Source organism: Macaca mulatta, chromosome 9 (genome assembly GCF_049350105.2).
Source record: "Macaca mulatta isolate MMU2019108-1 chromosome 9, T2T-MMU8v2.0, whole genome shotgun sequence".
NCBI classification, from domain to species: Eukaryota; Metazoa; Chordata; class Mammalia; order Primates; family Cercopithecidae; genus Macaca; species Macaca mulatta.
This window is the reverse complement of record NC_133414.1, coordinates 74,542,501-74,805,410: the sequence shown is the minus strand read 5'-3', so window position 1 is coordinate 74,805,410 and position 262,910 is coordinate 74,542,501. Positions and strand designations below refer to the sequence as shown.

General features: G+C 42.5%; 2 protein-coding genes across 14 annotated transcripts in view; one reads left to right on the top strand and one right to left on the bottom strand.

The window, feature by feature from the left end:
• Positions 1-19,408: 19,408 nt before the first annotated feature.
• KAT6B (lysine acetyltransferase 6B) lies at positions 19,409-223,298 on the top strand. Of its 12 annotated transcripts, none has more exons than XM_077946540.1 (18): positions 19,422-19,641; positions 32,517-32,586; positions 36,449-37,327; positions 156,925-157,033; positions 167,421-167,536; positions 167,781-167,862; positions 170,259-170,391; positions 173,125-173,180; positions 175,042-175,163; positions 176,942-177,057; positions 179,425-179,566; positions 182,731-182,892; positions 186,634-186,727; positions 210,578-210,809; positions 211,114-211,273; positions 211,869-212,237; positions 215,267-215,558; positions 219,160-223,298. In XM_077946540.1, exons 3-18 carry the CDS (start codon positions 36,707-36,709, stop codon positions 221,712-221,714), a joined length of 5,361 nt encoding a protein of 1,786 aa, XP_077802666.1. In that variant the 5' UTR covers positions 19,422-19,641; positions 32,517-32,586; positions 36,449-36,706; the 3' UTR covers positions 221,715-223,298. The 12 variants fall into 12 exon arrangements, with proteins under 12 accessions (XP_077802665.1, XP_015002725.3, XP_077802666.1 ...); XM_077946536.1 differs by having other exon boundaries at positions 19,435-19,641; positions 173,125-173,507; XM_015147238.3 differs by having other exon boundaries at positions 19,435-19,641; positions 173,125-174,056.
• A 4,833-nt stretch (positions 223,299-228,131) lies between these two features.
• The window catches only part of DUSP29 (dual specificity phosphatase 29), a 36,357-nt gene continuing 1,578 nt past the window's right edge, over positions 228,132-262,910 (bottom strand). For both annotated transcript variants that reach the window (XM_015147243.3, XM_015147244.3), the window contains 3 exons: positions 248,511-248,744; positions 235,037-235,257; positions 228,132-228,728 (listed from right to left, as the gene is read on the bottom strand). In XM_015147243.3, the coding sequence (XP_015002729.3) occupies positions 228,490-228,728; positions 235,037-235,257; positions 248,511-248,710 (660 nt within the window). In that variant the 5' untranslated portion in view covers positions 248,711-248,744 and the 3' untranslated portion in view covers positions 228,132-228,489. The remainder of the gene's footprint in view (positions 228,729-235,036; positions 235,258-248,510; positions 248,745-262,910) is intronic.

The window sequence follows — 262,910 nt, the reverse complement described above, 5'->3', positions numbered from 1 at the left end:
GAGACCATGTCAGCAATGCCTGGCCTGATCCTCCTCTGTTAGAAGCTGGAAGTTATTCTGTACCTTCTCGCTTTACCTTTTTTTGGTGTGTTTTTTTGTTTCTTGCTGGTGAGGCCAGGAATACTCTAAAGTTTCATAGATAAGTTAATATTTGCATAACAGTCTGGGCGACCCTGTTCTTTCCTTTTGGAAAGGGACTTTTCTTGGCTCCTGAGAGGATAAGTTGAGGGTCTTTTGAAGCTGCCCAGGCCCTATGGGTGGGGACGTGCCTGTCAGCCCACCAGTGGGGAGCTGGAGCCCAGCGAGTCTCAGGGGTTGGAGGTGTGGCAGGCCAGGAAGAGTGTGTTGAATATGGGGCTAGGAAGTAGGGTTGGGCCCAGCCAAGGTTGGAGGTGAACTTGTCCACACTCACTCATGTACCTTTGAAACCTATTACATAAGGCTAGGGTAATACTTCAAAAATTCACTACATTTTGTCACCAGCGGAACACGACTGTTTCGTGGCAGAACTTGATAGAATACAAGAATGTTTTCTCCTTGTGTACTATGCAGATTTGCTTAGAAGACCAGAAGTTCTTGGCACTCACAAAACGGAAGTGCAGTCACGAAGTATCTGTTGGGTGTCTGCTGGAGTTCAAATGGTAAACTAGGTCGTCAAGGTTCCTGCCCCTCAAGGAGGTAGAGAGCAAGAAAGGTCAATGGATTGCAACAATAGGGTCTAAGGACAGAAATAGAAATTACCTAGGCCCTAGACAACAGTATTTTGAGTTGAAATTTTTTTCTTGGCCATCCCTGGTGGCTCATGCCCGTAATTCCAGCACTTTGGGAGGCTGAGGTGGGAGTATTGCTTGAGCCCAGGAGTTCCAGACCAGCCTGGGCAACATAGTGAGACCTCATCTCCACTTAAAAATAAATAAATAAAATAAAAAAGAAAAAATATGTATTTTTTTCTTGATTAAAAAAACCTTGGCGGCCGGGCATGGTGGCTCATGCCTGTAATCCCAGCACTTTGGGAGACTGAGGTGGGTGGATCACCTCAGGTCAGGAGTTCAAGACCAGCCTGTCCAACATGGTGAAACCCCGTCTCTACTAAAAAATACAAAAATTAGCCGGGCATGGTGGTGCGAGCCTGTAATTCCAGCTACTTGGGAGATTGAGACAGGAGAATTACTTGAACCTGGGAGGCGGAGGTTGCAGTGAGCTGAGATCACGCCACTGCACTCCAGCCTGGGTGAGAGTAAGACTCCATCTCAGAAAAAAGAAAAAAGAAACCTTGGCAAAAATTGACCAAAAAGTCAAAAGACAAGTGCTCAAGTGGGGAAAAAAAAATTGCATATGTGTTAGCTGAAGGGCTAAGTCAATTAAAAATTAGATTTGGCCGGGTGCGGGGGCTCCCACCTGTAATCCCAGCATTTCGGGAGGCCAAGGCAGACAGATCATCTGAGGTCAGGAGTTTGAGACCAGCCTGGCCAACATGGCGAAACCCCACCTCTACTAAAAACACAAAAATTAGCCTGGCATGGTGGCAGGTGCCTGTAATCCCAGCTACTCGGGAGGCTGAGGCAGGAGAATCACTTGAACCTGGCAGGCGGAGGTTGCAGTGAGCCAAAATTGTGCCATTGCACTCCAGTCTGCGCAAGGATAGTGAAACTATCTCAAAAAAAAAAAAAAAAAAAAAAGAAAGAAAAAGAAAAAAAGAAAGAAAAAAGAAAAGAAAAATGCAAATTGAAATTTCAACAAGATACTACTTTCACATTGGCCAAGAGCAAAATGTTGATAATGTTTGCGGAGGGCTGGGGAAATAGGCTCTGCCCTATATCTGAGGGAAGTGTGCACTGGGCCAGCCTCCATACAGGGCGAGTTGGCCATAGCCGTCAAGATCTAAAATGCACATCTTATGACCCAACAACTCCAATGCTAGGAACTTATCCTACAGACACAGTAAAAACTTGCAACATGTCACACTGTTAAGTGAAAAAAGCAAGCTACAAAGCAGTATATATCATATGCTATCCATTGAATTTATATGTAAAATCCCGTGGTTATGCCATAATTTTCTTAACTTTCTCCTGTTGCTGGGTATGTTGTTTTCATGTTTTTGTGATTATATTACAATGCTGTGATAGACATCTTTTGTGCATGAATTTCTGTCTACACCCAAAGCTGTTTACTTGGGACAGTCCAGATTACTGGGCCAAGGAGATAGCAAAATGAATTTACGATAGCAACCATTGCAGCAACCATCACCATCTGTTAAGCAGGCTGTTTTGTTTTGTTTTGCTTTTCTCTTCATCTTCTCAACAGTCCTGTGAGGTAGGGAGAAGCACCTCCATTTTGTAGTCGAGGAAAGGGGTTTAAAGGAGGTGAAGTGACTTGTTCCAGGGCACACAGCTGGAATGGTGATAGCAGACCCAGATCTGCTTGGCTCTGTTGATGAAATGAGTCAAATTCCTTAAAATATTTGGATTTATTCTGAGCCAAATATGAGTGACCATGGTCCATGACACAGCCCTCAGGAGGTCCTGAGAACATGTGCCCAAGGTGGTCAGGGCACAGTTTGGTTTAATACATTTTAGGGAGGCATGAGACATCAATCAAATACATTTAAGAAATACATTGGTTTGGTCCAGAAAGGCCAGACAATTCGAAGCGAGAGGTGGGAGTAGAGGGGGTACTTCCAGGCTGTAGGTAAATTTAAACATTTTCTGGTTGACAATTGGTTGAGTTTGTCTGAAGGCCTGGGATCAGGCCAGGTGTAGTGGCTCACATCTATAATCCCAGCACTTTGGGAGGCTGAGACGGGTGGATCACCTGAGGTCAGGAGTTCGAGACCAGCCTGGCCAATATGATGAAACTCCATCTCTACTAAAAATACAAAAATTAGTCGGGCGTGGTAGCGGGTTCCTGGGATCCCAGCTACTCGAGAGGCTGAGGCAGGAGAATGGCTTAGATCTAGGAGGTGGAGGTTGCAGTGAGCGGAGATAGCACCATTGCACTCCAGCCTGAGCGACAGAGCGAAACTCCGTATAAAAGGAAAAAAAAAAAAAAAAAGAAAAAAGAGGCCAAGCATGATGGTTCATGCCTGTAATCCAGCACTTTGGGAGGCTGAGGTGGGTGGATCACCTGAGGTTGGAGTTCCAGACCAGCCTGACCAACATTGAGAAATACGATCTCTACTAAAAATACAAAATTAGCCGGGCATGGTGGTGCATGCCTGTAATCCCAGCTACTTGGGAGGGTGAGGCAGGAGAATTGTTTTGAATCCAGGAGGCGGATTCAAACAATGGTGAGCCAATATCACACCATTGCACTCCAGCCTGGGCAACAAGAGCAAAACTCCGTCTCAAAAAAAAAAAAAATTATTTTTGGTTTACAGTTCCCAAACCCCTGCTTTAAAGACCCTTCATCTATTTGGGGCTTTCTTTTTTTGAGAGAGAGAGGGTCTGGCTCTGTTGCACAGGTTGGAGTGCAGTGGCGATCACGGCTCACTGCAGCCTCTGTCTGCTGAGCTCAAGCAATCCTCCCACCTGGGCCTCCCAAAGTGCGGGGATTACTGGCATAAGCCACCACACTGGGCCTACTTGGTGTATATTTAAGGTTCTTGGTGGCCAAACATGGTGGCTCATGACTGTAATCCCTGTACTTTGGGAGGCCATGGTGGGTGGATCACCTGAGGGCAGGAGTTTGACACCAGCCTGGTCAACATGATGAAACCCCGTCTCTACTAAAAATACAAAAAATTGGCTGGGCTCCGTGGCTCACACCTGTAATCCCAGCACTTTGGGAGGGTGAGGTGGGCAGATCACGAGGTCAGGAGTTCGAGACCATCCTGGTCAACATAGTGAAACCTTGTCTCTACTTAAAATACAAAAATTAGCCGAGCATGGTGGCATGACCCTGTAGTCCCAGCTACTTGGGAGGTTGAGGCAGCAGATTTGCACCGCTTGAACCTGGGAGGCGGAGGTTGTGGTGAACTAGAATCGCACACTGCACTCCAGCCTGGGCAACAGAGCGAGACTCCGTCTCAAAAAACAAACAAACAAAAAAACACACCAAAATTAGCTGGGCATAGTGGCACGCGCCTGTAATCCCAGCTACTCAGGAGGCTGAGGCAGGAGAATCACTTGAACTTGGGTGGTGGAGGTTGCAGTGACCCAAGATTGTGTGCGCCACTACACTCCACCCCGGGCAACAAGAGCAAAATTCCGTCTCAAAAAAAAAAAAAGGCCGGTAGGGGGCTCTTTATAAACAATGTCAAATTACTCTCCAGAAACCTAGTTATCAGTTTATGCTCCTGACACTCCCACTGAGATTCCCAAACTCTCCACACTCAGGTCAGTGTGGAGAACGGCAATATTTTCATTCTGCCAACCTGGGAGGGAAAAAAATAGCCTTTCATAGTTTTGATGATCATGTCTTTGGTAACAAATGAATATGACCATTTTTCATATGTTTATTCGCTGTTTGTACTTTTATTAACTGTTCGTATTGGACTATGTATTTTTAAAATATGCAAAACATTCTGAAAACTGTAACATGTCGATTCCCCTCCCCTCCCCTCCCCAGACAGTCTCTTGCTCTGTTGCCCAGGCTGGAGTGCAGTTGTGCGATCTCGCTTACTGCAGCCTCCGCTTCCCGGGTTCAAGCAATTATTGTGTCTCAGCCTTCTGAGTAGCTGGGACTACAGGTGTGCACCACCACACCTGGCTAATTTTTGTATTTTTAGTAGAGACAGGGTTTCACCATGTTGGCCAGGCTGGTCTCGAACTCCTGAGCTCCAGCAATCCTCCTGCCTTGGCCTCCTAAAGTGCTAGGATTACAGGCACGGGCCACCGTGCCCAGTAACCTGTTGATTCTTAATGAATCTCAGTAGAAACGCGCGCTTGCGTGGGCAAAAGCACCAGCTGAGGCCGTCAGATGGGTCGTCGAGTCGTCGAGGATCCGGGTCCTTGGCTTTACCCTGGAGACCCAAGTCCAGGAGGCCTTGGGTGCACTCAGATGGAGAAAGGTGGCAGCAAGGAGTTGGATGTGCCACTGAGACAAAAAACAACGCTAATACTCACCATCTGTGCATTGCCTTCTGTAAGGGTAACAAATGTCTGGGGCCACCGTCACCGGAAAGCCCCTCTTCTTGTCCGCGCCTAAGGTGGCCTCCGGGCTCGCCACTGAGACGCGGGACCAGGAGAGAGTCTGGCAGCTTCTAGAGCCCTCCGCCCGCCTCCCCTGCCTCCTGCTCAGGTCGCTGCTCCGGCAGGGTGAGGCCGGGAGGGAGCGGGCAGGCTGGGCACGGCCCGCGGGGCAGGGTAGCCGGCTTGACGTGCGGGGTCCGGGAGGCAGGCGCAGGGAAGGAGGCCGAGCGCGCAGGCCGGGAGGGCTAGCAGGAGGCGGCCGGCAAAGCCCGCTTCCCTCAGTTTTGTGCGCCTGACAGCAGCCCTTCAGCAAGGTGGATTCTTTGAGGAAGGGTCTCATTCACACGCTGCCAAGACATCCGCGACCTATTCTTGAATTCACACAAATATTAAAGGACAAACAACAGCCCGACTAATTTAGCAACTTGGAAGAGCCAGCTGGTGCTCCTTTCCGCGCCCCTGGGGCCCTGTCTTCCGCTCCTCCCGCCCCCGCCTCGCCTGAGAGGTCTTCCCGGAGTTATTTTGTATCCTGCAGCTCCAGGCCTCATTGTGACAGCTGAGTGACTTAGCTGGCACCATGGGATGCGGAATGACAAAGGCGCAGAGCATCGGAGGCCCGGTGGCAGCAGGGGATGGCAAGGGATGGCTGAGTCTTGCAGCCCTGAGGACCCCCCATCCAGCAGCCGCCTGAGGTGCCCAGTCGCCCACTCCACCTCTCTCTAAAATAATGCTTCTATGAATTAAGTGACAGACTTTTGCAATCCAAAAAGTGGTACTCCCAGTGTCCTCGCAGGCTGGAGGTGGTTGGGTCGCAGACTTCTGCAAGTCCTGGCCCTGACAGTTCTTTTTCTGTTGCTGCCAGTAGCACCTTCTCTCTCTCTCATCCATTAAGTGCCAGGACTCCTGCCTTCTGTCCCCAAGGCCACTTCACCCTCCCTGGCTTCCCCATCTTTGTGCCTCCTTGGTGGTGCCAGCTTCCTCTCCAGCCTGGGAGAGGTCATGGGCTCCACAGGCCTGTCCTGGCAGTGCCAGCCTGGACTCCTGAACCACCCCAAGGGCCATCCTCACAGAACGGTGGCTTCAGGCCTGAACTCTGAATTCAGACCTCACTGAAGGGCAAGTGGAGTGCAATGATCAACTGCCTAGTTGGGATTTCTGACCTCCCTGAAACTGCTTAACACCTCAGAGCACAGTTTCCTTGTCTGTAAAATGGGGGATAATAGCAATATTTAAAGAGAATGGTTATGAGGATTACATGAGCCAAATCAGGGAACTCACTTAGGTTGTAAGTGCTCCAAAAGTGTTAGCTATTATTAATAATATTGTTCTACCAAACACTAAAGGCATGTTCAGCAAACATGCTACCTCAGTCCACTTCAGCATCTCGAGGTCCCACACTATCTTCTTCAGAGGTTTTGAGTGGAGTCACAGAATTACACAACACCATCCCCAATATCAGTCCCCAACTCCTTTAATTGGCGGGAATAAAGTGCTCTTTCCCTAGCCACCCTGTAAATCAGCTCATAGGTCATTAACTGTTTCTAAGAGCTCCAGACTAGGCTGAGGAAGCTGCAAAGAGGCCACTGAACAGATACTGGGCAGAATTTCTTTCTCTTCAGATATATCTGTACTCCCAAGCAACATCTGTATTTCCAAAAAATTCAACTTACACTGATGAGAAAGCTAATTATTTGGAAGCCAATAAGCCAATTTCTGTCTTAGTCCATTTTGTGTTGCTATAACAAAATATCCAGGATTGGGTAATTTATACAGAACAGAAATTTATTTCTCACAGTTCTAGAGGCTGGGAAGTCAAAGATCAAGGTGCTGGCATCTGGTGAGGACTGCTCTCTGCTTCCAAGATGAAGCCTTGGCCGGGTGAGGTGGCTCACGCCTGTAATTCCAGCACTTTGGAAGGCCAAGGCCAGCAGAACACGTGAGGTCAGGAGTTTGAGACCAGCCTGACAAACATGGTGAAACCCTGTCTCTACTAAAAACACAAAAATTACCCGGGCATGGTGGTACATGCCTGTAATCCCAGCTACTCGGGCGGCTGAGGCAGGAGAATCACTTCAACCTGGGAGGCAGAGGTTGCAGTGAGCCAAGATTACACCACTGCACTCCAGCCTAGGCAACAGAGCAAGACTCCATCTCTAAAATAAAACAAAGAGGAAGACTTGAATGCTGCAACTTCTGCAGGGGAGGAGCACTACATCCTCACATGGCAGAAGGCAGAAGGGCAAAAAGGTATGGCTTTAAGAAAAATATTTGGGACAGGTGCAGTGGTTCACCCCTGTAATCCCAGCACTTTGGGAGGCTGAGGCAAATGGATCACCTGAGGTCAGGAGTTCAATACCAGCCTGACCAAACTGGCGAAACCCTGTCTCTACTGAAAACACAAAAAATTAGCTGGGTGTGGTGGAGGGTGCCTGTAATCCCAACTAATTGGGAGGCTGAGGCAGGAGAATCACTGGAACCTGGGAGGTGGAGGTTTCAGTGAGTCGAGATCACACCACTGCACTCCAGCCTGGGTGACAGAGCAAGACTCCATCTCAAAAAAAAGAAAAAGAAATATATTTGAGTCATATTGCATTTGGGGAACACAGTGGTTCTCCCTGCCATCCATGGCTTTGCTTTCTGCAGTTTCAGTTACCTAAAGTCAACATGTTCTAAAAATATTAAATGAAAAATTCCAGAAATAAACAATTCATATGTTTTAAACTACACACTGTTCTGAGTAGCATGATGAAATCTCACACCACCCCTCCATCCTTTCTTCATCACAAAGAAGAATACAATAAGCTATTTTGAGAGGGAGACTACATTCCCATAACTTTTAGTACAGTATATTATTATATTTTTGCTGTTTTAAAATTATTAATTATTATTATTTTGAGATAGAGTCTCACTCTGTCACCTGGGCTGGAGTGCAGTGACATGATCATGCTCACTGCAGCCTCAACCTTCCAGGCTCAAGCTGTCCTCCCAACTCAGCCTGCTAAGTAGCTGGGATTACAGGCATGTGACCAGCTAATTTTTAAATTTTTTGTAGAGATGCTACAAGAAATTTTTTTACCCAGGTTCTATTTTATTATTAATTGTTGTTGCTAATCTTTTACTGTGCCTAATTTATAGATTAAACTTTATCATAGATATGTATATATAGAAAAAAATAGTATATATAGGATTCAGTACTATCTGTGGTTTCAGGCATCCACTGGGAACCTTGGAACACAGCCCCTGAATGCTACTGTCTATTAAATTAGGTTAAGCAATACCACCTGCTGTAGCAGAAAAACTTCAGCATCTCTTTGTCTTAACACAATAAGATGTATTTCTCCTGTTACATATCAGAACAAGTTGGGGGAGTCTGCTCCATGCAGTTACTCAGGGGTCCAGGCTAATGGCAGCTCTGCTAACTTGTAGCTCATCATCTGGAACACATGGCTTCTGAGATGCTACCAAAGGGGAAGAGAGGAATGGAGAATGACTTGCTCTGGTTCTTAACTATTTGAACCAGAAGTAACACATATCATTTCAGCTTCTCATCCATTGGCTGAAACTAGCTACATAGTTCTAACCTAATGGAAGGCAAGGCTATGAAATGCAGGGGTGCACAGGGACTATTTGGTGAACACTAATTTTTCTGCTACAGAGAAAGATTACAAATTACAAATAAGCTGAACTTAGAGTTATTTCATGTCATCAGTTGCTATTCAAGAAACGAAATCTAGGAATTATTACAGACCATTTACCACAGGTTATGACTCCATGTGTGGCATTGGAATTGGAAGAAAACAGATCTCAGTCTCAAGTAACAGATATGCCAAGTCACATTGGCCATGGAAGTGAGGCACATGGAGCAGATGAATAGGCTGCAAACACCAGAAGGGGCATCTCAGATAAGAGGTCCTCAAAATATGATACTTGATCTTGGAAAGAGAAAAGGTACAATGGGAACAGTTCCAAGACTGTGTATGTACATATATACCACAGAAAAAAATAGCAAATGTAGTACATATAATAAAAATAGAACACTCCATTGGTCAAATGCTAAGATGTTACGTGTTTAAAGTCGCTCTTCAACAAACACACACAAAATAGAAAAAGTGGTTTTAGACTGGGTAACAGAAGTACTACTTTACAGTGGTTAGGAAACATATTCATCCAATCTTCATGTATTTAATGATAATGAATGTGTATGATGTGTTTGATACTTACAAGAAATCTGTAAGCATATGAAGTTTACAGTCTAATTTCTGAATTTAGAAAGATAGATCTTAGATAAACAGATAACAGATCCTTAACCTTTTATTTTACTTAACATTATTTATTACTACTATGTGCGAGGCACTTTGGAGAATATAAAGATGAACCAACCCCAATTCCAACCCTGAAGCAATTTATAGACAAGGTTGTAGGCTGGGCGCGGTGGCTCACTCCTGTAATACCAGCACTTTGGGAGGCTGAGGTGGGCGGATCACTTAAGGTCAGGAGTTCAAGACCAGCCTGGCCAGCATGGTGAAACACCGTCTCTACTAAAAACACAAAAATTAGCCAGGTATGGTGGTGCATACCTGTAGTCCCAGCTACTCAGGAGGCTGAGGCAGGAGAATTGCTTGAGTCTGGGAGGCTGAGCTGATCCGAGATCGTGCCACTGCATTCCAGCCTGGGCGACACAACAAGACTCTGTCTTAAAAAAAAAAAAAAAAAAAAGGGCCGGCCAGGTGTGGTGGTTCATGTCTGTAATCCCAGCACTTTGGGAGGCTGAGGCAGGTGGATCACGAGGTCAGGAGTTCAAGACCAGCCTGGCCAAGATGGTGAAACCCCCGTCTCTACTGAAAATACAAAAATCACTGAAAATACAAAAATTAGCTGGGCGTGGTGGCAGGCACCGGTAATCCCAGCTACTTGGGAGGCTGAGGCAGAGAATTGCTTGAACCCGGGAGGTGGAGGTTGCAGTGAGCTGAGATTGTGCCACTGCACTCCAGCCTGGGCAACAGGCTGGAGCGAGACTCAGTCTCAAAAAAAAAAAAAAAAAAAAGACAAGGTTGTATGAAGCTGAGCTATGTCCTCCTACAAGCAATCTCTTGTTACTGAAACCAGTAGGTATCAGAGAAGTATCAAGCTGGTGAAATGGTTCGCCAGCCTGATCCCCTTGGCCTTCCTTGGGGTGCAACTTGAAAGATGAATTTTAACTTGAAGTTCAATAATGAACCTGCCACTTTGGGAGGCCAAGGCAGGAAGATCGCTTGAGCTCAGGAGTTCAAGACCAGCCTGGGTAATATAGTGAGACCTTATCTCATTTTTTTTTTTTTGCCGGAGTCTTGCTCTGTCGCCCAGGCTGGAGTGCAGTGGCGTGATTTCGGCTCACTGCAAGCTCCGCCTCCCAGGTTCACGCCATTCTCCTGCCTCAGCCTCCCAAGTAGCTGGGACTACAGGTGCCCGCCACAACACCTGGCTAATTTTTTTGTATTTTTAGTAGAGACGGGGTTTCACCATGTTAGCCAGGATAGTCTCAATCTCCTGAACTCATGATCCTCCTGTCTTGGCCAACCTTATCTCATTTTTTAAAAATATATTTAAAGAGGAAATAATGAATTTGCCAACTTGAATGACCTGATGCTGTCTGCATTGGTTACCTTATAGCTGCAAAGGCAAATTCAGGGCCCCTGTCTGCAATTATATTGAAAAATTGGCCAGGCGCAGTGGCTCACGCCTGTAATCCCAGCACTTTGGGAGGCTGAGGCGGGTGGATTTTGAGGTCAGGAGTTTGAGACCAGCCTAGCCAACACAGCAAAACCTGGTCTCTACTAAAAATACAAAAAAATTAGCTGGGTGTGGTGGCACACGCCTGAAATCCCAGCTACTCATGAGGCTGATGCAGGAGGATCACTTGAAAGAGGAGGCAGAGGTTGCAGTGAGCGAGATCACGCCACTGCACTCCAGCCTGGGTGACAGAGCGAGACTCTGTTTCAAAAAAGAAAAAGAAATTGGAATATTTCCAGATGTGGAATGATTATAATTCATGCAAACCATCTAAGGAGACTTGACATTCTTGTAAGTTCTAGTAAGTTACTTTTTTACCACTCTAGTTTCCTTAGCTGAAAAATTTAGTTCAACCTTCAGCCACAAGAGAGAGATTAACTGAGGCAAAAAACTGGAATACATGCTAAAATATTATCATTCAGTATTAGTACCTACAACTACTTCTTCTCTCTTTTTTTTGAGATGGAGTCTCGCTCTTGTCGCCCAGGCTGGAGTGCAGTGGCATGATCTCAGCTCACTGCAACCTCTGCCTCTGGGTTCAAATGATTCTCCTGCCTCAGCCTCCCAAATAGCTGAGATTATAGGTGTGTGCCACCACAGCTGGCTCATTTTTGTATTTTTAGTAGAGATGGGGTTTCACCATGTTGACCAGGCTGGACTTGAACTCCTGACCTCAGGTGATCCACCTACTTTGGCCTCCCAAAGTACTGGCATTACAGGTATAAGCCACCGTGCCTGGCCTCTTCTCTTTTCATTATACCAACTTTTTTTTTTCTTTTTAATATGGGGTCTTGCTCTGTGTCCAAGGCTGGAGTACAGTGGTGTGATCATAGTTCAATGCAGCCTTGAACTCCTGGGCTCAAGCCATACTCCTGACCTTAGCCTCCCAAGTAGCTGAGATTATAGGCACAGGCCACCATGCTCAGCTAATGTTTTAGTTTTTGCAGAGATCAGGTCTTGCCATGTTTCCCAGGCTGGTCTTGAGCTCCTGGCCTCAAGTGACCCGCCTTGCCTTGGCCTCCCAAAATGCTTGCATTATAGGCATGGGCCACTGTGCCCAGCTATACAAACTTTCAATGACAAATATGTTTGAAATTTCTTTTTTTTTTTTTTTTGAGACACAGTTTCACTCTTGTTGCCCAGGCTGGAGTGAAATGGCTCCATCTCGACTCACTGCAACCTCTGCCTCCTGGGTTCAAGCAATTCTCCTTCCTCAGCCTCCTGAGTAGCTGGGATTACAGGCATGCCCCACCATGCCCGGCTAATTTTGTAATTTTAATAGAGACAGGGTTTCACCATGTTGGCCAGGCTGATCTTGAACTCCTGACCTCAGATGATCTGCCCACCTCAGCCTCCCAAAGTGCTGGGATTACAGGCATGAGCCACTGCGCCCGGCCAAGTTTAAAAATTTTATAATTAAAAAAAAAAAAAAATGCAGGTCAGGCACGGTGGCTCATGCCTGTAATCCCAGCATTTGGGGAGGCCGAGGCAGGCAGATCATGAGGTCAGGAGATCGAGACCATCCTGGCTAACATGGTGAAACCCCGTCTCTACTAAACATACAAAAAATTAGCCAGGCGACGTGTCGGGCGCCTGTAGTCCCAGCTACTTGGGAGGCTGAGGCAGGAGAATGGCGTGAACCTGGGAGGCGGAGCTTGCAGTGGGCTGAGATTGCGCCGCTGCACTCCAGCCCGGGTGACAGAGCGAGACTCCGCCTCAAAAAAAAAAATAATAAAAAAATAAAATAAAATGCAGTATAGCTTTGACGACTCGGGGGAAAGGGTTGGGGGGGTGAGGGATAAAAGACTATATATCGGGTACAGTGTACACTGCTCAGGTGTTGGGTGCACCAAAATCTCAGATATCATCACTAAGAAAGTATTCATGTACAAATAAATAAATAAGAAAAAAAATGCGGCAACAAGAAAAGGAAGTTATTCAGAAGTTTCACTATTTCATCAATTCTTTTGTTTTCTTCCATCAATTCTTTAGGCACAGTACAAAAATATTGACCTTTTGAGAACCAAGGGTAAATTAATAAATTACTCAGGGCAGAGATTTGTGGTTTACCATTTAAATACGTTGTAGGATTTGAGGCCTGGCTTAGATGATACGAAACAATTCCCTTGATTAAATCTAGTCGTTAACTTAACAGTTGCTTATTGACTACATTGACTACATATCAGGCACTGTACTGGGCTCTGAGGATATAGCTGTCTGCATAGGGCTTCCTGCTTCGTAGAAAACCCAGCTTTAAGACAAGGCCACTCAGTGATTTGCTCAAGGCTTACACACATTAGTTGGTTACAGAGATGGATAAAAATAAATCTGAGTGTCCTACTATTAATTTGGCACTCTGTTCCACATTCCTTTGCTACTAGCCTTCTGAGCTGTGTGTTTTCCTTCTGTACTGAAGACAGAATAAGAGGCTGGGCACAGTGGCTCACGCCTATAATCCCAGCGCTTTGGGAGGCTGAGGCAGGTGGATTACTTTGAGCTCAGGAGTTTGAGACCAGCCTGGGCAACATGGAGAAACCTCATCTCTACTAAGAATACAAAAATTAGCCAGACATGGTGACATGGGCCTGTAGTCCCAGCTACTCGGGGGGCTGAGGCAGGAGAATCGCTTGAACCCAGGAGGCGGAGGTCGCAGTGAGCTGAGATCGCGCCACTGCATTCCAGCCTGGGCGACAGAGTGAGACCCTGTCTCAAAAAAAAAAACAAGGAAAAAAAAAACGCTTTTCAGTTAGATGAGCACATTAGGTTGTGCAAACTGGAGAAAATTGTTAGTAGTTAAGTTAAACTTGATTTATACTTCCTTACCCTTGGAAAATTATAAAGTAGTCCAGTCATTCTTAAATGTACTCTGGTCAGTTAACCAGACACGAAGATAGTTTGTCTATATTGAAATGGAAAATAAAAAAAGATGAAAAAAGTGAGAAAATGAACATGTTGATATAAAGTCGCCCACTCTTCTTTTATGGGAAGGGCTATCCTTTATTCAGGGAGTATGTTTTTCTTACTATTTTGGGGGATAAAATGTCCTTTATTCTATGAAATGATGCTGATAGGAGATAGCTGTTAGTTCTTTTTAAAAATGTCCTTATTATCAAAATTTAAAGTTGGTGGCTGGGGACAGTGGCTCACGCCCGTAATCCCAGCACTTTGGGAGGCCAAGGCGGGTGGATCACCTGAGGTCAGGAGTTCGAGATCAGCCTAACATGGAGAAACCCCGTTTCTACTAAAAATACAAAATTAGCAAGGCATGGTGGCGCATGCCTGTAATCCCAGCTACTTGGGAGGCTGAGGCATTAGAATCACTTGAACCCAGGAGGAAGAGGTTGCAATGAGCCGAGATTGTGCCATTGTACTCCAGCCTGGGCAACAAGAGCGAAACTCCATCTCAAAAAAAAAAAAAAAAAAAAAAAGTTGGCAACTGTCAGTTTCCTCAAATTCTTTTTGAAGTGTTACTCTCCTACAAAATCCAAAAGACTGTGAATCACATTAAACACTGGGGTGGTTCAAAAAAAATTTTTTTTTTTAAGAGACAGGGTTCTACTCTGTCACCCAGGCTGGAGTGCAGTGATGGAGTCATAGCTCACTGTAGCTTCCAATTCCTAGGCTCAAGTGATCCTCCCACCTCAGCCTCCCCAGTAGCTGGGGCTACGGGTGTGTGTCACCATGTCTGTCTAATATTTAAATTTTTTATAGAACTAGGGGTCTGACTATCTTGCCTAGGCTGGTGTCAAACTCCTGGCCTCCAGCCATCCTCCCATCTCAGCCTCCCAAAGCACTGAGAATACAGGTGTGAGCCACCATACCCTGCCCAAATTTTCTTTGGTAGAGCCTGGTGCTAAAAACTATGTATTTATTACGACTATTTGGATATCACTAATCAATATGATGATTAGTGAAAGGCCACCTCACCTTTGAGTCTCAAAACAAAAACCAAAAGATCCCTGAGAATTTTGTTCTTCAACAATCTAATTCTACAATCTCTTACCACTCTCCTGTCTTCCTCGGAATCTTTCGCTTGAGGCTGAGGCATGTTTCTGGTTTATAGAAAGCAATGGTCGGGTTGGTCTTGAACTCCTGGGCTCAAGTGGCCTCCCAAAGTGCTGGGATTACGGGCCCTGTAATGCCAGCACTTTGGGAGGCTGTTTGAACCCAGGAGTTTAAGACCAGCCTGGGCAACATGGTGAAACCCTGTCTCTATTAAAAATACAAAAAATTAGCCAGATGTGAAGGCATACTCCTTTAGTCCCAGCTAACCAGAGGCTGAGGTGGGAAGTTGAGGCTGCAGTAAGGCATGATCGTGCCACTGCACTCCAGCGTGGGCAACAGGAACAAGACCCTGTCTTTAAATAAATAAATAAATAATAAATAAATAAATGGTTGTTCACCCTGACTGCACAGGGTGCTTTGGAAAAATGCTGATGAAGGGCCCCTCTCCCCAAATAGTCTAGTTTAATTGGCCTTACATGGGACTTAGGCTCTAGGCTGGTTCAAGAGCTCCTCAGGTGATTGTTACATGTGGCCAGGGAAGCAAACCACAGGTATGAATGGTGTGTCTTCATTAAGTAGCTTTTATGGCACTAGGGCAGTTACATAGATGAACAAGCTGGTCCATGTAGTAGAAAAGCTAATTAGGAAAACAGGCAAAATATGACAACAGAGTAGGGTAAATGCTTTTATTTATTCTATAACTCAATAAATACTAGCTAAGCACTTAACAAGCGCCAGTGCTGGAGTGAAGCCATGCTCTCAGTCCTGTGGGCTACCTGCAAAAACCAGGAAAACTTCACAGAGGAGGCAGCAGCCAAGCAGGGATTTGGAGGAGTGCTTAGTCAAGGTCTTTACTAGATAAGGCAGGGAGTGAGGGCATGGCAGTGAGGACAGGGCGTGCTGGCCACAGACAAGTGGCAGGCTCGGAGAAGCTGGAGATGAGATACTGGTGAGGTGTAGATACGCATACCTTTAGAAGACTAAGGGGTTTAGGCTTGGTCCAGAATGCATTTAAAAGACATTAAAGGTTTTAAAGCAGGAATGCACAAATTAGATGTGGGTGCAGAATACTGGTATTGCAGATAACCCCAGCTGTTCATAAAGGCAGCTGTAGCTAGAATTTCCTAACCAGTTTAATGCTTTGACTGATCATCCCCCATCCCCTCTGCCCTTGACTGAAGTAATCAGACATTGTGACCTTGTGGGGTCAGTTTCTAGTCAATGAAGGGAGAGGATTCCATGTGGCAGTTGGAAGGAGGTGTAGATCAATGTTTTTTAAGTGACTAATTGAATGTAAATAGAATTCAACATGGGCTGGACCCTGGACAAATACGTTTAGGGTCCCTGCCTGTGCCTCCTTACCCAATTTCCTTTAGAAGGACTTGGTAGTGCCTCTGTGGATGTGGTACCTCTTATCAGGCTGTTTGTCTGACTTGCCTCAGAGCAAGTAAACAAACCCAAAAGATCAAACCATCTGGGTTCCCAGAGGCTCCTGCAGCTCCTCTGCACTTTATTATTCTCGTTCAGAACTCAAGGACAAATAGGTCAAATCACAAAATCAGCCAAGTACTAGGGACTATAACCTTCTGGCTAAGACACTCACAGAAGAAGTAACTTCCTCGGCTGGGGAGGAAGAAGATTTAGCCTAGGCCAGTGGTTCTCAAATTTAGTGACTGTAAGCTTCAAGACTAGTCATGAGCTAAAAATATATTTTCGGGAGACTCGCTTCAGACTTACTGAATCAGAATCTCTGGGGTTGGGCCAAGGAACCTGTCTTTCAAACACTCATTCCCAGATCATTCTGATTCCAGTGATCTGTAGATTGCATGGAGCAGCATAACTCGTCAGTGGTTCTGGTCTGTGGTGGTGGTTGGCAGCTGTTTTGGGGTGGTGGGGGACAGGTCAGATAAGCGTCTCCATTCATAATCTTCCAGCCCAGTAGGCTTGCAAAATTTGCACCATGCTTAGTTTTCAATTCAGGCTATTTCTAGGTTAATTTCTTAATTGAGCTATTTAGCTCAGCAGAGGACCTGAGATACCACAGATAAGAGAGCGGTTTAGGAGTAAGCATTAAATATCTCTGGCTGTGTCTCTTATTATCCTTTCCAGTCTCACTTATCTGAAGAGCCAGATTTCTCAAAGGACAAGTAACTCTAGAAGGGAGTATCAATGGGAAAGCTACGAATTCCTTGCCACACCCCCGTTACAGAACTATACTTGCTAGTAACTGAATCTCAAGAAACATATCAAGATGTTGAATGAAGACATTTCTCCTTTCTGTATTCCTGAGCTCCTGGGGTTACAAGAGCACAAGTTTAGGCAAACATAACTCATTTCTCTCTGAGGTGTCTCTTCACTTCTTGATGCACTGGAGATCCTTGTAGAATAATACATTAGTGATAATGAGTGTTGGGTGCTCACAAATCACCCACAATTCATTGGCTGAAGGCATCTTAAACGTGAACTTTTTGGCTTTTATTGTCTTTAGCTGCTTCTTTTAACGTACTTTAGTTTGAGTGTACAGATTTGGGGTTTTCAAACTTGTTTTTAATTAAGGCATGGTTTATTTTTATTGCTTGAGATAAAATGCAGTCTGAGGGTCACAAATGTAATTTACAAAATAAAGTGCATCTGGGCAGATCATAAGGAAAAAAAAAGAAAAAAGAACAGAAAGCCTAAATAAAGAGTGGGCCAGGATTCTTAAGTTTATTTAGTAACTTCTTGGAGAATAAAAATCCCAGCACCTGCATTATAAAAAAGCACATCTTCTAAGTGTCCTTCTCTTCGAAACACCTAAATGAACTAGACTGAATTACGAACTAACTAATGGTCTTTAAAAATTCACCTTGAGCAAGCTACTGAAGATACTAAATAAAAGAGGCTGGGACAGAGTCTGAGGAAACCCAACCTGCTGTTTGTTTTATCAGTAATGTAACTCAAAAGTAGCCAAGCGGATGGCCGGAGTTTTCTGTGTTTTGTTTCCCTGGGCTGAGCCTGTGAATGCCAAGATTTAATCTAAAGAGGTTTGTGTTTTAAAAACTAACAACCAAGTAATAAAACACCTATAAAAACGGTTTATAATGGAACCAGTGACAGTTTGCAGTGTAGTATTACAACTCTTCTGCTCCCCCTCGCCCTTTCTCTATCCTTTCATCCAACTCTGTGCCCTTTGTCTAAGTTCCTTTCTCACCTTGCTGCCAAGAAGCACAGGAGAGGGAGCTCACACCCCAAAGCAGCAGACCATTTTTAAAAAATGAAGTGTGTGTTGTGGTCTGCATTTGAAGACAGGGCTGCGTGTGCTGCTTGTTTTGTCTGAGATAAGGACGAAGATAAGTTGTCCTAACAAAGTACCCACCTAGTTGTACAGTGGTTTCTAATGGGGAGGTGAAGATGCCACTGCAGTGTCAGTGGCGTGAGGCTGCAGGAGTCAACCAGGGCAGGAAGCCTGGGGCCTCCCCTCCCTGGCACCCTGCATCGCCATGCCCGGGCCCAAGATGGCCCTGACTCCAGGGACAGACTTCAGGCAACAGGTGGTTTTCCACCCAGGCCACCATGCCTGAAACTTGGTTCTTTTGCAAAGCCATAGTTCTCCTCCCCCTCTCAAAGAAATGGCGCCTGGGAGGGAAACTTCGTGCTCAAACTCTCTAGGAGCCATTGCTCAGCCCACCTTTCCTATTTTCTTAAGTCTCCCTTGCCAGCATCCCATTCACCTCCGGAAAGAATCAGGGGCGCTCTCTTCAGAGTCCAGAGAGCTCTGGGAGGCATGTGGGCAGCGTCAGAGTGGCCTCGCCTGGGCGGCCAGAGAAGCCCCCAGTCTCCCTCAAGTGGGCCTCAGGAACTCGGGGGGCCCAGGGGAAGCCTGGAAAACCGAACTTCGCCATCAGCCTTCCTTAGAGCGCTGACTAAAAGAGAGGGGGGAAGGGCCCCCCAGCGGTCTTCCCCGCCCCCCTCCCGCCTCAGCCCCTCTGCCATCCGTCTGCACCGCCCAAGAAAGCACCCAGAACGCGGCTGAGCTCGTCAGCTACTCGCAGGCAGGGAGAGGGCATCCTGGGGGGCAGCTTCCCCCTCCAGCCCGCATCTGACATCCCCACTCCCACCCAAGGATGCCGCCGCCGTGCCCTGTCCGCAGTCGCTGAATGTCACTGCTCCCTCTTCCTCCCGATCAGGGTAGACACAGCTCTTCAGGCGTCCCCCACCCCAAAACTGCCGCGATCGCCCGAGGGCGCAAAGCCTGGGCAAAGGACGAAGTTTGGGGCCCATAGCGACGGGAGGGGGGGCGCGTTGGCGAGGACCGCACCTCAGTCCCAGCCCCGGCGGGCACACTCCCCGCCCCAAACGGCCCAGGCGTCCCCATCCTCCCGCGGACACCAGCGTCCCCGCCCACCCCCGAGGGCGGCGAGAGGAGCCCCCCGGGGCGGAGGCAGGTACCCCCGGGGCGGAGACTGGGGCGGGCGGGGTCCGGGCTGCGCCCCCGGCCAGGCCGGGCGGGCTGGCGGGCGGCGCGGGGGGAGCGGGGCTGGGCGGCGCTGCCTCGGGCTCTGTGCGCTGCAGCCCGGAGCCGAGGAGGAGGAGGCGGAGGAGGAGAAGGAGGCGGCGGCGGTGGGTCCCGGGCGGGGGGAGCGCGGCGCTGCGGACCCGGGCGGCTGGCAAAGGACGAGGCGGAGGCTGAGGAAGGCAGCAGGGAGACCCAGGCTGCAGCAACAAAGGGCAGCGAGCGATTGGCCGGGCTGCAGGCGAGGTTAGCCGGGGACCGGGGTGGCCGGAGGCAGCGGCGAACGGTGCACGTGCTTGCAGACACGGGCGAGTGTGGAGCCGGGGGGTGCACGCCCGGTGGGTAGGGGCTTGCTCCCCCGCGGCATGGGATGGCGAGGAGGCTGCAGCGACATCGTTCTGCCTGCACCCGGCCTGGGGCTGGCAGGGTAGGGGTGTGTTGGGGGGGGAAGGATGCGAGCCAGGGGGCGGGCGAGTAGTCGCCCGGGACGGGACGGGAGAGAGGGTGGAGGAGGGGGCGGGATGGAACGCTCCGGGCGGCGCGCCCGTCCGCGCACTCCAGCAAAGAAGCTGGCGACTGAGAACCTCGAATTTTAACTTCGCGTGCCCGCCCGCGCGCGCCCGCCCGCGCCCACCCCTAAATCCTGCGGCCGCCGCCAGCGATCAGCTCTCACACAAACTTTAGCTGCGGGCTAGGGGGTTTGGGGTTGAGTGGGGGAGGGGAGAGGGAAAAGGCCTCCTGATTGGCGTCGTCTGCAGCCAATAAGGCCAAGCTCCCCTGCTGCGAGTAGACCCAATCTTTTCCTAGAGGTGGAGGGGGCGGGTAGGTGGAAGTAGAGGTGGCGCGGTATCTAGGAGAGAGAAAAAAGGCTGGACCAATAGGTGCCCGGAAGAGGCGGACCCAGCGGTCTGTTGATTGGTACTGGCAGTGGACCCTCCCCCGGGGTGGTGCCGGGGGGAGGGTGATGGGTCGAGGGGTGTGTCTATGTGGAAGCGAGATGACCGGCAGGAACCTGCCCCAATGGGCTGCAGAGTGGTTAGTGAGTGGATGACGGACAGACCCGTAGGCCAACGGGTGGCCTTAAGTGTCTTTGGTCTCCTCCAATGGAGCAGCGGCGGGGCGGGGCCGCAGCTCGGGTTTAATGAGACTCCATTGGGCTGTAATCAGTGTCATGTCGGATTCATGTCAACGACAACAACAGGGGGACACAAAATGGCGGCGGCTTAGCTCCTACCCCTGGCGGCGGCGGCAGCGGTGGCGGAGGCGACGGCACCTCCTCCAGGCGGCAGCCGCGGCTTCTTTCTCAGGCAGCGGCAGCGCCCCCGGCAGGCGCGGTGGCGGTGGCGCGCAGCCAGGTCTGTCACCCACCCCGCGCGTTCCCAGGGGGAGGAGACTGGGCGGGAGGGGGAAACAGACGGGGGGATTCAGGGGCTTGCGACGCCCCTCCCACAGGCCTCTGCGCGAGGGTCACCGCGGGGCCGCTCGGGGTCAGGCTGCCCCTGAGCGTGACGGTAGGGGGCGGGGGAAAGGGGAGGAGGGACAGGCCCCGCCCCTCGGCAGGGCCTCTAGGGCAAGGGGCGGGGCTCGAGGGCGGAGGGGGCGGGGCGGGATCGGGTGGGGGCGGGGTTCGGGGAGTCGGAAGGCGGGGGCTGCGAGGGAATTTCTGAGTGGGAGTGAACTGGTAGGAGCGGTGGGGGCCAGCGAGGGTGTGAGGAAGACTAGTGAGGGTTGGGTGGGAGGGGAAGCTGGAGGTGTAGAACAGGTGCTGAGGGAGAGTTAGGGAGGGATGCAATTTGAGAGAAGTGGAAGGCGGACCGAGGGGTGTGTGAGGGCAGGTGAGATGATGCCGAAGGCGAGATTGCAGTTGTCTGGGCGCAGAGTAGGTGGGTTTGGGTGTGGTGGATTGGAGCAGAGTTGAAGCGGTGGAGAGTGTTGGGTTTGGGGAGGCATTGAGGCGCATGTGAGGAGCAGGTGCGATTGCAATGATGGGAAAGGTATTTGGGTGGATCGGCATGTTGAAATAAGGAGGTTTGCTAGCTTTGGAGTATGAAGTGTTTTTAAAAATGTGGAAGGATGGGATGGTTATGCTTGGGAGAGTTTCTGAAAGATGATGCTAAGACAGCAGAGCAAACTTAAATGTGAAGGGAAGGGAGAGAGGCTGCTTAGAACTTGCAGAATAAATCTGTAGCAGAAAATCTCCGGGGGACAAGGGATTGGTAGGGGTGGGACAAAGTGGCAGGTGTGAAGAAAGTGGGCGGAGCTGTACAGTAATTTTGGGTGAATGTGATTTGGTGGACTGTGCCAGGGGTGAGGATGGGGCAAAGAAAGGTGTTAGTTTGGGAGACAAGTTGCTTGATAGGCTGTATTTATTATTTTTTAATAAAAATGAGAAAAGGGTCTCACTATGTTGCCCAGGCTGGTCTCGAAATCCTGGCCTCAAGTGATTTGCCCACCTCTGCCTGCCTGAGTGATGGATTACAGGCGTGAGCCAGGGCGACCCGTGATAGGCTGGATTTATTATATTAAACTTGATCTGGAGTCTTCAGGGAGTGTGGGGCAGCAGAGTATCCCAGGAAGAGACATACACCATACCCTGGGATAGGACTTTTTGCATAGGTTTGAATTTGCTAGTACTTTGCTATGGGCAGAGTGCAGGGAGTGGTAGGAGATGACCAGGCAAAGGCGCAGGATGGGTTAGATTACAAATGGTGTCCTATGCCCCATGAAGGAGTTTAAGCCCTGTAATTGGTAGAAGGTGTTGGGATGTGTTCAAGAGAGTATTAGACAGCAGTTCTGAAGGGGTAGTGATAAAGAATTACAGATGTGGGAAATACGAAATGAAAACTAATGAACCAAGTATGTTTGGGGTTGGAGATACCAAGGAAATTCAGGATACAGCATATGAAGACCCCTCCTATATGGACGGAAGGTGGAAGTAGAAAATGGGAATTAGTTGTGTTCGAACAGTCTTAGTTCTATGGGGCCCCAAGAAGGTTTTTTTTTTTTTTTTTTTAAAGTGCATTCTTCCTGTCTTACTTGTATACCCTAGATTTTTTTGGCATAGCCTTGAAATAAAACACTCTGGTTTTTTTCTTATTCATAAGTTCTTTACACATTTATCAAAAAGAATTTGGACAATATTTTATGTTTTTAAGAAGGAAAGGATAATGCACATGTTTCTTCTTTCCCGAGAACTTCTACTGAGAGTTAAAGGTTGGGGAGGTGAAGTGACAGTTTACCAAAAAAAAGAAAAAGAAAAGAAAATATAGAGACAGAGGAAGATTTTAACATTAAAGGAGGAATTTAGGGAATGGCTGATGGTCATGACATGGTCGGCAGAGGAAGTTTTGCTTACCAGCCACACTTAGGCTTCTGAGTAAAGTGGATATTATGTCATTGCTATTATAGCATGTGTTTATTTCACAGACTGCTTTCGAAGATTGGGTGGAAACTGTCAGATGTGAGGCATAGCATGAATGAAAGGTAAATAGGGTGAATATTAGAAAGTAGATGAGGAAGTTTAATAATTTTAATGTGCTTTAGAAGCTCTCATGGACTTTCACATACCAATTAATAAAAGACGTAACTAAGTGATCTGGCTTTCAGTCTCCTAGTTCTCTACAGTGTACCCTCGTGCCTACATTTGTATTGAGAGAAAAGGAAATAGTGTTTTTTTTTTTTTTTTTTTTTGAGACAGTCTTGCTCTGTTGCCTAGGCTGGAGTGCAGTGGCATGATCTTGGCTCACTGCAACCTCCACCTCCCGGGTTCAGGTGATTCTCCTGCCTCAGCCTCCCAAGTAGCTGGGATTACAGACATGTGCCCAGCTAATTTTTGTATTTTTAGTAGAGGTGGGGTTTCGCCATGTTGGCCAGGCTGGTCTCAAACTCCTGACCTCAGGTGATCCACCCACCTTGGCCTCCCAAAGTGCTGGGATTAAAGAAATGGTTTCATGTGGCTGAGTGCGGTGGCTCACGTCTGTAATCCCAACACTTTGGGAGACCGAGGTGGGTAGATCAGGAGGTCAAGAGATCAAGACTATCCTGACCAACATGATGAAACCCTGTCTCTACTAAAAATACAAAAAATTAGCTGGACGTGATGGTGGGTACCTGTAGTCTCGGCTACTTGGGAGGTTGAGGCAGGAGAATCACTTGAACCCGGGAGGCAGAGGTTGCAGTGAGCCGAGATTGCACCACTGCACTCCAGCCTGGCGACAGAGCGAGACTCTGTCTCAAAAAAAAGAAAAAAAGAAATAAATATTTTATGTAAGTAGGGATGTGTGAACTGTGGTGATCAGTCTTTGTTGCAGAATGGTAAATGATGCATGGATGGGAGAAGTGGGGTGATGGAATATTTCTTCCCTGTAATGCCTTAATTTGCATTTCCAAAGCACCTTTAAGCACCTTTTTTAATAGGACTCCCACATCTTCTGATACCTGTCTTCCCGCAGACCCCAGAAAGAGAATACACCAATTTTCGGATCATCCATTCCATTGTTGCCGAATATTTGAGTTGTTTCAAGTTTGGGGTAATTGTGAACAAAGCTGCTATGAGCATTCCTATACCTGTCATTGGTGCCCATGTGCACAGGTTTCTAAGGTATACACCTAGGAATGAAATTGCCGGTTTATAGCTAGGGTGACCATTTGTCCTGACTTTTGCTTATTTTCCCAGTGTAACTTTTAGTTATACTTTTAGTTTTCAAAAGTATCTAGGTTTAGATGATGAATTGTATGGTCACCCTAGTCATAGATAGGTATGCCTGTCTTCATCTTTACTAAGTACCAAACTCTTCAAAGTATTATACCAGGTTACACTCCTTCCAGCAATATATGAATTCCCTTGCTTCTCACCCTCTCCAGTCTCAGCCTTTTTAGCTTTTAAAATTTTAGCCAGTATGGTAAATTTTGCACTTACCTGATTAGTAATCAGATTGCACAGCTCTTCATATATATATATGTATATATATATATATATATATTTTTTTTTTTTTGAGATGGAGTTTCGCTTTTGTCTCCCAGACTGAAGTGCAGTGGCGTGATCTTGGCTCACTGCAACCTCTGCCTCCCAGGTTCAAGCAATTCTCCTGCCTCAGCCTCCCAAGTAGCTGGGATTACAGGTGCCTGCTACCACAACTGGCTAATTTTTTGTACTTTTAGTAGAGGTGGGGTTTTGCCATGTTGGGCAGGCTGTTTTCGAACTCCTGATCTCAGTTGCCTGCCTCAGCCTCCCAAAGTGCTGGGATTACAGGAGTGAGCCCTCTGCGTCCGGCCAGCTCTTCATATACTTTTTTAGCCATTTAGATAGCCTCGTTTATAAAGTTCTGTTCAAGTCTTTTCCACCCTGTTTTTAAAAGTTGGGTCTTGTATCTTTTATTGCTATTTAGAAGTTCTTTATTTACTGTGAATACAAGTCCTTTGTCGTGTGTATGTTGCAAATGCTGTGGCTTGCCTTTTCACTCTCTTTATGGTGTCTTTTAATGAACAGAAGTTCTTAATTTTAATGGAGTCAAATTTATTGGTCTTTATGGTTAGTGCCTTTTGTGTCTTGTTTTAAGACTTTTCCTACCCTGAGGTCAAGAAGATATTCTCCTATGCAGTACTATCTTTTAAAAGCTTTGTTGCCCTTAAATAATGTATAACTATGAGTAAAATACACTCTTCTTGACCCTAGCCTCACCATTACAATCTGTTTTTGCTTTCCTTCACTTTCTTCTATTCTCTGTCTTGAATTTTTACTTCTCTGCAGCTATAACTAAGAGCCAGGTGCTGACTTCTCCTGTCTCTTAGGAGAAAATGGTCATATAGACAGAAGTTCAGCCAGATTAGATTTTACAGGTCTCCAGCTGACTGTATTGCCCTTTTTCCTTTTATGAGCTAGCATTTATTGTGTTCCTGCTATGTGTCTGCCATCATCCTTGCTTCTTTCATATTTGTTATCTCAGTGATTCCTCTTAACGGTTCTGTAAAACAGAGAAGTATTCTCATTTTTACAGAAGAGAAAACGGAGACTTAGATTGACTTAGTAACATGTTCAATATCCTATAGCCTAGGTAGCTAGCAGAATGGGGACTGGATCCCTGACTCTGATACTTCCCATCACAGCACACCTACTTGTTGATTAAAATGTCAGAAACCTGTTTTTTGATAACATCCAAAACCAAAAAGAATAACTTTCTTTTTTTTTTTTTTTTTTTTTTGAGACGGAGTCTGGCTCTGTTGCCAGGCTGGAGTGCAGTGGCGGGATCTCGGCTCACTGCAAGCTCCGCCTCCTGGGTTTACGCCATTCTCCTGCCTCAGCCTCCGGAGTAGCTGGGACTACAGGCGCCCACAACCGCGCCCGGCTAGTTTTTTGTATTTTTTTAGTAGAGACGGGCTTTCACTGTGTTCGCCAGGATGGTCTCGATCTCCTGACCTCGTGATCCGCCCGTCTCGGCCTCCCAAAGTGCTGAGATTATAGGCTTGAGCCACCGCGCCCGGCCAAGAATAACTTTCTTACTCTTGATGTAACATGCCTTAAGTAAAGCACGAAGCTAACTATTGTGAAACTGGATAAAATACCTCTCTGTATATAGCCACTGGACCTTAAGTGGTCCATGGATGGATGACAGAAGATCTGTTAACCCTTGAAAATGTATGCCAGTGCATATGGGTACATGTGCTTATTTTTTAGAGTAGAGCCATAATATTTATGAAACTCTCAAAAGGGAACCTGAATTTTTCAGGGTGTCTGGATATCTGGTCTGAAGACATCTGTAATACAGTTAACAAAGAATCCTGCAATAATCTATTTCAAAAGAATCATTAAAAAGTTAAGATGTAAAATTTTTCTCAGCCAGGTGCAGTGGCTTATGCCTGTAATCCCAGTACTTTGGGAGGCTACAGTGAAAGGATCCCTTGAGCCTTGGAGTTCAAGACATGCCTGGGTAACATAGTGAGACCCCCGCCTCTATTTTTATTTATTTATTTAGATTTTTTGGTATCTTTATTTTATCTTATTTATTTTGTTGAGATGGAGTTTTGCTCTCGTTGGCCAGGCTGGAGTGCAATGGCGTAATCTGGACTCACTGCAACCTCCGCCTCCTGGGTTCAAGCAGTTCTCCTGCCTCAGCCTCCCAAAGAGCTGGGATTACAGGCATGCGCTGCCACACCTGGCTAATTTTTTGTATTTAGTAGAGATGGGGTTTCACCATGTTGGCCAGGCTGGTCTCAAACTCCTATTTCAGGTGATCTACCTGCCTCGGCCTGCCAAAGTGCTGGCATTATAGGCATGAGCCACCGAGCCTGGCCTTGTATCTCTATTTTTAAAAGTTTTTTTAAAAATCACATTTTTTGGCCTAGCGCGATGGCTCACGCCTGTAATCCCAGCACTTTGGGAGGCCGAGGCGGGTGGATCACAAGGTCAGGAGTTTGAGACCAGCCTGGCCAACATGGTAAAACTCCGTCTCTACTAAAAATAATAATAATAATAATGAAACAATGGCATGGTGGTGTGTGCCTGTAATCCTAGCTACTCAGGAGGCTGAGGCGGGAGAATCGTTTGAATCTGAGAGGCGGAGGTTGCAGTGAGCCGAGATCGCACCATTGCACTCCAGCCTGGGCAACTGGGTGAGACTCCGCCTCAAAAAAAAAAAAAAAAATCACGTTTTTTTCTTAATACATTATTCTCAGTCTTTGTCATCAAAAACCAGCTAAAGCTAATATGTAATTAGGGAGAAATCTAGGATGGAATAGGAATTTTTAAATGCCAAAAAAAGACACTCTAAATTTAGTTGATTATTTCTTAAGTGAAAGTGCTTAGTTACAATACATCATTACTAATCAGTGTACCCTGGCTCCAAAGGCCTGATGACTTCAAATGACTTTTCATCTTGTCTCTAAATTCCTCTGTTTTACAAGGGATCAAATTTCCTGTGAGGTTCCTAACAGTGTGATTAAATTTTAGAGACTGAAACTATTGAGCACTTACATGCAGGGATGACTATGCAAACCTAATTCATGGGTTTCACCAGGAGATTTGGGAACTGTCTCTACTAATTTATGATGATGATGTTGAAACTAATCTTTGCTAGAGATTATGGAAGCCATAATAGTTTATTGATGGTTCAGTTATTGTTTGTTGAAGCACATTTACACAATTATAGTTTAATGACATAACAAGGATATTGTCAACTAGGAGAGCATGACATGAAAAATTAAACTTCCAATTAATATAATATGTATTAGTTGAAATGATAATTTTTATGGTGATTTAGCCTCTTAGAAATCCTTGGAAAACATTATTAGCTTATGAATTGAAAACTCTCTTTGTTAATGAGTAGTGGGAAAGAACTTAGTGTTACTCTAAAAAGATGGGGAATTAAATATTCAGTTCAACTAACGTTTTATTGAGTGCCTGTTCTGGGCTTGCTGCTGAGTTAGGCTCATAAATATAAGTTGAACAAGATTGATGTTTGGAGAGGTGAAATACTGGTTGCTTTTGTTTTTTCTTTCAAACACTCTTCCCTCCAGAGTAGATGGATACTATTGCCAGAGTGATTCAAACATTCAACAGGTTTGTGTGTGTATGTGCATGCCCTTCACTGTGCATTATGGTGTCACCTGCTCCTGCAGTGGCTTCCTATTCATCTGTCACATTCACACACCACAGCTTGACTTTGTTCACAGCCAACTTTCTGTTTTACTTTTTTTGAGACGGATTCTGGCTCTGTTGCCAGGCTGGAGTGCAGTGGCGCGATCTCGGCTCACTGCAACCTCTGCCTCCCGGGTTCAAGCGATTCTCCTGCCTCAGCCTCCCGAGTAGCTGGGACCACAGGCACGCACCACCACGCCTGGCTAATTTTTTGTATTTTAGTAGAGACAGGGTTTCACCATGTTGGCCAGGATGGTCTCAATCTCCTGACCTTGTGATCTGCCTGCCACAGCCTCCCAAAGTGCTGGGATTACAGATGTGAGCCACCACACCTGGCCTATTAATGTTTTTTATTTTTTAATTATATTTGTCTTTTTTAGAGACAGAGTCTAGCTCTATTGCCTAGGCTGGAGAGCATTGGCACAATCATAGCCCACTGTAGTCTCAACCTCCTGGGCAGCTCAAGAGATCCTCTTGCCTCAGTCTCCCGAGTAGCTGGGTCTACAGGTGTACATCACCACACCCAGCTAATTTTTTATTTTTATAGAGGTGGGGTCTTGCTATGTTGCCTATGCTTGTCTCGAGCTCCTACCTCAAGTAATCCTCCTGCCTTGACCTCCCAAAGTGCTGGGATTAGAGGCGTGAGCCATTGTGCCTGGCCCAACTGAATTTCTTTATCCCTTTTCAGCATATACGTGTTCTAGTCAGGCACATTGACTTGGTGTCCCTTTTGTTTGACAGCTCATTCTTAGCTTCTGTTATTTCACTTTGATTTCCGTCATTCATTCCTTGATACATTTATTTAGCAAATAGGCATTGAACCCCTCTTATCAAGTTGTAGTCTTGGGAAATCTTAGGGTATACAAAGATGAATCAAGCATGAATCCTGTTTTTAAGAATTTTACAGTCTAGTAGGGGTGACAAGGTTAATATACAAGTAAGCATAATACAGAGTGGGAAATGAATGTCAAAACAGTAAAAAAGCTAAAAGTTTCCTGTTAGACAAAGATGTTTGGGCTTTTGAGAAGTTGTTTGCACTGGGCCATGAAGGATTTGAATTTGGGCAGAGGGATGGTGGGGCACTTATCCAAGCTCAGCATTATCTTTCAAGGTCCAGTTTTCAGTCCCATCCATCCAAGAGATGTTCATCCATCCTTCACATGGTTTCAGCAAGGTAGTATAGTCACTGTTGTTTCCAGACTTCTTCCTTCTGTAATCAGAGGAACACTTTCTTTAAAGCAAATCTTCCAGGGAAGACCAATATACATAAAACAGTTAAAGTGGAGCTGCACTGTTGGATTCAAGGTGCTGTGATGGCCCCAAGTTTAACCCACAAGGGGGCACCTGAAGGTAATACCCGAGGTAATTCCTTGTCACAAGAGATCCAAAGAGCCTAGTTTGAAAACCGCTGGAGAGACAGAAAGAGTTTGGGCTTTGGCATCTGAATTAAAATCCTTCATGACTTAATAACTCTGAGATCTTGGCTAAGTCAAGCCTGTTTTCCTTTTGTAAAAACAACAATGGTACCTTACACGTTGTTTTAAGGTTTACTGATAATCTATGTAAAGTACCTGGACCACAGTACATGTCAGGAAATGGTTGGTATTATTATTATTATAGTTCAGTGCTTTGTTATTTCTTTTTTTTTTTTAAACAACTTGAGGTAAAGCTCACATAACATAAAATGAAAAAAAATTAAAAAGTGAACAAATCACTGGCATTTAGTACATTCAGTGTTGTGGCACCACTGCCGCTATCAAGTTCCAAAACATTTCTATTGATCCCAAATAAAATCCCTTAGCCATTAAGCAGTTTCTCTAGATAGTCCCTGAGACACCACCAATCTATGTTTTGTCTGTGGATTTATGGATGTTTCATATGAATTAAATTATATGATGTGTGGCCTTTTGTGTCTGGCATCTTTCACAACATAATGTGTTTGAGGTCCGTCCACATTGTAGTCGCATGTATCGAAACTTCGTTGCCTTTTATAGTTGTATAGTATTCTAGCGTATGGATATACCACATTTTGTTTATCTGTTCATCTGTTGATGGACATTTGGGCTGTTTACACCTTTTGGCTATTGTGAATAGTTTTGTTATGAACATGAGTGTATGTGTACTTATTTGAGTATCTGTTTTCAATTCTTTTGAGTCTATACCTAGAAATGGAATTACAGAACCATATGGTAGTTCTGTGTTTAACTTTTTGAGGAACCGCCAAACAGTGCTTTGTTATTTCTTAATTGCTTCTTGTATGTTCTGTCTCTAGCTTTGCTTTGTATTCTGCATAGTACTTACCACAGGGCTGCATGCAGGGAACATCAGCTCACTAAATATTTGTTGATTTTTCTTTGATTAGTATTTATAACCTCACCTCCCAGTTCACATGTTTTGGGCCTGAAGCATTGATTTCAGAGGAAATAGATGCATCCAGGATTTGAAAGATAACAAATATCACCATATGGATGGTGTTTGATGTTGTCAGACAACAGATATTTGTTAACCAAGGACACTATTTTGAGCAACTCTGCCAATAACCTGAGCTGGGTGCTGATAGAAGAAAAGTAAGTCCGAGTTCCTTCCCCTAAACAGTTCTGTTCTGTTTCGGAAGATACTGCTTAGATTTGTGGACGCTTACTCAGTTACAAAATCGGCTTTGAAAAAATCCAGGTTTTCCGACGGTGATCCCTTTGGGAAAAAAAAAAAAGAAAGAAAAAGCCAGGAGCTTATGAAAGTAAAAGAGTTAAAAATAACTGTTAGCAAGTAAAACTCAGGATGACAAAAGTGTAAACTCTATTATTAATCTTTGTTTTTTCTACCACTGTTTTTTGGCTCATCCATAAACTCATGACTTGAGTGTTATGACACTGGTTTTGAAACAACACACACAGCTTTAGTAAAAGCTTAGAGGGGGCCTCGCATAATACTTATGATCCAGGATATTTTGACTCTTCTTATGCTGACATGAATATTTCTGAATAGTGTTGATGTTTATGTAATACCAGTGAAACTAAAAGCTCAGTGCTGGACTAAGCATTTCTCTAGATATGTTTAGAATATTTGTAATGAATGATGTAAATAGTGTTATATTATAAGACCGTATGATGCAACCATATAATTTACTGATATTTTGTAGTTAAAAATAAAATGATTCACAACCTTAGAAAATAGAATAATTTAATTCGATGTAGCATAAATCACCAGAATTAATTTAGGATGATTTGCTACCTTTTTGATAGCCTTTTAGTCCAACTCTCAAGTTTTTATAGAAAAATGAAAAGAGAATAATGATTTTAGGGTTTTAGCTTGTGATAGAATGTCCTATCTCTATGTGAAACAAATCCCCGTGCTCTGAAAAAGAGAAATGGTGTGGATAATTCCAAATCAGGAAAAAAAAAATGATTTCTATTTGGCTTTTGAATGAATTATACATTTTTTTTTTCCTGTGGATTTGTCTTTCCAGTTAGATACTACTTAGGCTGAAATGAAATTGGTTTTCAATCTATTCTCTTGCTTATACGAATTTACAGTGGGGCCAGTGGGATGTTGGAAACAAATCAGCCTAAGATTAAAAAATTTGCAGTGGATAATATACAAAGTGGATAATATACATGTGTTTAGTTGAGAATTGGCTACAGATAAGAGACTTCTGATTTTGTTCCTCTCCTAGCTGTGTATTTTTTTTTAAACACTGTGATTCTGCTTGTAGCAAAGAGCTGCTGAGTTACATCTGCTTCTGCCTAATTAACTCTGTTGGTTGGTGTCAGATGAGAGCTAATTTTGAGATTAAATTGAGGAGTGGGGTGTCTGTTGTGGCTGGGGGAGGGGAGAAGGAGGATCCAAGGTTGCTTGATTGTTTTACATAAGATCAAAATGCAGTTATTCACAGTTGTTCTTTTAAATTTATTTTTTGCTTTTCAAGTAAAAATAATCAGTGCTGTACTAAAATGTGACTTGTGTCAATACATATTTACTATTATGTAAACTGGTACATTTTTCTTGTAGGTGACCTTATTGGTCATATCTGGGTAGTCCATTCAGTACCTATGTGCCTGGTGGCCTTTGGGACAAACAGTGAATGCTGACCTTAAAACAACTTTTGACTATCTTTTTTTCCGATAAATGTTCTATCTGTTTGGCTATTTGAGTAGTAGTGGGTTTTGTTTTTGTTTTTGTTTTTCCATGATGAGATTCTTTCTTAGGAATCTGTCACAAACTTGATTTTTAAAATTTGAACAGATCTGGGCTTATGGATGAAATTTACTTCTTTAGGCACTTGGCTGGGTCCTTGGGGCTTCATTTTCTGTCTCAAGTTCCATATTTATGAGAATCCTTCAGTGGTGTGAAAAAATTATTGTATTACCAAATGTAGTATAATAACTCATTGGAGCTGTTTGTCTTCAATAGTTGTGGAGATACATGGATGGTTGCTGAGTTTAAGGATGTCCTTATGTCCACATGAACATTTCCTTTTTTCTTTTGGCAGATTTGCCTGAAGACCTGGATAATCTCCATTTTTGTCATGGACTGTTAAAACGTTTGAAGTTCCAATTCTGGTACTTTCCCTTATTTTATTACATGTTTAACGTATAAAATGACAGTCTTATTGAAACGTGTTGGTAATGGATATAAATGATTGTTTTATGGATATAAATGATTGTGGGTAAAGATTGTGGGCCGGGCGCGGTGGCTCACATCTGTAATCCTAGCACTTTGGGAGGCTGAGGTGCGCGGATCATGAGATCAAGAGTTTGAGTCCAGCCTGACCAACATGGCGAAACCCCCTCTATACTAAAAATACAAAAATTAGCTGGGGGTGGTGGCGGGCGCCTGTAATCCCAGCTACTTGGGAGGCTGAGGCGGGAGAATTGCTTGAACCCAGGAGGTGGAGATTGCAGTGAGCCGAGATCATGCCATTGCACTCTAGCCTGGGTGAGAAGAGCAAGATTGTCTCAAAAAAAAAAAAACAAAGAAAACAAAAAGCATTGTAGTAAAAGCTTGTCATGAAGGTATATTTTGGCTACCTATTAGGTATGAAACACATTTTTTTGTTGTTGTTTTTTGTTTTTGAGATAGAGTTTTGCTCTTGTTGCCCAGGCTAGAGTGCAATGGTGCAATCTCGGCTCACTGCAACCTCTGCCTCCTGGGTTCAAACGATTCTCCTGCCTCAGCCTCCTGAGTAGCTGGTATTACAGGCACATGCCACCACGCTTAGCTAATTTCTTGTATTTTTAGTAGAGATGGGGTTTCACCATGTTGGCCAGGCTGGTCTTGAACTCCTGACCTCAGGCGATCCACCCGCTTCGGCCTACCAAACTGCTGGGATTACAGGTGTGAGTCACCACGCCCGGCTACGCATTTTGTTTTAATGTATGTTCATTTGCTTGTGTAACCAAAACACCTAAAAGCAACTTGGCAATATTGGACACTTTTCCTGTGACCTCTTCTACTTTCTGCAGTTGTATTTTGTGCAATCAAATTAGTTGTGATTCATCCTGAATAAATGATGAAAGATTAAATAATTACTTGGATATAGTGAAATATCTTCTAATGAAATTTTGCCCGAAACCATTTTACTTTGGAAAGCTCAATTTCCTGTTCTCAACTGACTGACAGAGAATGATTCCTGTGTTCTATCCTGAAAGTGGTTGCACTGTGAAAGCCAGTGATTTCATTCCTAAACACACTGTGTTCCAAGTCTAACATTTTTGTCAAGGGTTTATATAATGAAACAAAAGGGAGTACTTATTAGATTTGTAGATGACATAGATGACAGAATCAAGATTCAAAACAATCTTTAGCAGGTTGGAAGATAGACTTAAATCAACTAGATGAAATTGAACTGTAATAAACGTTAAATACCAGCATTTCAATTTGCAAAAGGAAAGGAGTGGAAAGACTCAACTTGACAGCACTTTTTGAAAAAAGATCTGGGATTTTTAGTTGGACTGCATGCTCAGCATGGCCACTTGTGTGGCAGGGGTATTGAGGAAGTTCCTGTAATTTGGGTTGCATTTATAATTGGATAACACCTGAACTGCCATATTTTAAGATGGCCATTAGCCAAACTAGTGAGCAACCAAGAGAAGGTGGTGCTTTGAAACCATGTGATATGTGGAAGGGTTAAGGAACTGGGATATGAGTGGTCTAAGTTATGGCTGGAGGTAGCACGGGGTTTTGTTGTTAGTGGTTTTCAAAAGGTACTTGTTTTCGGACATCTGAAGGCCTCTCATATTGAAGAAATACTAATAATTGTCTTGGGATCGTTCCAGGGAATAGGACTAGTGGGTAGAAGTTATGGAGTGGCAGATTTTTGCTTCTCTGAGCAAGAAATATAGCTACAGCTGTGCAACAGTGGGGTGATCTGCCTCAAAAAGTGACAAATTATCAATCACTGGAAGTATTTTAAGAATGTAAAGACTCATTGCCCATCTATTTGGGATATTGGGCAGGGATCTTTTATTGGATAACTAGAGGTTGGACTGGATGACCTCTAAGGTCTTTTCAGCCCCAAGTTTCTGAATCTGAGGGGAAAATGAGTAGAGTGAATTTACAGCTTACTGATCACAGAGGGGACAATCTTGTTTAAACCGCCTCCTTCAAGGTGGCATTTTCGGTTGGCATTTAAAACTGTACCGTTTGAACAAGTATAGTTCGATGACCCAGTTGTTTTTCAGCAACATTCCAGGATCTCTGAGAGCAAATACTATATTCTTCAGTATGTCTGGCTAAAGTTTTTAAGGAAAGATATTGTTTTCTCCTTTTAGGTATATTCTGTCTAAATAAATAATCAGAGATAACTTTAATTTTGTATTTTATTAGAAAATTTTCAAAGTATGTAGACGTTGCATTTGATGAAAGTGATAACTACTATATATTGAATATTAGATCATGTGTTCATTTAATCCTCTCAATAATCCTGTAAGGGATATACCAGTATTATCTACAAGTAAAGTGACGGACGCTTTCTCCACTGGACATTGTGGTAGAGCTGGGGTTCAGACCCATGTTGGTCTCTTTGCAGAGACAGAACTAGCTAGAGCAGGCAATTGTGGCTCAGGGGAGAACAGTGATGGACTTAGTTGGATTTTAGAATTGGCTGGGCGCAGTGGCTCACGCCTGTAATCCTAGCATTTTTGAGAGGCTGAGGAGGGCAGATCATCTGAGGTCAGGAGTTTGAGACCAACCTGGCCAAAATGGCAAGACTCCGTCTGTACTAAAAATGCAAAAATTAGCTGGGCGTGGTGGCACATGCCTGTAATCCCAGCCACTTGGGAGGCTGAGGCAGGAGAATCACTTGAACCCAGAAGGCAGAGATTGCAGTGAGCTGAGATTGCACTACTGCATTCCAGCCTGGGCGACAGAGTGAGACTCTGTCTTAAAAAAAAAAAAAACAAAACAAAACATTAATGGTGTTTGACCCTTAAATCTGTTTTGACTCTTACCTTGGGTGAATTCCGTCTTCTCCCGAGCCTCAGTTTACCCACAAAGTTGTTCTGCAGTTTAAGTGACAAGTTATATATGAGCACACTCTGTACAGTTTAAACTATAAAAAGAATTAAGAAGTGGGTGTTATCATTGGAGACCAAGATTAGAGCTCAGGTTTGGCCCAATTCCCAGGCCAAGGCTCTTTCTCCTTGTATGCTCTTTGTAGATGTACTTAATACCAGATTGGAGATCTAGGGTGGTTTTCGTATATACCAGGCATCTCTCAGAACAAATACCACTGTCCACCTGAAATCAGATGTGTATATACCTTCTTTGTATTGAGCTGTTTAATGAGCTAACTGGGTATTAAGATAATTAGAATGCTCTACTACTTAAAGGTGAAGGGTTATGTTACTATATTATTTTCAATTTTCCAACTTGTGGGTTGGAGGGTATCATAGACCTCTGTTAAAGGGATGGGGGAGGTGATTCCATAGAAGTAGCTAGAAGGGAAGTTTTTTTAGTATGAGACTTGGGAAATACAATACCTAGCTGAAAGCAGGATTATTTACTCTTTTTTTTTAAGTTCAGGATTTCTTGAAATAAGTTTAATGTACTTTCATCAAATTTTTTATATCATAGATTTATTCTTTCATGTGTATTTTATGTTTATGGAAGACATATACCTTGAACTACTTTCATATAATTTTGTTAATTTCAATAAAGATAATTAAATGTGTAATTTAGATGTGATTATACTTCATAAATGACTTCATATAGAGAAGTGAAACATTCTAAAAACAATTTCTTCTCAGACTGTGACCCAATTTCTTGTTGAAAAATATAGTCACTGTGGCTGTGTTATGTAATACCTGCCTGTCATTACTTCTGTGGTCATTCTGTGTCTGAAAAAGTCATGCTAAAGAATCTTTTAGTTTATTTGTGTGAGCTTCATTATTAAGAGTCTTTCCCCTCTTTTTATCTTTTAAGGTCTTGATTTCCCAGTTAAAGATGTTCTTCACCCGAATGCAGTCTTTCCTGTTGGTAAAATAAGACAACCATCAACATTGCCTGTTTGTCTGCTTTTGAAGCTCTTAAGGATGGATGTTTGTAAGATGTTGCTTAATACAGTCTGGAATACTCTGTCCATTTGTTGAATTGTAAATGACTTTCAAATGTGCAAATTCTGTTAAATACAAAGAGAACCTCTATGGGTAACTTTTGTGTTGAAGAAGTCATTTGTCAACCATGGTAAAACTTGCAAACCCACTTTATACAGAGTGGATTCTTGAAGCTATACAGAAAATAAAAAAGCAAAAGCAAAGGCCCTCTGAAGAGAGAATCTGCCATGCGGTCAGTACTTCCCATGGGTTGGATAAGAAGACAGTCTCTGAACAGCTGGAACTCAGTGTTCAGGATGGCTCAGTTCTCAAAGTCACCAACAAAGGCCTTGCCTCCTATAAGGACCCAGACAACCCTGGGCGCTTTTCATCAGTTAAACCAGGCACTTTTCCTAAGTCAACCAAGGGGTCTAGAGGATCATGTAACGATCTCCGCAATGTGGATTGGAATAAACTTTTAAGGAGAGCAATTGAAGGACTTGAGGAGCCAAATGGCTCCTCCCTGAAGAACATAGAGAAGTATCTCAGAAGTCAAAGTGATCTCACGAGCACCACCAACAACCCAGCCTTTCAGCAGCGGCTGCGACTGGGGGCCAAACGCGCTGTGAATAATGGGAGGTTACTGAAAGATGGACCGCAGTACAGGGTCAATTATGGGAGCTTAGATGGCAAAGGGGCACCTCAGTATCCCAGTGCTTTCCCATCCTCGCTCCCACCTGTCAGCCTTCTACCCCATGAGAAAGACCAGGTAAGCAAATGAGTAATGTTCATGCATTCTCACTACTGTCCTTTTGTCTTTTACAGTTTTGCTGAAGTTTTATGTGGACAGAAGTTCTGAGTGAAGTTTGATAGAATTGAATGTTTTGCCTTAGAGCAGGCTTTTGTATATATTGTATAAAATGTATATATTGTATTGCTTTGTGTTGAGGACTTCCTCACTGATTGGCCAAGAATTTAATGGAACAATCATGTGGTTTGTTTTTAAGCTCTAATTGCTAATTGGTTGGTGCCTGAAGGGACCAGGAAGGATAATATTAATCGTCCTTCGTCCAGGCAGGGTCATATATATTTCAGAAATCTGCGGAAGGCCATTGTATATTTTTCTCTTTATTACTATTTTCACAGAAGAATCTACAGACTTCTTATTTTTTTGAGACAGAATCTAGCTCTGTTGCTCAGGCTGGAGTGCAGGCTGGAGTGCAGTGGCACAGTCTCGGCTCACTGCAACCTCTGCCTCCTGGGTTCAAGTGATTCTTCTGCCTCAGCCTCCCAAGTAGCTGGGATTACAGGAGCCTGCCACCACATCCGGCTAATTTTTGTATTTTTAATAGAGACAGGGTTTCACCATTTTGGCCAGGCTGGTCTCAAACTCCTGACCTCAAGTGATGCGCCCGCCTCCGCCTCCCCACGTGCTGGGATTAGAGGCGTGAGCCACTGCGCCCAGCTAGACTTCTTATTTTAATGGTGATAATCTATGCTTTTTTTTTTTTTTTTGAGATGGAGTCTTGCTGTTGTTGCCCAGGCTGGAGTGCAATGGCACAATCTTGGCTCACTGCAACCTCTGCCTCCTGGGTTCAAGTGATTCTTCTGCCTCAGACTCCCAAGTAGCTGGGATTACAGGCACATGCCACCATGCCCAGCTAATTTTTGTATTTTTAGTAGAGACGGGGTTTCATCATGTTGGCTGGGCTAGTCTTGAACTCCTGACCTCAGGTGATCCACCTGCTTTGGCCTCCCAAAGTGCTGAGATTACAGGCGTGAGACACCATGCCTGGCTGATAATCCGTGCGTTTAAGAAGTTATTGTAATATGTGACCTAAATCCCTTGTTTCAATTTAAAGTCATTTTTGATTGTCCACTTGTCTGTCTTGTAGGTGAATGTTTATTTTGTCTCATACAGTATCTTTTTAAAATACTCTGATTTCTTGGGACTTATGTTATTTCTATAGTATTTATAAATATATGGCAGAATTCTCCTTACATTGCTGCTACCACTAAGTTTTTGGTTAAGATTTTTCTTTGTTTCAAAGCTACTGTATTTACTTCCCAAACTAAAAACGAAGTAGAGCAGCAGAAAGTGATTTATCGTTCATGTCTAGTTTGAGGGTTTATTCTGTCTTTTGGGTAAGCAGATATATTGATATCAGTTAATTTTATTAATACATGTTACAAAACATTAATCATTGTTGATAGAAAGGTGGTTTTGACTGGGCAGGGTAGCTCCTGCCTGTAATCCCAGCACCTTGGGAGGCCAGGGTGGGAGGATTGCTTGAGCCCAGGAGTTCAAGACTAGCCTGGGCAACATAGTGAGACCCCTGTCTCTACAAAAAAAATCAAAGAATTAGCCGGGCTTGGTGAAGCACATCTGTAGTCCCAGCTACTTGGGAGGCTGAGGTGGGAGTATCACTTGAGCATGGGAGGTAGAGGCTGCAGTGAGCCTTGATTGTACTCTAGCCTCGGTGACAGAGTGAGATCCTATCTGAAAGATAATGAAAGGAAGAAAGAAAAGGTGGTTTTGGCCAGGCACAATGGCTCATACCTGTAATCCCAGCACTTTGAGAGGCCAAGGTGGGCCAATCGCGTGAGTTCGAGACCAGCCTGGCCAACATGGTGAAACCCTATCTCTACTAAATATACAAAAAAATTAGCCAGGCATGGTGGGGGGCACCTGTAATCCCAGCTATTTGGAGGCTGAGGCAGGAGAATCCCTTGAACCTGGGAGGCAGACGAGATCGCGCCACTGCACTCCAGCCTGGGTGACAGAGTGAGACTCTGTCTCAAAAAAAAAAAAAAAAAAAAAAGAAATAAAAGGTTTTATCTCATGGGTTACTGCAGCCTTGACCTTTTGGGATCAAGCACTCCTCCCAAGTAACTGGGAATACAGTGTATGCCACCATGCCCAGCTAAATTTTTAAATTTTTTGTAGAGATGGGGTTTTGCCATGTTGCCTGGGCTAAATGTAGTTTAGAAACAATCGAAACATGCGTGTTAGGAAAAGTTATGCTCCTCTTGTTTGGATACCATGAACCCTTGAAATGGAACCTGTTTTCCTCAGTTCTTAAGCTGGTAGAGGCCCAGCTAAAGCATTTGAGCTTTAGATCAGCCCATGGAAAGGCAAACCACCTAGTCCTACAAATTGGATAGGACCTGGTGGTTTGCCTTTCCATGGGCTGATCTCAAAGGCTGGAGTGCAATGGTGCCACCTCGGCTCACTGCAACCTCCGCTTCCCGGGTTCAAGTGATCCTCTCACCTCAGTCGCCCAAGTAGCTGGGACTACAGGTGCTCACCACTGTGCCCAGCTAATTTTTGTACTTTTTGTAAAGATGAGGATTGGCGATGTTGCCCAGGCTCGTCTTGATCTCCTGGGCTCAAGACATCCTTCCGCCTCGGCCTGCCAAGGTGCTGGGATTATAGGCATGAGCCACTGTGCCCAGCCAACATTTATTTGTTAACTGTATTTTTATTTTGTTAGTCTTCTGCCACATTTATTTGATCCTTAGGTGGTGGTTGTGTTTGTGTAACCAAGCTCTAGTTCTCTGTGAGAGAATGTGGGCATAAAGAAAGAAGTAAACTTATGAAATTTTCTTCTTAATAACATTTGTTTAAAAGAAAATACAAAAAGCGACTGAAATCCTAATTCATATGTCTGACACAGCCAAATCAGGCACCTCTGTTTTTAATTAAAAATATATTATACATATATAATACATATATTATATATACTACATATATGTATAATATATGTATATATTATATATTTTTATATTTTATATATATATATATATATATATATATATTTGAGATGGAGTCTTGCTCTGTCGCCAGGCTGGAGTGCAGTGGCACGATCTCGGTTCACTGCAACCTCTGCCTCCCGGGTTCAAGTGGTTCCCCTACCCTAGCTTCCAGAGTAGCCGACACTACAGGCACGTGCCACCATGCCTGGCCAATTTTTTGTATTTTTGTAGAAATGGGGTTTCACCATGTTGGCCAGGATGGCCTCAGTCTCCTGACCTCATGATCTACCTGCCTTAGCCTCCCAAAATGCTGGGATTATAGGTGTGAGCCACCGTGCCCAGGCTTAATTAAATATTTTTTAATAAAAAATATTTTATTTTTAGTATAAGCTTTTTAATAAAAGCTTTTTAATAAAAGCTTATACTATGAAGAAATTCATTAAGGGACTATAGAGCCATTTCTTTATGGATTTGGATATCTTTGTTTTTTAAAATATATACACTACCCTAAGGTATGTTAAGGTTTTATAATGAACAGGTACATGGACTAATTCAGGCAGCTTTAGGCAATTTAGCAGTATGTTTCAATAATTTTGTGATCCAGGGGTTATTTTTACTTGTGATGGATGAGTCAGTACAAATTTTCCATAGTCTCTTCTGATCCTTCACTTTAACCTTGCCCATCATTTCTTGCTAACCTTATCATATTTTTTTCAGGCAGCATCTGTACACAAGTATTTTTAATCTAAAGGAAAATTCATGTCTGAAAGTATCTAGGATTGAGAGCAGAGTAATTTATTGCTTAGCAGGCAATTGTTACTGCTCTTTTTATGATGCTGATCTTTAAATTGTTTAGTTAGCATCATGCTATAATGAAGAAAGCTGAGAAATGTTTTCTAGAATTTTTACTTGATGAAATTTGGAGACTAATTCTATTAAGTAATCATTTGATTCTTAAAAAACATAAATAAAAATCAGTTTAAACAAATTTGGCAACATGTTTGTATTCTTTAATAATATAGCATTTTTTCCAGCCGGACACAGTGGCTCGTGCCTGTAATCCCAGCACTTTGGGAGGCTGAGGTGGGCGGATCACCTGAGGTTGGCAGTTCAAGACCAGCCTGACCAACATGGAGAAATTTTGTCTCTTAAAAAATACAAAATTAGCTAGGCGTGGTGCTGCATGCCTGTAATCCCAGCTGCTGGGGAGGCTGAGGCAGGAGAATTGCTTGAACCCGGGAGGTGGAGCTTACAGTGAGCCGAGGTTGCGCCATTCCACTCCAGCTTGGGCAATAAGAGTGAAACTCCATCTCAAAAAAAATAAATAAATAAATAAAAAATGTGAGAAAATTACAACCTAATGTATTACCCTTTGAAATTAAAAGTGGTTTAATAGTTTAAAACCATGTAAACTCACTAAGTAAATTTAATAGAAATTCTTAACCCGGGATCCACAAATGAGCTTAGGTGGGTATCCCACAAGTCCTCTGAAATAGAATGTAAAGCCATGTGTGTATCCACATGTTTTTCTTTTTTTTTTCTTTTCTTTTCTTTTCCTTTTTTTTTTTTTTTTTTTTTTGAGACATAGTTTCGCTCTTGTCACCCAGGCTGGAGTGCAATGGCACAATCATGGCTCACTGCAACCTCTGCCTCCCAGGTTCAAGTGACTCTTCTGCCTCAACCTCCTGAGTAGCTGGGATTACAGGTGTGTGTCACTACACCAGGCTAATTTTTTTATTTTTAGTAGAGATGGCGTTTCATTAATGTTGGCCAGGCTGGCCTCGAACTCCTGGCCTCAAGGGCCTCAAGTGATCCATCCACCTTAGCTCCCAAAATGCTGGGATTATAGACGTGAGCTACCATGCCCCCATGCCTGCCCTAACTAATGACTTTTTTTTTTATTGAGATGGAATCTCGCTCTGTCATCCAGGCTGGAGTGCAGTGGTGCCATCTCGGCTCATTGCAACCTCTGCCTCCTGGTTCAAGTGATTCTCCTGCCTCAGCCTCCCAAGTAGCTGGGACTCCAGGCACGCACCACCACGACCAGCTAATTTTAGTATTTTTAGTAGAGACGGGGTTTCTCCATGTTGGCCAGGCTGGTCTCGAACTCGTGATCTCAAGTGATTCACCCGCCTTGGCATCCCAGGGTGCTGGGATTACAGGCGTGAGCCACCATGCCTGGCCATGACTTTCAAAGAAGCTGTTATTCTGGTTATTTTTTTGAGCAGTTATGTTAAATGCAAAACAAAATAAAAATAGTAAGAATAATAGCTAACATTTTGTAAGTGTTAAATGCTGGCACTATTCCAAGTGCTTTACATTTATTATCTCCTTGACTCGTCACAATAACTGCAAGGGAGGTAGATTATTACCCTTATTTTACAGATGAAAAAATGAGGCTGAAAGCTTAAGTGATTTGCCCAAGGTCACTGACAGAGCTAGTGAGTGGTGAAGCCAAGATTCTGACGAGACAGTCTGACTTCAGAGCTCTTTACCACTGGGCAGTACACTGGTCAACAGTGGTGGCTTTTTTTTTTCTTTTTTTGAGACCGAGTCTCGCTCTGTCGCCCAGGCTAGAGTGCAGTGGCACGATCTTGGCTCACTGCAAGCTCCGCCTCCCTGCTTCAAGTCATTCTCTTGCCTCAGCCTCCCGAGTAGCTGGGACTATAGCTGGGACTACAGGCACAGGCCACCATGCCTGGCTAATTTTTTTGTATTTTTAGTAGAGAAGGGGTTTCACCATGTTAGCCAGGATGGTCTCGATCTCCTGACCTCGTGATCTCCCCGTCTCCGCCTGTGGTGGCTTTTTATTAACAGTAAAAGTATCTCTTCCAGTTCTTCAAATGATTAGAAGCAGTTTTGCCCCAACAAATAGATTTCCAGCATTTTAAATTTGGTAGATGCCATGAGCTTATTACGGTTTTTAAAGTAGATACTATTTATAATATTAGCAATATGGAAAGGCAGTAGAGAAAGTAGTAAGTCTGTGTCTAATTAGATTTAACATCATCATCATTCCGATGCATGACTGCTAGGAGGAATACAATGCAAGTTAAAATAGAAGGGCTCCTTCCTTTCTGAAATGTAATTGCACATCTTCTGATAGTCTAGAATTCAAATTGGGTATTACCACACTGGCTCCTTAGCATAAATTCTTTGTATTTATTTAAGAAAGCTCTCTTCGGTGAGGTGATATGGAAATGAATTAAACCACCGAAGATAAAACTTTATCTTTGACTTGGTGAGGGAACTCCTAAAGGATAGTATTAGTGTTTCTCATTAAAAGTAGTAAAGCTCAATTAGGTCAGATTATAAGGACTTTGGAAAGTCAAATATTCTAAGAGAGACTTCCGTTATCACTGCACACTTTGTAGCACAAAGATTCCATTTGAACGTTTGAGCTTTAGCATTTTTATAAAATCAGTTTAGTTCCATTTTAAATAAATTCCTTAGTATTTCACTTTAGTGAAAATGTCTTCATAAAATTTATTAAGCGTCAAATCTTGGTCTGTTTCCAGTGTAGTACATAATGTGGGAATTCTCATTCTAGGTTGGCATCGTAATTGGAAGGTGGGACACTTTCAGTATCAAGTAGGGCTTTTGGTGTTTTTTCTCTTGAAGAAATAATTGTATTAGAATCTTACAAAAAACCCTCAAACATAAACATAATCACAAAAAAGTGATACTGTCAATATCATTACTGTCAATAAGAAAAAAAATGATTTTTTTTTTTTTGATACGGAGTCTCGCTCTGTCGCCCAGGCTGGAGTGCAGTGGCGCGATCTCGGCTCCTGCAACCTCTGCCTCTTGGGTTCAAGCGATTCTCCTGCCTCGGCCTCCTGAGTAGCTGGGAATTACAGGCGTGCATCACTACGCCTGGCTAATTTTTGTATTTTTAGTAGAGACAGGGTTTCACCAGGTTAGAGACAGGGTTTCACTAGGTAGGTCAGGCTGATAAAAATGATTTTTTTTTTTTTGTTTTTTGAGATAGAGTCTCGCTCTGTTGCCAGGCTGGAGTGCAGTGGCTCGATCTCGGCTCACTACAACCTCCACCTCCCTGGTTCAAGCAATTCTCCTGCCTCAGCCTCTGGAGTAGCTGGGACTACAGGTGCGCGCCACCATGCCCAGCTAATTTTTGTATTTTTAGCAGGGACGGGGTTTCACCATGTTGGCCAGGGTGGTCTCGATTTCTTGACCTAGTGATCCACCTGCCTTGGACTCCCAAAGTGCTGGGATTACAGGCGTGAGCCACCATACCCGGCCACAAAAATGATTTTTTTTTTTGAGACGGAGTCTCGCTCTGTCGCCCAGGCTGGAGTGCGGTGGCAGGATCTCGGCTCACTGCAAGCTCCGCCTCCCGGGTTCACGCCATTCTCCTGCCTCAGCCTCCCGAGTAGCTGGGACGGCAGGCGCCCGCCACCTACGCCCGGCTAGTTTTTTGTATTTTTTTAGTAAACACTGTGTTTTACTGTGTTAGCCAGGATGGTCTCGATCTCCTGACCTCATGATTCGCCCGTTTCGGCCTCCCGAAGTGCTGAGATTACAGGCTTGAGCCACCACGCCTGGCAAAAATGATTTTTAAAAGGAGTTCAGATGATCAGAAATGGGGTTGAAAGACAAACGTAGGACTCTTGTCATGTGTGATCTTGGCTTGTTCAGTTGTTTATTCTATTTCTCCTGCGCCTTTTAGGGAGATACTTTGTTAGGGTTTTTGGCAATGTTATTCATATGAAATATTTCTATAAATAGAAGATAAATGTATATCCTAGAGCAGTTGCTTGTTTTGTAGAGATGCCATGAATTAGATAAGTTTATTTTTAGATTTTCCTTTCTTCTGTTTTCTCCATTCTGTTTTCTCCTCTCCAGTCCCCTTAACCCTGCCCTAAAGCAGACCCTCCTCATCTGTTCTGGGACTTTTCCAATAGCCTGTACTTTATGAAGGACCATTCATTAGTCCATATTGTTCTTTGATGTGGCAGGCTTCCAGAAGTCTTTCAGCCCTAGGGGAATTGTTCATAGTCTCAGGCGACTCTGGATCTTTTTTGGCAGAAATGTGTATATTTTTTATCTGCTAATTATAGAGCCTGAATGTCCTCCTGTCTGTTGACCTTCTTAGTTTTCCTTTGAATTGGTATCCTTTGTGTTGCAGATGTCATCTTTCTTGAAGAGTGCTTGATTATGTGTATTTAACTGAAAATCGAATAAATCCCTAAATATTGTAAAATGTGCTCTTCAAAATAACCTGCATTTTGGAATTGGTGTGGGTAAAGTCAGTTTTAGAATCACTAAAGTCAGACAGAAACCTATTGTAATGTGAAAGACGAGGTGGATCAAATACTCGCTGTTCCAGGGTCATGGAAGGAAAAAAATTGCAGTTCATCTTCTTCTTATAATTAAGCTTCAGAAGTTCTTCAGAATAGCAGTGTCTGAGGACTGCTTTTGTGAGCTGGTAGTACCAGTTGTTGAGACATTGTTGAGAGAGCACATGAATTGTCTCAAACTAGTTAGTTGGGTCAAGGGAAAGATAAAATGAAGAGTGAATGAGTCTTTCTATTGTACTCTGAAGCATGACAGCGTGTTCCACTTTTGAGCTTTTATCAAGATGGGACTTGTCTAGACTTCTAATGAAATAGGTTTCAGGTAAAGTAGAAACATTATGTCAAGAGGATTTTTGATTGTTCAAATAAATGTTAAACATTCTTTTAACTCTTTGGATCTTGGATAGATTTGATACTTGGGATACCTTTACAGTCACACATGATGCTGTCCTGAATGATCAGCAGCTTTCAGGAGTTACTCTTGTATTCCCAGATACACTTGTGATACTTTCAGTGCTAAGAAAATCTATATTCTGTAACTTTGAAGTTATTTAACAGTTAAGTACTATTTGCTGATTTATTCTGATTTTGTCTTAAATGACAAAGATTTTATTCATCCTTTCTCTTCAAACTTTATTTGACAAATGGTACATTTTAATGTTTCTCAAAAATGAAGGCCTATATTCTTTTTATATGTTTTATCTTTGTATGTTATTTCTTTCATCTTTTTTTTTTTTCTGAGACAGGGTCTCACTCTGTTACCCAGGCTGCAGTGCAGTGGTTTGATCATGGCTCACTGCAGCCTCGACCTCCCCGGCTCAAGTGATCCTTGATCCTCCCACCTCAGCCTCCTGAGTGACTGGGACTACAGGTGTGCACCACCTTGTCTGGCTAATTTTTTTTTTTTTTTTTGAGACAGTCTTATTCTGTTGCCCAAGCTAGAGTGCAGCTGTGTAATCATGGTTTACTGCAGCCTTGACCTCCCTGGGCTCAAATAATCAATCCTCCCACTTCAGCCCCCCAAGTAGCTCGGACTACAGGCACACACCACTACACCCAGCTAATTTTTATATTTTTTGTAAAGATAGGGTTTCGCCTTGTTGCCCAGGCTGGTCTCGAACTCCTGAGCTTAAGCAGTTCACACACCTCGGCCTCCCAGAGTACTGGGGTTACAGGTGTGAGCCACCATGCTCAGCCTTTTATTTTTAATATATAAGAAATACCTTTTTTTTTTTTTTTTTTTTTAATTTGAGATGGAGTCTCGTTCTCTTGCCTAGGCTGGAGTGTAGTGGCATGGTCTCAGCTCACTGCAACCTCCGCCTCCCAGGTTAAAGCAATTATCCTGCCTCGGCCTCCCAAGTAGCTGGGATTACAAGCATGCGCCACCACGCCTGGCTCATTTTTTTATATATTTAGTAGAGATGGGGTTTCACCATATTGGCCAGGCTGGTCTCGAACTCTTGACCTTGTGATCCACCCACCTCAGCCTCCCAAAGTGCTGGGATTAGAGGCGTGTCCCCCCCACGCCCGACTCATTGTTTGTTTTATCATGACAGTAGCAATGTGTTTTAATTGTAAAATTCTTGACTTTTTGTTTTGTTTATAAACTTCCTTTTCTTGGCCCTGTGCATTAAACTACAGTAGATTAGGTGAAACTGTTCTCTGATCACACTAGCATTTAAAATATGAACCTGAATCTTCTCAGGTACTTTCATCTCTCCAATCTATTAATGTTTCTGAGTACATAAACATCAATTAGCTCACCAAATTAAAGTTAGCAAATGCGTCAGTCATGTAATTTGCTTGTGACATTTTGAGTTAGCAGGGCCATGAGGGAAGTATGTTTTTGTGAGTGGGTGTGCTTATCTCTCTGTCTTCAGGTGGTGATGGAAAGTTGTACATGTAAGAGAAGGAGTTGTGGCAGTGGATATGTGAAATGCTAAATGTATATGTGCCTCTGCTTGGGGCAGAACCACTTTACCAGAGAAGTCTCCAAGAGTTGCAAACTACATATTCTTTTTCCTTATATAAGTGAATCTTTTAATTAGTGTAATATTATGTAGAGTGTATTTTTTTTTTGATTTTGTTTTTTGACAGGTGATATTTTGAGAACTCTGCAAAATGAGCAATCTAGACAAAGTTTTAGAACAAATGTTACTAGATTTAAACTATGAGGCTGGTCTCTGCAAAAATACAAAATAAATACTAATCAGTGGTCTAAGCAAAATCCAGGAAGGATTTGTGTTAATTTGACAAGTGAGTTTAGAATTCTTTAGCCACTATTTTTTAGAAACCAGCTTTGTTCATACATCCTTTCTCTAATTTGCCTCACTTTTGATCTTTGACAAACCAGCTGCAATTTGGTTTCATTAACAAACTTAACTGGTTAACAGATGTTTTGGCTCTATTTTGTCCTTTCTATTAGAAACAGCATAGGCGTACGTAGAAACCATGCTGGGCTTTTTCCTGTCTGTAGCTAGACAGGCGTTACAGAAGAGCAACCTAATTTTACTTACAAGTTCAATTTTTCTTCCTCAGTATTATTATTATAGGTATACAAACATTTTAGTTTTGTTTCCCCCATCAAGGAGGTCTTTTGTTGTTAATAGTCTTCCATCTGTTACTCCAGTATATACTCCTCACCCCTCTTTTTAGCATTGCAAAATCTTAGCATGCAGGGAAATAGGTACTATTGCCGGAGAGGTAATTGAGATATCAGCGACTCTTCCACAGTTCAAGGGAAGGAGTGGGACTAGCCTGGTGAATTTAGATAATTTCTTCCGTCTTCTTTGATGTCAGTGAGCTGCCATATGGAGAGCAGTGAGGCCTGCAGGAAGGAGGTGAGCCTTGGTCTGGGCTGCCTGGGGTGTTCAGAGTGATATGGGCTGAGAGCCAGAGGCAGAACTTGACTGTTTCTGTAGTAGTTTCTGATGTGACCAGCCCTGCTTTTTGTCCAAGGTTTCCCTGTCATGCTTGCACCCTATGGGTATGATGAAGTTTAAGAAACAGATCATAAACATTATATTGGGAAAGAGAAACAATAGTAAGAAGAGAAAAGAACGTATTAAAATCTAGTAATAAGGCCATTAAAAGATGACTCCCATTTGATATTTGACCAACTTGTTTTCAAAATTAGTATTGTAGACACTTCTATCTTATAACAAAACCCAGCTTTAGCTATTGAGCTTTGAGTTGTGAGTAAAGCAGCAGAAAACAGGATCTGCTGGTGGAAGAGTATTGGCTGTTTGAAGAACACCGGCTGTTCCAGGTAGACTCCTGGCAATGTGCGTGCAGACCTGGGAAAGGTAGGCATGGAGGGAGCTAGGAAGATACTTCTCTCCTAACCTTTATAATTTATAAAATCAGAGTATTTCAGAAATATTGAAAGAGTAGTCTGGTAAACACTCTATTTCTTTCACATAGATTCACCAATTTTAACATTTTGCCACATTCTTTCTCTTCTTGTATGTGTGTATATGTATATGTTTTTATACATGGGTGTGCGTGTATATATACAGCACATTTATATATTCACAATTTTGGCTGAACTGTTGGAAACTAAATGGTGAATATATATTTCACCCCTAAATACTTAATAATATATCAAAAACATTCCCTTATATACTATACTATTATGCAAAAAATTTGGCAGTGGAATGAGTGTTAACTGACAGTCCGTATTTCCCCAGATGGACCCAAAAATCTCATTTATAACTTTTGACTTTTTTTGAGATGGAGTCTCGCTCGGTTGCCCAGGCTGGAGTGCAGTGATATGATCTCAGCTCACTGCAACCTCCATACCCCCAGGTTCAAGCAATTCTCTTGCCTCAGCCTCCTGAGCAGCTGGGACTACAGGTGTGTGCCACCATGCCCGGCTAACTTTTTTATAGTTTTAGTGGAGATGGGGTTTCGCCAGGTTGGCCAGGCTGGTCTTGAACTCCTGACCTCAGGTGATCCACCCACCTAGGCCTCCCGAAGTGCTGGGATTAAAGGCATGAGCCACCGCGCCTGGCCAACTTTTGACTTTTCATCCAGGATCCAACCAAAGATCATATATTGCATTTGGCTGTCATGTCACCTTTAATAGAGAACAGTTTTCCCTCCTTTTTGCTTCTGAAGACATTGACATTTTTGAAGTCTAGGGTAGTTGTCTTGTAGGATGTCCCATAATTAGTATTTGTCTGACTTTGTCCTCATGATTAGATTCAGAGTAAACGTTTTTGACAAGAATAGCGGGGTCTGGGAGTAGTGGCTCACACCTGTAATCCCAGTAGTTCGGGAGGCTAAGATGGATGGATTGCTTGAGCTCAGAAGTTTGAGACCAGCCTGGGAAACATGGCGAAACCCCGTTTCTACAAAAAATACAAAAAAATCATCCGGGTGTGGTGGCACGTGCCTGTAGTCCCAGCTACTTGGGAGGCTGAGATGGAAAGAATGCTTGAATCTGGGAGACTTAGGTTGCTGTGAGCCAAGGTCGCACCACTGTGCTCCAGCCTGAGCAACAGAGTGCGACTCTGTCTCAAAAAGAAAAAAGAAAAGAAAAAATACTGTATGGGAGATGTTGTGTATTTCTTCTTATGATATACCAGGAGATAAATAATTTCAGGTTGTCTCATTACTGGTGGTGCTTATTTTATCAGTTGGTTAAGGTGGCATCTACTAGATCTTTGTTTATAAAGGCACCTTTTCCCTTTTGTAATTAACAAGCAGTCTGTGCAAAAGATACTTTGAAAGCAGGTGAGTAACCTTTCACCCAGTGTGTATTAGTTTTCTATTGCTGCTGTAACAAATTACAGCAACTTAGTGGCTTAACACAACACAAATGTATTGTCTTACAGTTCAGTAGGTCAGAAGTCCAACATGTGTTTCTTAGGTTAAAATCAAGGTGAGGGCAAAGTAATGTTCTTTTGTGGAGGCTCTAGGAGAGGATCTTTTCCCTTGCTTTTTTGAGCTTTAGAGGCTGCCCATATTCCTTGACTCATGGTCCCTTCCTCCATCTTCAAAGCCATCAGTGTTGCATCTCTCTGACTATTCTTCCATAGTCACATCTCCCTCTTACCACATCCTGGACAGCTTCTTGGCTTTTAAAGGATGCATATTATTAGATTGAGCCCATTTGGATAATCCAGATAATGCCCTTATCTCACAGTCCTTAACTTTATCATATCTGCAAGGTTATTTTGCCATGTAAGGTTCTAGGCATTAGGAAGTAGACATTTTGGGGGGGCCCATTATTTTGCCTGCCACACAGGGTTTAGTATTGTCACCTAAATCAAATTTTGCATTGGGGGTTGCAAATCATTGAAGGTTTTGGGCTATGGTGGACCATGATCAAGTCTGCTTAGAAAGGAATGAGGGCCAGGTGCGGGTGGCTCACATCTATAATCCCAGTGCTTTGGGAGGCCAAGGCGGGTGGATCACTTGAGGCCAGGAGTTTGAGATCAGCCTGGACAACATAGTGAGATCCCATCTCTAGAAAAAATTTTAAAAAATTATCCAAGTGTGGTGGCACAGAACTGTAGTCCTAACTCTTTGGGAGGCTGAGGTGGGAGGATTGCCTGAGTCCAGGAGTTTGAGGCTGCAGTGAGCTATGATCGTGCCGCTGCACTCCAGCCTGGGCGACTGAGTAGGACTCTATTTCTTAATTTAAAGAAAAAAAAAAAAAGGAAAAAATAACCAGAAAGGAATTAATCACAGTTTATGGGAGTAATGCTAGCTGAAGACTGGGAGTCAAGAGGCCTGAGTTTTGAGTCTCATGGTACATCCTGAGTCATTTCCAGGAGGGCAGGAATGGGGGCTGCCTCTTGCCTCCACTTCATGTCCCTTTACTCACTAGTTGAAGAACTGAAGAATGGATTTGACACTAATAGCTTCAGAGTTGTTAACAATAGAAGTTTGGATGTGCAATTTTTTTTTTTTTTTTTTTTTTGAGACAGGATCTCGCTCTGTTGGCCAGGCTGGAATGCAGTGGTGCAGTCATGGCTCACTGCAGCCTTGACCTCCCAGGCTCAAGCACTCCTCCCACCTCAGGCTCCTGGAAATTACAGGGGTGTGTGCCACCATGCCCAGCTAATTTTTGTATATTTGGTAGGCATGGGTTTTGCCATGTTGCCCAGGCTGGTCTCGAACTCCTTGGCTCAAGCAATCCACCCACCTTGGCCTCCCAAAGTTTTGGGATTACAAGTGAGAGCCGCTATGCCTTGCCCAAAATGATTTTTGAGAAGTACATTTAAAGTTGTAGAGAAAGGTCTTTCATTTAAATGCCCACAGGGTGCATGAAAAACACAAGGTGCTTTATCAAGATGGGCTCTTTGGCTCATGCCTGTATTCCCAGCATTTTGGAAGGCCGAGGCGGGTGGATCTCTTGAGGTCTGGAGTCCGATACCAGCCTGGGCAACATGGTGAAACCCCATCTCTACTAAAAATGTAAAAGTTAGTAGTGTGGTGGCTCGCGCCTATAGTCCCAGCTACTGGGGAGGCTGAGGCCAGAGAATCTCTTGAACCCTTGAGGTGGAGATTGCGGTGAGCCAATATTGTGCCACTGTACGAGCAAGACTCCATCTCAGGAACTCCTGACCTCAAGTGATCCACCCACATTGGCCTCCCAAAGTGCTGGGATTATAGGCGTGAGCCACTGTGCCCTGCCTCTTTGATATTTTAAAGACTAAGTAACAGCTGAAGAATTTTATGTCTTTTATTTATTTATTTATTTATTCATTTATTTATTTAGACAAAGTCTTGCTTTGTTGCCCAGGCTGGAGCGCAGTGGCACAATCTTGGCTCACTACAGCCACCACCTCTCAGGTTCAAGCAATTCTCATGCCTCAGCCTCCTGAGTAGCTGGAATTACAGATGCCTGCTACCATGCCCAGCTAATTTTTTTTTAGTAGAGATGGGGTTTCACTGTGTTGATGAGGTTGGTTTTGAACTCCTGGCCTCAAGAGATCCACCCACCTCGGCCTCCCAAAGTGCTGGGATTACAGGCGCCAGCCACTGTGCCTGGCCTATATCTATAATTTAAATTAGAACCGTCAATTAGAGAAGTCTAAATAGGCTGAAAAAGAAACTCGTTTATTTAAAAAACAAAAATGACATGCAGATGGATGTATATTCTTTTAGTTTTTAGTAAAAATTCAGAAAAATAAATAAGAACTTAAGGTAATGAGCCTCTAGAATTCTTCATTTTATTTCATTTCACAGTGTTTCAGTAGAGTCTTCTGCAGTAGCTACAGTTAGTTGGAAGGTTTTGGAAATTCTGAGTATTCCAATTGTTGAAGAATAACTCGCTAGCTTAATAAATATGTTTCCTAGAGCTGATAAAAAAGATGATTTTTTCATCTGATGAGCTCTGACCCTCTATAAACCTTCTAACTTATTTCATTTTCCACCAGCTACAGAAATATAACAAGATGCCAACAATTACATCCTCGTGGAGCATGTATACCAGCTTATAAAACCACCCTTTGTTGGAAAATTGTGTAATATCTTGATTTCAATTTGGCATGGCATGTTGGTTAGCAGTAAATCTTGCTAGTGTATGAACACAAGCCTGCAGGCAGTTTGGAGAACATTGATCAGGTGTAAATTGTATATATTTTTCTCGCTTCTAAAAATTTTATAGCAGAATGAAATAAAGAGCTAGCATTGAGAATACCACTTTTTCGGTTGTTTTTTATTTTTTATTTTTATTTATTTTTATTATACTTTAAGTTCTAGGGTACATGTGCACAGTGTGCAGATTTGTTACATATGCATACATGTGCTATGTTGGTTTGTAGGTTGTTTTTTATTTTGACGTGTATCTTGTGGAGAGTGCCTTCTCTCTCCTGAAATCCATGATTTGTGTCTCTGACCATTTAGTTTCCCCATTTAGTATGTGACACACAGCAAAAGCAAACATGTATTTGTGCCTTATACAGTGTGCATTATAAGTAGTTAATACTAGATTTGAAGGCTGTACAGAAAACACGCAAGAAGATATTAATATTAAACACTTAGTGCTTATTGTACGCTCAGTAATGTTCTAAGCATTTAATATATACAATATAATTTTGTATGAACTCTGAGAGATAAGTACTGTTTTAAATTGAATTTTACAGATGAAGAAACAGGCCAAATAAGGTGACTTGCCCAAGAGTACACAGGAAGTGTTGGAGCTGGTGTTTCAATCCTGGTGCACAGGCAGAGTGTAGTGTAGTCACTTTATGACCTTCTGCCTCTCATTTCTTCAGGCGAAATCAACACATACCTAGTGAATTCTTGTAATATATAAAACACTGTATTAGCTATATAATATGGAAGTTACCACATATTTAAATGGTAATAAAAGTGATCAGTTGAGGCTAGGCACGGCGTCTCACGCCTGTAATCCCACTACTTTGGGAGGCTGAGGCAGGAGAATCACTTGAGGCCAGTAGTTTGAGACCAGCCTGGGCAACATGACAAAACCCCATCTGTACTAAAAATACAAAACTTAGCTGGGCTGGGCATGATGGCTCACACCTGTAATCACTTTGGGAGGCTGAGGCGAGCGGATCACCTGAGGTCAGGAGTTCGAGACCAGACTGACCAACATGGAGAAACCCCGTCTCTACTAAATATGCAAAATTAGCTGGACGTGGTGGCACATGCCTGTAATCCCAGCTACTTGGGAGGCTGAGGCGGGAGAATCACTTGAACCTGGGAGGCGGAGGTTGCGGTGAGCTGAGATCACACCGTTGCACTCCAGCCTGAGCAATAAGAGCGAAACTCCGTCTCAATAAATAAATAAATAAATATATAAATAAGCCGGGTGTGGCGACGCACACCTGTAATCCCAACTACTCAGGAGGCTGAGGCAGGAGAATCACTTGAACCCCGGATGCTGAAGGTGCAGTGAGCAGAGATCACACCACTGCACTCCAGCCTGGGCGACAGATCGAGACTCTGTCTCAAAGGTAAAAAAAAAAAAAAAAAAAAAAGATCCATTGAAACATGCTGATACATACAGCTGTTCTTCCTTTTCAAATGACCAGTGGGGTGATCTTCACTTTTAGAGCAATTGAAATTTTCTTTCAAGAATGAATAATAACAACCAACATTTATAAAATGCTTTACTATGAGGCAGGCAGTACTTCAAGTGCTTTGTGTGTAACCTGTCTGTAAGGTAGGACTATTCATTCTTCGTTTACAAAGGAAGAAGCTGAGGCATGTGAGGTGAAAGGACTTGCCCAAGGTTACCTAGCTATTAATGTGGTAGAGCTAGAGCCAGGATTCAGACCCAGGCATCCAAGCTCCTTGATCTGTACATGTAACCATTATACTACATTGCCCTTCATTTTCCTGATGAAGAAAACTTCTTTTAATGAGGAGATATTGAAAATAGTTTCATATTAGGTTCTTATAAACATGAGCCTTTAAGTGCCTTTTTAGTGTTTATAATAGGCGTCACTGAGAAGATTGTTAAAATTTATAGGAGGATATCGTTAAAGTAGCTTTTCCCAAATGATGTTCTGAGGAAGAAGGAAGTACTCTGCAAGAAATTAATGATGCTAATAATAGTCTGAGATTTAAAGTGCCTGAGTAGTTCTAAAATTTACCTTGCCTAACCCAAGATGATTCGACGATGGGCCTCTCTCCTCTCTCTTTCTCTTCATAGCAGCCATTCAGTTGTCTAGAAATCTTTGCATTTGGTTAAGCAGTTTGGATAGTGCTGATATAAGGTTATAGTGCGAATTCCTTTCCTCATTTCTTCTAAATACACATCCCAAGGGAAACCATTGATTAATTAAAGTTGGAGTTTGTGCTTCAGAATAGAAAACCAAAAATCATCAAATTCACCCCTTATCTCTATTATGTATTGATTTAGTACTGTTTGTGTGATTCTTTAAATGTAGTATAAAACTTTAGAGTTGCAGGAGATCTTTGAGATCACCAAGTCCAGGGTTTTAAAGCTAAGGTTCAAGGAGCCCTTTTTTCTGGGGTTTGTAGACCTCTGAAATTATATGCAAAAAGAGTATTTTTCTGGAGCTTCTTGCCCCTCCTCTCCTTCAGCAGGTCATCCGACCTAGGCCAGTGTTTCCCAGACTTTGCTGCACATTAGAATTACTGGAGGAGCTTTTAAAAGTTAGATGCCCAGATCACACCTCCATGCTGCTTAAATAAAAACGTTGGAGTGGGAGTCAGGCATTAGAACTTTTTGAAGTTTCCCTGTGATGCCAGCATGCATCACAGGCTTTCTTCTTTACTAGATGAGCAAGTAGGATCTACTTATGCGGCTGAGGAAGCAATCTAGAGATGTTAATTGGTCAGGGCTCTGCTTCCTGCTAAAAGAGATTTTAGAGATCATTCTGAAGGAGTCTTGTGGGGAAGTGGCTCTGGAACCAGAATGCTTAGGTTCAAATCCCAAGTTTTCCTCAGCTGACTAATAGGGATGATAATAGCACCGACCACACTGGGATAGTCGCTTTCTGAGCTACAGAGGTGGTGAGCTTGTCCTCAGCCTCTACAGAAAGGTCGGCTGAACAGAACCCAAGGCGGTGGAGGGACGGCAGCCCCCAGCACTCCATTCTGCTGTCCTGTTTGGGAAGGAAAAGCTGTAAACCGATGTCCTCATTACCTTCTAATGAAGACCTCCTGTCCTCTTGCTCTGGTCACATAGGCCAAGAATGGCTAGAGTCCGTTTCTCTTTGTGGCTCCTTCCACCCCACCTCATGTTATTTAAGTAATTAGAAAAGGCGTCTATTATTTTCAGAGTAACACATGCTCCTTGTACAGACTTTGAGAACAGAAAGATTTGGAGATGATACATTATCACTGCAAATTTGACTGTAAAGATAACTACTGTTGAAAGTGTGTATTTTCTTCCAGTCTTTTTTCCTACATGTAAATATGTATGCTGTATTTAAATAAAAAGGAGACTGCGTGAGCTATATAATTCTGTATCTTCCTTCCTAAATTTAAAATCTGTTGTGAGCCTTGTCCCATATTTTTGATTATTCTTTGAAGCTAAATAGCCGCATAGTATTTATGTCTTTATCCTTCAAAATTTAAGGTGTTCCTAAATCTTTTGCTATTACAAATAATACCGCTACTAAAAATTTGTGCATGCGTGGATAATTATTTCCCACAGAATAGGTTATTACAGGAGGTAATTATGAGGCATGACTATGAATTCTTTTTCTAAAGCTTTTGAAGCATATTATCAAAAACTGTTCCAAAAAGGTAGTACCAATTTATACTTGTGGGCAGAGTGTAAGGGAGTGTGGGCATCTAATTGATTACTAATGCTTACCTTTTGTCTTGTTAATGTAGTAGAGGGAAGAATGGATCCTTAGGAGTTACTTTGCATTTCTTTGATTACTAATGACTTGGACGTTTTTAAATGATTAATGGCCATTGCTCAATAACAGTGTTGTGGTTATTTCCCCATCCTTATTCCTATGCTCTGCACATAAGCATCTTCAACTCTTTCAACCACATTTAGACTGGCTTCTTAGGGAAATTGGAGGTCTGTAATATTCTTATGCTGTTGTTTCTTATTTTTAAATTTTAGACATTATCTATTGACTTCTTGCGAGTGTAGATAAGGATAAAGGTCCCTCATACACATACACTTTTCTCTTTCCCTTTGCCCCTATCATCTCAATATACACTAGTTTTATATAGGTAAGTATATGTATTCAGTGCTTACATTTTTATGAGTTTGTAAATATTCACACGTGAGCCATCAAAAATTTTTTTTGTTGTTTTTTTGAGACAGTGTCTCTCTCTGTCACCCAGGCTGGAGTGCAGTGGCCCGATCTCAGCCCACTGCAACCTCCACCTCCTGGGTTCAAGCGATTCTCTTGCCTCAACCTCTAAAGTAGCTAGGACTACAGGTGCGCGCTACCATACCCAGCTAATTTTTGTATTTTTGTATTTTTTTGAGATGGAGTCTCACTCTGTCGCCTAGGTTGGAGTGCAGTGGCGCAATCTCGGCTCACTGCAACCTCCACCTCCCAGGTTCAGACAATTCTCCTGCCTCAGCCTCTGGAGTAGCTGCGACTACAACCGCATGCCACCACACCCAGCTAATTTTTGTATTTTTGTACAAGCGTGAGCCACCATGCTCGGCCACAATTTTTTTGTTTTTTTGTAGAGATGGGGTCTCCCTATGTTGTTTAGACTAATCTTTAACTCCTGGGCTCAAGTGATCCTCCTGCCTCAGCCTCCCACTGTTGAGATTACAGGCATGAGCCACCACGCCCCGACCTAGATTTCTGACAGATATAAAGCTACTACATGATTTATTTTAAAGGCATTATAAATTAGTAAGGACAGTAAAAATGTGGCCAGGCGCAGTGGCTCACAACTATAACCCCAGCACTGTGGGAAGCCGAGGCGGGTGGATCACCTGAGGTCAGGAGTTCGAGACCAGCCTGGCCAACATGATGAAACCCCGTCTTTACTAAAAATACAAAAATTAGCCAGGTGTGGTAGCATGTGACTGTAGTCCCAGCTACTCGGGAGGCTGAGGCAGGAGAACAGATCGAACCTGGGAGGCGGAGGTTGCAGTGAGCCGAGTTCGCCCCACTGCATTTCAGCCTGGGGAACAGAGCAAGACTCCGTCTCAAAAAAAAAAAAAAAAAAAAAGAAGAAGCAGAAGAAGAAAAGAAAAAGTATGATCCTGGGCATGGTGGCACGTGCCTGTAATCCCAGCTACTCGGGAGGGAGGTTGAGGCAGGTGGCTTGAGCCCCGGAGGTCGAGGCTGCAGTGAGCTGTGATCATCCATTCCATTCCAGCTTGGGCGACAGAGCAAGAAATACCCTGTCTTAAAAAAAAAAAAAAAAAAAAAGAAAGAAAGAAAGGAAAAAAGAAATTTAGGTCTCTGCTAGTACTCAGCTTCACTTTCCTCTTTGACAGTTTAAATTTAACTAATTTTCAACTTTTTTTTTTTTTTTTTTTTTTTACCACTTAGCCTCTTTTAACCTTTGGAGCTATCCAGCTTTGCTTCAGAATGTAGGGGAGAAGGCAGAGGCAAGTGGCCTCCATTGTACAGTATTCCCATTTCCAAGGCTTTCTGGAATATGTATATCACTTATGTCATTTTCCCTTTGAATTCTGGTGGTCTGTAGGGTCACAGACAGCCTATATGTCAGCCTGTGTTCCACTATCTCCTTAAGATCATCTTGTGAACCTGAGGATTCAGAAAAGAATTTATTTTAGCTGATTAGATATTGGCTGTAATGACAAAAAGTGCATTTGTTAGAGATCCTTGTTGTATTGAATCTGACACAGTTGAAAGAGAGTGGGCTTCTTTTCTTTTCTTTTCTTTTTGAGATGGAGTCTCCCTCTGTCACCCAGGCTGGAGTGCAGTGGCTTGATCTTGGCTCACTGCAACCTCCGCCTCCCAGGTTCAAGCGATTCTCCTGCCTCAGCTGCCCGAGTAGCTGGGATTGCAGGCACCTGCCACCACCACTGGCTAATTTTTTTAGTTTTAGTAGAGACGTAGTTTCTCCATGTTGGCCAGGCTGGTCTCAAACTCCTGAACTCAAGTCTGTATAAATGTCTGTACCAAAAAGCCTGTATATGTTCTGTAAAGACGCAGCCATCCATTTTAACCCCCCTCAGGTTATTTATTTATTTATTTATTTGGAGACAAGGGTCTTGCTCTGTCACCCAGGCTGGTGTGCAGTGACGCGATTTCAGCTCACTGCAACCTCTGCCTCCTGGGTTCAAGTGATTCTCCCACCTCAGCCTCCTGAGTAGCTGGTATTATAGGCATGGGTGCCCCCTGCCCTCACCTGACTACCACAGGTGTTTTAAATCTGAGGTTAGTTGAATCCACATATACAGAGGTCCAATTGTGTGTAAAGATTAAAAGCTTTACTTCATTGGCCCTGTGTGTTCTTCTCCGAAAACAGCTTTCCAAAGGCAGCCATAGTTAGTGGTTTGTATGTATTCTTACAGGGCTTTTTAAAGCACTTGTAAGCTAATATTATACATATGTTTATATATTTCTTCTAACAGAAATTGGCATCAGACTTTGAGTGTTTTTTTCTTCTGAAAATTTTTTAGATATATAAGACATGTATGAGTACATTTCTTCTTGAAAAAGTTCTAATAGCAGAAAGAAAGTCTCACACAAACTCCCTGAGTCTCAGTTATCTTATCTTTAAAATGGGAATGATTATATATTCCTCATAGGGTTGTTAATTAGAATTTAATGAAATTGTGCATTTAGGTGGCCTAACACAGAGCCTGTTCAGTAACAAAAATGTGCTAGTTATTTTGAACATGTATCAGCTCTGGAATTTTTAATGAAGAACATTTGGCATATTACTATATAGTTTGACAATGATCTTTTGATTTGCTCAGTCCTTTCTCAAGGTCCTACAGAAGAAAAGGAGAGTCTTAAATGTTTTCCTTCATAGCTTTGTATGCTATAAATATAAGTTTAGTTTAATAGCAGAGTTTTTCTTTCTTTTTTGAATTAGTTATTTGGATTGCTTCCTCTCTACACCCTTCAAGCCAAAAGCTCAGAGTTTCTCAAACCAAAGTGTGCCTCAATCACAATTTTTACCAGTTTTATATACTGTCTGTATTAATTATTTTATCATTATTATTTTTTTGAGATGGAGTCTCACTCTGTCACCCAGACTGGAGTGCAGTGGCACAATCTCAGCTCACTGCAATCTCCACCTCCCGGTCAAGCGATTCTCCTGCCTCAGTCTCCCAAGTAGCTGAGATTACAGGCTTGCACCACCACGCCTGGCTAATTTTTGTATTTTTAGTAGAGAGGGGGTTTCACTGTGTTGCCCAGGCTGGTCTTGAACTGCTGACCTCAAGTGATCCTCATGCCTTGGCCTCCCAAAGTGCTGGCATTACAGGCCTGAGCCACTGCACTCAGCCCCTATATTATTTTCTTAATACTTGCTTTCACATTACCTCACTAAAAAAAAAAAAAAAAAGGCATAACAACCAAATGCCATGCATGGAAAGCAGTACAGTTGACCCTTGAACAACACAGGTTTGTGCTGCACTGGTCAACTTATATGCAGATTTTTTTTGACCAAATCTAAATGGAAAATATAGTATTCATGGATGCAAAATGCACATGTACAGAGGGCTGATTTTTTGTCTTGGTCGGTTCTTCAGGGCCAGCTGCAGGACTTGAGTATGTATGGATTTTGTTATAGTCTGAGGTCTTGGAACTGATCCCTCATGTATACCAAGGGATGACTATATTAAAAAATTATTTATTTGGGGGATAATTGGATACATTTGAATTTGGATTGCATATTAAGGGAACTTAATGGCATTAATGTTATTGTTCTTCAGTATGATAATGGCATTTTGATTATCTAGGATGTCTTTGTGATTTGGGAGATGACTTCTGAAGTATTTAATGGTGAAGTGTCTTGATGTTTGCAGCTTACTTTCAAATAGTTCAGCAAAAACCATACTAAAAATATGTATGTATAAATATATGTGTGAATATAGATAGATACAGATAAAGATATGAGGCAAAAGATAGGACTAATTGTTGAATCTAGGTGAAGGGCATACCAGTGTTCATTATGCTACTTCAGCTTTTCTGTAGGGCTGAAATTTTTTCAAAGTGTAAACTTGGAAAAATAAATGTAATTAGAATATTTATTTAAAATTAAATTGCCTCATTTTCTTTATCTTAATAGATTTACTAAAAAAGGGAGTCTATATCATTACTGTAAGTGGAAAACAAGCATTCCTTGCCATAAATAGAAGATAACTGTAAAAGATATTATTTAAAAAGTTTCATTAAAATGTAGCTGGATATTGTTGTCTGCCAAGGCTCTGAGCCTGAGGCCTGCTCTCTCAAAAGAAGATTAACAAGCATTAGAGAGGTGTTAAACACATATTAGCACCAAACTGAGACTTTATCCTTGACTTAATGGGAAGGTATGAAAGAACATTGAAAAGGGAACAAGTTTCTTATTCTGTGTGATTCAGCTGACCTCATATAACATCTCAAGTCTCACCTCAAGGCATCTTGACTACCACTAGTGATAGAATCCCACACTTGGGGAAATACTGTATCAGGTGATTTCAGTGTAATGTGTTAGAATGAAAGTAAATTTCTATATTAAATACTGTTTATAGTGCCCATTATGTCTTTTTTAAACCTTCTGTGTTGGTTTATCATCATCATCATCGTCATTATTATTTGGTAGTCTCGATAACTATGGCTAGCTGCATGGTTAGCTGCGTGGTGTCCTGGCTTAGGGCAGATGTCAGATATTGCAGTCTAAATTATTATTGGGGAATACTTATTTTATTTTATGGCATGCAGTGTTGCCTGACTCTTGAAGCACAATAAAACCAATTGAGGTCTTTAAAAAATTAATTATTATTGATTTCTTACTTTGAAGTTGCTCTTGTAGTGGGTTTTTGCTGTGTATATTTTTTCTTTCCTTCTTTTTTCTTGCTGCATTGTTCCTGCTGTTATTTGGAAGGCACTAGGACATTTTGCCTCTTGAACAATGAAAGGATCCAGATCGTGTCTGTCTCACATTTTGTTATCCCAGTACAAGACTCAATTGAATAAAACATATTACCCATCTGGCCTGGAAATCTCAGTGACACTCAAAATAACTTACTAACAAGTTGTTGGATCATGATATCTTGAGATTTTCTGAAAGTTCAGCTTCTTTTTAGCTGTTGCTAAGAGAGAAATTTCATTGACATGAGGGACACGAGGACATGTCTGCACACTGCCAGTTGTTTTAGAGGCATTTGGCTCTGCCGCCTTGCAGATGGTTAGACTCTGGGTGGTGGGTGAATGTATGCTGATTATCTTATTGAATTAAGGTAACCTTTTGTCGTTCATTGAATTCTGCAGACCAGTTGGTCAGTGAGCAGCTGCTCCATGTGGCTTGGTTTGGGTTTTGAAGTGCACAAAGACTATCTTAAAGGGTGGTCAGTCTAATCCAGGTATTCAACAAAGCAATATTGAAAGCCTTCTTCCCCTTTTGACACTGTTTTCTTTTCTGATGGAAGTGAATGAGCAAAAATATTTTTATGTTTTGCTCAATTAACTAAATGATTGAAGCAAAGGTTTATGGAATGGCCAAATGAGAATTTTTTAACCTAGTGCTTTAAGTCGAAGAAAATACACTTTCATAATATTTGGTGTCAGAAGCATTCTGATTTTATGGCACAGTCTTATGTTTGAAGATACATGGTAGAGTTTTTAAAGTTTATTTTTACAAGTATCTAGAAACTGAAAAGCATGCTTTTTTTTTTTTTATCATGCATGCTTAATAACATCATCTCGACAAATACTAGCTATATAACTTTTGGTTTGTAGGGTTATTTGTTTTAAAATCAGTTTTTTGTTTGATATTTTTTAAGAGACGGTGTCCCTATCTTGCCTAGGCTTTTCTTGAACTCCTGAGCTCAAGCGATCCTCCTGCTTCAGCTTCCCAAATAACTGGAATAAATCTGCCATATTTTTTTTATATAGCTTCCATCTCAGTTTCTAGAAACTCTTTCAGGAGGCTTCATTTTAAATAAAGAGGTTCTTAATTGTTTTTAGTAAATCGCTGAAATTGTATGGCTCATTTCTCTTCTTGGAGATTTTTTTCTTGAACTGATCCTTTTGGTTTTACTGAGGGTACAATATAGGTAACCTCAGAGAAAGTGACTTTAGCCACTAGTTGATTTGCTTATTGTCAGAGAGAAATCATTTAACAGTGATTGATAAGGAACTGTTTAATTTCTCCAGTTTAGTCACCTGTTGGGCCCTAGAGCCTTTCGATTCAGAGCTCACTGTTTCATTTGGATTTATATGCTAGTAACTATCATAATGTCTGCCAGTATTTATTAAGCACATATTCTGTGCTGGATGTCGCCCTTTATAGATGCTCTTCCATTTTGTCCTCACCACCACTTTATGAGGCAGGTCTTGTTAGCTCCATGTTAGAGATGATACAGCAGCCTCCTAGGGACATCCATTCACTTGTCTGGTATCATACAGATAATTAATGGCTGGACCATATTGGAGTCCAGAGCCTTCAGATTCTCAGGCTCATGCTCCCTTCTGCCCTGCTGCTGTTTTAATGAATCAGCCTTGTTCTGAACCATAGTTTTACAATGAAGCTTAAGATTAAACTGAAAATGCCCAAGTTCTCTGTTAGGGCTTCAGATTCTATGTCTGTGCTTGTCTTATTAATGGTAAAAATAATGTAACAACATTTAAGAAAAATGTTGAAGGGTGAAACACTGTTTAGACTCTTGCCACCTTAATACAACTGTTTGGTTTTTGCTTATTTCCTTCCAGATTTGTTTATGTGCATGTCCTTTCACACAACTATAATCGAAGCGTATATACACCTATGCATTGTTTTTTTTTTTTTAAACATAGTGTTATTTTATACATATTTTCTTTTTAAATGTTCTCTCTTTTTTTTTTTTTTTGAGACAGCGTCTCACTCTGTCATCCACCCAGACTGGAGTGCACCGGTGTCATCTCCGCTCAGTGCAACCTCTGCCTTCCGGGTTCAAGTAATTCTCCTGCCTCAGCCTCTCGAGTAGCTGGGACTGGCCATGCCTGGCTAATTTTTGTAGTTTTAGTAGATACGGGGTTTCACCATGTTGGCCAGGCTGGTCTCGAACTCCTGGCCTCAAGCAATCTGCCCGCCTTGGCCTCCCAAAGTGCTGGGATTACAGGTGTGAGCTACCACTCCCGGCCTTAAATGTTGTCCTTTTTTGTTTTTGAGACGGAGTCTTGCTCTGTCGCCCAGGCTGGAGTGCAGTGGCGTGATCTCGGCTTACTGCAATCTCTGCCTCCTGGGTTCACACCATTCTCCTGCCTCAGCCTCCCGAGTAGCTGGGACTACAGTCGCCCGCCACCATGCCCAGCTACTTTTTTGTGTTTTTAGTAGAGATGGGGTTTCAACCTGTTAGCCGAGATGATCTCGATCTCCTGACCTCATGATCCGCCTGCCCCGCTTCCCAAAGTGCTGGGATTACAGGCATGAGCCACCATGCCTGGCCTAAATGTTGTTCTTTAAAAAGACTTTTCCTACCTCTTTGAATTTCCCAATCTCAATGAGGTCCCTTTTATAATTCTAACAAAGGACCATATGCTTTTTCTTATTAGCCCTTATTATAGTCTGTAATTATATATTTATTTGTCTGGCTATTTTGTAACTTAAATTGTCCCCTCTAAATGGAAAAGCTTTGTGAAGACAGGGACCTTATTTCTTTGCTCACCTCTGCTGTATGGATGCAAGTAGTTATGTTATTTATTAACTAAAATAAAGCTTCTGTTTGTCTGTTACCTCATCTGTCAGAAACAGTTGGACAGAAGGTTTTTGAAGGGCATCTATGTGATCAGGAGAAACATGACATATATTTTCTGATCCTGTGTCTGAGATAACATACAGAGATTTCAAACATGAGACCTAGCTGGGTGTGGTGGCTCATGCCTATAATCACAGCAATTTGGGAGGCTGAGGCAGGAGGGTCAGTTGAGTCCAGGAGTTTGAGACTAGCTTGGGAAACATAGCGAGACCCCAGCTCTACAAAAATACAAAAATTAAACAGGTGTGGTGGCTTGCCCCTGTAGTCCCAGTAACTTGGGGGGCTGAGGCAGAAGGATCGATAACTTGAGCCTGGGAGGTTGAGTCTGTTGAGTCTGCAGTGAGCCATGATTGTGTCACTGCATTCCAGCCTGGGAGATAGAACAAGACTCTGTCTCAAAAAACAAATCCGCCCACTTCGGCCTCCTAAAGTGCTGGGATTACAGGCATAAGCCGCCGTGCCTGGCTGAAAGAGCTCATTTTAATAGCTATTTCTCTTCTGTGAAACACTTTTGTGAGCTCATGAAACAAACAACACAAATGTTTGGAGAGTAAAAGAGATGCTTATGATTAATCAGTGTCTGAGTCTAAAATAAAATCAGGTATTGATTGATTTAACGTATTCCAGGTGTGTAAGAAAGCCAATTAATTGTGGGCCAGGCGCTGTTGCTCACAGCTGTAATCCCAGCACTTTGGAAGGCAGAGGTGGGCGGATCACCTGAGGTCGGGAGTTCGAGACCAGCCTGGCCAACGTGGTGAAACCCTGTCTCTACTAAAAATACAAAAATTAGCCGCGTGTGGTGGCGGGCACCTGTTATCCCAGCTACTTGGGAGGCTGAGGCAGGAGAATCACTTGAATCCACGAGGCAGATGTTGCAGTGAGCTGAGATCGTGCCATTGCACTCCAGCCTGGGGGATAAGAGTGAGACTTCGTTTAAAAAAAAAAAACCATCTCTGACATTTCAGAAACGAGTTGTTTTGAACTGAGGGATAGAAGATTGGCCTTTGCTCTTGGAAAACAAATGGAAACTGGAATTAGATAGGTACCCACTGGTACCCTTCTTTTTTTGTTTTGTTTTGTTTTGTTTTGAGAAGGAGTCTGGCTCTGTCGCCCAGGCTGGAGTGCAGTGGTGTAATCTCAGCTCACTGCAAGCTCCGCCTCCTGGGTTCACGCCATTCTCCTGCCTCAGCCTCCTGAGTAGCTGGGACTACAGACGCCCGCCACGACGCCCGGCTAATTTTTTGTATTTTTAGTGGAGACTGTGTTTCACTGTGTTAGCCAGGATGGTCTCGATCTCCTGACCTTGTGATCTGCCCGCCTCAGCCTCCCAAAGTGCTGGGATTACAGGCGTGAGCCACCGACTGGCGCCCTTCTTTACTTCGGTTTGTGTTGTTCTGTGTCTGCACTGCTCTGGGCACATTCTTCCTTCTCCTATAGACACATCCCTCTCCTCCAGCCCCACAGGGTACTTCCACAGTCTCTCTTCCATCCCTCATGCTACCTCATGTCATCTTCCTCTGTGTGGCAGAAATGTTTGCCAGGTCACCACATGCTCTACAACCTGTGCTGAATGGTTGACCAACGAGACATGCCTTCTGTCCTGGAGACGTCAGTACATAGCTGTGTATGTCCAGCGGGCACCATAGCACAAAAAGAAAACCACCACTGATGTTACTTAGCTGAAGATACACTCCTCAGGTAGCCATATGTTACACGGCCTTTGTGTCCTAGCAAAACTTCATGTCCTAGCAAAACTTTTTACTTCTTTGAAAGTCTCCTAGCCTCTGGTAATTTCTCCCCCTCTGAGATACTGTAGCATTATGTTCTTCATTGTCTTGCTCATTGGTACTATTTGTATGCTTCAGTTCTGTGGGCCTTGACCTTCTAAGCTGGTTGTATGCTCCTAGGAGATAGAAACTATGTCTTAAACTTAGTTTTACATATATATATATATATTTTTTTTCCCCCCCTTGAGACAGAGTCTCGCTCTGTCGCCCAGGCTGGAGTGCAATGGCACGATCTCAGCTCACTGCAGCCTCTGCCTCCCAGGTTCAAGCAATTCTCCTGCCTCAGCCTCCTGAGTAGCTGGGATTACAGGTGCCCAGCACTACGCCCAGCTAATTTTTTTGTGTGTTTTTAGTAGAGATGGGGTTTCACCATGTTGGCCAGGCTTGTCTTGAACTCCTGACCTTACATGATCCACCCGCCTCAGTCTCCTGAAGTGCTGGGATTACAGGCATGAGCCACCACGCCCGGCCTTTTTTTTTTTTTTTTTTTTTTTTTTTTGATAGGGAGTCTTACTCTGTCACCCAGGCTGGAGTGCAATGGTGCCATGTCAACTCACTGCAAGCCCTGCCTTCCGGGTTCAAATGATTCTCCTGCCTCAACCTCCCAAGTAGCTGGGATTACAGGCACACACTGTCACACCCGACTGATTTTTGTATTTTTAGTAGAGATGGGGTTTCACCATGTTGGCCAGACTGGTTTGAAACTCCAGACCTGTAGTGATCTACCCACTTTGGCTTCCCAAAGTGTTGGGATTACAGGTGTGAGCCACCACGCCTGGCCCCCATATGGGTTATGAGTACTTAAGACATGTTTGATTCAATTTAAAAAATAATTACAAGCTAGGCATGGTGGCTCACGCCTATAATCCCAGCACTTAGGGAGGCTAAGATGGGAGGATTGCTTGAGCCCAGGAATTTGGAACCAGCCTGGACAATATAGAGATATTGTCTCTACGAGAAATTGAAAAATAGGCTGCAACACTCACTCTAAGGGGAACACTGTGAGGAATGCCAAGATGAATAAGAACAATATGGTTTAGCATACCAGAACAAGGAAGTTTCAGGTGCTAGAAACACAGACATCCTCAACTCAAACAGGAATGCCCAGAGCAGTATACAAGAAAGCCTGGAGCTGGAGTCAAGACAGGGTGTGACTCCCATGTGTGGGGCCCTAACTCTCTCTAGACCTCAATTTCCTCATATGTTTAATAAGGATAATGGCCTACTCTTCAGCCCACCTGAGAGGACAGGTTACTTCAAGAAAGACAGTGAGCAGCAGGTCCTTTAAAAATCAAAGGAAAATAGGCTCCTGGATAGGTGTGAGATGGAAATGAATTATGGCACATATGAGAGCAACAATAAATTATCCCTTACTAACAATAACCTAAGGGAAATGCCCGGCATTGTGTCTGACACAGACTAGATACTCAATAGTTCCCTTCTCATACTTGCTCAGCCCTGTTTGAACCCAGACTGAGAGCAGCTCAAAATATGCAAGTATTCCATGCTCACAGAACCTGAAAACAACAGAAGTGGCTTCTAGGCACATGGGCTCCCATCCTTGCAGCAGCTGGTGTAGAGGTTGCATGACAACTTGTGAGGATTTTGCAGTAGCGTGGGCTCAGCTACATGGCCTAAATAAAGGTCTCTTTCAACCCTGAGATTCTGTAAGTTTCTATTTTTTTTAGACAGAGTCTCACTCTGTCACCCAGGCTGGAGTGCAGTGGCACGATCTCAGCTCACTGCAACCTCCGTCTCCCAGGCTCAAGTGATCCTCCCACCTCAGCCTCCCGAGTAGGTGGGACTACAGTTGCATACCACCATGCCTGGCAAATTTTTAAAGTTTTTTTGTAGTGACAGGATCTTACTATGTTACCCAGGCTGATTTTGAACTCCTGAGCTCAAGCGATCCTCCCACCTCAGGCTCCTGAGTAGCTGGGACTACAGTCTTGCGCCACCACTCCTGGCTAATTAAAACTTTTGTTGTTGTTTTTTTTTTTTTGTAGAGATGGGGTTCTGCTATGTTGCCCAGGCTGGGTGAACTTCTGGGTTCAAGTGATCCTCCCACTTTGGTCTTCCAAAATGTTGGGGTTACAGGCATGAGCCACTGCGCCTGTCTTAGTTTATGTTTTAAAGTCACTGAGAGACACGAAAACTAAATGGTCCTGGGTTGGAGGAAAAAAAGTTACTATAAAGGACAGTATTGGGAAAATTGGCAAATTTGGAATATGTACTGACTATTAGATGATACTGTTATATCAATGTTAAGTGTCCTAAGTGTGATAATAAACTATGGAAATGAAAAGAATGACCTTGTTCTTAAGGGGGGGTGAATGATCATGGTCTTTACAACTTATTCTCAAATGATTCACAAAAGAGAGAGAAAGCAAATGTGGCCAATTTTAAAGGGCATATGGGTGTTTATTGTATTATTCCTGCAACTTTTCTATAGGTTTGAAATTTTTTCAAAATAAAACTTTTTTGCCCAGGCATGGTGGCTCATGGCTGTAATTTCAGTGCTTTGGGAGGCTGAGGTGGGAGGATCGCTTGAGGCCAGGAATTGGAGACCAGCTTGGGCAGCATAGAGAGATCCCGTCTCTACAAATAAATGAAAGAAAAAAAAAGCCAGATGTGATGGCATGTGCCTGTGGTTCCAGCTGCTCAGGAGGCTGAGGCAGAAGGATCGCTCAAGCCTAGGAATATAAGACTGCAGTGAGCTGTGATCGTGCCACTGCACTTTAGTCTGAGCAGCAGCAAAATAAATAAATAAATAAAACAAAATAAAACTTTTTAAAGGTCACTGAGGCTGCTGTGTGGCCGGCGGAGCTATAGAGGAGCAAGGGTAGAGGAGGGCAGGCCTGGGAGGAGGCCTTTGTGAGGATGGAGGCATAGACTGGGGTTTTGACAGTGGGGATGGAGAGATGAGGACAGATCTGAAATATGTTTTAAAGAACATATTTAACAGAACTTGCTCATGGATTGGATGAGATTTTAGGTGAGAGAGAGGGAGGTAGATGTTCCCCACTTGGTGCACCCTGATGGTTGCAGACTGAATTCCAATAGAATCTTCTCCCCAAGGTCTTTTTTATTCCCTCTCTCTTCCTCAATTCAGCCACTCTATGAGTAGTTAATACAGGTATTTATTTCACAGATGAGGTGAGACGTAGAGAGATGAAATGACTCATTCAGAGTTATCAGGTGCAGACAGAAATTTTACTCTACCCAGAAAACCAAAACATAGGCATGAAATCAGTGTTCTTCAAACTGAATCGTCTCTCATTAATTGATTGTGAAATCAACATGAGTTCCTGTCAGTGTTAAAGAAAAAAGAAAAAGAAACAATAAAAATATAGCATGCCTTGTATAAAAGGGTAAGTAATGTTTCATGAAACTTGTTTTAGTTTCATATTCACATATGTATATACTAGGTCATGATGTGAACGTATTTCTTACTTGAAGTTATGAAAAATTGGAAAGGCACATACAGGATCATTGTAGAAGGAACTTATGTTATCAGAGGTCCTGTAGTCCCCATGGGAATAAGAAAGCAAAAGACAAATTCACTTGGGCGGCTACTGTAGGTTGTCATATGTTGTTTATTTCTTCAGTGATTGATAGGCTGTAAGTCAATGTTTTCTTAGTTGATTTCTTTTTCTTTCTCTTTTTTTTTTCTGACACAGAGTCTTGCTCTGTCACTCAGGCTGGAGTGCAGTGGTGCAATCTCGGCTCACTGCAACCTCTGCCTCCTAGTTCAAGGGATTCTCCTGCCTCAGCCTCCCGAGTAGCCAGGATTACAGCTGTGTGCTACCACACCCAGCTAATTTTTTGTATTTTTAGTAGAGACAGGGTTTCTACCACATTGGCCAGGCTGGTCTCAAACTCCTGACCTCAAGTGATCCACCCACCTTGGCCTCCCAAAGTGCAGGGATTACAAGCGTGAGCTACCATGCCTGGCCTTTCTTAGTTGATTTCATAGTCATCCTCTACTTCCAGTCTTGCCATTAGCAAATATTGAGTCCTTGCTGTGTGCAGGGTTAGAGAAGTTGCTTCTCTGTGTGAGATCTATGTTTTGTGTGTGGAGGGTGTGTGTGTTTGTGTGTTTAAAAATAGACTTCATTTTTTTTTGAAGAGCAATTTTAGGTTTACAGCAAAATTGAGTGGAAGGGGCAGAGATTTCTCATGTACTCCCTACCCCTACACATGCACAATTTTCCCCATTATCAACATCCACCAACAGAATGGTTTGTTACATCTGATGACACATTGTAATTGCACAGCCTTATCATGCAAAGCCCATAGTTTACATTAGGGTTTACTCTTGGTGTTGTATATTCTATGGGTGTGAGATATATGTTTAAAAATATTTTTATTTGATAAATTGGGGATAATAGTCATTTCACAGAACAAAATGTTGGATAAATTAAATTAGTTAATAAACACAGGGTGCTTTAAACATTCCTAGTGCAAAATAAGATCTTGTTGTTTGTGGTGGTGGTGGCTATTCAGGCTTAAGGTCTAGATTCCACTTTAGTATGTAAGTAAATAATAGTAGTCCTGGCTGTCATCTGTGTGTGTAATGTAGTAATCAGTTTTGTTTAGCTAGTTCTCATGTGTAACACATTAAAGCAATCTTGATTAGTGAGGGGACCTCATTACTAGGTTACCATTAAATGGTAATGTTAAGTGACCAAAGTAATGGAAAATTGTCTTCCTTTTTTTCTTTTTCTTTTTTTTCCCTTGAGATGGAGTCTTGCTCTCTTGCCCAGGCTGGAGTGCAGTGGCTCACAGCAACTTCCACTTCCTGGGTTCACGAGATTCTCCTGCCTCAGCCACCCAAGTAGCTGGGATTACAGATGCACGCCACCATGCCCAGCTAATTTTTGTATTTTTAGTAGAGACAAGGTTTCACCATGCTGGCCAGCCTGATCTCGAACTCCTGAACTCAAGTGATCTGCCCACCTCAGCCTCTCAGAGTGCTGGGATTACAGACGTGAGCCACTGTGCCTGGCCTGTCTTCCTTTTTCTCAAACATTTAGTTTGCTGTTTCTTGATCACATATCATCCTTCTTTCCTTTCGAGGTCAGGGGAGATAATTTTTACTGTATGTACTGCTGCATCTTCACAAATTATCATCTGAAAAGCCTTCTCAGATTTGACAAATGAAATCTCTTTTCATTCCCAGGAGGAACTTGTTAAACCAATGAAGTTCAAAATTCTAATTCCTGTTCCTTTCTAGTGTGCACCACTTTATTCATCTTGAATAAACATACAACCTCAAGCATCCTACAAGGCAAATAGATTCCTTTTTAATTAGTGGCTGTATACACAGAATTTTATCATCATGAAATTTATAAACCAAGAAGGGAACAAATATTTACACTTGCAACTTCATGTCAACATTGCCCACTATTTGAAGAGCTCTGAAAATGTAAATGTATCACCCCCTCCTTCGTCCCCCACTCCCCACCCCCGCCAGCTTTTAAACTATGGTAGTAGAAAAATAGGTTTCAACTTTCTAGGAGCACATCTACTATGTAGGGAATGTGGCAGGTACAAATAAGTGTTCTTTATTTGTGACTGGCATTACTTTTTTTTCTTACAAAGATTTGTTTCAGAAGCTAATCTTCAGTTTTTTGGTTGTTGCTTTTTGTAGTACTATTTCTAAGGCACCTCCAAGTAGAAAGGCAAAATTTTATTTTGTGAAGTTACTGCTTTGATAGTTCCACAGAATTATTTCTCTATTTAAGTAGGCCTTTTATTCCAGGACAAAATTAAGCCAGCCAGAAGGTTTCTGGGAGAAAAATAATGAAGAGCTGAGGTGTTAATGTGGGCAGTCTAATGCTTGATAAAACTTTTGGCCGGGTGTGGTGGCTCATGCCTGTAATCGCAGCACTTTGGGAGGCTGAATCACCTGAGGTCAGGAGTTCGACACCAGCCTGGCCAACATGGTGAAACTCCGTCTCTACTAAAAATACAAAAGTTAGGCATGGTGGCGGGCACCTGTAATCCCACCTACTTGGGAGGCTGAGGCAGGAGAATCGCTTGAACCTGGGAGACTGAGGCTGCAGTGAGCCGAGATTGCACCATGCACTCCATTTTTTGTTTGTTTGTTTGGCCCTTTTCAGGGCCAGATTCCGTCTCAGAAAAGTCTTGCTCTGTTGTTCAGGCTGGAGTGTAATGGTGCAATCTCGGCTCACTGCAGCCTCAACCTCCCGGGTTCAAGCAATTCTCCTGCCTCAGCCTCCCGAGTAGTTGGGATTACAGGCATGCACCACCACGCCTGGCTAATTTTTGTATTTTTGGTAGAGGTGGGGTTTCACCATGTTGGCCAGGCTGGTGTCGAGCTCCTGATCTCAGATGATCCGCCCACCTTGGCCTCCCAAAGTGCTGGGATTACAGGCATGAGCCACCACACCCAGCCAAGAAAACTTTTAAAGATGTATAAATATGCAGTGATTTAAAAGTCTCAATCGAAGCTTGTTAAAATGTATTGAAATAATTTAGGAAAAGAGGGGCTGATTTTGCTGAAATTTGAGAGATGTATACTCTTTTTCAAGGCTTTACAGCAGTTTAAAAAAATATTTTAGTTTTTTGTAGGCAGCTTCTGAACCAGAGTAAGCTCAGAGACTCCCTTTACTGCAGTTTTGATGCTGCAGAAAGTGACTCTGCTTAATTTCAGCTGTTGAGGATGTTGGTTATACTATGCCAGATCAAAAAAATGATTTTACATTACTTAGTTTGTTAAAATATGTTTAATAGGTTAATCTTTTTTCAAAGCATCAAAAATAATTAAGATGAAATATCAGATAAACCCCATGTCTAGAATGAATAATTTAGTTCTAAACATCCTAGAAGCGAAGGAGAAAAGAACAAGATGTTGGTTTATAAAATTCTTATTGTCAAATAAGGAAGCATAGAAGTTTGAAGAAAGATAATTTGTTTATGTTTTTATTTTTTCTTTCTGAATTTAGGAGCAATTTATGTTTGGCTTCTAATCCTATATTATCATCAAAGAGTAATAACATTGGTAATCTTCCCTCCCATTCTACTTCATCCTCCCCACTAAAGGGAAATACCAGATTATTAAAAAAAAAAAAAAAAAAGCATGTTGGTTGTACAAAAAGAAACATTTTAAATAAATAAGAAATATATGTATTGAAATGCAGTCTCCCTGAGTGATACTAAACCCCTGTCCAAGTGGGCATTTCTCAGCCCACAGAAAGGGATGGCATTAAATCACAGCTCAATGGAGACATTTTTGTGAGGAGCTGTGATGGTTTGTGTTTAGCAAACATGTATTGGGCATCTCAGATTTGCCTGTTAGGGATGCAACGATGAGTGAGATACTATTTGTTCACTTAAGAAACTCAAAGAGGGGGCTGGGTGCGGTGGCTCAAGCCTGTAATCCCAGCACTTTGGGAGGCCGAGACGGGCGGATCACGAGGTCAGGAGATCGAGACCATCCTGGCTAACACGGTGAAACCCCGTCTCTACTAAAAAATACAAAAAACAAGCCGGGCGAGGTGGCGGGCGCCTGTAGTCCCAGCTACTCCAGAGGCTGAGGCAGGAGAATGGTGTAAACCCGGGAGGTGGAGCTTGCAGTGAGCCGAGATCCGGCCACTGCACTCCAGCCTGGGCAACAGAGTGAGACTCCGTCTCAAAAAAAAAAAAAAGAAACTCAAAGAGGAAAGGGGTTGACTTGTTCAGTCAGTGACTTATGGAATATTTCATACTCATTCATTTATGGAGTACTTTTTGTAGGTATAGTGCAGCGTGGTCAGCCAGGGAGACTGTAGTGGGTGCATTAGTAACTAACCATACAGCTAATACTAATGTTGCGGGCTGACAGGGTTTGGGGTGAACAAATTACCCCTAAAGCTCAGGAGTTCTAGACCAGCCTGGGCAACATGGTGAAACCCCGTCCACTAAAATACAAAAAATTAGCCAGGCATGGTGGTATGTGCCTGTAATCCCTGCTACTCGGGAGGCTGAGGCAGGAGAATCACTTGAACCCGGGAGGTGGAGGTTGCAGTGAGCCAAGATCGTGCCACTGCACTCCAGTCTGGGCAACGGAGCGAGACTCCGTCTCAAAACAACAACAGCAGCAACAACAACAAAAAGACATTTGTTTTGCTGGGGAAGGCTTTGCAGAGGGAGGTAGCTTCTTCTAGATTGAGATTTAAAGTCAAAGTCCATCCATAAAGTAGGGAAGGCATTTTACATAGAGGAGTAGCAAGCTACCGGGATCAGAGGTGTGAACCAGGGTGCATGTTTGCATTATGGTGAGTGGTGTCTGGCCAAACAATATGTGGCTCAGGGTCTTTCTGCTTCACCATCTTTAGCATAGAGGCCTTCCTTGCACTCACTTGCTCATCTCATTCTCACAAAATAGCTGCTTCATACGTAGGCCCCAGCTCTCTGTTCCCACAGAGGAAAGAGGGAAAATGCCAAGGGTAACATCGGAAACTTCTTCCTTTTTATTCAGGAAATGAGGCACTCCCCAAGGCTTCTGCTTATATTTCATTGGCTTAAGCTGAGCCATACGACTATCACTACTGGCGAGTAGTCTGGGATGTCAAGAACTTAGCTTCCCAGTCTCTTTGGTTAGAAGGCAAAGGAGGAGATGGTGGGAATGGGTTTGCATCAGTCACTACACATTATCTGCTTTATTAGGGAAACATTATCTTAGTATTGTTACCAAGTTCAAGGTCTTTTCTAGGATGATCAACCATCCTGGGTCGCCTGGGACTGAGAGTTTTTCTGGGTTTTAGGACTTTGAGTGCTATAGCCTGGACAACCCTAGGAACACTAGGATAGTTGGCCATCCTAGTATTTTCCCATATCCTCTCTTGTCCAAAAATATGGAAGCAGGTCACTTCTTGACACGGGAGCTGCCTTGACTGGGCTTAAAAAGGCCTGAAAGGCAGCTTAATAATTTATAATGAGAAATAAATGGTATTGGGTCAGGGGAGGATACTGGAAGCAGAGCTCCGTGGGATTTGCTTGGTGCATGTGAGATTTTGAGAAGAGGTCTTAGGGCTACTATATTACCCAAATTCAGGGGGCTCTGTTCACTTTGCCAGCAGCTTGGGATTAATTCTGTAGTGCTAATGTCATTCCGAGAAGCCTTTCAATGGATCTGAGCTCAGGGTTCTTAGTCCCCCTGTTACTGAAGCTTCTCCCCTAGACAGTGTCATTTTTTATTTTTCCTTCCTTTCTAAGCTTCTGGTGCTGACTAGTCTCCCCTTCTAATGGACAGTGTTTAGATATGTTATTGTCTAAAGGTAGATCTGGCCAGGTGCGGTGGCTCATGCCTGTAATCCCAGCACTTTGGGAGGCCAGAGTTGGCAGATCACCTGAGGTCAGCCTGATCAACATAGTGAAACCCCATCTCTACTAAAAATATAAAAATTAGCTGGACATGGTAACAGGCGCCCATAATCCCAGCTAATTGGGAGGCTGAGGCAGGAGAATCGCTTTAACCCAGGCCAAGGTTACAGTGAGCTGAGATCATGCCATTGCACTCTAGCCTGGGCGACAGAGCGAGACTCCATCTCAAAAAATAAAAATAAAAATAAAGGTAGATTAAAAAAAAAATCGAGACGTAATTTGAGTATCGTAAAATTTAGTTCTTTAAAGTGTATAAATTCAGTGGTTTTTAGTATATTCACAAAGTCATTCACCACTGTCTAATTCCAGAACGGTTTTCTTACCCCAGAATGAAATCCTATACCCATTATCATCACTGCCCATGTCCTGCTTCGCTTAGACTCTGGCAACCACTGATCTACTTTCTGTCTTGATGACTATGTATTTTAGACATGTCATATAAATGGAATCCTGTAGTCTGTGGCCTTTTTAAAAAAAATCATTGGCTTCTTTCACTGAGCACAATTTTTCAGGTTCTTTTAAGATGTAATATGTATCAGTACTTCATTCTTTATAACTGCCAAATAATAGTTCTTTGTATGGATATACCACATTTTATTTATTCATTCGTTAGACATTGATGGTTCTACTTTCTGGCTGTTATGAATGATACTACTATGAACATTTGTGTACATATCTTTGTGTGGACACATGTTTTTACTTCCCTTGGCTGTATACCTAGCGGTGGAATTGCTGGTCTTCAGGTGTGTCTTACTGATATTTTTTTTGAGATGGAGTTTTGGTCTGTTACCTGGGCTGAAGTGCAGTGGCGCAATCTCAGCTCACTGCAACCTCCACCTCCCAGGCTCAAGCAATTCTCCTGCCTCAGCCTCCCGAGTAACTGGGATTACAGGTGCGCGCCATCATGCCCAGCTAATTGTTGTATTTTTAGTGGAGATGGGGTTTCACCATGTTGGCCAGGCTGGTCTGGAACTCCTGGACTCAAGCAGTCCTCCTGTCTCGGCCTCCCAAAGTGTTGGGATTACAGACGTGAGCCACTGTTCCTGGCCTTATCTTACACTTTTTTTTTGAGACAGACTCTCACTCTGTCACCCAGGCCGGAGTGCAGTGGTGCAGTCTTGGCTCACTGCAGCCTCCACCTCCCAGGTTCAAGCCATTATCCTTCCTCAGCCTCCGGAGTAGCTGGGACTACAGGCGCACACCACCACACCCAGCTAATTTTTGTCATTTTAATAGAGATGGGATTTCACCATATTGGTCAGGCTGATCTCAATCTCCTGACCTCAGGGGATCCACCTGCGTCGGCCTCCCAAAGTGCTGGGATTATAGGCATGAGCCACTGTGCCCAGCCATTAAGGAGGCTGTGTCTGTAATATCCCCTGTGGGTTTTATAGTTGGACTCTCACTGGACAGCCTCGTTTTTCTAAGATTTGGGGGCTATAAGGATCAGAGTTGTCCCCAGTTGACTCCTTTCACCTCGGCCATAAGGTTACTGTGAGGCTTCAGTGAGTTAATCTGCATAAAGTAAGGTGTGGCCTGTACCCTGTACGTCACTCAGTAGTGGTGATTTCACTGCCCTTTGCCTCCTGCCTTTGGCTTCTGGCCGTCTCCAAACGCCCCATGCCTTCTGTGCTCTGCCCTCTCTTGAAACACAGGAATCTAAAACCATTCATTGATACTTTTTGACTGATTATACTGAAAACAATTGCATGTTATCTCATGCAGAATTTTCATGTTAAACCCTATGTTGCGAGGATACCACTAACCAGCACACAGATGGCGGTGGAGATTGATTGATTGAGATGGGGTTTTGCTGTGTTGCCCAGGCTGGAGTGCAGTGGTGTAATCGTAGCTCACTGTAACTTTGAACTCCTGGACTCCAGTGATCCTCCCATGTCAGCTTTCCAAGTAGTTGGGACTACAGTCTCATGTCACTATGCCTGGCTAATTTTTAAAATTATTTTGTAGAGATGGGGTCTCGCTATGTTGCCTAGGCTCATCTCAAACTCCTGGCCTCAAAGCGATCCTCCTGCCTCAGCCTCCCAAAATGTTGGGATTACAGGTGCGAACCACCACGCTTGGCTGGGGATGGAGTTGTATACACCAGAGGCTTCCTTCTGAGGCTGACCTAGAAGGCACTCTTGGTGGGTGCCATGGGATGGGGAAATACAGTCAAAAGGAACCTGCTGTTCCCGGTGCTTCTCCACCTGAAGCGGATGTGTCTGCTGGGGCTGCTGGAGTCTCCATCTTCACTTAAACTTCACTTAAGAGCTGAAAGCTCTGCCCCTTCAAGATTTTTCCTGCTGTCTCTCCTTCCCTGCTTAACCAGAGATTCCTCTTATTCTTCCTCTTACTATTAATATGAATCTGGCTCACTGCCTCTTTTCCTTAACCTCATCCTAAAACTGTCTGATGCATATTTTATATGTTCTTGCAAGTTTGACTTTTAGTTAATATTTTACAGTAATTTCATTCCTCAGCTATCCTCTTGTCTGATACCCTGGAACTCATTCCTGTGCCTATCAGTTCTCACCTCTGGTAATTAGCTTTGTAAAAAACAAATGTGACATTTGGACATATTCTCTTATTAGTAAAGGTATTGTTGTATATGAGACTAATACTGTGCATCTGTAACAAGTTGTTCCACCTTGTGAATACTAATGTAATTTGGAAATAAACCTTTCTTTGTTAAAGACTTTTTCTACATGGGCCACATGTTTCTAGACCTATTTCCTAATAATTTGTGGTTTTCAAAGGTATGTCAATAGAGACGCTGTAGCCAGCATGCCTGGATTCTGTTAGATAAACATTTTGTGAGATTGCTTACTTTAAACAATTGTCTTTAAAAGTTAATTTCTTCCCTAATATCTCAGTAAGGAAATTCTATAGTATTTAAGAAGCCTGATAAAGTCCAGTTAAAACATTTTGCATTGCTCTTTAAACATCTTTTCTGAGGGTTGATGTGTTCATGTTTGTTTGGTTCACATACTTTCTTCTGAATTTTAAGAAAGCTCTGTCAGAATCAGTAACTTGCCTATAGTATATTTTTCATAACCATATGGTTTTCTTTATTAAAAGCAGCTAAGTAAAAATTTCAGTGAATAATAGTGTATATATGGGAATGTATTCCTCATCATTTGTAGCTCTTGAGAGAGTGACTGATGTACTATTTTCTCTTGAGTTCCTGAGAGTTTATAAAGAGATGACAAACAGTTGGCTATGGGATTGAAATAATGCACATGTAAAATGGAAGGGAAAACATGGAAACAGGTTCTTCCTTTGTTCTTCCCTGACCTTGATGAAATTTTTACCACTTAACATTTTTCAGTAAAGTCAAGGTCAGTATCTGAGCCTAGTATGGTTCTGCTTGCCACTGTCTGAGGATTACTTGTCTTTTTACAGAATGTACATGCTCCCAAAGGAGAAAATACAGTTTGATTTCAGGATGACAAACAGCTCTTCCGGGACAATAGTGTCAAGTATAAAAGGATTATAAAGGTTTTAGGACCACGGGATGGTTTGAAGGGGAAAGGGTGAAATGACAGTTAAGGTTGGCATCACCGAGGTCAGTTGTTAGCTGCCCCCCACATCTCCTGCTGCCCTTCTGGCAGTATTTTACAGATGTATTTCCTTTGATCTTTCCTTTAGTAGGAAGTTGTAGGCTTTAAGATCCAGCAGAAAAAAATTATGAGCCATTTGTAACCCTTTTGAGCAGTCCTTCAGGTGGAACACATCTCATAAGAGCAAGTGAATGGTCTTGGGTAATTAAAGCTCACTTTATGATTATACAGTGTGGTGGCCAGCCCAGTGGGAACATCACCAATACAGGTTATAAATGTGTAGAATTGAGACTTTATACCTGGAGACTGTTGGATGACCTCGTCCTCTGCCCCCAGGCCTACCGTTCTGCCCATCTTCATCCAATTCTGTTTTGATTTTTACAAATTATGTGCTTGTTAGTCCTCTCATTGCTTCACTGTGAGGGGAAAAACTTTTCTATTGAGGTCCTGAAGCTGTGCTTTCCAGGACTTGTACTCACGTGCTGTTGAATGAGTCTCAGTGCTCCTAGGAGTCTATAAAAGGATTACAAGGGCTCTTTTCTCTAACTCCCTTATATATGTGTTTTGTCTGCTAGGAGACACTGGCATTTCATGGAGATGGGAGAGAAAAAGACACAGCCTACTTAGACAGTTCCTTTATTCTAACATACATACTCACTTCACATATTCATAGACACTTTCCACCTACCATCAAATTCTGAACTCATAGAAGACTTAGGTTTGTTTGTTTGTTTGTTTTTTTTTTTTTTGAGACAGAGTCTCGCTCTGTTGCCCAGGCTAGAATGCAGTGGCGTGATCTCGGCTCACTGCCAGCTCTGCCTCCTCGGGTTCACGCCATTCTCCTGCCTCAGCCTCAGCCTCCCTAGTAGCTGGGACTACAGGCGCCTGCCACCACACCTGGCTAATGTTTTGTATTTTTTTTTTTTTTTTTTAAGTAGAGATGGGGTTTCGCCATGTTAGCCAGGATGGTCTCGATCTCCTGACCTCGTGATCCACCTGCCTCGGCCTCCCAAAGTGCTGGGATGAGCCACCACGCCCGGCTGGTATTTTTGGTTTTGTGTGCATACCTTTTGAAATCCCTGGGTTGAAAATTTTCTAGGTGTTGTTTGTATACTCCAGTCAAGCCCAGGACATTAAGGGTTATATTAAGATTAGTTTCCTCAGTGACTGTTAACCAGAAATTTTATCTGTCAGGAGAAAGGATTCATGCAACTCTAAGAATGCATTGCCCTCTGCATAGCCTGTTAGCTTTGGCAACCGAAGATAGATGAGACTTAGGCTTCGTTTAAATTTTTCATCGTGATGAGACAAATCTATTATTATAAAAGCCCTACTTTATCAGTGAGAGTGTTTCCTTATGTTGTTTTAATTAAAGGAGCAGTGTGTTTTTAAATTTAATTATGGTACTTTGAAGATCTGATACTAGCTATAAGCTAAGGATTCTTTGGGTTTTCAGGATTTTTTTTTTTTTTTTTTTTTTTTGAGATGGAGTCTCGCTCTGTCACCCAGGCTGGAGTGCAGTGGTGTGATCTGGGCTCACTGCAACCTCCGCTTCCTGGGTTCAAGCAATTCTCCTGCCTCAGCCTCCTAAGTAGCTGGGGTTATAGGCATGGGCCACCATGCTGGCTAATTTTTTGTATTTTTAGTAGAGACAGGTTTCACCATGTTGGTCAGGCTGGTCTCGAATTCCTGACCTCAAATGATCCGCCATCTTTGGCCTCCCAAAATGTTGGGATTACAGGGGTGAGCCATACTGCCCGGCTGGTTTTCAAGATTTTTAATGCATTTGGAGCAGCGCTATCCTAAAGAACCTTCTTTGATGATGGAAATTTTCTGTATCTGCACAGTCCAATATGGTATGGTAACCACCAGCCACATGTGGCTATTGAGCACTTAAAATGTGGCTGAGACTGAGAAACTAAAATTTTAATTTTCTTGAAAATGTAAATTTTATTTATTTATGTATTTATGTATGTATGTATGTATGTATGTATGTATTTATTTATTTTAGAGACAAGGTCTTGCTCTGTCAAGCAGGCTGGAGTGCAGTGTGCCATCATGGTTCACTGCAGCCTCAACCTCCTGGGCTCAAGTGATCCTCCTGCCTTAGCCTTCTGAGTAGCTGGGATTTCAGCCACCACACCTGGCTAATTTTTAAAAAATTTTGTAGATATGGGGTCTCTCTATGTTGCCGAAGCTGGTCTGGACTCCTGGCCTCAGCCTCCCAAAGGAGAAAATGTCAATTTTTGTAGTCACATGTGATTAGTGGTTATTGTGTTGGACAGCACAGATTTAGAATCTGAGGAAAATCTCCATTTAGTTTAATGCCATCTGAAGCTCTCAAGATTCCTCTTTTTGGTTGGGAAGTTGAGGCTGCTTAAATCTGAAGTTGATAGTGGATAATATTGCTATTAGACCTAATGAGACATTTCTTTAATAAAGATGCAAGTTTATGCAACTTAAATGTGCTAGATATGAACTTTGGGGAGGCAAAAATTAATTCCAGAAATAATTCCAACATAATTAATTGAACAAATATTTAGAAAATGTTTTCTAGGATAAAGAGGTGTAGTAAATATTGTGGAGGACCCAGAGGTGAGTGGGACTTAGGTGGAGCTGCCTATTTTGAGTCCTGCTGGGGAGGCCTTGAAAGGTCAAGGGGAAGCTCTTTCTTTCTTTTTTTTTTGAGATGGAGTCTTGCTCTGTCACCAGTCTGGAATGCAGTGGCATGATCTCGGCTCACTGCAACCTCTGCCTCCCAGGTTCAAGCGATTCTCCTGCCTCAGCCTCCCGAGTAGCTGGGACTACAGGCACCCGCCACCATGCCCAGCTAATTTTTGTCTTTTTAGTAGAGATAGGGTTTCACCATGTTGGCCAGGATGGTTTCGATCTCTTGACTTTGTGATCCTCCCACTTTGGCGTCCCAATGTGCTGGAATTACAGGCGTTAGCCACCGCGCCCGGCCAGGGGAAGCTCTTTCTGAGGGAGTAACTTAGAGCACAGAATGCCAACTGGGTTATCATCAGGCTGTAAACAGTAGGATTTGGCTTTGTGCAAGCTGATACTCTTAGGTGGAAACCCAGGGGCAAAGGACAAGCCACAGAAACATAGGCTGCATCTGCTCCTACTCTGTGCTGCCACCTTACCTGCCCATTAAGTGCTGTGTTCTTGACTAAATAATTCATGTATCGCAGAGGGTGTGTGTTCCCACCAAACTCTGGCCCATCCATAACTCAGTGTATTACACTGACCCAGGAACCAGAGCTCACTTCGCCCTGCTTGGAGTCAGGGAACTTGGAACCTAACTGTCCTGGGCCCTCTTTCTGGCAGTTGGGTGAGTCCTGAGGGCCTGATGTGTGAAGCTTGGACAGGCTGGGCAGTAGGTTATAGCGTATCTTGTGAAGGAGACCATGTCAGCAGTGGGGAGCAGAATGCAGTGGAATCAAAGACCTGATCTTATAGTGCAGATGTGAAGGGAGAAGAGCCAACCTTTCTCCACCGTCTCTCTGGGGACAGGGGACCGTCTCACAGGGACTGCACCTTGGCATTTGGGCCTGTCAGACCAGGATCTAGTCATCAGAGTTACCCAGTACCCTGGGGTTTGTTTGTACCAGGTCAGGGATGCAGTTCTGAGGCAGTATGTTACATCTGAGTCTACGGGAGAGAGAGGCGGGGTGACAATCTTGCCACAGGGTGTCCAGACGCTCCTGGCCCAGAGACTGAGCCATGGATGGTGGGATGTTTGTCTCTCTGTGTGGCAAGGCTTTAGTCTCTGTTTTTCGTTTTTTGTTTTTGAGACAGAGTCTTTCTCTGTTGCCCAGGCTGGAATGCAGTGGCGCGATCTCGGCTCACTGCAACCTCTCCCTCCCGGGTTATGGCAATTCTCCTGTCTCAGCCTCCTGGGTACTGAGATTACAGGCGCATGCCACCATGCCCAGCTAATTTTTGTATTTGTAGTAGAGATGGGGTTTCACCATGTTGGCCAGGCTGGTCCTGAACTCCTGACCTCAGGTGATCCACCTGCCTCAGCCTCCCAAAGTGCTAGGATTATAGGCGTGAGCCACCATGCCCAGCCTGTTATCTGTTTTTGAGTCGTGATGTCAGGATGACCAGGCTGGCACACATATGTAGCCTGGAATGGGTTAGGCTTCTGGCTTTGATGTTAAGAAAGGAAACTAGTGCCGAGTGGAGCGACTCCTGCCTGTAATCTCAAGACTTTGGGAAGCTGAGGCAGGAGGATTGCTTGAGCCTAGGAGTTTGAGACCAGCCTGGGCAACATAGCAAGACCCCACCTCAAAAAAAAAAAAAGGTAGTTTGGTGTGGGGCGTGTGCCTATAATTCTAATGCCTTGGGCTGAGACACTTTGGGGAGACTGAGACTGCAGTAAGCCATGGTTGTGCCACTGCAGCCCAGCCTGGTTGACTAGAGTGAGATCTTGTCTGGAAAAAAAAAGAGAACTGGCTAGTCCTTCCTGAAATATAGTGCCCACAGGCTGGCAGAGCACTGACTGACACTTACCTCTTACAGAGGTGGGGTCAGGATAGCTGTATGGAAATTCTCCAGTGTGTGGGTTGTATGAGTGTGTCTCATATCCATCCCTTCAAGCACTGCCAGGCCAGAACCCAGTGGAGTTTACAAAGAATGGGTTTCATGTTAGAAGAAAATATTACCTACGTGTAAGTAATCTTGGGTATAGCTGGGAAGTGATGAATAAATTTGACCATTAAAAGATTCGGAATGTCTGCATCACCAAAGACAAAATCACAAATATAATTAAAAGACAAATAACAGACTAGGAGAAAATAGGCCATGTGCAATACACAAAGGATAAATACAGAGTATATAAAGAGGCTTCTGCATATTAATAAGAAAACACTAGAAAAATGGGCAAAAGATATAAAAAGGCATTGACAGAAAGGGAACAAATGGCCAATAAATACAAAGAGATGCTTAACTTCATTAATAATTAGTGAATTACACATTAAAGCAACCAGATATGATTTTATCCCATCACATTGGCAGAAATTAAAGAGAATAATATTATTTGGCAGCAATGAGGAAAAATCGGTGTACTTTCATATCCTGAGCATATAAATTGTTCAGACCTTTTTGGAGAAGGTAGTTTGGCTGTATCTTTGAAAATAAAATCACGTACTTTTAATTTGGTAGTTTTACGTCTAGTGAAATGCACATGAACACATGCTCATTCCAGCACTGGAATGGTGAAATACTGGAATGATTAAATGTACAAGTGGTACAGCCAGCATATAGAATGCAGTACCTAAAAAGTGTATAAGAGTGTGGTGTAGATCTTTATGCAACTGATGTGGGAGGCTCTCTCAGATTCCTTTTTTAGTGAGAAAAAATACAGAATTATTACATTTATATTTGTAAAGCTCAAAATTTATATGGATTGTATTTTGTAAATTCTAAAACATGCCTTTCAGGTTTTTTAACATTTCTGAAATCAGTGTATCTAACAATTGGTGACATAGTTTACTAATTTAAACTCTTTCTTAGTGAAGCATAATGCACATTGCAAGTGATAAGATCGGCCAGGCATGGTGGCTCACACCTGTAATCCCAGCACTTTGGGAGGCCGAAGCGGGCAGATCACAAGGTCAAGAGATCAAGACCATCCTGGTTAACACGGTGAAACCCCGTCTCTACTAAAAATACAAAAAATTAGCCAGGCGTGGTGACGGGTGCCTGTAGTCCCAGCTACTTGGGAGGCTGAGGCAGGAGAATGGCGTGAACCCGAGAGGCAGAGCTTGCAGTGAGCCGAGATCGTGCCACTGCACTCCATCCAACCTGGCCAACAGAGCGAGACTCCGTCTCAAAAAAAAAAAACCACAAGTGATAAGATCTTAGATTTGATGAAGGATGATATGTAAATACATGGATAAAAGACTCTAAGACAGACATGGGATGGGATTGAGGAAGTGTCAGTGGGGACTTTGTATCATCTATGTTGTCAAATTTTTACAGTGAAATAGTATTCCATTATTGTGTAATGAAAAATTTTTAAAATACATATTTATATTTTTTAGACAAGATAAGGTTGCCTGGATGTCTCTGATGTCTGATCCATTTCTCCACTTGGGTGATTATGCTTGATATTAAGCTTTGAGAACTTTAAGGCCTGGATGGTTGATAGAGCTTTCAGCTTCATTAAGAAGTTAAGTAGCTGTGAAGATTCAGTGGGAGAGAATTGAGAACTGAGGTCCAAGACAAGGGAGGAGCCAAACTCCAGAACCCAGGGCCAGTTGCCTCGTGGGAACCTTTGCATCTGTGTAAAGAGGTTGAAATTCTCACCCTGCAAGGTGGTGCCGGACTTTTTATACTGGACTGGGCGTACCTTGGAGCGAGGCTCAGTGGATGGGAGGCAGAAAATAGATCAAATCAAGGAGCCTTATTCAGTGTCTTTGAAAGAAAAATTCATTGTTTTGGGAGAGAGCTAAGCCCTAGTGGGAAAGAGCCAAAGGAGTAAATGGGCTTTTAAATCTGAGGAATTTACACAAGTCAGGCAGGAGATGACCTGCCATAGGTTGGAGGCAGGCTCTGCTTGGATCCTGTGTCAACAGGGCATAGTGTGAGTGTCTCTCCATAAGTAAGAGCTGTGTTGTGAAGATGAACTCACAGTTCAGTAGTGGCTTTTTGACCAAAGATTACTCTTCAAGAAGGGATAAGGTGTATGGAGTGTAGCTCATTGCCAGGGCTGTGGGAGGCAGAAGAAGGAGAGCGCACTCAGCCAAGATGCCATTTGAGCTGGTCACTGTAGGAAACGGAGAATTTGGACGTGTGATTTTTTTTTTTTTTTTTTTTTTTTTTTAAAGAGAGAGTCTTACTCTGTCGCCCAGGCTGGAGTGCAGTGGTGCAATCTTGGCTCACCACAACCTCTGCCTCCCAGGTTCAAGTGATTCTCCTACCTCAGCCTCCCCCAGTAGCTGGGACTACAGGCACATGCCAGCCGCCTGGCTGATTTTGTGTTTTTAATAGAGATGGGGTTTCACCATGTTGCCAGGCTAGTCTTGAACTCGTGACCTCAAGTGAGCTGGCCTGGACATGTAATTTTTAAGGAGATACTCAGAAGGAAAGGGATGTGGGCCCACCACTTACAAATGCATACAGGAGGCCGGGCATGGTGGCTTACATTTGTAATCCCATCACTTTGGGAGGCTGAGGCAGGCGGGTCACTTGAGGCTAGGAGTTTGAGACCAGCCTGGCCAACATGGCAAAATCCTGTCTGTACTAATAATACAAAAAATTAGCCAGGCCACTGCACTCCATCCTGAGTGACAGAGCGAGATTCCGTCTCAAAACAAGCAGAAATGCACACGGGAGAATGTGAGGAACTGAGTAGTACAGTTTTCTCAGAGGACACATCTGTTAAAGGGAAGCTGTAGGAAGTAAAATAGAAAAAGGTAGGTTAGGGACAGACCATGAAGAGCTGAGAATGCCGAATTTAGAAATTTGACCTCGAGTCAGTGAGCTCATGTTTTACATTTAATCTTTTGGTTACCAAGTATTTTTTTGTACCATCATGGGTTTGATTTTTAAAATACAGTCACTTTATTTTCTAAGGATTTTATGATATATGTTCAAATCTTGAGTTAAGGGTAGATAGAACACAGTTTGGTTTTTTTTTTTTTTGGCATATAAATGGTTGAATTTCAAAATTATATTTGTGTTACAAAATTTGTTTTTACTCTCTGCCTTTCAGCATTTGCAAATAACCATTTATCTTTCAAAGGAGATTCCGGTATGTATCCCCATTCAATAAAAGCAAAGAGCTGAGCTCTATATATATAAGAGGTAAAATTGAACATGAGAGGTTTACTGAGCTAGATTAGTAGGGGATGAAATGGATGAACATTGTTTGGGGAAAGCTGTGATCCTTGTTTCCTTTGCTATAGTGCAATTTGGAATGGCTTCTTTATTCCTGGCAATTCCTGACAGCATTTCTTTTAAACCTGGCCACCTTTCCATTGCCAGCTCGACCTTGATGTTAGCTGGTGCTGCTACTGCAAGGGCTGCCTTTGGCAGGAAGCCTTCAGTCAACTTTCTGGGCTCTGGTTTTTGGCTCTGCACATGCCTTGCTGAGCTGACCTTAAGAATCTGAAATGTGGAGGGTCATTTTGGGGTAGGGAAATGTGGTGGCAACTCTTGATTTTTCTGCCACGATGTAACTTAACAGATCCTCTTGTTTTTCCCTAAATGGTACAAGGGTTTGCACCGAAATGGTAATTCATCTGTGTCTGTGATGCTTTAAAAAATAACAGTTTCACTAATGTGTCACAACATGTATTATTTATCATTTTAGTAAATGGATATTTTAACAAGCAACAATTTGCAAATTTAAGCATGGCTGTTAACATGATCCGACATTAAAAAATTAAATAATCTCCTGCCGTCTTTGTCATCAGCCTTGCATTAAGGATTTTAGCCCTTCTGGGAGCTTTCATTTTTTGTTGACTCTGACTGATGATGGCAGATTGTGGTAGTGATCAGAGCTGTGCGTTTATAAATTATTTTTTAGTTGGAACAATATTGGCATGTAATGTGGACTGACAGAATTAACATTGTATATCATTGCCAGTGTTGTTTTGACAGATATTCTGAGTTCTTTAAGGAAGCAGATAGGGAATGTCTATAATGGACATCTGCTGTCCACTCTAGGTTGCCCAATGATGAGTCCTGGTAGGTTCTACCTTTTGCTGTGGAAGCCAGCAGAGATCAAATGAGCATTTTCTGTTCTTGCCTCCTAGGAACTGCAGGGGTGGACATGCTTCTTAAGCTTAGCCTGTTGACTGCTTCCACCTGGAGTTTGAATCTGAACAGAGTGTTAGAAAATGCAGGGACAGGCCGAGTGTGGTGGCTCACGCCTGTAATCCCAGCACTTTGGGAGGACAAGGAAGGAGGATCACTTGAGCCCAGGAGTTCGAGACAAGCCTGGGCATAAAAGCAAGACCCAGTCTCTACACAAAGTAAACAGATTAACCAGGCATGGCTAATTTGTGTGCACCTGTAGTCCCAGCTACTCGGGAGGCTGAGGTAGGAAGATCCCTTGAGCCTAGAAGTTTGAGGTTGCAATGAGCTATGTTTGCCCCACTGCACTGCAGCCTGGGGGACAAAGAGAGACCCTGTCTCCAAAATAAAGGCAGTGACAGTAGTGGCACTGGACTTACTAAAATTATCAAGATTTTCTTCCTGGATAGTCCTGGTTGCACACATCAGTGTTAGTATAGATGGACTTAGCCTTTACTGTTGTACATTTCGCACCGATACCTCTAACCACCTTTTGTGCACATAGTAGCTGCTATACCCCCCATAGCATAATCGGCCTGTGTAAGAGAAGAGTATAAGTCAGTTCCTTGCAAGGAACTCTTAGGGGTAGGGAGCTCTTTCCTGGGGGAGGTGGGGGTTCCTCCTCTCTCTGTCCTACCCCAGTCATTAGAGAAAGACCTCAAGAGAATAACTCAGAGATTAGGGTTGAATGCAAGAGGGTATTGACATCTTCTCGAGCTGCACAGAGGTACCAGCCAGGTGCCGCTGTGGGATTAGAATGGACTCCTGAGAAAGCGTTCTTGAGTGAGTGTGGTGTGGCTTTCCTGGAGTTTGGGGATGTCTGTGAATACAGAGACAGGTATCTTCCTCTCATCTGAAAGCCCCCCATGTGGCTGGAGCTGCCCCTGGGGACAGTGTATGGAGAGAGGGCAGCAAAAATGCTTGACATTTCCTGTGGGCCTGGTGGTCTGCATGGAGGACAGCTGGCCCAAGTCTTTTTGAAAGACTTGTCCTGCCTGTGAAGGCTGCCTCCCAGGGCTAGGCCCCCAGCAGAAAGAGGTCGTGGGTGAAGAGCTCCTCAGGGGCAGGAGCTGAGAGGAGCCTGAGAGCTGAGTCAAAGGGCACCCGTTGCCTGCATCAGACAACATGGAGGTCCCAGCAAAGGGGTCTCACTAGAGAGAGCTGTTATGTGGACTCCTGCAAATGGTGGAAGATATTTTACAGGCTGCAGGACCAGATCACAGACAAGTGGGTAGACCTTTTGCTTTCCTCACACTTACCCCCTTTCATTCCTTGGAACCCTCTCTTTTTCCTCACTGCTGTTCTTAGGGGAAAAGCTTGACATTAGATAAAATGAGTTTGGATTTAGACTAGACTTTTTAATAACTGAAAGTTTGGCTTTATTTAAGATAATATTTTCTTTTTAAAACACTGGCTAGAAATTAGTGTTTTGTTGTTTTTTTTTTTTGAGATAGAGTTTCACTTTTGTCGCCTGGGCTGGAGTGCGATGATGCAATCTCAGCTCACTGCAACCTCCATCTCCTGGGTTCAAGCGATTCTCCTGCCTCAGCCTCCCGAGTAGCTGGGATTACAGGCATGCATCACCACGCCTGGCTAATTTTTGTATTTTTAATAGAGACGGAGTTTCACCATATTGGCCGGGCTAGTCTCGAACTCCTGATCTCAGGTGATCTGCCCACCTTGGCCTCCCAAAGTGCTGGGATTATAGGTATGAGCCACCATGCCCAGCCAAAATTCGTGGTTTTGATGTTACTAAATCCTGAAACAGCCTTCCATGATGGCAAAATCAATCAACGATCTCAACCCCAGTAGACTGGAGTGGATTTTAGAATTTAGCATACTATCCCTTATTTATACTCTGCAGGTTTCAAGCATACAACTTGCCAGCAATTACTGTGTTGGCTGAGAAATTTGAAATTTTACTACAGCTTGAACACTAAATTTGCTGACGTAACATACAGCTAATAATAAAGGTCACGTCTCCATATTGGCATTAGGGACCCCTTATGAATTGGCCTGAAACTTTGTAGCCTTTAATCATATTTTTCTCTCTTTTTTTCCCCCCTTGAGATGGAGTCTCCCTCTGTCGCCCAGGCTGGAGTGCAATGGCACGATCTCGGCTCACTGCAACCTCTGCCTCCCGAGTTCAAGCCATTCTCCTGCCTCAGCCTCCCGAGTAGCTGGAACTACAGGCATGCACTACCACACCCAGCTAATTTTTGTATTTTTATTAGAGACGGGGTTTTATCATGTTGACTAGCTGATCTCAAACTCCTGACCTCAAGTGATCCACCCGCCTCGGCTTCCCAAAGTGCTGGGATTATAGGCATGAGCCACCGTGTCCGGCCATGTTGTTGTTTTTGGTTTGTTTGTTTATTATGGTTAAAGAAAACACATAACATTAAATTTACCATATTAACCATTTTTAAGTGTGTAGTACAGTAACGTTAACTATATGTGCAACAGTTAGTGCAACAGATCTTTAGAGGTTTTTTATCTTGTAAAACCGAAACTCTGTACCCAGGAAGCAACTCCTGATTCCCTGCTCCTGCCAGCCTCTACCAACCACCATTCTACTTTTTGTTGCTAAGAGTTTGATTACTTTCAACAACTCACATCAGTGGAATAATGCAGTATTTGTCTTTTTCTTAATGGTTTATTTTGCTTAATGTCCTCAAGGTTCATGCATGTTGTAGCATGTGACAAGATTTCCTTCTTTTTAAGGCTGAATAATATTCCATTGTATGGATAGACCACATTCGCTTTATCTAGTTGTCTGTTGGTGGACATTTAGGGCACTTCTGCCTTTCAGCTCCTGTGAACACTACTACAGTGAACATGGATAAGCATAAATCTCCTTGAGATCCTTTTGGCTATATACCCAGAAGGGGATTGCTGGATCATCATTCTGCTTTTAATTCTTTGAGAAGCCGCCAAACTGTTCTTTATAACAGCTATGCCATTTTACATTCCCACCAGCAGTGCACAGAGGTTACCATTGCTTCATATCCTTATCAATACTTGTTTTTTTGTTTTTGGTTTTTTTTTTGCCATCCTAATGGGTCCAAGGTGATATTTCATTATGGTTTTGATTTGCATTTCCCTAATGATTAGTGATGTTGGACATCTTTTTATGTGCTTCTTGGCCATTTGCCATTTGTATATCTTCTTTGGAGAAATGTCTTTTCAAGTGCTTTGCCTATTTTTTAATTGGATTAGTTTGTTGTTGTTTTTGATTTGTAGGAGTTATTTATATATTCTGGGTATCAATGCCTTATCAGATATTTGGTTGAAAATATTTTCTCCCATTCATAAGTTGCCTTTTCACTTTACCCTTTAATCATATTATTATTATTATTATTATTATGGTTAAAACATCAATTGTGTACTACTGAAAAGTTTAGGAAATAATATGACAGATTTTGATCAGGTCTTAAATATCTTCCCAATAGGCCCTATGAGTAAGGCATAAAAAGCTTGAATTAATTCCACAGTTTGACCAAAACACTCTTCTTCTTAATCTTATTCCTTATTTTTTTTGAGACAGACTCTCTGTGGCCCAGGCAGCCTGGAGTGCAGTGGTGTGATCTCAGCTCACTACAACCTCCACCTCCCAGGTTCAAGTGATTCTCATGCCTCAGCCACCCGAGTAACTGGGACTACAGGTGTGAGCTACCATGCCTGGCTAATTTTTGTATTTTTAGTAAAGATGAAGTTTCAGTATGTTGGCCAGGCTGGTCTCGAACTCTTGGGATTCGAGTGCTGGGATTATAGGCATGAGCCACCACGCCTGGCCCTTAATCTTGTTCCTATCAATCTTTCCAGCTTTACCTTCCCCAGCATGACTCCCTCTTATCCCCTTCCTCTGTCCAAAGATTCCCTAAAAATATTCTAACTCTGTATCCTTTCACACACTGCTTTTTTGTTGTTGTTGTTTTTGCCTGGAATATGGGATATGTACCTTTCCCTCTTGTTTAACCTTGTTTTTCAGACTCCTTCTTTTTCTTTTCCTTTGAAGACTCAGCCCAGATATGAAAATGTTCTAGTCAGCCAGTCAGCTGCTTTTCTCTCCTATAGCTTCTTAGGTACAGCCCAGGTTAGCACACTTGTCTGGAAGTATTGTGAGGACTTTTATAAACCCCCTCTCTCTAGGACTGTATGCTGCTAGATCACCTAGCTTAGCTTTGCCTTTTTATTCCTCTGTTGTCATGGGCCTACCATAATATCTAGTCCATAATATTTGTGTACTTTAGTTTTTAATTAATTAATAAATTTATTTATTTATTTTTGAGATGGGGGTCTTACTCCATCACCCAGGCTGGAGTACAGTGGCACGCGATCTTGGCTTACTGCAACCCCCGCCTCCTGGGTTCAAGCGGTATTCCTGCCTTAGCCTCCTGAGTAGCTGGGACTACAGCACGCACCACCACACCCAGCTAATTTTTGTATTTTAATAGAGACAGGGTCTCATCGTGTTGGCCAGGCTGGTCTCAGACTGCTGGCCTCAAGTGATCCACCTGCCTTGACCTCCCAAAGTGCTGGGATTACTGGCGTGAGCCACCACACCCTGCCTATTTGTGTACTTTAAATGATTATGGGTAGAAAGAGCAAATGCCTTTTTAGAAATAAGATAACAGAACTTTTTACCAATTGTGCTTCCAAATATGCTTTCTCTTCTAATTTTATCTGCTAAGATTTTGGCAGCTAATTGTAGATTTTATGAACTTACATTGGGTTGCCTTTGTCTTCTGTTATAAAAGCAATAATTAGAGGAAATGATCCTTTTGAGAGGTTGTTTAATGAATTCTGCTTCTTTTAAATGTGCTGCTTTAAATCTTATTTCACGTAAACTGTACTAATGCCCAAATTATCTCACCCTAGATCAGTATTGAACCAAAGTATTATGATGATTAATTTCCTTCTGTTAAATCCCTTATAGTCTTTTCTTTGGTGTGTGTGTGGGGTCAACAATCAAGAAAAGAATTTATTGACTTTACATTTAGTATGGTTTACTCTACTTGATTATTTTGTTCAAGTGTGAATTTGTGTATGGTATAAGATTATGCCATATTGGGATTCTATTTTCTGTTAAACAAATAGCTTTGTGTTTTATTAACTGCCAGTGTTTAAATTTGATGGTTTAAGATTTCAGAGAGCCCTTTTTGTAAGTATTTGAAAGCTTTTATTATAATCCTGAGCCTAACCGTCTTCTGGTTTCACTGCATCCTTCTCCAGCCTTGAAAAAAGCCCCGACACAGACGCAAATGCTGGTATGCACCCCTGTGCACCCTTCCTCTCCCCCGCTCCCCACTCTAACATGACAAGAAGTGTCTGTCCTGGAAGTAATCTGATTGTGCACCTAGAGTACCTGTTTTCTGCCTGGGGAAGAATGCATACTGCTGGACCTAGAGTGGGGGCGAAAGTGCCCTCTCCACTGTGGGGGCCACAGTGGTAGGCACAACCCTTATCCCTCAGCCCCGTTGGTTAACTAAGTCATTTTACCTGCATTAAGCTTTGTGGGCAGAGAAAATTCAGTAAGTCACCACTACCAGGCAACTTTCTTTTTTCTGTTACCCCCTAGCAAGGCATGTAGTTTGCATCCTACAGAATATAAAAGATGGGCCAGCATCTATTCTGTGTCTTAGCAGTGAACTTCATCCAATAGGTACTTGATTTTTAAATGCTTTCAACTTGTGTCGTGATTAAATCACTAAACAGGAAGTTTCAGCTTTTCTTTAAAGAAATACATACTATTAAAAATTTAAATGTCTTCATAACTGCTTACGCTCAGTAAATGAACACTAGGAATCTATAAACAGGAATCTATGGCTCTAAAAATGGAAATTTTGGGGGCTGTTTCATTCTTTAGAACTTGAAAGCACCATAGGCAATTAGCTATAATTCATTTGCAGATTATTTTTGCCATGTTAAGTTAGGATTTTTAGCCATAGCAAGCATAACAAACATACTTTTCAATTATTTTGTTTAGCAAAACACCATGTAGGCCCTCATATGTGTTTGCTGGAATTTTTCTTTGTCAACAATAAATCTACATGTTTCTTTGGTTAAAAAAAAAAAAGAACAGCAATGAAGTGTTTATTGTAAAATGTTTACCTTTTTAACAAACGTGAAACGCATTGGTATGAAAAGGGAAAAGCACCTAGGATTCGGATCCTCAGTGGGTCCAGGAGTACAGCTTCCTTGTTCTGCAGTTACTGGAGGCAGCGTGGTGAGGGGAAGGATGTGGGCTTTGGACTGAGCTGCTGCTTCTACCTGTGCTATGACTTTGCACAAGTTAGGAGTAGCCTCTTTGAGCTTTGTTTTCTCCTAGAAGATGACTAAGATCATGTTTATACATGGCACATGACACAAATTCATTTATTTACTGTAGACAGAAGACTGCAACTTACATTTGTATATTGCTTTCAAATGGCACTGGTTTTGTTTTTTCTAACATTGTCTCAGTGGGTCTTCACCGCTGTCTTTTTAAATTTTTAATCTTTTTTTTTTTTTTTTTTTTTAGGGAATAGGGTCTTACTCTGTTACTCAAGGCTGGAGTGCAGTGGCTGATCATTGCTCACCATAGCCTCAAATTCCTGTTCACTGCCGTCTTATATAGTGCATAAGGTGGGCATTAGTCTCATGCAGTTAAGAGAACAGGTTCAAAAGAAGTTTTGAACTGTCTGTTTTATTTTCATAAGGCCAGTCAATGACAGAGAAAGAACTTCCACTTGGGTGTCCTGGCTCTGTGTCCCATGGTTTTCCTACTGAAATACTGTCTATTACTGTGCTATAGCAGAAGAAAGAAGGCTAAGACAGTTCTGTGCTTATAGTAACCTTCAGTTTCAAATGTAATCATATGCTGGGGGGAGGGCAAATGAACCTTTGAGTTTCATGTCCCGAATCATTCCTTTATTTAGAATCAACCGGCTGGGCACGGTGGCTCATGCCTGTAATCCTCGCACTTTGGGAGGCTGAGGTGGGTGAATCACTTGAGGTCAAGAGTTCGAAACCAGCCTGGCCAACATGGTGAAAACCTGTCTCTACTAAAAATACAAAAAAAAAAAATAGCCGGGCATGGTGGCGGGCACCTGTAATCTCAGCTACTTGGGAGGCTGAGGCAAGAGAATTGCTTGAACCCAAGAGGCGGAGGTTGCAGTGAGCTGAGATTGTGCCACTGCACTCCAGCCTGGGCAGCAGAGCAGGACTCCGTCTCAAAAAAAAAAAAAAAAAAAACATAGTATCAATGAATTCAAAGAAATAAAATGTTTTTCATGTATTCCTGGAAACAACTGCTATTTCTAAAATTCTAAATGAATTATTATTATTATTATTTTTTGAGACAGGGTTTTGTTCTTGTCAGTCAGGCTAGAGTGCAATGGCATGATCTCGGCTCATGCAATCTCTGCCTCTTGGGTTCAGGCGATTCTCGTGCCTCACCCTCCTGAGTAGCTGGGATTATAGGTGCCTGCCACCATGCCAGGCTAATTTTGTATGTTTTTTAGTAGAGATGGGGTTTCACCATATTGGCCAGGCTGGTCTCGAACTCCTGACCTCCGGTGATCCACCCACCTCAGCCTCTCAAAGTGCTGGGATTACAGGTGTGAGCCACCGCACATGACCTCTAAATGAATTTTTAAAACTCCAACTTTTCACAAATGGTTCTTGAATAATTTTTCCTTAGCCTGCAGTGTTTAAGTTGGGTTTTGAATGTTTTGTTACTCCACAATCACCCTTTTTTGGGTGTAAATTTGGCCTTTACTCCTGAGTAAGTAAGTGACCTTAGGGCAGTATTACCATGAAACAGATCTCACAAGTGACGTTGATACCAGCATCATTATTTTTGGTCAAATGTTAAATAGTTAAAATTTGTCATCCTACTCTGTATTGAACTAATTTAAAATATCTTATATTTAAGCAACCTTTATTGTTTTTAACATAGCAAAACAGTTAATAAACCTTTAAATCAATTACACATTAAACAGTAAGAAAGCAGAGCAAGATAAAAATCTCTAGGTAGTGTTCTATAGTGTTAAGTAAGTTCTGTAAAACTTCAGAAAAGAGAGAAGTCAGTAGGATTCTTAGAGCAAGTGTGATTTTATCTGTACTTTGGGTCAGAATACCTTTTCTGATTTTTTTTATTACTAACATACCTAAACACAGATAATGTAAACATTAATTAAGGACTTTAGGGCAGTATCGCAATGAAACAGACCTCACAAGTACCATTGATACTAACATCATTATTTTTGGTCAAGTGTTAAATATTTAAAATTCATCATCCTTATAGTCAATATAATAGTCAATATAATAGTGACTATTATTGACAATATAATATAGTCTATATAATATAGACTATTATTGACAATAATAATATATATTGACAATATAATATAGTCAATATAATAGTCAATATAAACTGACTATTATATTGAACTAATTTAAAATATCGTATTAAAATATATTATTAATGAATACATATCATACTTAGCTAGAGACACCTAATGTTCAAAACAGAAAGTAGAGGTGGATTGGGCCCATTTGGCTCCAGTTGCTCAGAGGATGTGGTCAGCCCTGTTTTTCTACATCTTGAGCTCTGCTCCCTCTGTCTATGAGTAGGTTTTGCGTTTTGCCTGTTGGCTGTCTCGTTGGGGATGGGAAAATGGCTGTCCATACCTTCTGCTAGGTGGGCAACCCTAAAGACTTTCCTCTCCCAGCGCACGTGTAGAAGCAGCCTGTTGGAGGCATGTGCCCACGCTTTAGACTGTCACCCAGGTCATGAGGACTGTGGTTCGAAGAGTGTGCTCACTCGACTGGCTAGGAGGCGAGGGCACTGTGTTTGACAACTGTCAAGGACTAGTGAGGTTCCCAGATGAAAGGGGGTGATATACCAGAAGACGAGGCATGGGTGGGAGATGTGCATAGCAGTCCCAGCTAATAGCCGTCACTGCCTACCACATAGTGCTACAAAGCAGTTGAAGAATGATTCACTGAGTGCAGATGTTGGGGGAGTGGGGTTAAACAGAGACCTATTCTAAGTGATTCTTGACTGTTTGTCCAGGTGTCATTCCTTGTTATAGGAGTTTTAAAAGCAGAAAATTCTCAATTGCTCATTCACCTAATTCTCCATGAAAGTATATATTCTTGAGTGTCCTCAGTGTGTGTCCTTTGAAATGTTTATGTATATAAAAGATATTTTAAGTATAAAATCTTAAATATCTTTTATACTTAAAATATCTTTTATATTTTATATTTGTGCTTTTGTAAGTTAAAAAATGTAATCAACATGACCCTCTCTTTGGATGTGACAACCCTCCATTTTATAAAATAATTACTGTTGAATCAAAATTTTTGCTCAATGTGTGCTATCAAGTTACCTATCAAAGCCAACTGAATGATGAAACGGTTCAGATCAAAAGCAACTGGCTTAACTTCGTGGAGGTTTTCATCCTTTAATTTAAAATGTCTCTATGTCTAACTGATTATCTCTCACATTTTATAAAGAAATATTGACGTTCTGTAAAGTATGCAGTGACCTCACTTCTGGCTGTGTGGGCAGGTTTCACTGCAGGCCTCTGAAGCATTGATATTCCTGTAACCTTTGAGGCAAGATGTGTGTGTAGTGTATTAATGAGCTGATTGAAGTGATGTACAGTAATTTCATCCTTGGGTAAAAACAGATGTGAAAGATTCTGTTTTAATATTTAATCAGGCTCCAAGCCTCTGTTGGCTTGTTTAAGTTGACCTGACAGCATTATACCTGGAAACACTTTGAATTAAACTCTGAGTGCTTGACCTTGTTCAAACAGTTGTAATTTAATAAGGCTGCTGTCTTGGTGGAGATAGCGTCGCTAATAGGCAAATCCTCTTCTGACTGGGATTGTTCTGTTTGTGAGTGCTGGGGATGGAGAAATTCAGAGATTCCCATCAGTTTGTGGGGAGGAACTGGGATTTGAAGAAGGAAAAACAAATCTAAATTAAGAAATTGTCTTTTAGAAGATCTTTAAAAACTTGTCTTTTATTTCAATTTTTAGTCTTATAGAAGTAACGTTTTTAATGTCATTTTGGTTAGGCTCATTTTGGTTGAAAGGAATGGAAAATCATTTGTTAAAAAGAGAGCTGAAAACTTGTCAGAAATCAAAGAAGTGCTAGGAGGACTGCATACTCACTCTGGCTCTCCCTGTCCTGCTGTCCACCCATCCCTCCACCCACCCATCCATCTGCCCAGCCGTCCATCCCTGCTCTTCTGTCTCTGTCTTGGGCGTCCTCTGCTCATAGCCTGTCTGCTCTCTCCTTTCTTCTGTTGGCTCCCTCAATCTCTATTTCGTGTCCTTCTCTCTACCCCATAGCTCCTCTTTACTCATCATTTCTGTTCTCACATGCCGTCAGTTTGCAGGGCTCTTGGTAGTTTCAGCTCTTCTGTATCCTTTCAGCTATAAGTCTTGCTGTCAACAAGTTTGTTTCCTTGTTCACGTTCCAGTTAGCTGGGTCTGAATGGCTCTCCTGATCTTTTTTGTGCCATATCCAAATTGCCCATGCTTTCCAAAGCATGGGGAGCTATGGACAAGACAGTTTTTGGCTTGAAGGAAAGATTAGTTGGGGCAAATACCATGATTTGCCCAATATAAATGCTTGTAGATATATATTTTCTCGTTCTAAAAGTACCATATGCTTACTGGGGAAAAAATGAAAAAGTTTTAAAAAACTAATAAAAATACAGTTAAAATTTCCTGTAAACTGACTATTCAAATAGCTAACTACTTTGGTGTATTTCCTCCGATTTTTTTTTTTGTTTTTGCTTGTTTGTACGTAAACATTATATATACATTAAACATCCCAAAATTTTAGAATCGTAGTGATAACATTTTAAAGATCTTCATATCTACCTGTTACCAGTGGCATCTGTAGGAATACGCTGGCTATCAGGCCTGTATTAAAAACTGTGGTAATTTGGTGTGAATCTTTTATTAATTCTTGCCTTTTGACTAATATTAAGTGTGGCATCATTAATCATGTTGTATTATCTTCACTTTGGCTTGCATTACTTATCAACTCCTTTGAGAAGAGTTAATATTATTTTCATATTTCACAGTACTTGACATACTGTCTCATACTTAGTAGATGTTCAGTATTTGGTCTATGGTTTCTGCTTAATTTTTATGAAACTTGATTTCTGTGAGTGGGCAAAATACATTCATAAGGTTCCAGCTCAGAAGAAGTAAAAAGGAACAATGTATAGCACTAAGAATATGGGAAAACAACGGGGAAATATCCTAATTGCTTTAAAACGAACAGGGATTTTGGCAGTATTGTGGTATATGAAGGTCTCCTGTAGGAAGCTGACTGGCTCTTTTAGGAGCTCTCCCTGGGGGGCATTTATTACCTTGTCAGATTGCCATGGTCCAGTGTGGTTAGCAGAATCCTGAGAGTGACCCCCGGTGACCCTGCCCTTTGCATTATACCTTCCCCTTTGAGTACAGGTGGAACCTATGCATGTTTGAGATATCACCATGATTCTATTACCTTGGTCGGCAGAGGGAGACTATCCAGGGGGGTTGATCTAATCACACAAGCCCCTTAGAATCCATATTCTCCAGCAGGTGGGAAGAGTGATCTGAAGCATGAATAGGATTCGATGCTGACTATGAAGATGAAAGGGACCACGTGCCAAGCAATGTGGGTAGCTTCTGGAAACTGAGCATGATCCCTAGCTGGCAGCCAGCAAAGAAACAGGGACCTCAGTCATACAACCACTAGGAACCAAAGTATTCTAACAACCTAAACGAGCTTGGAGGTGGATTCTTCCTAAGCGCTCACAGATAAGAGCATAGTCTGGCCAACACCTTGCTTTTGGCTCTGTGAGACCCTAAGCAGAGAACCCAGCTGAGCCTGACTGGATTTCTGACCCACTCAGCTGTGAGCTCATGAATGAGTGTTGTTTTAAGCTGCTGTTTGTGGCAGTAAGACTAATACAGTCCAGGGTCTGGCTAATTCTTAGCTTTGTCAGATTTTAACTTGATTTTCTGTGGATATCAAGGGTGGAGCTGTCTTTCAGGGGTAGACTTACAGGAGCCTAGCTGAAGAAACTGGTGTATGGAATCAGGAGGCCAGCATATTTATTTATTTATTTACCTGAAAAGTCAATGTTCCAGGGACTGAGATACTCCATGTGGATGGTCAGTACATTATCTCCCTTAAGGCAGATCTGTGTAGGAAGCCAGGTGTGTGTTAGTGAGCATGGCATCCAAACCATGAGTTAGGTGAGCACAGTTTCCATGGCATCAAACACCTGTCTCACAACAAGGGTGGCCTTCTCCATGTCTGGACAATGTTTAGATGGGAACTGTCAGCTTCTCTGGAGAGACTCACCGTATTAGTTTTCAATTACATGGTAACACATAACCACAGGTTAGCAGCTTAAAACAATGCAAGTATATTATCTCACAGTTTCTTTCTTTCTTTCTTTCTTTTTTTTGAGACCGACTTTCACTCTTGTTGCCCAGACTGGAGAGCAATGGCGCGATCTTGGCTCACTGCAACCTCCACCTCACAGGTTCGAGCGATTTTCCTGCCTCAGCCTCCCGAGTAGCTGAAATGACAGGCATGCGCCACCATGCCTGGCTAATTTTTTTGTATTCTTAGTAGAGACGGGGTTTCTCCATGTTGGTCAGGCTAGTCTCGAACTCCCGACCTCAGGTGATCCGCCCGCCTCGGCCTCCTAAATTGCTGGGATTACGGGTGTGAGGCACCGCGCCCGGCCCTCTCACAGTTTCTTTGAGTCCAGGCACAGGTAACTGGGTCCTCTGCTCAAGGACTCACCAGGCTGAAATCAAAGTGTCAGCTGGGGATGTGGTCTCATTTAGCTCACTGGTTGTTGGTGGAATTCAGTGCCTTATGGTTGTAAGACTGAGGTCCTCTTCTCCCAGAGGCTGCCCTGCCACATGGCCCTCTCTACAACGTAGCATTTTGCTGCTTCAATGTCAGCTGGAAAATCTCCCACACACTTTTGGTCTTTACAATCTCTGACCCCCTTTAAAAGCCTGGCCCTGTGTATGCTCATAGGGAGAGGATTGTACAGGATGTATATACCAGGGGCCCAAATCTTGAGGGCATTGTAAAATTCTGCTCCCACACTTGCCTTCCCCTCAGCAACCCTTGCTGATTGGCCAGCTTGCCGTTTGACACCTCCTTTCTTTAGCTGTGTTAATATATTCAGTCTTTGGGAGTCCAGGCTTGGTTGGATATTTCACATCTCTGAAATGACTACATAGTTCTTCTCACATTCAGTATGTATTGATTTTTAAAATTTAAATTTGTGAACTTAATCACACTTTTATTTCTGTGATCCTCCCCCCTTTAGTAATTGGGGAACGGGATGAGAGGGAATTTCTTCATCTTAGTTTCCAAGGTCTTCACAGCAATGGCCTTTGTTTGTAGTTTGATGGTCTAAGGATTTTAGATTATTAGAGAACTTCTACCCTCACTAGAATTTTGAAGATGTAACTTTAAAAATTCTGCTTACTAGATGTAGAAACTGGGGAGACAAAATGAGTTATTTGCATGGTTAAAGTAATTTATTAGCCAGTGAAGAAATGTATTTATTTATTATTTATATCCTGCCTTCTCTCAATACGATGATGTCCAGTAAAAGGCATAGATAGTCTAAAATTAAAGCAATTAAAAATTTTTCTATTATGGGAATTCTGACAGTACAAAAAAACACAAATGTCCTTGCCCATTAAAGTGAACACCAAGGAGTCCAAAATATTTTCATGAGGTAATTTTTTGCCGTTGCCTGTCGGTTGTGAGAGATCATTGCCTCAGGCTACAGAGACTAGGTGTGTGGCAGAGTTAACCTGCTGCTCTCTAGGGAAACCGTCAAGAAATGGGCAATAAATTAATAAGTAGGAAGTGTTCTCTGAGCTCCAGGCAGTTGTTGATTGACTGATGGAAAAGGTAGGAGGTAGGCTAATAGACGATGACATTTAAATTCAGCTGTTGCCTCTCAGCTGAGCCCAACTCTGGGCTTCTGCTGCCTTTTGCTCCTTTTCCCTGAGTGGTGGTGGCCTGCAGGTTAAACAGGTGGGCTTGGGAATCGGGCTGCCTAGGGTAAATCCTCATTTCCCCATTTAACTCAGTCTCCCAGACTCTGTTTTCTTGTCTGTAAAATGAGGGTTAAAAGAGAGTCTCTGTAAAGCATTTAATACGTTGTTGGGCACTAGCGGTGGACTAAGGAGAAGAGGGCTGTGATGGGAGCTGTCAGCCCCAGCAGGCAGGAGTTAGAATTGTCTGGAATTGCCGGTGTAGGGTGATAATAAAAAGCAAACTGACTCTTGGTCGGTTTATTACTATTTTTAAATTCCCTAGTGGCAAGGCCCTTCCTATTGCCCGCACTCTGAGTGGACCACTCCTTCCATCCATGCCTTGCAGTGCCACTGTCTTGCACATAAGGGCTCAAAATGTGTGCTGTTGTTGCCGTTCCTGCATTTCAACTGAGGTGTATATTTTCATTAAAGAGGATTATGTAGAAAAATTGGTTTAGTAAAAATGATGAGACATTTTAGTATGGTTTGTACACCATTAAGAGTGAAATACTGCAAAATCTGGTCTGAAAAACAGAAAAAAATGTAGCAACTGATTAATAGAAAACCATAGGATTGGCTGGGCACAGTATCTCACGCGTGAAATCCCAGCACTTTGGGAGGCCGAGGCAGGTGAATCACCTGAGGTCAGGAGTTCAAGACCGGCCTGGGCAACATGGTGAAACCCCACCTCTACTAAAATACAAAAATTAGCCGGACATGGTGGTGCACTCCTGTAATCCCAGATACTCAGGAGACTGAAGCAGGAGAATTGCTTGAACTCAGGAGGCGAAGGTTGTAGTGAGCTGAGATCATGCCACTGCACTCCAGCCTGGGTGATAGACTCCGCCTCAAAGAAAAATTATTTTTTTTTTTTTACCATTTTTATATTTTTGTCTGGATCCTAAATATTGAGACATTTCAAAGATGTGCCTATTTAGCCTAAGCAAATTCTGGTGGATTTGCTTGGTTTTCTCTGTAGTAAGAATAGAGGAGAATGGTAGGTGTGAAAAGAATATATTCTGAAAAGAATATGGGATAAGAGAAAATCAAGAAGGCAAGAAAATAATCATTTCCACCCTTCTACCTACTTTGAAATCACCCCTTTACTTACTTTGGTCTTCTGTTTCCTTGATAAACTATGCTTAAGAGACCAGAGTGAGCAGACTTCTTTGTGAAAACCTGAGCTTGGGAGTCGGGATGGTTTACGGTCTTGGCTTCAGTCCACTTTTCTGACTCAACACCCAGACCCCTTTCCAGCTACATTTATTGTCTCCTGCTCCTGCTGGGCCTTTCTGGAGTGTCAGCCTCTGGAGTGCCCTCGCTTTTGAGGTCCCAAACTGCCCATCCCACATCTACCTGGTCATAGGTTCGCAGTTTAAGTCCCCACATCCCAGTGACTGCTTCCTTTCCAGACCCCTGTACTGCATTTCAGCAGTGCTGTCAATCCTTCCTTTAAATTTATGTCACTGGTTTATAGGGCTCATTCTTCCAGCCTGCAGATGTCCATTGAGATTCCACTGTGATCAAAGCAGGATATCTAAGTTCTGCAGTGGGTGGACTGCAAGTGGTAGATACAGGTTATTTTCTTGCCTTCCTGAATTTCTCTTGTTCCATTCTCTTTTCAGGATACATTCCTTTCACTACAGAGTTGTCTGCTCTTACTACAAACCGAACCAGCCAAACCCACCAGGATTTGCTTAGACATAATGGGCAAGAACTTTCAGAACATTTGGAACTTTTCAGAACATTGGGTGGTCTTAGAGACTAGCTAGTACAGAAATCTCTTGAGAGGGTGTTTTTCTGTTCCTTTTGGACACTTCCAGTTTCTGATTTGGCTGTCCTGTTTGTCAGCAGTACATCCTTCATGTTGAGCCCAAAACCTCCATTCATTCTGGTGCTCTTTAGTGCGGTCACACTGCTTCAGGATGGCTTTTCTTCAGTGCAGTCATTTGCTTCATGTGGCTTTTCTTTTTTTCTTTCTTTTTCTTTTTTTTTTTTTTTTTTTGAGGCAGAGTTTCACTGTTGTTGCCCAGGCTGGAGTGCAGTGGCGTGGTCTCACTGCAACCTCCTCTGCCTCCTAGGTTCAAGCGATTCTCCTACCTCAGCCTCCCAAGTAGCTGGGATTACAGGTACCCACCACTATGCCCACCTAATTTTTGTATTTTTACTAGAGACAGGGTTTCACCATGTTGGCCAGGCTAGCCTCCAACTCTTGACCTCGGGTGATCCACTCGCCTCAGCCTCCCAAAGTGTTGGGATTACAGGCGTGAGCTACTCCGCCCGGCCATGATGGCTTTTCCAATGCAAAACATTGCAATAGTTATTCCTTTGAACCTTATGAAATTACTGATTGCTATGTTTTGAATATTTGTCCTGTCCAAAACTTACATTGAAATGTAATCCCCAATGTGGCTGTATTGAGACGTGGAGTCTTTAAGAGATGATTGGGTCACCAGGGCTTTGCCTTCATGAATGGACTAATCCATTCATGGATTACTAGATTAATGAGTTAATTCATGAATTAATGATCTGATAGGTTATCATGGGTGTGGACCTGGTGGCTTTATAAGAACAGTACGAGAGACCCGAACCAGCACACTCAGCTGCTTGCCATATGATGCCCTGCACCACCATGAGATTCTGCAGATTCTTCCCCACCAGCGGGAAGGTCCCCACCAGATGTGAGACCCCTTGGACTTCACAGTCTCCGTAACATAAGAAATAAGTTCCTGGCTGGGTGCGGTGGTTCATGCCTGTAATCGCAGCACTTTGGGAGGCCAAGGCAGGCGGATCATGAGGTCAAGAGATCGAAACCATCCTGGCCAAAGTGGTGAAACCCTGTCTCTACTAAAAATACAAAAATTAGCTGGGCATGGTGGTACGCTCCTGTAGTCCCAGTTACTCGGGAGGCTGACGCAGGAAAATCACTTGAACCTGAGGCGGAGGTTGCAGTGAGCCCAGATTGCACTTAAGCCTGGGCAACAGAGCCAGACTCCGTCTCAAAAAAAAAAAGAAAAGAAAAAGAAAAAGAAATAAATTCCTTTTCTTTATAAGTTACCTAGTTTCAGGCATTCTGTTATAAGCAATAGGAAATGAACTAAGACACTGATATTCAATTGTTTTAGCCTATAAAAATGGGAATTTTATGTGGATCAACCTAGTATATGCCTCCTGATTCTCTGCTTTTCCAGCTTATATACTTTTGTAGTTTAAATAACCTCCTGTCAGTTAAATCATGATATAAGTTCTTTGTTCCTGTTTTTGCCTTTATAGTTTAAAAATTTAAAAATTATTTTATGTGTATCTTTCCTCTGGTAGCCCCCTGAGACTTGCTTACTGCAAACCCACATTCTGTCTTGGCTCCTTTTCCCTGAATCAGCTGTGAATTGTTCCCCAACTTCTCTCCTTTTTGGTTTTTGAACCAAGGTTTCTTAATTAGAGTATCCACAAGTCTACATGTGAAGAGGTTAAGGGAAAAGTAACTACTGGGGACATGAGAAATCTGAAAAGTAATAGTAAGCAATGGTCATCTTAGCCTTATTAAAATGTAAGTAAGGCCGGGTATGGTGGCTCACACCTGTAATCCCAGCACGAGAGGCCACAGTGGGCAGATCACCTGAGGTCAGGATTTCGAGACTAGCCTTGCCAACCTGGTGAAACCTCATCTCTACTAAAAATACAAAAATTAGCCAGGCATGGTGGTATGTGCCTGTAATCCCAGCTACTTGAGAGGCTGAGGCAGGAGAATCGCTTGAACCAGGGAGACAGAGGTTGCAGTGAGTCAAGATCGCATCACTGTACTCCAGCCTGGGAGACAGAGCAAGACAACATCTCAAAACAAACAAACAAATAAATAAATAAAATGTAAGTAAGGCAAGGCCTTTTCCCTAAAATCAATTTTAGGGTTTACCCTTGTTTGTACAGAAAAATTGTTCCCTTTCCACCTCATTATGGGCTAGATAGCAGGCAGAACTCCTCAGTTTGGGTTAGCATTGCATTAACGGAACTGCCACATCTTCCTGGATAATCTTCCTTTGTGCATAAGCTCCAGGCTCACCTCCTCTGCCTCACAGCTGTGCACTGCTTTCCCTTAGCCTTCTTGGGTTCTGGATGTATACTGGCCTTTTGGGTGAGAAGGAGGTTCTTTGGCAAAAGGTGTTTTTGACATAATTTAGGACCGGCTTAGGTTCTGCAGCAGACCTAAATTTCTTCCCCCAAGTTCTTTGTCTATATAGAGTAATCAGCACTTGTTAGCCATTCTCAGTTCTGAAGGAAATCTTATGGAGCAGTTGTAGTATTTATAGGGTAAGCAGAGTGCCCAGCTTCCATGCCCCACCCCAAACCACTTAGATCTCAGTCATGTGTGTCAAGGGAGGAGTGAGTACATTTCTGTGGTCAGCTGCCTCTTCTTTTCCCTAACATTCTCACTGTTTCATCTTTCCTGCTTTCTTGAGGTCATTTGTCTATTGAATAGAATGTCTATTGAAAGGAAAAACCTCCCCTAATCACCTTTAAACTAATATTTCTTGCTGGGCACGGTGGCTCACGGCTGTACTCCCAGCATTTTGGGAGGCCAAGGCAGGTGGATCACCTGTGGTTGGGAGTTCGAGACCAGCCCAGCCAACATGGAGCAGCCCCATCTCTACTTAAAAAAAAAAAAAAAAAAAAAAAGTAGCCGGGCATGGTGGCACATGCCTGTAATCCCAGCTATTCGGGAAGCAGGGTCAGGAGAATCGCTTAAACCCAGGAGGCGGAGGTTGCGGTGAGCCAAGATCGTGCCATTGCACTCCAGCCTGGACAACAAGAGCAAAACTTCGTCTCAAAAAATAAATAAACTAATATTTCTCTTTTCTCAATAATAATGACATGAAAATAATTTTTTCTTTGCCTTTTCGAAATCCCAGTACCCCCTTGTGGCATTTCCTATGTTGAAGTTTTCAACAGCCTTATCAGGAGGAGAAATGAGCTTAGTTTTTGAGTTTTAGTGCTTAGAGACTCTGTCTTGGCTTCTTGAGATAACTTCACTGTGGGCACCCACAAATAATATGTTTAATTTTTTTTTCTAAACCTTTTGCTGATGGTCATTGCAGTATTTTCTTTTTCTTTTTTTTTTTTTTTTTTTGAGACGGAGTCTTGCTCTGTCGCCCAGGCAGGAGTGCAGTGGCCAGATCTCAGCTCACTGCAAGCTCCGCCTCCCGGGTTCACGCCATTCTCCTGCCTCAGGCTCCTGAGTAGCTGGGACTACAGGCGCCTGCCACCTCGCCCGGCTAGTTTTTTTTTGTATTTTTTAGTAGAGACGGGGTTTCACCGTGTTAGCCAGGAAGGTCTCGATCTCCTGACCTCGTGATCCACCCGTCTCGGCCTCCCAAAGTACTGGGATTACAGGCTTGAGCCACCGTGCCGGGCCTGCAGTATTTTCTTGATTTTAATTTCCTGAGTTTTCTTTCACATTTTTTCTTTTCTTTTTTTTTTTTGTTGATATTTGTCCATATTCCATTATCTGCATCCTTCTCACTCTTCCTGATTTTTCAACATCATGGACTGCAGATCTGCAACCTCCCTGGTAATTCCTCTTGGGTTTGAGAGGAAGTTTGTCTAGGCCTGGAAACTTGAACTTGTATAAAACAGATGTCACCACTCATTTTAATGGAAGAAGGCATGGAGTAAATACAGATAGCACATAACAGCTATATGCATTCTCTTAAATTTCTTTCCTGATGTTGGGGCTTGAGGTATTTTTATTTAGTCTAGGCTACCCTTGCCATTTTCAAGATCTTTTTCTTTGATATTTGATAGGGAAAAGTGTCTTGTATTTTTCTTCCTTCTTGGAAGAATATATTTTAAAAAATATATTTTGAGATTGAGTATTTTGTGAAACGTCTTTCCTCTAAAATCCTCAAAGTAACTTTGCCTCTCTTTGATTTCTATGGGTAGTCTAGCAGAGAGTGATACACATGAGGATATTTCATAAACACTGCTTGCATTCCTCTGGGATTTGTGCTCCTAGATGACAGCATATATATGCATGTAATTCTGTGTGTGTAAACATGCTTTAAAAATTTTATTGAACATAGTTTTTAGCTGTCTTCACTTACTGTAGATCTTAGTCTACTTTCTTTCTTTCTTTTTTTTTTTGAGACAAAGTATTGCTCTGTAGCCCAGGCTGGAGTGCAGTGGCTCAGTCTTGACTCACTGCAACCTCCTCCAGGTTCAAACGATTCTCCTGCCTCAGCTTCCTGAGTAGCTGGGATTACAGTTGCCTGGCTAATTTTTTGTATTTTTAGTAGATACGGGGTTTCACCATGTTGGCCAGGCTGGTCTCAAACTCCTGACCTCAAGTGATCCACCTGCCTTGGCCTCCCAAAGTGCTGGGATTACAGGTGTGAGCCACTGTGCCCAGCCTTTAGTCTGCTTTCTGTTTTTACAGTTCCATGCCATGTTTATGAAAGCATGTTGTTGGTTCCTTTTGATGCCTCCCCTGTCTTCTCATCATGATTTAAAAAATTAATACTTTGTAATATTTGAGATTTTTTATATCCATGTCAAGTTAACTTTTCCTGAAAAATATTTTGATACATTTTCTAGAATGCTAGTGTATTGTGTTTATAACATGGGGGGGAAATGCACTGTTTCATTTTTAAATTTATTTTTATTTATTTTTGTTATTATTATTTTTTAAGAAACAGGGTCTTGCTATGTTGCTCAGGCTGGAGAGCAGTGGCATGATCCTGGGCTCAAACAATCCTCCCACCTCAGCTTTCTGAGTAGCTAGGACTACATGCATATCCCACCATGCCCACCTAATCTGTAATTTTTTTTTTGTAGAGACAGGGTTTTACTATTTTGTCCAGACTGGTTTTGACCTCCTGGGCTCAAGGGATCTTCCCACCTTGGCCTCCTAAACTGTTAGGATTATAGGTGTGAGTTATCACAGCCAGGTGCAGTAAGTGTTTATGATTAATTTAAAAGCAGATGCTGTGCTTTTCAAAAATTATGCTCAATTTTTTTTTTTAAATATTACAGAGGACTTTTAGACTGGCTTCCTCCTAAACATTTCTTCAATTCCTATCAAGTTCAGTCTGCAAATATCCTAATTTGTAGGTTGTTTGGGAAGGTTAATTGATTGTCTCGTGTATGTATGTATGGATAGACAGATAGATGGAGGTTGAAGGATGGATGGATAGATTAGATAGATAGATAGATAGATAGATAGATAGATAGATAGATAGATAGATAGATATAGATGAAGGTTGAAGGGTAGGACTGGAGGAGGGATTCCAGCTTTCCAGTATATTTTCTATCAAGCAGTCATTCATATATGTAACTTCCTATATTCAAGTTCATCCATGTCTCTTGTATTTAGCTCTCTGCCTGTATTGTAGGAAGCTTTTTTAGTATGTGAGCATTTTGCTTTCTCTATCCCTCCCTCTTTCTTTAACATTAGTTATAACAGCTGTGCATATAGTTTATGATATGAGCACCCATATCCAGTTTTTAGGCTTTCAACATCACAAATACAAAGGAGGATATAATATATGGTCCTGTATGTTGTACAGATTGGAACACTTTTCTGCATTTCTTATTTTGTGGTATTGCCTAATTATAGTCATGCTAATGACCCATGTAGATTTAGTGTTGTACCTGGTGTCCGTGTCCCTGTGAATGTGTCATGTTGTGCTGGCCTGGTTCCCCAACATCAGCCCCAGGGAGCCAGCAGCTGGAGCAGCTGTCATCTTGTGAAAGCAGAGTGTCCTTGTTGCTATTGATTGGGTTGTTCAGTCAATTGCAAAAAAGTGGATCTAACTGTCAGTGGTAGTTATATGATAATCCTGGAGATAAATAAGTGTCAAGTGAAGTATTACTTGAATTTAGGACTTGAAGAGACAGAAAGGGGTATGAGTAGTTGGAGGGGGAAGGTTTGCTATAACAAGCTATTATTCAGTGTGGTTATTTTGTATGACAGGTAACTCTGCAGATATCTTTTGTTCGAGAAATCAGAAATTAAGCATTCCCTTTGTAAACTCTGAACAAGATTTTGAAATACCGTAGTCCCCCCTTATCCACCTCCAAGATTTCCAGTGGATGTCTGAAACCACTGATAGTACTGAAGTCTCTATATATTGTTTTTCCCCTGTATGTAATACATACCTATGATAAAGTTTAATTTATAAATTAGGCACAGGAAGAGATTAACAAAAATAAGTAAGAATAGAACAGTCATAACAATATGTTCTAGTAAAAGTTATGTGAATGTGTTTTCTCTCTCTCAAAATATCCTATTGTGCTGTGTGTTCACCCATTTTTGAACTGCTGTTGACTGTGGGTAACAAACCACAGAAAGTAAAACTTCAGATAAAGGGGGACTACTGTATTCTCATAATGTTAATTGCTTCTAGAATTCACAAAGATTGAATTAAACTTGAATCTTGCTAAAGAAGTACTTTATTATTCAATATTAGTCCAGCAACAACTTATAATGTAGAAATTTGCCCTTTTGAGGGAGAATACACAAAGGTGAAAGAAAACTTGTGTGCTCAGGGTCCACTAACAGATAAGCTTCTGGAGGCCGGAAGTAACCCGCCCTGCAGGGGAGCCATCTCCCAGCGTTTCCCCAGCAGAGAGCTTTGCCCAGTGGCAGGGTCTCATGCTTACCTGTTTCTCTATGCCAGTACAGTAGACCTGTTTTTAAGCGTAGCATGAGCCTTAAGTATTACTGGCTGGGAGTGGTGGCTCATGCCTGTTAGCCGAGCACTTTGGGAGGCTGAGGCGGGCGGATTGCCTGAGCTCAGGAGTTCGAGACTACCCTGGGCAACACGGTGAAACCCTGTCTCTACTAAAATACAAAAAATTAGCTGGGTGTGGTGACGGGTGCCTGTAGTCCCAGCTACTATAGAGGCTGAGGCAGGAGAATTGATTGAACCCGGGAGGTGGACGTTGCAGTGGGCTGAGATCACGCCAGTACCCTCCAGCTTGGGCGACAGAGCGAGACTCTCTCTCCCACAAAAAAAGAAAGAAAAAAAAAAAATATTACTTATTTAGTAAGTCCATAGCATTTTGTTCACACAGTGTATCATTGGGCTTTTCTGTTTCAAAGTGTAATTATTTAATCTAGAAATTTACAGTCCTGTGACAGAAAACAGATGCTGTTCTCACAAAATATGAGAAATGAAATTCCATCTTATTTATTATTTAATAATTTTTAACTGAAGAATTGTTATGTGGGTAGCTTTCAACATAATTTTTCAATATTGAATGTTTATAACTAATGTGGATTTAGTTAATTCAGTGTTTATCACATTTAATTCTTGTTTACTACAAAGGTTAAAGCAATTTTATTTCTTCTGAAAAATTTTAGGATCTTATGAGTGAGGGACGTCAGCCAAAATTGGCAATTTTTTCAAGCAACTGGCTCAAGAAATTAGGAATTTCTCTAATAATGAGCCATCGTTTTTTGAATTCAACAATTTAAAAGGCCTGCATAGTTCGGATATGATTCGAGTTTCCCCTCAGTGCAAATTGATATTTTTTTCTGTTGACACATTCTACTTTGTTTTTAAAGACTAGTTTATAGTGTTCTCTTAAAAGCAAAGAAAATATCTTTAAAAATCCCAACTTTTTGGCTGGGTGTGGTGGCTTCATGCCTGTGAACCTAGCACTTTGGGAGGCTGGGGTGGGAGGATCACTGGAGGCCAGGAGTTTGAGACCAGTTTGGGCAACACAGGCACTCCATCTCTTTAAAATAATAATAATAATAATAGTAATAATAATAATAATAATAAAATAGCCAGGCTTGGTGACTGACACTTGTAGTCCCAGCTACTCAGGATGCTGAGGCAGGAGGATTGCTGGAGCTCAGGGATTCAAGGTTATAGTGAGCTATGATTGAGCCACTGCACTTTAGCTTGGGCAATGGAGCAAAGCCTTGTTTCCTTTTTTTTTTTTTTTATTTGAAAAGAAAAAAAAAGCTTTTTATTAAAACATGCTCTTACTTTGGCAAAATTACGTGTTTCTTCATAGTGATAATCATAATGATAAACTGTTACTATATGCAGCTTATAAGAATCATTGTCTAACGCATCCATGTAAGTTTCTCTGTGGTTTTAAGAATCATTCCATAGGCTGATAAATGCATACTCTCTTCGCCCCACTGTACATCCAGCATTTTGAATTTTTCTTACTTCCTTGAATATGCCATGTTCCGTGCACTTACAGATCTTCCATCACAGAAGGTGCCTCATCTGTCCAGAACCCCTGCCATAGCTCTACTCCCTTTGTCTAACTAATGCTCACTCATCCTTTAGATCCAAGTGAAATGTCACTTGCGTCTGGGAGGCCTTTCTGACTAGGTTCTGAGCTTCCTTTGCATTCTGTTTCTCACTAATATAAAGTCATCACATTTATTAGTATTGTCTCATTGTAAACCCCAATAAGGCAGGAAGGAACTGTATCTCTCTGTATCCCCAACACTACCACAGTGCCTGGTGCATGTTAAGTTGCAGTTAATATTTCTAGAATGAGAAAGAGTGCTTCTATCCTTCATCATCAGTCTTTCAGATAAAGAAGTATCTAGTTACCTTTGTCTTAAATTAAAACAATTTCAAAACGTTGCATGTGCTGGTGGATCAGTTCAAATCCATAGCTCCCATATTGCTGCTCATTGCCACTGTTATCGATGTCCTGAAGATGATTTAAAATTCAGTTATGTTGCTTGTGATGGTGGTATTTAAAAATCTATAATTTTGGCTGGGCGTGGTGGCTCACACCTATAATCCCAGCTCTTTGGGAGGCCAAGGCATGTGGATCACGAGGTCAGGAGTTCGAGAATAACCTGGCCAACAGTAGAGAAACCCTGTCTCTACTAAAAATACAAAAATCAGCCAATTGTGGTGGCATGCGCCTGCCATCCCAGCTACTCAGGAGGTTGAGGCAGGAGAATTGCTTGAACCCAGAGGTGGAGGTTCCAGTGAGCCGAGATCGTGCCACTGCACTCCAGCCTGGGCGACAGCAAGACTCTGTCTTGAAGAAAATAAAAAATAAAAATAAAAAATAAAATCTATAATTTGTGTACTCATGTGCTATTATAGTGACCCTGTGAGACATCATAATCCCTTAATGATAACCTGTCTTGTTTGTCCTTTCACTTATGTCTACAGTTCCAAATGTTTTATTGAATTGTGCTTTATTTGATAATTCATATTTGTAAACTGACCTCATCCCATATTTGTAGTTTTACAATCTCAACAGTTTTATCAGGGACATATTTTTATATTCTATAGCATAATACAGTCCCTTCTACAGAGCTTAGTTTCATGTGCAGTGATGTGTCAGAATGAAATATCTGCCCAGTGGTATTGAATTTCATGTATTATGATTTACATATTCTTCTGTATATCAGTTGGTTTTATATTACCCAGAGAATGCTTATAGTGGTGGTTGAGAGTTGTGTATTGTTATCGACTGTACTGGGCATAGACATATTTGTAGGTATATTAAATTTGCTTTGTACTTCTCACACAATTGATTTGGTTGGCATTCTTCTTAATTATACTTGATGGATGCATACATAAATTCATTCTTGGTTAAAAAAATTCAGATATGGCCGGGCGCGGTGGCTCACGCCTGTAATCCCGGCACTTTGGGAGGCCAAGGCGGGCGGATCACGAGGTCAGGAGATCGAGACCATCCTGGCCAACACGGTGAAACCCCGTCTCTACTAAAATACAAAAAATTAGCCGGGCGCGGTGGCGGGTGCCTGTAGTCCCAGCTACTCGGGAGGCTGAGGCAGGAGAATGGCGCGAACCCGGGAGGCGGAGCTTGCAGTGAGCCGAGATCCCGCCACTGCACTCCAGCCTGGGTGACAGAGTGAAGACTCCGCCTCAAAAACAACAAAAAAAATTCAGATAGTATAGCTATGGCAGTGGTTCCTTTAACCCCTCCCATTATTTACTTACCTTATATATCTGGGAACTTTGTATAAAAACTAAACACTGGCCTGGCATGGTGGCTCATGCCTATCATCCCAGCTCTTTGGGAGGCCCAGGCGGGTGGATGTTTTGAGCTCAGGAGTTTGAGACCAGCCTGGGCAAAATGTGGCAAAACCCTGTCTCTACAGAAAAATACAAAAATTACCTGAGTGTGGTGGTGCACACCTGCAGTCCCAGGTACTCAGGAGGCTGAGGTGGGAGGATTGCTTGAGCCTGGGAAATGGAGGCTGCAGTGAACTGAGATTGCACCATTGCCCTCTGGCCTGGGTGACAGGGCGAGACCCTGTCTCAGAAAACAAACAAACGAAAAACCTGACAGACTTCTTTGTTATGGTTCTACAATTTGACAGAATAATTCAAGTCAGCCAAGCACTTTAAAAATTATTTTGAAATAATTTTAGATTTATAGAAAAGTTGTCAAAATAGGATAGAGTTAATTATATATACCCTTATGCAGTTCCCCTGTTAACCACTTATATAACCATAGCACAGTTATAAAAAAATTATCAGGAAATTCACTGGTACAATACCATTAACTAAACTGTGGCCCTTTTTGACTTTCACCAGTTTTTCACCTCCTGTATTTTTCTCTGTTCCAGGATCCCATCCAGGATCCCACATTGCCTTCAGTTGTTGTTTCTCCTTTATTTCCTGCAATCTGTTAAAGATTCTAATCCTTTCTTTGTCTTTCATGACTTTAGCAAACAGTTTTGGTTGGATACTTAGTATATACCAGTCACAGAGATTGGTGCTTAAGGGTAGGGAGATAAATGAATGGATGAGACATGGCCCTTACCTAATGAGGTAAGCCAACATCTAGACAAGTAATGCTAAAACAATGTAGTGCCTTTAAAAGGCCTTTATACTGTCTCCCTAGGGAAGAGAGAGTTGCTGACTCACTGAATAACAGTGTTGAGGCAGCATTTTCAGAAAAAATGACGTTGATCTGGGTCTTAAAGAAAGGGGAAGCTTTTCCTTGTGGAGAACTGGGGTGGAAGAGGAGTTCATCATGGACAGGCAAGGGCATTTGGAATGAAAGTGTGAAAGACTGGCTTGTTTGCAGACTGGCAAATCGCTTGATAGGAATGGAGCATAGTATATGTGAAGAACACAGTGAGACATGAAACTAGAAGGGTAGTTTAAAAACTACCTTTTTTCATTACTTTTTATTAGTAAATGTATCCTTATACTTGTACCCTACAAGTTTTGGCCTAAATTTTTTAAAAATCTCGTTATTCATACTTAATGAGCATTTAATTTATAATCAGTGTTTCTAATTTTAAACCGCACAGCATTAAGATTGTTATTGTACTTTTGGAAAGAAAAAGAGAACAAATAATTATGCTTAGCTGTTGCAGTAGCATCTAATAGCATTTAAATTCTGTTAATAAAGAATATGAATTTATTCTGTAATGCCTATTGGGCACCTGTTGTATGGCAGGTACTGTTTGAGGTGACAAAGATATAGCAGCAAAGAAAACAGAAAAACTCCTGCTCTTGTTCTGATATATTCTAGTGGTCCTATTTGCAATATGTTTGAACTAACATGGTATTTCAGTCAATAAGTCAAATGTTAACTACCTAGCATGTTATCTAGATGCTCAGCAGATTTTTTTAAAAAATGAATAGATATATGGCTGGGTCTTGAAGGAGGTAAAAAAAAGTTCAGGCTGGGTGCGGTGACTCGTGCCTGTAATTGCAGCACTTTGGGATGCCAAGGCAGACGGATCACCTGAGGTCAGGAGTTCAGGACTAGCCTGGCCCAACATGGTGAAACCCTGTCTCTTCAAAAAATACAAAAATTAGCCAAGTGTGGTGGCAGGCCCCTGTAATCCCAGCTACTTGGGAGGCTGAGGCAGGAAAATTGCTTGAACCCGGGAGGCAGAGGTTGCAGTGAGCCGAGATTGTGCCATTGCACTCCAGCCTGGGTGACAAGAGTGAAACTATCTAAAAAAAAGAAAAAAAAAAAATTTCATTGAGTAGAGGTTTGCTGGCACGAGTAATTTTTGTTTATTTCATATGCATTCTTGGAGATTATTCTTAGGTAGTTAGAACACATTGAAGATATTATTTCATTGTCTTTTGACTTCAGTTGTCAATCTAAGGTAATTGTCTTTTCTCTGGCTGCCTTTAAAAATATTTTCTCTGGGCCGTGCACAGTGGCTCACGCTTGTAATCCTAGCACTTTGGGAGGCCGAGGTGGGTGGATCACCTGAGGTCAGGAGTTCAAGACTACCTGGCCAACATGGCGAAATCTCGTCTCTACTAAAAATATATTTTAAAAATGGGCCGGGCGTGGTGGCAGGCGCCTGTAATCCCAGCTACTTGGGAGGCTAAGGCAGGAGAATTGCCTGAACCTGAGGCGCGGAGGTTGCGGTGAGCCGAGATTGCACCACCACACTTCAGTCTGGGCAAAAGAGCAAAACTCCATATCAAAATATATATTTTTTTCCCTCTGATTTTTATATTTGAAGTTTTTGTACAATATATCAAATACAGATTTATTTTTATTTATTCTGCTAGGTATCTGAGGGTTGGTATTTTAGTTCAGGAAAATTATCAGCCATTATTTCTTCACATACTGTTTGTGCTTCATCCTCTTTTTTTTGTTTGGTTTTTTTTTTGAGAGGGAATCTTGCTCTGTCATCCAGGCTGGAGTGCAGTGGTGTGATCATGGCTCCACTGCAACCTCTGCCTCCTGGGTTCAAGCTATCCTCCCACCTCAGCCTCCTGAGTAACTGGGATTACAGGCTTGCTCCACCACACCCTACTAATTTTTAAATTTTTTTAGTAGAGATGGGGTCTCACCACTTTGGCCAGGCTGCTCTTGAACTCCTGACCTCAGGTGATCCGCCCACCTTGGCCTCCCAAAGTGCTGGGATTACAGGCATGAGCTACTACTATACCCAGCCTGCTTCATCCTCTTTTATTCTCATTTTCAGTCTCCGATTAAACATGTGTTAAAATTTCTCACTGTATGCTCTGTGCCTTTACCCTCTTTTGTGTTTTTCGTCTTTTTCTTTTTCTGAGCTGTACTAAGTTTACTAATTCTCTCTTCAACTATATCTAATCTGCCATTAGTTATAGAATTTTTATTTAGTTATTTCTAAGTTTGCCATCTTTTATAGTTTATAGTTCCCTGTTAAAACCATTTAGCTTGGTTTTTTATCTCTTTGAATATAGTTAATGTCATTGTTTTTAAATCTTTGCCTGTATTTTCAATATCTGAAGTTCCTGTTGGTCTTCTTCTGTAGTTTCTTGTTTCTGCTTGTTCCGACTCATGGTGTTTGTTTTTTCCTGTGCCTGATTACATCCTGGATGTTGTTTTTGAAAAAGTATTTATAGAAATAATTAGAGGTCAGTAATTTTCATATGACTCTCCCTTCTGCCTAGGTTGTACAATTTAAGGCCTCCTCAAGCCGAGTTCATGATTCAGGTATTGTGAGTTGGGCTGCAAACCTGTGTATAGGCTGGTTACTTACAGTTCACTTTCCCTCTGTGTAGCCCCATTTACAGTAGGGGTTGGTATCCTTGAGACCCTACCTGCTTAGGCTCCAGAGGTCACCAAAATTTCACATCAGCTTTATTTCCTGGATTGGTAAATATAACCCCATGATAAAAGTGACTCTGAGTGTTGGGTTTACCTCTTGGACTTCCTGTCCTCACCAGTTTTTGACCGAGAATTCAACCTTATGTTGTTAGCTCTTTGAATTACCTATTCTGTCATCATCATCAGAGTACCTCCAGCATTTTTTGCCTAAACTTGACAGCTGAGTATTATAGTTTGATTTAAAAAAAATTTTTTTTGCTAATCATGTGTATTCAACCAGATCATAAACTTTGTGGATAAGGTACCTGTCTACTATTTCTTAACCCTTCTCATATAGCATTTAATACAATGATAGGTAGATAATTGGTTCTCTTGGCCAGTTGACTGATCAAGGGGCAATTCTCCAAACTCTGGTGATTTCTCCTTTCTGTTCATAAGACTGCTTTTATACCCTAACAAAGAGACTTGTTATAATTTAACAAGTGGCTGTGTCCATTTTTCTTTTCTTCCTTGCTGTTCCATCCCAAGGTGGGATGGCCCCAGTTAGACTCACCACTGAAACCCTGGGCATAAAATGGTGCCCAGGGAGCTTTTCTTCATATTAATTAGTGTGTACTCTAAAAGGAAAGATTATTTGGATTGCTTAGATTCAAAATTTTGGCAATGAAAATATGTATATAATTACTTCTTTTGAGCTTGATTTGTTGTGGATTTTTTTCTTTTATTTTGGCTTAAGATCAAATGGTTTCCTAATGTGTATGGGTCACTGTAATCTACATTTTTTTTTTTAATGGAGTTTTGCCCTTATTGCCCAGGCTGGAGTTAAATGGCGAGATCTTGCCTCACTGCAACCTCCACCTCCCGGGTTCAAGTGATTCTCCTGTCTCAGCCTCCTGAGTAACTGGGATTACAGATGCCTGCCACCACGCCAACCACGCCCAGCTAATTTTGTATTTTTAGTAGAGATGAGATTTTATCATGTTGGCCAGGCTGGTCTGGAACTCCTGACCTCAGGTGATCCGCCTGCCTTGGACTCCCAAAGTGTTGGGATTATAGGCGTGAGCCACCATGCCTGGCCTCTAAATATTTTTAAAGTATAGATGTTTTTAAGCTTGTAGCTCCTGAGTGTGAACTGTCCCTTGCTGTTTTTTAGGCATCTATCAAGGCATTTGTTCTAACCACTGAGTAAGAAGGCTATCACTAAGGGATTATAGCTGTGCCTTTCTTCTTTTTGTCTTTAATTAACGTGCACTGACTGCCTGGTATGTTAGAAATAGACCTGCCTATTGCAGTCTCATTCCCTTCCATACTCATCCTTGCTTGTGTGGCTACCTCCCAAGCTAGGACTGCAAGACCCTTATCACTCCTGCTCACTATTGGTTTTTGTGTCCTTTTGGCAAATTTTCTAGTGGCTGCTTGAACTATCGGTTGTCAGATTGACCTGATTTGTTTCACTTGTAAACAAAATGCTTAAGCCACTGTTGATTTTTGTGGCAGCTCAGTTGCTCAGAGCAAGGTGTTAATGAGACACGGGTCATAGGTCCAGGCTCTGGGTTGACTGGTAAGCTTTGCTCTGGCCCATGGCCACAGACCCTGACTCCCCCTTGCCAGCTGTCTCGCACATGTAGCTATGGCTCATTATGGGGACAGAGCAGGGGGTGGAGATAAGACAAGGCAAATCTATCATCTCTGCCAGAAAAGACAACTCCTACTGATAGGTCAGTAACCTTTTCATTGGAAGAACAGCACATTAGTATTAGCTTCTGTACATGTGTCTAACTGAGTCTTTTTCTTAAAATAACTCATGTGATTGTATGGGTTGTCTGCAGCAAGTTTAGAATACTGCTCACATTTTAAAGCGTGTTTGAATATAAGGATGGCTTTTTAGTTTGTAAAGATTATTGTTCTTAATCAGGGATTCTTAATATCATTCTCTAAAATAAAAAGTGAGCTTTAGAAGTCAAATTTGATAAAGCTCTAGAAAACAACTGCAATATTGCTGTTATAAAGAAACCTGTCAAATTTAGGAAGTGCCCTCCAGGAGCCCTTCATCCCAACCAGTCCTCTCCTAAAAGAAATGAAAAAGAGAAGAAAGATGGTTAGGTAGATGGAATAGTGATCAGAATAAAAGAACTTTTCTAGAAAAGCATACCAGTGTGCACTTTACCAGAGCATTTTAGGAAGTAATATTTTACAAAGGACCTAGCAGATAATTGGGCAGGTTTTCTCTTTAGGAACTTAGTGTTGATGGCCTGAATTACTCTGACCAGGAATTTAGAAATTTCTTCATGATATATTGAGTTCATAGATGATCTGATTCTATTGTGACTTCAATTTTTAACTTACATAGTGTTAAGCAAAGGGATGTGTATGTATGTATGTGTTTTTGTTTTACATCCTAAAGGTATTACAGGCCCCATGGTAAACTTTTTGGCTCAAGGGAATCCAGTTTGGTATATGTAATCTCAGTGGTGGTTCATGGACAAACACTTCATGTATGTAGTCATATTTTTTTTTTAAAGTATAAAAGTGAGCCAAGTTTAAAACTTATTAAGAAAATAATAGCACAGGTAATACACAGATGAAGCAAAATTGCTGTGGATGGTCTGGGAATGCCTGAGGATTGAGAAACACTGGCTGAATTATACACTGTGGCAGAAGAAATTATAGGCCCTTAGAAACAGGTAGAGGTTATGGGAAAGATTCAAGCACCTAATGTTTAGCTAGAAGGTAAGTAAGTTGGTTTCTTAAGTTCTTGTTTATTTATTGGGTGTGGGCTCAGGATAAATTTGTTTGAAATAGATCTTAGAGAAGTAAATGCAAGACAACTTTATCAATGAGTCATGGGCAAACAATTCTATTGTTAGAAGTAGTATAGAAAAGGAGTGGGAGAAGTAGAAGGGAGAAAATCTAGCATTCATTAATTTATTCATTAACTCAACCACTATTTCTTGAGCACCTGGTGTATGTAAGGCACTGTTGTAGGCACTGGGGACACAACAGGGAGCAAAACAGACAAGTCTCTGCCCTCATGAAATTCATTTACATCCTAATGGGAAGAGACAAATAATAAGTGAGTGTATAGCATGTCAGCAGTGATAAATGCTATGGAGAAAAACAAAGCAGAGTAAGAAAATTAAGGAGTGATGGGACGGAGAGGCATTGCTCTTTTAAATAGTTTGATTAGGAAAGGCCTCTCTAAGAAAGTGACATTTCACCTGACTTCTGAGGGAAGCGAGGGAGCATTCCAGGCATGGAGAAGGAGTGTTCTAGATGGAGGGAACAGCAAGTGCAAAGAGCCTCTGACATGTCTGAGAAACAGATGAGAGGCCAGTGTGACTGGCGTGGAGAGAGAGGGGAGAGTTGTCAAGTAGGAAGAGGTGAGAGCGGATGGGAGGAAGGCCTCAGCACAGGCCAGGCCTCTGACTTTGCTGAGAGTGATGGATGCCTTTGCAGGGTTTTGAATAGAGGAGGCACATGATTTGACCTAACGTTTTAACAAGATGTTTCTGGCTGCTGTGTTGAGAATAAGCTGTAGGAGGCACCAAGGAGGCCCCTGGGAGGGTATTGCCACAAAACAAGCAAGAGATACAATGGTTTAGGCCAGAGGTAATGGTGGAGAGTGTGTGGAGAGGACGGATTCTGGATGTATTTTGAAGTAGAGCCCACAGAATTTGTTGATGAACTTGATGCAGAGTGTTAGAAAAAGAGAAGACTTCAAGGTTATTGGCCTGAATAACTGGAAGGATGGAGTTATCTATCACTGAGATAAACAGAGGTAACAGAAGTAAAGGGAAGAGATGGCCATGGTAGAAGGTGGATTGCACCTTTAAATTTTTAAAACATATTTTTATTTAAAATAGCCCTCACTCCCTGGCCTAGTGCACACAAAGGACCTGATTTGCTTTTACCTTGAGTTTGTCACTTTAGATATCCTGGAAGACTTCGTTAAAAACTATAAATAAAGTGGCCATAATATAGCTCATTTTGTTCAGATTCTAAAAAAAAATCCTTCATAAGCCTTTGGCTTCCAAATAGCAATGCATGCTGTCAGTTTGGTGACTAATTGGGTTAGAGGTTAATAACAAGGCAGTCTTATAAACATCAACGGGAGTGGTGTATCCAAATGAAAGCTTGCATTAGGCAACAATTCAAAGAATGGGAATGACTAAATACCATGTTACAAGCCAAGTGAATATTAAGAGTTTTAACTTTGAGAAAAAGGGACGTTACCCCTGAAATAACTATCTTAGTTGGATCTTCCCTGCTTAATACTCATAGTTGGGTTGTAAAAATGTAAAGGTTACCATCAAAACAGCACTGCTTAACCATGAAATTGACTAATTTGTAAAATTAGAAATTCTGTTACTTACTTCCTACTATGCTGATTGGACATTCCTTCTTTTGCCAAAAGAACAGAAAGTTGGATTTTGTGCCTTCTAACCAAGAGAACCACACATCTCTCTCTCTACAGACCAGCTAAATGCTTCCTACTGCTGGGTGATGAAATCAGATCATGGAATCAGTCAGTTTGCTATATTGAATTTTTTTTTCAACTGTGTTCTAATTGAAAGTTTGGGGTATAAACTAATTCTTAACATCTGAAAGTTTAAAGGTCTGATACTGGAATTTATGGGGTGATAGAGGAGACCTTTTAGTCTCTGTATCCAAACCAAAGTGTAAATTTACTTTTATATTTTATTTCTTGAGACAGAGTCTCAAGGCTGGAGTGCAGTGACATGATCGCCGCTCACTGCAACCTCTGCCTCCCGGGTTCAAGCAATTCTCCCTGCCTCAGCCTCCTAATTAGCTGGGATTACAGGTGCCCTTCACCACATCTGGCTAATTTTTGTATTATTTAGTAGAGACGGGATTTTGCCTTGTTGGCCAGGCTTGCCATGTTGGCCAGGTTGGCCAGGCGGATCACTCCTGACCTCAAGTGATCTGCCTGCCTCAGCCTCCCAAAGTGTTGGGATTACAGGCGTGAGCCACCGAGCCTGGCCAATTTCTTTTTTTATTGTGGAATAATCATTCCATACTTCTCCCTCCTCTCTAGTCCCCACCTCCCCACTCCCCCCAGCCAAGTGCAGATGATTTCCTGTACTGGTCTAGGATTAGTTTTGTTACAGTCTCTCTTTATAAGAACATTTCTTTTCCATAATTCAGAAGCATTTTGTAAAACCTATGCCTGGAAATTGAGTCACTTTTTATTGCTTAGATTTTCTTCACAGAAAAACATAGGTTCTGTTGGATGAGTATTTATTGTGAAAGCAAATTATTAAGGGGTGGAAATTGTCTATACAAGTTGATGTATAGGAGGATATCTGAACTGGATTAGTTGCTCCTTTATCTGTGTTTTCAAAGCTCTTTAACGGTAACTCTTATAACACAACAGTGTTATCACTGTTGTTTAGGCATCATTCCATTCTGCTAGACTGTGAATTCTTTTATAATACAGTGCCTGATAGGCATTCATTCATTCCTTGAAATAATGTATTGAGTGCTCATTATGTGCTTGAAATAGTGTGTGCAGGAGCCAGAGCAGTCGGCAGAACAGATGCAGCTTGTGTCGCATGTGCGTACAGCCCGTGGCAGGGCGGGGGGCAGGGGAGCCAGCAAACAAGATACAGATAACCGCGCAGTACAGTGCCAATATGCGCAGGAACAGTGACTGTCCCCTACCTACATAAATAGTATATAGACCTCATATGTGTATTGTGAATTCTCAATAATTGTTGAGTTTGACTTTGAAATTAAATACTTGATGTTTTAGACTAGTCAAAAATGGGATATGTTATTATTTTAATAAAAACAGCATTGCATCCGGCCAGGCATAGGGTCTCACGCCTATAATCCTAGCACTTTGGGAGGCCGAGGCGGGCGGATCCCCTGAGGTCAGGAGTTCAAGACCAGCGTGGCTACTGTGGCGAAACCCTGTCTCTACTGAAAATACAAAAATTAACCGGGTGTGGTGGCGCATGCCTGTAATCCCAGCTACTTGGGAGGCTGAGGCAGGATAATCGCTTGAACCCTGGAGGCCTAGGTTACAGTGAGCTCAGATCGCACCACTGCACTCTAGCCTGGGCAACAGAGTGAGACTCTGTCTCAAAAAACAACAGCAACAAAAATAACACCATTGTATCCATATTGCCTACAGGAGAAAATGCAGGTCACTTATTTTTATGTATGTGTTCAATAATTTTAAATAACCTGACAGAGGTCCTTTCTTGGGCCCGTGCCTCTGCACATGTTGGGCATGTTGTAGTTGTCATTACTAGCAAGACGCACCCACCCTTCAAGACCAGCCTAAATGCCACCTTGTTCCCTCCATGTAATCTCAGAACTTCTTTAGGGCAAGGACTAAATTACATCTGTGAAACCCTACAGCTTGATCTACCACTTCACATGGAGGCATGGGACAAAGGTTTTGTTAATGAGTGAACGTATCCATTTAAGTTCCTTCTTCAGTTCACTGTTGAGACCTCAGTTCTGGCTTTCCCAGGAAACAGCTGAAGGATTGACCTCCAATCAAGTCAGCTCTGTGTCAATCCTTCATTTTCGGATGTTTTTTCTTCCTTTTCTCACAGGATCATAAGGATCAAATGTAATAATGATGTAAGAGTTAAGCATATTCAATAAAGGGAGGCAGTGGAATCATCACAATGTTGATCATCACAATCAACATTATTATTACTACACCACTCTAGTTCCTTATAATACACAGTCCAGAAATATTATCACAAAATCTTACTCAGGATGTCATTGTTCTGGGTTTGACCTAGATGTTGATGTAATGAACAGTTCTCTATCAGTTAGTGTGTTGGCCTAGCACAGGTGCTTCACAAAGGCCCTATTCAGACTTCTGTGCATTACTTCAAACCCCTCCCTTTGCTCCCATAGTGTAGACTGCTAATGAATTAAGAGTCGTATCTTTTGACTGGCAAGGGACTGCCTAGAGCAGATCCCTGCAGAGTGGGGCCTCACTGTTTCTGTGGGTATAAAGAACCTCTTGGGAGAACCTGAATGATCAGGAGATCTGAACTGAGGAGCCATCGGCTCGGTGGGAGGTACCTCTGCTTGGCCAACCAGAGCCTGCTGCAAAAAACGTTTGTGTTTTTTTTTGACTCTGACAGGCTTGCTGGGGACATTGAAAATCTCCTGTTTGAAAGCCAGATAATTTAAAATCCTTTCTGATTCAGAATCTCAGCAAGTAGTGAAGGGCTAGGTTATTGATTGTGGGAAATGGGGCAACCTCAAGGGGCTCTAGGCTATCTCAGTACCCCATCTCCCTCACCCCCCACCCTTCCTCAGGTTTCTCTCTCATGCTGGCTTGGAATGGATGGTGTGTTTCCTACACATTTGCCTTTGTTTATAAGCATCCACCACCACGGCAGTAGGGTCAGGAATCAGGAAACCGGCAGCTTCCTCCTTGCCCTTGAGCCCTATCCCCTCCAGCCTAGGAAGTATTCAGACCAAGTACTCATGTGTGACTCTCCAGTGCTTCTGGATAGAGTGGACCCTCTGAGCTGCCCTAAACTCACAAGAGAATACTTCACAGGCTTATGTAAGCCAAACCAGATCATGAGTCAGACATCTGAACTCAACAACAAAAAGTGCTCCAGGAAAAAGAAATGGTCTACCTGGCATATTATTATTTGAAAATTTATTTTAGCAGGCCATCTTCTATTTCATCAAGGATAATAATAATCAGTCTACAATGCAAAACTCAGGGAAAAGTAAATTGCATTTTGTATAGCTGTAATATAACATTTTTTACTCTGCTCAAAATTCTTGAAATTGTTAATCCTACTCTATAAATTAGGACATTTGAGTAAAGTAAGTACCCATTGTTTGACTGTGCCAGATAGACGCAGGAGTTAACTTTTTCTTTCTCTGGTTGAATTATCACTTACTTGATAGCTAAGTTAATTTTTTGAAAGTCTTTTATATCCTGATGGTACATTAAGGCCCTAAAGAGAATATAAAGGTGCAAGACTCAGTCCCTCTCTCAAGAAACTAGCAGTATGATTGGATGGATAAGATTTATGCATGTGAAACAGAGAATGTTAGATATTTTGGGTGGTAATCAAGTATAATAGTATGTGAGTTTAGTTATAAGCATGATAAGTGCAGGAAGGAAGAGAGATGAAAAATAAATAATATTTAATGAATGCCACTACTACAGAATAAATATTTATAATATTTTCTATTTCATCAGGAAGAACAATTTGAATCACTGGCTTAATCACTGGTGGAGAGCCTGGTTTTTAGTCTGTGTCTTAAAATTCTTAGCTCACTTATATCATTTGTCATAAGAACTTTTGGAGAAAGAAAGAGTTAGTTTTTATACATAGTTTTAAAGACTTTAAAGGTTTTATAACCCTTTTCTTGAAAAATTAAGACATCAAATCAGCAAGTATTTATTGAGCACTGACCTTGGGTAAGGCATGTACATTTTTTAGTTTTTAGACAACAGTAAAGTAACCCTGAAATAATGCCTAAGATGACTTTGATAAGTACAAGATGGTGAGTTGAGGTTTTAGCCAAGAACCTTTGTTTTCTCTTGCTGAATGTTTTTCTCTTTTGTTATGTGGTAGAATTTAGAGCTCAAAATGTTCAGACTGTTTCTGTCCAAGTAGCATTCTCACCATGGTCAAGATTTGTTTAATGGTTTATAATTAATTAGATAAAAGTATGCAAAGCTTTTTGGGCTTTGTACTGGGAAGTGCTACATAAGACTATGTGGTAGTGGTTTGAGCCTCATCACTTATATCTGACATAACTTCCAGGATTTTATGCCTGTCTCTACCAAGATTCTTTTCCTCTTTAATGAATTTGAAAGTAACTATTTATCTTGAATGAAATTAGTTTTTTCTACCTAGAGCTGGGAGTTTCGTTTTCTAACCAGAATGCCTGATCTATTTATGTGCCTGCCAAAAAAAATCCCAAAATACTGGCCGCCTGAGTTCTGGCTAATGTTTCCAGGTGCTCTGTTTTGAAAACATTCCGTTTCTACCCTGTGTTACAGATGCTCTTGCATACAGTGAAATCTTGTGATAAATATTTTTCAGTGAACATAAAGTATTTAAAAAATAAACGAATGGCAGTATTAGTCATACGTTGACCGAGTGCCACCAGTGTATTATTTATCATCATATGCAGGACATAGTCCAAGACACAATCCCTGTTTAGTGGTTCTGTAGTCTAATTATCTGTAAAATGGTGATGTCAAAAAAAAAAAAAACCAAGGAACCATCAGTTGGGCAAGTTGTTTGCAATTATGACTAATAACTTGCTATGGTTAATTAATGAGAAAATATATATGGCCTCTAATGGGCTGCTAGTTTCAGATATATAAGCAGTGTGTATTCAAAAGAAGTTATACCAAGTAATTCTTTATTACTGCATTCTAGGTTTAATTCTTACTTGTGTTTTTAAGCCATTCAAGGAAAGTGAGCACAAGTAGGTGATAGCCACTATTCTTTATGGTAATGTTATTAGGTCTTAAAATCAGTCAGAGGCAAATTATATTATTTGAAAAATGATTGCTTTTCACAGACTAAATTATCTTTATATTATTTTTCCTTTTTTTTTCTTTCCTTTTTTTTGAGGCTTAGTCTCACACTGTCGCCCAGGCTGGAGTGCAGTGGCATGATCTCGGCTCACTGCAACCTCCACCTCCCAGGTTCAAGCGATTCTTCTGCTTCAGCCTCCGGAGTAGCTGGGATTACTGGCTAATTTTTTTGTATTTTTAGTGGAGATGGGGTTTCACCATGTTGATCAAGCTGGTCTCGAACTCCTGGCCTCAGGTAATCCACCCACCTTGGCCTCCCAGAGTGTTGGGATTACAGCTGTGAGCCACTGTGCCCAGCCTCTTTTTTTTTTTTTTTTTTAACATACTTTGAAAATACTTAATACCTTTCTAGACCAGACCTCTTTTGTACCAGTTATATTTATTTTGGTCTAGAGAAAATGAAAACAACATACTAAAGTTGGGAGTACCCAATGCAAATATCTCTTTAAATTCAGTATTCAGATTGGAGTTTTGTGGGCAAAATATTTAACAAGAATTGTATTTAACTTACCTGTGATTTTGACTCACATAGACTTAGCCGAAATGAAACATAGTAAGTACAGATTTAAGTATGTATGTGAGTAGAAATCTTTCTACCTGTATGCAGGTAGTTTTTTGTAATAATGAAAGAAAATGATTTCATTTTAGTTCTTTTATTTGATGTGACAGGAATTGATCGATTAGTCAAGAAAGTTGGTTAAAAGCAGGGAATAAAAATGTGCATCCACTCTCTGTATGTGTTAAATACTTATTAATATTTTAACTTTTGAAATATATCATGTATGTGTATTTGCCACTTGTTTGATGGAGGCTCCAGGCTTTTCTTTGAGCATGGGTTGGAATTTCCATCTTTTTTTCTCAATGATTTTCAGTCTCAGTTTCTTTAAAGGCATTTGTGAAGAATCTGAATGTAGAATTCTTCTAGATTGTAATTTCCCCCTCGACCTTGTACAGTTTTTTTCAGTTAATCAAACCCATCTAAAAGCATTCAGCTATGTGTCCATAGAGACTGCAATTCTTTTTCTGTGCACATAGCTTATTGGATGTTGGATAACAACATTTAATTAAGGTTCTTGATTACCGTACAGGCATAACTGACAAAAACAGGTTTGAGAACAAGCGCAATTAAGCACAGAACTCAACAGATGGAAGCAGAAGTCCATGGGTGCTCTAGACAATAGCTTATTTGCCACTAGTGTTGAGGATTTGGTGGAGAAGTAAAGAACTCTGGGCTGGTGAGGCTGGTAGGGGCGGTCAGTGAAAAGGGCTTTGTTTTCCTTGTTTGAGGCTCGTCTCCATCTGAAGGGCCTCCTTTCCTCTCCTGTCCCTAGGTGAATCCTTGCTCAAGTCCCCTGTATTTTCATCACAGCCACCACCCCTCCCCTTTCCACCCGTGTCTACTGCCTTTTCCTCTGCAGTTTGTTTCTGAACTGACTGAAATCTCTTCCACTCTCCATGTTAAAATTACCTTCAAGACTTACCTCCTTAGAGAAGTCCTGTGGATGGACTGTACCCAGCTTTTACCCTTCTGTTGATGATTTTCGACCTATCTATATAGCATTAATGAAATAAAACTTCAAAAACTTGAATTTGCCAGGCACGGTGGCTCACGCCTGTAATCCCAGCACTTTGGGAGGCCGAGGCGGGCGAATCACGAGGTCAGAAGATCGAGACCATCCTGACTAACATGGTGAAACCCCGTCTCTACTAAAAATATAAAAAACTAGCCGGGCGAGGTGGCGGGCGCCTGTAGTCCCAGCTACTCGGGAGGCTGAGGCAGGAGAATGGCGTGAACCCGGGAGGCAGAGCTTGCAGTGAGCCGAGATCGCGCCGCTGCACGATGGCCTAGGCGACAGAGCGAGACTCTGCCTCAAAAAAAAAACAAAAAAACAAAAAAACCCCTGAATTTTAGTATTAAATATGCTGCCCCACATGTAATAAATGCTCAAGTATTTCTTTAGCCATGTGAACTTACATTAGAAAATAGTGAAATTCTTGAGATGGTTAAGTTTTAAAGCTGTTGACCATACCTTTCTTTTAAAAGGGATGGAAGATCTGGCCTTTCTGAATGTAATTTGCCAGCCTTCCATAGAGTATACTATTGAAGAAAGCAAGAAATGTGTGTTTGCGGGATTCTCTTGCCCAGGCTGGAGTGCAGTGGCGCAAGCTTGGCTTACTGCAACCTCCGCCTCCTGGGTTCAACCTCAGCCTCCCTGAAGAGCTGGGATTACAGGTGCGGGCCACCACGCCTGGCTAATTTTTGTATTTTTAGTAGAGACAGAGTTTTGCCATGTTGGCCAGGCTGGTCTCGAACTCCTGATCTCAAGTAATCCTCCTGCATCGGCCTCCCAAAGTGCTGGGATTACAGGCTTGAGCCACCATGCCTGGCTGAAAGCATGTTCTTGAATGTATACGTGTGTTCTCTCCCCATGTAATTTGTAAACTCTCCAAGGCCTGGGTCTTACGTTCTCATTCTTTGAATCTTTTATGGCATAATGGATAGAGAGTCTGTGCTCTTGTCCAGTTGGAGTAAGTCGTGGGTGCTCAAAAAATGTTGATTGGCCGAAATATCTACATCAAATACAGTAATGACCCATAGCTGCTAAGATCTTTTGAGCTGTTAACACGCACCGTACACAGTCTTAAGCACTTCATACATGTCATCTCATATAATTCCCCCAACAACTATAGTTATCCCCGTTTCACAGATGTAGAAACTAAAACTTAGAGGAGTCAAATACTTGGCCAAGATCACACAACTAGAAAATGATAGAGCTAGGAAAGTAGAGACAGAGACAGGAATCAAACCCAGTGAGTCTGATTCCAGATTCTGTACCCTTGACTCCTTTTCCCCATGCTCGGTGGATCAGTAACTGTTCCGAAAATTTTTGTAACAAGTTCTGAAAACATAGATGAAATAGGAATTTTCCCTTAAACTAAATGGAAAACTAAAAAAGTAATCCTTAGATGGAGCGGATTTATGCTAAATGGGAAGTCTTGGGAGGGCCTCATTAGAAAATGAGGAAATGGGGGCCAAGCATGGTATCGTCTGTTACCCAGTGAGAAAAATATCGACTTATGCTGTGAACCCTTTTATTTTATATATGTACCACCTGAATGAGGATGGTATATTTATTGAGCTCTCACATCTCATTGCTGGGTGACATCAGGGAGCTCTTTTTTGGGATAGCTGTCCATCTGTTCTCCTCCAGGAACTCCTGGATCCGTGCCACTGCCACTTGGCTGCTGGCTTCAAAAGAGCCTGAATCAGTGAGTTGCTCACACCGGGGAGAACAAACAGGCTCTTCTCCTTAAAGTGTCCGTAATTATATGGCCATAATTAGAAATGAAACCTTCTTTATACAATTTGTAGCTCACAAGGAAAGACTTTCTGCTTACATACCATTTTTTCCTATGTTGTTTCACATGCTGGTCAGGAAACAGGTTGCTTGGCCTAATCATCCACCATTGAATAGAGTGGAGAGAGCCAGATTCCCCACACTCCCCAGGTTGCTGCATGTCCTTGAGGTAGTCTCCTGCCCCGTCTAAACTTTTGTAGCATTATGTATGATGAGGTTAGTATAGCCATATAGGAAATGTTATGAGAACCTTAGTGCCTACTATTAGTTCCTTGGAAAAAAGAGATAGCCTAGACATAAGTAACTCATGAGTAGAGACTACCAGTTTTGGTGCAGTTAGGGTTTTGAGTTTGCTCTCATTTTAAACAGTAACATTGGGTGGTTCTGTGGTGTTCGAAGAGATGTAGGTCACTGTTGATTTTTGTTTGATGGTTTTGAATTTGAGTAGATGTTGATTAATTCATGAGCCCCAACTGCAAGGTAGATGTTCAGTATTGATTAGACGCATGCCCCTGGTTGTATGCTTTTAAAAAGGAGTCAGCTGTGAAATACTCCTAAAGCTAAATCAATAAACTACTAAAGTTGTTTTCCCCCAGTAAATGTATTTTATCCCTTTAACTAAGTGAGAAAGGCTGTTAGGAATTTCTGTGATCTGGCCTGTTAAGAAAACTAGCTGTATCTTTGGAACGATATGCTCATATGTTAGCCATTCCAGGTGAGTATAAATTATTCATATATACATCTTTGCTGAGGATAATGATGCCTTAATGGAGGAGATAACATAACACTTTTCTTTGAAAAATTATCTTTATTCTGGCGACATAGGTAGACAACTTTGCTGAGAGCACACCTGAGTATTAATAAAAATTTCAAGGGCTTGAGACACAGATCCTCACAGAGTAAGAGTTTAAAAATGCCTACAATTGGCCTGATGCGGTGGCTCATGCCTGTAACCCCAGCACTTTGGGAGGCCGAGGCGGGCAGATCGCCTGAGTTCAGGAGTTTGAGACCAGCCTGGTCAGCATGGTGAAAACCCTGTCTCTACTAAAAATACAAAAATTAGCTGGGTGGGGTGGCGCATGCCTGTAATCCCAGCTACTTGGGAGGCTGAGGCAGGAGAATCACTTGAACCCGAGAGGCTGAGGCAGGAGAATCACTTGAACCCAGGAGGCAGAGGTTGCAATGAGCCGAGATTATGCCATTGCTCTCCAGCCTGGGCAACAGAGCAAGACTCTGTCTCAAAAAAAAAAAAAAAAAAAAAAAAAAGAAAGAAAAGAAACAAAAAAACCCCTACAGTCTCTGTTATAGTCATGGCCAGTAATTGCTAAGCAATTAGCTATACTATTAGAGTGAGTCACTACCAAGTTTTCAGCCCAGGCAATTTTTTCCTGAAAACTTTATTGAATTTAGAATAATTCCTGGCTGACTTTTTTCTCTCAACATGCAGACTTTGACCAGTCTTCATAAAATCCACTAAATTCAGTACCTCCTAGGCTTGTCTTTCTCCTTTCCTTGCCTTCTCTTCCAAATTCCTAGAATGGGCCGTGTGAACTTCCTGACTGACCTTGCCGGCTGCATCCTTAAATCTTTACAGTAGCTTCTCATTTCCTTTTGCATCTATTCTGGCTGTTCACTGCACACATCAGAATCGATCACCAGCAGGCTCTGGATTCTCATTTCCCTCATCCGCTGCATGGATCTCCAGTCTTCTCCCTCCATTCATTCATTTTCAGTTCCTTTAGGCAGCACCTTCTTCCTTGATCCTTCTCTCAAGTGCTATCATTTTCTTAGACTCTGTTCTCTTTTTTCCTTCTGTTCCAAGTAACTCCTGAAATCCCATCTTCCCAGCTTCTCCCAACTCCCTGTAATCCCAGCTACTCGGGAGGCTGAGGCAGGAGAATCACTTGAACCCAGGAGGCGGAGGTTGCAGTGAGCCGAGATCGCGCTATTGCACAATGTAGAGAGTTGCTGATGGGCTCTTCTTCATTCAGGTCTGACAGTAATAGACCTCCCATAGCTTCTTCCTCTAACATCCACCCCAATTATACTCACCTCTGCTTCCCACTTCCAAAATGACCCTTGCTCTTGACTTACATGTACTGACAGAATCCCATCCTTGTCCTGGTTACTGTTTCTAATTTAGAGATCCACACAGGGGTGAAGAAAGCAGGTTCTGAGATCCGCTGCCTAAGCTGGATTCTGAGCTCTGTCACTTGCAGCTATTCTCTTTGGGCCCATTATTGAACAATTTCTGTGCTGCACAATTTCTGTGCCTCAGTAAAACTCGATCATAACACTGACCTTATAGGATTGTTGAAATAATTTAAGCACTTAACACACAGTACATGGCATGTAGTAAACATGCAATAAACATTTGCTGTTATTTATTAATTGGAGAGAATGAGGAGCACGCCCCATATTATACATATGTACATACATATACACACACACACACACACATATATATATACACATCTGTGTACTCATATATAGCTGTATAATTTGGAAAAATATTTAGAATTATATCTTTTTTAGAAAATGAAAACAATATTTTTTTCTTTTTTTTTTTTTTTTGATAGAGTCTCGCTATGATGCCCAGACCAGAGTGCAATGGCATGCGCCACCATGCCTGGCTAATTTTTAAAACTTTTTGTTGAAACGAGATCTTGCTGTGTTGCTTCGGCTGCTCTTGAACTTCTAGCTTCAAGCAGTCCTCCTGCCTCAGCCTCCCAAATTGCTGGGATTACAGGCACGAGCCACAGAGCCTGGCCAAAAATACATCTTTTTAAATGCAAAACATACCAAGTAAAGTTGAACGAAATCCTGGCTGGTGAGGCAAGAGTTTAAACAAGGGTGGAGAAGCACCGTACCAGTTGTTTCTACACACCTATGAAAGATCTGGCATTAATGGCTTGGTCTTTGTTTAAAAGCATAGAGCGCCATGTATATATATGGACACTTGTATGCTTTTGAGTGATGATGATTAGGGTGAGAGATTTTCCTTAGGAAAGTTTCAAAAGTAGTCGCCTACTGGGTTTTAAGTAAATAGAAAGTAATTTTGTTTTTAAAAGGATAGTGTGAGGAAGTAATTTTGTTTTTAAAAGGATAGTGTGAAGAATACCCTAAAAATGTTTGTAGAAGAGGATTATTCAGATAAATTTGTCATGAGTTTATATATACCTTCTTTAAAATCTGTCTTTAGTATAGCCATGGTTTAGCATGAAGATGATTTGTTGCTTTTGTTTTCCAAGTTTTATTGCTTGTAAATAATCTGTTAAGAAATTTTGGGCCAGGCGCAGTGGCTCATGCCTGTAATCCCAGCGTTTTGGGAGGGCGAGGTGGGCGGATCATGAGGTCAGGAGTTTGAGACCAGCCTGGCCAACATGGTGAAACCCTGTCTCTCCTAAAAATACAAAAAAATTAGCCGGGTGTGGTGGCGGGTGCCTGTAATCCCAGCTACTTGGGAGGCTGAGTCAAGAGAATCACTTGAACCTGGGAGGCAGAGGTTGTAGTGAGCCAAGATTGTGCCACTGTACTCCAGCCTGGCTGACAGAGCAAGACTCTGTCTCAAAAAAAAAGAAAAGAAATTTTGTAAAATATGCTGAAGGGAATCCTGAGCCAATAGGTATTTTTTAAAAATAATGTACTAACCAGGTTTATGTTGATTATTTATATTTGAAAATGTTAATTGTAGATACTGGTGGATTACTTTCAAATTAATCACTTATTCTATTTAGAAAACAAAATAATTTTAGATAGGAAAATGGATGGTGATTTAATATATCAGTGTGTGGTTTTTGTGTGTAATATTGGAGCATCCAGGAATGTGTGGTATGTATGACTTTATTTTTCTACTGTATCTTAGAGGTTGCTACTTCCATGGGTATAAAACTTACTTGGATTTCTCTATTTTTATTTTATTTATGTACTTTTACGGCTTATGTCATTTTAGGTTCTTTATTAATGCCAGTTTTGTATGATAAAATTATTAGAGAAATTATGAAGGAGGATGGCATGAGAAGGGTGGCCAGAGTTTCACTGTTTCATGTTTGTAACTTTCATTCCTTTTCAAGTGTAGATTTATTCCTAGTGATAGAAATTGATGTTTTCTTTGGCAAGCATTAGAAGCAAGTCTATGTGAAATTATGTAATGTCTGAAAAGTTATATTCATGATTAATTGGCCTATCCAAGAATGGTATTTGTGTGTGTGGAATAAGGCGATCATGCTTTTTATTTGGCAGTGAGTTAAAGTGCCCCTGCTCAGATCGGGTTACTCCACAGGGCTTTTTGACTGAGAATTGTATGTTTAGCTTAATCTCTAAAAAGCGTAAAATGTAGCGTCAGAGCCAAATATGCTGGAATTCATCTTGTAACCAAAGTTAATCTTAGGATAACTTTAAAAGCAAGCTGTTCCACTCTCTCACACCTTAGTTAACAAATAAAGCCAAGAGGTTTAAAACAACATCATCATAATAGCCTCTGAAAGCACAGCCAGTCTTCGTTACCCAAAGCTAGACTGCACTGTATTGTCAAACATTAATTTAAAATCTTCTTGACCTTGACCTAAACTGATAAGTTATAGTGATCTATTTATTTATCCAAGCTGGACTTTACAGGAGTGAGAAAAAGAAGGTCTTTAAACAATTGCCTCCTCCTATGTGTCAGCTTGAGAAATGATGACTTCCATTACTAATAATACAGTGATGGTGAACTTGATAGATAACTAGAGACAGAGTAATGCAGTGGTTCTAAAGTCTGACTGTCCTGGGAAAGTTAACTTCAGTTTCTCATGTGTAAATGGAGATAACGTTACCTATCTTCCTGCATTTTAATCATTAACTAAATGCTTACTGGAATATCCGTTCGTAGTAAGTGCTCTTAAATGTTTGCTTTTGCTCTTAAATTATTGCCATCACTGCTTCTGCTGTTACTGCTATGATAACTACTACCAACTACTGCAATTGCTGTCACCAGCAACGACTACAATTTACTATTATTCCAGTTCCTCCTCCAGGGCTTTCACTACAGGGTCTAACTCTTTGGTGAATCCTCATATTGAAATGGTAAAACATACCCCAAACATACCCCAAAGTTGAATATGAGTTGTTTTGGCAAGATCATAGCTCTCTGTAACTTCAAATTCCTGGGCTCAAGCCATCCTCCCTCTTCAGCCTCCCGGAGTGCTGGGATTATAGAGGAGTGCTGGGATTATAGACGTGAGCCACCTCACCTGGCTGTTTTTTGTTGTTGTTGTTGTTGTTGTTGTTGTCGTCATTGTTGTTTTTAAATGACTGTATTCTTACCATTCAAAAATGTGGACCACAGGTCAGCAATATCAGTGTAACCTGGGAACTTGCTTGAAATGCAGGATTTCAGGCCCCATCCTAGAACCACTGTATCAGAATCTGCATTTTAACAAGATGTTAAAAGATGTTTTGTTTGCATATTAAAGTTTAAGAAGCACTAATCTACACCATGCCCCCCTAACCCACCAGCTATCCCTCAAATCGTCTTAATAATTTAGGGATGACTCCCTACAATAGACGACCAGCAGTATCATGTGAGCCAGGCCCTCAAAGTAGATAGAGCAGGTAATTGGAAAGAAGAGAAGATGAAGTGGAAAAAGAGAAGAAGGGAAAGAGGAAGAAAAACCATGCTTGACAATACTGATATTTTACTTGTATAGATGGGTCTATGCTTGCTGATTATTCTTTGAGTCTTTAGATTATTCTTTGTTGTGACACTGAATATGTAAAGGAATACTGAAATTTTATAGACTGGTAAAAAATTTCCATGCCCTTGTAATTTCCAATGATCTGTCAAACATACGTGGAGAGTTTCCTTTTAACTGATGGTTTCAAATAAATTATGCACCATTTATTTTCTCTCTCTCTTTTTTTTTTTTTTTTTGTGAGACAGAGTCTTACTCTGTCACCAAGGCTGGAGTGCAATGGCACAATCTCGGCTCAGTGCAACCTCTGCCTCCTGGGTTCAAGCAATTCTCGTGCCACAGCCTCCTGAGTAGCTGGGATTACAGGTGCCCACCACTACACCCGGCTAATTTTTGTAATTTTAGTAGAGACGGGGTTTCATCATGTTGGCCAGGCTGGTCTTGAACTCCTGACCTCAGGCGATCTGCTCACCTCGACCTCCCAGAGTGTTGGGATTACAGGCGTGAGCCACCGTGCCCAGTCCCTTTATTTTCTTAACATACCCCCCCCACACACACACACAATCAGTCCCCTTGTAATCATGCTTTAGTTATCTTTTTAGTGTGAAGATGGTGTGCTTCCTGTGCTGATCTTGAAAGATCACTGGAAGAGGAGAGCAGAGTTTGGTTTACTACTCTCTGCATGTTTGTTGGTACTTCTACTGCTGTTTGAGTTGTTTCCTCCAATGTAAAGTCTGTGAGGATATATGGGAACACTGATCTTTGATATTAACCATGAATTATGGATGCTTGTGGAGGTACAGCTTTATTTGTATTATCACATACTAGGGGCTAAGGACAATTACCTCTGCCTCCCGAGTAGCTGGGACTACAGGCGCGTGCCACCACAACCGGCTAATTTTTGTATTTTTAGTAGAGATGGGGTTTCACCATATTGGCCAGGCTGGTCTCAAACTTCTGACCTCGTGATTCTCCCGCCTCAGCCTCCCAAAGTGCTCGGATTACAGGCGTGAGCCACCGCACCCAGCCGGAGTCTGTTTTTTAAAGTTGATTTGAGAAACAAGTTTATGGTATGATTTTAAACAACTAAATTGGCAAAGGGAAGAAATTTGATAAAATATGTTAGAGGTATACAGTGATACAACCTGTCGCAGTTTAAAATGCCTGTCCTGTTACCCAGCAATTTCACTTCTAGGAGTTTATCCTATAGGTATATTTGCACATGGAAGTGTACATGTGTACATTTTGTAGAAACAAATGAGTGGTAATAACATCAATATCAATTAGGATGAGACTGGGTATAGTATGCTGCAACTTCTTTTCTTAAGGTGTTATTTGTGTGTGTACCAGGGCTATCAATGAAAGTGTCTTGCCGGGCGCGGTGGCTCACGCCTGTAATCCCAGCACTTTGGGAGGCCGAGGCGGGCGGATCACAAGGTCAGGAGATCGAGACCACGGTGAAACCCCGTCTCTACTAAAAATACAAAAAATTAGCCGGGCGCGGTTGTGGGCGCCTGTAGTCCCAGCTACTCGGGAGGCTGAGGCAGGAGAATGGCGTGAACCCGGGAGGCGGAGCTTGCAGTGAGCCAAGATCGCGCCACTGCACTCCAGCCTGGGCGACAGAGCGAGACTCCGTCTCAAAAAAAAAAAAAAAGAAAAGAAAGTGTCTTAATGTTACAATAACTACCTTTGGAGACAGGATTTGAAGGTGTTAGACCTTCAAATGTGAGGGGCACTTACTTTCTATTAAAATGTCTTTGTACTGTGTGGAATTTTTAAAGAAAACCATGTGTATGTATGCATTACTTTAAAATCAACAAAATAGCGCTCACATTGAGGAGTTTAAAGCTATATGTACTCATAATTACACTTACATATTTTTCCCCACTTTTGTTTTCTTTTTGAGACGGAGTCTTGCTCCGTTGCCCAGGCTGGAGTGCAGTGGTACCATCTCAGCTCACTGCAACCTCCGCCTCCTGCATTCAAGTGATTCTCCTGCCTCAACCTCCTGTGTAGCTAGGACTACAGGCATGTGCCACCATGCCGGGCTGATTTTTGTATTTTTAGTAGAGACGGGGTTTCACCATGTTGGTCAGGCTGGTCTTGAACTCTTGACCTCGTGATTCGCTCGCCTCAGCCTCTCAGAGTGTTGGGATTACAGGCGTGAGCCACCAAGCCCAGCCTTTTTTTTTTTTTTTTTTTTTTCTTTTTTTGGAGAGGTTCTTGCTCTGTCACCCAGACTGGAGTGTAGTTGTGCAGTCAGCTTATTGTAACTTCAAACTTCTGGGCTTCAAGCTATCCTCCCACCTCAGTCTTTCCATAGCTAGGACTACAGGTGTGCACCTCAGCACCCAGCTCTTCCCCCACTTTTAAAACATGTTTATGTACCTAAGCCCATTTATGCCTTTGGGTCCCTAAATTAGGTGGTAGGCAACAAATTCTTGGTCGCCTCACTGCTCTGTATTTTCTCTCCAACTCCTTAGACTCTTCTTAGCATAAACTGTCCAGTGTTCTGATGATTCAGAGCTGTGATTCTAAAGTTGGGATACCATCAGAATTCTTGAAGATTGGTTACAAATGAAGATTCCTAAGTTAACCCCAGACCTATTGAGTCAAAGTCTGTGGGTGAGACTTAGGCATGTACATTTTTTTTAGAAGATCCATGGGTAATTCATCAGAATCAGGTTAAGATTCTTCACACCTGTTTAAAAACCACTGTCTGGAGAGCAATTCTTGGTAGGAATTTTCTTCTACTAAAATGCCAGCTGTTATCTCTGCACCCACACCCCCAGATCCCAGGAGTGGTGTACACGTGGCACATCACCAGGGCTGAATGAGCAGATCCTCTACATCCAAGGAAAAGGGAATGTTGCTCTGAATAGTCACATGATTCTCTCTATTGAATTAGAAGAATAATGGTAATGATAGAGATGATACCAAATAAGATGTCTATGTTAGAACCAACATTTTCTGCCAATAACATTTACAAGTAAATAGGAGAAATCAAAAGTTGGTCCTTTGAAACATCAATAAAATTTAGAAATCTGTAGCTAGACTAATAACAAAGAAAAAGACACAAATTATCAATAACAGGAATGGGAGAGGAGATAGCATTGAAGACATAATAAGGATAATAAGGGAATATTATGAGCAAGTTTATGCTAAAAAAATTGGGTAACTGAGATGAAATAAAAATTTCTGGAATGCCCAATTTACCACCAACACACACACACACACACACACACACACACACACACACGCATACACACATGCACAATCTGAATAGTTCTATAGCCAACAAAGAAATTTGGTTCATAATTTAAAACTTAGCTACAAAGAAAACTCCAGACTCAGACAACTGACAACATAATAGTGATGAAATCTATCAAACATTTAACAATACAAATGTTAAATTCTTTAGGAAAATAGAAGAGGAGGGAACACATCCCTTTTCATTTTATGAGACTGGCTTTACTCTCGTACTAAAACTAGCCAAAAACTGACCGGGTGCTGTGGCTCACACCTGTAATCCCAGCACTTTGGGAGGTGGGCAGATCTCTTGAGGTCAGGAATTCGAGACCAGCCTGGCCAACATGGCGAAATCCCATCTCTACTAAAAATATAAAAATTAGCCGGGCATGGTGGCAGGTGCCTGTAATCCCAGCTACTCAGGAGGCTGAGGCAGGAGAATCACTTGAACTTGGGAGGCGGAGGTTGCAGTGAGCTGAGACTGCGCCAGTGCAGTCTGGCCTGGGCAACAGAGTAAGATTCTGTCTCAAAAAATAAAATAAAAACTAACCAAAGACATTGCAAGAAAAGGAAACTATGGAACATTCCTCATGAACATAAACACAGATTTCTTTTAAATTAGCAAATTAATCCAGAAATACATAAAAAAGAAATACATTTTGAGTTTTACCTAGAAAAGGGTTTATCCAGAAATACAGTTGATTTCATATTGTGACATGAAGCAATTATATGATCATCTTATTAAGATAAGGAAAAACAATCAACAGAGCTAAAAAGCCATTGATGATATAAACTCTTAGCAAACTAGGAATAGCAGAAACTTTTGTCAACCTGATAAAAGACATTTATAAAAAGCCATAGCTGGCTGGGCATGGTGGCTTATGCTTGTAATCCCAGCACTTTGGGAGGCCTAGGTGAGCGGATCACCTGAGGTGGGGAGTTCGAGACCAGCCTGACCAACATGGAGAAACCCCATCGCTACTGAAAATACAAAATTAGCCAGGCGTGGAGGCACAAGCCTATAATCCCAGCTACTTGGGAGGCTGAATCGAGAGAATCGCTTGAACCCGGGAGGCGGAGGTTGCAGTGAGCGGAGATCACGCCATTGTACTCCAGCCTGGGCAACAAGAGCAAAACTCTGTCACCAAAAAAAAAAAAAAAAAAAAAAAAAAAAAAAAAAAAAAAGCTATAGCTAATGTCATTATTAACAGTGAAAGACTAAATACTTTCTTCCTAAGGTCAGAAATAAGACAAGAATATCCCCCTTTCATCATTTCTATTCAGCATTGTACTGGAGTTTCTAGTGCAACAAGGTATGAAAAAGAAATGAAAGTTTGGGAGGAAGAATAATAATGTCTCTTACAGTATTATTAATGATAGTACTAGTACTATCTCTTACGGTATGCAGATTGAGAGGAAGAACTAATAGTGTCTCTAGTTTTAGACCGTATGGTCATCTGTATCAAAAATCCTAAGGAATCTTTAAGAAAGCTGCTCAAACTAGAGAGGATTCAGCAGGGTCCTATGATACAAAATGAGTATTTTTTTTAAAGTTGCATTTCTGTATGGTAGCAATGAAGATTCAGAACCTGAAATAACATTTACAATAGCATCAAATAATATGAAAATATATAGGGATAAAATTAGACAAAATATAGGCAAAGTCGTTGTACCCCCAAAACTATAAAGCATTATTGAAAGAAATTAAGGTAGCCCTAAATAAATGGAGAAATGTCCCATGTTCATAGAAGACTGAATAATGTTACAATGTTAGTACTTCCCAAACTGATTTATAGAGTCAAAACAAGCCCAGTAAAGATCCCAACAAGCTTTTCCCTAAAAATTGGGACACTGATGAATAAATTTGTGACAAAGGATTTGAAATAGTTTAAAAAGTTTTTGAAAAAGAACAACAAAGTTGAAAGGCTAATTCAGTGGGAAGAAGAAAATCTCAACAAATGGTCCTGGAATAACTGGTTATACATATGGGGAAAAAAATAAATGTTGACCTTTATCTCACCTCATACACAAAAATATACTAAAAATGGTGTATAGACATATAAAAATTAAAACTATAAAACTAGAAGAAAATATAGGATAAAACCATTGCAACTTTGGGATAGGTAAAAATTTCTTAGATTGAACACAAAAAGTAGAAAAATCGATAAATGGCACTTTATCAAAATTAGAAACTGAAGTTTTTCAAAAGAAACTGGCAGGAAAATGGAAAGGGAAGCCACAAACTGGGAGAAAATATTCACAACACTTACATCTTATGTATTATATACATACATACAAAGGACCTGTATCCAGTATATGTAAGGAACTCTTACAACTTAATAAGACAACCCAGTTAAACAATGGGTGTTACAGGTTGTGTTCCTCAGGAAGCATCTACAGATAAAGCTCAGGTGTGGGATATTTAGTAAGGGATGCCCTTGGTATTAAGGCTTTTGAGGAGGAGGGCAACAAAGCAGCACTGGGTGGAGGGAGATGTTGAGCAGTGATGCGGCCCAGGAACAGCCTGGGATGAATTCACAGCTTGCTCTGAAGCTGAATTGGACCTTCGGAATTACTCTGAGTTGGGCCCTGATGGTGCCTTTTTATTTCTGCATCACTCAGTAATGTGGGCCTGTATCACTGGATATGACCCATGCTAGGAAGGATATGTCTTGGCCAATGTGATTCTCTGCAGCTGAGGCAATCCCTGGAGGGAGTGATAGCCGAGTACTTTCCCATAGCATTCTCAGTAGCTGGGACAATAGGTTTTTCACTGAAAGAGGGTCTGACAATATATTGCAGTGACCATTGTAATGGGCAGAAGATTCTAACAGAAACTGTACAAAAGAAGATGTGTGAATGGCCATTAAGCACATGAAAACATGAACAACATCATTAGTCATCAAGGATATGCAAATTAAAATCACAATGAGATACTTCCATACACTCTCTCGAACGGCCAAAATTAAAAAGACTGACAATACCAAGTGCAACCGGAAGTGTAAAATGGCACAAGCACCTTGGAAAACACTTTGCCTGTTTCTTATAAAATAAACCCACACTTAACCATATGCCTAGCAGTTCCACTCCTAGATATTTACCCAAGAGAAATGAAAACATGTACACAAAAAAGACTTTTGCATGAATGTTCATATGAACTTTATTCATAGAGCCCCAAACTGTAAAGAACTCAGATGTCCATCAGCAGGTAAATGGATAAACAAATTTAGGTATATTGATAAAATGAGACACTAAGTAGCATTAAACGGAATAAACTACTCACACATGCAACAACATGGATGAATCTCAAAAACATGTCAAGTGTAAGGTTAAGTCATAAAAGAGTACAGATTGTATGATTTCATATATGAAATTTTGTAACAGGCAAAACTAATCTGTCATGACAGCAGATGAGTGATGGCCTGGGTCTGAAAAGGGATGAGAATGCAGGAGAACATTTTGGGGTGAAGAGAGGGATTTATGTCTTAATTGTTAGGATTGTTACATGGATGTATCATTTGCCCAAACTCTTTTTTTCTTTTGTTTTTTTTGAGATGGAGTCTCTCTCTGTCATCCAGGCTGGAGTGCAGTGGTGCATCTTGGTTTACTGCAACCTCCACCTCCTGGGTTCAAGAGATTCTTCTGCCTCAGCCTTCTGAGTAGCTGGGATTACAGCCACCACACTCAGCTAATTTTTGTATTTTTAATAGAGACAGGGTTTCACCATGTTGATCAGGCTGGTCTGCAACTCCTGAGCTCAAGTGACCTGCCCGTCTCGGCCTCCCAAAGTGCTGGGATTACAGGTGTGAGCCACTGTGCCCACCAGCCTGCCCAAACTTTAAAAGGTTGCGTTTTGTTGCAAGTAAATTACACCTCAATGTAATTATACCTAAGTAAAGGTGATTTGTTTTTTAAAGTAAAACTTTTTATAATGGAGATTATGTTCATGAGGGATATTGATTGCACTTTCAATTTGCTGTTCTTATAATATCTTCATCTGATTTTGGTATCAGAATTATGCTGGCTTCATAAAATCAATTGAGAAATATTTCCTCCTCCTCTGTTTTCTGAAATAGATCATGTAAAATTGGCATTGTGTTCTTAAATATTTGAAATAATTCACCAGTAAAGTCATCCGGGCCTGGGGTTCTTCTAGGGAGGTTTTAAATAATGAATCATTTTCTGTAGTAGATTTAGGGTTATTCAGATTTTCTGTTTCTTCTTGGGTTGATTTTGTTAAGTTTGTCTATCAGTGAAGTCCATTTCTCTTCTCTGTTGTCTAATTTATTGGCATAAAGTTGTTAATAATATTTCCTATTATTTTAATGTCTTAATGGTCTGTAGTTATATCTCTACCTTACTTCCTGATATTGGTAATTTGCATTTTCTTTTTCTTAATCAGTTTAGTTAGGGGTTTCTAATAAAGTTAAACATATAGCCGCATCTAATGACCCAGGTGTTCCACTCCTAGGTATTTAATCAAGAGAAATGAAAGCACATATTCTAAAAAATAAAGAATGTTCATAGCTATTTTTAAAATTTTAGCCCTAAACTTAAGACAAATGCTAATCAATTATAGAGAGAACAAATAAAATTTTATATATTTACAATAAAATACTACTCAGTGATAAAAATTAATGAATTGCTGATGGATACAACAATATATGTGAATGTCAAAAATATTTTGGAGAGTGGAAGAAGCCCTACACAAAAAAATCATAGTGTCTGAGTCCATTTAAATGAAGTTTTAGAACAGACTTAATCAGTGTGGTGATAGAAATCAGATTTGTGAATGCTTAGGAAGGGAAGTGGAAAGGTATGGACTGGGAAGTAGCAGGAGAGAACTTTCTGGGTTATGGAGTGGTCTGTATTTTGATAGGGGTGTGGGTTACCAGTGTAGGCATTTATTCAAAGCTCATCAAACTGTACATTTCATTGCATGTAAAATATTCCTCAACTTGGTTGTATAACAATGGGAATGTAGTCAGTGCCACTTAACTGTATGCTTAAAGATGGTTAAAATGGTAAATTTTATGTTGTTTATATTTTGCCACAACTGAAAAAAAACCCTTTTTGTTATATTTGGGTTATATATATTTTTTTGAGACGAGTATTGCTGTGTTGCCCAGGCTAGAGTGCAGTGGCATGATCTTGGCTCACTGCAACCTCCATCCCCTGGGTTCAAACATTTCTGCCTCAGCCTCCCTAGTAGCTGGGATTACAGCCGTGTGCTACCACGCCTGGCTAATTTTTGTATTTTTAATAGAGATGGGGTTTTGCCGTGTTGGCCAGGCTGGTCTCGAACTCCTGACATCAAGTGATCTGCCTCCCAGAAAAGTGCTGGAATTACAGGCATGAACCACCGCTCCTGGCTGAAAAAACAAAACCAATCAAACAAAAAAAAAACAACAGGCCGGGCGGGGTGGCTCACACCTGTAATCCCAGCACTTTGGGAGGCCGAGATGGGCGGATCACGAGGTCAGGAGATCGAGACCATCCTGGCTAACACGGTGAAACCCCATACCTACTAAAAAATACAAAAAAACTAGCCAGGCGAGGTGGCAGGCGCCTATAGTTCCAGCTACTCGGGAGGCTGAGGCAGGAGAATGGCGTGAACCTGGGAGGCAGAGCTTGCAGTGAGCCGAGATCTAGCCACTGCACTCCAGTCTGGGCGACAGAGCGAGACTCCGTCTCAAAAAAAAAAAAAAAAAACAACTGTAAATGGGAAGATATGAAGGTTCTAAATGCACAAACATTTAAAGTGTGTATTTCCCCCATAACCATGTGCTGTTCTATTATTATTTATTTACCATTTATATGCTGAACAGTGTAATTTAGAAAGTGATAAGAAAGTACCAAGTATGAGAAATGTTACATTCTTATATTCAACAGATATTTATCAAACATCTACTGTGTGTATAGTTCTTTATTATATGTAGTAATTAAGATAAACCAAACAAGGATCTCCTTCCATGAGCTCACCATGTACTAAGCTATTTAAGATATGCAAAAATTTACCAATTTCACCAAAATAATGGGCTTTTTCTTCCTTCTTTCTACTGTTTACCCTTAGTAGGCTTCTGTAGACTTGTAAAATTCTGGGAAATTAAGTTTAAAATCTTCGCCCTCGGAGGAAAGCCTATCACGCCTGGCATTTCTTCTCCTGGCCTTGCTGCAGCTTGTATTAGTATGCGGGGAGGGGCTTCGGTTTTGTGCAGTTCCCACACACCTTACAGTGAAGCTGTGGTGCCAGGGAGCAGAGTCTGTCTGAGATAATGCTCATGTAAGTGCCCAGGGTGGTGCCTGGCCTAAAGCATAAGGGGACTTAGAAACTCTACCACAAAGGGGGTCTAAGGATGAGTCTTCTGCTGCACAGAATTAACTCCAAAAAACAAGGTCAGAGCTCTTGACCTTCAGGTAGTAATTATCCACATAATCCTCTTTTCCTCCTGCTTATGAATACTGCAATTGAAAGGGTCAGAGGTAGTCTGCAAGCAAGGAAAACAAAAGAAGTCAGGAGCATGGAAATTCTGCACACCAGATGGTTTGTGTGCCCAGAGGGCAATTGAGAATTAAGTGTAGTAATGGAATTACACTACTTTTATTGGTTCTGTGAGGACAAGCACTTGGAGTACCAATTATATTCTGCTTGGCATACTTTGGTTGCTGAGTAAATATTAGTAACTTATTGAATAGCACATAACATGTAATGCCATGTAAATCTCTGTGAGTGCAGGGAATTGTCAGAGGTGGTGGTGATAATATTATTGAGAAAGTGACTAGTGTGTGACTTTTCTAGCTTGTTAATAACCACTTACCTATGTCCCATCTCCTCATTCTACTTTCCTGTTTGGATCTAATTACATTCAATTGAGTTGCCTGTGTCTCCTGAGCAGTTAGAGCAGGTTTCTCTTGGCAGGATTGATAGTAAGAATGTCTACATTCAGTTCACAGTGTGCCTAGGCAGGGTTTTGTAGCACGATATCTAAATTAAAATGAATGCCTTGGGGCAACTGCAGAAGCTCCTAGCTACCTCTAGCTGATACGCAGCTCTACTGAGTATCAGCTGTTGCTTGTGTTTCTTGTAAATTGTTTTTATGCCTATCCTTTAATCTGTGCATTACTATTATGCTTCTAGCCTCACTTGGAAAACATTCCCAAGTCATAGAGATGAATTACAATATAGAATTTCTACCAACGGCAGTTCTTGCATTGTTTTCAGAATCTAGTGCCCAACTTTTCCTATTCTGTTTTTCTTGCTGTCTTTAAGACAGAATTTCTGTTTACATCCCTGTCAATTTTTGTATCCCTAAATAAATTATAGTCTTGAAGTTTGGCCCTGCTCCAGTCAAGTTTCCTGCAGCACTGAAGTTGGGAATCACTAGAGAGGCACTTTGTTAATTTTCTTTTTAAAAAGGAGCGACTAAAGATTTGTGAAACTTGAATGTAAGTTGATTTTTTTTTTTTTTTTTGAGACGGAGTCTAATTCCATTTTTCTAAATCCAGAGTAGGGTTTATATTGCTAATATCATGATATACTTGCCAAAGAGAATAGTTTGTAAATCCTAAACAGACTTCCTGTAACCATGTGTTGAATTTCCAGCTATGTTGAATCAGACTTTGGTCCCTCTTAAGAAGATAAATGCAGTATCTGCCATTTCTAATGGCAGAAGTGGAGGAGAGAAAGTCCCTGTCCAGATAAGACACTGAAGGCCCTGGGGCAAGCAATTGTTTCATGAATGTTCTCCCCCTCCCCGCCCACCCCCAAACAAATTTGTGGGCTTCATCTACCAGGAAAAAGAAAAAAAAAAAAAAAACCTCGAAAAACCAGAAAACACACACCACACAAATGAGATGCTATTGTTAAATGCAGTGTGCAGGATTAATTTGCTTCCTTCCAATGGAATCACTTTCCGTAATCAGCACTCTTATAAATGGCACACCTGCCTAATTAGAACAAGTTCTAGACTACAGGATACAGTGTGAGCATTTCAATTAACTCCACACAATTCAAAACTGTTGTGGCTGATGTTCTTAGAAAATCTTTCCTTCTCTTTTCTTACTCCGTTGTGGCTAAGCCTTATTATTTTATACTTCTGAGTCAGCCTTTGATCATGGGACTTTCCCACTGTGTGGTCATTTGATATCTTTTTTTGTTTCTAAGTGATTTCTTTAAATGAAAAAAAGAAGTGATGTATTTTAGGGATATATGTAGGGATGCTTTTGAATATTTTTATTTTATTAGATTTTCCTACTTCCTTTCTGTCACTTAAAACATGGAGCACCCTCATCGTGTGACAAGGAGGTAAAAATACAGCAGTCACATTCAGGATCTCCATACATTAACAATAATAAATCCTTTTGCCCAGAGTAATACAGATACTCAATCCACAGAGCCAGTGGGGATGATATAGTACTCCCTCACAGAACCAATTACCCACAGAGAAGTATAATGAGCAGGGGAGGTGATACAATAAAAATCTATATAGGGAGAGTAAAATTATGATGACAGTGTTGCCTGTGTAAAGTCTTATAGTAAGTATATCTCCAATTATCTTTTGGAAAAAAATTGTTTGGTGTCTACTTATGTCCAATTCATGATGAAATTGCAAGAATAGCCTTGGAATAAAACAAAAGGGGGCAGGAGTGTAGAGAAAAGGGCGATAGACCTGTCGTAAACAGAGTTCTATTGTACCCCAAAGGATGTGAAGTAGACCCAGGGCTGCTCTGAGGGAGTGCTGGGCATGAACCTCCCTGTGGAGGAATGGCTGTCCTGACCATAGTTACTGTTACTGCAGATGCAGACGGGAACAAAATAACGCTCTGGAAAAAAATAGGATGATTTAGATCATCACAGGAAATCCCTACTTTTGGAGTTAGTGAGTTTCTGAAGACCATATCTGAAGCAGATTGCTGTGAGGGAAAATCCTGAGTGTGCGTGATCTCTATCCTAATTAGGAGCGGGCTTGATCTGTTCCAACAGACATCAGTTGCGTAAGTGGGTTAAGTGGCAAGAAATAAAGTCTAGTTCTTTATTAGGTAAGTGTCAAATAGAGTTCTGAAGTAGCAAACAAAAAAACCTTAGTAACAACAGGAAGCAGTTTTCAACCTTTGTTGCAGTGCCATCAGTTGTGAAGTTTGTGGACAATAATTCATTACCAGTAATAAGGCACCAACATTTGTAAAATATTTTTTCTTTTAAAAATAGACTATAACAGGCCAGACATGGCGGCTCATTCCTGTAATTCCAACACCAGCTGAGGCAGGTGGATCACTTGAGCCCAGGCGTTCAAAACCAGCTTGGGCAACATGGTAAAACTTCATCTCTACCAAAAATAAAAAAAATTAGCCAGTCTCATAAGCTTGTCTCAAAATAAATATAGATTGAAATGAAAATTAAATTTAAAAAGACTAAACAGATACGTAGTCTTGTTACAATTTTGTTACCATTGCAGTATTCATTTTACTTGGCTTCCTTCTTTTTCTTTTTTCTTTTTTTTTTAAATTTTTAATTTTTGTTTCTTTTGAGACAGAATCTTGCTCTGTTGCCCAGGCTGGAGTGCAGTGGCATGATCCTGGCTTGCTGCAACCTCCCCTTCCTGGGTTCAAGTGATTCTATTGCCTCAGCCTCCAGAGTAGCTGGGACTACAGGTGCACACTACCATGCCCAGCTAATTTTTGTATTTTTTTTAGTAGAGACAGGGTTTCACCATGTTGAGGCTGGTCTAGAACTCCTGGCCTCAAGTGATCTACCTGCCTTGGACTCCCAAAGTGCTGGGATTATAGGCGTGAGCCACCACAACCAGCGACTCTTTTTTCTTTCTTTCTTTCTTTCTTTTTTTTTTTTTTTTTAATAACCTTATATTCTTTCTAGAGATGGAAAGAAATGGTGAGACTGGGGATGGGGAGTGCCACTACAACTAGGTGCTGGCAACTGGTCATGCCCCAAATCTATCTTATATAGTGACTATTACTGACTACATAATCTATCTTACATAGTGACTATTACAGCCTATAGTGACTATTACTGAGCAAGCCCTAATAGTTAATACTGGGCGGATAATTTTCCTCCTAACTGATTTTTAAATTTTGGTCCCGTCTTGTCAGTTTATGGCCAGGGAAATATACAGCAAACACAAATGTCATTTATTATGTGTGTCAGAGTAAAAAAAGGCTTCAGATTAAACAGTGGTGGAACCCACCTTGCCATTGATGGTTTCTTGACATGTAACGTTTGTGGTCATTGAGGATATATATGAAAATAAAAGACAGTTGACAATATTTTGGGACCTGTGAATTGGGGAAACCAGTTCCCAACTTCAGAGCAGTTTGTTCATTTGTTTATTCATTTATTCCCTAGATATACTTTGAAGCTGGGGCTACAGAAATGAACAGTGCCTGCCATCATGGTGGAACTTATGGTTTAGTAAGGGAAACGGACAAATAAATGAGATGCAATATTTCAGTTAATGATGAGTGCAGTGAAGAAAAATAAAGCCAAGGTGTGGAGCCGAGCACAGTGGCTCACACCTGTAATCCCAGCACTTTGGGAGGCCGAGGTGGGTGGATTGCTTGAGCTTAGGAGTTCGAGACAGCCTGGGAAATGTTGCGAGACCACCATCTCTATAAAAAGTTAAAAAATTAGCTGGGCATGGTAGCGCGCCACTATAGTCCCAGCTACTTGGGAGGCTGAGGCAGGAGGATCACTTGAGCCCCAGGAGATCAAGGCTGCAGTGAGCTTTGATCATGCCCCTGCTTTCCATCCTGGGTGACAAAGCGAGTGGTGTCTCCTTATTTTAAAAAAAAAAAAAAAAAGGGTATGGAGATTCTAGAGTGGTGCCAGTGGAGTACAGTTTCAGAGAGGATGGTCAGGGACAGCCTTTCTGCTGAGGTGTATCAAGCTCCAAGTGGAAGGAGGGACAAACCATGGGGAAAGCCAGAGAGTGAAGGGCTTGGCGTCAGCAGGCTGGAGTTCCTCCATCTCACTAGTTAGGTGACGTTAGACAGGTGGCCTGTGGCATAGCATTCATATATGGGACTTGAGAAAAGCATTGTGATAAACAGTAAAGCATTACCTAAACTTCACATTTCAGTACAGTATAACAAAGGAGTGCAAACTAAAGAGATATAGAAAAGTCTTTTCTTTTTTTTTTTAAGATGGAGTTCCATTCTTGTTGCCCAGGCTGGAGTATAATGGTGCGGTCTCGGCTCACTGCGACCTCCTCCTTCCGGGTTCAAGCGATTCTTCTGCCTCAGCCTCCTGAGTAGCTGGGATTACAGACACCCAGCACCATGCCTGGCTAACTTTTTTTTTTTTTTTTTTTTTTTGTATTTTTAGTAGAGTCAAAGTTCCACCATGTTGGCCAGGCTGGTCTCGAACGTCCTGACCTCAGGTGATCTGCCCACCTCGGCCTCCCAAAGTGTGGGGATTACAAGCGTAAGCCACTGTGCCCAGCCAGTATTCATCTTTGTTTGCTTTTGTGGTATTATTCATTTAATATTTTATATTTGTTTATGCTTTTCTTTCTCTGATATCTTTTTCTTTTCATTTATTTTGAGTTTTCCTTTTATTAAATAGTTGCAGGCCTTTTTGCTCTCAGTGGAGGCATTTTCTACTCTGTTCCTGTACTCCCTGATTAATTCATTCTTTAAAAAAATCCTCTAAGATTAATATTCATCATGGGGGCTCAGAAAATGAAAGTCTTTTATAGAGTAATTCTAAACTCCAGAATAATTCATTTGTTCTGATGTTTATTAAGGACTTGAAGTTGTTTGTTTGCTCTTTCTGTTTTTATAGCCAAATAAAATTTTGCAATACTCACAATATTTGAGTAGAACTTTGTAGTTTACAAAATACTTTCCACACTCACTCACATTTGAACTTTAACAACCTGAGAGCCAGACAACACAGACACTATTGTGCACTTTTACAGATGAGGAAACCTGAGGCTTAGAGAGCAGGGTTTAAATCTGGGTCTTTCTATGGTGCAAGTATGAACGTATGAATGAAAAATGCTGAACTGTTTTGTTTTTAACACTTGGGATTACTAAAATGGTGTATTTTTTTCAGCAGTCTCATGAAAGATGTAGATGACTTAAGAAGTATGGATCTATGGGGGATTATGGAGAGAGAGGGCTATATATCCCTGATCATTGTGAACAGATACCATGGAAATGGCTTACAAAACCCCTTTTTGTGTCATTGTCAGGAGGAGGATATGAGTCTAAATACTCCTGGCTCTGATTTAGTGCAGGAATTTTCATTTATTTTTGTCCAGTTACTTAGACTAAGGCTAACAAATATATAGTTTCCTTCTGGGCAGAAACAGAAGTATTCATAAAGTAAAATAAAGCTTCTCAGAAATGCATTGTCCTAGATTTAAAGAATATTTCCTTAGAAAAGGCTATCTTATTTTGAGATCAAAGGTCTTGAAGACTGTTAAAATTTCTAAGTATTATAGGATCAATAAAAAATTAGAACTGGGAAAGACCTTAGAGATTAACTCTAGAACCATTAAAATATTTGATCTGGATGGAATCTTTGAAGAGTCCCAGATCCCCAAATTGTGTGAGGTGAAATTGTATACTGTTGTGTCCTCAGCATCCTGATGGGGCCCATCCAGTCTCTCCATGGCCACTTGATTATAGGGGCCTCTTATTGCTTCAGGAATAATCCATTCCACAAATACCGTATGATTTCACTTATATGAGGTAGCTAGAATAGTCAAATGCATAAAGACAGAAAGTAGAATGGTGATTTCCTGGGGTAGGGGAAGAGAATATGGGAAATTATTGTTTAGTGGATACAGAGTTTCAGTTTTGCAAGTTGAAAAGAGTTCTGGAGATAGGTGGTGGTAATGGTTGCACAGTATTGTGAACTTAATGCCATTTGAACCACAATTAAAAAAATAAAAACTAAGTAAATGAAACAGAAAAAAAAAAAAAAAAAGAATCCATTCCATTGCTAGACAGCTCTGTTGGAAAGGCTCTCTATGATAACCCATATTGGTGTAAGTTTGGTACTCCGGAACCACAAGAACGAATCTAACGCTTTCACCTGGATGAAGACACCCAGCGTGTCCACCCCAAACAGTCTCTTACTCTGACATTTTTTGAAGAGTATGGAAAAGTTGTTACAGAGAATATCACCCAATTTGGATTTGCCTGATTGTTTCTTTATTATTGGACTTAGGATAAGTGTTTCTGGCAATAATACTATATAGGCGGTGCTCAGTCCTTCAGGATAGGCACTTAGAAGGCACATGATGTCACTTTGTCCCATACTGGTTTAGAAAGCGTCCACCAGATTTCTCCATTGTAAAGGTACCTTCTGCCTATAGTAATTAATAATTAATCCATGGCGTTTAGTGATTACCTTTTTAATAGTTTTTAAAACCATATGCCATTGGTCATGGGAGAAATTGTATGGAATAGATTACGAACACATTAGTCAAGAGTTATTGCCACTGATGGAAAGATAATTTTAGACATTTGTTATCCTGAGGAATGGAGGGGAGGTAGCGAAGTAAGAAATGGGCTTTCGTGAAGACAGACTTGTGTTTGAGTACAGCTCTACACAGCAGATCATGAGGTCAAGAGATCGAGACCATCCTGGCCAACATAGTGAAACCCCATCTCTACTAAAAATACAAAAATTAGCCGGGTGTAGTGGCACACGCCTGTTGCTTAACTTCTTAGATACTCAATTTCTTTTCTAAAATGGAGATAATACTCATACCAGGCAAGACTGTTAAGACGATTAAATGAGACAGTACAGGAGCAGCCTCTAGCCTAGCAGCTGCCCCAGGGCCATTGCATGGGAGACAAGGAGATCCTTCCAGAGCACAGTTTGCTGGATGTATTCATCTTTAGACTTATTCATGAGCATTCCTTCTTGGGATTAGTTTAAAATATTCAGGCTTGTTGATGGGAAAATGTGATCAACAGGTTAGGTGCCTTTGTGAAATTTCAAAGAAAGGAATTAAGAATTTGGAGATTTTTGGTATCATTTTCAAACATCTTAAATATGACTTACTTGTAGTAGATTTGTATAGAATCAAGTTTCCATTTACTCAGATCTTTTTCTGACTGGAATCCATTTTACTTTATTATAAAGGACTTTTTAAAAAACAGTTTATATGTAGTCTGATTGAGAACAGTGAATCATAATAATCCTGTGACCCATTTACTTGCGTTACTGTAAAAGTTTCATTTCATACAAGTGACAATTTTTTAAAGTTAATTAGACTTGGCTACACTGAGGTTAGCAAAAAGTGCTTTGAATTATCAATAATTCAGCAGGGCAGACATTTCTGTATAATGCAGTGGTTTTATAGAGTATTGTGAGATAGTTATCCTTAAAATAAATGGTTGTGAGCATACATCAGCATGGCGGGGTTCACTTGAATGTAGCGTGAAGTGATAACATCTATGCTTTCTATTATTGGGCAGAGCGTGGGACATCAGTCTTTCTGGCCATGAACTACTAGCAACCTTTGTCCTTTGTGTTACCTTTAGTTAAAAAACGAAAAATGAACATGAATGCTGGCTGATGGCCATGTCTCTCTCACAGCTAAAAATTCATCTGGGAAAGAAAAATGGGATTGGAGATTTGGATTTGTTTCATTGCATGAATGATATGTGACATTCTGTAAATTATTTATCACTGCAAGGATGGCAGCAGTAGCTTGAACATTGTTATATCAAATGAAAGCAGGAATCCCATTAGTAAGAGGACCGGGTTTTAGCTCGAATCTATCAGGGGAATGTTGTCACTTTAAAGCCAGATTGTTCTTTTAATTGCTATTTAAAGGAACAAAAGTGTTCCCAAGGTACTGCAGTTGAGCAGTTGCAAGTAATAACTATGGATCCATAATTATGCAGTGCTGATTATCTGGCATTTAAAAAACTGTGGCTAGAGTCAGTGACCAATTTGTTACAGCTTGTCTCTTCTGGTTTTTCTAGTACAGAATGTTTTATAATATACTTTTTAACTGGGGCTACAAAAATACATTTGCATAGCTACCTCAGAATGTAAAGCCTGTGCATGTTATAAGAACAAATTAAGCTGAAAGTAAAGGGAAGATAATGAATGCCCTTGTAAGATGAGATTAGCAGTCATATTAAACAATTTTGTAAATGCTTGGTCATGAGATGATTTTCTGTTTTTGATGACATGTTGTCGCAAGGAACCAAGGCATTTGTCGGAATCATTATTACCATTGATTTATTTTTGTTCTTAACTAGCATATATTTCCTTCATGTATTCAGTTAGCAGATATATTTTGAGTGCCTACTATGCACCAGGAAATGCATTAGGCATTTGGGCTAGAGTGGCTGAACAAATGAAGTTTATTCTATGCTGATGTATATTTAGAGAGTTAGACCTAGCAAAATCTTGTTTTTAATTTACATTTAAAAACATTTGTGATTATGTTGGGTGTTCTTGCTCTGAATTTTTGATTCATGAGATTCAAATAGAGAGACATCATAGTAACATTCAGATGGCTAGCAGACAAGACGTGTGAAGGCTTGGAATATGCGGTAAAATTATAGTTTTCGTAGTTTTGGCTGTTGAAAATAATGTGACCAGATCTGTAGGCACAGTCAGCTATTCCTATGGATGGGAATACTAGCATTGCTGATAGTAGTAAATAACAATGGAGATACTAAAATGTATGTAGATTTATACATTGTTAAAAGCAATTTTCATACGAGAGTTAAAGGGTGGTTGGGGACTAGACAAATGTTTTGTTGTTTCTTATATAAAGTGGGAATGTCAGGCTGGGCGCCGTGGCTCACTCCTGTGATCCCAGCACTTTGGGAGGCTGAGGCGGGCAGATCATGAGGTCAAGAGATCGAGACTATCCTGGCCAACATGGTGAAACCCCATCTCTACTAAAAATACAAAAATTAGCTGAGTGTGGTGGCACACGCCTGCAGTCACAGCTACTCAGGAGGCTGAGGCAGGAGAATAACTTGAACCTGGGAGGGAGAGGTTGCAGTGAGCCAAATCACGCCACTGCACTCCAGACTGGCAACAGAGTGAGACTCTGTCTATAAATAAATAAATAAAGTGGGAATGTCAGAGATTGAGGGTTTATCTTCTTTGTTTGGTGTGGTGTGGTTTACTTTTGAAGACCTTCATGCCACAAAACCCTTGATAATAATGACCTTTTCAAGTGATCCCACAGAATCCTGCTCATTCTATTATTCTGTCACCTAAAAACATACAGATATTTTATGTCAAATATTTGGTAGGTGAATAATAGCAACCTGCATTACAACATTTAATAAGTTTAAACAGTCTATACATGATATTCATAGACCATAATGCTGAATGGATGATTTATTGTAGGCATATAGATAATGGGAACAATTGAAATGTCCAATGAATCCTTAATTATGTTCATTTCAGGAAGCTATATAATATATAAAGGTATTAGATTTCATTTGTTTAATAAAAATGACTTCTGAGTCATACATTATACTGAAATGTATTCAGGTAATACTTTAGTGTCAAATAATTTAAGAGATTTATTCCAGCACTTTGGGAAGCTCAGGCAAGTGGATCATGAGGTCAGAAGATTGAGACCATCCTGGCCAACATGGTGAAATCCCGTCTCTACTAAAATACAAAAAACTAGCTGGGCGTGGTGGTGCGCATCTGTAATCCCAGCTACTTGGAAGGCTGAGGCAGGGGAATCGCTTGAACCCGGGAGGCGGAGGTTGCAATGAGCCGAGATTGTGCCACTGCACTCCAGCCTGGCGACAGAGCAAGACTCCGTCTCAAAAATAATATGAGTTTTTTTACTAGCAGAAAATGTTTATTTAAATACGTTACTTAGCAGTTTTTCTTTGTTAAAGAAAGAAGAAGCTTTAAGTGAAAAATGTAAGAAGCTTTTGATTTTAATGTTTTTAATTTTGAAATGGAAAAGTGACAGTATTTTTTATTTTAATTTTGTCATAGCCACGTGCTGATCCCATTCCAATATGTAGCTTCTGTTTGGGGACTAAAGAATCAAATCGTGAAAAGAAACCAGAAGAACTCCTCTCTTGTGCAGATTGTGGCAGTAGTGGTAAGTTGTGTTTTTCCTATGTGTTGTACAATGACTTCCCATTATCATAACTTCATGCTATTAATCTCTCTATTAAAACTGTATTGTTATTTAAGGCAATTATATGGTTATAGCATGGGTTTTAAATTTTAAAATAAAAAGGAATAGAGAAAAAAGCGTGAGTATGTTAGTACTGACATATGGATATTATATATGCTTATATAATACTATACATATTTATGATTAAGCTTTTATTTTATACCAGCATTGGTAATTCATTGTGGAGATGTCTGCATTATAGGTAAATTCAGTGTAGAGAATTCTGAGCTTTCAAGCTGAGTACAACTGGAATCACTGGCTTATTTTCTCTTAATATAACCTGAAGTCTCAAGAAGTATTTTGGTCTCCAGTGTTTCAGGTCATGACACCTACTGCTGAAATGTAATATTACAGCCCAGCTCTGTGTGACTTCAAATGAGAGAGACAATGTTCTGGAAACTGTGATGATAGTATCAATAAGTCATCAGGCATGAAAGAAATTCATATTGTCTGGAATAAGATAAGAAAAGGGTAGTCTGTACAGAAGGTGATATTGAAATCAAGGAAATGTTGGGTAGGGACTCTTGGCAAATTGCAGTACCTCAAATTTTTCAAGGTAGCTATTACCTCTGCCTTTTTCTCGTAAGATTTTAAGGCCATTCCTCCAGTTTCATAATGGAAATTTAAAGGCAAACTGTGCTAATGTTAATTTGTTTTATTAGCCAATCTTCCTTTTTGTTAAACAGGTCATATTTGCCTAGGTAATACATGTGTGCACACACATATACACACATGTATGCATGCATATAGACATATATGTGTTTATGTGTGGTAGTTGTTAGATTTTTTTAGATTAATCATTTTTTGGCCCGGTGCGGTGGCTCACACTTGTAATCCCAGTTCTTTGGGAGGCCTAAGTGGGAGGATCATTTGTTCAAGACCAGCCTGGGCAACATAGTGAGATCCAGTGGCTACAAATAACACACAAATTAGCTGGGTGTGCTGTAGTCCCAACTACTTGGGAGGCTGAGACAGGAGGATTGTGTGAGCTCAGGAGTTTGAGATTACAGTGAGTTATGATCTTGTCACTGCACTCCAGCCTATGCAACAGAGTGAAACCCCATCTTTAAAAATTAATAGCAAAAAATAAGTAAAAATTAAACCTTTTCTGTTAATCTTCAAATTTTTTTCCCAGACTACCCAAACTTTTTTCTCCAAAGTCTTATTTTAAAATTCATGACTATTTCTCTAATTATAGTAATCTCTAAAAAAAAAAGCAAAACCAAAAACCAACAGAACACCATAGCTAATTATTGTTTAGGAAGTCTTGAGATGTACTGGCTAGGAGCAAACTCAAGAGCCAGCCATGGCCCAGTTCCTCTACCTTGAGTTAGTTACTTGACCATTCTGAGCCCCTGTTTCCTCATTAGAAAATTAGAGATAATGGCAGCACCAACCTCTTGGGTTTTATGGGAGTGAAATGTGAGGGCACAAGTAAACAGCCTGGCACAAGGTCTGCAAGAACTATGGTAAGTGTACTACAAATGTCAGCTGTGTTATGGTTTAGCATGTTTGATATTGTTATCCTTGATTGCTGCACGTAATTTAAAATCTTATCATCACTTATGACAGCTGCTTGATGGTTGGATAGAATAAATGTTTCATACTGAGAATAAAGTGTTGTGTAATGATTCTTATTCCTTATATGAAGGTTTAACTTGATAGGCCCTTTGTAGTTCAGCAGCTTTCAGGTGCTGACTAGAAGGGGGAGCCTTGGAAATAAGACATTTCAAACCCTGCTTGAAAAATGCATTCTGACAGTCTTTTTGATAGGCTTTACAGATTCATTAAAATTCTTTTACCTGGCCATGGCATCATGGATAGTGACAAAAGGGCATGGAAACATTATCTGTATGTTCAGTTTAATACATTTCAGGCCTACGATATCCCTGTTTTATGCTGGTGAGGTAGTGCCTCACTCATCAGTTCTGACTCTGTCGTTATCTTTTGGGTTTTCTCATGAGGCTCATTCTGAATGAATTACTCTTTTGTGTAAATGCCTGATCAATTTAGTGGTGTTCACTTGTCTAGGGTTTACCCTTTGTGGTTTTTAAGGTGGTACTTTAAAAATACCCTTCCCTGTTTTATTTCCTTAGGATCTCTTTGTCTGAGTGCCTAGACAGATTAAAGACATACTTAAATGTGGGAAGAAAAGTTCCCTTCATATATTTCCTTACCTCTGGTGATACACTTACTTGAGTTGATAAGAAGTTCGAGATCATTATCTTCTAGATCATAACTTCAAGGCCTCCTTCACAGGGTATAAAGGTGTAATTCTAAACAGGTAGATCTTAGATTTTCTGATGTAATCAATCTCCCTTCGTCTTTCCCGGATTGAAGACCTGCCAGAGGGGAGCTTGATCTCCTTTATATTTGAGGTCACTGAAAATTTCTTTCCCCTGGTGTTTCTTACTTTTTGCTCAGACTTTTTCAGGGTAAAGCCAGGGGTGTTCAGGTACAGTGTTATGTTTTCTCTGTTCAAAAATATCCTCTTGTTTTCTCTTTTAACAAATGGAGAATAATGACTTGAGGATACTGTCCAGAGAATTTATGTGGCTGGTGAGGCTTTGTGAGCCAGTCTTCAAGTGGAGAGAGCCAGAGGCTTTGGGGCCAAGGTATGGGTCATTGGCAGAAATTCAAGCCCTGGGGTCATCATGTCTCTGTTGAGGATAGAGGATGCCTCAGAGTGCTTCTCTGGACTCTGCAATGGGATCCAGCTGTAGTGCTGAAGTTCACTTAATCTTCCCTTGAGTGCGCTGTGCCAGCCTGAATTTGGCTGCTTTAGTCAAAAAAACTATTGTTCCTAACTCAGGGACGTGCTTTGTAGATATTTATTCATCTGATAGATCAGAAGAATAGACTTTGTTGTTTTTTCCTCTTTAAACTGAAGGGTCAAAATTAAATATGGTTCATTTTAGGGAGTTTGGGGGCTCTTGTGGCCTTTTTTTTTTTTTTTTTTTTGAGACGGAGTCTCGCTCTGTCACCCAGGCTGGAGTGCAGTGGTGCTCTCTCTGCTCACTGCAAGCTCCGCCTCCCAGGTTCATGCCATTCTTCTGCCTCAGGCTCCTGAGTAGCTGGGACTACAGGCACCCACCACCATGCCCGGCTAATTTTTTGTATTTTTTTTTTTTAGTAGAGACGGGGTTTCACAGTGTTAGACAGGATGGTCTCGATCTCCCGACCCTCGTGATCTGCTGGCCTCAGCGGATTACAGGTGTGAGCCACTGCGCCCGGCCGGTTCTTGTGATTCTAAGGCTCTGTTTTGACACCTTGGTAATTCTAAGGAAAAAAGAAAACAATAGATCAGCATGCCTCAACGGCACCCTCTAATAATGGTGTGAGCCCTGTTGTCACAGTTCAGCATTTCAAGTGGGAATTACAGATTAGCTGGAACTCCTACTTGACCTTATGGAAATGGCTGCCTTCTCACCCTCAGAAGAGTCTGTTGGTTCTGGGATTGAATTGAGACTGTTCATAATGATCAAAGGGATCCCAAAACGTAAGTTGTTTATGTGAAAAAATACCCTTAGCAGCATAAAACCAGAAAAAGGAAATATAGATGGCAGCCTGTAGGGAGGATCATTCTTAAATGTGTTTCCCATATGTGCCTGATGCTTTTCAGCCATCCCTATCTGAAGTACCATTCATATGATGTCACATTTAGACTTCGCTTAGATTTCATGGATGAGAGTAATAAATGTTTCCTTCTGCTTACATCGTAAAGTAAAGCCAATTAGAAATTTATCTGTTTTGAAAGGGGCTCGATGCTTTCAATGGGCAGTATTTTCTTTAACATTTTTTTTTCTACTAAAAGTTCTTTTAAAAAAAAAAATCATTCAAGTTTGTATGTAGTAAAAACGTAAGGTGAGGTACACAGTGCCTGGAGCCCCGAATGTGGCATCCCTAGCCTGTACTCCAGTTCTCTTCCGCCACTTGCTGGCTGTGTAACTTTGGTTTTCCTCATCTCTGCAGTGTAAAGGAGAATGTCTGCACCCTGCATCCACAGAGCTATTGTGGAATCCAGTGAGATAATGATAGGAAGATGATCAGTAACTATAAAACATGAGACAAATGTGAAGGGTTATTCCAACCACTAATATGAATGTGGGAATCCTCAGATAGTCTAGGTCTGTGGAAATGTTAGAAATGATTTTACTTGACTTTCATGGATCAGCCTACTTTGAAATTAACACTGTTATATTCTCTTTGCCTCATTAAGACCAAATTATCTTTAATTAGCTTCACATAAGTATTAGATATTATACCAAATGAAATTTTGTGTCTGCTGCTCAGATTGCTGGGTGGTTAAATCTTACTTACAGATGAGTTGTGTGCATGTGTGTTTTCAAATTAGCAAATCTAAGATAAGTGTACAGTTCAAAATTATTCTAAATGGAAACTCATTGAAACGGGAGACAGAAGAAAGGCTGCTGTGATGCAGCTGGGTGAGTGAGAGAAATCCCTTTTGTACAATAAAGGAAGCAAGAGCCGTGGAGTAGAATATCAGTGCACCCTCGGGAGACCTGAAGTCTTTCCTGGGTTTGTCTTTATTTGTGTGTTAACCCTGAACAAAACTTGCATGCTCGTGGAGGGAACTGGTAGGGGCAGTGTATGGATATATGGGCATATAAAAATATTTAAAAGACCATTAGTTTCTTAAGGTCACCCCAGGAGTTGGTTGCTTAGTCATCCAGTTTCACATTGACTAGATGCGGATTGAATCATTAGGTTGGAAAGAAGACTCTTGACTAGAAAGAAACCTAAAGATATGATCCAAAGAAGAAAAGAGGCCAGGCGCTGTGGCTCACGCCTGTAATCCCAGCACTTTGGGAGGCCAAGGTGGGCAGATCACCTGAGGTCAGGAGTTCAAGACCAGCCTAGGCCAACATGGTAAAACCCTGTCTCTACTAAAAAAAGGAAGAAAAAAAAATTAGCCGGGCCTGGTAGCGCATGCCTGTAATTCCAGCTATTTGGAAGGCTGAGGCAGGAGAATGGCTTGCACCCAGGAGGCAGAGGTTGCAGTGAGCCGAGATCGCACCACTGCACTTCAGCTTGGGTGACAAGAGTGAAACTCCGTCTCAAAAAATAAAAATAAAAAAACAAGAAAAGGCGGTGGGGGAAGAAGGTGAGCCCCATCCCCACAAAAGCCCAAAGCATGATTGACCATCCAAAGGGATGTAACTTCATTAAAACTTGTCTGGGTAATAGTTACCTCCTTGTAGCAACATCTAATGATTGTTTTTCAGTGTTTATCAAAATCTAATCAGTGTCTTTTAATCCACACCAAATAATTTATCTTAGTCATATTTGATCTTGTAGAGAATCTTTTTTCTTGAGGTGTTCTTTTGCTTTGGCCCCCGTGACACCATTTTATCTGTGTTTTCTCTCCACCACTTCTTTCCACATATATTTGTTAGCCGCTTGGTCCTCTCTCCATTCCCTAAATGTTTCTTCAGATGTCTGTCATGGCCCTGTGTTTGTTACTTTGCCTTGTAGCTTCTACTGAGCTGACCCTAGATACAAACAACTATAGAGCTTCTCCAACGAGTCTACCCCTGACGCACCTCAAAGTTAATATCCAGAACAGCTCATCAGCCTTGCACTGCTTCCTCTACCCAAAACAATAGCCACACAATAACAACAAAAATCCCAGCAAAGAAACAGTATCCCGCCTCTCCTGGAGGATTTCCTATATTCAGCAAATGGCACACTGTTAGCTACTCACTCAGTTACACAAACTGGACATTTGGAGCCATCCTCTGTCCTATTCTCTCACACCAAGGAATCACCAAAAACACACTGATTCTAAATCATAATATATATCTTGAATGCTAAACTTATCGATGCATCCCCACCAGCCCCACTCAGATCTGCTATTGTAATGACCTCAATCTAGGCTTCACCCTTTTTCCTCCAATCCATTTTCCGTACTATAGCCTAAGTTACCTTTTTAAATTATAAATCTGATCACAGAATTTCATAAGTGGCTACCAGTTAGTTGCTCTTAGGAGAAATCAATATTCTTTAATATAGACCCCCAAAAGTCTTCTGGATTGGGCTCTGGTTTAACCCTATCTTACATCACTATTCTGTTCACATTCTGCACATTGGTTACATTGAACAACTTCTCTCTCCTTGGATATATGCCATTCATCTCTCCCTCTGTTCATGCCATCTTCCCTGCTCTGCCCCTTATCAGGTCCCATCCAATCACACTCATCTTTTGAGTCTCTTTTTTAGGGAGGCCTTTCTCTAACCTCCTGCTAGATTCTCCCATATCCCTAAGCCACCCCATTGTAAGGCATTAATGCTCATTCTTGTTTAATGTTTGTCTTTCCTGCTGGGCTATGTGATCTGAAAGAGTGGGAACGATGCCTCTCCTTTTCCTCACTGTATCCAGTGCTCCTTAAATATTAGTTGAAGGAAGGAGAGATGGACAGATAGATGGTCAGATAGCCAGTCTGAGGGGCTTAGTGTCTGAGTCATTATTAGTTTTCCATTGCTACTGAAATAAATTACTACAGACTTAGTGACTTAAAAACAACACATTTTTAACCTTACAGTTGTAGGTTGGAAGTCCATCATGGGTCTCACTGGATGAAAATCGGGGTATCAGCAGGGCTGGCTCCTCTCTGGAGACTTTAGGAGAGGATCCATGTTCTTATCCATCTGCATTATTGACAGAATTTAGTTCCTTGTGTTGATAGGACCGAGAGCCTGGTTTTCTTGCTGTCAGGTGAAGGCCATCGCCAGCTTCTACAGGCCACCCACATTCCCTGGCTTGCAGCCCCCTCGCCATCTTGAAAGCCTGTGATAGCAGGTGGAGTCTCTCTCATGCTTTGAACCCTTCCTCCTCCTTTTCCCATTTCATTTCTCTAACCAAGTTCATAAAAGGTTCTCCGCTTTTAAGGATTAAGGTGATTAGATCAATCATGCCCACTCAGATAATCCAAGATAAACTCCCCATTTCTAGGTCTGTATGCTTAGTCACTTCTGCAGAGTTCCTTTTGCCACAACAGGTATAGTATGTTTACAGGTTACGGGAATTAGAGCTCAGACGGCTGGGGGCTGTTGTTCTGCTTACTACAGAGCCTGTGTTTTTTCTTCCTCAGTACTTTCTCCCAAAAGCTTTTCCACTGGTTTGTAGTTCCATTGGTACTTGTTTAATTTTAAATAGTATTCTTTTGGTTTTGCTAGATAAAACTATTGTAAGCTGCTAGTACTTGATAATGTATTTGTGTGAAATTGAATGAGTGAATGAATATGTATTATGGCTATCAAATCTGATAAATTGCAGAATACAGTAGTAAAACGAACTCCAGAAAGACAAAGCACCATGAAACGCATCAACAGAGAGAACAAGAATTTTAGAGGAAATTAACTGGGCATGGTGGCGCGTGTCAGTAGTCCCAGCACTTTGGGAGGCCAAGGCTGGTGGACTCTTGAGGCCAGGAACTCAAGACCAGCCTGGCCAACGTGGCAAAACCCCATCTCTACAAAAAATACAAAACGATTAGCTGGGCATGGTGATGCGTGCCCGTAGACTCAGCTACTCGAGAGGCTGAGGTGACAGAACTGCTTGAGTCTGGGAGGTAAAGGTTGCCGTGAGCCATGATCATGCCACCACACTCCAGCCTGGGCAACAGGGTAAGACCCTGTCTCAAAAATAAAAAAACAGGCCTGGTGCTGTAGCTCACACCTGTAATCCCAGCACTTTGGGAGGCTGAGGCAGGCGGATCACAAGGTCAGGAGATCAAGACCATCGTGGCTAACATAGTGAAACCCTGTCTCTACTAAAAATACAAAAACAAAATTAGCCAGGTGTGGTGGCGGGTGCCTATAGTCGCAGCTACTCAGGAGGCTGAGGCGGGAGAATGGCATGGAACTTGGGAGGTGGAGCTTGCAGTGAGCCAAGATCGCACCACTGCACTCCAGCCTGGGCGACAGAGTGAGACTCTGTCTCAAAAAAAAAAAAAAAGAAAAAAGTTAGAGGAAATTGTTGAGTTTATGAAATGGCTAAACCAGAGGTAAGGAATTACTTGATCAGTAGCATTGTTTTCCTTTATCTGATTACTATAGATTGTGTAGTAGTATATCAAGACACATTACAGTCTTTTGTGTTATTTTAAAGTTGGCCATGAGAAAATAAAATGGAAATATTTCTTCATCCCTCAGCATCCTTTACAGAATCATAGAAATTTAGAACTGGAAGGGATCTATGGCCAATTCTCTTGAGCTAAATAAAGGTAAGATTGCTGCCTAAGGAAAGATAGGCTGAAGATTTTAGAATTTGATAGGGTAGCTTAAATAGTAGTAGTTGAGATACAGTATTGCTTGAAGTGAGAGAAACCATTAAGAGAAAGAATATTCCTTGCCCCTGATTGAAAAATGGCTGAAATCCACTAATTTTCAAACTGTATAATTATTAAAAAGTCTGTATTTCATAAGATACCTGTGAGAATAAATAGTAAGCTGTAATATGATGTGAATTACCTTAGTTACTGAATATTAAGTCACAAAGTACAAAAGCAGATTTGAATGTAGAGAAAAATTCAGTGCGTGAAATTGAGGTCATATGTGCCCATGATGTATGCCTTACAGGAAGTAATAAAAAAGAGGGGGGAAGTAAATGATATACTTTTAAGCTGATGGGACCATTTTAAGGGTGGAATTTAAATTGCTGTTCTTTAAAAGTTAAGTTTTTACCCCCCTCACTATATAAGGGGACAGAGGGGAGGGCTCTGATCAAAGTAGACCTCTCCCCTCCCCCCTTCAGTATGCTTCTTAAAAGTCGACAAGCAGGCTGTCTTTGTTTGCCGTTCCTGAGCAGAAGGAGGAGATTGATACCATTTTTATCTATTCAGACTTTTTCCTTGCATTCATTTGAATGAGAGAAGCCTCATAAAAGAACAGTGTCACAGGTTAAATGCATCTGCCTGGGTGTCTCTCCTGCCTGAGGTCATAATCCTGTGACAATATTTTATTTTCTCAACATCTTAAATACAGATGTTTAGATTTTTTTTTTTTAAACTCAGGAATAGTGTGCTTTTATTAACAGTATTGGTGATTGATTTTGAATGTTTTTACTTCAAAAAGCCAAATCTCCTGGTGGGTGGAATTTTATGAAGCACCTGTTAAGCTTTAGGGAGGAGGACCTTTTTGGCAGCAATCCAAAATACATATTTAAACAATGAGCCTGCCAAAGTCAGGAAATTATAAAACAGTTTTGAAATTGCAGAATCTGCTTTTTTTATTACCCCTCAGGTTTCCTTTGCAGCTTGGTTGTAAGTTCTTTCACATGGGATTTACTAATGTTCTTACTATTTAAAGACCAGGTTTAAAAAAAATAAAATGGAGTTTGGAGATCTCTTTGAGTTTATGTGATAAAAGACCATTAGATTTTAAACTGTACAGCCTTCCAAACAGTCTAGGCTCACGCTCCCCACACCTCTTGGAGGAATCTATTACTCGCAGGCTCAGGGCTGGCTTCTTTGAAAGGCATTGCCCCTCAGGGTCTCCAGTTTTCCTCTGTGAAGTGAGCAGTAAGACATGGTGTGTGGAGCGCTGCTAGGTGAAAAGTGTGCACCAAACAGTGTGGAAAACTCAATGCTCGGGAAAATGGGGGAACCTGCTGAGGCCTCACTTCTTGGTGGGTCCCGTTTAACCTGGATCTCTCAGCTTCTTAATTCTGTCTCTCAAATTCACTGTTTCTGCTTCTGCTTCCAGAGTTTAAACTCAGTGACCCAGGGGCAAGATGGCAATGTCTGTCCCAGCAATGGGATGTTCTTTGTGTACTGTTGGATTTGGGCGGGGGAGAGCATCTGCAGTTAGGTTAAGCAGTCTCAATTTTTTATTTAGTTATCTGTTAAGTTTTATGATTTCATCACACATAGAGAGCAGGAATTGTTTGAACTTTGGCAACTCCCCTCAGTGTGTGGCAAACCAGGACCCCCTGGGTAGATGGTGGTTGATGAAGACGGCAAGTACAGGAGATTGAACAGGGCGCAGGAGTGAGAACGCCTGAGCCTGTGTTATCTTCAAGTTCTCGAAGGCTTGAGATTGGAATTGGTATAAATTAACTTCTCTTAGGGAAAACATTTTTAGTCATTTTGTTACATGCAGGGAAAGAAGGTAAGGTGAAAAGGCAGAAAGGAAATCTGTAATTTAGATTCTCTGATCTGTTGGCATTTTCAAGTTCCTAAGGTTCATTGGCAAGCCTCATCAGCTATCTATTAAATATTAGGGAATGGGAGTTTAAAAAAGTCAAAGGCACCATTCCCATCAAGCAATTTGCTTTTTATTCTCATAGGACACCCATCCTGTTTGAAATTTTGTCCTGAATTAACAACAAATGTAAAGGCCTTAAGGTGGCAGTGCATCGAATGCAAGACATGCAGTGCCTGTAGAGTCCAAGGCAGAAATGCTGTAAGTATGGCTCCCGTAATCCACTGCCAGGTAACTCGCTAATTTCCAGTATTAAGGTGTTTTCGTTTTTATAGAGTATGGCTACTTTCTTTCAAAAGTTTTAAATTCACGTGTTGTCAGACTGCAACTGGGATCTTGGTGCACTTTCCTTATGTTGTATTAATGTTAATCCAGTAACAAAATAATTTTTAGCCTTTTACAGTTGGTTTCAGTCTCAATTAGTCTCTAATATGTTATATTACAGGATAATATGCTTTTTTGTGATTCCTGTGATAGAGGATTCCATATGGAATGCTGTGACCCACCACTTTCCAGAATGCCAAAAGGTGAACTTTTAAACTGTATTAAAAATGTATTTTATTACATATTGGTTAGCTTTGTCCTGAGGTCTGACAGCTCAGAGTTATACAGGTTCTTTAAGCATTTTTTTCATCCCTCCCACCTTCCCTATACTTGTGAGTTTAGGATTGTGAATAGAGGATTACAAAAGCATAGAAAAAAATAACATATATATGTGTGTGTGTATATATATATGTATATACATATATATAAAATAAAGGCTCTAATTCAGACCCAGGGATGAAAAAGACCATCTCTCTCTCCAAACCATTCCCCTATTAGAATAAGATTAGATTATGTAGGTCAAAAGTTTAGAACACTTTCCATATTATTCAGCACAGTGTTTAGAGCTTAAGAAATTTTATATTTTTGAGGATGATAGTGACTCCAAAGTCCTACAACAGGAAGCCATCACCTTTTTCTTGGCCATTAGTTGATATTTTGAACACGAGCATCTGAATGATCTTATAGCTGATCGTGTCTGATGGAATGTGGATTTTCTTCTATTTATTGTGTAAATCAGCTAAGCTCAGCCTTTTCCCCCCATTTTGCAATATATTAAACATTTAAAAATAACTTTGCCTTTTTATTTAAAAAAATCCATAATTTACGTTGTGGAAGATTTAAAAAATACAGGTAGACAAAAAAGGAATAAAAATTAAAATGAATTAGAAATACTTTCTCTGCCTTCACATACCCTTTGAAGGGAAATGGAACATTCTGTACATGTTTTTGTAATGTACTTTTTTCCTCCCTCTTAATAGATTGTAAGCACCCCTACATCATTAAATATTCTCCTAAACATAGTTTTTAATAAGTGTGTAGAACTCCATAGTATAGAGCAGGGATTACAAACCTGGCAACTGTGGGTCACAGATACGCTTTGTTGGCACCATATTTTTAAAAGTTTGAGTCCTCTGGGTGGTGCATGCGTGCTCCAGTTTGCCACAGTCTCACTACTCCCTGCTGTCTTAAACGTTCCAATTTGCTTCAGTCACATGTATTATACAATCTAGGTCCTTCCTGGAGGTATTTGATTTTCCAGCCCCCTGTATAAATGAACTATAATTCATTTAACCAGTCCCTTAGGGTGGATATTACAAATGTTTCCAATTTTTTCCATCCACAATTATTTCCTTGAAATAAATTCCTAGGGGAGGAACGGTTGGATCAAAGGCTAGATACATGAAAGGCTGTATCAGTTTTCAGGCTGTCCAGCAGTGTATGAGGATACCTATTTTCCTGTATCGTGACTAGTACTCACCGTTACTATATCTCGAGTCTAAGACACAGGTGTTTGTTTGTTTGTTTTTAATGTTTTAATATCTTTGAAGTCAGATGCATCATATAGTATCTTAGATTTGGTGAAATACAGTATTATTATTTTTTAAATTTTACCAGTTTGATAATAGAAATATGTCTGATTTTTTTTTTTTTTTTTTTTTTAGTAGTCAGATTGAACATTTCTTGTGTTTTATTCTTGGCTGTTTGTATATCATCTTTTCTAAGGTACCTCTTTTTATCCATTAATCATTTTTCTCTTGGGATTTTTACCTTTTTTACCCTGATTTGCAGAAGCTCTTTTTTTTTTTCATGTAGTCAGATTCATGAATCTTTTTATTTATGGCTTCAGTTTTAAATGTAGTCATGCTTAGATTATATAAATATCCACATATCTTTCCTGGTACTTGTAACATTTTATTTTTTCATATTATAATATTCATCTGTCTAGAATTTATTCTTATAAAGGATAGGAAATAATTCCTCTTCCAGGTAGATAGCTATTTGTTCTATCACGCTTATTGAATCATTTCATCTTTTCCCCACTGATTTGAAATACGACCTTTTGATATGCTAAACTTTTCTGTAGGCTTCGGTTGTTCTGGTCTTTCCATTCTTATGCATTGACCTATTTTCCTATGCTAGATGTATAGTTTTAATCATTGTAGTTCTGCAGTACTCAAAACTACTGATAATTTTTTTAGTTTTGGAACTTTCCAGAAAGAGATGATAATTTTTTTTTTCTTCTAGAAATTCCAAAAATGGACTGACTTGAAAATGTCTCCCTCAACTCAAAAGATAAAATATCTGACAGGGGCGAGTTTTCATGTGTGTTTATATGTTGGTGAGAGGCTTAATGACATGTTGGGAACAGCTTTATGGAAGGGTTCTGAGAGAGAGGCCACCTCTGCCCTCACCACCTTCGTTCTGGGGAAATTGACCTGCAGTGATGGTTTCCTAATGAAAATGACAAAAGGGAATGACGCATTTTTTGGAGTAAAGTTCAGCATACAGGCATCCTTGAGCAGCTTTTTACAGATATTTAATATCTTCTCTTAAAATGAAACATTAAAATATTTTTCTTATATATATATTAATTCAGGGATGTGGATTTGCCAAGTCTGCAGACCAAAGAAAAAGGGAAGAAAACTACTTCATGAGAAAGCTGCACAAATAAAACGACGATATGCAAAACCCATTGGACGACCGAAAAATAAATTAAAGCAACGATTGTTGTAGGTTGAGATCTTATCAAAAGAAATCTTTTATGTTTTGCTTTAAAATATAGGTGATTGTTATTCTCTTAGATTCCATTAGGGGTTTTTTGGCATCATTTTTTCAAACTCAAGGGTTGAAAAATACTTCTCTTTTTGCTTGAGCAGTGGAAATTTTTTGAAAATAACATTTTTAATTACCATTGGCATTTTGGGGTCTTCTGTTGGCAGTAGCTGTGATACTAAGTGACATTTTTCAAGCAGCAGGATGGAAGCAGAATGTAAGAACTGGAAACAATCATTCAGCCTACTTTATTACTGGCTGAGCATAGAAGAGCTTAATTATATAAATATTTTCATAGGAATTTTAAAACGAGAGGGATTTGTCCATGTCTATAGCAAATCTCTTTCATCACTCCAGATAACATTTTAGAAAAATACCTCTCTCTTCTGATAGTAATGTAGCATTACCGCTTTTTAAGATCTCTTTTATGAAATAGGAGCTTCTGAAAAACCTGCAGATGACCATTTGCCTCTGAAGAGTTAGACACAGCTATTTGACAACTGCACTTGTGCAGACATATATATAAAATAATATATTCGCAGTGGCCTGGAAATCTGCTATGATAACCCCATTTTCACTATCTTGTTGCCATATAATTGCCATTAAAGCCCAGTAGAGCATTTAGCAGGAGTTAGTTGGAAAAGCAGAGAAAAAATAAAAGGTGAAATGAATTTATTTTAACCTGTGTAGAGTATAGATTTGACTATCAGCATTAAGGTGTTTACAAATGGAATCAGGAGACTTGCACATCTATAACAGTTCTGCCAACAGACTATCACCATCTTTTCAGGCTTAGTGAAAGGACCATTGTGATGGAGAAAGAATACATGCTCTGCACACACCTTGAACAGACACTGAGAATCTCACTCCCTTGCTTACTCCTTTTCCCCTAATTTTATCTGAAGCAGTTCTCACTATCTTACTCGCTCTCAGGAAAATAGTATCCTCCCGCACCTTTATCTCCTAAGAAGAAGTAAGAAATGCAGGCTTCTTTCTAGAGTTTTCTATGAAACTTTGCGAAAACCCTTTAACCAGTAGACATTGTCATAGATTTTGAAAAAATTTCTAGAGGCAAACATGAAACATGGTTATGAATAAAATCTTTCATAGTAGTATCATTTGAAGTAGAAATTATATGTTTTTGCATTCATCCTGTGTAAGCATTGTTCCCAACATGGGACTGTATCCTCAGGGCCCAATTAAAAAAACCAAATTAGGATATAAACTTTCTAAACAAAGGACACAGCTGAAAATTGCATCTGGCACCAATCCTAACTTTTTGTTTGTCCAAAATTGTCCTTTGAGCTTAGGAATTTTTAAGACAGTCTAGGGAGTTTTCCTTTTTACATGCTTTATAAGCATATTATCCTTTCTGGGCAATCGATTCCAGATACAGCCCAAATGCAGCATTCTGATGTGAAACATTTTAGCCTGGATGAGTTCTTTGTTGGTAACTCTCACTGTGTCTCTGGTGACACTAGAGATCTCCAACGTTCACCTGACTTGGCTGAATTGGTGGTGCCAGGCAGGTGGTGCCAAACAGTCATGTACTTCTCCCCTTCAGCCAGCAGCTGAAATCTGGTCATTAAATCTTTGTATACAAGATGATCACTAAAATGTGCTCTTGTATTTGTAATTACTTAAGATATTTTTATAATTCAGTATTGTCTCTTTTCAAGGCTTTCATTTCGTCATTATTTGCCTTCAGCTAAATTGATCATTTTGAAAGTACATTCTTGGGCCCCAGCATTGTCATAATTCATCTGCAAATGTTTCTCTATTGTATGAAACTCTGCTACGAAATGGGTAGCTTCGCAAACCCTAGCCTGAGGTGAAGACAGTCGGCTGCTGTTCATGTAAGCAGCTGTGTTAGCGAGTGACCTCTAGTTTCTGTTGACTACTCAACAGTATGGGCAGAACCGGGGTATAAAGATTCTGACGCCAAGTGTCTGATAATGACCATGGTAAATGTGCCGCTTCTTCACCAGACTCTCCATGTCATGTCTGACCCGCTGTAGCTTTTCTTTAATCATTTCTTCAGTTTTTTGCTATTGTTGTCCTTTTTTCAGCAATATTTTATGCTGTAGTTAATTGTCTTCTCTCCTAAGAGAGTATTATTGGTTATCTTACCATCCTAAACACAAACTGCTGAGAGGAAGAGGGTGTCTTTTTATGTTTTCTTAAAAAAAAAGTACAAATTTATAGCCATATCCAAACTCTTAAAGTTTGCAAATTGAATTAAAAATTACTTTTAACTAGAGATTAGATAAGCTTCTTCTTTTGCTTCTGGATAACACATATGACTTATTTCCTCCTAATACTTTAAAAAAGACATTCCAGGAGATCATAACTATTTGTGACAACACCAAAGGATAGCTTGTTTTTATTTAATTATAATTAAAGCATCGGGTGTTCTTTTAGTCTCTTCAACATTTTTCTTGCTTATATTGCTCTTGGGTCCACATGGATTCTTCCAGTACCTGTTGGATGGGCCCTGGAAAAACCATGACATGCAAATGCAGTTGCTGCTGCCTTTCCAACAGAGAAACATCTAGGTGGTGGCACACACAAAAAATACAGTTCTTAAGTTTAAGCCCATTGAATGCATCTAGTTGCAATAAATTTGTTTTTAGATACCTTTATAATTCTATTTATTAAATGCTGATACTATTCTCTAAATTTCTGCCTAGGTCTGTAACCAGTGATGAAGGATCCATGAATGCATTCACAGGAAGGGGGTCACCTGGTAGGGGTCAAAAGACTAAAGTCTGTACCACACCTTCATCTGGTCATGCTGCATCTGGGAAGGACTCAAGCAGCAGATTGGCTGTTACAGACCCCACTCGGCCTGGTGCCACCACCAAAATCACCACCACCTCCACCTACATTTCTGCCTCTACACTTAAAGTTAACAAGAAAACCAAAGGGCTCATTGATGGCCTTACTAAGTTTTTTACACCATCACCTGATGGTCGCAGATCACGAGGTGAAATAATAGACTTTTCAAAGCACTATCGTCCAAGGAAAAAGGTCTCTCAGAAACAGTCATGCACTTCTCATGTGTTGGCTACAGGTACCACACAAAAGCTAAAACCTCCACCTTCTTCACTTCCACCCCCAACCCCCATCTCCGGTCAGAGCCCCAGTTCACAAAAGTCCAGCACGGCCACTTCTTCTCCCTCTCCCCAGAGTTCTTCCAGCCAGTGCAGCGTGCCCTCCCTGAGCGGCCTGACCACTAACAGCCAGCTGAAGGCACTCTTTGATGGGCTCTCTCATATCTATACCACTCAGGGACAGTCTCGCAAAAAGGGACACCCAAGTTATGCACCACCCAAACGTATGCGTCGTAAAACTGAATTGTCTTCCACGGCAAAATCTAAAGCCCACTTCTTTGGCAAAAGAGATATTAGAAGTCGGTTTATTTCTCACTCCTCCTCCTCTAGCTGGGGGATGGCTAGAGGACGTATTTTTAAAGCAATTGCTCACTTCAAGCGAACAACTTTCCTTAAAAAGCACAGGATGCTAGGCAGATTAAAATATAAAGTGACCCCTCAGATGGGGACCCCCTCACCAGGGAAGGGGAGCTTGACAGACGGAAGGATTAAACCTGATCAGGATGATGGTAAGCAAAAGGTCAAAGCTCCAACCAAACCTGCGTCCCGTCCCTTTCTCCCCAACCCCGAAAAAAATCAACCAATCAATTCCTATTTGTCACATAGGTCTTAGCTATTTCTCTTGTTCTCACTTCACTTTCATACAGAAGCAGTGAAACTTTGACCTTTTTCTAATGCTGACTAAACCTCCAAAATGTTGTTTTTCCAACTAATACTCTCCCACCTTTTATTATTTACTTCCATTCGTAGTGACACTAGGACCCCCAGATGCCTCCATAGCGTTGCTTATGGCTTTGTAGTCCCGCATGAGTAGCCACTGCCATGCTTCTGCCATGCTCTCCCCCATGTCGCCTCTGCAGCCACAGCGCTGTTCGGTCGTGTGCTGTCAGTGCTTCCAACAGGGGGTGTTTCAGCTCTTCCCTCTGCTCCATTGCTTTCTCATGACAAAGTTCATCCTGCTTCCGTCTCAGCAAAGCCTGATCTGTGACTCTGTGATGTGTGCTTTTGGATGTGAGTGTGTCTGTGTGTGTATCCACCTTAGGGAGAAAACGGATTTCATAATTTCATTGAACAAATTGGCCCATTACATTTGCTACCCTTTATCAAACAAAAACCGAAAATGTGTCATTTGGACAAAGTGGTAGAATTTATTATCTCAAAACTGATAATGGGAATGCTATAACTAGACATTGATAAAACTTCTAATCTTGGTTGAAAAATATGATTTCACTTTGTATTGCTCTTACTTTCCCTGATATATTTATTAAAGCTGTAAAAAGATGACAGTGATAAATTCAAATAAAAATTTGAGTATAGCAGGGAAAGGATACTGCTGGATCTATGAGCAGTGCTTAGATGTAAAAGCTTATTTATAAAGCTTTAAAAAAAATCCCTATTTGCCCAGTATGCTAATTTGGTGCCATTTTGGTAATATATGATGGTTACTCATGATTCAAGTCAGTGAATACACTTTCTGCTGGTTTTAAATGACAGATACTGAAATAAAAATAAACATCAAACAAGAAAGTGCAGATGTAAATGTGATTGGAAACAAGGATGTCGTTACTGAAGAGGATTTGGATGTTTTTAAGCAGGCCCAGGAACTTTCTTGGGAGGTAAGGCGAGGATCCCACATTGTACTAGCAAGTATAAAATGTGGCTTCTGACTATCCATATGGAATTACTGTGTTGATTTTATAGAGAATCCCTTTCAACATCCTGTGTGATTCTTCAGCCATTATCATGCCCATTTTTATTAACTGTGCATTCAAAAGCAATGACTTTGTAGAATTGTCTCCACTCTTAAAAGTAGGTATTGGCTCAGCTGGTCTCACAAAGTAAAACAGAGTAGCACTAGTTGAGGCAGATTTTGGAAAACATTTCTAGGTGTGAAGGAATAGATTTCTGATGAGTTTTGCCTAAATTTAGAAAATAACAATTTAAAATCATTAACAAAAAGAGGAACATCGCTGTTAAATTTGCCGATGTTTCTTCCAACACAGATGGCCAGCCATATGAAAAATGTCTCATATTTTTAGCTCTTTTGCATTGATGAAAAAATATTGTGTTTCACGATCAGTTGTAGTCAGTTTTATTTTTATTGTCCAGTAATTTCTTTAAGTGATTCCACTTTAATTCTGCCTAAGTTATTACCACCCAGATATTGAAAGGTGAGGCTGTCAGACTTCTCAAAGACGAATCTGTTATGAATTGTGAATTTGTTGTGTCAGTGACTACATTCGGTTTCTCTGGCCAATGTGGTCAGGTAGACTCCCTACCCAACCCCACTTCCTGTTTTGTGGGGAAGGGGTTTTCTGTAGGCTCTTAACGCTTTATTTTTAGTAGCAGCCAGTTGGGCTAAATACTCCTGACAGTTTCTACCTTTAGAGCTATTGGATATTTCCAAGCCTCATTCTGCCCCTATCAGGATGCCTTGTATCAGCTTTCCTTTGGCTAAGATAAATGTCAAATTTCCCCCCGTTATTAAGATTGGGAGTCCTTGAACCAGCCCAGATTGGAAGTGGAGCAGGTCGAAACTCCTATGTTGATCAGTAGTGGGATTATGCCCTTGAATAGCCACTTTACTCCAGCCTGGGCAACACAGCAAGATGCCACCTCTTTTAAAAAAAGATTCGAAGTCCTTAAATATTATCATTTTTTTTGGCCTTCTTCTGACATTCATATATAAATGTGAACAGTAGGCCATTATCTGAAAGATACTGCTAATTCTAAAACTTTTTCATTCCAACATGGTAAAACTGGCTTTTTTTATTCAAGAAATATTCTTGTTCTGTGTCAGGCACTGTACTGGACACCAGGGATACCACAGTGAATCTGGCAGGCAGAGTTCTTAACCTCATATGGCTTTCTACATGGAAATAAGGGAAATAAGAAGAGACAAATGCTAAGCTGCAGATTTCACAATTGATTATTTAATTACAGTTGTGATAAATACTACCTCATGGAGGAATAGGAAACTGTAAACATATGTAATAAATAAGCCTGTGTAATAGCCACATCATTTATAATCACCTAATTTCTAATCTGTTACAACAGATTGTTAAATCCAGTTCTATCGACATTTGTATGTATTTATACCATACTTACTTCCTTTGCTATATTGTTTCTTAGGGTATTCGTTTGCTGTGAATCTTACACAGAGGTAATGTTAGGTTGGTGCAAAAGTAATTGTGGTTTTTGCCATTGAAGGTAATTATAAAAACAGCAATTACTTTTGCACCAACCCATTTCATAAGGGTCTATAGTGTTTTAAGACCATGCAAATTCACAATTAAGATTAGCGTTCTGATAAGTTTTGATAGTCACTGGTGAAAGAACCAAAATGTAAGTGAAGTATATATATTATTATTTTCCTTTTCTTTCTATTTAACAGAAAATAGAGTGTGAGAGTGGGGTGGAAGACTGTGGCCGGTACCCTTCTGTGATTGAATTTGGTAAATACGAAATCCAAACCTGGTACTCCTCGCCTTACCCACAGGAATATGCAAGGTAATGGAATAAGTCTGGCAGGTGTATAACTTGAATGTCACATATGTGAGAAAGGAAAATTCTTGATTCTAAAGCAGGAATTAAGGATGATTTTAGGAAATAAATTTTGATAGTCAGTGCTAAGCGCTTCCCAAACTATTGCTTTTGCCAGCACCTTTTAATAGTATTCCTTGTTCTCGGTAAATTCCTTATGCTCCTTAGTTACACGGGCATTATAAATTTTGCCATTTAGCTTCTAGACTGTGCTTTCTTTCCTTGGTTAATTGGGGAAATGTTGGTTTTGTATGAAACCCAATAAAAAAAAGAAATTTGCCATGGTGAATTATTTGGTAGACTTTCTTCTCTGGTTGCCTTTTATATTTTTTAATTAGGCCTGTTCATTTTATCTCTGATTTCTGGCATTTTATTTTCGAGTTTTTAATAGAAATTTAGCAAAAGAAGGAAAAATGGGAGAAAGTAGATGGGAATCGGTAGTCTTAAGAGACCGTTCCCCAAATCTTTACTTTTAGAACCATTTGTGACTTTGAAGAGAAGGCCAGGCCCAGTGGCTCACTCCTGTAATCCCATCACTTTGGGAGGCCAAGGCAGGTGGATAACCTGAGGTTAGGCGTGCGAAACCAGCCTAGCCAATGTGGCAAAACCCCGTCTCTACTAAAAATACAAAAATTAGCCGGGCGTGATAGGGCACGCCTGTAATCCCGGCTACTTGGGAAGCTGAGGCAGGAGAATCACTTGAACCCAGGAGGTGGAGGTTGCAGTGAGCCGAGATCACACCACTGCACTCCAGCTCGGGTGACAGAGTGAGATCCCATCTCAAAAAATAAAAAGTAAAAAGGAGAAAAAATGGTATCTGAGTTTTCATTTGTCTTGAACTCAAATTAGCTGTGAACGAATATATCCCAAAATAGGTACATTGAGAATAGATTGCTTCCATGAAGTACATCAGGGCACACTTTACTAGTATCTTCAAAAATTTTTTAGTCTGCAAAGTTTTCAGTAATTATAAATTTGGCTTTCTTATAGAATAGATCTTATTTTTTTCATTAGCATATGAGCATCTGCACGTAAGTGGAGAAAATGTGAAGTGTTTTCTAAAAGTTAAATGACAAAGTAAAAGTCAAGAATTTTGGTTTCTCCTCCTAGCTTATACCATTCGGTTGTGTGTTCTTGAACAATTTTTTAAAATGACTATGAGCTTTCATTTGCCTAGGTAATCATAAGCCATGTGCTCTGAAAACTTTGAATAAAATTTGTACATAAGTGCAAGGTTTGAAAGTAGTCTCATCTGTGTCTGCCTGTCTCTTGAAAACCTTTTACCCCATTCTTAAACTTTTTACCTTGCAAGTGCTTCTAAACGTTTTCTTATAAATATCAGCCGTGTTCATTAAAATATGGAAATAAAAAGTATTCTAATTTTTAAGGTGGAGAAAAAGTCAGCAGGGAAGAGAGGTAAAATTTGTCTTTTACTCAAAGTAACGGGGGAATTGGTAGAAAACAAATTAGATCTTTTGATTTTTAGCCCTGCCATTTACTGCATTAGACCATGTATAAATCTATAATAATAACTTTAAAGTTACCTCTTCCAGAAGTGGAAATGGTAACAACTAAGTTCAAGGACTTTTCGGCCTCATATGTATGCAGATTGTTTAAAAATAATAAATTCACTTCTGAGTAAAATATTATAGCTATACCGCTGACCATCTATAATTGGAAATAAGATAGTAAGTGTGAATTTTGAAAAATATGCTTGGCCCCTTGACAGGATGGTATCCTTATTAAGTTGATTTTTAGGGTGGTGGTTCCACATCTGTAAACCTTTCTTTACATAGGATATTTTTAAGCAAACAAATGATTTGTTCACAAAGTAAAGGGAGCACGTATTATGGATTATATTGAAAAATAATGTAAGGTTGTTTTTATATTCTCTCTTTACTATTGGCTTTCTTTTTTTTTTTTAATTAATTAATTTATTTATTTTTGAGATGGTGTCTCACTCTGTTGCCCAGGCTGGAGTGCAGTGGTGCGATCTCGATTCACTGCACCCTCCGCCTCAAGCAGTTCTCCTGCCTCAGCCTCCCGAATAGCTGGGACCACAGGCATGTGCCACCACGCCCAGCTAATTTTTGTGTTTCTAGTAGAGACGAGGTTTCACCATGTTGGCCAGGCTGGTCTCAAACTCCTGATCTCAGGTGAACTGCCCGCCTCGGCCTCCCAAAGTGCTGGGATTACAGGCGTGAGCCACTGCACCCAGCCTCCAATGTTATTATACAACCTTTTTATGAGGTAGAGAAAATTGAACAATATTTAATCTTCCCCCGCAACAGTATAATCTATCTGATAGATTCTGTGATTTTTAAACTTCAACAGATTACCAAAGCTTTACCTGTGTGAATTCTGTCTTAAATATATGAAAAGTAAAAATATTTTGCTAAGACACTCCAAGAAGTGCGGATGGTTTCATCCTCCAGCAAATGAAATTTACCGGAGGAAAGACCTTTCAGTATTTGAGGTAAGCACGTGTAAATAAAAAATTCAGCTTTTTGAAATCTAGTACTCCTAATTGTTGACTATGTGCTGATTTGTGTTTAGAAGGTGCAAAGTATATTTAATTTTGGCACTGAAATTCAGACTGCCCTTTAAAACATCTCCGTGTTTTGGAATGTTTATCTAACCATATTAAGCAACCATTTAGATTGATGAAGAATCCCTACTTCATCACATTAACATTTTTGTCTTCCCCAAAATCCCTGTCTACACTAGATATATTCACCAATGAATTTATGATCTCCTCAGCTCTTTGTAAATTCCACTTTCTTTGGCAGGAGAAATGAGCTTTGTTCAGCAGCTCTAGCCAATGTCTGGCAGGTGCTCACTCTTCCAGGGAATTGAGCAGCTGTACATATCTCCTCAATACACAACCACCTGTGTTTCCATCCACTTCTTGGCAGGATGGATAATCCTTTTGGTGAGACCCTAGCAGATGTTGGGACTCCCTCCCATCTGGGTAGATGGCCACCCCTGAAGAACTCTGCTGTTCACAGGAACCCCTTGTGGCCATATGTCTGTCATTGTGGGTTTCTTGAAGACATTTTGTATCTCCAGAATTGATTTAGTAGCAGGCCTTTGCCTCTATATAGTTGCATTGTTTAATTATGTATCTGTTGTCAGTTTCAGGGATTCAGTTAAGCTGAGTCAGTTTTACCTTGCAGGGACCATGCCTTTCTCCCAGGTTGTTGTCTGTCTGCAGGACTTTTCACGTCTCTCCTTTGTGCTCTTCCCTCCACTTGCACACTTCTGTTGCCTGCTGCATTTTTTTCTTTTGTGACCCATCATGGTATGCATTGATGCTCATTCCTGGGTGCTGGGAACACGCCTACCTTGTACAGCAAACGTGATGTCTTCTTTCTGCGAAATATAGTTTCACTTCTGGATTCTCTTTTTCTGAACTGTTCAGGCTGACACTTATTGTTCTGCCTTACAGTTCTCTTTATTTCTGGCCTGTAGTGTCTTGCCATCATATTAAATAAAGGGAAGGTTGTAGGTTTCTCACATGGACCAGGCTCCTTCTCAGACAGGTTTGGGCCCACTAGGTTTTCCCCAAGACTGATCAGAGAACACAGGAAACTCCAGTTGTGTCTTATGATTTTTTTAAAGCCTTCTCTTTTCTGTCAGGCTCTTTTGGCAAGCTTGGAGGAAGAAGGTATTGTTGCTGGGAAGGTTAGGTGATATATTAGTTCTTACTAAAAGTTAGGCATAGAGTTTCTCAATCTGGTCACTATTGGCATTTCAAGCTGGTTACTTCTTTGTTGTAGGGGCTATGCTATACAGCATAGGATGTTTAGCAGCATCTCTGGCCTCTACTAATTGGATGCCAGTAGCACCAGTTGTACCAACCAAAAATGTCTCCTGACGTAGCCAGATATCCCCCGGGGGGGCAGAATCACCCCCAGTAAGAACCAGTGGGCTAGAGGGAAGGCTGAAGACATGTTGCCTGAGCTTCCTGTTGCTATGCTATCGCGCCAGCCCCAGCCGGCTGAGGTGACACAGCTGCTCATAGTTGAAGCTTAGCTAATGTCACAAGTTCAGCTTTCCTATTGGATCCTTCCTTGATGCCTTAGATCTGTTCTTCCAACCAAAACATTGTTTCTCAAAGCTCAAAACACATTGTTGGCCTTAAGTAATTATTTAATAAATCGGCATGAGTCAGCATTGGGGTTGAAGCTGTCATAAATCCATGGAACGTCTTCTCAGGGGCAAGGGGATCAGTCTTGTTAGGCTGGTAAGAATGGGCTGTTCTTTCAGGGCAGGTGCTTTTGGACCATCCAGAGATGAGAGGGGAAACATCAGAAGCATGTCTCTAAAATTCGCTTGTACGAATAAGGAGTTGGATTTGATAAGTACTGAGGTCCCTATTCTGGAACCTGAGTTAATAGAGTGTAACATTTGGGCAACTTTTCTCCTAGCAGTTTCCTACAAAACTTATAAAATAAAGGAGGAATAATCATAGATTACGATTTTCCTGCCTTCTTCCCTTTCTTTATTCCTCTTACACCTTTCACAACTGATCAGAATTTTCTTCAGCACTGTCATCTCTCTATTTTTCTGGTTCACAGTTATGTATATCTGCATCTTACCTTTTTGTAATATACTACCATTTCCAAAAGGGCCTTACTCTCAAATATATGAAAACTTCCTTTAATTAAAGGGAGAATTGTATCCTCTGTGCCCGTTGCCTGAATTTGATTGTGTTGCTATGTATGGGACCTAGGTTTCATCTAAGGGAAATAGTTATATGAAATCTAAAAATAATTTGTGCAAGATGAGAACCCGTATGGTCCACAGGAGACCTGAGAATGGTCAAGTTCGTTGTTTAAGAGCTCTGGTTAGCAAATACCCATTTCCCTTAAGAAAAGTGCTAGGGAAATTCTTCTTGAATCTGCTGTGTTTTCTATTTTCAACAAGTAACTACATTTGATCAAAGAAATTGGCATCTGTGCCTAGCCTCCTGTCTGTAGCCATCAGTATCACAGCTTGATTCTTTTATTTTCAAGAGAAGTAGACTGTAATCATGGTGCTTATTGTAGGTTGAAATTCATATCACTTTCTCTGTAAGTATTCCCAACATAGATATTTTATCTTTTCCAATTATATTTAAGGTGATGCTTGGGATAAAACCAAAATGGAAACCTCTTTGCTAATCCACACTTCTGAGGAATCAGAATAATACAGTTCATTAATTTTAGTTTTATGTGAAACCCTTTTGAAACAACAAAGTTTAACTTACTTGAGAAGTATTTTGATCTGTTTATATTTCCTTAATACAGATTTATTTGGTTCAAATAAAGAGAGAGGACATGCCTTATCATTTTTAGCTCAGAATAAACTACAAGTAAAAATTACTCCTTTACTAGTGGTTTGGCCCTTCTTTGGTAGCTAAAAGAGAAATTTAACTACTTCAAATATACCCTAATTTAAGAGAAAATGTGGAATTCTGATTTGCCAGTGACAGCTGTTTTCTGGTTAAAGCTGTACTTGCTTAATAGAGTGTTTTAATCTCTCAGTTTAAGATTTGGAAATAAAATGATGTACTTTCTGAAATACCATATAGAAGAAACAATTTTATATGGTGTGGTATTTTTATGTTAAATAATGTTGTCTGTTTCTTTCTGCTAGGTTGATGGGAATATGAGCAAAATTTATTGCCAAAACCTTTGCTTGTTAGCCAAGCTCTTCCTGGACCACAAAACGTTGTATTATGATGTCGAGCCATTCCTTTTTTATGTCCTTACAAAAAATGATGAAAAGGGCTGTCATCTGGTTGGATACTTCTCTAAGGTAAAACAAGAGCCAGCATGACCTTCATTTTCTTTTTCAAAATGTTTTTGGTAGAGCCCAATTCTTTGAACAGGGCTTTTTCATTACTGTAATTTGAATAAGTGACATGTGTTTTTGAAAAGCTCAGGTTCTTGTTCAGAGCTCATTTTAAAAGATGGAAACAAAAAACATGGTGCCTAGTAAGTGTGTGAAGGACCTCAGCACTGTGTGCCGTCCTGATGACATTCTAATTGCTGCCTTGTGGACCACTTAGCATCTTTGATATTCTCAGTGTAAGCTTATTTCCGTTTTCCCTTTAAGTGGTGTCAACATGAAGGTTTCAGTTTAATGTAGCATTTAAGAGAGAATTCTCCTTTCTCCTTGTTGCCTTCCCTCTGTGGTCAACAGTATCTCAGTGAGTTAGGACGCTGGCATTTGGACAGTCAAGCTGATAAAACGACTGGTTTTACACTTTCGTCTCTTATTCTCTGTGCTATGGTTTTAAGTTCTAAAGCAATCTCACCTTTAGAAAGCCTAAGTATCAGCTGGGCACAGTGGCTCATGCCTGTAATCCCAGCACTTTGGGAGGCCAGGGCGGGTGGATCATGAGGTCAAGAGATAGAGACCATCCTGGCCAACATGGTGAATGCAAAAAATTACTAAAAATGCAAAAAAATTAGCTGAGCCTGGTGGCACACGCCTGTAGTCCCAGCTGCTTGGGAGGCTGAGGCAGGAGAATCGCTTGAACCTGGGAGGCGGAGGTTGCAGTGAGCTGAGATCGCGAGTGAGACTCCGTCTTTAAAAAAAAAAAAAAAGCCTGAGTATCTCCGGCTATTAGAGTGGGGGAAACATCGACATATTGAGGGGATGTAGCTTGTCCTTTTCAGTGGTTCAGAGCAGTTCACTCACATTCTGCTCAAAGGCTTCTAAGAAACAATAGCTCCTTTAATAAAGGATAACTGAGTTTGGAGATGTTTACCAGGTAATGACCTTAACTTTTCTGAGGCACCTAGGAAATAGTTAAATTTACCAGGATGGTACATAGAGACAATAATTATGAGACTTTTAGGTAGAAGGTCCAAACTCTATCTTTTATTTATTTTATGATACATTTTTTATATTAGGTGATACTTGAATTTTAATGAATCTGCTCTTGCACAATGTAAATGGGATGCTTCATAGAAGTGCCATTTTAATGGAGTTTCAAAAGATAGAATATATGTGAAGGTACTTGCAAACTATAGCTATCCTAAATTCAAGAGTCAACCCAAAGATCATAAACAAAAATAAATAACAGCATTCATGGAAAACTGTCTCAGTGTTTTAATCCACATATTTGGTAAAGCTTTGAAATGAAAAAGAAGAAAGTTAATTTGCACATTACAAATTCAAAAGATGATAGAGAATTAACACTGAATAAAACAACAAATAGGAAATCTATTTATATGATTAATAAATAAAACACCTTACCTTTTATGTAGGTTTGTCGAGATCATTTTTCTCCAGAGACTTAAAAAGAATAGTGGTTGCATCCTTCCTGTTAGAAAATGGTGTTTCTTTCAATGTCTGTGGGTTTAAACATAGGCTTAACCGTGCCCACCTTCCTCGTGCTGCACTGACCATACCGCTCCTGAGTCTTGTGTTGGCCGCTGAGTAGCAGCCATGTGTAGGGTTGGTGGTGATTCTTGAAGTTTGAATTTCTGCCTCTCTTCCTCCCAGGGTACCTAACATTTTACTCAGAACTAGCTCAACTTTTCTCATTTTGTCAGTTTCTTCTATAGCACGGCAGCAGCTGCTGTTATTTCCTACTATTTTGGAATACTAATATGCCTTGGCAGTATGGTGAAACAAAAATTAATCTAAAAAATAACCATGTTAAAAGACTAGATGAGGCTGGGTGCGGTGGCTCATGCCTGTAATCCTGGCACTTTGGGAGGCCAAGGTGGGTGGATCACGAGGTCAAGAGATCAAGACCATCCTGGTCAACATGGTGAAACCCTGTCTCTACTAAAAATACAAAAATTAGCTGGGTGTGGTGGTGCATGCATGTAATCCCTGCTACTCTGGAGGCTGAGACAGGAGAATCCCTTGAACCCGGGAGGCAGAGGTTGCAGTGAGCTGAGATTACCCCACTGCACTCCAGCCTGGCGACAGAGCAAAACTCCATCTCAAAAAAAAAAAAAGACTAGATGAAACTAAACCATATTCTCATGTGTCAGTTGGAATCTAGAGGACTCTGGCCCTTTGGGGCTATTCTTGAACCAAATTCTAGAGGTTATTAGAATGACAGTTCAAGGATAGCCAGAGAAGGGCTGGAATGACCTAGAAAGGTTCAGTGCAAATTGTTACATGCATATGACTTTCCAAGCACATAATAGATGGCTGTAAACAGAAAGGAAAGAAGTAGTAGTTATTTTATTCATAGCTTAGAATTTAGCTGTAGTAACGCGTTAAGTTGCGAGGCGGGGGAAGAAAGATCACTACTATATTGGATCTCAAAAAACTCTGAAAGGTGGAAATGGTTCTGGACAAAGAAGGGAATGGCATCAAGGATGAATTCTCTTAACCCAGAGTACATTTCTTTTTAGAGAGAGTGACCTATTTGTCTAACTTTGCAAAATAGACGAATTACTTGAACCTTTGCCATTGATGTGCACATCCAGTGAGGGACAATTCATCTTCTTAGGAGAACTGACACACATTGCTTCCTCCTCATTTTTTAGCGGCTCCATAGACAACTACAAATGTGCAAAAGTTGGGAATGCATCTTTTTCACAAAGAAATATTCAATTCTGCCCTGTAGGGTTTTTTCCACAACCATCTCCTGTGATCTTTCAAATTGGTTCATTAAAGATCTGGGCGTTCTGAAGTAAAACTTTGATGTGGTTGGTACCATTTGTGGTCAGTCTTATTTGTGGTTTATATTTGGCCAGAGCATCCATGACCTCAAAAGCCTTTTCCAGATCTCTGTGTAGGTTTTGGCAACTTCTGTGTACTCTGAATAAAAAAATGCTGCCCTGATGCCACATCCCATGAAAGTTGCAAGTTCTTCTTTAACTGTAAGAGCTGTTTCTTACCATGTTCTATCCAATCTTCCTCCTGGTTTCAAACTGTTTGGTAGTATTTTGGTCTAACCTTTGTTTGGAGACTTTAGGGTTTCTTGTTGTCTTTTTGTTTCATTTTGTTTTGTTTTCCTGGTTTGAAATGCAGATTAATTATTTCTCTAGCTTTTTACATTGACTTTTTATTCATAGGAGAAATATATTTGTGCACATCTACCCACACAGATACTGTTTTAGTTTCACTGGGGCATTTGCCAAAAGGCAGAAGACAGATTGCTGTTGCAGAGTTGTAGATTATTATTATATTTAGCAAGATAGCTGGCTAAATCCTAACTTACTCCACTGGGTGACTCCCTGGGATGTTATTTTCTCTATCTCTGAAGTTATTTGAGCAAGGAAAGCATTTCTTTTATACTGTCTGTATTCTGTTTTATTTGGTTCATATTTCCTTGGATTCTTTATGCATATTTTATGGCACTTACTTTCAAGAATAAAGATGTAGTTGAGAGGCATGCCAGAGTCGATGGTTTGTTGTTAGTTGATAGTTTGATTGATTAATATAGTAGGATTTTTCTGCTTGATCCTGACCTAACCCATTGGCTTTCTTTAGTGGACAGTTTTACAAGGACAGTGGCAGGTGCAGGGAATTGCCCACTTCAGCAGGGCTCTGACATACTTGATCTGTTTCTCCTTCCCTCAGGAAAAGCTTTGCCAGCAGAAGTATAATGTCTCCTGCATAATGATCATGCCCCAGCACCAAAGGCAAGGATTTGGACGGTTTCTCATTGATTTCAGTAAGTGAAGTACTTTATTTACTTTCATGATCCAGGAGGCTGATGGCTGTTACAGGAAACAGTAACACATAAAACTTTATTTAACCTGCATTGTTGTTTTTATCAATAGATAATGAGTTTTCTATTTATATTTACATAGGTTAGAACATCTTCCTCAAGTGAAAAATGTGCTGCTGCTCAGTGATTGTACTCTAGGAAATTGAGACTAGATCTCTCGGCAGCGGGCCTCATGCACAAAGCCATTACCCTGAATGAACCGACAGAATTACATTCCATTTTGTGGTGCTCATGCTCATTAGCACCAAAAGAGGCAATTATTCATGATTAAAGCTAAAGGAAGTATTATTTGAAAGGATTTTCAGCTCTCTAAAATTTTGCCTATAATCTTGTACAGTGCAAAGCAGAAAAGGTATATTTCCATTTAGAAAAATAATTTTCTAGGCAGCCTGTCCTGGGCCTTGCTAGTAGAAATAACTCTTACCTTGTTTTGTTAATTTCCCTTTTCTATTACGGAAATTAATACAGTGTTTGTATCTAGAGGTTTCCCAAGAAATATTTATCTTATATGCACTCATATCTTCTGAGCCTTCTCTGTTAAAACCAGAATAATATATAAAAGTACGCACACGGATAATGTTTTTAAAAATTGGTAGTTTGTTTTTTTCCTTGTTTATGTGATACTGGATGTGTAAATGTTGTGTTAGGGGTACATTTGGAGAATTGATTCAAAATATCTAGATAACATGATGACCAGATATCCCATGATAATAGTCATTTCTGGTCATGTAAAAATCTGTCATTGGCCAGGCGTGGTGGCTCATGCCTGTAATCCCGCACTTTGGGAGGCCGAGGCAGGTGGATCACAAGATCAAGAGATTGAGACCATCCTGGCCAACATGGTAAAACCCCATCTCTACTGAAAAATAAATACAAAAATTAGCTGGACATGGTGGCACACGCCTGTACTCCCAGCTACTGGGGAGGCTGAGGCAGGAGAATCACTTGAACCCAGGAGGTGGAAGTTGCAGTGAGCTGAGATGGTGTCACTGCACTCCAGCCTGGGCGACAGAACGAGAGACTCTGTCTCAAAAAAAATAAATAAATAAAAATAAATCTGTCACTAGGAACCAGGTGCTTCTTGATTACCAGATTGTAGTTTATCTGCTTGTTAACTGAAAGGAGGAAAATTTAGGACCTTGCACAATGTTCGTCAGCTATATCAGATGCAAAAACCACAATGTAAATGTTCTCACAGAAAACCATGAAGAAATACAGTGAATCTAAATCTATATTGTCAGGTATTATAAAGATTAATGTCTGATTAAAGTGTAAAATAACTGAATAGCAGTTTTGACTGATTTATATAATTTATTGACATTGAAGAATGTGATTCTTTTAAAAGAAAAATTTTGATTATTTTTCCATTTTTAGATAATATTTTTAGTTATTGATTGATTACCCTAGTCTTATCTATACTTTCCTGACCTAGTTATCCACGAAACCAGTAATCCCAAGGAGGGCCATCTTACCAAATGCAGTGTACCATTTTTATTTTTATAGAGTCCTAGCTGTAATCATTTCTGAGGGCAAAACCATTTATCTTGTTCTCTAGTTTTGTGTGTCTTCCATTCATAAGTAGTCCGTAAATATAGTTTCTGGTGTGCATAGCAGCCATTCAAGCCTTAAATTTTTGGTCATATCTGTATGCCTACAGAATAAGGCAAACTCCTTAGCTCAATATTTAATGTCTTCCAACATCTAGTTCCAGCCTGTCCTTTAGGCTTTTTCATCTACTAATCTCCTTTTTCTCAAATAGTCTGAGCATGGTCCTATACCTCCATTTTTTTGTCCATGCAGTCCTTCCTTGAAGTGATCACCTAATCCTTTCCTAGTCTCTGTCTGTTCAAAATCCTGCCCATTGTTACAAGCCAGCTCAAGTATCTCTGCTTTTTGATCCCACCTCCTGGAATTTTATCTCATACATTTATTGGTCCCATATTGTATATGGTATCACACACTCTATTCACCCTTTTGTGATAATTATTGATGGAGGTGTCATACTTCCAACTTCTCTGTATCCAGTAGTACAGTTTCCTATATAATAATATGTATTAGATGGTATAAATTAAATTGTATTGATATAAACTAAATTTCCAAATTGATATGTTTGCTGTCCACAATAATTGTCTACCTAAAATTAAAAAGGAACTGGTACTTACCAGGTAAAAGTTCAAGCTCAAAATTCAGTAGCATCTTATTTGTACAGCATGATCTGGCACTAAGGCCTTCTACATAAGAAAACAATCTGGGTAACAAATACATTATCTTCAAATGCTATGTCTTTTTTTAAACCATTTTAGTGAAAACTGTTATTAAAATCTACCTTGTAGTTTAAAACTACAGAACACATTGAAACCTTGATGAATGCTGTCTACCAGGATGTGACCAGGCAAAGCAGTGCTGAGGGCGTGGTTTTTGATTTTCTCTTTCCTGTACACTTAGCATTGCCCCTGCTGGAGTGGGTTTAAGAAGTGCGGTGAAACATCTGAATAAAGTTGAAAAGGGATTGGTGTTATTCCCTCAGAGAAGAGGAGACTAGGGGAAGAATTTTATAGCACTCAAAGAAAATGCGAACTGGTGTAAACCCAATAGAAATTCAATTTAAAACCAAAAGAATTTCTTGGCTATAAAAGTTTTAAGGAAGATAGAGTAGGCTGCTGAAGAAATTAATAGCACCTTCTCTTGGAAGTTACTTAAAGTAATAGTAGATAAATATCTTTCCAGAATGATTGAAATACAGCCTTTGAAGGTAGGGGTGAGTCACATGACCTCTCATGATCATTTTTGACCTCATAATTTGGAGCCCAGGATAGAAAGCTAACTAGGTTACAGGTTTTATAAAATCTGCTCTGGTTTTTTAAAGGACCTTTTAATGGTTATCTTTATTTTATTTCTGTTTTGTACATGAGCCTGGGGTCTTTTAGTCAGGGATGTATTTTCAGTAAGTCAAATGAGGTTGTAAATCAGGTAGATCTTTATAATTGCCAGTTTAGTAAGCTGAAACAAGACACAAGCAGGGAGAGAGATATAGCTGCCCACTTGCACACTTGATCACAGATGTAAGTGGAATGTAATGCATTGTGTGTATATACATGCTCCTGGACTTACAGTGGGGCTATGGGCTGATAAACCCATCATAAAGTGAAAATATCATTAATTAAAAATACATTTAATACACTTAATCCACCAACCATCATAGCTTAGCCTGGACTTTAAATGTGCTTAGAACATTTACATTACCCCACAGTTGGGCAAAATCATCCAACACAAAGCCAATTTCATAATAAAGTGTTGAGTATCTCATGTAAGAGTGTTGTACCACATATGGCTAGCCCAGGAAATGATCAAGTATGGTTTTTACTGAATGGTGTTGCTTGCATACCTTAGTAAAGTTGAACCATTGTAAGCCAGGGACTATCTGTATAAAGAACTGCAAATGCAGTGCTTTGAACACTGTTCTTCAGGGCAGCCGAGTGAGGTGGAATGGTCATCCGTGGGACCATGTGCTGCTTGCAGAATGAGTCATTTGTCTGTCACTTCCTAGAACAGCTTCTCTGGGATTTGTCAGAACAAGGCTCCCGAGGAGGCCATTTGCAGAGTTTGGCCAGAGTGACTAAAGGGCACCAACTCCCAATTTGCTCATAAACTCCCTAGTGGGTTTTATGACTCTTTGCCCACAACTGGAATGGGTGGAGGAGAGAGTGACTATCATGGATTGGTTGAGAACACATTCCTTTCTCTTGAATTCTAGGATTCCCTTTCTCAATCAGAAAATTTGAAAGTCTTCCCCATCTCTGTCTGTAAAGTCTTTCTATCTCTCTCTCCCTCCATCCCCACCAGACGTGCAGAGAACTCCCTTGCCCACAAAACATTTGCAGTTCCTACTTCAGAGCCTCACACCGACAAGGCAAGGAGCCTTCTTCTCCCAGCCACTGCTGAGCCCTGGGGCCCCAGAGTGCTCCCTCCCAAGCCCTGGACTGCTTCTGCTGCAGGGGCTGCCAGCAGTGCCTTATGCGTCTCACTATTTTTTTCTTTAATTTTGAAATAATTTCAGACTTAGAGAAAAGCTCTAAGAATAATACCACAATTTCCCATACATTGTTGCACATATTCACATTTTATCACGTCTGTTTTCTGCTCTATTATTTTCAATCTTTCCCTTTGTTTCTCTCTTTCTCTCTCATATTTTCTTTTCAGAATCATTTGAGAGTAAGTTGAAGACGTGTGGCACCTTTATCCCTAAATATTACAGTGTTTTTCTACAACGATGCTCTCATATATAGCCATAATACAAATTATTAAAATCAAGATATTAAAGTAATCTCTGCGCATTGTTCAAATTTTAAATTTTACCAGTTTATACTGATGTTCTTTCTAGAGGGAAAAAAAAAAAAATCTCCTCCAGGATCACGTGGAGTATGTAGTTATGTCCCTGGAGCCTCCTTTAATCTGGAATAGTACCTGTTTTTTTGTTTTGTTTTGCTTTGCTTTGTGTTTTCCATGATTTTGGTATTTTTGAAGCATACAACCCACTTACTTTGTATGATGTGCTTCAATTTGGGTTTATCTGATGTGTCTTCACAGTTAGATTTAGGCTGTACATTTTTTGGCAGGAATACCATAGAAGTGACCGTATGTCCTCCCCAGTGCATTTCATCAGGATCATATGATAATACATTTGTCTCATCACTGGGTTTAGGTGGTACCTGCCAGGCTTCTTCACTGTGAAATTACCATTTTTCGCTTTGTAATCAGTAAGTGTCTGGTGAGAAGATACTTTGGGATTATATAAATATCAATTCTCATCCAATTTTCACCTCCTACTTTTACCTTCACTTATGGCTCTTATCTAAAATAATTATTACTATGATAATTACCAAATGGTAATTTTCTAATTTCATTCTTTCTACAACTTACTAATTGGCATTCTATAAGGAAGAATTGTTTCTTTTTCCCCATTTATTTAATTTTTTTGGTATAATTTTGGGTTTTAATTTTATTCTATAGGTTATATCTTGTCATTACCATGATTGATTTTTATGTTCCCCAAACATCAAGTTGTGCTGGATTTATTTAGCAGCAAATGTTTCAAGTGGGTTCTTGTGCCTTTTCCACATGCTTCCGTCCTGTGGATTCTTCCTTTCTGCCACAGCATGATGTTCCAGATTTAGCTTATCCTTTTCTTAAGCCAGCGCTGGAATCATCCATTTCTCCCAAGAGCCTTGGTTCCTTATGGTGGAGAACAGTATTTAGGAACCGGGATCTGGGCCGGGCACAGTGGCTCATGCCTATAATCCCAGCACTTTGGGAGGCCGAGGCAGGCGGATCTCTTGAGGCCAGGAGTTCAAGACCAGCCTGGCCAACATAGTGAAACCCTGTCTCTACAAAAAGACACAAAAATTAGCCGGGCATGGTGGCGGGTGCCTGTAGTTCCAGCTACTTGGGAGGCTGAGGCAGAGAATTGCTTGAACCCGGGAGGTGGAGGTTGCAGTGAGCTGAGATTGCGCCACTGCACTCTAGTCTGGGTGAAAGAGGAAGACTTTGCCTTAAAAAAAAAAAAGAAGGAAACCAAGTTCTGATCACTTAAATGTGCCCATGGCTACTTGGGTGTCACTGCTTCTAGCCCTCTCAGAGGACAGAACTTGGATAGCATGCATATTTATATCCGTGTATGTGCATGACTGTATTTATTGTTGATTGCCCATGTCTTTTATCAAAAGTAAACTTCATGAGAGTGTGGACTTTGCTTTTTGCTGCAATCTGATCTTCTAGAAGAGCGTGGCACTTAGTAGGTTCTTAATTGTTGAACAAATGTTAAATTATGATGGGAAGAACTTTTAAAATGTGCTTTCCCTTCTTGTGTGTGATTCTTAGGGAGAATTTTATTTTATTAGAACATAAACCATCAGCACTGGTTTACTTACTCCCAAATGATGCCAGGTATGCCCTGTCTTCTTTCAAGGTCTGGTACTTTTGCTGAAATGCAGCCTCTATCTTAAGATCATTTCAGTTGCATCAGAAAGATGTCACTGTCTGCTCTAAACCTTTGGCGGAGAAAGCAGAGCTGTGACATAATCCACATTTGTACATAGCTGGTTGAAGAGACACTTATCTTTTCCTTACTTTTTCTCTTATCAGATAATTCATTTCTTGATTGCATTTATTTTGAAAGGAAAATTCCAGCTTTAGCCATAAGAAGCTGTCAAGAAAGCTTCCTCTGCTTAGCCTTCCCAGCAGCTCCTGGGTGAGTGCAGTCAAGGCAGTCATTAAGGAATAATAAGTTATGCTTTTGAAATGGTGCTCAAGTACTTCATAGCCTTTTCTAAGACAAGGAGCCTCCCACCTTCACCCCCATGACACTTGTTGGAAAATACTGGACCAGCAGCTATATCCTTGGGCTTTCGCTGGGTTTTGGAAGACACGTTTTGACCTATGTACTCAAGTATAATGATGACATTTATTTTAATAGGATTCTAGTCTGTAATATAATAAGGAAAATGGCTATTTTTCCTTATTTTCTCATTATAATATGTTTCACTAAAAGCTTTTGCCATTACTGTTTTATTACATTGGTCTGAAGTACAATATGTTTTAATATGCTAAAGATAACATCAAGGTTGAAAATTGAGCTCTCAGTGATTTATTCAGAGGTTGACTGCTGCTGAATGCATTGAAATGAGTTGCATGAGACAGTGCGGCTAACGATTTATTTGTGTATCTTTTTTTAAGCTAAGCTTGTCATAAATAAGAGCAAATAAATAGCTCTTATAGAATAGTTTGTATTCATTGCCTCAATGAAAACATTGTAAATATGAAACATACGGTCTGCAGTCTCTCTCTTTTTTTCTGAAAGCTAGTGTTTTGCCTTACATAGCTCAGAATTTTTTCGAGTTTTGGCATGCAGGTGGTTGTTTGTTTGTTTTTTTTTTTCCAAACAAATTTTTTGTCTGTTTGGATTTCTAACATTGACTGGCATTTGCAATGAGTCATTTTGAAACCCACTACTGGACAAATTCCATTCAAATAATTGGGATGAGAATAACCTAATCTTCAGCGGTAACTGGAACAAAATGAAACCTTAGTGGGACCGTCAAGAGGGCAGGGACTTGGTCATTGCTAAACTCCAAGCCATGAGCACAGTGGCTAGCACATAGAGGATACACAATAAAGGATTGTTGGGGGAAATCAGTGCATGCCTGAGTCTAGTTCATCCACTTCTTTGTATGAGTGTCAACACCTGCCAGATACATCCAGCTAGCTTTTGACCAGTAGTGCTTAAACTCAGACTTCCTCTCAGTCTTTGTTTTTTACACTTTATTTATCCCTTCGTCCCATCTTTCAGCAAACATGCTTTAAATACACTGTGCCAGGGATGGTCTAGGTGATGAGGATATAAGGATGAATGATTTAGTCCTTGCCCATAGGGTAGTAGAGCATCAGACACAAAATTCTTCCCAGCCCTGCAGTTTCAAATGTGAGAGAGGCTGTGGCAGTGCAGAGGAGGAAATGCTTCCAACTCTATTTTCTATTTACCCAGTTAAGATATATGGAAGAGACACATTTTCACATTTTTCTCTTCTCTTCTCTTTTAAGACTGGGTCTCACTCTGTCACCCAGGCTGGAGTACAGTGGCCTGATCATAGCTCACTGCAGCGCTGAACTCCTGAGCTCAAGTGATCCGCCCATGTCAGCCTCCCAAGTAGCTGGGATTACAGGCACATGCCACCATTCCCGACTGTTTTCCCGGGGAGAGGTGGGGGGTCAGGTAGAGACAGGCTCTTGCTTTTTTGCCTAGGCTGGTTTCAAACTCCTGGCTTCAAGCTCTCCTCCTGCCTCAGCCTCCCAAGGCACTGGAATTACAGGTGTGAGCCACTGTGCCCTGACCCATTGTTAAAACAAGATCAAGAAAGATTTTGCTCTGCTTGGCTGAAATTAGTGCTATACCTGGTTTGGGTTTCAGGAGCTCTATTCCCCCTTGAACATATTTTCCAGCTTGTAATAGAGACATTATGTTTGAGATAGAATATTCTAAGATAAAAGTTTGCCTGCACTTACCCCTCTTATGATGGTATTTCGTTTTCTTTTTCTTTTTTTCTTTTTTTGAGACTGAGTCCTGCTCTGTCGCCCAGGCAGAAGTGCAGTGGCACGATCTCAGCTCACTGCAGCCTCTGCCTCCCGGGTTCAAGCAGTTCTCCTGCCTTAGTCTCCTGAGTAGCTGGGATCACAGGCACGCACCACCATGCCCGGGTAATTTTTGTATTTTTTAGTAGAGACAGGGTTTTGTCATGTTGCCCAGGCTGGTCTCAAACTGCTGAGTAAAAGCGAACCACCCACCTCAGCCTCCCAAAGTGCTGGGGATTACAGGCATGAGCCACCACGCCTGGCCCTAAACAACATATTTATGACTTCAGCTGGTTGTAAGGTAGTTTTTTGGTTCGTTGGTTGGTTGGTTGTTGGTGTTGTGTTTGTTTGTTTTTAAATATAACTTCATATTGGGTAAAACAGAAGGTTTTCCTTAACTTGTTTAGAATTGTTCAGGAAAATACTAGTTAGGAATCTGATTTTTTTTCTCCCCCACAGAGGGATTGTGGTTAGCATGTTTGTACCCTAATATTCATGCTACATTTTCATGTTTACCAATATAAAAACCTCTGTTTTGTAATTATTTATATGGAGTCCTGCTTTGAGTTAACATCATAGAGGAACTCTTTTTTTCAGCAAAATTGTTTTAAATTAATGTTTCTAAAGTGTATAAAAATGGTTGAGTGGATTAAAAGCAATTCAGTTTCACACGTAACCATTTGTCCACATGGAAATAAATATGTAGCACAATTACACAGCAGAAGGTACGAAAAGGTGTTGCTGAAATCATGAGAAAATATAATACAGGTGGACATCACTCTCCACAATAAATTTGCATATGTCCTTTTTTGGGGCAAATACAGTCATCATTTTAAATGAAGTCGAAGAGTTATTTCTGTAAACAAAACAAAAGTCATGCTTGTCATACTAGACAGCAAGGAAGCAAAAATTGTTAGGGTCATGTCAAAAAGACTTAGGAGTCAATTTGAAGAGGCTCTGACCAGACAATAAATATAATAATAAAGATAAAAAATTGCAATTTATTGCAACTTATCAAATGTTTAAATTCATAAGTTCATAATGATATTTAAAAACAAACTGATTTAGAGGATAATAGGAACCAGTTTATTATCTTGAAAACCGCAAAAAATATAATTAAAGCATTTATCCTGCCTTTCTTATATAAACTGTACAGTGAAGTAATCAAGTAGTAAAGGAGGGGAAACATCATTTTATTTTTTAAATTTTTAAAATTTTTTTGAGACAGGGTCTTGCTCTGTCACCCAGGCTATAGTGCAGTGGTGCGACCTCAGCTTACTGCAGCCTCAACCTCCTAGACTCAGGAGATCCTCCCACCTCAGCCTCCTGAGTAACTGGGACTACAGGTAAACACCACCATGCCCAGCTAATTTTTTCATTTTCTGTAGTCTCTTTATGTTGTCCAGACTGGTCTTGAACTCCTGGGCCCAAGCGATCCACTTGCCTTGGCTTCCCAAAGTGGTAGGATTATAGGCATGAGCCGCCGCACCTGGCTAGAAACATCTTTTTATAAACATATTCCAGCTAACCAATGAAAATAAAATGCACAGTGGTTTACACCTGCAATCCGAGCACTTTGGGAGGCCGAGGCGGGCGGATTGCCTGAGTTCAGGAGTTCATGACCAGCCTGGGCAACATGGTGAAACCCTGTCTCTACTAAAATACAAAAAATTAGCTGGGTGTGGTGGCATGCGCCTGTAGTCCCAGCTGCTCGGGAGGCTGAGGCAGGAAAATTCCTTGAACCCGGGGGGCAGAGGTTGCAGTAAGCCGAGATCGCGCCACTGCACTCCAGCCTGGGCGACAGAGTGAGACTCCATCTCAAAAAAAAAAAAGAAGAAAAGAAAATGACAGAATTAAAATACAACCGTTTTGTAATCCCCACCACCACTGTGAATTAATGGATGTAGACAATGAACAAAAACAACAGTTGCAAAAAGGACAACCAGAAATTATGTATCTTCTGATCAAGGATATTTGTAGTCTTGCCAGTGGATTGAACCCAAGTCTTATCAAGCAAGCATTGGATCTAGTTGCCATTTTGCAAGAGATACAGAATAAAGAGGAGCATACTGAGCTGCAGTACAAGTAGGAGATCAGCAAAACTCAGAGTGTGGACAGTATAGATCAAGTGGCCCCAGTTCATCCACAGATAGATTACAAGGAAAAGAAAGGGGTGAAGGTGGAACTCCTAGATTAAAATGGCATTAAGATATTTTTTTATTTTAATAGGCAAGACTATTCTAGTGGCTGGGCTGTTTTGGTGATGAAAGTATAAAAAAATACAAGAGATTATTGTGAGAGTCAGTCTAGTGGTTACTTATGAGAGAGAAGGGGTGATTGGCTGGAGCAGATAGAAGGTTTTCTGGAGTAGCCAGCAAAGTTCTCTTTCTTGATCCTGAGTGATAGTTACAAGGACAGTTGCCTAATAATCCATTAAGCCATATATTTGTTTTTTGTCATTTTCTGTATCTGTGTTTTATTTTTGTTTTTTTAGAAAGTGATCATCTTAAAATGGGAGGTGACATCCTATGGTATCTTAGCGCTTGGGTTTTTGTAACTCTTAAAACTGAAACTTACTCGATTGGTGGCATCCTATTAGTCATGTTTTAAAGAGAGACACGGTTTTCACCTTGACTGCTCGAAAATGAAAACTTGAGTGTACAAGTATTTAGTGTACGGGCATCAACTCCATGTCAGCCTTTGCAGAGCCATTTTTATGTGAAGGAAATGTACTGAAATTTACTTGAATCAAATCCTCTGAAGTGTAGAGTCTAGTTCATCAGAGAACAGCATTCCTGTAAATTTCACTTTCACTCTTAAACTTAGAAAAACATAATTGAAGGGTTGTGCATTAACAGAATGAGGATGAAATGAAGAATTCGGACAAGGAATGGCGATGCAGAGTGAGGATGGAGTACAGAGAAGGTATTTAACTGTGAGCCCGAGGAGAGAAAGAAGAGACACTGCAGCATGAGAACTGTTTTCCCATTTTTCTTTTTTTGTGGGAAGAATAGCACCAGCAGACCCTGTAAGATATGTACAGGAAAACTGCCCTTTCCTCCTCCTTGGTTGCTGAGCAGTTCTAAAATTTGGGGTAGATCTTTAGCCACTAGAAACAGAACTTAGAGAAAAGATGTTAAAAGTTAGATTTTTAAGAAAGGGAAGAAAAAGGCTAGGATGACTTAAAATGTCCTGAACTGAGGCTCTGCTATTTATGAGAAAAACGGGTTTCCTTCTTCTTAAGAGGGTGATTCTCTCTTCGTAGACTAAGAGTCCTGCCCTGGGGTTCGCCCAGCGTTGGAGCTTTTCTCCGTGAAGTTAAGGACATTAATAAGATTTTTCTCTACCGAAGCAGAAGATGCCTCTGAAGACAGCCTTTCATCCCTGTAGCTTTTCAGTTGCATCCAGTTAAAAACTTATAGAACGTAATGAATGTTTTTAGAGAGGAAATAAAATGAATGATGCCCGTGAATTTGTTTTAAACATTGTTTATTTTACCTAATAATTTATATAAATATTCCTTGAAGAGGAAGAGAAATCACCAGATTTAATTAATAATCGGAAGCTTTTTAGAGGATTTACTTTGAAATACCTCCCTGCCAATTTTTCATAAATTAAGCATAAACTTTCTTTGACCTCATCACACATAATTAAATAGCTGTGGAAGGGTTAAAACCAACTAAAAAGCAATTCTGTATCTCAGTCTCCATTCTCCTGCAAAATTATACAGGAAGTTTGTTTCAGTTCTCAAGCAGGGTAATTACAAGAGACAGTTACATAATTTACAGTTTCAATCTACTTGTCCATAATCACACACTTCTACCTAGTTGTATATACCCCCATGAGTATGTGTGTTGTACTTTGATTTGTAAATGATGATTGCAGTGTGATTGATTCCTTGCAATGTAGCATATTGAATTGATTTTTAAAAAAATGAACTTTAGCTGTTAACATGTCTATTTGAGTTCCTGTTATTTACGTAGTTCGTGGTTCTTGCGTTCAGCAGTTGCATACCAGCTAACAAATTAAACTCCCAGAGCTTTTTTTCTCATTAAATTTGGAAAATAGAGTGTCTGTATACAACCTAACCGGAAAAGTGCCTAGTACCTAGTAGGCACTCAACTGTTGGACATAGCACAAAACCATTTCAAGCCTTTGAAAGTGGAATGGAGATTCTTTGATTAACATAATATAAAGTCTCGTGGTGATAATATTAGTATATTGTGGTGAAGCTCTGCTAATATTAATGTATTGTTGCTAAGTCTCAAATTTAGCTAAACAGTGGACAGAACAGCAGCTCATTCCAGGGGCTCAGAGAAATGTGTCATCTATAACCGAAGGGGTAGTCATTGCTATCTTTAACACTGCTGGTGATGATATTGCATATGTGTTTTGTTTTTCTAACAGCTAACATCTACTGTAGCCAATTTGGACTTTAAGATTCCCTAAGATTAAAGGCTAAGTCCCTGGCCGGGCGCAGTGGCTCATGCCTGTAATCTCAGCACTTTGGGAGGCTGAGGCGGGCAGATCACCTGAGGTCAGGAGTTCGAGACCAACCTGACTAACATGGAGCAACCCCGTCTCTACTAAAAATACAAAATTAGCCAGGCGTGGTGGTACATGCCTGTAATCCCAGCTACTTGGGAGGCTGAGGCAGGATAATCCCTTGAACCTGGGAGACAGAGGTTGCGTGAGCTGAGATCACGCCATTGTACTCCAGCCTGGGCAACAAGAGAGAAACTCCCTCTCAAAAAAAAAAAAAAAAAAAAAAGCTAAGTCCCTACATGACACCAAGTCCCTGGGCAAACCAGCCAGCCACTTGTCTGGCACCCCGCCCCCGCCGCCCCCCCCACCTCAGGTCCGCTGCCTAGGGTTCCTGTGTGCTGCACAGCTTCAGAGGGGCCTCAGCAATAACCCTGGGGCGACACAGCCATTGACCTCCAGAGGCTTTTTACCTCAAATCATGTTTCAAAGCATTTGGGAGATAAATAAAAAATAAGCGAAAAGAAAAGTAGATCAGTGGAGTGGGATTGTTTGTCTAGATAACCTGAGGACAACTAGCAACAGTTTCTCTGTCTTACATTTCCAACAGTAGTTGATCAGTCAGATTAGGTGATAGGCTATACTTTGATTTTAGAAAGTCATCTCAAAAACTGACAGATTCCCTTTTGAAATGTACTTTGTTTGAAAACAAAGAAAATTTCTAAGGAGATTTGTATTCTCATTTTTTCTTTCTTCAATCTTGCTGTGTATTTTTGTTTGCTGTGTGAAAGCTCATCATCCAGAATTGGAATTACAACATAACTTTGTCCTATTTTTAAAAATTACAGCTGGTACACACACACACACACTCCCTTCCACATATACACACAGCATTTTAGGGGGCTTGTAGGACAGCAAATGGAAAGGCAAGTTGCTATTCCAACCATCCTGTCTCCCAAACCTGGTTCTGAAATCAGTGGTACTGCCATGATTATGTAAATACAACCCCTCTCTTACCCTCCACTGTCCGTCTGTGGGGCTGGACCAGATCAGATGACTAGATACTAGAATGAACTATCTCAGCTGCCTCAATAGATCCTCAGACCTATAAAAGTAGGCAAAAGATGTCTCAGTTTTTGCATTTAGTGATTTAGTTAAGGCAAATATTCAATTGCAGTGTTTTCACAGCAGGAGAATGGTCTTAAAGGTAAAGCATTTTAAGTGCATGCAGTCATTTGTTTGGCGCAGATGCTTTATTTGAAGTGTATATGTGTTCAATCAAGTTTGCCATCTTAAAGCCTTTCAATGGTAAGTTCTTGTTACCAGAATTTTGTAACTTAGACATGAAAATGTTATCCAAGTTGGGGAACAAACCTGGGGGGAGCCAGATATTTAAAAATGCTTTATTTTAGTAAAAACTGAAAAAGTGAGTTATCTTCTATTTCAATTGTGTTATTTTCTATTTCAAAAACTATTTCTTTTTTTAATGAATCTCTAATGTAGACTTTTGCCTACTTATAGGAGAGGAAATAATTTTAAAATGCCAAATTACTTCATCTTTATATTTTTAAAAATAAATGTATTCTTCCTAAAATATCCCAGAATTTAAAAGTGGTTTGAACTGTGGAAAATTTAAAAGGTCAAAGAGGAAGGCCTTCCCCTGCGTGCCTTTCTCATTTCTGTCATGCCGAAGGCCATGGCACCGGGGCTTTATCATCACCTAACTGAAAGTGCCTCTCGGTCACAAATCAGAGCGTTAACTTAGCTTGGTGATAGGCAATGGGCTTCGTGAACAATTTGGTTACTTCAACAATTTGGTAAGCTATTCTTACGTCAACATAGTTTTAAAAATTCTCGCCTTCTCCAAACAATTTTAGTTGGGGCATAAATGATACTGACAGAGTATAACATCTCTCATTCCATGATCATTTTATCGTGTGGCAGGTACCTCATTTTCCTAACAAGGAAATTGAAGGATGAATCTATTTTGTAGTCATCTTATTAAAAAAAATTTATTCTTCTAATCCACTAGACCAGGAACTCGGTTGTGGTGGCACACCATACACTCACAAATACTCCTCAGTTGAATGTTTAACGAAATGAAACTCTTTGAAGGGTATCACACAGTTCTTTATGGAGTGGCCATCCTCCCCCACCTCAATTCGGAGTGCCTCTATTTCTCTAAGATTTGCCTGCTGCTGGGATTTCTCATTAGGCACCACTGCTACCACCACAGCCCTGTGAGGTGGCAAAAATGAAGAAGTGGTGCTGCACCCCATTTAATATTCTGGCCCAAGTATAGTCCCCAAGGCCCTTTCCTTAATGGAACCCATAATATATCTGAAACCAGACAAGTCATGAGGTTGGGTGGAACCTAGACATCTGTGGCTTCGTAAAGCCCCAAGTGATTCTGACGTGCAGGCAGGGTCGAGAACCACTGGGCTACACTTGAAGACAGAAGAAGGAGCAATAGGCCAGGCTCAGTGGCTCACACCTGTAATCCCAGCACTTTGGGAGGCCGAGGCAAGAGAGTTGCTTGAGCCGAAGAGTTTGAGACCAACCTGGGCATCATGGTGAAACCCCGTCTCTACAAAAAATGCGAACATTAGCCAAGCATGGTGGTGTGCACTTGTTGTCCCAGCTACTTGGGAGGCTGAGGTGGGAGGATCTCTTGAGCCCAGAAAGTTGAGGCTGCAGTGAGCCAGGATCATACCACTGCACTCCAGCCTGGGTGATAGAGTGAGACCCTGTCCCAAAAATAAAAGAAAAAGGAGTAATTAATTCTCTCACTGGGTAAGAGAATCAGGAATAAATGCCATCTCACACAGCTGTCTCTGGCCCTCAGGCTGCTTCCATGTGGCACGTGCTACCCCGGCACCTCCGGCTCAGGAGCACATCCACAGAGGTGCACGCTTCTCAACACAGGGGCGGTGCAGAGGGAGGGAAGTCCCCTTTCCTGCTGCCTGATGCCCTACTTGTGAGTTCATTTTCTTTCTAAGCACCTGTACCTTTTACCTGGGGACTGACATGCAGAATGACCACCCCCGCAAGGGAGTGCACACCTACCCACAGAACCATGGAACTATCTGGTAAATCCCAGCATGGTCGGTCAGCTCAGAGACACGGGCACACCACACAGCATTGGAGGAGTCATGCACCTGCCATACATCTTCCACTGCGGAGGTTGAAGGAAGACCATTCCGCCCTGGAATGGACTTGGAGGGGTAGGGACATTCAGTAAGAAAAATCAGTGGCCCCTTGGGGAAGAGCTTAGCGCTGGAGGTCTGCTGAGGAGCTTGTGGGATCCCAGAGAAGAGAGATCTAAGAGAGGGGCTTAGAGTAACAGGCTGGAATGTGACCCAGGGCAGCCAGCCTCCTTCCCCAAAGACACGCTGTCTCCATGCTCAGGGTTTCACTGGGTCAGGCCATTTTTCCAGAGACACACTTGAGTCTTGTAAAATATTTGAGTCTTTCATCTGTCTCGGGACTGTCCCTGGGCTCTGCGGAAGCCCTTACCAGTCATTGTTTCTGTGGTAGCATGGGCTTGCCATTTCCTAAGGATAGTCCTTGAAGTTAAGGACTAAGGGGCCAAAGGGAATTTGGGGACACAGAACTGTGTTTGCTGGGAACTTTGTTGCCATTTCTTAAGACCACTCCTGAGGCAGAATTTTTTTTCGTGGCCTCTTTCTTTAATTCAATTTGTATCTGGGTGGTTAGCTGGGGGGAGGGGAGAGGAAGGAAGGGTGGGATGAGAGGAGAGCTTCTGTCTGAGTCCATGGAATGGTTTTCAGGTTCCTCAGACAAAAGTAGGAAAAGAAAGTTAGCTTTTCTCAATCTGATTCTATAGAGCAGTCTGTCTCTGTTGCTTTCCTTCTGTCCAAATTTTATTTATTTCCCCTACCTTAAGGATATTTAGTTACCCAAATGATCACCTTGAGAGTTGATTCATTCAATATGTTGAATAATAATCATAGCTAACACTTATTAGGATTACTGTAATGTGTCAAGCACTGTTCTGCATGCTTCATATTAACTCAATCCTTACCAGAACTGTAAGAGTTAGGTACAATTATTATTCACATCATATGGATGAGAGATCTGAAGCACAGAGAGGTTAAATAAAATCCCCCAGGTCACACAGCTGGTACATGGTGGACCCCAGATTCCATTCTGGGCAGTCTGGCTCCAGAGCCCATGCTGTTCACCCACCCATAGAGCCTTTCACGATCTGTCATGTTGTATGCAATATATGACATATTGTTTTTAAATACCAGTGCCCTGTTGCCCAACTTCAAAAAATTCTCATCTTTGTTTAATGTACATGGTCTCAAAGTATGGTTCAGTGAGTCTACAACGTCATAACTATTTTCCTAGTAGTACTAGGATACTCTTTTTCCTTTTTCCTTTCATTTTTTCATGAGTATACAGAAGAGTTTTCCAGAATGTCATGACCTGTGGTATCACAACAGATTCAATACCAAAGCAATCTATGAAATCTAGCAAGCCGGGTGTGGTGGCTCACGCCTGTAATCCCAGCACTTTGGGAGACTGAGGTGGGAGGATCGCTTGAGCCTGGGAGTTTGAGACCAGCCTGGGCAACATGGGGAGACCCTGTCTTCTTGAAAAAGAAAAAGAAAGAACAAAATAGAGAAAAAGGGAGAAAGAGAGAATCTGACTGGCTTCTCTTAAGCCAGAAGTTAAAGAAATTTGCAAAACGTGAAATAATGCCACTCTTATTCACTATAAATTTTATTTATATTTTAGAAAGTGTAGGGTATTTTTTCATTTAAAAAATGTTACATAATAGGTTTATTGTTATCTTTTAACTAAATTAATATTTATCAAATTTCTCAGTAAAATCAATAGATAGAGCCCTTATAAGCAAAAGCTCTTTGAGTCCTGAGACCAAAGCGTTTGAAAACCACCGATTTAAAGTATAAACCATTGCTATTCAAGTGTGGTCCATGCCACAGGAAGTTGTTAGACGTGCAGAATCTCAAGCCGCACCCCAGACCTACTGAACCGGAGTCCGTGCTGTTAAGCAGAGGCATAGAACGTCTGCACAAAGCGATTTGGCAACTCAGTGACCTCTAGCCAAATTTCAGTTTGGTGGGGCTTTGGCGAGTCCATTCTCCAGTTATCTGCCATCCAAGGAGCTGAGTGAGGTCTCACCTATTTGAGACTCTTCAGTCATACATACTCTCTTCAGTGGCCACACCCTCATCAAAGCCAGCAGCTTCAGAGCAGGTTTCTAGCAGTGGTTTTCAAACTTGGGTACATCAGAATCACTTGGGGGATTTCTGAAAGCACAGATGCTGGGCTCTGCCTCTCCCCACCAAAGATTCTGATTCAGCAGGTCTGAGATAGGTTCTGAGAATTTAAAGTTCTAGCAAGTTGTCAGGTGATGTTGATGCCACAGGTCTCCACACTGAGATCTTGATAAGCAGCATTTATTCAAGTTCTTATATAATGACGTCATGCCCATAGGACTTACAGGAGAGAGTTCTTTTTTTTTTTTTTTTTTTTTTTGAGATGGAGTCTGGCTCTGTCGCCCAGGCTGGAGTGCAGTGGCCGGATCTCAGCTCACTGCAAGCTCCGCCTCCCGGGTTTACGCCATTCTCCTGCCTCAGCCTCCCGAGTAGCTGGGACTACAGGCGCCTGCCACCTCGCCCGGCTAGTTTTTTGTGTTTTTTAGTAGAGACGGGGTTTCACCATATTCGCCAGGATGGTCTCGATCTCCTGACCTCGTGATCCGCCCGTCTCGGCCTCCCAAAGTGCTGGGATTACAGGCTTGAGCCACCGCGCCCGGCCAGGAGAGAGTTCTTAAACTTCCACAGTTTCAACACCAATCTCTTAAAATGTAAAATATCTGAAAAATTCAAAATTTCCATCTTTGCCAAGAAGGCACCTGTATCTTTTAATAAGTGGAAAGCAGTAAGATATCAGGCAGGTCACAGGTCATTTAGAGCACGGCTGTTCTCTTAAAATGCTGTGAGGACTAAGGTTCAGCTTCCTCTGCACTAATTGCAAAATCACCACAAAATTTAAACGAGGAGATATAAATAGGCTGTCAGGTTCATTTATCATTATTTAAACTGATAACATGCCATTCATCCACTTGGTCACAGTGCTGCTCTGCACCAGAAACCAGGAACAGATGAGCGTACAGACCAGTGAATTGCCATCTCCAAGCATGAGATAACTTGGTTAGAGTCATCAGATTTCCTGTGCTCAAAAGCTGCCATAAATCCCTGGCCTGGTGTCTGTTCCCAGGCTTGCAAACCCAGTGCTGTCGACTGATACAGACCTTTCAGCAGGATTTGCTGAACTAAACAGGTGTCTGATGAAAAGTGTGTAATCCTCAAAGATTATCATCCCCTAAAAGCAGCTGGTGACCCCAAACTCACATAATCCAGACAGATGGAAGTTGGGAGTGAGTAGGTTGCCAAAGTTTACACTTTGGTGTTTGAGGAGGTTCATATGGTTTGGTCCCAGGTAGTGGAAGATGGAGGTGTGCAGGGGTGAGGGTGTCTGCCCCTGTCAGGGGAGATCCCTGTCCCTATCCATGCCCTTCCCTGAGAACACGATTCTACTATGGTCCATTTACACCCTTGAATACCACTAGTTTAAAGGGAAGGAATTTTCATTTTCAGTGAACGTTAACATTACAGTTATTATGCTGGGAATTAAATTTAATTTGGGTATTTGGGTCTGCAAAAACAAATCTTGACCTTGTCTAGATAGTTCCTTCCTTATCCTAATAGATCCGTCTACATGAGGTAACTCTCTACCACTTTGATTTTCTCCCCCTGGGGGAAAGTTAACTGTTTCAAACTCCAGGGAATCAGGGCTAGTTAACATGAGATTTGATTGTCTTACTACAAGTAGTTCAGCCTTAACAGAGGTGAGGCACACTTGGGTTCCATGCAGTACAGCTTAGAAATGCTTACTTTTTATAGACAGAAGTTGCACTGTTCTTCCTTTCCCTTTAAGCAGACATCTTGATAATCTTTTGAATTGATTATGTGGCCTGTATACTGCAACTCAGATGTCACTTTCCCCAGGATAAGTAATTCCAGTAAAGCAAAAGAGGAAGCCAGCTTTTGCTATGATCAAGATAGTTGATGTGGATGAGGGGTTTATGGGCTACCCCGTTTTCAATTACAAGGCTCCCACTCACAGTGTAGGTGCTGTTCACCAGCACCTCTGGCTCACAGACAAGTTCAAGGGAATAATTTCACCAGCGATTAATTATACTGCAGCTACTGGGATTTGTCCTCCAAACATCACTTTGTTTTCCATCTGAAACAGCCAGGTTTCTCCAGGGAGAGCTGAGGTTTTCTGATTGAAAGTATCCCGAGTTAAGGAGAAGTGTTAAAGCACCATGGGAATCTGTTCGTCAGGGGTATATTGTACTTGTTTCAGATGCTTCAGGATAATACACCAGCTTCCAAGATAAGTGCCTTTTTTTTTTTTTTGAGACGGAGTTTCACTCTTGTTGCCCAGGCTGGAGTGCAATGGCGTGATCTCGGCTCACTGCAACCTCCGCCTCCCGGGTTCAAGTGATTCACCTGCCTCAGCCTCCTGAGTAGCTGGGATTACAGGCATGCGCCACCATGCCCGGCTAATTTTGTGTTTTTAGTAGAGACAGGGTTTCTCCATGTTGGTCAGGCTGGTCTCGAACTCCTGACCTCAGGTGATCTGCCCACCTCAGCCTCCCAAAGTGCTGGGATTACAGGCGTGAGCCACCGCACCTGGCCAAGATAAGTGCTTTTTATTTCCCTGCATCTTAGATCAATTATTTGGAATCCTTTTGGTAAGTTAAATTTAAGAGCTGTAACTTAAACCACCACATCTCTATGATTACTCAATAAGTAAAATGTTCTTACCAAAAATTATTCTTTAAATAAGCTATATTGTAATTATGTTGTGAAAAGCCTAGAGAAAATAGAGGCCAGGCACAGTGGCTCACACCTGTAATCCCACCACTTGAGGGATTGAGGTCAGCAGTTCAAGACCAGCCTAGCCAACACGGTGAAACCCTGTCTCTATTAAAAATGCAAAAATTAGCCAGGCCTGGTGGCTGAGGCAGGAGAATCGCTTGAACCTGGGAAGTGGAGGTTGCTGTGAGCCCAAATCGCACCATTGCACTCCAGCCTGGGCAACAGACCAAGCCTCTGTCTCAAAAAAATAAAAGTACAAAGAAATAAAAGGTGGCAAGAAATTCCTTTTTTAAAACATCGCATGTTATGAGGGTCAGAGTAGTGAAGTGCCACCAGCTGCAGCCTTCTGAGAGGAAGTGCTGCTGCACGTTCAAATGGAATTCTGTCCTACATCCGCCAAGCGCGCCAGTGGAGTGGACATGACACACACTTTTCTTCTAAGCTCTGCAGTTTAACATATTACAAGTGAGTTCACTTAACTAGTAAGGAATCAGAAATGTATCTTTGTTCATTTTGATCGTTTTGATGGATTCTATTTTCTCTTACATGAGGAGACTTTGTGGACTTCCAAATGGCTCCTGGCGTAAGTGCCGGTTGCTGCTATTGTTAGTTCCTTGAGGGTCTCATGAGTCAGAGAGGAGAGGGAAAAACCCACTGCAAACCATGCAGTGGTCCCTTCGGGTAGTCGCCTTGGGCAGTCTGCAGTGTTGGTGCACGTCATCCCTGCACACCCGCCTGCTGTGCTGTGGCTGGAGCTTGGGTTTGCAGTTGTCTTCTTTCCAGCACCCAGGGAAGCATGGCCTCCTGGCAGGTGTTGGCCACTCCCTGCTTTCTCCTGGCCTTTGCAAGCACCGTGCAAGGGTGTTTGCTGAAAAAGACCACTGGGCTGTCAGTGTACCCACGCCCATCAGGGCTCATCACCCTGTTGCCACCTCCCCAGGACTCTTCCGTGACTATCACTCATAGCCTGAAGTCTGTGTCCAAGGGAGTGTCCCAGGAGACAGCCACTTAACATGGTAGGAGTAGCAGGTGCAAAAAGGTTTATGCCTAAATGCTCCCCATGGACCCCAAGTTGCCTGCTAGTTTGAGTGGCCTAACCCATTTAGGCTCAGGCCCTGACAGGGTGTGTCTGCGCCACTTCAGGGTGTGAAAGCACGAACAGCTGCGGAAAGCGTGGCTTTTCCTGATGCTGGCTGCTGCTGCCTTCCAGATTAGGGGCTGTAGCGGGGAGACAGAACAAAGGAACACATGTGCTCCTGGGTAAGCTGGCCCATCGTAGTGGGGGACATAAGGTATGGGGGGGCACATACCACTTTGGTATGAACACTTTGGTTGTACAGAATTCTTTCTGCAAGATTGAGAGGAGTGGGGCCTTCTGTCCTTGACTGCTGGATTCAAATAAGAACCAGTAGAGGACCTGGGGACTTTCACACTCACTGCAGGGGACTTTTAATTGTGGGATCTCATGGACAAAAGGGGATAGTTCCATATCCACGGCTCTATGGTTCTCACCCCCCAGGAGTACAAAGCTGGGACCCCCCCCCCAACCCCCGGCCACCTGAGTACACTTCTCAGCATGTACCAAGCACTTTGGAGGCAGGTGACGGATGTGCCAATCATCTGTATTCTGAGGTGTGGGCCCCCTTCGTACTCTGGCGACACAGAGACAGCTCTTCTCCGTGTTGACAGGACACAGTGTGGTCTGGCTTCGGCACAGTGGCCATCACTGTGTTAGCATTCCTGACACACTGCTATTGAAAGCCCCAGCCTGCTGCCAAATTACATGTAGACAGTGGTTTCACTGTAAAATGTTGTGGTGCTTGTTCGCATTCAGTCAAATACTTTGCACTTAAACATGGGTTAAAGAGACAAGTAAGTCAAAAGACCTTAGCAAAACCTGAAGTTAAATTTACGCCCATTCTTTATAATGGCATTCAGATTAAAGCCATCAAAATGCAAAATGCTGTGATTATATCCTTCGAGGGTTCAGGCTGGATGCTTGTTTTATATATCTGCATTACTGTATTTGCAGTGATTTTGAGAGGCAGGAAAATGCATCAGAGGCATTGATTTCTTCTTTAACAAAAAATAACCCTAAAATTGAGAAAATTCTTGAGAATGCAGCCATTTTGGAAATGTAGATAAAGAAGAAAAATGCTGAAGATTTGGGTGGTTTACGGAGCAGTATGATTTTGTCATTGCTGCCACCTACTGTATGTGGTTGATGTTTGTTTAAACTTAGAAGTTCATGAAGGTGAGGCTGTTGAAATAGATAATTAGAGCAAGGTAGACATCATTAGTTTATAGCATTTCTTTTCTACTCCATAAGTGGCTCTTAATTACCGAGACAGCTGCCAGCTTTCATTCATTACCTTCAAGTGGATTTAAAGGGCTGGTTTCTTTTTTTTCTTTTTCTTTTTTTTTCTTTCTTTTTTTTTTTTTTTCATTTTTAAAGTTCCTTTGCCAAGGAACCTTCACAGTAATGCTGTAAAATGCGTTCAAAAGCTTAAGATGCTGGGGGATTTTCTGAGCATACATGCAATAGGTTGTTTTAAGGAGTTTGTTTTGTTTTGTCTTAATTTGTAGGAGCAATGTTCTGGGATTGGATTGTAAATTAATTTCTATGAAAGAGGTGAAAATCGAGCTAGTGGAGCTGATGTGAGTCGCAGCAGTTGACTTGAAAGACATTCTTTTATTAGTCCTAAAACAAAGCTTCAGATCAACCTGCTAGTTAAATGTAACAAGCAATATAGACTCTTGAGTCAACAGAGATCGTTCTCTTTTTATTAAGACCCAGCTGTCAAAGGGTCATTAGGTCCTTCCTGTGGAAAACAACTTGCCCATTAATGTTTGGGGTGGTCCCTTGACAGGATTTCTGAGTAAGTGCCTGACATTTCGTTTTTGGAAGAATCTAAAGCTGTAAGAGACTTAGATGTTGAGACTCACCAGGAGTAATGTCTTCAGCCATCGCTTTTAGTCTTTGTGAAATATGCCACAATATGTGTTTGGAATGCTGCTGCTAGCTGCGTAAATTGACTTAGAGTGCCACTGTCAAAGGTTCAGGAGCATAAACTTCACAGAGATCAAATCACTATAACTGGGAAGAGGCTACATTCTTAAAGTGAATGCACTTCTCTGGTGTGATGTTTTTACCTTGTTGCTACTCATATTACTTCTGGTGGCTCCTGTTCTAAGCTCTGGGAATGCCAAAGTGAGGAATGCCCCTTTATTTTTTCTGCCCTAGGCTATTTGCTTTCTAGAAGAGAAGGCCAAGCAGGGTCTCCTGAAAAGCCTCTCTCCGATCTGGGCCGTCTCTCCTACCTGGCATATTGGAAGAGCGTCATCTTAGAGTATCTCTACCACCACCATGAGAGGCACATCAGCATCAAAGCAATTAGCAGAGCGACGGGCATGTGCCCACATGACATTGCCACCACTCTGCAGCACCTCCACATGATCGACAAGAGAGATGGCAGGTGAGTCCTGGGCAGCTCCGTGGCTCAGGCATCCCACACCAGAAAGGGTCCCTGGAGATACGTGCATTCATTCCAGTTAGAGATCGAGGTTCCCTAACAGTATTAACAAACCTTTTCTCCTAAAAATAATACATGAAATGACACTTTTTTGCCGGTTGGATTCCAGTGTTCTATACCCTCTCGTTGAGGTGCTTTCTGATTTTTCCTAACCCAGATAACGTTAGTGCTAGCATATGTCCGTATGTGAAGCTGAAGTGAAATTTCAGCTTGTGATTACATCTTGTTCTGCCTTATCACATTACAGATTTGTCATCATTAGACGGGAAAAGTTGATACTGAGCCACATGGAAAAGCTGAAAACCTGTTCCAGAGCCAATGAACTTGATCCAGACAGTCTGAGGTGGACCCCAATTTTAATTTCTAATGCTGCAGTGTCTGAAGAAGAGCGAGAAGCTGAGAAAGAGGTAATGATTGTCTTTATCATCCTAAGTTGTGTAACCTCAATCTTGTAGCATTCTTAAGCTAAGAAAGTCATTAAGATCGTTGTCAAAAGCTTGGTTATGTAGAGATAGCATGTGAAATGATATGGCACTAATTTATCCTAACTGAGGTTTCATGGTAAGACATGATAATTTTATTGAATTGAGTATGAAAAATGAAACATTTATCATTGATTACAAAGCAGCATTTTTCACTACTGAGAGCATGTAATCAGATCAAATTCGGTGCTGAGCTCCAAGGCTGCAGTGTCAATCGATTCTTTGTGTTTATGAACTTGGTTAAAGTGCTCCATGCCAGTGAGCATGTAATGTAGTGATAAAGGACTCAAATCAATTCGCTGCATCATTAATACTGCTAAATATCCCATGAAACCCAATCTTCTTTGATTTGTTATCCTAACTGATGCAAAAGGTTCCTGAGATGATGCAGCTGGAATGTGCTTGGCCGGCTGGCTGTCCTGATCAGAACCGACTTAGAGACACTTTGCCATTGATCCTCAGAGGCTCTGGCTGTGTAACTGCCCTCTCACTGGCCACCATTTTTACCCTCCCCACTTAGGCTGAGCGGCTAATGGAACAAGCTAGCTGCTGGGAGAAGGAGGAACAAGAAGTCCTGTCAACTAGAGCTAACAGTAGGCAATCACCTGCAAAAGTACAATCGAAAAATAAATATTTGCATTCCCCGGAGAGCCGGCCAGTCACAGGGGAGCGAGGGCAGCTGCTGGAGCTCTCTAAAGAGAGCAGTGAAGAAGAAGAGGAGGAGGAGGAGGACGAGGAGGAGGAGGACGAGGAGGAAGAGGAGGAGGAGGAAGAGGACGAAGAGGAGGAAGAAGAGGAAGAAGAAGAGGAAGAAGAAGAAGAAGAAGAAAATATTCAAAGCTCTCCCCCGAGATTGACGAAACCACAGTCAGTTGCCATAAAGAGAAAGGTCGGTGTCTGTTTAGATTTTCTATCTGAGTCACCTTCCATCAAATCTTATTTGTCATTGCAGACATTCTCTCTATTAGTATTTCACTCTCTGTTCTTTAGTCGTAGTTTATGTGTGTGTACCCAGTCCTGCTGATCATATGTCATAATCGTTTATCTCACAGTCATGATTATGTTTACTTTTTGAGGTTTGTTAGCACTGTGACAGGAAACCAGGGACAGGCCAGCCTTGTAGTCTAGTAGTCACTGCCACCTGCTGGTCTGCAGGAGTAGAGTAACTGAGGTTTATGGGAACAGAAAGGGGCCCCAGAGAGCACTTAAACCACCCTCCAAGACCTAGAGGCCAGGAGACTTCTCTAAGGTCATATGACTCATTAGAGATGGAAACAGAACCAAATGCGTGCTCAAGACTCCAAGCCTGGGCCGGGCGCAGTGGCTCACGCCTGTAATCCTAGCACTTTGGGAGGGCAAGGCGGGCGGATCACCTGAGGTCAGAAGATCAAGACCAGCCTGGCTAATGTGGTGAAACCCCGTCTCTGCTAAAAATACAAAAAGTTAGCCAGGCATGGTAGCACGCATCTGTAATTCCAGCTACTCAGGAGGCTGAGGCAGGAGAACCCAGGGAGGCAGAGGTTGCAGTAAGCCGAGATGGCACCATTGCACTCCAGCCTGGGCAACAAGAGCGAAACTCTGTCTCAAAACAAAACAAAACCAAAAGACTCCAAGCCCAGTGCTCTTTATGCTGTTTCTTTCTCTTGTTCTTGGCACAGAATTGTTAGAAAGCATTACTGAATCTCCTCAGATCTTAGTAGTCCAGTGGTGTCTCTAGATAGACCATATCATCTTCAATGGTACAGAAAGTAAAGAATTGACATTGTTTTTAGGTAACTGCTCACCCAGATCTGATATCTTTGTCTTCCGTATCTATCTGGGACATAGAGGAGAGCCAATATTGTTAGTTCAGCCAAGACTGATAGAGATATCACAATACAAGCTTAAGGCTCTGCCCAAGGCCATCCGATATGGCATCTGTTAGGGAACTTGCTGTTCTAACTCCCAGCTCAGCGCTCTTCTAGGCTTGGCAGTCTTCTGGAAGGGTCTCCATGGGGAGGTGGTAGAAAGGAACATCCCACAAAGTAGACGTCAGGCTTAAGAATAATGTTTCCATTTCTTAGGAGGAGTGTGTATTCATGTGTTCTATATATAATAAAAGAAACTTGTTATAAAACTATCAAAAACAAGAATCATCCAAGGCATGATCTGAACTGGACTCAACCTGAAGAAAACGAGTTCTCTACCTTTGCTTCCTTCATATTAGGGAAAATTCCCTCGTGGATTAAAGAGGACAGGCAGACTGGGGGAATAATAACCGTAAATGTTAAATTACGGAATATGATTAACCGGCTGTGTGTGTGCTTCAGTGAGCATTCAGAGCATTACAAAAGTAAGACACAAGAATACTTGGAGGCCAGACACAGTGGCTCACGCCTATAATCTCCATGCTTTGGGAAGCTGAGGCAGGAGGATCACTTGAGCTCAGGAGTTCAAGACCAGCCTGGGCAACAAAGCAAGACTCTCTATAAAAAATAAATAGGCCGGGCGCGGTGGCTCAAGCCTGTAATCCCAGCACTTTGGGAGGCCGAGACGGGCGGATCACGAGGTCAGGAGATCGAGACCATCCTGGCTAACACGATGAAACCCCGTCTCTACTAAAAAATACAAAAAACTAACCGGGCGCGGTGGCGGGTGCCTGTAGTCCCAGCTACTCGGGAGGCTGAGGCAGGAGAATGGCGTAAACCCGGGAGGCGGAGCTTGCAGTGAGCTGAGATCCGGCCACTGCACTCCAGCCTGGGCGACAGAGCGAGACTCCGTCTCAAAAAAAAAAATAAAATAAAATAAAATAAAAAATAAATAAATAAATAAATAAATATTTTAAAAATAATAATAATAATAATTCTTGAGTACAGTTTACCTGGAGGTTAGCTTTTAACCAAGCATATTGAACCCTTCTTTGCAGTGTATTTTCAATAATCTGGGGGGCAACAATTACATCTTAGCAGCAAATCTACCTGCTATTCCTCTTTGAATTTTGTGTCATTAAAAACTTTTTTGCTCGGGGGAAAATATTTTATAATTACAATTATGGAGAGTCATTTATGCCAACGTTTAGTGCAAACAGAAAAAATATTTTTAGGCCAGGTGCGGTGGCTCACGCCTATAATCCCAGCCCTTTGGGAGGCCAAGGCGGGTGGACCACTTGAGCTCAGGAGTTCAAGACCAGCCTAGGCGACATGGCAAAACCCTGTCTCTACAAAAAAGAAAAATAAAAGAAAAAATATTTTTATGTCATACAAATAAGACATCTGGCAGGTCTTTAACGTTTTTAGATGCCTTCTATTAAAATATTTTGCCAGGTTATCAGTTGCTTACATCTCAGCAGCCACCAGTACTTGACTCTGTTAACATTATAAACAGTAATCCTTTCTTCAAGTACCTTTCCTTTCATTTTCATAGTTCCTGAAGTCCTGTGGAATAAGAACAAGTAGGTTGGTCTTGTATCATATTTCCCAGTGCTGTCCATATAGTGGGTGCTCCTTCAAGAGTTATCAAGTATTAAATGTGTTAACCCTGTGGCTAGTTAATTACGGCACCATTTATAAAGACATTAGAGTCTGTGATGACCTTAAATGTCTGTGATGTGAGGAGTACTGAAGCCAGCAAGTACCACTTGGAAAATATATACTAGAAAAGCAAAGCTTAGTTTTTAAAATCTCCCGTCAAGCTGCTAGGATGTTCCCTCTCAAAGCATCTGCTTGAGTAAACAACTGTTTTATTTGGAAAACACTTGCCTGTGTAGTTGGAGCCCGAGAGGGATGTTAAACATCAAATGGAAGGTTAAGTACAAAGGCATTACAGAAGTCTCTACGTGTAAGATTCTCAGACACGTGTTCAGTACACGTCCACTGCATGTCGACTCAACCGTTTAATTTCTCATGAGCTCTTATGTGTTATGTTTGGAATTAATTTCAGAGGCCTTTTGTACTAAAGAAGAAAAGGGGTCGTAAACGCAGGAGGATCAACAGCAGTGTAACAACAGAGACCATTTCAGAGACGACAGAAGTACTGAATGAGCCCTTCGACAACTCAGATGAAGAGAGGCCAATGCCACAGCTGGAGCCTACCTGCGAGATTGAAGTGGAGGAAGATGGCAGGAAGCCAGTCTTGAGAAAAGCATTCCAACATCAGCCTGGGAAGAAAAGACAAACAGAGGAAGAGGAAGGAAAAGACAATCATTGCTTTAAGAATGCTGACCCTTGTAGAAGTAAGTAGAGGAATGATAAAAACCTTACCCTTGAGAATGTCTGTATCTGACTGGGTGCCAAAGAGCAGGCCTCTGGCGTGATGCCCAGAGGTACCTGGGAAGTGGTGCTGATGCACCTGGAGCAAGTGCCCATCTGCCCTTTCCCATCCTTACAAGCTTCTGTCCCTTCTTCCTGGAATTGGATTTTATGTTAAACAACTTCTAAGGCCAGAACATTCTTCTAGGTGGGTTCATCTTACTTACCAGAAATTGGCTTATCCCCCAAAACTTTTAAGTCTGTTGGTAAGAAACACATTACATTTCTTTGATTCTAATATGTACTTTTTTTCCCACATTTAGTATTTCTGAAATCAAGGTATATATTATTATCAATGTGAGCATTGAATGGAATCGTTTTTTTTCCTGGAAAACAAATATTAGTGAATCAATAGTACATCTTATAATCAGCGGTGTCTTAGTATATACTACTATAAAGATTCATCTAAACTAAGCTGAGCATGATGGCTCACACCTGTAATCCCAGCACTTTGGGAGGCTGAGGCAGGTGGATCACCTGAGCCCAGGAGTTTGAGACTAACCTAGGCAACATGGCAAAGCCCCATCTCTACAAGAAATAGAAAAATTAATCAGGTGTAGTGGTGTGCACCTGTAGTCTCAGCACTTTTGGAGGCTGAGGCAGGTGGATCACTTGAGCCCAGGAGTTTGAGACCAGCCTGAGCAACATGACAAAACCCCATCTCTACAAAAGATACAAAAAGTAGTCAGGAGTGGTGATGTGTGCCTATAGTCCCAGCTACTTGGGAGGCTGAGATGGGAGGATCACGTGAGCTCAGGATGAGCCATGATCATGCCATTGCACTCCAGCCTGAGTGACAAAATGAGACCCTTTCTCAAAAAAAAAAAAAAAAAAAAAAAAAATCATCTAAATTTACCCACACATCAAGATTAGCTTTGATAATATTGTATAATATAGAAATCAGTAAACTGATATAAGTTGACAGGGACAACCTTCCTTTTTAAGTTGACAGGGACACCTGTACCCCATCCTCTAAAAAATATACTGAACACCAGTGAATCGTCTTTCCTGCTGTATTTAAAACACCTATCCTGCCGGGCGCGGTGGCTCAAGCCTGTAATCCCAGCACTTTGGGAGGCCGAGACGGGCGGATCACAAGGTCAGGAGATCGAGACCATCCTGGCTAACATGGTGAAACCCCGTCTCTACTAAAAAAATACAAAAAACTAGCCGGGCGAGGTGGTGGACGCCTGTAGTCCCAGCTACTCGGGAGGCTGAGGCAGGAGAATGGCGTGAACCCGGGAGGTGGAGCTTGCAGTGAGCCGAGATCCAGCCACTGCACTCCAGCTTGGGTGACAGAGCAAGACTCCGTCTCAAAAAAAAATAAAAATAAAAATAAAAAAATAAAACACCTATCCTTGCTGTCAGGTTGAGAACGTGTGCTCCCAGCTGACTCATGAGGGTTTATGGCATACTGTCTCTATTCTCTGGCCGAGATGACTCTGTTCAGAACTTACTCTAATCTGGGGAACAGGCAATCTCATTTTCCTGGGAACCACAGGATCACTCTAGCTTTTGAAAAGCCACAGTTTTAAGAACAAGCATCTTCTTGACGTTCTTAGTTCACAGAAATGCTATTCCTGCATACATATTTTTGCTGAAGGAATGACTTCTTACTCTGGGTATAGAGAAACCAAGCCTTATTCTTTGGGGTTTTTTTTTTTTTTTTCTTTAAACAAATCAACATACAAACCACAACAAACTGCGATGAGCAATCATTTTGTGTGTGAGAATGAGCTTTGTTTCCCCTTCTTGGCTGTCTTCTCGTATTATGCCTGACTCCTTTCAGGATGTCCTTCTTTCTTAAGAATAATTGTCAGAAAACTCATCTTCTGATTTTGGAAGTTGTTCCAACAAAAGCTGGTAGGTCCAGTAGCATGTAGAATAAGAATACGGAATCCAGCCAGGCATGGTGGCTCATGCCTGTAATCCCAGCACTTTGGGTGGCTGAGGCAGGCAAATCACCTAAAGTCAGGAGTTCAAGACCAGCCTGGCCAACATGGTGAAACCCCATCTCTACTAAAAGGACAAAAAAATTAGCCAGGCGTGGTGATGCATGCCTGTAGTCCCAGCTACTTGGGAGGCTGAGGCAGGGGAATCGCTTGAACCTGGGAGACAGAGGTTGCAGTGAACCGAGATCATGCCACTGCACTCCAGCCTGGGTGACAGAGCAAGACTCCGTCTCAAAAATAAAAAGAATGTGGAATCCGGGGGCACTGGCATGGCTATTACCTGCCATTGTGAATAGAAATGTCCTGAGATGACTCTTAACTCGGGCATGGTACTGGGCACTTCTCAAGGAACCATTCTGCATCATATATGTGTTCTTTTCAGCTGGTCAGTTTGAAAGTAATACTTGCAGGTAAGTTTTTCTATAATCCTTTTATTACCTAAATCAGCCAGTGCTTACTCTGCTGTTCACCGGTTGGACTAGAACTCACTCTCTTCTGGCAGAAGGGATATCTGTTTTATGATGATTGTGACATCTTATTTTTATTCTCCAGAGTTTCTAATAAAACTATTGTTCTATATAAAGCTTTTCCTTTAAATTGACCACTGATTCTAGAAGATTAGTGTAATCTAAAGATCGTAAGAATACTTGGGTGCTTTATACATATATTTATTTATATATTTATTAATATGTATGTAGTTATCCATCTGCTTATATAAATATGTACATGTTTACATCTATATTCACATGTGCATATAGGTTCAGTAAAAATAAGGTCACCTGAACTGAAATGAACTTCACAATTATGGTTTGTTTCTGATTGTCTTTAATGTTCAAACCTTACATCAGCAACATGCTGATCCAGAATTCAATGTGGACAGAATTAGTGATAAAAAGAATACCTGTATTTTAAATGTTCAGGAATTTGCTAGTAATTACATTGTAGTTTGTATCATGCAAAAATGATGATCCTAAAAATGATGATGACAAGTGCATTTGTTTTGGGTATTTAGTTATTTATGATTTGTTTCAGAGGTATACAGCTTATTTTTATGCCAGAGAGCACATTCAAATCAAAGTAAATAAATCATGTCATCCAAGAACATTTACATCCTATAAATGTCCACAGAGGTTTACTTTCTCTAGGTAGATATGAGAGTTAAGGCTTCTAGTCATTTTTCGAGGACAGTAATGATTTGTATATAAGCTAGCATTAATTCCTTTCCCCTGTATGTCCTAATTTGTAAATGTTCAAATTGATTTTTTTTTTACACTGTGGAACTCTAGGTTTTTGCATCAGAGAATGTCTTGTTCATTAAACTCAAATAAGCACATTAGCATTGCCTATATCCATGTGTTCCCAATATGTTACTTTCCCAGGCCTAGGTTATTTACTTGGTTTATACCACAATATTATTACACATTAGCCTTGATTATGTCTTTACCATCAACTCTTAACATGCCAAATTGAAAGCAGTGTTTGCTCATTAATTTAGAGGAATGAATTCAAGTTGCCCATGGTTATGCTTTCTAAGACTGTTTTTCTTCCTTCCCCTTTTTGTCTCTTCACTAAGACAATATGAATGATGATTCGAGTAACTTGAAAGAAGGCAGTAAAGACAATCCCGAACCTCTAAAGTGCAAACAAGCGTGGCCAAAAGGAACAAAGCGTGGTCTGTCTAAGTGGAGGCAAAACAAAGAGAGGAAGACCGGATTTAAACTGAATTTGTACACCCCACCAGAAACACCCCTGGAGCCTGATGAGCAGGTAACAGTGGAAGAACAGAAGGAAACTTCAGAAGGAAAAACCAGCCCCACTCCCATCAGCATTGAGGAGGAGGCCAAGGAAGCTGGGGAAGCCCTGCTGCCTCAAGAGGAAAACAGAAGGCAAGAAACATGTGCCCCTGTAAGTCCAAATACATCACCAGGTGAAAAACCAGAAGATGATCTCATCAAACCTGAGGAAGAGGAGGAGGAGGAGGAAGAAGAGGAAGAAGAGGAAGGGGAAGAAGAAGAAGAAGAAGAAGAAGGAGGAAATGTAGAAAAAGATCCAGATGGTGCTAAAAGCCAAGAAAAAGAGGAACCAGAAATCTCCCCGGAAAAAGAAGACTCTGCACGTTTGGATGATCATGAAGAGGAGGAGGAAGAGGACGAAGAGCCATCTCACAACGAGGACCATGATGCCGATGACGAGGATGACAGCCACATGGAGTCTGCCGAAGTGGAGAAGGAAGAGCTGCCCAGAGAAAGCTTTAAAGAAGTACTGGAAAACCAGGAGGCTTTTTTAGACCTTAATGTGCAGCCTAGTCACTCGAACCCAGAGGTCTTAATGGACTGTGGCGTCGACCTGACAGCCTCTTGTAACAGTGAGCCCAAGGAGCTTGCTGGGGACCCTGAAGCCGTACCCGAATCTGACGAGGAGCCACCCCCAGGAGAACAGGCACAGAAGCAGGACCAAAAGAACAGCAAAGAAGTCGATACAGAGTTCAAAGAGGGAAACCCAGCAACCATGGAAATCGACTCTGAGACCGTCCAGGCAGTTCAGTCTTTGACCCAGGAGAGCAGTGAACAGGACGACACCTTTCAGGATTGTGCCGAGACTCAAGAGGCCTGTAGAAGCCTACAGAACTACACCCGTGCAGACCAAAGTCCACAGATTGCCACCACTCTGGACGATTGCCAACAGTCAGACCACAGTAGCCCGGTTTCATCCGTCCACTCCCATCCTGGCCAGTCCGTACGTTCTGTCAATAGCCCAAGTGTCCCTGCTTTGGAAAACAGCTATGCCCAAATCAGCCCAGATCAAAGTGCCATCTCAGTGCCATCTCTGCAGAACATGGAAACCAGTCCCATGATGGATGTCCCATCAGTTTCAGATCATTCACAGCAAGTCGTAGACAGTGGATTTAGTGACCTGGGCAGTATCGAGAGCACAACTGAGAACTACGAAAACCCAAGCAGCTACGATTCTACTATGGGAGGCAGCATCTGTGGAAATGGCTCTTCACAGAACAGCTGCTCCTATAGCAACCTCACCTCCAGCAGTCTGACACAGAGCAGCTGTGCTGTCACCCAGCAGATGTCCAACATCAGCGGGAGCTGCAGCATGCTGCAGCAAACCAGCATCAGCTCCCCTCCGACCTGCAGTGTCAAGTCTCCTCAAGGCTGTGTGGTGGAGAGGCCTCCGAGCAGCAGCCAGCAGCTGGCTCAGTGCAGCATGGCTGCTAACTTCACCCCACCCATGCAGCTGGCTGAAATCCCCGAGACGGGCAACGCCAACATTGGCTTATACGAGCGAATGGGTCAGAGTGATTTTGGGGCTGGGCATTACCCACAGCCGTCAGCCACCTTCAGCCTTGCCAAACTGCAGCAGTTAACTAATACACTTATTGATCATTCATTGCCTTACAGCCATTCCGCTGCTGTGACTTCCTATGCAAACAGTGCCTCTTTGTCCACACCATTAAGTAACACAGGGCTTGTTCAGCTTTCTCAGTCTCCACACTCCGTCCCTGGGGGACCCCAAGCACAAGCTACCATGACCCCACCCCCCAACCTGACTCCTCCTCCAATGAATCTGCCGCCGCCTCTTTTGCAACGAAACATGGCTGCATCAAATATTGGCATCTCTCACAGCCAAAGACTGCAAACCCAGATTGCCAGCAAGGGCCACGTCTCCATGAGAACCAAGTCAGCGTCTCTGTCACCAGCCGCTGCCACCCATCAGTCACAAATCTATGGGCGCTCCCAGACTGTAGCCATGCAGGGTCCTGCACGGACTTTAACGATGCAAAGAGGCATGAACATGAGTGTGAACCTGATGCCAGCCCCAGCCTACAATGTCAACTCTGTGAACATGAACATGAACACTCTCAATGCCATGAATGGGTACAGCATGTCCCAGCCAATGATGAACAGTGGCTACCACAGCAATCATGGCTATATGAATCAAACGCCCCAATACCCTATGCAGATGCAGATGGGCATGATGGGCACCCAGCCATATGCCCAGCAGCCAATGCAGACCCCCCCCCACGGTAACATGATGTACACGGCCCCTGGACATCACGGCTACATGAACACAGGCATGTCCAAACAGTCTCTCAATGGCTCCTACATGAGAAGGTAGACAACGTGGGCAGTCCACAACACCTACGGGGTATCACTATTGGATCGATCTGCACAAATACCTTTGAAGAGTACGATTTCAAAACCAGCAATTGGTGTGAATGCAAAAACATTTGTTGGCACCATTTATTTAAAAAAAAAAAAAAAAGCTGTATGCAGCAGAAAGCCTTATACAAGTTGTTTTTCTTTTTTTCCTTTTCCTTTTTTTTTTTGGTACCTTCATTTCTGTTACTTTTATATAAAATTCTCTGCAAAGGAAGGCCTCTCTTTGGACTACAATATGGAGGCAGCCACTTGTTGTGCCTGCTTCTGTTAAACAATGTGGATATCAAGCCCCCCCAAATTATCTGTTTTAATACTGAACCTAGAGCTTTTTTTTTCCTTCCCTGTCCACTCCATGTAAATGCCTTTAGCATTTCAGTTATTGTATATTTTGTTTAAGGTGACACTTCAGCATGCCGCTAATGTCTTTGTTAGTGACAGTGCATTTTGTAGTACTGTACAAGTGTTGTGCTAACAGTAAGCCATTTCTTAAGTTTTTTGCCTTGATTAGGGTGCCCTAATTTGAGGGTTTTAAAAAAAACTATATTTTTGTTAATTATAAAACTGTAAAGAGCTATAAAAGCTATTCCCATTTGGTTAGTCAAAAGGGTTTTATTGCTAAATGTTTGGTGTAAAGTTGAGACCCTTTTCCATTTTGGTGACAGATTTCTTTGGGGAAAAAAGGCAGCTTTCTGTTTTATAAATGCAGACTTCTGTTTATTGAATGAAGCATATCTCAGTGTTTATCTGTCAGGTTTTGAAACATTTCATATATGTCCAAATACTTGGCAGGATTTAAAAAAAAATAGTGAATTTGGTGTAAAGTTGCTATTTTATGGAAATGCCTCTAACTTTACATTTTCATTCCATCTGTAGATTTTTCTATCTTTATAAAATATTGGAGTTATTTTTTAAGGAAAAATAGAAAAGTAGCTTGTGAATAGCTCAAACTAAGCTTACAAATCGCATGTAAAAAAGCAAAAAAGTTATTTGTGTCTGTTTATATTGCTTCCTTTTTTGTAGCCTTTGTACCTGTACAGGGTGACAGTAAGGGCCAAGCAGGAGAGGCGTAATCCTTGTATAAAATAGGAGCCAGCGACACTCTTGTATTTATCTGTTCTCTTTTTAGTCAGTCACTTCAAAAAAAGAAAAAACAAACAAAAAAAAGCTGTACATTTTAACATAAAATAAATTATGATGAGCCATTTTTAGCCTCTTGTGTCCTGTCATATTATGATTGATAGAGAATGACCAATGGAACTGTATCATGTGTCACGCCTCAGAACACATACACATTTTGGGAAAATAAATTATTTAGTGTAAATTGGAGTTACGGGATTTTCTGATTTGTTTTGACTTTGGGGGAGGGGTTGGCAATAAATAAGAGTAATATCTAATAAAACCATCACATATACCAAATACCTATTTAATAAATTAATTTATAATGGATTTTAATGCTTTTCATGAAAGTTTATTTTATGCGAGTGCATACCTTCTGTATGCCAATCATTGTCTTTAAAATAAAGTGAAATTGTTTTTTTCTTTTGGACTTTGATCTTCATTTGCAAAGAGATCCCGCACAAATATCCAGCTGCCTCACTCGCACCGTCTGTAGAAACACCCTCCGAGCCTCGCACCAGGGTCGCAAACTTCCTTTTTATAAAGATTAATACCAAAAAACACCCAATCTGGGATTGTGTGTTTGAAACATCGTCTTCTTTTTAAAAAGTGTGAACGTTTTGCTCTGTTGTGAATGATTAATTGTATGTTTTCTTTAGAGCCTAAAGTTTAGACCCCCTGCCAAAAGTGAATATTCACAAGTATAGCGTTCAGAGAAAGTTCTGAGTGTTGCTTGAATTTGGTTATTGGAGCAGTAAGTCTAGAAATGAATTCTTGACCTAGCACCCGTGTGAAACTGGCCCGTTAAGCTCTCCAGGTGTCTGAACATGTGTGCTCGCAACTCCTGTTAAGCAGGTCACTACCCTGTGGAGGAAAAAAGTTGCTTTTGCACTGTTGGTCCAACACAAAAAAATTAGATGTTGCACAAAGCATAGATATAAGCCTTAAAGTGGACCCAAAATCATGCAAAGGCAGGATAGAGCATACACACCAGAATAAAAGGCCTTGTGCAGACGGAGGGTGCCCAGTGGAGTTCTGCCTTGTACTCTCACCCGTATGGTTATTTTCTTTCACAGTTACCAAGTATATTGGGTTTAGTGTCACGATGTTATCTTTTAGTCCCTTCCTTCCTCAAGTGCAAAGTCAATGGGGGTAATATATGTAATAGCTGAGGAAGGGATTCCAAGAAGACACGTCTGCAAGGGCCATAGGCACAAAGGGAAAAGATCCATTTAAGGTGCTGTGCTAGTAGGAAAAGAAACCTCTGAAACATGCTCCGAGTGGGAAGTGGTGGTCTGTGCCTGCACAAATCCAACACTGCGTCCATTCAGGAGTGGCCAAGGACTGGGCAGCCCAGTGGGCCACACATCGGGCAAGAGGCTGCCCGAGCCCTGGAGGTGGGGTTGGGGCCTGCAAGCAATCTGATGGGGAAGCTACACAGAGCCCCCCACGGGCCCCAACCTGAAGCTGTCACATATTTTGTCTCTTTCCTCTTGGGTTAAGATTCTCTGGGGGCTGAGATTCCCCTCTGTGTTCCCTTTGGCCGTGGCCTGCTAATCACACCTTGTGGTTTGTGCGATGTCTGGGTTCCCATACCCTGCCGGCCTAACAGCCTTCTAAGGGAGCTTGTGGAAGAGTCCCAGGCATTGCCCCAGACCTGCCAAACCCAAATCTAAGAACAGTCCCAGGGACACCTCGGTTGTCCAGGCTCCCTAAGAACTGCAGCAGAGCTAGGACTGGGAGCTTCCCTGCTGGCCCCAGTCCCCACATTCCTTGATGGAACAGAAAGGCTTAGCATGGGAAGGAAACTGCTGATCTGAGATGGCCTCAGAACACCCTGCCCTCCACCTTACCCAGTCTCACTAGAGAAATCAGTTCACATCTGAATGTGACGCCCAGGATTTGGCGAAACAGGAACTTGGATTCATCAAAGCTGAAATACACCATTAGATTGAGACTCATTAACAGGCCACATTGTTTAAAATCGTAACTGTGGTCTGTTATTTAGAAGAGTCGTACCAAGTGGTGGTCAGTTGCCAGCCTCACTTTTTAATAGTTGCAAGTGGTGCCTGCCCAGGTATGAGGGCATCCGCCTTCCTCACCAACATTCTGTTTTAGAAGTAATGACTCACAATATTGTCACAAAGCTTTCACAAACTCCTCCCACACACCCAACTTGTGCAGGAAATGGGGCCATTCTTTCCAATGTACAGATCAGGAGGTTGAGGCTCAGATTAAGCTACATTAATTACCCAAATTCACCCAGCTAAAATGTGTGAGCTGAAACAAACCCAGGTCTTTCCAAATCCCAGCTCTTTTTTTCTAGAACACTGTGCTCTGAAAGGCCCTAATTTGTCACCTCTCTGATTTAAAGGCTTGTCTAATGAATGCATGTTGCTGTAAAAACTGTTAAGTGCTATGTAAATACAGGTCCCTTTGTGGCTGCAAGCAAGCCTTGGTCTACAATCAATCTTAGATACTCAAAGTACAAGTACTGTTACATTATGAAGCAGCACCTTCCATTTCTCTGTACCCAGGGTTCCATCGTTCCTTCTACCTTCTCTGTCCCCTTTCCTGGACCTTCCTCCTCCACCCAGGCTTAGCTATAAACATTCATGTTCTGCAACACTCGGGCCGGGAGTATTTTCTCTCTTTTCTCTCATCATCTCATCTAGTATGATGACTTCAAATTCCACCTCTCTGCAGGTGACACCCAGAATTACATCCCCAGCTGTGAACATTCCTCTGAGCTTTAGATGCCACATCAAATGACCTGGGACACCTTTTGTACATCTGCATAACAACCGAACTGGTGATTTCTGACTCCTCCTCCATTCCTGCTCTGGTCCACCCCATCTCAGTGTTAAAGCACTGCCGAGAGACCAGATCAGTTAACCCTCATTTCCCCTCCCCGTCTCGGCAGGTCCTGTCCATTTTCTGGGTTAATTCCAAAATAATCTTGGAATACTAATCCCCTGGCGCTGTCAGGCCAGTCCACCTCCTCCTCTCCTGTCAACAGCCTCCTAACTGGTCTTGCCTCACTTCTTAACTCCCTACAACCTGTTCTCCATACTTCAGCCAAAGGATCTTTCCAGAGTGATCTTGAAACACTTGCTTAAAACCCTTCAGTGAATCTTCTGTGCACCTGGAATACAATCAAGTCTCTCCGCCCCTCCTTCCACTCCCGCTCTCAGCCGCCAGCTCCGGCCTCAGTGATGCGCAGCTCCTCAGCCTCGAATGCTCCAGCACATTCGGAAGGTTTGTGTCTTCATGTCTAAGAGAGGTCTTCCTTGACCACCCCGCCTAAAGAGGGTTTCTCCCCTTCCCCACTTTTCTCCACCTCCATGCCTATTTCCTGCATTGTGCTTTATCACAACGTGCATTTTCATTTTTCCTGTTGGCCCCTAACCCAGGTTTTGGCATGTGGTAGGTTCTCAATAGGCACTTGGTAACCAAACAAATATTTCCTACCTTACTTCTGAAGACTTGAAACACTTTTGCAAAAACTTCTGTTCCTCCTTTCTCCTGCCTCTGGCTCCCAGGAGTCATCTAGAAGAGACCATAACTGCAATTTTGCCATTCTCAGCTTCTGCTGCCTTCGGCAGGACCCAGAGTCCCACAAAGAGATGAGAGCATGAGGAAAGTGTGGGGCGCTCAGGAAACACCAGCAATGCACCTAGCTATGCTCTATCCTCCCCAACGTGAATTCATCTAAATGTAAATATTCATTAAAATGGAAATACTGACTTCTCTCTGGACATGGAACAGATCAGAGCTAAGCAATAAGAGAGTTCAGACGGGGGTAGCAGGATCCTGATGGGGAAGCCCAGGTTGGGGCCACTATGACCCTAGGTCCCTTTTGGCCTGCATCTCTTTCCCAAGAGCCGGAATATGGTCCCCTCACACCCAAGTATGAGTCATTAAGCAATTCCATCATCTGTAGTCGTCCCACACCCAGTATTGCTCTCTCCCTCACAGCCACATGAGTTGTGACTGATACACTCCATCTTTGTCCAGTTCAGGACTCTCGCACTTTCAGAGGGAACATGTACCCCTTTTCTATCTTAGCACCAGGACACATCAATTCACTGCACATTTCTGTTTATGTATCATCTTTGCCTTTTTGCTTTGCAACCCCTTTGCAGTGTTTCAGGTTTCAAAATGTATTAGAAGACCAGTGCTCTTACCATGAGGGAGTCCCCGGGGATGCCCCCCCAAGCCCCATGTGCATGTGAACATGAGGGCCTTGGCTCCTCGTGAGCCAAGGCGACTCTCAGAGCAGACTCGAGGCAGTTCCAGGAAGCCAGGCCCAGCCACAGGGGCACAAAGCAGGGCATATCCCCAAAGGTCACAGGGTGACTCTCAGGTGGCTTACACATCTGCTGAGGCCCGGGATTCTCTCCTCCACCCATCAATAACTTCCTCTTTCATTCTGCTGGAAACCACAACCAAACTGAAGAACCAGGCCCCTTTTCGTTTTTTCCTAGAAGGCCTTTATCACATTCTGGTTTCTCCAGGCCGTTTCCGTGTCTGGTCCTTGACGGCCAGCATCTCCAACAGCAGCAACTCTCTTTGGGTTCTGTCGGGTTTGGGATTCCTGACCCTGGAAGCTGTCACTACCCGCTTCGTGCCTGCTGCCGTTTTCTCCTTCAGAGTGGAAATCACGCAGCCATGGTGCTGGCTTAGCTCTCGGGGAGGCAAACGCCACACCTGAGCTTACCTGGCTGCCCCATCCTCCCATTCCACAGCAGACAACAATTTGCAAATACCTTCTGCTGTGCCTGAAAACCAGCTCGTGTTGCTTTGACTAGAACCCACGTGAAAAGAGCCTCCCTGAGGTCCCGCTAGAGAGGGTCTCCTCCCTTTTTTCCCCCAAAATTAGAAAGTCAAACTCCTACTTGTCCAAATTCACCACAATTCATTGAATTTTTCTCAGTAGTGGCAGCCCTGGCTAAGAGTCTGAGGAGCCCTGGGTCCCTCAGGAAAGTGGGGGAAGCCTGAAGCCGGGGCCTCTGTACGGGGGTTCAGGACCCCTCCCCACCCAGCTGGAGGAGCACATCTAGAGATGGTGGCGTGAGCCTGGGGGTTCTGCTGAAAAGACAAACAGGGTGCAGGGGATGCCACAGAAACGCAGGATGCCGGGAAGCAGCCTCCACGGCTACGCGGGCGCTCCTGTGACACCGCTCACCCAGTACTGTTCCGTAGTTGGAAAAGCAATTTCTATTTTAAAATACTTTTTATAAGAACGTGAATTTCCTTTCAGACAAAGCCAAACGTTTAATCACAACATAATGCCTACACATTTTAAAATCCTTTCCTTCTCATCAAAAAAAAACAAAAGCAAGGCAGGGAGACTGTGCAGCGTCGCATGCTCCTCTGTGACCCAGAGCCGGGAGCCCGTCCCTCCCATTTCACTGAGAGACTGAGTGCTCGGCTCTGCCCGGGGGCAACTCTGGGTCCTCCCTGTCCCCAGCACACATGGGGAAGTTGAACAAGATGGTTTGGAAGAAGTCGAACTTTGGTTTAACTGTCCCTTATCTGGAGTCCTAGGCCAGGGCTATGTTGTGCCTCTCCCCTCTGTCCCCAGTGCCTCTGCTGGCCAGGTGAGTTGGGCCCTACAGTTCCCTGCCATCCCCCTCACTGTCCTGGCTCTGGGCCTGTCGCCTCTGCTGCACCAGCTGCTTGTCCAGCTCCCGGAGCTGCTTCAGAAAGCCCCGGTTGGGGAGGACGCAGCAGTTCTTGGCTACTTGCTGGATGGCGTCCACCAGGGTCATGTCCTTGTGGATCATCAGGTAGGCCAGGACCAGGGTGGCTGACCGGCTGCGGCCCATGACACAGTGAACCAGGATCTTACCTGCAGAAGAAGCGGGAGGAGAAAACCCACACTGAGGGGCAGGCGTTGGAGGCACAGGTAGGGCCCACTCCCATCCTGACTGTCACCCTCTCGCCCACAGCAAGTGACTCAGCATTGTGCCCCACAGCTGCCTCTGTAGAACAGTGTCTTCTTCATAGGGTTGTTGAGAAGGCAAATAACCCTGTAAATAACTCGATTTTAGCACAATTTGTGCTAATGAATGGCTGCTGAGCTCCTACAGTGTGGCCGGGCTGCCTTTCCCCTGAGCACCGTGGCCAGAAAGCAAGCACCCACTTCTTGATTGCTGTTTCGGATCTCAGGGAGGCTGGTCCCAGGCTCTCCCGGGCATGACCGTGCTCCTGGGGTGTGAACGTGTCCAGCTGGATGAATGTCTACCCCTGGCATTCAAATCCCACAGATCTTTCCGGAGGCTGCCGGGCCCCTGGCCAGCCCTGCTGATAACCAAAGCGTTTCTTCCTCTCCCAGAAAACAGTAATTCTTTCTGTCATGACTCAATACTTGAAACAGATGAAAGCTGTAGTTCATTAAGCCTTTTGGGGGCCTCAAGTCTGTTAAGTGGCAGGGGGAAGGGGAGAAAGAGTTGGAAGGGAGAGGGAGGGGGGAGGAAAGGGGGAAGTGGAGGGGGTGGGAGGAAAGGGGGAAGTGGAAAGAGCGGGAGAGAAAGGGGAAGAGGAGGGACAGAGGAAACTCAGCTCGGGTAGGAGCTCCAAGAGCTGAATTTTGTTTCCAAGACTAGGGCATGAGGCCACGCGCGTTGGCTCACACCTGTAATCCCAGCACTTTGGGAGGCCGAGGTGGGCGGATCACCTGAGGTTGGGAGTTTAAGCTGGGTGAACGCACATCTGTTACCATTGGAGGAGTCAGCCCCATTGAGAAGAATCAAGGTCCAGGCAACACTTTTGTTCCTTCTTGTGGTCAGATTAGCTGAGACCCATCATGCCAGAGCACATCTCTCACAGTCACAGGGGCCAGCACTATACCTGCGTTGGGCTTTTATTTCCCAACTTCTGTCAGAGCTCCAAGGGTCCCCCTGGCCAGAGCACACAGTGGGAGAGATCAGCACCCCTCTCATGCTTGGAGATCCTTTTCTTCATGACTACAGTCAGAGCCCTTGAGGTGTGCCTGACCAGAGTTCATCTTTAGGAATAGCAGCAGCTAGTGCATACCTATGCTTGCAGGTCCTTATGTTCTCACAATCAGAGCACCTGGAGCCCATGTGGTTAAAGCCTGGCCAACATGGCAAAACCCCGTCTCTACACAAAAATTAGCCAGTCATGGTGGAGCACCTGTAGTCCCAGCTACTCGGGAGGCTGAGACAGGAGAATTGCTTGAACCCAGGAGTTAGAGGTTGCAGTGAGCCGAGACTGCGCCACTACACTCCAGCCTGGGCAACAGAGCAAGACCCCATCTCCAGAAAAGAAAACCCAAATCCAGAATCTCTACTGCTCCTCAACTGCGTGCTTTTAGAAGTGACTGGAAGGTAGGCCTCTGTCACGAAAATCAGACATGGGCTAAGGCTGTCACCCTGCACCATGGCCCGCCCCAGCCAGGTGTGCTCCTTGCTAAGCAGACTCCTTCCTTGCTTTCAGGAGATGCTCTCTGCCCACCTCCCATGCACTATCTGGGAACCTGCCTTTCTTATCAACTTGCAAAGAAATTCTGGTAGAGCCCTTACTTCTTCCCAAGAGGTTCTAGGTGTGTGGAAGTTCTGAGAAAAAAAGGTGCAAGGTGTATTATGAACTGCTGGGGCTGGAGGGAGATAGGGCAGGAGACCCTTAAACAGTGAAAATCGGCCGGGTGTGGTGGCTCACGCCTCCAATCCCAGCACTTTGGGACGCCAAGGCGGGTGGATCACTTGAGGTCAGGAATTGGAGACCAGCCTGGCCAACATGGTGAAACCCCATCTCTACTAAAAAATACAAAAATTCACCAGGTGTGGTGGTGAGCACCTCCCAGCTACTCGGGAGGCTGAGACAGGAGAATCATATGAACCCAGGAGGTGGAGGTTGCAGTGAGTGAAGATCACGCCACTGCGCTCCAGCCTGGGTGACAGAGCGAGACTCCATCTCAAAAAACAAATACAAAAACAAAACAGTGAAAATCTGGTCTGGTTAAAGCTTATTAGAAGCACCAGAGAATCAACCTCCTGCTTGAAAGCAGGCTTCATTTATTTATTCATACCTCCCTTATCCATAATAGATTTTTTTTTTTTTTTTTTTTTTTGAGATGGAGTTTCGCTCTGTCCCCCAGGCTGGAGTACAGTGGCCGGATCTCAGCTCACTGCAAGCTCTGCCTCCCGGGTTCACGCCATTCTCCTGCCTCAGCCTCCCGAGTAGCTGGGACTACAGGCGCCCGCCACCACGCCCAGCTAGTTTTTTGTAATTTTTAGTAGAGACGGGGTTTCACCGGGTTAGCCAGGATGGTCTCGATCTCCTGACCTCGTGATCCACCCATCTCGGCCTCCCAAAGTGCTGGGATTACAGGCTTGAGCCACTGCGCCCGGCCTCATAAATTTTAAGATGCCTTCAAAAGCAGACTACGGACTGTTTAAGAACAAGAAAGAGCAGACAAAAGGAGAGCATGATACTAAAGCGCCTCGTGGCATTTGCCCTGGAGTTTCTTAGAAGACTTCATTAAACTAAAACCACACTAATTCACCTCAGAGGATGCCGCATCAGGGGCAGTTAGGGCAACCCAAGTGGGGTTCCTGTGACAGTATTTTGTGAGGACTTATTTTTCTGATGAAGAGTGACAAGTTCAGTTTTTTCAGATCCTATAACCAGCTGGCATGCCTCGCCCTCCGTGATATTTGGTGACCTCTTATACAGCAAAGTCACCAGGTGCTCAAAATAAGGGCAGAGGACTCTTCTGTGAGGCCTCGGTGACAGAAGGAATCCCCGCTGGTAGGCAGGTGTCCTGATGGCGCTGCCTCTGATTAGCTCTGTGACCCTGGGCACCTCACTTGGCTTCTCTGGGCCTCTGTTTGCCCAGCTGTCGGGGCAGGACCGGGGACTAGATTATCTCCGAGGTATTTTAAGAGTGACTGAGGTTGCCTGGGGAGTTCTTTCTAAAGGGTCAAGTCAGGGTAGGGATGGAGTGGGAGAGGGCCCCAGGGGCTGATTACAGCCACAGTACAGCTCCACAAGGAATGCTTTTCAAAAAGAGTAAAAGAGACTGGCTGTGAGAAGCCAGGTGGGGGGAATGGTGTACACTTGGCTGAAACCAGTCAATGAGAACGAAGAACATAGACAAGAGGAAGCAAAGAGTGATGCCTTCCTTTTTGGCCAGACTATCTATCCACACCTCCTACATAGAGTGTAAGAAACATACAAGTGGGTCTGGCACTAAAATGCCAACCAGTGTCCCTTGGTTTTCCCTTGGTTCCGGCACTAAAATGCCAAGCAGTGTCCCTTGGTTTTCCCTTGGGTCTGGCACTAAAATGCTAAGCAGTGTCCCTTGCCTAGACACAACTGGGCCATCCATTGCATGTGGCAGGTGGGCTGAGCACCTGCCATCCAGTGGGTATGAAGTCTATGGTATTGCTGCTCCTAAGCTAGCGGCCATTTTGTTTGGTTGCTGTGACCACTCACGGCACAGGTTACAACCTGATGGCCACTGGGTTGCTTTAGTTTGTCCTTTGCAGCATTTTAAGAAATTTCAATCTTGCCAAGACCTAAAAATCAAGCGATTTTATAGTAAAATCCAGATTGGAGACTTCTGAAAAGTCAGATCTCCCACATTTGCACTGACTCTCATAAGACAAGCATTAGCTGAGGCTGAGTGGTAGGTGCCCCTGTGAAGGGGGTACAGGGCTCTCTGCTTAGCCACAAGTGCCCCCTACCCACACCTCCGTGCTGTACACGCAGCCAGCTTCATTTGTTTACACTCTGCGTGGTTCTGCAGGGTAAGCATTTGAGCCCTGACTTGAATTCTTTAGACATGTCAGTGCAAAGGCGCTGAGAGCAGAGCCTACCCTGCCATCTCCAGTGGGGTCATGTCCTGCTCCCCATCTCTAGCCACCCGGTCGAGTCCCGGCACCCCTATCCATTCATTCTACCCCCCTCAAAGTCTCTGATCCTAGTATCTACTCTCCTCCCTTGGCCCTTCATTTGCTAGGTGCCACCTGGTCTAATAGTCATGATCCACAGCAGCCTGACACCTCCTCACAATTTTCTGTCATCTGCCTAGGCCTAAGCTTCAACTTGAGACCCTGATTCTTTCTGGATTTGGCAGTGGGGGCAGACCCTAAAATTGAGTGCCAGGAACCTAAAACAAGCTTTCATGTGAGTATATCTTACAGTTCAAAGTTGGAATGTCTTTTTTTATTTTCTTTGAGGATTGGAAACTTTACGATGATGATGTGCACATGCTGGCGTGGTTATATGCTTCACGGTATATGACCATGCTTTATCAAATACATCCGAGAGCCTGCTGTCCGCCAGGTTCTATGCTAAGCACTTTATGTGCATTACTGCTGATCCTCATTATAACCTCTGAAGGTAAATATTTTTATCACCGGATGGAGAAACCAAGGCTCAGAGAAATCACATCGTTAGTAAATTGTGTGTCAGAAATGTAAACCCGGCCCTGTGTTCTCCGAAGCCTGCCAGGCCCTTTCCATGAAGGGTAAGGTCTAAAACATAGTAATGGCAAGTGAGTGCATTAAACAGAAACGGAAGGATTAGGTTGTTGCAGCCTTTGTTTTTTTTCATGTCAAATATGTTTTCAGTTAACTTCAAATACTATGAGACAAATTTTACCTTGTGGTGATGACTCAGTTCAGTTGCTTTTCTGATCCTACTTGGAAACCCAGAATGTACACAGCACAAAAGATGGTTCATAAATAGGCTCATAAAAGGAAGGCCTGGAAATGAGGCATCTTCTAATACAAGCATGTTAGCTCTAAGGGTTTTTTTCATTGTGACATTGCTTTCTGAGCCAAAATAATGACAAACTGTTGGTGGCTATGGTTGGCTGTGGGGCCAGGGCCACCTTGGGATGTCCATTAAAGTCTGATACTGTCCAGCAGACCTGGCCTAGGCCCAGCCCCAGGTTGCAAGTTCCTGCAGCAGACAGTTTGGTCAGTCACTGAGACTTGACCTCTTGTGGCAAGAAAGGCTTTCAGTAACCGGATACCCTGAATTATGTGATGGCTCCACAAAGGGGTGTGTGACACATTGGCCTGAAGTCAGAGCACAGATTAGGGAGCTGAAGTCCCTCTGGCCTCTGTGGAATGCCACTAAAGTACACCCTGCAGCAATAACTGTGTATTGTCTTACCCCCGATGCGTCCCTAAGCTGTGCCCTTCTCTCCAAGATAGCCTTGTAGTCTTTGCTGGATTAGGGTAGCCAGCAGTGCATTCTGAGCACAAAGACTAGCACTGTGATTTAAAAGATGGATAATTAACGCTGGGAAAACTTCGAAGCTGGAAGTGCAAAACCCAAATTATACCTCAAATGCAGTGTGCCAGTAAAGCTCAGCTTGTCAGCTTTCTACTGGAGGCCTCACTAGGTTAAGTGTAAATGGGGACATGGCGGCTAGAAGGCGGGCTGTGAAATTGGATGGTGGGCAGGAGAATTTAAGGTCTCTCCATGGATTCCCACTCAAGTCAGCTCCCTGAGGGTTTTCCGGCATCAAAGCCCTTGGCTACTGGTTGGGTTCAGGCCCAGGCACAATTACTGTCTCCAGCCGTAGTCCCAGCTTTGAGGGCTCCCAGACCGCCTCCGCCTTTTGAAGGACGGCAAATGTCCTTTAGCAAAGACTCCGACCAAAAGGCCTTTTTTTTTACGCCCTATTTCCATTCCCCAGAGCTGCAATCAAGGTCCGAACCCCGCCAGCAGCACGCTCGGTGGTGCAGGTCCTTAAACTTTCACAGCTTCCAGGGGCTCAGACCTTTACCGTAGGCCACAAGCAGCCCCAGTGGCCTGGCTTTGCGACAGACAACGATTTCGCACGCGTACAACCCGCTTCCGTCCTGGGCCTCGGGCGGGGAAACCTTGGGCTAAGGGCGGAGCCTAGGCTAGGGGTGGAGCCTTGGCGGGGCGAGGAAAGGGGCGGGGCCTAGACTACAAGCGGGGCAGATCCGGGCGGGGCGGGGCAGATCCGGGCGGGGCGGGGCAGATCCGGGCGGGGCGGGGCAGATCCGGGCGGGGCGGGGCAGATCCGGGCGGGGCGGGGCAGATCCGGGCGGGGCGGGGCGGGGCAGATCCGGGCGGGGAGGGGAGGGGCGGGGCGGGGAGGGGAGGGGCGGGGCGGGGCGGGGCGGGGCGGGGCCGCGGGTCTCTTACTGTGATCGTCGCGCAGCGCTCTGTCGATGAAGGCGGCCGCCGGATGGAAGAAGACACTGAGGTCGAAGGTGGGCAGGTCGTCGGCCTCCACGCCGTGGTACTGGATGTCCATGTCACGGTAGTAGTCGGGCCCGGTGTCCACGTTCCAGCGGCCGTGGGCCGCGTTCAGCACGTGCGTGAACCCCGCCTTCTGCAGCCGGTAGCGGTCCAGCGCCGTCGCCCTGGGCGCAGGGGAGAGAAATCTGTGGGCGCGCGGCGCCCTGCCCCAGGTCCGGGAAACTCAGGGGCCGCCCACGCTTTCTGCCGTGGATTCCAGTTCCCAGAATAAGGACTAGTTATTGCAAATGAAGTCCCAAAGCTCTGCTCTTACCCAGTCCCCTACGCCACCTGCACTGTTTTGTTATTCTGGCTCAGTTGTCTCAAGAAAGGACAGGGTGTAGGCTGGGGTAGGCGAGCTGAGCTATTCGTTCGTCCATTCGTTCTTTCATCATTCACTATACACAGTGGAGCCTGGTGCTGGACTCTATGGTGGTCGCAGATCTGGACCTGCCAAATTGCCTGAAAGCCCTCCAAAATAACCTGTTCATCAGGGCTGCCTTCACCCAGCCTCTCCTCTGAACCTGCCGTATGTTTTTAGGGTTTGGAGATGGAGGCTCAACTGAATGGTTTAAAGCAAGGCCTTCCATGAGAGGATTGGATTGGGATTGAGCAAAGTTCACAAATTCACGTTGGCACGATGTGAACGGGAAGGTGTTGCTTTGGGGAGCTGGGAGCTGTTGCCCAGCTGGGCAGAGCATTGTTCTGAGAAGGAGGGCATTTCGAGCCATCTATTGTTTGAATTGATTGCAGGGAAGTTCTTGAAGCCAGCAGTGAAGTTATTTAATGGGCTACAGCTTTATCTTTCTAGGCAAGAATTTCCAGGAACAGTAAATTTAGTCCTCTTGAAGTAGATGGCTCTGGAGTATGACTCGACCAGAAGGCAGCATGGTGGGGCCGGGGTGGAGATGGGCTGACAGAGGAAACATGGGTTCTTCCTGCCTGTGGGGTGGGGCAGGGAGGGACCTGTGTCACTACAAGTGTCAACATTTGGTGATGGAGGGGAAGAAGGAGGCAAGCACGGGCCAAGCCAAGGAAACAGCACCATCTAAGGTATGGAGCCTGGAGACAACGAAGGCCTTTCAGGAAGCATTGTCTATTTCCTGTAATCAATTATCCATCCCCAAATAATGATTTGCAATCTATTTGCACTGTGCTGGGTGCTGATGGTAAAGAAGTGAACAGAGGCTGAGCATAATGGCTCACGCCTATAATCCCAGCACTTTGGGAGGCCGAGGCAGGCAAATCACGTGAGGTCAGGAGTTGGAGACCAGCCTGGCCAACATGGCAAAACCCTGTCTCTACTAATAATACGAAAAAAAAAAAAAAAAATAGCCGGGCGTGGTGGCGCATGCCTGCAGTCCTAGCTACTTGGGAGGCTGAGGCACAAGAATTGCTTGAACCCAGGAGGTGGAGGTTGTGGTGAGCCGAGGCCACGCCACTGCACTCCAGCCTGGGCGACAGAGTGAAACTGTGTCTCAAAAAACAAAAGTGAACAGGTTAGTGAAGGTCCCTTAGGAAGGTCAGATACTAATGGGGGTAGGAATAAACAAGTAAAGATAATTTTAGGGAGCAGTGAGAGCTGTCCGAAGGACCTAAAACTTCATGACATGATACAGAATGACCGTGGTCCTGCTTCAGGCAAGGTGGTTGGGAAAGGCCACTGTGGGGAAGTGGTGTTTAAGCCAAGACTGAGGGTGAGAAGGTTGAGGATGAGTTGGAGAGAAAGCGTTTCATCCAGGCAGAGGGAACAAGTGCTGAGAACAGAAAGGAAGCCAGTGGCTGAAGTGGCAAGGGGAATAGTGGTACAGAAGTTTGGAAAGGTAGAGGGACTGGATCGTGGTGGGCCCTGCCCGCCATAGGAAGGAGTTTGAGTATTATTGCAAGTGTGGCGGAAGTCTGCTAGAGGATTTTAAGAAAGAAGTAAGCATTTTTTACTTTTTTAAAGATCAATCTGGCCAGACAAGGTGGCTCACACCTGTAATCCCAGCACTTTGGGGAGGCCAAAGCGGGAGGGTGGCCTGAGACCAGGAGTTCAAGACCAGCTTGGGCAACATCATGAAACCCCATCTCTACAAAATATAAAGAAAAAAATAGCTGGGCATGCTGGCATGTGCCTGTAGTCCCAGCTACTGGGGAGGCTGAAGTGGGAGGATCACCTGAGCTCAGGGAGGTTGAGGCTGTAGTGAGCTGTGATTGCACCACTGCACTCAGTCTGGGCAGAAGAGAGAGACTGTGTCTAAAAAAAAAAAAAAAAAGAAAAAGAAAAATCAATCGGGCTGATGTGTGGGGATGCTGGATGTTGGGATCTGTGTTTGGGAGTCAAGGAGAGCTTTAGAGAGTGTTTAAAGAGAAGTGATACAACCTGGGTTTAAGAAGACATCTCCCTCAATTGCGTGAAGACCAGTACTTCAGCTCAGGGAAGACGTGACAAGGGTCTGGAGCCGTACCAGTAAGAGGGTAAAAGTGGCATTGCACTCCAGCTGAGGGCTCATCTCAAGGCCACTGGTAAAAGCATGTGGACAGAAGTGACCATGTTAGATGCTAGCAGGGACCAACACCCTGGGCCAGGAGGAAGCCTCACACCAGAAATACATGCCATGGCCCCTCGGCCAAGGGCGCGCTCGTCTTTCACTGGTTTCCTGGAGCTTTTTATCTGGCATAAGAACCACGATGGTGTCCAGTGTTTGGGAAGGGAACTGAGCATTTGGAAACATTTGCAGACAGCTCATCGGAACTGTGGCATGGGGAGGTGGGGAGTCCCACTGAGCCCCCCTCCACTTGGCTCTTGGTGTGGCCATTCTGACTGTGGGACACATTGTGCTTTCCGTTTTTCCTCAGAAAGGTCTGCTTTTCATTTTTCGTCTTGCCCCAAAGTATGTATACAACAAACATTATGCTTTGGGGATGTAGCTCTGCGCCCAATTAAAGCCGCCACTAATGTGGTCCATCTTGCTGAATAGCAATCAACCTCACTTTGAGGTTGAGCTCAGTGGAAAAATTAAAATTAACTCTCCTTGACAGGAAGCTCCTACCCACTGTGAAGACTGTTCTCTCTGGGTTCAGTAACTGGTCTTCAACATAATCAAGTGGCAGTTTGAATGAATAACAGTTTGCACTTTGCCACTTTTGGGGAGTGGGGTAGATATGCAACAAGACTCATTGCCTGACACCTCCATATCCACCGAATCAGGCTGATGTTGGCTGTGCCTCAGGGAGAGAAAGAGGCTCGTGAGGACTCCAAGACCTGGTGGGTATTTGAGGCCCACCACAAGTTTTCAGGGTCTTGGCTCCTTGGATGGGAAGGGGAGTCGGTATCCTCACACATCACTCGGGGGACTCCCCCCAGCTTCGTTCACTAGAGTTCAGTTGAGGGCTTGAAAGAGCATCCACAGCAGAATGGGAATCTGCAAATAAACGGAGTGCCTCTTACACAGATGCTGTGGGGGAGGCAGAGCCATCATCACAGACACCCATCGTCCAATCCCCAGCTGGGACAGACACCCAGCTCAGCAATTACTGGGAGTGGGGCAGGCTCAGAGGGTGGTGTCTGACACTAGATTGCTTTGGTTTTGTTTTTAAATTTCAGGGCCAGATACATTATCTGCTCACATATGTTGAAAAGAGACTAAGAAACACAGGGGCATTTTGAGGTGATGGGCATGGAGAAAAGGCCATGTGCCCCACTCCTGGGTCCACATAAATGCCTCTGCTGAGGAAGAAAAGACTTCAGAAAGAAAAACAGATTTAGGAATGTAATTCCAGAATCTAGATGACACAGGAGCTTTCGTTTCTGGTTAGGCATAATCCTAGATGTGATCAATCTGTTCAATTTTTATATAATATGTCATCTCATGACAAAAATAACAAATGCTCAATGTAGAATGCAGAAAACATACTCCCCCTTCCAAAAAAATCACCTGTATTTCTACTCCCCTGGAGATAAAGGCTATTGTTAGCTTTTGATGTAGGAACCTCCCATTGTTCCTCTATGCATAGATTTGCATATTTTATAGAGAGTGGTTTTTTTTTGGTACAATACTATATATAAAGTTTCAAAACCTTTGACATGGTGATATATTGTAAACATCTTCCTATGGCAACATACAAGACTTCAATAACTGCATGCTATTTCATTATATAGGTAAGTCCCAATTTTTTCTTACCAAACATTTTGCTGTGTTTCTTTGGGCACTCCTCTGATTATGTTCATAGGAGACATTTTTAAAAGTGAAATTGCTAGGTCAACAGATATGGCCATTTTAAAATACATTTGATACTTGTTACTAAATTACCCTACAGAAAACTTGCTAAAATTTGCAGTCCATATACTTCGTCAATTTCATAGACAAAAGAAAAATGGTGTCTTGTTTTCACTGATTCATTTTAGCAATGAGGGACTTTGTTTACACATTTGTTGGACTCATGCAGTTTACTTTTCTTTTTTTTTTTTTTTTTTTTTTTTAACATTTTTTGACTCTTTCCAGTTCATTGGAATCGTGTAGTTTACTTTTTTTTTTTCTTTCTTGAGACGGAGTCTTGCTCTGTTGCCCAGGCTGGAGTACAGTGGTGCCATCTCGGCTCACTGCTCACTGCAACCTCCACCTCCCAGGTTCAAGCAATTCTCCTGCCTCAGCCTCCTGAGTAGCTGAGATTACAGGCACGTGCCACCATGCATGGGTAATTTTTGTATTTTTAGTAGAGACAGGGTAACACCATGTTGGCCAGGCTGGTCTTGAACTCCAGACCTCAGGTGATCCTTGGCCTCCTCCCGCCTGCCTTGGCGTCCCAAAGTGCTGGGATTACAAGCGTGAGCCACCATGCCTGGCCTATGCAGTTTACTTTTGAAGAACACCATCAGTCATATCCCCGTTTTGACTCACTTCTCTTGAACTCTTCTCCCTTCCTGTGAACTTCCAGCCTAGCTCTGGATTTGGACTCCGGATTGGAGGAGGGCTGAAGAAACGACTTCCTTCTTGCATGGCCCAATTTCCTCAGCTAAGCCCTTCCCTCCCTGCCTGCTTCTCTGGCCTGGCCCAGATACCTGCCAGCCCCTCTGGAGTTGTTCCCAGGAAGCTTGCTTCAAAGCCCCCACCCCAGAGGAATGACAGATAAGCTGCCTTTCCGTGAGGCGGTCTTCTTGGGCAGTGCTCCTGACGTTTCACTTGTTCAGATCCCTTGTCACTCTCCTGTTGTCAGCCTAAATACCTCAGCCTCTGCTGGCAAGCCCATTTTCCCAGGCGTGTGCCCTTGCACAGAGGGGAGGAGGTGCAAGCCCTGAATATATGTGTCTGTACAAACCCCCTGAAGCTTCCTTCAGGCAGCAGCAGGCTGCTCCCATGTTACACAGACTCTACATTGGGCATTGAAGGAAGTGCCCTCATGATCGGAATGGTTCCCCACACTCTGACGTCTGCGGAGAATCCGCACATTTCCCACACCTGATTATGGATTTCTGTTTGCTGGCAGGCTGTACCTTGCCATCTCGCACCTTATTTTTTTGGTAGGGTGTGACACTGTCATGGTCACACATCATTTCATGGGTGTGGCCTTGATGGTGACCTTCCCCAATGGAGTCTTTTGTTTTTGAGACAGAGTTTTGCTCTTGTTGCCCAGGCTGGAGTCCAATGGTGTGGTCTCTGCTCACTGCAGCCTCTGCCTCCTGGGTTCAAGCGATTATCTTAGCTCAGTCTCCCGAGTAGCTGGGATTACAGGTGCCTGCCACCACACCTGGCTAATTTTTTGTATTTTTAGTAGAGACAGGGTTTCACCATATTGGCCAGGCTGGTCTCAAATTCCTGACTTCAGATGATCCACTTGCCTCCGTCTCCCAAACCCAGTGGAGTCTTAACCGTGCAGTCTTGAGTGTGCCCGTTCCTTGCAAGTGGACTTTAAAACAGTGGGCACATTTCTGGCATCTGATCTTTGTTAGTTCACCCGATGGGAAAGTGAAATGAACTGGCCTTCCTGCGTCTTGGGTGTTCTTGTTACTTGCTGATGGTGAAGCTCTTCCGTGTTGAGGCACCTGAGAAAACACAGGGCCGACAGCTGAAACTGACTTGTGAACTGAGGCGGCAGAACCACTGGGAGCCTGCGTTTTCTTTGTTTGCTAAACAGCACCGATTACACTGGCAGTACTTTCCTTGTGAGAGTCTTGTGAAGTTGAATGATGCAGCATTGAAGCTTCTTTGAGAGGTTAAAAGATGACTCCAGGGGGAAAAGGCAGTGGAAAGATGTATGTCAGAATGTGCTTATCCCATGACAAAATATGGTAATGGGATTATATGTAATTTAAATTTTCTTGTTTTTGTCTTTCTACATTTTGTACATTTTCATTAATGAGCCAGTCATATATTCATTTACTATGTAAATGTATAGCATGATGTGTATTGTTATTTCCTTAGTTCTCAGGAGAGACCATTGTAGAGGCATAAGGTGGCCTCGGGGTTTTTAACTCCTGCTGGAAATCTCCTGTCTGCTCCTCTCTCTCAAACTGTCTTCCTCCAAGGATGGAGGTGAAGAGAAGAGAATACCCAGGAGGCCTGGTTTTGAGAAATGATGTGGTGTGAGTAATTGGGCTTGGCATTTGCCTAACCATGCAAGGAGATGGTTTATGTTGCTTGAGGCCTTGACTGCTAAGCTGTTTTCTGGCAATGAGAAGGCCAGGCCAGGCCAAGGCCTCAGGCTTCTCTCCCCGACCGTCTTGCCCGTGACCGCCGCCCAGCTATGCCTCAGTGGCCTTCAGTAGTTGGAAGTCCTAGTTATTTCAGGTAATGCCCAGCATGTTAAATTGGCAACCTTAACTGTGTTTTGCTGCATCCTAAACTGGCCACCCACACCTTGAAGAAGCAGGTTAATTTCATACCTGCTCGGTGCCTTAAGGCAGAATTGTTTCCTCCTTTTCAAGGAGAAGGAGCTGTCTCAGCTGACTGACTTGTCTTCACTTCACTTCCCAGGCTCTGGAGGCCAGGTCAGCCCTGGAGATGCCTCTGGCTTCTGAGGCTGTGAGTCCAGTCAGAAGCAGGAAAGCAGAAAGAACAAGACAGAGGGTTCCCTGGAAAGCCACCTTGGGCTGGGTGGGTGGGACAGGCCGCAGGCCTTGGCAGGAATCTGACCCCAAATGCTGGACCTTAGAGGCAACTGTAGTTTAAGCAAAAACAAGGAGCTCCTGAGGGCCCCCACCATTCCATGAACAGCGGAAGTTTAACTGCACCCTGGCACTGGCTCTGACACCCGCATGGTGGAGAGGCAAGAGGGATTTCTCAATTATCCTGTTTCAGCCAAGCCTTATCACTGGAGGCTGCCCTGCCTAGGAATTTGCAATCACTTTGACGGTAGCCAGGATATTTCCCCTCCTGCTGACTATAGGGAAAAAAAGGACTGAAAAAAGATTTTGCTAAGCAAATGAAAGATGTGAACGAGATTAAAGTGAGAATATTTAAATTACAGAAACTTAGTGCTTTCGAGCATACTCAAGCATTTTTGAAGCACCCATTTAGGGACTGCTGATTGATAAGAGGTGATGAATTATTCTTATCTCATCATTGACGCCAGTCCCTGGCTCTCTGGAGGGCAACACTTGGTTAACCTAATTTGAATCTAATTTGAATGACTTAAAAGTAATAAAACAAGTGTGTGCTTGAAACTAATAAAGCCTAATTCATTTAAGAGGCCATTTCTTAAATAATTTTATTTTAGAGCTAGAAGGGAACCTTTGAAATCATCCTTTATTTTACAAATAAAGAAACTGAGTCCCAGAACAATAAAATGCTTTACCAAAGGCCACCCATAGTTGGTGGCCACCCACACACAGTGGGGACTGGGACACTGTGCCCAGTCATGCTTGAGGCCTCCACTCCACACTGAGCCTGTGGTTCCACTTGTGGCAGATTCAGACCCCTGTCGAGTTAGGGGAATGAGTAGGGAGTGGGTGGCTACACCTTGTGTGAAGAAGACTTCCCCCAAACCCCAGGAATATCTGCAAGGTGGCCAGCCAGGCCCCACCCCTTCGACCCCTCTGCTGAGCCGGCAGAATGAGCACCCTTCACATCACCGTCCTGTTTGTGGCCTTTTCTCATCAGGCTGCAGTGGCAGGGCCACCTTTCCCCTCCCCTGGGCTGCTGAGTAATGAGGACTTGGAGTTACCAGGCAGCCCACTTGGTGAATCCCCTTGGGCTAACCTGGGATTGAGAAAATGCTTTAGCAGTTTTGAAACCCACAGGCCCAAGGAGCTTTGATGTGGCTGCCTTCTTAGGCCTTAGGTCACTTCCCTGGAAGGTCTAGGAGGGCAGGCCCTCCTTCCAGCACTCTGCCCTGGGTCATGATAGAATCTCATGGGAGAAATCTGACCCAGAGTTGTTTGCTGTCCCAAGGCTTCTTCTCCTAGCATGGGGACCCTGGGTGGAAAGGCACAGTGACTGTTCTTTATCTTCCTCATACACTGTGAGTCGAATTTCCAGAACCTGCCTGATTTGTCATTCAGTGCATGAAGGTACTGGGCACTGTGAGACATGTTTTGTTTGCATTAACGCATAGAATCCGCATTTTATAGGTGAAGAAATTGAAAGTCACAAAGCTTGAGTGACTTGCCCAAGGCCACACAGAAACCAGTATTGGGTCCAGACACTGTGGCTCCAGAGCAGATGCTTAGCCACTCGACCTCTCTCCACAAAAAGGAGCAGGGAAAAGAGTGAGCTTCATCTTAGAGGTACATATGCCCCTCTGCGGGCCCAACAGTCACTGGCCTGGGCTCCAAGGATAGATAGTAGCTTTGGCCGTTGCAGGACATCCAACCTTACTCCTGAGTCCTGACCTCCTTCACTTCCAGAGCCTTGGTACCTTGGTACTGGGCTCAAAAATCTTAGGTGCTTTTAGGGAAAGGAAAAACCTAACCAAAATGTAAATATCAAGTTAAAACTGAGGTTTTATGCACGAGGAACCAGCTTGGAGCTTTTGGCTGCTTTGGGCAACCCCTGCAAAAAGACCAAGAAACACAGGCAGCCCTGCCGGCTCACAGCCCAGTTTATGGCCTGTGCATGGCTGCACTGGCAGTGGAGCTAACTGCTTTTGCAATAAGCATCTGTGAGTGTCCTTAACCTTGTTAAGTGAGTGTCACAGAAATCAGGGACAAGCACCACGCCATGCTGACTTGAGGCTCCGGCCCCCAGCCGGGAGTGCAAGCCTCACACACCTGTGTGTGCTTGTATTGGGGCTCGATTAGGCAGAGTTGAATTACAAGGGCAGTGACATTTTCCATCTTCTTGGTTGAAAGAAGCAAGTTCAAGGTCAAACATCAAGGAGGCAAGCATATTTTATTGTCTGGCACTTGATTAACTAGAACACGTCGGTTCTGCTCAGATACTCAATGGCTTTCTGAATGAAGTCCCTTGGCTGTCATTTACCCTTCCTCGAGCTGGCCCTGACCTACCGTTCCAGATTTCTTTTTGTGGTTGTTGTTAAGTAACAATATGTTGTTAAGTAACAATAATATTTGCATTTGTCTATTACTTTTTTTTTTTTTTTGAGACGGAGTTTCACTCTGTTGCCAGGCTGGAGTGCAATGGCGCCATCTCAGCTCACTGCAACCTCCACCTCCCGGGTTCACGCCATTCTTCCACCTTGGCCTCCTGAGTAGCTGGGGTTACAGGCTCCCGCCACCATGCCTGGCTAATTTTTTGTATTTTTAGTGGAGACGGGATTTCACCATGTTAGCCAGGATGGTCTCGATCTCCTGACCTCGTGATCCACCCGCCTCAGCCTCCCAAAGTGCTGGGATTACAGGTGTGAGCCTCTGCACCCGGCCATGCCCAGCTAATTTTTGTGTTTTTAGTAGAGACGGGGCCAGGCTGGTCTCAAACTTGTGACTTCAAGCAATCCACCTGCCTCAGCCTCCCAAAGTGTTGAGATTACAGGCGTGAGCCACCACGCCTGGCCAATTATTCTTTAAGTTGAGGAAAAGGTAAAATAACCTGCCCAAAGCCAATGCACCTGACTAGGAGACTGTGCCAGATGGCGTTACTGTTAGAATGTTTGCAGCCCCTCCGGCTGTGCTAGTTATACTTTCCTGCCCGACTGACATAAGGCTTTGGTGTGGACTTGCTTTTGCCAGTGAAATGTGGGCAAAAATGGCAAGTGTCACTTCTAAATCAGCTTATGGTTTGTCAGGTCTCTCTTTTCTCTTTGCTGCAAGGCCAGCAAGATCCCAAATCGGGGCTGCTGTGTCACCCTGGGTCCTAGAGTAAAGTGGCCGGGAATGCAGCGGAGCTGGCCCACCATGGACTGCAGTGGGAGTGAAAAAGAACCTTGCTGTGGCAGGCCGTCAAGATGCTGGGGTGAGCTATTAGACTAGCACAGCTAATCGAAACTGACCACACAGCAGTAGAATTTGGCTTAATCTCAGACCTTCTGAAAGTGTACCACATTCATCCTCTATATTCCAGATGAATCCCCCTGCTTTTCTCACCTCTGTAGCTATTCCCATCCTGCCTCCTCTGCCTGGAATTTCTTTGAAATTCTACCCATCTTCAAAAGTCGAGCCTGGATTCATGTCTTCTGTGATCTTTCTGAGATCCATAATAGCACCAAGCACTTACTGAGCATTTACTATGTGCCAGATACTACTCTAGCATTTGTTTGATTTCATTTAATCTTCACCCCGTGAGAGAAGTCCTATTATTGTTGCCATATGAGGTGAAGAGAGGTAAAATAATTTGTCCAAGGTCACACAACTGGCGTGTTGTGTGGCAGAGCCAAGACTCCAAGCCTGTGCTCCTTCCCCTCCAGTACTCACTGCTGTTTCTGTTCCCTGTTACATCTCTGCTCATCTCCATCTTCTGCCCTCCTCAACTCTGAAACAGCTTCTGTACCTGACATGTTTTGTTTGTTTGTTTTTGAGATGGTGTCTCACTCTGTCACCAGGCTGGAGTGCAGTGGCGCAATCTCTGCTCACTGCAACCTCCGCCTCCCAGGTTCAAGCAATTCTCCTGCCTCAGCCTCCTGAGTAGCTGGGACTACAGGCAAGCGCCACCACACCCAGCTAATTTCTGTATTTTTAGTAGAGATGGTTTCACCATGTTGGCCAGAATAGTCTCGATCTCTTGACCTTGTGATCCGCCCGCCTCGGCCTCCCAAGGTACTGGGATTACCGGCGTGAGCCACTGCACCCAGCCTGACCATGTTTTTTTTTTTGTTTTTTTTTTTTTGATCTGGGTTTGAGTATAAATTTTACCCCTTTCTGGTGGTGAGAACTTGGGCTGGTCACTTGATTTCTCTGAGCCTCAGTTTCTTTCTTGTTTCCCCCGCAGCTCTAAGCAAGGTGTCCAGTAAACGGTTACTGGCTGACTGAATGAATGAATGAACTCTCTGAGCTGTGACTTGTCCATTTGTAAAATGGGAATAATAATGGTTCCTCCTTTATAGGGTTATTGTGGAGTCTAAATGACGCCTAGCACAAGGCATGACACCTAACACCTAAGAATTCAATACAACTTAGCTACTATTATTATAAGCCATAGGAAACATAAATACAGTATACAATATACAGAGAAAAAGCTTACTTCTCACTATGGGGATTGGGGGAAGCTAGCTTCATGGCAGAAATGACTTGAGTGGACTTTGAAGAATGCATAGGATCTGGACTCGGACATGAGGTGCAGGGAAAGACATTTTAGACAAAGGGAACAGCATAGATAAAGATACAGAGACAGTTTAAGTCTTAAAATCTTAATCCCTCTTTCCTTGGTTGTACCATTTCTAGGGTCAGATCTAAGGAAATAATTCTAAATATAGAAAAAACATTATGTGTAAAGATGTCCACTGCAGCGTTGCTTATAAAAGTGAAAACATGAAAGTAACTGATATGCCCAACAATAGGGAAGTAGTTAAATGAACGCTCTTCTGTTCATCTGATATATTGTCATGTCTATTATAATTAAATACATAAGAAGTAATAAAAGAAAATGTTTATGAATGATGCTATGTGAGAAATAAGAGAAAATGAATAATCAATATAGTTACAATTATGTAAAAACAAATTCCAAAACCAAAAGTAATATTCGGAAAGTCTAGGAGGAAATATACTACAATATTAATAGGAGTATCTTTGGAGTAATGGCCTTTGGTGATTGCTTTGGGATATTGAAAGCAATCTTTCTTACATTTATCATTTTTTTTATCGTAGCTAACCTTTACTGAGCACTTCCTATGTACTAGGCAGTGTACTATTTTACACACATTATCCCACTTAATCCATACAGCCCCATGAGGAAGGTTATCTTATTAGCCTCTTACCAACAGGGAAACCGAGACTTCTCTATTTACACAATGAGCATATGTTACTTTTTTTTTTTTTTTTTTGAGACAGAGTCTCACTCTGTCACCCAGACTAGCGTGCAGTGGCACAGTTACAGCTCACTGTAGCCATGACCTCCTAGGCTCAAGTGATCCTCCCACCTCAGCCCTCCAAGTAGCTGGGACTATAGTTGTGTGCCACCAAGCCCAGATAATTTTTAAAAATTTTTTGTAGAGATGATGTCTCGCTATATTGCCCAGGCTGGTCGCAAACTCCTGGGCTCAAGCAATCCTCCCACCTTGGCCTCCCAAAGTGATGGGGTTACAGGGGTGAGCCACCATGCCCGGCCTATTACTTTCGTTATAGGAAATATTTACTACATTTAATTAATATTTTGTTATTAAAAGGCTAGAGATGTCAGTCCCTCCTTTTTTTTTTTTTTTGCTAGTCCAAACACTGTTATGATAAGCATTGTTGCACATATTTTCTCATTATTGCTACTCTTATTTCTGTAAATTACATTTCTTAAAGTGATATTTTGGGTCAAAGTGTATGTGTATCTTTTTTAATTGGAACTAATTTTAGACTTACAGAAAAGTGCAAAAGTCACATGGAGCTTGGTAATAAAAAGGAATAAAATACTGATACAAGTACAATTTGGATGAACCTGGAAAACATTATGCAAAGTAAAAGAAAGCCAAGAACATATTATAATATTCCATTTATACAGAATGTCTGGAAATCAGTAAATCTATAAAAACAGAAAGTAGATTGGTGGTTGCCAGGGCCCGAAGGGCAGGTAGGGAATGGGGAGTGGCTGTTTAGTGGGTTCGGGGTTTCCTTTTGAGGTGATAAAAATGTTCCAAAATTAGAGAGTGGTGATGGTTGCACAACTCTGTAAATATAACAAAACCTCTGAATTGTACACTTTAAAAGGCTGAACTTTATGGTCTATGAATTATTTCTCAATAAAGCCGAATTCAAAGGAGAAAACCTTAGAGTTTCTGTACACCCCTCTCCTTCCTTCCCCTAATGTTCGCATCTGAGAAATTGTGGGTAAATTGTGGCACAGCTAACTATGGCACTTACTCATCGCCGATGTAGAGCTTGGGCCAGACCTCGTTGACGTGGGTGTACTGGGGACTGCCCTTCCAGAAGAGCCGCTCCAACTCAAAGGCTCCAGGGGTGCAGTAGTCCTCCTCCACCCCTTCCTCCTCCACCTTCGGCGACAGCCTCTTGGCAGATGAGTAGGCATTCTTGAGGCTTGTCTTCACTTCTCCGGATGTCATTTTAGAGCTAAGGGATTTTCTCTCCTTTCTGCAGCTGGTTATGAGAGAGAAGCAGGATGGGGGTTAGCAGGGGACACTGAGGCAGGGAATAGGCTTTACGAAAAGAGGTGGGAATAAGCTAATCTTAAAATTTGGCAAGCGTTTCCCCAACCTGCTATGCCCCTGCTTCCTCTTCCCAGGCCACCCAGGTAAACAAGGAAGGCCATGATGACAGTTAAATGACACTTCCCCAATGTTCCAATCTTTCTAAAGTAGGAGAGCTGGGGTCCTTGGATGTGGGCCAAGGCAGGTTTTGGGGCTAAGAAATCCTGCAAGCAGCAGCCAGTCCCTTCCCACCTTTCTTTAGACTTTACTCCTTTGGTGCCTACTTTTTCCTTCATCTGATTGAAACCTACTGGTTTGGGCCATTTTGGACCCAAAATAGGAAGGCCCAGAAGATCCCTGACATTCCAGGTCCATGGCCCTCTCAGCGTGTGCAGGGAGCCATCAGCCAGCGGAAAGAGCACATCGCCAAGGCCATACCTGCCCGGGCCTGGGTCTGGGCCACATGCACGTCAGCAGGATTCAGAAGCCTCGAGAGAGGAGGACACGTGGCCGCGTGAGAGTTAACCTGTCAGAAGAGCTGAAGGCAGTGCTCATGCTCTCACACTGGGAGCCTGGCCATCATTGCCTTAACTTACCAAGGGGATTGGAAGAGATGCCCCAAGATAGAAAGCTGTGCCTCCAGATTGAAATGTGAATTTGGAGTACTCGTTAGGCTCTGCCAGTGGAATGCAAGAGAGGACTTTCCATTGTCCCCAAGGAGAGGAATTTGCAGTGGAATTGGACAGCGATTGTTTCCGGAGTTGAGTAACTGATGCACCTATGGTCAACCTGGGAAGGGAAGTTGTGCTCCTACTCTGAGACTGGAGAGAAGGAGGAAAAGGTGGGAAGACGGAGAACCATAGAGGTGAGTGACTGGGAGGGAGTGCTATTTGTTTATTTATTTGACAAATACTTATATAACACCTATTGTGTGCCAGACACTGTTCCAAGTGCTTGATGATTGTAAATCCATTTAATCTTAACAACACTGAGGTAGGGTTATTCTAATACCCTATCATTAACCCCATTTTACAGATAAAGAGGATCATGAATTGAGGCTCTCTGTAGCACAGGGTCTTAGTGTGATGGGGAGGGAGATGAGGTGCAGTGTGAGCAGGGGCAGGCCCGGGATGCAGAGAATGTAGGAAAGGGTTCATGGCTTCAAAGATCATTAGGAACATGTCAAAGGGACTCAGAATACAACTTGAAGAAGCTTCCATTTATCAAAAATGGAACAATTTGAACATGAAAAATAACAATAATTCCAGTGGATCAAAACACATCAAACACTTAAGTCATAATAATACTGAAGGCTGGGCGCGGTGGCTCATGCCTGTAATCCCAGCACTTTGGGAGGCCGAGGCGGGTGGATCACCTGAGGTCAGGAGTTCAAGACCAGCCTGCCCAACATGGTGAAACCTTTTCTCTACTAAAAGTACAAAAAATTAGCCAGGTGTGGTGGTGGGTGCCTGTAATCCCAACTACTCGGGAGGCTGAGGCAGGAGAATCGCTTGAACCTAGGAGGCGGAGGTTGCAGTGAGCTGAGATTGCACCACTGCACTCCAGCCTGGGCAACAAGAGTGAAACTCCGTCTCAAAATAATAATAATACTGAGAACAGGCCAAGTGCAGTGGCTTATGCCTGTAATCGCAGCACTCTGGGAAGCTGAGGTGGGTGGATTGCATGAGCCCAGGAATTCAAGACCAGCCTGAGCAACATGGCAAAACCCATCTCTACAAAAAATGCAAAAATTAGCTGGGTGTGGTGGTGCATGCCTGTAGCCCCAGCTACTCAGGAGGCTGAGGCTGAGGTGGAAGGACCACCTGAGCCCAGGAAGTTGAGGCTATAGTGAACCATGATCATATCACTGTACTCCAGCCTGGACAACACAGTGAGACCCTATCAGAAAAAAAAAAAAAAAAAACCCAAAACTTAATTATGCACAGTTGGAAGATGTTTGGGAACCAGCTCCTTATTTTGAAGATGGATAGATAAAGGAGAAGAATCTGCATGTATTGCTCCTCTCTTATACAAACTATATACTACTGGCTCAATATGGGAAATTTTCTTTTATAGAAGTATTCCAGATAATGAATAAAGAAGGAAGCACCATTTCACACCACCTGATGAGCTGCTGCATCCAGAGACTGAGCATAAACTGCCAACCACATACAAATAAGAAGAGATGATCAGACATTATATGCCTTCGGACAGAAGAGCACACCACCATGGCAGGAGTCATCTCACCAAAAAATAACCTCGGTCTTCTCAGGGTCCTCAGGTCTGTATCTATCAGCCAACTTGCTGGAGATTCCGAGGACAGTAACGTCATACCACAGGGCCTTATCTTTTAGAAAAATATTCTGAAATACTTGTTTCAAAAATAATATAGTTAGAAAATATAAATAATACAATGTTGGGGCAGGGTATTGATGTAGGTGTGAATGAGATGGGCTGGCTATGAGTGATGGTGATTGGGGCTGGATGATGGTTATAAAGCAGTTGCTGTTTCTCTTTTTTCCTTTTTTAAAATAGAGATGAGGTCTCGCTATGTTGGCCAGACTGGTCTCGAACTCCTGAGCTCAAGTGATCTTCCCACCTTAGCTTCCCCAAGTGCTGGGATTATAGGCGTGCGCCATCACACCTGGCCAGTTGCTGTTTCTCTTCAGGTGTGTTTGAAATTCTCCATGATAGAAATTTAAAACGAGGCCGGGCGCGGTGGCTCAAGCCTGTAATCCCAGCACTTTGGGAGGCCGAGACGGGCGGATCACGAGGTCAGGAGATCGAGACCATCCTGGCTAACACGGTGAAACCCCGTCTCTACTAAAAAATACAAAAAAACTAGCCGGGCGCGGTGGCGGGCGCCTGTAGCCCCAGCTACTCGGGAGGCTGAGGCAGGAGAATGGCTGAACCCGGGAGGCGGAGCTTGCAGTGAGCTGAGATCCGGCCACTGCACTCCAGCCTGGGCGGCAGAGCGAGACTCCGTCTCAAAAAAAAAAAAAAAAAAAAAAAAAAAAAAAGAAATTTAAAACGAAAGGGTTGACACCACTGATTTGGGGAATTCGATTCTCCCAAGTCCATAGCAGATGACTTAAAGGATCACTAGCTAGCCGTGTGTGTCTGTAGGGATTGTGGGAAGCCAGGATTTGTGACTTCCTCCAGCAACTTCCTGCTTCCTGGTGGGGTGTGGAGAGGGCAATGGGCAGCAGAAGGGACCCTCCTGTGGAGTCTCTCAAAGTGTGGTCTGAAGACCACCTCTGTCAGAGTCACCTGGCACTGACCAAAAATACAGATTCCCGGGCTGCACCCTGGACCAGGAGTTGGGGCGCAGGCATCTGTATTTTAGTGAGCTCCCAAGTGAGTCTGACACTTAGTGAAGTTTGATAATAATTGTCTGAGATGTGGCTAGAGAGCCAGGGCACTGCAGAGTCAAGGGAAAGGTAGTGAGGGCGCTTATTCAAAATGCCTCCCGCTGTCCCAGTGGGATGGGAGACCTGGTCTTTAGCCCAGAATGCAGCTGCAGGCTGGGAGGAGAGAGGACCTTGGGACTCCTGAGTGTTGCTTCTCTGTGTAGCCTTGGTGTCTGGCACGTAGGAGGCGCTCAGGAGATATGGGTTGGATGAGGAAGTGGCTTAGTGAATGAATGGAATGAGTGACTGAGGGGTGAAGGAATGATTAAGGGCTGTGAGGCCTGTGCTAGGGGCACAGCAAGAGCTGCTAAGGCAGGCCTGAGCCTCCAGGCTGATTCGGAGGAGGGTGAAGGTGAGGGGACTGCAGGCACAGGGTGGGCTGCCCTCCTGCCACGGGTGGTCGTTCAGGCCCAAACTATTCTGGGGCCTGTCTTCTGTATTTCCAGTCAGGAAGGAAGAAATTATTTCAAGGAGTGGCCAGAAATCTTTCTCACAGAAACGAGCCCAGACCCCTCAGTCCCCTAAGAGCATAAGTAGTTATAGCTCTCCTTGCTTCAGGCCCACAGTGTCTGAAGATCTGAAGCTCAGCCCATCCATGGCACCCACTCTTCTTGTTCGAAGTGAGTAGAAGCTGGGCACCATACACCTAAGGGTGGTGATTTAGGCCATCTTGAACTCTGCCTGCGGTTAATGGAAGCTTCAGAAGAGGTGATTTTCAGGAGACACTGGGGTCAATTCCATTCTGAAACCTCCGTCTGCCTCCTTTGATCACTGAAGCTGACCTCACCCTTGATGAGGCTGTTCTTCCTTCATTACACTGTGGAGGGAACCATACCCGTCTCCATCGCTGTGCTGAAAGCCTCGGCTGGATTTCCAGACAGAAGAGGAAGTGGTGCGGTCTACCCTGAAGAGCTTGGCACGCAGAGTGAGCCCTGGGATCTATTATCCTCCAGCATGCAGATTTGATGGGGAAAGAGAACAAAGTGTGGAACCGTCCAGAAACCACAGACCTGTAATCTTTCCAAATCCTGAAGGCGGCCTGTGTGCACCCTCTCTGCATGGCTCCCAACTCTCTAATTCTCAGAGAGGCCAGGAGCATCTGTTTCCCAGATCACAGCCAACATGGAAGGGAAGACAAATCTGTTCTGTTTGGTTTCCATAGATTCGACCCAGAGATTAACTGCCAAGGTCTCAATGACACACACAATATCAATCACAGGCTAAATGTCATAATGAGAGCTGGGCAGGCTGTCAAGAGAGGCCTCCAGGTTCCTGTTACAGCTTCATATTTAAGGATTTGGTCCCAGGAAATCAAATGCTATCTCTGAGACGACTTGGCCTACATGCAACGGCAGCCTGTCTCCTCCTTAAAAGGTGACAAACTCAGGCTCCTTCAGCGAGGGACCAGGCAGATAACATAGAGGAAGGAAGTGGGTTGGGTGTTAAGAAGTAAATTAAACAAACAAAAACCTGACTGTTGGCTTCAGGCAAGAGACGTTAGGGAGTGGTGGGGAGTGTGGCACACCAGGGAGCATATACCCCCATTAAGGGGGCAGCAGCTTGCCATCCCACGTGGGAATGCAAGCCCAGATTTTCTGATATTTTTATGATTCACATAGATTGTTGTGAGAGATCTATTGATTTTTAAATGTAAGCCCCTGTAGTCAATACTATCCTTGTCCCGTTACAAGGAAAGCATCTACTACAGGTGCCTACAGGTGCCTCCTCAGCTCAAGTCACTGCAGCAGAAGTGGACAGTTCTTTATACACAAAAGCCTTCCTACCTCAGGTGCCTATTTTCCTCTTGAGGGCATTTTCTAGTCCTTGTGCTGGTCAGGCCTGCAGTGTGCGGAAACATCCCCCATAAGTTATCGCCAATTAGGGGCAGGAGTTGCCCAGTTCCTCAACCTCCCCACTTCCTCAACCCTGAATGGGCCACTTTTGAAATATGTCCTGCACAGTCTCCCAGAGGCTGGCCCGTGTGTTGGAGCTCTCCAGTTGCCCACAGTGGGACTCTGCTCGTTCACACATCCTTTACTGGTTCTCCTCCCTCCTGGGTGCTCTGCATGCCACACTGTACTCCCAGGAGCACCTCTCAAATAAACAGCATGCACCCAAACTCTTGTCTCAGGGTCTGCTTTTAAAGGAAACTAAACCAAGGTACAGCTAATTTAAAAACATTTAAAGGTGAAAGATACAGTATACATATATCAAAACATCACATTGTATCCCATAAATACATACAATTATTATTTGTCAACTAAAAATAAAAATGTAAGGAGAAAAGAAAAAATAAAGATACCATGATAACAGAAGATGCAAAAGGCCGAGCAGTACTTGACCACTAAGGCCTAGAGTGCCATTTCCTTTCGTGAAAGTGACCTTGCCTTTGAAGAGCTATCAGCACAGGGACTCCTCATTAACTCAGACTCTATTTCAGACCTTTTTTTTTTTTTTTTTTTTTTTTTTTTGAGATAGGGTCTCTCTTTGTCACCCAGGCTGGAGTGCAGTGGCACAACTCACTGCAACCTCGAACTCCTGGGCTCCTGGGCTCAATATTCTCTTCCCTCAGCCTCCCAAGTAGCTGAGACCACAGGTTGCATCACCACACCTGGCTAATTTTTTTAAAAAGTTTTTTGTAGCCGGGCATGGTGGCTCATGCCTGTAATCCCAGCACTTTGGGAGGCCAAGGTGGGTGGATCACAAAGTCAAGAGATTGAGACTATCCTGGCCAACATGGTGAAAACCCATCTCTACTAAAAATACAAAATTTAGCTGGGTGTGGTGGCGCACACCTGTAGTCCCAGTGACTTGGGAGGCTGAGGCAGGAGAATTGCTTAAACCTGGGAGGCAGAGGTTGCAGTGAGCCAAGATGGCGCCACTGCACTCCAGCCTAGTGACAGAGCGAGACTCCCTCTCAAAAACAAAAAACAACAACAAAAAAAGTCTTTTGTAGAGACAGGGTCTTACCATGTTGCCCAAACGGGTCTGGAACTCCTAGGTTCAAGTGATCCTCCTGCCTCAGCCTCATGAAGTGCTGCGATTACAAGCATGAGCCATTGCACCTGGCTTATTTCAGAATTTTCTATTGCAAGCCTTGCATTTGGTTCAAGGTTTCCTTTGCCCAAGTACGAAAGGCCTTAATCTGAATTTGAAACTGTAATTTGACACCATTATTTTACTTCATGCATAAAAAAACCCAAACAAGCAAAAAACTTTTTATAGTTTTTTTTTTTTTTTTTAAGCTAGAAAAAAATACATCAAAATGTCAATACTATGGGTGACTTTTTCTTCTGTTTCCTAATTTGGGATTCTTTTAATAAATAGTGATATTTTATAATAAATAACCACGTGTATATTTTTAAAGTGTGCTGGCCAAACAGAACAGTCTTGGCAGGAAGCTGCTTGTGACTTCTATTTTGCGATTTCCACCCCATCTCACTTGCTCCTGGGACCTGGCACTGTCACTGGCCCCGACAATCACTAGAGACCCTCAGATCTGCATGTTCCATCCTCCCTGAGCTCCGGTGCCCTCTTTGACAAAAATGGAGCTAAAGCTAGAGGGGCAAAGACACTTTTAAAACAAACAAAAAAAAACCTTCAAGCTGAACTCTTTTACTTGCTAAGGTGGCAGATGGGAGAAGCGGCCTGGAGAGATGCATAATTCATTTCAGTGGGAAAATTAAAATCTCTAAGTAGAACCCTTGAGGCTGCAGAGATTGGCTAGGGAGCCATGCCTAGGAATGAGAGCATGTGTCAGGAAAGAAGGCTTATCTTTTTTCTGTTTTTTTTTTTTTTTGAGACAGAGTCTCGCTCTGTCGCCCAGGCTGGAGCTCGTGGGTTCAAGCAATTCTCCTGCCTCAGCCTCTGGGGTAGCTAGGATTACAGGTGCCCGCCACCACATCCAGCTAATTTTTGTATTTTTAGTAAAGATGAAGTTTCACCATGTTGGCCAGGCTGGTCTTGAACTTCTGACTTCAAATGATCCACCCACCTTGGCCTCCCAAATTGCTGGGATTACAGGCATGAGCCACCATGCCCGGCCATCTTAACATTTTGAAGAGCCACATACAGGCTTCTTGCTTAACAAAAAGCACAATTTAAGAATTTTTTTATTTTTCCATAGAGACAAGGCCTCACTCAGTTGCCCAGACTGTGGTGCAGTGGTTCAATCATGGCTCACTGCAGCCTCAATCTCCTGGGTTCAAGGGATCCTCCCACCTCAGCCTCTTGAGGGGCTAGGACTGCAGGCATGTGCCACCACACCCAGCTAATTTACTATTATTATTATTTATTATTTTATTTTATTTTATTTTATTATTTTTTGTAGCGACTGTCTTGCGATGGTGCCCAGGCCTGTCCCCAACTTCTGGCTTCAAGCGATCCTCCCATTTTGGCCTCATGAAGCACTGGGATTACAGGCATAAAGTAAAATAATTACAAAGTGAGCCACTTTGGCCTATTTGAGGATCCCTTTGATGGGAAAAAGATGAGTTCTGCAGCATGGCCCAGAAAGAGGTGCAGTGAAACAAAGAGAACTAAATTGTTCTGCACAATAAAGCAAGAGACTTTGTGTTTCCCAGAACATTCTAGAAGGAGTATGAGGGGGCCCTGCGGCAGGGCTGAGGAAAGGAGCAGTTGGGGCCAGAGACCACCAAGTGAGGAGTTTCTGGGGGAGGAACAGCGACGAGATTACTGAGAACGGGGGTTCCCAACCTTCAACGTGGCAGTGCCCCATAGCCGTGGCAGCCCTCTCACTGGGACCCTAACCCTTCAACAGAATTGTTATACACAACAGGCATGTTCTCGGTGACTCCAAGAAATCAAAGGGAAAGAGGCTGGCGCCGGCGGAGAGAAAACGCAGAAGTTTGTGAAGCAGCAAATACAGAACCATCCCCTTCTTGTACAAAAATAAATTTCCCCAAAATATTAACACTGGCTACATGCTCGTTTTAGGGTGACGAAATTATATGTGATTTTTGTTTTCTTTTTTTAAAGTAACCATCTTTTCTAAATTTTCTGTGCTAGACATGTTTTACTTGAGCATATGGAGGGAAAAAAACAAAATTCCATGAAAGTTCTATTTTAGAAGTGTTCTGCACCTAGTAGACGTTCGCCCCAAATCCCCAGGCCGAGGCAGGAAGGTGACCCTCGGGACAAGGTCTGACCCTGCTCCTCACATCTCTCCAGTGGCACCGAGTGCCTCCTGTCAAGTGGGAAGCCCCTGAAGGCAGCTCTGTGTCCTCCCCAAGGCCGCCCATGGCAGAGCCAGGCCTCCGTGGTGTCAGAAGGTCATCCTAGCCCCCCGTGCCTCCTGAGAAAGCAGGAGGAATCTAGGTTTTGTGGATCTTGAAGCTTATTCAATTTCTTTCTTCTTCTTCTTCTTTTTTTTTTTTTTGAAACAGAGTCTTACTCTGTCACTCAGGCTGGAGTGCAGTGGTGCAATCTTAGCTCACTGCAACCTCTGCCTCCTGGGTTCAAGCAATTCTCCTGCCTCAGCCTCTCCCAAGTAGATGCGACTACAGGCGTGTGCCACCACACCTGGCTAATTTTTGTATTTTTAGTAGAGATGGGGTTTCATCATGTTGGCCAGGCTGGTCTCGGACTCCTGACCTCAAGCAATCCGCCTGCCTTGGCCTCCCAAAGTGCTGTGATTACAGGCATGAGCCACTGCACCCGGCCTCAATTTTTTTAAGTAAAAAAACCAAATAGGTATAGGGCCTTGGAAGAGGCTGGTGCAAGCGTACAGTTCTGAAGCTTGGGGCAAATCCACCTCGGAGCAGGGGGGACCTTCCTTCCCCTCTGACTTCAGATGAAGACGGCAGCCCCTCTCCCCACCCCATCCCTTACAGTGTCAGAGCCAGCATCATTGACTCTGCTTAGCTTGGTCTTAGTCTAACTCAGCGGACATTGGGGTGCTCTGGCGGGTCATGAGAAGGGATGGGGAGTGGCATCGTTCTCTAGGCCTGGCCCTGACTCCAAAACTTTACTGTGTATGTCCCTGGGTAGGGTGGGGCTGGGCCAGGCCAGCATGGGAGGGGATTGGAAAGGGGTGTGCTGAGCCAGGCCAGGGAGGTCTCTGCCTTCTAGAGGTTTTTAGCTGAGTAGAACAATTTATAGTGTAAACATTTAAAAAATTCTCCTCTCCCAAGAGTTCAAGACTAGCCTGGGCAAAATTGTGAGACCCTGTCTCTATAAGAAAATATTTTATTTTATTTTTATTTTATTTTGAAACAGAGTCTCACTCTGTCTCCCAGGCTGGAGTACAATGGTGGAATCTAGGCTCACTGCAATCCCTGCCTCCCGGGTTCAAGCGATTCTCCTGCCTCTGCCTCCAGAGTAGCTGGGATGACAGGCGCTCGCTGGCATGCCCAGCTGATTTTTGTATCTTTAGTAGAGACGGGGTTTCACCATGTTGGCTAGGCTGGTCTTGAACTCCTGACCTCAAATGATCCACCCCCGTCAGCTTCCCAAAGTGCTGGCATTATAGGCATGAGCCACTGTGCCCAGCCTTCTACAAGAAAATTTTTAAAAATTATATACATATAACAGAAAAGTTACCACCTTAGCATTTTAAAATACAGTAAAGGCTGGGTGCAGTGGCTCAGGCCTGTAATCCCAGTGCTTTAGGAGGCCGAGGCAGGAGGATTGCTTGATTCCAGCAGTTCAAGACCAGCCTGGACAACATGATGAGACCCCCATTTCTACAAAAGATTAAAAAAAAAATAGCTGACCATGGAGGTGCATGCACCTGTGGTCCCAGCTACTTGGGACACTGAGGCAGGAGGATCGCTTTAGCCCAGGAGTTTGAGGCTGCAGTGAGCTATGATCATGCCACTGCACTCCAGCCTGGATGACAGAGTGAGAACCTTCTAAATATGAAAAATCCTCCTCTCCCTTCAAAGGCATTCTGTATCTGTGCCTGTGTGTACATCCATTGCATTTTCATGTTTCTAAAGCATGGAGCTCATGGGGAAAGCTGGTCTGTGTTTAAGTGCCTGTGTACCATGTTTCTTCCACACACCACCCAAGTTGGGCTTGGATATGCTTGGAAAGAAGGGGGAGAGTAAAAACGTTATTGTGGTTGGGTGAATTACTCTATTAGGAGAGTAATACCTACTGCCGGGGTACGTGGGGAGGGGTAGAATTTGGCAGCAGTGTCCATATGTAAATATGTACATATTTTTAACTTAGTACAAGTCAGTGCTTGTCTTTATGCATTTTAGATCTACAAAAATGATCCCAACTAGGGAATAAAATAAGTGGATTTTTTTTTTTTTAATGAAAATTTGGATGTAAAAACCCAGGAATTTTTTGTGGCCTATAATTTAATTCCTAATGTATCAGACTTATTCCAAGTTTAACAGATTTTTTTTTCTTTTGGATTCTGGCAAGTATGTTAACAGGAGGCAATTATGTGAATTAATATAAAATCCTTTTATTAAAAATACAGAAGAGCCTTCATTTTAAAAGTAATTTAATGTTCCTTCTCTGATGGTGTTGATGTCATGAACTTGTTTGATTAACTCTTCAAATGGTTTCAAAGCGCTTGGGGTGGTAATTTATGAACTTCTAATTGATTTCCCCAATCTTGGTTTGGCAGAGGCGGGCCTCCCGGAAACCCCGAGGAGGCTGGAGGCCACTCTCAGCTTCCTTCTCAGACAAGGGAGCCGGCCAGGATGGACTTTCCCAAGTGGCCAGGGGAGAGGGAGCTCTGGCACTGGAGACCTAGACCATGACGTCTGACCAGGCCCATTGTGGTTCCTGAATCCTAAGCAGCTGGGCCTTCACTCCCTCTGAAGATGTGTGGAAACACCACAGGCGGTTTCACAGGAACCATTTCCCACTGGGCCTCACCTCAGAACAAGCCTTCCTTGTTCGGGGAAGGGCAAGACTCGGGAGGTGCAGCCCTCACCATGGTCCTGCCGCTCCACCACTTCCTGTCCAGGCCACTTATTCGTCACTAGTCCTGTCTCAGATGCTACACAGGAGACGCTCTGGGCCTTGGGAAGGCGAGGGGCTAAGGCTGCCACCTCTTAAATCTGCCACCCACAAAAGCTTGCAGAGAAATCAAGGCCTTGGCTGGACCCAGGGAAATGATCATGTTGCTTTTATTGTGTGCGCAGTGATTATCTACTCTCAAAACCTTCTCGGTCAGGCGCGGTGGTTCACACCCCTAATCCCAGCACTGTGGGAGGCTGAGGCAGGCAGATTATTGGAGGTGAGGAGTTCGAGACCGGTCTGGCCAACATGGTCAAACCCTGTCTCTACTAAAAATACAAAAAAAAAAAAAAAATTGAGCTGGGCGTGGTGGTGCATGTCTGTAATCCCAGCTAGTAGGGAGGCTGAGGTATGAGAATCACTTGAACCCAAGAGGCGGAGGTTGCTGTGAGCCAAGATCACGCCACTGCACTCCAGCCTGGGTGACAGAATGAGACCTTGTCTAAAAAAAAAAAAAAAAAGTAAGAAACCTTCTAGACAGGGAATAACTGCCTCCACTTTACAGATGAAAAAATGAGGGTCAGGGAGGTTAAGAAACAACACACTAAGCTAGTAAGGGGTACAAATGGGATTCAACCCAACAGCCCCACATCCCAACCCACCGCAACAGATACTTCACTATATTCTTGGTCACAAAGTATAAGCTCCTGAGGGCATGCCTGGGCCTCTCAATTCTGTATGCTTCCCTCCCCAGAGTGGAGCCCAGAGTCATGTAAATTTGCAGCAAGTGGCTCTCACGGGCCTTGGAATCTCACTACCTGGGCTTCGGCTTCCTCATCTGTCAAATGGGGATAACATTCACCTCACTGGTTGCTGAATTAAATGAGATCATCTAAGCCCTTGGCACATCCGCATGGGCTCAAAGAGGGTTTCAGGGAGCAGGGACAAGGAGGCAGCCAGGAGGGTGGGTGGGGAATTGCCAGCTGTACTGGGAGTTGTGTTCCCAGCAGAGAATAGGAAAGAGTGGGTGGAGGAGTTTGGCCGGGGCGGAGGTCTTGGTAGGGAGGCTGTGGCGGAGGAGATGGGCTTGTGTGAGCCTGAGCATTGTCCTGTGGATGACAGGGTCCATCGCCTCCTGTGTGACATGCAAGAGAGTAGGAGAAAGGACTCTCCCCAGCTAGTCAGTCTCTGGTCACTGTGTCAGGCTGCTAGGAGATCTGACCCCCTCATTACTGTGGAAGGGGTGGGCCCAGAAACGTGAATGGTCACGAGAAGAGGAAACATTATCTGCTCTGAAATCAGGCCGAACAGGACAAACAGCTGACTCCTGGCCTGGGAACCTGGAGTGGCTGTTTCCAAGCCGGGCCTCCCCGGGAGAGGGGCCCTGGTTGGAGTTTAGGGGTTGAGAGGAGTAGGAGAGTGAGATGCCACCAGGCCTCTACCCCCACTGAGGGGCACCAGGGCAAAGGGGCTGCACCCCCAGACTCTGAGGCACACTGGGTTCTGGCCTCTGCCCCTGTCTAGGCTGCATGACCTTGGGCAGAACACTTAGTATTTGTGTCTTTGTGTCCAATCTGAAATGGTGCTGTGCTGTCCACCCCTCATAGAGCTGTTGCAATTATGAGGAATAAATGATTCCTGCTTGTTAGGAAAGCTCTTGGAACAGTGCCAGACACATAGCACAGGAAACACTGCCAGTCCTCGAGGCCGCAGTGTCTGGGGAAGGCTTGGTGAAGGCTGCTCATCCTCGCCCTGGGGGACTCAACTGGGCCTCCCTGGGGCTGCTGGAAAATGCTCACAGCCCAGCCCCTGGCCTCAGGGCCTCCCCTAAGCTCCTCATCTACTGTGGGGTTGACAACAGCCATGGGACAGCCACCTGCAGACAGGAACAGGTTCCCACCCAACCCAGGTGTCAGCCATGACTGAAATGTCCCCAGTAAGGGCTCCAGCTTGTCTGATGCAGAGGACCATTGCCTCTCTCCTCACCCTCAGCACAGATCTGCTTTTGCCCACGAAGATCCTTCAGAGCCAAGTGAGCTCCTGATACCCGAGGAGGGCCGGGAAGTGCTGGATAGAGAAAGGCAGGTCCCTGGCTAGGGCTCCACCCCTACAGACCTAGGTGAGGTCAGGCACTCCTGCCTTGGCATCCAAATGTTGTATTTTCCAAGACCACCCTGGCCCGCCACGCCCCCATCCTGTGCCTATAAAAACCTGAGACACACAAGCGGCTGGACGTCCTGAGGAACACATGGGCAGAAGAAGACACAAGCAGCTGGTTGTCAAGAGCACGCCGGCAGAAGATCATGCCGACAGGCACTGGCAGGCCTGCAGGCCATGACCAGTGAACGATGCGGAGTTTGGCCAGAGCGGTCGGAGGAGAAGAGTCGGCTGCTGAGTGGCCCAACTCCAGGAAAAAACCATCTCCCTTCTGGCTCCCCCATCTGCTGAGAGCTACTTCTACTCAACAAAGCCTTGCACTCTTTCCCCAAGCCTGCCTGTGATCCGATGCTTCCCATACACCAAGGCAAGAAACCCCGGGATACAGAAATCCCTCTGTCCTTGTGATAAGGAAGGAGGTCTAATTGAGCTGGTTAACACCAGCCGCCTATAGACAGCAAACTAAAAGAGCACCCTGTAACACACGCCCACTGGGGCTTCAGCTGTAAACATTCACCCCTAGACACTGCCATGGGGTCACAGCCCCACAGCCTACCCGTCTATATGATCCTCTAGAGGTCTGAGCAGCTGGGTACTGAACAGGTGAG

Excerpts from the sequence above, each read along its gene's own strand:
- KAT6B (XM_015147239.3), top strand. The coding sequence starts at position 36,707 with ATGGTAAAACTTGCAAACCCACTTTATACAGAGTGGATTCTTGAAGCT. Across the intron at positions 167,863-170,258 it reads ACTTTCCAGAATGCCAAAAG|GGATGTGGATTTGCCAAGTC; the intron begins GTGAACTTTTAA and ends ATATTAATTCAG. Across the intron at positions 170,392-173,124 it reads AAATTAAAGCAACGATTGTT|GTCTGTAACCAGTGATGAAG; the intron begins GTAGGTTGAGAT and ends ATTTCTGCCTAG.